At 43.6% G+C, this 288358-nt stretch overlaps 2 protein-coding genes and 2 long non-coding RNA genes across 8 annotated transcripts; 3 read left to right on the forward strand and 1 right to left on the reverse strand.

Moving 5' to 3' along the window:
* Positions 1–11867: 11867 nt before the first annotated feature.
* Positions 11868–79181, forward strand: ADTRP (androgen dependent TFPI regulating protein). 3 transcript variants are annotated; one of them, XM_070778394.1, is made up of 6 exons: positions 11880–12472; positions 24785–24919; positions 26533–26634; positions 53888–54003; positions 66981–67132; positions 67353–68993. In XM_070778394.1, exons 1-6 carry the CDS (start codon positions 12320–12322, stop codon positions 67370–67372), a joined length of 678 nt encoding a protein of 225 aa, XP_070634495.1. In that variant the 5' UTR covers positions 11880–12319; the 3' UTR covers positions 67373–68993. The 3 variants fall into 3 exon arrangements, with proteins under 3 accessions (XP_070634496.1, XP_070634495.1, XP_070634494.1); XM_070778393.1 differs by lacking the exon at positions 67353–68993 and adding an exon at positions 78377–79181 and having other exon boundaries at positions 11886–12472; XM_070778395.1 differs by lacking the exons at positions 24785–24919; positions 67353–68993 and adding an exon at positions 78377–79181 and having other exon boundaries at positions 11868–12472.
* Positions 26632–237754, reverse strand: TMEM170B (transmembrane protein 170B). Of its 3 annotated transcripts, none has more exons than XM_070778398.1 (4): positions 237189–237753; positions 217182–217352; positions 106964–107069; positions 26632–26933 (listed from the first exon to the last, which is right to left on the reverse strand). In XM_070778398.1, the coding sequence occupies exons 1-3, from the start codon at positions 237283–237285 to the stop codon at positions 106987–106989; spliced, it is 351 nt and encodes a 116-aa protein (XP_070634499.1). In that variant the 5' UTR covers positions 237286–237753; the 3' UTR covers positions 26632–26933; positions 106964–106986. The 3 variants fall into 3 exon arrangements, with proteins under 3 accessions (XP_070634499.1, XP_070634498.1, XP_070634497.1); XM_070778397.1 differs by lacking the exon at positions 26632–26933 and adding an exon at positions 79455–82088 and having other exon boundaries at positions 237189–237754; XM_070778396.1 differs by lacking the exons at positions 26632–26933; positions 106964–107069 and adding an exon at positions 195639–203821 and having other exon boundaries at positions 237189–237716.
* Positions 110667–126013, forward strand: LOC139179091 (uncharacterized). Its single transcript, XR_011563500.1, has 3 exons — positions 110667–113118; positions 114224–114469; positions 117204–126013. It is a non-coding gene; the product is annotated as an uncharacterized lncRNA (long non-coding RNA).
* Positions 144090–164207, forward strand: LOC139179095 (uncharacterized). The gene is made up of 3 exons (XR_011563501.1): positions 144090–144609; positions 162642–162798; positions 163733–164207. It is a non-coding gene; the product is annotated as an uncharacterized lncRNA (long non-coding RNA).
* Positions 237755–288358: the final 50604 nt, after the last annotated feature.

The raw sequence follows: 288358 nt of genomic DNA on the forward strand, positions 1-288358 counted from the left end.
AGTAACAGCTCTTCTTCAGTTTAAAAGTTAATGTTGACCTTAAGAGAATTCTAAAATATGCTTGGAAATTGTTCCCATCAAATGTTTTCTGCAAAGAGTTCAGCCTTCTTGCAACGAAGAACCTATTTGACAGATTTAGCACCTCAGCATGCCCTTCACCAAAGATACACTGTGCAAGTTGGCCCTGCCACTTTCCGTTCCTGTACTTTCTAGCAGTGAGGTACCTGTCGGTTAGACGGGCATTCTGACCAGGTGCCAGCTGTGAGGACAGACGGGCTGGGGGTAATTCCCATCATGAAACCTAACACTGACTGAGTACTTACTTAGCACTTCACATGTACTGTCTCATTCAACCTCTGATGAGTTGGGCACTCTTATTATCCCATTTTACAGTTGAAGAAACTGAGATTCAGAGATTCATTCACTTGCTTGCTGTCACACAGGTGAGGAGAAGTGAAACTAGGATTTGAAGAAGGACACACTGACTTCGGAGCCCACACTCTTGGCCATTAAGTGACCAGGCTTTGCCTCACTTCACTCCGGAGTCCACGCTTCTTTGGAAGTCAACATTTAGCTGCAGACCAGCAGGCTCACCAAACAGAAAGCAATCTGAGGCCCACCCAAATCATCCAGCATTTTGCAAACCCTTCCTCAGTCACCCCCTCTCTCTCAGTAGCGCTGTAGTGATGTCCCTGATGGGAGAAGAGCAGCAGTGCTGGGACTGCGCGCTGGGTTTTCCTGTGTGGCACTTGGCTTCTAGGCCCAGTGTATTCTCTCTTAGCTCCTGAGACGGTCCTCACTTTGAAAGCTACAACTAGACTCATAGGACCAGGGATGCTCTCTTTAACACCATCAAAGACCCAAAAACTTTGTAAAAGCTGTTCTGTGTTATTACAACAGTTGCGAGTCAATAGGCCTGCCGTGAAACAATCACTGTTTCCGAGAACAGAAAAAAAGTCACCTCCTCAGCACTTCAAGTAGCTCATTGGCGAAGAGGGCTCGTGGTTTGAGGTCAGCCTTGAAGACAAGTGGCTAGGCTTCATCTACTCCCTATGTAGACCTTTTCCATATCATTTTAACATTACTCCCTCTGAATCTTGGAAGGTGGATAGGGAAGGGGAAAAGGCAGAATATCATGGGAAAAGTTTTGGTATCTTTGAAGACAAGTATACAAAGGGTTGATACTGGAGTAGAGGGTCAGGAAGAGACCTTACCTCTGACCAGCTGAGAAGCAGCTGTGCTTCTGTCAACAGGAGCTCACAAGCCATAAAACATTCTCATCCTGAGCAGGCCAGATTTCAAAGAAATCTACTGTTCTTGAAGGTAAGAGAGAGATGTTGAGTTTATTCTGCATTGGCATGTGATTTATTTTTGGCACCAATAAAAACTGGAATCCCTTTGAGTAGCCCCAAAATGCCATGATTCTGGAGGAGAATGATGGAAAATGTACCTCCACCAACCAGACAATGTGAAACATTCTAGATGAATAATTGATACATAATGATTCAGACAGGGTTGGCAGACAGAAAATGCCAAAGGGGCCTACAGATTTGACCTTAAACTTCAGCCATTTTGTAAACAAGTATTCCGGGAGGTTTCACTTCATTTTCATACAGGTCAAGTGTGGCATTTCTATTCAGGGGTCAGTCGAGTAAATTATTAACCAAAACAACTCCTTTTGACCAAATGAGTCAACTCTGCAATGAACAATTTGGCAGTTTGTGTGTGTTTTTGGATCTTTTTGTTTACTTTTTTGTTAAGGGGATTTAAAAACAAAACAAAACAAAAAACACAGCAACCTTTTCCTTGCTTTTATGAAACACTGCCCTATGTTTCCAGGCAGAAAAGCAAAAAAACTTTCAAAAGGTCGCCTGATGTCATTTCAGCAATGCAGAAATGAGAAGAAAACCAACTAACATGAAAAAAAAAAAAAAAGATGTATTGGATAACAATCTTTGGCAGATGTCTTAAAGCAGAATGTATAAATATGCCTGCCATAGACGTAATACTAAGAGGATTTCACCTTGAAACTCGATAGCTGTAGTTCCTTAATAAAGACCACTTGTTTGTCAAGGGCTAGATTAATCTCTGAGCTGGGTTCTACAGGAAATCAAATTCTGGTCCATTATAGGAGTCATTATCAATATCCTCCCTGAGCATAAATTTGAGATGGAACAAGAGGCAAATAAAGCCTTTCCTCATCCCAAGCCAGTGCATGTAAACACAAACTGAGGTCCTGAGGTGCTTCTCCAAAGCGTCAGGGGAGAGCATGCTCCCATCTCCCCACAGGATCATGGCCTGGTCCATATGGAGGACGTTGAATTCTTTTGGTTTCTATAGAGTAATGGTCTTCACTTTAGGGGTGATTTTCTCCCCATGGACTTTTGGTAACGTCCAGAGATACTTTTGGTTGTAATATTGGGACTCCGGTGGCACCAAATACACAAAGTAAATCAAGGTAGCATCACAAAGGCTCAGGAAATTAGGTTGTCATTGGAACCATGGTCTACGAAAGTCAGGCCAGGACCTGTGTGCTAACCTTAACAGGGTGACTGATTGCTCAAATAAAAGATTTAAATAGGATTCAGAGAGTCTTAAGATAATAATCAAAATTTCTAGGATACAACTGAAAACCCTGGCCATACCAAGAACCAGAAAAAGCACAGCTTGAATTCAAAGAAACAATCAACTTCTACCAACACAGAAATGAATAGGATATTGGATTTATCTGACAAAGAGTGTAAAGCAGCTTTACATTAATTTAATATGAAGCATTAAAAAATGCTTTAATGGGCAATTGAAAATTCTCTTGAAACAGATAAAAAATAGAAAATATCCACAAAGAAGTAGAAGCTATAAAAAAGAACCCAATTAAAATTATAGAATTGAAAGATACAGTAATAGAAGAAAAACAAAAAAGCTCACTGAATGGGCTCAGTACCAGAGTAGAGATAACAGAGGATACAACCAATTAACCTTTTTTTTTTTTTTAAAGGAAGTTCCATTTATTTATTGAAGGATAATTTTTTTTACAGAATTGTGCTAGTTTCTGCCAAATATCATTTCTGGACCAATTTACTCAAGTCAAAAACCAGAGAGAAAATAGACCGGAAAAAAACAAAATCTAATTAGAAGAGCCTTTGGGAACTGTGGGACAACAACTAAAGATCCAAAATTCATACCATTGGAGATCCAGAAGGAAAATAGAAAAAGAGTTAGATTGAAAGAGCATTTTTTTTAATGGCTGAAAATTGCTCAAATTTGGTAAAAGATATAAATCTACAGACTTAAGAAACTACACAATCTCCAAATATGGGAAGTCCAAAGAAATTCAAGCCACAACACATTGTAAATACACTTCAGAAAACTAAAGATAGTTTTCAAAACAACCAGAGACAAATGAAGCATTAACCATAGCGGAACATAGCTTCAAATAAAAGCATATTTCTTACCTAAAACAGTGGAGGCCAGAAGGAAGTTGCACAGTATTTTCAAGTGCTGAAAGAAAAGAACTGTTAGCAGTGAATTCTGTATCTTAGAAAACTATTCTTTAGGAATGAAAGGGAAATAAAAATATTCTCAGATGAAGGAAAACTTAAAAGAATTTTGTTACTAGCAGACTTGCCCTTAAACCATGGCTAAAGGAATTACAGTCAGCCCTCCCTATCTATAAAGACCCTGGTGGCTCAGTTGGCAAAGAACCTGCCTGCATGCCGGAGACCTGGATTCGATCCCTGGGTTGGGAAGATCCCCTAGAGAAGGAAATAGCAACCCATTTCAGTATTCTTGCCTAGAAAATTCCATGGACAGAGAAGCCTGGCGGGCTACAGTCCATGGGGTTGCAAAGAGTCAGACATGACTGAACATGTCCATATCTGTGAGTTCCACATCTACAGATTCAACCAACTGTGGGTCAAAGATATTCCCCACCTCCCAAAATTCCAGAAGGTTCCAAAAAGCAAAAGTTGAATTTGCCAGACAGAAATTATTAACATAAAATTTTTATTGTTTTTGTAACTATTCATAGACACACCTCATTTTATTGCACTCTGCTTCATTGTACTTCACAGATAATTGCCTTTTTTTTTTTTTTAAATTGAAGGTCTGTGGCAACCCTGCATCAAGTAAGTCTATCAGCACCAACTTTCCAACAGATCTGTCACTGCGTGTCTCTATGTCACATTTTGATAACTCTCACAATATTTCAAACCTTTTCATTATTATTATATCTGTTTGGTGTTCTGTGATCAGTGAGTTTTGATGTTTCTACAATGAGTCAGATGATGGTTAGCATTTTTTACTAATAAAGTATTTTTTAAATTAAGTTATGTACATTCTTTCAGAAATAATGCTACTGCACACTAAATAAACTATCAGATCAGATCAGATCAGTCACTCAGTCGTGTCCGACTCTTTGCGACCCCATGAATCGCAGCACGCCAGGCCTCCCTGTCCATCACCAACCCCCGGAGTTCACTGAGACTCATGTCCGTCGAGTCAGTGATGCCATCCAGCCATCTCAGCTTCTGTCGTCCCCTTCTCTTCCTGCCCCCAATCCCCCCCAGCATCAGGGTCTTTTCCAATGAATCAACTCTTCGCATGAGGTGGCCAAAGTACTGGAGTTTCAGCTTTAGCATCATTACTTCCAAAGAAATCCCAGGGCTGATCTCCAACTATAGAAGGCTGTAAATACAATTTTTATATGCCCTGGGAAACCAAAAAATTGTGAGTGACTCACTTTATGATGTTATTTGCTTTATTGTGGTGGCCTGGACCTGAACCTGTAATATCCCCAAGATCTGCCTGTACATAGTATTTATTCTACAGCAGGGACTATAAGTAATTTAGAGATTTAACACGTACAGGAGGATGTACCTAGGTTATAGGCAAATGCTACAGCATTTTATATAAGGGACTTGAGCATGTTTGGATTTTGGATCTGCAGGAGGTCTTAAAATTAATCACCCAAGGATCTTGAGGGATGTCTATAATTCTAACTGGAAGACGATGACAAAAGGATGAAGCTTGAAGCATCAGAAAGGATGAAAGAACAATGTCGAGAGCAGATATGTGGCCTAAACAATAGACTAACTCTTCTCATGAGTTTTAAAAGTTACTTGATGAGGAGAACAAAAACTGTAACACAATCTGATTTCTAAGAGTATGATATTAAAAGTGGGGAAAGTGAAGGGACTAAAATGGAAGTAAGAAATCCAAGAGGCAGACTGTAATGCCAGCAGGCTGTAATAAGTCACATGTGTGTATTGTCATACCCAGAGCAATCATTAAGAAAACGACACAAACAGATACACTCAAAAATACTATAATTAAACCAAGACAGACTCTTAAGAAGTGTTTAATGAACACACAGCAGGCATGAAAGGAGGAACAGTGGTAAAAAACAAACAAAAAACAGAGGAAACAAGGAGGAAACAAGTAACTAAGTGGAAAACTTAAGTCCTAATAAACCAAAACCTACCTTAACTGTAATTGCCTAAATATATCTATTGAAAGGCAGAGACTGGCACAGTGCCTCACAACTCGTCTATGATACTTACATGAAACTTGCTTTAATGTCAACAAAATAGATAGGCTGACAGTAAAAAGATTAAAAATATGTACCATGTAAGCATTAATTCAAAAAGAAAGAATAATATTAATATCAGATAAAGTAGGCTTTATCTGAGCAAAGAAACTTGTTAGAGACAAAGTGATACATTACAAATGTTAAAAGGATTAATCACCAGGAAGGTAAGTGATTCTGAAGTTGTATATACCAAATAATAGAGTCTTATACACATAAAGGAAAAACTGAGAGGCTGGAAAGTAGAGATAGCCTAATTTATAATTATTGTTAGGGCCTTCAATACTGCTCTTCAACAAATGACATAATTATTAGATAAAAAATCAGCAAATCAGAGTGCAGTTTCTATATACAAATATACATGACTCAAACATGGTACTGTACAGGCTGCTAAAACAAGGTAGCCAGAGCTTAACCGCTAACCTTCTTGTGGTGAATTTCCCAGGAAAATAGGCATTCACATGAGTTTTAAAAGGTTGAAACTGGAATTACTGATTGGTCAATATTGAATACATTTCTTAACTTTGCTGATTAGTTCAACATGTAGAAGTCTATCTGAAATATCTGAGTTCTTTCATGAGAAAACGCACACATTTCTGATTAACACAGTTTTGCAAAACATGAAATCTGACATGGCATTAAAAAAGTCGTTTGTAGGTACACAGCTTCTCTTTAATAACTTCATCAGACCTCACATAATCAAGTGATACACTAATTCAAGCAAGAGAAATACACTTGAAAATTTTAGAACTTGGGTACAAAACAAAGTAATTCAAGAAATAGTGAAAACTCACTGGCCTGATTGTTAAGACACTTGTGTTCTGGTCATTGGTCCCCCCATTAATAGCTGTGTGATTTGGGGCAAGTCCCTTAACCTCTCTGAGCTTTAATTTTTCATCTGACCTCAAACCGTTCTTTCCTGCTCTAAACCTTCAAGACAATGTGAGTCAATTTCATGCTTGTAAACAGGAAGAGTTCTTTGGCCTTGCAACTGAAAACGCACCATTAAAATTATCAAGAGAACTCAGCTCCTTTGAGTGGGTCCAAGAAGGTTAATACAGACACTGCATTCTACTGTGAAAGCAGAGCTGGATTAGAGAGTAAGGTAGATCTGGATCAGGTTTCCCAATACAACAGCCAACATGAAGGCTAGGAAAGTTCTCATAGATTGGAAAAGGGAAAAAAAAAAGGTTCTGATGCCTTTCAGAGTTGGCTTGGTTTGGTGACTGGAAAACCACACGTGGTTTCACCAAACGGACTTCAGATGGGAACCTTTAATAAATGTTCTAGCTTTTAAAAAGCAGGGCAGTAACAATGACATCTAAGAGAAACAAGTGCTGTTAGATGGGACATAAATAACCCAAAGGGTGAAACACTTCATTCTAACTCAGTCCTCAGCCGCTTGTACAGCAAATGGATGAGGGGCACTAGGGATGCAAAGTCCACTGGAAGGAAGATGCTAATCTCCCTGAACTTGGCTTCAACTGGGCATGACACACATTTAATTATTTCCAGAAACATCTACTTTTTACTGGGGGAAAGAGCCATTAGATGACTGTGGGGGTGATATTGGTTCAGAGGCAGCAGGGCTTCTAGATAAATACAAACAGCTCTGGGTGATGAGAGCAGTAATGATCAGGAAATCCAAGGGTAAGAGAAACTTCCCCTGCCCCAGGCAGATATTAAGAAAACCACAATACCGGAACTGATCCATGCAAACAAAGTTTATTAGCATCTAGAATTTACCTGCTATCTTAAACAGTGCTGGCTTCCCAGGAGGCTCAGTGGTAAAGAATCCACCTACCAATGCAGGAGATGCAAGTTTGATCCCGAGTTGGGAAGATCCCCCGGAGAAGGAAATGGCAACTCCAGTATTCTTGCCTGGGAAATCCCCTGGACAGAGGAGCCTGGTGGGCTACAGTCCACAAGGTCACAAAAGAGTCAGACACGACTTAGTGACTAAACATCAACAACAAATAAAAAGTGCTGAGGACCCAGAGGTGTATCAGATACCCCGGGAGGCGCTCATAATCTGATTGGCTCCCCAGAATTGCAGCAGAAAGAGGTAGCCCCCACTCAGCTGGGAATTTAATAATGGGACTGTTCACTAAAGGGTGGATGAAGTGAAGAGAGTGTGCAAGGGCTGTGGAGGTATAGATCAACTTTGAAAGGAATGAGCCAAATTGAAATGGCTCTTTATAGGTTAACAGGGTAAGTGGAATACAGATAAGTTCCACCAACTTGTCTTGAAGCTTAAAGGGACTAAGATTTACCAGTTAGTTTGCTTAGCATCGTCAGCTGGAGGGGTCCCTCCCTTGCGCCAGAATGAAACCATAATCCTTCAACCTTTTCGCCATAACCTCAAGAATTTTGAGCTCCACGGCCCTTAATTCCCTCTCACCATTGTGCTACCTGCGGCCATCACTGTGAAGGGTCTTCCACTAACCCTTCCACTGTGGTTGGTGCTATGGCATGCCTGGAAGTGGGTGTGCATCTGCGAGAGCATGGGGCTTCCCTCCAGTCTCTTTAGAGGCAAGCCCCCTTCAACTACTCCTTTAGCCCAGTAGACATCCTGGCTTTAGGAAGCGAGACAATCACCACCTCTTACTTGAGGGAACTAACACCCCAATGGAAGCCAACATCTGACCAGCTCAAGGTCACGCAGTAGATGCAAGCCCACATTTGAGCCCCTGCCCTTTTGCACTTCATCATTCTGTGGCTGGCCTAGGAATGGGTTATCGTTTCTGTCAGACAAAACTGTTCCCTGTGTTGGTGGCCATAACAACTTTGTTCAGGGAGATGACATTAATTCTTACTTTCTCCTGCACAACCTCCAGAGTCTCCCCTGCTTTAGTCAATGCATTCATCCTTAACTCTGTCTTCTGTATATTTAGAATGACAGAATAAATTTGCAGGCTAATTTAGGCTCCATTAGTACGCTCTGCCTGCCTCTATTACAGTACTTATCACATCGTGCTATAATTTTTTGTTTACATATCTGTCTCTGCCATTTGACTGTGAGTTCCTACAGGGATTAGCCTATGTCTTGCTCATTGTAGTATTGTACCTCCTCCCCAGAAGCCAGCAGCTGAACATTTTGAGTATAGTAGGTATTTAATGAATGAAACAGCTTTATAGTAAGGTTCAATAGACAAGGGGCTTCCCTTGTGGCTCAGCTGGTAAAGAATCCACCTGCAATGCGGGAGACCTGGGTTCGATCCCTGGATTGGGACGATCCCCTGGAGAAGGGAAAGGCTACCCACTCCAGTATTCTGGCCTGGAGAATTCATTAGACAAACACACCCACTATGCACATATTCATTTATTCAACAGATATTTATAAAGTTCTTATTGTGTGCTTAACACTATGCTAAGCTCTAGGAATCAAAACACACCACCTGTCTGTGTTTGAGAGATAATGGGACACACAAAAAGATAAATTCCTAATTGTTATAGACTGTGTTTCTCCAAAATTCATGAGTTGAAATCTTACCCCCAAAGTGATGGTATGGGGAGATGTCACCTTATGAAGGTGATTACGTCATGAGGCTGGAGCACTGGTGAGGGGGCTGGAGTCACTACAAACGGTGGCCCAGAGAGCTGCTGGCCGCTTCCCACACGTGCAGCAATGTGACTGTCTGGAAAGCAAGCTCTCACCAGACAGGATCTACCGGCATCTTAGCCTTGGACTTCCCAGCCTCCAAAACTGAGATAAATAAGTTTCTGTTGTTGAAAAGCCACTCCATCTGTGGTATTTTTGTTACAGCACTAAGACACTAATCATCATGCAATTTGCAGAGATGCACAGGGTATTAAGGGAGACTAGAAGTGGCTATTCAACATGGCCTGGTTGAGGAGAGGTTCAGGTAAGGGTTCTAAGAGAAGGAAACTGCTGAGCTGTATTAGTAAATGGTTATGGGATACCAAGTCAAAGACATGTTAGGAGGAGGCCTCCAGGGAGAAGAAACAGTAAGGGTAAGGGTACAGGACGTGACATAGCCGGTGTAATTGGAAACTCTGCCAATTTGGATTGTAGGAGGAGCATTAAGTATGAGACAAGAGTGCGGCAGGAAACAGCATCAAAGCTAGGTGAGAGGGGCCACTTCATCAAGTTATGGGACTTGGATATTATTCTATTAATGATACCGACACAGTAAAGGGACCTGAGTTGAGGAGAGACAGAGATGTTATAAGGTTGGCATTTTAGGTTGAATCACTCCCTGACCGTGTGAAGAACACAGTTGGGGGATGAGGCGAGAATTAGGGAAACCAGGTAGAACAGAGTTACTGTAGTACTAGAAAGAGATGAAGACTTGCACTAGGGCAGCTGCAGAAGAAATGGTGAGAGGAGGACTGGCTCGGGCTGGATTGGGAGATGAACTTGGCACCGTGAGAGAGAGGAAACAAGGAGGACTCCCAGGAAGAGAATGGGTCCATACTCACAGAGAAGGGAGGGAACAGTCAGGTGTGGGGCAAGGTAGTGAGTTCATCTTATACATCTTGAGTTTGGGGCGCATCTAACTAATTGAGGGAATGTCCAACATGTAGCTGAAGATATGCTTGAAGCTTGATGGGGATGGGGAGAGGGTTGGGACCAGAAGTATGAAATTTTGACCACAAGCTAGAAAGCAGTGGTAGAGACCAAGATGATGGCAAAACCACTGCGGTAATACATAGTGTGAGATGGACAAAGGGCTGGACCAGCTCCCTGGGAAACGCCAGGGAGACTGAGGCCTTTGTCTCCTCTCCTTTCCCAATATTTCTTCAAATCCTTACCCATCTGCAGACCTGTGCTTGAGATTTTGTATAAAGAGATAAAAGTCCCTCAATCCATGATGATGCTTACTAGGAATCCATCCTGGGGCATATAGCACAGGGAGTCACATGAGCACCAAGTTTTAAGATGTATCTGATCCTTTCCTGAGAGAATTTTCTGATGGAAGAAGTAGAGGAAGTGGAGAAATATTGCAAAGGGAGTCTGAGGGTGGACAGAGCACATATGGTTCCTTTGTGGTTAGGCATGATGGCTCAGATGGTAAAGAATCCACCTGCCATGTGGGAGACCTGGGTTCGATACCTGGATTGGGAAGATTCTCCAAAGAAGGGAACGGCTACTCATTCCAGTATTCTGGCCTGGAGAATCCCCACGGACAGAGGAGCCTGGTGGGCTACCGTTCATGGGGTCGCAGACTTGGACACAACTGAGCGATTTTCACTTCACTCTGGTTAGGGTTCAGACTGCAACTCAACCTGCCTCTTAGTTTCTGTTGAATGCATTCAGCTCGGGCTTCAATTTTCTCATCTGAAAATGAGGATTACACTAGAACGTGCTTCATAGCGGTGTTTAGAGTGCTGCACAAAGCACTTGGAACAATACCTCCCACACGATAAGTACTATATTAGGCAATATTGTTATATTCGGTGTTAACTTGGGCTGTGGACCTGTGTATGGGATTTTATATTTCTCATTTCCCAGACTGCCCTTTCCTTTGAGAATGGTTCCAATGCAGACCTTATACTGTTGGCTCAGGCTTGCTCTTCCCTCGTGTTTAGCACCTGATGTCTAGGATCCAGTGATTCCTAGGAGGTAGTTTGCTTGTGTTTTGCACTCCAGGTACAGCCTGCTGTTCTTTCCCCTAGTTCCTGCGAGCTCTGATTAAATCACCAAGCACCGCCCACTCCAGACTTACTAACTGCACCAGGAGCACTTCCCTCAGGGACCTGCTCAGAACCCTCCAAGCCAGTTGCCCGGGGGAAACAAGCTGGTGATGTCACAAGGTAGACACTTCCAGACCTTTCTGAGGCCCCCTCTGTAGGGCCTGTGGCAGGGCCCAGTTCTGAAAACTTTGCCCAGCCTGAGCATATTCTTGTCCACTCCAAGGCAATGCAGAGACCCTCATTCCCTTCCAGCGGTGTCCAATTCAGGTATGTTGGGGTCATGGCCACACGTCTCTTCCTGGTTCTCTGGCTACAGACCTCTTGCCGTACTTCTTCCCTCCCAGGGAATAGAAATGCCTATGCAAATGGAGTGTGTGGGACAGCTCTCAGTAACTCTTGGTTCTCTAGCATACAGATAAAAATCCGGGGGGGTGGGGGGAGGCAGCTAAAACCCTGGGGCTGATCGATAGAGGATCAAAGGTTATTTCAGATTTCAGAGGGCCTCAGAGACCTTCGGAGCAAGATTACAACACCCTTCCCATTTCTAGTTACTCCCGTCTGTGTGCTAAACGTACCCACAATCTCTTCCACCAATCTCTTCCACCAGGTTTGTCAACCTCATTCTCATTCTCTCAGGATATATTATGGCAACTTCCTCACGCTTCCCTTTCCCCAAAGGACAGGGTAGAAAAGAGAATATCTGGCTGTGAGGATATTTCACTAGACTTGACTTACCGATGAGGTCATTTAATCATGCCCCACCCTAGCCAAATAGTGCAAAGGGCACTTCTTGCATTGCTCCCTGCCCTCTTCAAAGCCTAAATACTGAAATGCACGAGCAAAGCTGCACATTCCCTGCTATTTTCTAAATGAAGGCATCTGAGACTCAGCCATAATCCTGTCCCCCACGTTTATCAGGAACAGGAGCCTATGAGGGAAGCAAAACCCAGCTGCGTTGGAGTTGTCAGTCCCAGAGGGGTGTGTTTTACGGTGCTCGTCTCTGGCCTGCCCTAGGGCTTCTGCTGTTACAAGGACTCTGGAAGGAAGCTGCTCACTGCTCTCTGCTTAGACCTAGCCATGACGAGGACATCTACGTGTGTATATCACTTGTTTGTCTTGAGCTGGTATATCTTCCTCAACTTTTATATCTCACGAGAAGCAGAGGATCCGCGGAAATCCCAAATCTTTCTAAATGGGGGACAATGGAAGTACCTAACATTCCTTAATCTGGTAAGTACGCATCAGGAAGCAAGCTATTTGTCTCTAATATCAGTGCCTTAAACGTTAACACCCTTTGATTTTATCCAGTACAAAATTCCATGATCTTTCTTCTTCATAGTTTGTGAGTTTGGGCATTCTCTTTTACTTGGCAATTTGCTCTGAGAAACCCACTTTGGGAGTTATCCATAGCTACCTCTTGTGCTGACTAATTGTGAAACACTTTTTAAAATTCTCTTTTAAAGAAACTTATCTCTTTTTTAAAAAATTATTAAAAATTGTTATTTTTAAAAATGTTTAACTGGAAGATAATTGCTTTACAATGTTGTGTTGGGTTCTGCCATACAACAGTTGGAATCAGATATTAGTCAGTTCGTCCCGCCCACTCCTTCCCCTGCTGTGTCCACAACTCCTTGCCCCCATTGGATGTTTATTTCTCCTCTGCTCAAGCCCCCTCATGAATATGCATGTTCCCTTAGCTTGAAACCTCCCCAGTTTTGCTATCTGGGGAGACACTACTTGAGGAGAGATCCCCAGTGTTCTCCTTACCTGCTACAGGTAATAAATCCTTCCTTCTCAGGAAAAAAAAAAAAAAGAATCTTACCCTGAAGTGCTTCTCAGATGAGCCTAAACGAGGAACTAAAGTCATAGTCTCATGGTTTCCTTATGACATTGACAACATATGCAGAAGAGATTTTGAACTTTGCTTGGGGAAGTCTGTGAGGGAAGGCAGAGTGGCATATGTTGCGTAGGAAGTGCAATTTCCAGTGGAGGAATAATGCCATTTTACAGCACACCCAGACTAACAGATTTATCTAAGAAAAGCAAATACATTTTGCCACATTCAGATCCCACTTCAATTTTTTTATAGGCTCAGGCTCTATCTTAAAGGACAAATCACCCAACCAAATGGCAAATGCACATTTTCAACCATCCACAAACCAATCATATCGCTTGCTCCTTTCTTCTCTTCCTAGCCCAGCTGACCACAATGGGATGAATGAAATGATGAAGTATAAGTGAACGGGAGAAAAATAGATTTCTAAAAAACATTTGGGGAATATGTAACATTATTTTTGGAGTTAAAAGCTAAGAATGCTGTATCCTTTGGAGATGCTAATTTAAGCTTTGAAATTTTTAACCTAAATGTAGGGTGCAACATAAGTATCTGATTCCAATTCTTTGGCATCATGATCCAGGCATACGTAATGCATGGTAAGAAAAAAAAATGACTCTCTGTAATGCTAAGGAGAGGAAATTCAGAAAGCTCAGTTCACAGAGGCCTGGAATTTCAGCTTCCTCCTCACTGGTAATCTGACTTTGGTACCTGAAGTTTGAGATTTGAGCTCTGTGTACATGCTAAGTCGATTCAGTCATGTCCAACTCTGCAAACCTACGGACTGTAGCCCACCAGGCTCCTCTGTCCATGGGGTTCTCCAGGCAAGAATACTGAATGGGTTGTCATGCCCCCGTCCAGGGGCTCTTCCTGACCCAGGGATCAAACCCTTATCTACTGCGTTGCAGGCGGGTTCTTTACCACTAGTGCCGCCTGGGAAGCCTGAGTACAGCTCTGCCATGCTTGAAAAACATCAAAGTGACTGCCTGTTTCAATCGTAGAATTTTATGAAAACAAGTAAGCAGAAAACAATAACAAAAAATGATTTTGTCGAATTAGAATAATACAGCAAAAGTCTCAGCTTTCTGTATCTATTTGCTTTATATTAAGAATGGTCAATGTAAAGGGAGCAGTGTCAGCCAGGACTCATGATCTAATCACATCTAAATTCTAGTATGGCTGTCCTATCTCACTCTCAGGTCAGTTCCGTCACTCAGTCGTGACCAACTCTTTGCAACCCCACGGACTGCAGCACTCCAGGCCTCCCATTCCATCACCAACTCCCGGAGCTTACTCAAACTCATGTCCATTGGGTCCGTGATGCCATCCAACCATCTCACTCTCTGTCGTCCCCTTCTCCTCCTGCCTTCAATCTTTCCCAGCATCAGGGGCTTTTCAAATGAGTCAGTTCTTTGCATCAGGTGGCCAAAGTATTGGAGTTTCATCTTCAACATCAGTCCTTCCAATGAACATTCAAGACTGATTTCCTTTAGGATGGACTGACTGGATCTCCTTGCAGTCCAAGGGACTGCAACACCAACAGTGTTCTCCAACACCACAGTTCAAAAGCATCAATTCTTCAGCACTCAGCTTTCACACTAAGCGTGGCTAACAGCAGATTCATCACCTGTTCCCTCAAACCAGCTTAGTGACTTCTAGCTCAGTTACATGTCCCAGAGCCATCACATTTCCAAGACCAGAGAAAGACACTCATCTGTCAAAGACACATTTCCTAGTGCTAATTCCCTGAGTAACAAAAGGAAGACTTTTCTGCATTCTTGAGCAGTATAGTCTCTTTGGACATCTTTGGGCCCTTTGAAATGGGCTGAGAGGGGCTTACCTGTGGCTGTTTCCTTTTTTTTAGTTGTCATCTTGAAAATGTGACTTAATGAAGCATTTTCCAATTGATAAAGATGGGTTAAAAATATTTTTAGAGGATTAATTTAAGGTCAGATTTCAAATACGTGACTTCATGTATGAGCCACATATGAGTAATGAACCACCAAGTCCTGTTTCCCCTCTTGCTAGGCTCTCCCCTTCTCCCCTAGTCGTATCGCCCCTCTCATTGTAGGCACTTATTAATTGGTACCTAGATGACCAGATCATCTCTTCACTGTCCTCTCACTATCAGTCCAACCATCCATCACTCAGATTTCAGATTAATCTTCCCGACAAATGGTTTTGGTTTTATTTTGTTTCAAACATCGTGAGCCTGATTGGGAAGTGTGGTCAGCTAGTCAAGAAACTAGAGTGGCTCCCTCCTACCTCACAGGATCAATCGAAAGTCCTGATCTAGGAGCTCACTGCCTACTTCGCTCTCTTTCTGGCGCTCGCCTCCCCAGTAAGGCTGGTCCGTCTCCGGGAACCCTGTGTCTTCTCCAGCATTGGTCCCCAGGCTTCTGCGGTCACTGCTCTATCCACAGTCACACCCTCCTTGAACAAAAGGCCCCCCTGCTTCTCCACCACGTTGCTGCTTTCCCAGACCACATGAAATCTCAGATCTTCCTTAAAAATCTCTGCTGAGCCTCTTTGTTTTTTCCAGATTTGTTTTTCCCTTTCCCTGAGTTTTTCCAGCATCTGTTAGTCTCTGCTTATTTATGTATTGTTTGCACATCTCCACCCACATGTGATTCTTAACATTTCAATTTGTAAATAGCTCTAGAACAGTAGTTTGATCTCCAGTCTTCACCAGCCCTAACATTCTACGAGTCTCCACTGTATTACAGTGATGGGCACAGATTATCCCCATAATAAAAATTTGGTGCCTTTGTATATTGACTGGACTTGACCTCAGACTTTTCTGCATTCCTGAGCAGTACAGTCTCTTCGGACAGCTTCAGGCCCTTTAAATGGGCAGAGAGGGGCTTACCTGTAGCTGTTTCCTTTTTGCTAGGTGTCATCTTGAAAGTGTGACTTAATGAAGCATTTTCCAATTGATAAAGATGGGTTGAATATGTTTTAGAGGATAAATTTAAGGTCAGACTTCAAATATGTGACTTCACGTGAAATACTGGGCCTTAAAATTTGTAGCTCTTGAGGTCTTAAAGGATCGTGTTTCCTAATGATTAGTGTTAGCAAATGACTAATTAACTAATGGTTGCATTTATAAAGTCACAGAGGTCTCATAACTTACTATAACACTCTTGGATTTATTTTACGTAAATTTACTGAAGTCAGTACCCCATCCTGCTTCCAGGAAATTTACACCCCTCGCCTTTAAATGGGGCTTCCTAGGTGGCTTCTTAGTGGTAAAGAACTGCCTGCCAATTCAGGAGACATGAGAGATGCAGGTTCGATCCCTGAGTCAGAAAGATCCCCTGGAGGAAGGCATGGCAACCTACTTCAGTATTCTTGCCTGGAGAATCCTATGGACAGAGGATCCTGGTGGGCTACAGTCCATGGGGTCGCAAAGGGTCAGTCAGACATGACTAAAGTGACTTAGCATGCCCGCACTTCTTTAGACAGCCTTAATTTCTAGTGGGCTGAATATCCATTATGGACCCTGAGAACAAAGTCTGACTTAATACAAGTCAGCATTCTAAGAGTGTCTCATTTCTTTCTGAGGCCACCTCAGGGGATTCAAAGGATTGACGCCTGGGGCGTGAGGTGATTTGTGGGAATTTCACGGAGAACTGGTCACCATGACCGATTCCTGCCTGGTGCCTAAGGAGAGTAGAGGAAGGAGAGGAGAGATGTGAGTCTCTGAGGGAGTAAACTGACCCAGGGAAGAGGCAGCCAGTTCTCTGTGGAGAGGGAAGGCAGCATAGCCTAGCGGTTATCATTGGCTCTAGGAGCATGGGCTCTGTGGGCAGCTCCTCGGTTCTACCACTCCTGACCCCAGGCTGGATATTTCTTTGTCTCTTACTTCCAAATCTGTCAGACAGAAAAAAAATAGTGCTTAACCACAGACTGACTGTGAGGGACAAAGGACCTGACATGAGGGAAGCACCCAGAATGGTGTTAAGCAGTAAACAGTGGAATGAGAAGATGGGAGAATGCTGGTGAGTTTCTAGTCATCTCAGCTAGAGCAGGGGTGGGGCAGAGGGGAGGGGATTTTGTGGGACATCAGTCCCCTCCCTGAGCACCATGGGTGGTGGGTCATGGATTCAGGCAAGGATCACCCACGTGCCTCACTGCTCAAGTATCTGCCTCCATGGGCTTTGTGCTCCAACTTCCCAGCTGGCAGAGGCCCACAGTGGAGTCCCTGCTTTATCTACGTAACAGAGGCCCAGTGGATGCTCAAGGGGGTGGGGGCGGCACCCTAGGGGAGAGTCTGCAGGCTCAAGTAGAGGGCAGTGAATCCCACTGAATGTGAAAGCTCCCAGAAGCTGGGCATGGAGATCAGGCAGTGCTGTCGGACACCCTCCGGGTGCTCATGTTGGCAGGGCTTCCAGAGCCTTGATCTTCCACAAACGTTACGTTCCCTCCACTCTGTCTGCTCCACTTCCATCCAGGGGTGGTCCTGGATTCCCCAGGGAATGCAAGCTGGGGAGAGGAGATAGAGGGAATTTTCAGCTACAATTTAAATTGGCTTGCAGAATTCATAGAGTTTGCTGGATTTTCCTCTTTTGAAAAATAAACTTCCTTCTGAAACGTGGTTGGAGGTGGTGCCTCATAACTGGGATCTCCAGGGGAGATTCTGGGCAAGCCCCTCCCTGTTTCCCACGCCCCACTTCATCGACAGAGGCACTGATATTTCCCTCTGCTCTTCATATAAAATTGCCCAAGTCAGGCAGCTCTGACTCGAGTATCATCAAGCTGTCTGGCTCTTTGGCTTCCCTGGTGGCTCAGATGGTAAAGAATCTGCCTGCCAATTCAGGAGCCCCATGTGTGATCTCTGGGTCAGGAAGAGCCCCTGGAGGAGGAAATGGCAACCCACTCCAGGATTCTTGCCTGGAGAATCCCATGGACAGAGGAGCCTGGTGGGCTACAGTCCATGGGGTCATAAAGAGCCAGACACGACTGAGCTACTTTCTCTTTCACTTTCAGGCTCTCAGGATGACAACAGCAACTCCAGTGCATAGGTCCTCAGGGATGGCAGAGCAGGGCCAGGGGGAGAGAGATGCTTGGGGACATCTCATCGTCCAAAGTCCAAGGTAACCCGTGAACAGTGAGAAGACAGGGATTCATTTACAGTATACAGAGCCCACTTCCATACTTGGGACCAACCTCTGATTTCCATCATCAGTCTAATATATTCACTCTCAAGCTCAACAGAGTCAGAAATAAATATACTTAACTGTCTATTCCACAAAAAAGCTTGAGATCACTGCTTTTACCTCTCAGAGAGCGGAAAGAATGTGGGCTGATAGGAGGGGAGAGTCCCCACCAGCACCCAAATAAAAGAACTGCAATTTATTGAGTAACCACGACAACCTTTTGGGAAGTTCACTCTGCACAGTATAAAGACTAGTGGCTGAAGGAAGGCCTAGCTTCCTGGGTGCCCCTCACTTGCCATGTTCTCCTGAGTGAGTTACCTACCTTCTCTGTGCCTCGTGCATAGTGGCTGTGTGGTGTGGCGCACGGACTCCTGCCCTTCCCAGCCTCAAGGTACTCAATCCCCAGCTCCTGGGAGGAGGGTTGACTGCTGATTCCTTACACGCGAGCGCCTGTCCCGCAGCTGTCCTCGGCAGAAGGGAGCAGCCAGGACCAGGGCTCAAGGCCAGTGACCAGCGGACCTGGGCTCCAGAGGCTGGCCTCCAGGACAACTCTGAAGGCAGAGCGAGCTCCAGAGCTCCTTCCCAGAGTGCGAGAGCAGCTGATGGCCCTCAGCTGCACTGCCCTTCCGGTTTTCCTGGCTCCCTTCCTCTTGAGCCCTCCTCTTTGAACACTCGGCAGGTAGCTCTCAGCATCTCAGATGCTGTTTCTCGAGGAACCTGACCCACAAAATGTGAGTCAATGTACAGAAACGGTTCCTCTGCCACCGCCTCTTTCTTCTTCTTCCTAATAAAGACATATTAACATAGAGCCTGCCCTGGTCTGTATCATGTCTAATTTCTGGCACCTAACAGACATTCTGTGAATGTTGGCTGCACATGATTAAAACATGACTCCCAGTGGTAAGAGTCACTTTCTAGAGAAGCCCACCCCACTGGTAAGACAGTCTACCCCATGGCCATCCTTCCCCTACACAGAAGCCAGCTGTGATCAGCTGCACAACACGGGCCAAGCACTCTGACAAATATATCTTCCTTCCAACCTGTCCCTCAATGTTCTTAATTCACCACTAGATCTCCAGGGAAGCCCCAGTTCAGATCCATTTGGCAAAGGCTTCCTCTACTTGCCCCAAGCGCCACCACCCTGACCACCACAGTTATATATTAATAAAACTCCTCAGAACTAATCCCCATTTGCTGCTTTATTCTGGATTAATCTCCAGTGCAAGTGTTGCATCATTCTGAAGGCGAGACCTGAGAAAGTCCCAGCCTGTCTGAGTCAGGCACGGAGAGCTGAGCTGGGCGTTGTATTACTTGACTCATTCAATCAGAGCTGTAATGCCTTGCTCAGGAAATTTGTGGAATCTCCCTCTGTGGAATTATTTTTAAATGAAGCAATTCTCATTTCCTGGGATAGGTTAATAGGGTTCTGGCTTAAAGCAAGGAAAATAAACTTGATGGCTTAGAAAGGTTAATAAGCTTCTGTGTTCTCAAGATTTTTGTGAATCTTGTGAAGACGTACAAATGTAAAAACTGAATATCCTTTAGCTGTGGTTTCTTAAATTGCACTAGTTATAAAAAATGTAAATTAAGCTCTCCCAGGTGGTAAGTTTGTCAGCTAGCAATAAAAATGGAAGACCGTGAACAAACTTAGATCAGCAGCATTTCAGGAGAAGGCATCAAAGAGCCAATGGAATTACGCAAGAAAAGATAAATTAGAGGACAGCAACTCTGAAGTAAACCCTGACTGAGAAGATACCATCAGCTCTGCTTTTCTGAGCAGCCAAAATAGTTGAGGAATGTAAACAACAGTAGTTTTGTTGTAAGAGCCATAAAAGGTGGCCAGTGGTCCTATCCTCTTTGAATGCTACTGTATTAATTTGCTGCTATAACAGCGCACCACAGGCTAGGGGACTTGAACAGCAGAAATTTCCTCAGAGTTCTGGAGGCCAGAGGTCCATGACCAAGCGGTAGCGGGGTTGCTTCTACAAGCCTCTCTCGTTGGCTTGCAGACGGCTGCGTCTCCCTGTCTTCACGTGGTCTACCCTCCGTGTGGTTCTGTGTCCTTATCTCCTCTTCTTATAAGGACACCGGTCCACCCTACCGTCCTCATTTTAACTTCATCAGCTCTTTAAAGGCCCTACGTCCAAACACAGCCCCTTTCTGAGGTACTGAGGGTTATAACTTCAACATGTGAATTTGGGTGGGGGAGTGGGTACCATTCAGTCCATAACAGCTGCCATGTTCCCCTTGACTATTCTTTCTGTGAGTGTCTTCTCAACATTCCAGTGTATCATCCTTAGAGAATGAGCAGACGAGTGTCCGTTTTGTGAGCTGATTCAAACCTGGCCTCAAGGCCTTCCCTGAAGCCTCCCTCTCCTTGCTCCCAGCTCTGCTGTGAGCATCCTCTAGGCCCTGTGTGCCTGCTCAGTCGCTTCAGTCCCGTCCGACTGTGTGGCCCCATGGACTGTAGCCCACCAGCTCCTCTGTCCATGGGATTCCCCTGGCTAGAATACTGGAATGGGTAGCTATGCACTCCTCCAGGGGATCTTCCCAACTCAGGGATCAAACCTGCATCTCTCATGCCTCCTGCATTAGCAGGCAGGTTCTTTACCTTTGAGGGTTTCCCTGATAGCTCAGTTGGTAAAGAATCCACGTGCAATGTGGGAGACCTGGGTCCGATTCCTGGGTCGGGAAGACCCCCAAGAGAAGGGAAAGGCTGCCCACTCCAGGATCTGGCCTGGAGAATTCCATGGACTGTATAGTCCACGGGGTCTCAAAGAGTCAGACACGACTGAGCACCTTTCATTTTCTTTACCTTTAGGGCTACCTGGGAAACCCTCAAGCCCTCACTCTCCCTTATTTATTTCTCTTGGCAACCCCCTATCCCCTGCCTCCTGGGCTCCTCCACAAGGGCCCCATAGAGACTCCTTGTTGATGCAGACGGTGGCGCGGCACTGCGGGTGGAGATCAGTGGAGACAAGGTTGCCTCACGTCCACAGTGGGCATCTCTCCAAGGCAGCGTCCGCCTTCGAGCTGAGGGGAGAGGGGAGACAGGGTTGATGGGTTTGTGGGCTCAAGTTGTGTCGGAGAAGGAGAAGCCCCGGAGGCTGTGAGTAAGAGCCGGTGAGAGCCCACTTTCCGTGTTCTGCAACTGGGAAAAGGCAAGAGAAAGTCAGGATGCGCTTGACGTGGGATGACACGAGGAAGGTCCCTGCGGAAAGCGGTCACGTGGACTTCACATGCTGGGCGGAGGCCGCTCTCCCCGAGGAGGGAAAACCTGGCAGACGCTCAGTGCTCAGCGCGTGATGAATTGCCGTGTTGACAGAACGGTGCAGGCCTCCTCACCGGGGCCCAGGCCCCCGCCGGCCCTCCCTGACTCCAGCAGCTGCCTACGCTGTCCTCGGGGGGCGAGCTGAAGGCCGCTGGGGAGGAAGGAAGGAGAGGCCTCTGCAGCCAGCTTCCGCGGGCAGAGGCTGCCCCCCGGTTCTGCAGCTCTGAAGGGGCAGAACAGCAGGAGTGAATGACAAGTCCGGGGGTGGTGGCAGCCTCTTCCTGGCCTTTAAAACTGTTGCCCACGGTGGTGCCAGTGGTAAAGAACGCACTTGCCCATGCAGGAGACTTAAAGAGACATGCGTTCGATCCCTGGGTGGGGAAGATCCCCTGGAGGAGGGCATGGAAACCCACTCCAGTATTCTTGCCTGGAGAATCCCATGGACAGAGGAGCCTGGTGGGCTAGGGTCCCATAGCGTTGCAGAGTCCAACACGACTGAAGTGACTTCCCACACTTTGTTGCACACCCATCCTCGCTGGAAGGCCCCCTTCTGGCTTGAAGCTTCCTCCTCAGGGTCAGATAGGCGTTCTTGCATGTTCCTGCTTTTCTATCATCTGGTCATTCTTGGCTACTTTGCGGCCCCTCCTGCCCCTTAGAGGAGGGTGTTTCCTCAGCCTTGGCTGCCTGCTTCTCTCCTCTTCCTTCTGTCATCTCTTCAGAAACCTCATTCCACCATGGAGCTTCACTTTCTGCATCTGGGCAGCCCCGCCTCCCTGGAGACTGCGAGGTCTGCGTTTGCAAAAGCAAGTTCCTCTAGACAAGTGATTCTCAACCTTGGCTGCTCTGATGGAATCACCCGAGAGAATGTTTTAACATCCTGAAGCTAGGTTGCACCCGAAGACTCATTACATTAGAATCTTTGGGGGCTGAGAATCAGACTTCGGGATTTTTTGGAGTCATTTTTAATTCTCCCACCTGGAGACAGTGGTCTCTGGTCTGAGCTCCCACAGTGGTTTCATCTTTGTTCTTAGACAACTGACACGTGGTTTGTTTGTTTGTGGGTTGTAAAGTCTGGCTTGAAAAACAAACTGGGTTTCCTGGCCTTGATATTTATCAACCATGAGACTTCAGGCAAGTTTGTTCAGCCTCAATTTTCTCGTCTGTAAATGGGATGTGGAGAGGAATAATACTACTTACCTCAGGGGGTTGCTACAAGAAACTGAAAGCTTAGATCAGTGCCTGGCATACAACAGGAAATCAATAAAAGTCAACTATTACCCCCAAATCAGCTATCATAGTTTTGAGTAGTCAGTAAGATTTGTAAATGATAAATTTGTGTCTAATCCAGTGGTTCTAGAACCTAAGCCTTTAAAAAGATCACCTGAAGAGTTTATTAGAAAACAAATTCCTGGGCTCTATCCCCAGAGTCTCTGATTCTGCAGGCTGGGGATGGGGTGGGGAGGGGCTGAGCACCCTCATTTCTAACAGACTGGGGGGCATTGCAGGTCTGAGGACCCAGGTGGGAGCGTCCCTGCCCTCTTCCCCCAGCGTCCTTTCCTGCTCACCCCTGCTGCCGCAGGAGTGGCAGGAGGCCAGCTTGGCTAGAGGTCTTCTAGGGTCCCGGACACCGAGATTGTTTTCCAGCCACCGACGTGGTTGATCATTAATTAGTCCAACTGCCCAGGTACCAGAACTTGCCTGACTCAGACTCGGAGCAGAGTCCAGGTTGTTCTTTCTGTACCAATCAGAGCTCTCAAGGAACAGGATGGATTCTGAGGCAATAACTCAAAACCAGCTCCTAGTCTGTACTGTCATGACACTTTTTAGAAGCTGTGGGTTTGTGGCAAACTGTGCGAATGGACAGAGTCTGCTCTGATTGTGATCTATGTCCTCAAAAACGACCCTGCTTCTTTTTTTTTAAATAAAAAATTATTTATTTTTAATTGAAGGATAATTGCTTTACAATATTGGTTTCATTTCTGTCATACATCAGGGGGGGCTTCCCTGGTGGCTCAAACGGTAAAGAATCTGCCTTCAATGCAGGAGACTCAGGTTTGATCCCTGGGTCGGGAAGGTCCCTGAAGAAGGGAATGGCAACCCACTCCCGTATTCTGGCTGGGATGGTTCCACAGGCAGAGGATCCTGGTGGGCTACAGTCCCTAGGGTCGCAAGGAGTCAGGCGCGACTGAGTGACTAACACTTTCACTTTCACTGGCAGATATCAGCTGGAATTAGCCATAGCCAATGTACGTATGTACATAGCCATTGTACATATGTCCCCTCCCTCTTGAACCTCCCTCCCACCTCCCACCTTTCCCCTCTCAGGCGAGGAGAACAGACTTACAGAGACGGGCGGGGGGAGGAAGGAGAGGGTGAGACGGACAGAGAGAGAAGCAGGGAAGCACATACGCCGCCATATGGGACACAGATAGCCAGTGGGGATTTTCAGGATGACGCAGGGCACTCAGACTGGTGCTCCGTAACAGCCTGCTTCTGTTTTACCCTCAAGGTACTCAGATGTACCCGAGCCCACCAGGTGCTCTATCCCTGTGGACTGAAATCACTCCCTCAGACAGATAGTCTCTGCAAAGCCTTCAGATTGACCCTCTTTGTTTTTAGGTGTTTTTTTTTTTTTTAGTTTATTTATTTTAATTGGAGGCTAATTACTTTACAATATTGTAGTGGTTTTGCCATACATTCTCATGAATCAGTCCCCTCTTAATGAGGCGAGGAGGGGGCACTGGCTTCTTCCTCAGACACGCAAGATGCTGCTGTGTGGGTGTCCCCCGGGGGAGCACAGAGGTCCTTCGCGGTGCTCTTGACCCTGATTCTGGCTTCTCTAATGAGATTGCAGCACCAGGCTTTTAAAGCCATTTTCTTCCGAGGAAGGAGCCAGAACACATCCACCACTGAGTCTGGTGCTGTGCCCTGGTGCTGTTTACTTGATTTTCCCCTCCTCTGTGCAGCCAGGGCATCTATCTCATTACATTCTCCTGTTAAGCGGACTCTATTCTGTTTCCATTTTCGCTCAAGTCCATTATGCTAACTACTGTACACATTATTATCCCCTAAACAACTTTACACATTCCGTTTTAGTGAGCAAGGTCAGGGCCCAGTGAGCTGAAAGACCAGCCTTCCAGTTGGCTCCCAACCAGAACAGCCAGCAGCCCCCTGCTTCTCAAATCAACCCTGCTCCCAGAGGGATGGCGCTTCACGTCAGTGAAGAATGTATTAATTAAAGGAAATGAAAATGTGCTCATTTGTTGTAATGAATTTAGGTCTTGCAGGCCATTTTCTTCGGGGTGGCCTGCCTGGAAGATGTGCTGAAAAGAACCAAAGGGAAAAAAGACATTAAGTTTGTAACGGCCTTCAGGGACCTGCTTTTCACCACACTGGCTTTTCCGATATCCACAGTAAGTTACAAAGATATACAGGTGATATAATGCATGTGTCATATGGACCAACGGTTCTCCTAGGCAGCAAGAGCCCATTACTGTAATCCATGGCAACTGCATTTGCATAAATAGCCCGAGGACTGCATTGCACTGCCCAGTGTCTTGGGGAAATAAGACACATCACTGCCAAGATTTATCATTAGCTTTTGTATCTTTGTGAATGTTTGATATGAGATCCTTATTACTGTCTGGCAGGGAAGTCTAAAGGACCTTTCTTAACCAAAATACATCCAAGATAACCTTGGTTCCAACAAGATGACGGGAATGGAGGGTGCTAAAGATGGACAGGGAGGCCTGGCGTGCTGCGATTCATGTGGTCGCAAAGAGTCGGACACGACTGAGCGACTGAACTGAACTGAAAGAGGGAGATGAATAACTTGCCTTTCCTACATTTGGTTTCACTTGAACCATAAGCATTTGTTACTTTTGCAAGTGGAAACCATTTTTTTAAAAAAGGTATGAAACCTTCCAAAGTTGACATTTTGAGAGGAGAGAGACAGTCTGTCTGAAATACCTGGGGTGGGGCCCAGGTGGGTGGTGCCTCATGCATTTTGTTGAATGAGTGGACATCGGGAAAAAGCAAGACATATGCCAGGGGCAGTTGTAGCTGGTACTGTCCACATTTCTACAACATCACTCACGATCTCATTCAGTAGTTAGAATGAAAACAAACTGAAGCCAGGCACGCCAGCGGCCCAGCAGGGCCTGTAATGAAAAATGACTATCTCCTTCCACCTGTCATTGTCCTGCTTCCTACAGTATTGAGACTTTAAACTTAAATCCAGCATGAAACTCTCCAAGCACTAATGAATTCTCAGATGGCAGAGCAAGTACTGGCATTCCAATCTTACTTTGCAGGACACCTTCTCCTCCACCCCCAAAAATCTTCTAAAGCCCAAGTTGCTTAACAATGGAGTTTATTCATTTTTTCTAAGAGTTAGAAATTGAGCCTTTGGAATTTAAGAAGATAGGACAATCAGAAGATTAATGTTTTGTTTTGTTTTTTTATCTCTGCATTGATTTTGTAGCATGGAAGGCAGAGACTGAAAAGATAGCCAAGGGGTACAAGAGGATGGAGATCAATCCAGCGTTCTGAGCAAGAAAGAGATCCAACTGTCAGTTAACTAGCTTGGTGGATTATCCTGGGGGCTTGTCACTTATCCTCCCCCCCAACCCCGACCCCGTCTCCCTGCTCCCCTGGCCACGCCTACCTAGAGAGTGGGCAAGCCGTAAGGCTTAGCCACTCCATTTGGCTGCTTTCAACCTCCTGGGGAAGCTTAGAGAAGAGAAAAGTCATTGGTTAAAATGAAATGACTTAACGATCTGCAAATTCTGTTTCTCTACATCCTCTTTGCCTGCCACAATGACAACTGATTCCTAACTCTCTCAAGTCCCCAGAGACTGAGTTGTAATTCTGTGATTAATAATTTTTTCCTTCATTTAATAATTCTATATAAGAATGTATCTTTAAAACTGGTATCTATTTTTATTTTGCTATGTTTCTCAACTATCTTAGGAAGCGCTGATTGAAAATAAACCTAATGGTGTTATTTTTCTGTTCTATTTTGCAGTTTGTATTTCTGTCATTCTGGATTCTCTTTCTCTATGATAGAGAACTCGTTTACCCTAAGGCCCTAGATAACATCTTTCCAGTGTGGCTGAATCATGGAATGGTGAGTAAAAGGAAAATTTAGTGAATCCTGAAAAGCAGTAGACTCTGTTCTGAGAACTCCAAGTGCCTTATTTATGTTTCCAAGCTTCTCCTCAAGCCCCGGCATCCCACTCACTCCTCCCGCTTCACCCTGTCACTGTTTATTTAAAGAGCACACAGAACATGAACAAAAAGTGCTGCTGTAGTCAGAATCACTGAGAGCAGATGGGATGTCCAGGCAAAACTCTTGCCAAGTTGCTTATGAAGTCATCGAAAAGACATGAAACCAAACGGACAGGCAACTTCTTGGAGGTTCCAGTCCTGAAAGAGAAGCACCTTCAGCAAATATTAATAACGTGTAATGAGATTCCTACCTGGGAATTGAATCAAGCAAGCTTTAAAATTAATCCATCCTGAATGTTAACTAGACTTACCGTGGTAAACATTTTGCCGTACATACGAACGTCAGATCATTATGTTGTACTCCTGAAAGTAATATGTAATTCCTGTCGATTATACTTAAACACCTCCCCCACCAAACCACCCAAGTGTTCAAAGCATATGTCACAGCTCAGAAGTAATTTCTTAGTCAATACCTGATCAGGAACATTTATCACAAAGTGTTCTGCATAATTCTGTTTCCCATTTGATTTTTTTATTCATGCATTTATTTTTGAGGAACTGAAGAGTAAACAGGACCTGTTCTGAGTTATTCAGGTCACAGTATCTGGATGCCCCTGACAGTGGCCTGGACAAGCAGAGCTGGAGCAGGACTGCCCAGGTCTGGGATGAAGGAGGAGGTCTGAGTCATGGGCACAAAGCAATCGTTCAGAGTGTTTGCTCCACTTCTCAATATTTACAAAATGTATTTCCATGTTAGTCAGGTGTTCAGAAGGAGGTCCGAGAGTCTGTGAAGCAAATGACGTTTAAAAACCTCCGGGAAATCACAAGGGAGTTGCGTGTCCAGGCAAAAGGAGAAGGGGTCAGCAGAGGAGGAGATGGTTAGATAGCATTACCGACTCAATGGCCAAGAACTTGAGCAAACTCTGGAAGACAGTGGAGGACAAAGGCACCCGGCATGCTGAGACCACGGGGCCACAAGGACCCAGACTTGACTGAGCAACTGAACAACAGTGTGTCAAGGCTCCTCGGGTTCACGGACTTTCTTGCACCCTCAACTTTTCCACTGTCCAAAACGTACACGATTAGCAGTTTGGAAAAGCGGCTCCGTCCACTAACTCTGCTCTACCACACGGCCTGCCCCTTAGGAAAAAAACATACTTTCACTTGAAATATGTTCTCAGTGAGATACTAATTATTAACTAAGGTATACAATTCCAATCGCATTTAGAGTTCAGGACCAAATGTATTAAATAAATCCCAGTGCTCAGAGACCCCTCCTACAACCTTCTCTGTGTCAGATCACCTCCTCACCGTCCCAGCTTCCCATGAGCATTAATCTGAAACCCTTACATAGGGAATATTCTGAATATTTGATGGCACTTACACTGTTAAACGGGCTTCCCAGGTGACTCAGTGGTAAAGAATCAGCCTGCCAATCTGGGAGACACAGGAGATGTGGGTTCAGCCCCTGGGTCAGGAAGATCTCCTGGAGGAGAAAATGGCAACCCACTCCAGTACCTGGAAAAATCCCATGGACAGAGGAGCCTGGGGGGCTACAATCCATAGGGTCGAAAAGAGCAGGACATGACCGAGACTGCACTCACAGACACACACACGTACTGTGTTAAGCCTTTTCCTCAAATAGGAGCCCATTTAATTCACACAACTTTCTTTAAATAACAACTATAATCCTGACTTTTTTTTCCAAATTTAAAAAACACTCAGAAAATTTAAGTGATTTACCTGGGGCCACTGAACTCATAAGTGGGACAGTATTTAAATCCAAGGCTGATTCACTCTTCGTCACCTTATATTACAGTAAGTGCAGAACTTTTGGTTTGATCTGGTTTCATAATTCACCAGGCAATCAAAAAAGATGTCACTTTGCTGATTAACATAGCAAAGTGAGAATTCTCACTTAAAAAAATCCAAAACCCCCATCTGCCTGCTAATAAGCCAAAGCACTACTTAAGAAAATGAAGCTATTTGAGACAACTGACTGAGCTAGACGTTACTGAAATAAAAAGGCAGAGTATTGAAAGTGTCTTTTATCTGGAGCCAAATACATATATCGAATAAATACCTTTTCGAGGTTTTGTTAGCCCAGCTAGTAGTTTTCTTACATCTATTTCAAGCTTCCTACCTCTTTGGGGTACCATTTTCCCTCATGGAAGTAAAGTTAGGTTTCTTCCAAATAGTTGTGATGGTGATGCCCAGCACTTGTGAGCTTGCTAAACAGCCATATGGATTTTTGGTACTTTTGGAAGCAGACAGCTTGATAATGTACATCCTATCCATCAGTTAATTAGCCAGGCAGATACTATACAACAGAGAACACAAAATAGTTGCATACCTTCACAATTGGGGGTTTCTTTTGACCCTGCTCCTTGACTTTTGGCCAATCAGGTAACCCGAATCCTTTAACGTGAAGGTCAAAAAAGGTGGGATGAGAGTGAAAAAGAGAGCAAAAAAGGCAACCTGCCCTGTGTCAGACACAGACTCTTCTGTGATTTTGTTAATTTAATTGGAGAACCTCTCAAGAGAACCATTTCTGGTGACAATGTTGGTGTCAGCAAAACCAGCATTGGGTACACCCAGTGGGATCATCCCCAAACTTCCAGGCTCCTTTTCATGTCTGACCCACATCCAGTGTGCTCACGACTGCCTCTCATCCCTCTCCCCCAGCCTGCCACCCTTACTCTGGACATTTTCTGTCCTCAGTATTAAAGTCTCCTGGTCTGTGGCCTCAAGGAATGCTCTCTGTTAATTTTCTAAATACTGGTACAAAAAAATACAGAAATGACTGTTACTGGGTTAATTTGTCAACACTTCCTACATTGTAACAGTGTCCTCGTGTGACAACTCAAATGAGTAAATAAAAATACCCAGAAACCACCACTGTGGCGGCCAAAGTGACGATGGGTAATCAAACCGGCATGGATCTAGCTGTCTCCACGTGGGGCTGGGCCTGGCCTTAAAAGGAACCGGTATTGTTCCTTTTTTTCTTTCCACACTATAAGAATTTCTTCTGTACAAATCCAGTGTTATGCTTTCCTGAAAGGGCCTTTCATTTCACAACAGCATTTGCGTTTGCTATTCCTTAGCTTTGGAATATCCTTCCTGTTGTCATTTGCGTTGCTGCCCTGGGATTATTGATATTTGTGCAGTCCTTCGTAGTTTGTAAGGTGCTTATCTACACATGCTCAATAATCGGGTGGTATTTTCAAATGCAGAGGGCCTCTGCGGGGGTGGGTGGGGTTCTCTGATATTTTCACCTTTCATTTGGAGAAACCTGAATGATGTAGGTTGATTTCCAGAGAAATAAGTTCCCCAGACACCCCAGGTTAGGATCTAACTGTTTCCTCAGTTACTGAGTCCTCCTCCTGCTGTTTAAATCTGTCTTTTCTGGTTCTATCTTTAGTAGTCTTTTAGATAATGCCTGAGGAGTTAATGTTTTCCTGGCAAAACCTGGTGGAATACTTTGTCGTTTCTTTCCCTTCTTTCATGAAGACTGGAGAATGCTTAGCAATAAAACAGTCAGGTTGATCTACTTTAAATAAGGCAGCCTGACCATGGTGGATGTAGGCATTTAACCGATGTTACTGTTTGGTTTGAATATACAGCAAGGATAGAAAAATGTCAATTAAAGGTGATGATCAGCTTTGCACGGTCTTACTGCAATGGCAAGTCTATTATGAACTAGAGGGGTTAGACTGGAAGGAGACCAAAGACTTGAAACATAAAGGTTTTAGAACTACACTGTGTCAAAGGGGAGAGTGGTATTTCGTCATTTGACAAATATTATGTCACTATAAGATGATCACTGGATTTGCAGTAGTGATCTCTGGTGACTTGCAGGAGAGAAGTTTGATCAAGGGGGCCAAGGAGAGCCTTGGTAGTGCTGTATGTATTCGATTCCTGCTGCTGCTGTAACAAACTAACACAAACTTAATGACTTAAAACAGTACAAATTATTATTTTGCAGTTCTAGAGGTCAGAAGTTCAAGGGGTTTCCCTCGTAGCTCAGTTGGTAAAGAATCTGCCTGCAATGCAGGATACCTGGGTTTGATTTCTGGGTGGAAAAGATCCCCTGGAGAAGGAAATGGCCACCCATTCCAGTACTTTTGCCTGGAAAATCCCATGGACAGGGGAGCCTGGCAGGCTACAGTCCATGGGATCGCAAGAGTTGGATATGACTTAGCGACTAAACCACATGTTCAAAACGGGTCTTAAATGGGATAAACTCAAGGTGTCAGAGCACCGCCCCTCCTGGCAGCTCTAGGGCAGAGTCTGTTTCCACGCCTTGCCCATCGACAGTCTGCCTGCGTTCCTCGGTCCATGGTCTCCTCCTCCTTCACATCTGTTGCACCATTAAATTCTTAAATCTTCTCTGAACATTTTGTACTCTAGACCAAGTCCACGTTAGAAAAAAAAAGCTGTGACTGTCAACAATGACCAGAGAAGGGTGTTGGGAAATAACTTGTCATGTGACTCTGCAGAGGGAAGAGCGGCTCTAGCTAAGCCAATGACTGGATGTGTCAATGCTGTAACCACAGGAAAGATCCTTTTTCACAGCCCTGCCCTAAAGCTCCTGGGCAAGAATGACACTAGAATCATTCATCACACCTTGATATTTACTTTGGTATTTTTTTCAGGTTTAATCACTACAGTGTTATTTATAAATTGTCCTCTTGCTTTAAAATACCTTATTCTTTCCATTCATCTCCTAATCTAAAGTAGATTAGGCTCTCCAATGGGACTAGAGAAACACTGAGAAGTTAAATGAATGCTTAAAACTCAGCAGTGAAATCAGAAGCTAAGCTGGGATTAGAAGGCAGAGTAAGCTGAGTAAGGACAATAAAGCCATCTTGCCCCTCAGGAAGTCTTAAGGTAAACAGAGGAGATTCTGATAATGAACTTCCAAAGGATTACCAGTCCACTTAGAGTTTTATATAACTAGAACCAATCAATCACAGTGCCTGCTTTCTTCATCACTTGAGAGCAGGAACCAGAATGGTGAAAGTATATCTTTTTTTTTTTAATCCCAATTCAGAGAACTTCCAATGTGTGCTAAAGAGTAGCTTTCTTTAATAATTCTATTATCCAGTGATACTCTATCAAGGGGCTGCCTTTTAAATAGAAGAACACCAGTAGAAAATACATCCCAATTTCAAAATCAAGGTCAAAGATTTTTAATGACCAAAAATTATACATGTCTTCTAAGAAGTTACTGGGAATTTGAATAAGTGAAATCATTTGGTGCCCTTGAGGGTTTGCTAGCAGTTCTCCCCTCCTGTGTGATGTAATTAATCCCCACTTCCATGGGAACCATGTGCAATACCACCAAGAGGATGCTAGAGAATAACCAGGATGGAGAAACTCACAACAGAAGATCCTAAACCTCCCTGAAATTCCAAGACAGATAAATAGAACCTAAGTAGGTTCAGTTCAGTTCAGTTCAGTCACTCAGTCATTTTCGACTCTTTGCGACCCCATGGACTGCAGCATGCCAGGCTTCCCTGCCCATCACCAACTCCCAGAGCTTACTCAAACTCATGTCCATCGAGTTGGTGATGCCATTCAACCATCTCATCCTCTGTCATCCCCTTCTCCTCCTGCCTTCAATCTTTCCCCGCATCAGGGTCTTTTCAAACGAGTCAGTTCTTTGCATCAGGTGGCCAAAGTACTGGAGTTTCAGCTTCAGCATCAGCCCTTCCAATGAATATTCAGGAGTGATTTCCTTTAGGATGGACTGCTTGGATCTCCTTACTGTCCAAGGGACTCTCAAGAGTCTTGTCCAATACCACAGTCCAAAAGCATCAATTCTTCAGTACTCAGCTTTCTTTATAGTCCAACTCTCAGATCCATACATGACTACTAGCGAAACTAAAGCTTTGACTAGACAGACCTAAGTAGGTAGGGGAGCATTAAAGTCCCATGATCTCAGAACAGAAGTGAAAATGCCCACAAGCATTGTGGGCTGGTAGAAAGTGGGAAAGCCTTCTCTGATAGATCTGAATGGACATCCCCTTCCTAATTAGGGAGCCAGCACAGAAAAGCCCCTTCATGCTTCCAGCTGCTTCGTTACCCGGCAGCAGACACTGAGAGCTGCAGAGTCCTGCCCTTGAACAGGGAGCTGCTGACAGACTCAACCAGCGCCCACATCTCTTTCCCTGGTCTCTTTATCTTCTCTGCCTACAGAGCAATCACTCATGCCTAACTGGGAATTGAGCCTCTCCAAGTCCTCTAATCTTACTCTCACCTCCAGGGCTTTGGGTTACCAACCAGGAGATGATTTCTATGAGCTTCCTTGGTGACTCAGTGGTAAAGAACTAACCTGCCAGTGCAGGAGGTGCTGATTCCATCCCTGGGTCGGGAAGGTCCCCTGGAGGAGGAAATGGCAACCCACTGCAGTATTCTTGCCAGGGAAATCCCATGAACAGAGAAGCCTGGTGGGCTGCAGTCCATGGGGTTGCAAAATGTCACACAGGACTTAGCAACTAAACCACCACCACAACAAGATTTCTATAGAGAATTATCTAGTCTATTTGATGGTGATTCCACTTGCCCACATATTATACATCCATCGCATGGTTTCCTAGCTCTCACATGCTTATATTCTAAGTTTTGAATTCCCAGCCCTGCCCTCTGTCCCTCCCAACCCAATGGGCACATTCATTTATATATAGGTACTTGCTTGCCAGGTGCTTCCTAAATCTCAACAGCTCTTCCAACCCACCGTAACTTACCAGCTTCAGCCCTTTTCTATCACCTTCATGTACTCATTAGACTCATGCATTTTCTCTAAAAGTTTATATTTAGAACAAAGCCGAAGAGGAGTGAGAACATGGAGATGAGAATGAACTCTTTCTCTAGGGACCTAGGGAGTTCGTGAGTGTTGAGCCACGTGAGACGGGGTGACTGCCAGAGCCTATGGGAGTATGAGCAAAAGATTTGCTCAAAGAGAAGATCCTGCTCTTAAGCTCAGTGATTCTACACTGAGTGCTGAATGTATATGCACCGTCTTTTAATACTGGTCTGACAGCCAAAATGGCCCAGATGCCGTCAAAGAGCATCTCCATTATTATGAAAATCTGTAGGCAGGTCGTGCCCACTCCCCCTCGTCACTCAATGAATCAGCTATCTAATTATGAATGTTTAATAACAGAATAAAAACCTGACGTTAGAAACAAGGCTGCCGATCAGGAGCAAGAGGGCATGGCCATTGATTACTTGAAAATACCATTTTTGCTACTGTTTTAGGACATGTGACTAACAGACAATAATGTAGTGATATTTCCCTTTTTAGCCAATTCGTGCTTGACATTCTTTACCAGCAGTGATTGGCAGAGATACTAAAATACTTAACCTATCAAACAGTATTTAATAAAAGTCTTTTGTCTCCAATCAACCTAGGGAGTTTAGTTTAAGGCTTATATGTGGGAACATTTTTAATTAATATGCATACTTTTTCTGACATATTTTAAAATACTTTGCGAACCTAATCATGTCAGAGTTAGTGGCATTAAAATATCACGGTGATCACAGAAATTGTAAGCTTAGCAAAAAAGGTGCTTAAGAAATATTTGTTGAATGATATTTGACAACTGGAATATTAAGCTGCCTATCCAATGGGAATGACACTTAATATCTTTTGAGACAGTGACTTTTAGAGCATGGTATATATAGTCTAAGACAACTCCAGGTGCAGATCAGCAGGAAATGTGCCATCTGGTGAACCAAACTCTATCTTCACAAAAGCCCTTTCACATCTGTTAAGGTTCTTCTTGGGCCAAAAAGTTTGAAGGGATAAATATTAGGAAGAAAGGTGCTGACCCTTGATCCCTAAACCTCAGTTGGGGATGAGTGGAAGCAAAATGTCTTGGCTCTGGGTCTCAGTTGCAGAAATGGTTGATCTCAGATCAACAAGTTTTCTACAAGTTAAAGTTTGATTTAATGTAAAGATTTTACTTAGGTACCAGAAAATCTCAGTTCTAGCCCCATTTCTGGGATTGTCTTGCTGTGTGGTGTTTGGGAAAGCTAATAGACTTACATTGGGTATTAATTCCTTAAAATAGGTGTGTTTACTCTTCTTAATTCTCCCTGATGCTATTGTTGTTCAGTTGCTAAGTTGTGTCCAGCTCTTTGTGACCCCATGGACTGCAGCACGCCAGGTTTCCCTGTCCTTTACTATCTCCCAGAGTTCGCTCAAACTCATGTTCATTGAGTTGGTGATGCCATCCAACCATCTCATCCTCTGTCATCCCCTTCTGCTCTTGCCCTCAATCTTTTCCAGCATTAGGGTCTTTTCCAATGTGTCAGCTCTTCAAATCAAGTGGCCAAAGTATTGGAGTTTCAGCTTCAGCATCAGTCCTTCCAAGGAATATTCAGGGTTCATTTCCTTTAGGATGGACTGGTTTGATCTCTTTGCTGTCCAAGGGACTCTCAAGAGTCTTCTCCAGCATCACAGTTTGAAAGCATCAATTCTTCAGCACGTAGTTTTCTTTATGGTCCTACTCTCACATCCGTACATGATTATTGGAAAAACCATAGCTTTGTTGACAAAGGTGATGCTATTAGGAGCAAATAAAATAATATGTGTGCAACATAAATGCTATCAGGGATATGTATCAACCTACGCCAAACTGTTGTGAACTTGGAATCATCGTCACCCCTTATCCATCCTCCTCTGTGTAGCAAGGGGTAAGCTTGGAACCACACGCCAGCTCCTAGAATCTCTTTCTCCATATGGTTCCAGGTAAGAACCATGTGCCAATGAGAGGCACACCCGTGAGATGTAAAAGTGGAGATGTAAAGTAAGGAAGCCATTTCTATCTAATGTTCGTTGAAAACAGTTGTGCAGATGTGAGATTAGCATCAGCTCCTGGACAGGCACCCAGGAATCACAGGCTTTTATCCTCAGCGGCTAAGTTCAAGGGAGGCAGTGCCCAGAGACTGCTGAGATTTGCTGCAGCTTCTTGGCCAGCTCCCTTGATCGTTCTCTCGTAGTGGAAGTCTCTGTGACTTTTATTGCTTTCCCTTTTCCAATAACTGCCAATGCCTCTAAAACGTTCATGCTTGAAAACCCTCAATGGGCTCCCCTGTTCTTGGGGGATCCTGACTGATAATGAGAGTGAATTCCTGCATCTTTCCAAATCATGCCCTCAACCCTTAACAAGAGGAGAGAGTCATTCATCCAAAGGAAACAAGGTCCTGAGTGATGGCAGTTTCTGGCTACAGAGAGCAAGTGTAGCTTGAAGCAAACACACACACACACACACACACACACTTTACAAGACATCTCAAATGTCAAACAAAATATTTTAAAAATATTAGTAAACATTTGACTTACAAGAAAATAATGGAAATTCTCCAAAGCTAAAATAAAATAGAAGAGGAGCTAAGGAAGAGTGATGTGCAGGCAATATTTGAAGAGAGAATCACTCATTATTTCTTGGAATTTATGAGAAACTAATCCTCAGATTCAAAAAGTGCAATTGAATATAAGACATACACAGGACACAGAGCATCCATGTCTTGTGTGACATCACAGACACCTTAGACAAAAAGATCCTAGAAGTAGCCAGACTAATAAAGTGCATCTTCCCAAAAGAGAACATTGTTACACTGATAGCTGATTTCTCAGTATCAACAAAGAAGCCAGAAGAGGTGGAATCACAGCTTCAAATATCGAAGAAAAAAATGGCCAACCTATTTCCTCACTGAAAGTGTCTTCTGAAACAGGGACAAAGTAAAGACGTGTTTAGACACATCAAAACAGACCTTATCACCTGCAGACCTACATTAGTGGAAAATGCTAAAGGTTATTCTGCAGGAAGATGGAAAATGGTCTCCAAAGGGGAAGTATGAGATACCAGAAGTGATGACAAGTAACATGTTCAGTTTATGGTGATTTTAAAAAGAATGAACTAAAATCCTGGATGAAAATAGGGGAAGTTGAGAGAGAGCTGATTAGAATTAAGTTATACCCCTCCTCGATTGCTGGTGGGGAGGGCTAGAAATAATGATTTATATTAGCCATTACCACATTAAATAAGCATGTTTTAATGTCTAGAATGGGCTTACCTGGAGGTTCAGAAGGTAAAACAATCTGCCTGCAACGCAGGAGACCCAGGTTTGATCCCTGAGTCCGGAAGGTCCCTTGAAGAGGGGAATGTCTACCCACTCCAGTATTCTTGCCCGGAGAATCCCAGGGACAGAGGAGCCAGGTGGGCTATAGCCCATGGGGTCGCAAAGAGTCGGACACAGTTGAGTGCCTAACACTTTCACTACACTAATGTCTAGATTCAGTTCAGTTCAGTTCAGTCCCTCAGTCGTGTCCGACTCTTTTCGACCCCATGAATCGCAGCACGCCAGGCCTCCCTGTCCATCACCAACTCCCGGAGTTCACTCAGACTCATGTCCATGGAGTCAGTGATGCCATCCAGCCTCTCATCCTCTGTCGTGCCCTTCTCTTCCTCTCCCCAATCCCTCCCAGCATCAGAGTCTTTTCCAATGAGTCAACTCTTCGCATGAGGTGGCCAAAGTACTGGAGTTTCAGCTTTAGCATCAGTCCTTCCAAAGAACACCCAGGACTGATCTCCTTTAGAATGTACTGGTTGGATCTCCTTGCAGGCCAAGGGACTCTCAAGAGTCTTCTCCAACACCACGGTTCAAAAGCATCAATTCTTTGGCTCTCAGCTTTCTTCACAGTCCAACTCTCACATCTATACATGACCACTGGAAAAACCATAGCCTTGACTAGACAGACCTTTGTTGGCAAAGTAATGTCTCTGCTTTTGAATATGCTGTCTAGGTTGGTCATAACTTTCCTTCCAAGGAGTAAGCGTCTTTTAGCCACATAGAAATGGAGTGTATGAATTCTACATCAGTAGAAAGGGAAAAAATGAATAGGAAAAAAAAACTGATGAAAATTCAAATCCATAGTGAGAGGCTACTCTAAGATGTGGAGACAAGCATGGGAACAGGACCCAGTGTAAAGTAGATTCAAAGAAAGACCTGTTCTGCAGGATTAAATTCCCGTAACTGAGCTATTTCAGTTAATAATGGAGTCAGATATGCTGGGGGGTGGGGATGGGTGCAGTGGCATTATGGGAAGGTCAGAATATATTTGAAAGGGAAACACAAAGTCTCTGCAGTACTCATTTTAAAGGGATCGACAGAAGCCAAGAAGGAAAGAACGATTAAATCACCCTCTTTGTTCATCCATTTATTGGGGACAAGAGCCCCGTCCCTCAGGTTATTCCACAGGCTGCTATTTAATAATACTAAATTGTGATTATAGATGCATTTGGTGGTATGTTCTCCTTTCTACTTCTGGCGACTGTCCCTGGAGAGGAGGTCCTGAGAGTTTCCTGGCAATTAAGAAAAGGCTCTTGATCCTAAAGTGATCTCTGGAGGTGATCAAATTGCTTGCCTTTCATACTAGGCAATGTAACAATTAAGCACAAGTTTGGTGTTTTTTTTTTTTTTTTTTTTTACTATTCTGGTACATGCTGTGTATTTGTTCGTATATAATTAAAGTTTCAGGATTGGGTTTTAAAGTCCCAAGATTGCCTGATTTACCTTCCTGTTAATGTCAACAGGGCAGTTCTGCACACACATCTGCAGAATAATCTGGACCTACTAGTGAGTGGAGGGGTGAGATGCATGTCCTACTTGTTAACTGGGATTTCTCCCACTGAGAGAGCTAACTGGAAACCAAGCTCTCAGCTCTCCCCTGAAGCTGCCCAGTGCCCCCACATGGAGACTTTACCAACAGAGGCATGCGTGCGTGCTAAGTCCCGTCAGTCATGTCCAACTCTGTGCGGCCTTATGGACTATAGCCCACCAGGCTCCTCTGTCTGTGGGATTCTCCAACAAGAATAGTAGAGTGGGCTGCAGTGCCCTCCTCCAGAGGAATCTTCCCAACCCAGGGATGGAACTCACGTCTCTGTGTGTCCTGCGTTGGCAGGTGGGTTCTTTACCACTAATGCCACCTGGGAAGCCCTCGGGGGCTACAAAAGAAAGTGAAAATGAAGTCGCTCAGTCGTGTCCGACTCTTTGCAACACCATGGACTGTAGCCTACCAGGCTCCTCCATCCATGGACTTTTCCAGGCAAGAATACTGGAGTGGGTTGCCATTGCCTTCTTCAGGGGATCTTCCCCACCCAGGAATCGAACCCGGGTCTCCTGCATTGCAGGCAGACTTACTGAGGGCTGTGTGGTTGGCTAATTAGGAGTCTCTTTCAGGGCAGATGCTTCTATTCCAGCCACACATACTAGAAGCAGGCGTGCCTTTCCAAACAGAGCAGTGCCCAAGAGCACTGCCCCAGACCCACACGTGTTCCGTGTACATTTTGCTCATCCCTCTTACTCTGCTCGCCAAGTGTCCCCACGCCGCCAAACCCAGGGCTCCTGCATCCACCCCATCTCACTTGCCTCTCAGCAGCATTAGGCCCACTCCACTTCTCCTTCCCTGAAACTCTGCTTTTTTTGGCTCTACTGATAGCAGACCGACTAGTTTTCCTCCTACCGCAGTCTCTGACGTGCCCTCTGCCTGCCCTAAACGATGGTGTTCTTTAAGGCCAACACGCTGGTGTCCCCCTTCATTCCTCATGTAGACCTCCAAACTGATCTCCCTGCTTCCGTCCTCAACCTTCTCTGTAGAGCAGCAATAAACAGGAAATCCGGTCTCTCTCCTAGTGCCTGCACTGGCTTTCCATTATACTTAGAATAAAGCTCGAACTTCTCCTGGGCCCGGCTGAATGTTCTAGACTCTGGTGGAGCCTGTCTCCCCTGACCCTGTGTTACAGCAGCTTCAGCTCTGCTTTGTCCGTGCACCTGTCAGAGCTCTTTCCCACACGAGGACCTCTGCGTATGCTGTCCCCCGTCCCTGGAATGTTCTCTGTCCACTCTTCCATGCCTTGCACTTACCATATACATCCCAGCTTAAAAACAACCTCTCCAGAATGACCTTCCTGGATTGGGTTATGGAAAAGCAAGCGCCTCCCTCCACTTTCCTTCCGATGCGTAGATTCCTGTTTGTTTCTTAGCACACTTATCATGACTGGAATCTGTGTGGTTGTTTAGCTGTTTATGGAAAATCTTGCTGGTTAAACTGTAAGGTCTACAAGGCAGGGCTCATATTTGTCCACATTTAATCCCAGCACCTCGTACAGCACATGGCCTGGGGTACACATGCCATGAAATCGAACGGCTGCACCAAAGAATGAACCAAGTTTTCCCCTGTTGCCCTGGCAGCTCCTCTGTGCCCTTGACTGACCCCAGAGTTCCTCCTCAGGTACAGAGAGAGGTGCGTGAGGCCAAAGGGCATTGAAGGCGGAGAAAAAGCCTTTAGCAGCCCTGCCTTCAGAGTCTGTGGCTGATATTATATACTTGAAACTTTGAGGTGTTCTTTTGTACAGAAAGTTAGGAGTGATGAAAATTATAGAGAGATTATTGGTACCTTGAAGTATCTCTGGTGTTTTAGTTGTTTTATCTGAGATATAGGACTGATTTATGCTCAAAGAGTTGACAGAGTCATAGTAATGACATATCTTTTATTAAAACAGTTGATATTTGTTCTAATTTGGACTGAACTGTGGCTCAAAAATGGTTCTGGAGAAACCATTTCCAGGCTTACACTTTCCTCTGCTATCACCATTCTCAGCTGTTATTTAGGTAACTGAGTATTCACGTAGCCAAAGAGAATTCAAAAAAACCCATTAAATCAAGAAGGAGGGGTGGCAAAGGCTGAACTTAAGAAGAGGGATGAAGAAATGACCATGGTGAAAAGAAAACCAGATGAAAGAAAAGCAGTCAAAGGGAAGAGGAGAAGAATCAGTTGCAAAAATAGCCTCTTTATTTATTTATTTATTTGTTTTTTTACCTCTATGAAAGTGTGTGAAAGGTCAGTTTCCCCTTCCTCTTTCTGGCTGGGCTAGCCCTGGCTCTGAGACAGATTCTTGATAAGATCCAATCGAGGGTTCTTGTTAATGGGCAGAAGCTAGTAAGTACGGGGTGCATTAGTATATGTGAAAAGTAAGCCCAGTAATGTGGAATTCCACCAATAGAAAAAGAACAGCAACTTAGGTGGCTGCATGGAACCTAATGTTTTAAGAATGCCATCATAATGAAGAACCTTATGTTGAGGGCAGAACAGAAAGTGAAAAAAAAAAAAAGGAAGGCCTCATAAGGGCAAGGGAGATTTTAGCATTTCACTTCCCTTACTGAGAACAGAGTTTACCAGTGAAAATTAACAGAAACAAAACAAAAACCTTTGTGTTATTTTCCCCCTGAGTTTGGAAACCAGAAAATGCAAAAATCATTTCAGAGGGGCATCCTGGAGAGCTCAGCTAGCACAAACTGGTTGGGAATTAAAACTCGTGTGTTTTGAGCATCTCTCTCCAAACACATCTAGGAACTCATACAAGCCGCATTTTACTATTCCGTGGTAAGAGGGAATTTTGTGACCTTTTGAGAAACTTGTTTTGTCTTTCCTAAGAAGACCACAATAAGGAAGTCAGCCACATTTCTTGGCAATGGGACACTATTTCAGTCCCCAGGCTTGCATTCCTGGGAGTGGAGAGGGCTCTGAACAAGCGACTTGTCATCAGCTTGTCCCACACGTAGACTCCCAAAATGTACACTTACAAACATGTCTAGATTTCCACCCACTGCTGGGGGTTTGTAGAACAGAAGGCCATGGTAACCACGGAAGCATCTTTATGTTAACCTTCTCCCAGACCCAGGGGCTCCAAGGTCCAAGTCTAACAATACTATGAAGAGGAGGTTGAAACCCAAAGATGCAGGAACCTGGACCAGAAAGATGGGAGTCGGCCTAGGAGGAAGAAGGAGCCACCGGGACGTGGTGGCAAGCTCCTTTCTGCCCACCACATGTCCTCAGCCCTAAAACCAGGGGCACTACACCTTTCCTTGGCATTGGAGCACATCTTTTTCTCAAAATACTCTCTGCCTTTACCTTACCGTAGACTGTCTGACACTCCTTTTCAACTACTTTTGCAAGATGGACTTCTTTTGTCCATCACTTAAATCAGGGATTTTCAACTGGGATTGCTTTTGCTCTCCAGGGAACACATGGCAATATGTGGAGACAGTTGTGATTGTCACAACCAGGGCTGGAGGGGTGGGGGGCGGCGCTCCTGGCTTCTAGTGAGTTGAAGCAAGGGCCGTGTCACACCTCCTACAAGGCAGAGTCAGCCCTCCATGACCAGGTATTATCTCTTCAACATCAGTGGTTCAGAGATTGAGAAACCCCGGCTTTCACAGTGTTTATTTCTAGATTCCTTACCATTATTCTCACTCTCATGCATTCTTTGGGTTATCTCATCAACTACCACTAAAAAATCATCCTCGCTCTGATGGCTCACACAGCTCTATCTCCAGCTAGCTTTCTCTTTTGAGCACCAAACTTGCGTATCTACTATCCTATCCAGGCTTCTTCCGTTTACTATCCTATAAAGGTCCCTTTTGTTTTCACTGTTGGGCTTTTTGATGCTCAGCAAGAAAAATAATTGTTCATAACAGAAAAAGTAGTCTGTGATTATAGCTATCTGCTTTTAATAAAAGAGAATGAAGATTGACTGTTATTTTGAGAGAACAAAACGCAGCTTAGTGACTGTCTATGAGACGTTAAGATACAGACTGTCTTGACACTCCTTTTCTGGGATGCCTCGAAAGCTGTTTGGGAGAAACCCTTGAGTCTCTTAGGTGTGAAGAATTCTTACCTAGTGTGTCTTTGCGGTGAACGACAACTTGTTCTCTTTGGTTGTGGACTACAAGGACTCAACCCAGTGCCGCCTGCTGCTACTTAATGCTGTCAAAGCCTCCACGACAGAGAACCTGCCCAGGTCTGTGTGCAACCTGTAGTGTTAGAGTCAGTGTAAGTTGAAATTCATCAGTATCTTTGTGAGTTCCAAGACCATATCTTCTGGACCTTTTAATGGCCTGGAATGCTGAAACATCTCTGCTGCTCACGAGGTGGTTGATGGATATCAGATGAGGGCACTTCCCAAGCAAACTTTTCTTTTGCTTCCAGACCCCATTCCGATCCATCTCTTTCCTTTACGGGGGAGACACAGTGAACTCATGTACCCCACTCATACAGACTAACTTACAGGCTAACCCTCAATCAACCACTTACATACATCTGGGAAAATCCTCAGTGAGCAACCGCCATTCTTGCCAAACAGCGGGTGAGTCCCTTTAGAGACAGTGTGGAAATGATCCACCGCAGGATCCATCACCTGGAAAGTTTGGAACTTTGCCCCCAGTGCCCGTGCTGACCCGGGGAGGAGAGAGTCGTCGAGAGAAAGGACAGCGTCCTGAGAGACGGGGGCTCTAAAGCAAGGGCGGATTCTTGCGCTTCCCAAACTCTCTCTTTCTTGAAAAGAACAGTCTCCTTCCTCCAACTTGGAGCAGCTTTCTAGAGAGCTGCCCATCTGTCTATGTCTTAAAAACAAGTCTCCATGTGTGCTCTGTGGAGCCAGGCACAGCGGCATGGAGGAAGCATGGATTACAGATGGACAGAGAGGAGGGGTTACAAGGAGGACAGCGGACAAAGCCTGGAGAGTTTCCATCTGGCCCAGTCTCAGAATGGAGGGCCCCAGCCAGCGGGCCCCAGAAAAAAAGAGTCTGCTGGCTCAGCACCTCCTGACTTCCTGCAGGGCTGCAGGGAGGGTGACCCATCTTTACTGAGTCTGTAGTTTAGTTGCCATCATGTGGGCACCCAGAAGTTGTTCGCAGGAGTCACATTTTCTTACAGGTGCTCCTGTGACCCACAACATACCGGTTTTCAGGATTTGGAGTGCCATCTATAGCTTCCCTGGTGGCTCAGTGGTAAAGAATCTGCCTGGAATGCAGTGAGTACAGGAGACGCATGTTCAATCCCTGGGTGGGGCAGATCCCTTGGATGAAGGCATGGCAACCCACTCCAGTGTTCTTTCTTGCCTGGAGAATCCCATGGACAGAGGAGCCTGGCGGAATACAGTCCATAGGGTCGCAAAAAATCGGATGTGACTACAGCAACTTAGCACACGTGCACGCACTATAGCCATGACAAAGGGTAAAGGTGGCCAGCCTGAAGTGGGGTTGACTCTGTGGCCCTGCTAACCATGGGCATAGCCTAATCTGCTGCTGCCAAGGCCAGCTGAGTCTAGCCTGTGGCTGTTGTCCTCTTGCTCTGCAACACTGACTGTCTTCCCAGGCTATGCAGAAGAACCCTTCTTTCTCTTCTGTCCCACTCTGCTGTTTCACTGATTCAAGCATAAATGCCATAGGTATTCAGTGGCCAGAGAGGTTAAGCCCCATGTTAGACACTGGAGGTCACCTGGAGACAGCCCTGCGCCTCGAGTTGTTTCCATCTCTGGAAGGTCTGGCTAGAATTGGGCGAATGAGATAGTGTGATGCTGTGATGCAGGTGAGCAGAGGGGTGATCCAGCCCTGCCAAGAAAGGCTGCCTGCTAGAGGTTCCGTTCTGCCCTGGAGGCTGTGATACTTACCCTGAGCCCTACAAGGGGAGAAGGTGGAGGGGGCTGAAGAAGGAGAGACACAAGTGTGTGTAATGTACCAGGGGTGAGAACGGGGACCGTGGGTGGAGGGCAGTGTAGTCGGGGGGTAAGGGCCGGGTGAAGGTCATAGGAGAGGGGCTTCGCAGGGCAAGGAAGTCAGATGGGGCAGGCAACTGGATCACGGCGAGCTTTGCAGGCCATGCTGCTGCTAAGTCATGTCAGTCGTGTCTGACTCTGTGCGACCCCATAAACGGCAGCCTACCAGGGTCCGCCGTCCCTGGGATTCTCCAGGCAAGAACACTGGAGTGGGTTGCCATTTCCTTCTCCAATGCATGAAAGTGAAAAGTGAAAGTGAAGTCACTCAGTCATGTCCAACTCAGCGACCCCATGGACTGAAGCCTACTGGGCTCCTCCATCCATGGGATTTTCCAGGCAAGAGTACTGGAGTGGGTTGCCATTGCCTTCTCCATTGCAGGCCATATTAGGGGTTTAATTCTTTGTGACACACAGGTTCCAATGAAGAAAATCAGTCAAAAAGTATGATTTGATCAGAGGGTGAAAGGGAGTCCTGAAAAAAAATAGGAGGTGAGAGTTTTGACCTTAAATTGTTTATAATCTAATTGAGAATAGAAGAAAAATACATGAAATCAACAGTGTAAAAATGAAAACTGAATATAATTAAGCACAGAAGGGCCTGATGTAAACCGAAAGAGCTGCAGGAGGGGCAGCGAGAGTCCGCATCTCAGGCAGAAGCAGGATGCGTCAGGGGTGGAACACGCCTGTGACTTGGGCCCCAGAGATGGCAGAAAGGGCTGGCCGCTCAGCTCTGAGAGGCAGGATGGTTTCTGTGGTGAGGCTGCTTACTTGCAATAAAAGAATGTCAGCACCACCACTGACCCTGAATTCCTGCAAGCCTTTAGATCTCTGCGTCATCAACAGTGTATAAAACCTACACTCTAGGGTCTAAGCAGAGAAGGAAACACTGGCTGTTGTCTGACTCACAGAGTGAAAGCCCACAAAAGCACTCGTGGCAGAGATGTTTTTTCTGGAGTCCCTCTATCGCTCAGAAGCCTAGGTAATCGTACAGTGTTATCCCCTTACTGGCAGAATCCCCTTCAAAGTATGTTTTATTATTTTGCCTCCAGATTGTATCAGATTGTATCATTTTAGGGTGCTGAGGTCTCTGAAATGTTTTGCTATGGGGACACTGGGGAGACCGGTGCACTATTACTTCAGTCAGTCATTTCAGTCACTCAGTCATGTCCAACTCTTTGCGACCCCATGGACTGCAGCACACCAGGCTTCCCTGTCCATCACCAACTCCCAGAGCTTGCCCAAATTCATGTCCTTCAAGTCATTGATGCCATCCAACCATCTCATGCTTGGTCGTCCCCTTCTCCTCCTGCCTTCAATCTTTCCCAGCATCAGGGTCTTTTCAAATGAGTCAGTTCTTCGCATCAGCTTCAACATCAGTCCTTCTAATCTATATTCAGGACTGATTTCCTTTAGGATTGACTGATTTGATTTCCTTGCTGTCCAAGGGACTCTCAAGAATCTTTAACACCACAGTTCAAAGACATCAATTCTTCGGCGCTCAGCTTTCTTTATGGTCCAATTCTCACATCCATACATGACTCCTGGAAAACCATAGCTTTGACTAGACAGACCTTTATTGGCAAAGTAATGTCTCTGCTTTTCAATATGTTGTCTAGGTTTCTCAGAGTTTTTCTTCCAAGGAGTAAGCATCTTATAATTGCATATCTGCAGTCACCATCTGCAGTGATTTTGGAGCCCAAAAAAATTAACTTCTGTCACTGTTTCCATTGTTTCCCCACCTATTTGCCATGAAGTGATGACATGAAGACGCCATGATCTTAGTTTTCTGAATGTTGAGCTTTAAGCCAGCTTTTTCACTCTCCTCTTTCACCTTCATCAGAAGGCTCTTTAGTTCCTCTTCACAATAAAATGCAACAGAAAAAAGTTCTTTGAGGCCTAATTACTAGTGAAAAAGCTTAATTTCCCCTAGAAAAGGAACTGTACATGTTCTCTTTCTTTTCATTCTGGCTCTTGAATGGAACTGCTAAGTTTGAATCTCGACCACAGCAGTCCAGCAAACCTCTGGCAGGCGCATTCCTGTTTCAGTCTTCTGGGTCCTCATGACTTTTCACATCTTCTCATGTTAATGTGTGTGCTTTTGGTTGGGAGGCATCTCAAAGGTGTGTGGGTCTGACTGAGAGGGAAGAATTGAGAAAAGAGTTAGGTAGATGAGAAGAGGGAGGAGTTCTAGAGAAGGAAACAGAATGGAACACAATAATGAGGAGCTGGGGTTGAGTGGAAGCCTGTGGAGATACTGTGGGAAATTCGAGAGACAGACGAGGTCAGAGGAGTGGACAGTGGGCTGAGGCAACAGGGAGCCACAGAAGTAACACGAAACTTGCCTTAAGAGGTTTGGTCTAATTGCAATGTTGAGTATGTACCAAAATAGGAGAAAGTGAGCGAGGTGAAACTGGGGAAGATAAAAGGAATAGGAGGCCATGGGAAACATCTGAGGGGGGAAGTGAATCGAGTTTGGATTGAGAAGGAAAAGAAATGAGTCACTGATTACAGCTGGTGTCTGGGGTGTTATTATTGCTGGAAAGAGTCAGCTTAGAAGAAGGGGTTTGGGTGCTTTGGAGAGGCAGGGACAGAGAGGAGGAGAACAGGAAGAGGCAGGTATATTCCTGACTGCAGCGTCCTAAGAGCCCAGATCTTTCTTTTGTCTCATCCTTAACTGGATAGAATCTAAATGGGCACTCCTTCACCAGGCTGGACACCATCAGAGCCAACTAGCTTCCTATTTATAGAAGAACGCTGCTTTGAAATGTTGGCTAAACTACTTATTAACCCGAAGGACAATAGCATAGTAAGTAAAAAATCACTTAGAAAGTTCAGAAGATTCAGAAAGTTATCTTTTAACCACCTGCTCAAGTCACATACAAGTTCATAAATAATGGCATGCTTTTCTTCCTCAGCCCAATGGAGCATTCATTTCACTTTCCAGGTCCGTAAGACTATTCACATTGCTCCCAACATTTTATTAGGAATATTTTTAAACATAAAGCACAGCTGAAAGAATTTTATAGAGAACACCTGTAACCTGCCTGATAGGTCCTACTATTAATAGTTTACTGTATTTGCTTTGTCATAAACCTATGTATCTATCTATCCACCAACTCATCTTATTTTTGGTGCAGTTCAGTTCAGTTCAGTCAGTCAGTCATGTCCAGCTCTTTGCAACCCCATGAACAGCAACACACCAGGCCTCCCTGTCCATCAGCAACTCCCAGAGTCCACCCAAACCCATGTCCATTGTGTCAGTGATGCCATCCAACCATCTCATTCTCCGTTGTCCCCAGAGTAAACTGCAAACATTACTACTCTTCTGCAATAAATAAAACTATTGTTTTTTAACTTCTGTTCTCTGAATTTTTACCCAACTGGGCTGTGTCAGCCCACCTAGGTAGACTCTGAAGATCAAAGAAAAGCATTTAGCTCTTTCCATGAGTGGCTTATCTTCCCAGTCCCTCATACCCAAGCACTGACTCTTTGATTACAGTTCAGTCGCTCAGTCGTGTCCAACTCTTTGTGACCCCATGAATCACAGCACGCCAGGCCTCCCTGTCCATCACCAACTCCCGGAGTTCACTCAGACTCACGTCCATCGAGTCCATCTCATCCTCTGTCATCCCCTTCTCCTCCTGCCCTCAATCTTTCTCAGCATTGGGGTCTTTTCCAATGAGTCAACTCTTCGTATGAGGTGGCCAAAGTACTGGAGTTTCAGCTTTAGCATCATTCCTTCCAAAGAAACCCCAGGGCTTATCTCCTTTAGAATGTACTGGTTGGATCTCCTTGCAGTCCAAAGGACTCTCAAGAGTCTTCTCCAACACTACAGTTCAAAAGCAGCAATTCTTCGGTGCTCAGCTTTCTTCACAGTCCAACTCTCACATCCATGCATGACCACAGGAAAAACCATAGCCTTGACTAGACTGACCTGTGTTGGCAAAGTAATGTCTCTGCTTTTGAATATGCTATCTAGCTTGGTCATAAATTTCCTTCCAAGGAGTAAGCGTCTTTTAATTTCATGGCTGCAGTCACCATCTGCAGTCATTTTGGAGTACCCAAAAATAAAGTCTGACACTGTTTCCACTGTTCCCCCATCTATTTCCCATGAAGTGATGGGACCAGATGCCATGATCTTCATTTTCTGAATGTTGAGCTTTAAGCCAACTTTTTCACCCTCCACTTTCACTTTCATCAAGAGGCTTTTTAGTCCCTCTTCACTTTAAGCCAACTTTTTCACCCTCCACTTTCACTTTCATCAAGAGGCTTTTTAGTCCCTCTTCACTTTCTGCCATAAGGGTGGTGTCATCTGCATATCTGAGGTTATTGATATTTCTCCCGGCAATCTTGATTCCAGCTTGTGTTTCTTCCAGCCCAGCGTTTCTCATGATGTACTCTGCATATAAGTTAAATAAGCAGGGTGACAATATACAGCCTTGACGTACTCCTTTTCCTATTTGGAACCAGACTGTTGTTCAATGTCCAGTTCTAACTGTTGCTTCCTGACCTGCATACAGATTTCTCAAGAGGCAGGTCAGGTGGTCTGGTATTCCCATCTCTTTAGAATTTTCAAGTTTGTGCTGATTCACACAGTCAAAGGCTTTGGCATAGTCGATAAAGCAGAAGTAGATGTTTTTCTGGAACTGTCTTGCTTTTTCCATGATCCTGTGGATGTTGGAAATTTGATCTCTGCTTCCTCTGCCTTTTCTAAAACCAGCTTGAACATCTGGAAGTTCACGGTTCACATATTGCTGAAGCCTGGCTTGGAGAATTTTGAGCATTACTTTACTAGCATGTGAGATGAGTGCAATTGTGCGGTAGTTTGAGCTTTCTTTGGCATTGCCTTTCTTTGGGATTGGAATCAAAACTGCCCTTTTCCAGTCCTGTGGCCAGTGCTGAGTTTTCCAAATTTGCTGGCATATTGAGTGCAGCACTTTCACAGCATCACCTTTCAGGATTTGAAATAGCTCAACTGGAATTCCATCACCTCCACTAGCTTTGTTCGTAGTGATGCTTTCTAAGGCCCACTTGACTTCACATTCTGGGATGTCTGGCTCTAGGTGAGTGATCACACCATCATGATTATCTGGGTCATGAAGCTCTTTTTTGTACAGTTCTTCTGTGTATTCTTGCCTCCTCTTCTTAATATCTTCTGCTTCTGTTAGGTCCATACCATTTAGTAGTGCCTAATCTGTGCCCTTGGAGAGGGCAATGGCACCCCACTCCAGTACTCTTGCCTGGAAAATCCCATGGATGGAGGAGCCTGGTAGGCTTCAGTCCATGGGGTCGAGAAGAGTCAGACATGACTGAGCGACTTCACTTTTACTTTTCACTTTCATGTACTGGAGAAGGAAATGGCAACCCACTCCAGTGTTCTTGCCTGGAGAATCCCAGGGACGGCAGAGCCTGGCGGGCTGCCATCTACGGGTCCCGCAGAATCGGACACGACTGAAGTGACTTAGCAGTAGCAGTAGCAGTAATCTGTGCCCTTGAGTTCCTAGTAAGTAGAAAAGGGAATTTTTACAAACCCAGTTATCTTCCATAAACTCTCGTATTTGATATGGCAAAGACTCCTGGTGGAAGAGTGAAAAAAAGTCCCTAAGATAAATAAGTAATATAACCTATGTCTACATACCTAGATTGCCATCTATGCAGCAAAACTGCACCTTTAGTAACATAAGGGCCACAGAGAATACAGATGGTTTCTGCTTTTGGACACAAAATATTCCCAGAAAGACCATCACCCCTGTCCCAAACTGTGGGATTTAGAGGCAGAAACTACAGTGAGAGAAGCTGGTGAGGAGTGAGGTCAAGTTTTTTAGCTGGCAAATGGATATTATCAAAACCAGAGATTGCCTTACTAAGATTTACAAAACAACCATTTACTGTGTGTGTTTCACCGTGGGTAGTTTTCAAGCTTAAGGAACATGATCTGCCACTGTAATAACAAGCCTGGGTACAATGGTGTTCTATTAAGATTTGTTTTGCCTCCATCTTCATGTCTATTGTTTTATTTATGTTTACGTTTTAATTGATGTTTTGAGCATGTGGTTGCCTTGAGGAGATTTTGTGAAGGCTTCCATTTTGAAACACATTTTAAAAATAATATATTTAATATACAGTAAGCAAAAATATTCTTGTGTATGTACCCAGAAGTAAAATCTTACTGGTGCACTAAAACTTCATTTTAAATGTCTATCCATTAGTATGATAAACAAACCAAAGACGTGATCTTAGAGTCTCGAGAGAAAGAACCTCAGTTTGGGGAGAGCCAATAGAAGGAACTAATTCTCAGATCCAAGTGCTGCCGAACAGAGAGGAAGGAGGGAAAAGACTGAAGCAAATGTGAACTGGGCAATGTTACATCAGCTCAGGACTAGGAACAGCACATGGAGGAAAAAGCCTCTCGATGACCAGTCTGAGAAGGTGGAGGCTTCTCAGACTGGTCAGCTCAGTCTGGTTGACTGAGTCGGTCAACTCAACCTAAGTTGGTCAACTCAACCTAAGGGCTGGTGTCGTAAGGAAATGAAATAGAGGAAAGAGGCAGAGAACTGACTTTAAAATGTTATTGTCTGATTTTTAAAATGTCTCGGCTCTCTGAGTATCTTTTGCTGAAAACAATCAAGTGCTCTTGGATCCCCAAAAATCTTGGAGATAAGTGTGTGGCTATCCTAACCTTCCAAAGGAGGGAGATTTGTCACCTCTGTGGGTAATCTGAGTGATCAAGACTTGGGTCTTTCTCAATAGTCAGGCAAATGCATCCTGTTTTAATTTGAGCCTCAGACGCAGGGAAGCTATTTAGAGCAGCTACTTGTCTACTATGAAGTTAGTAAAACTAAGTGCTTGTTACTTTCCGTGTTGCCATTCCTATAACCTTACAGGAATTCTCCATAGGCTGGTAAATTTTAGGACTTATCTGCAAGGCTACTTTGCAACCACAGACTCTGAAGTGCAATTATTATATGATACTTAAATCAGTCTTTCATGCTTATGTTTCTGTCTCCAAGATGTTCAGATGGAGGTAGGTATCACACAAAGGATAGAAGGAAAGGTGTAACTTAGTAGGAAAAGATGAAAAGAAAGAACAACACTTGCCTTTTAACCAATGCTCTTGGAATGAGGTATTTAAATAAAAATCGACCGAAATGATGGCTCAGTTGACGAGGAAAGATAGCTTCCTCCCATCCCCTCTGTTTACGCATACTATTGTTGCAGCCCATGATGTTTTGTTTACTTTGGAAGGAAATATTTTACCCCCTCTGAGATAATTAATTTTTGTCAGCTTCACTGTTTATAAGGGAAACTGAGAAACTGTTAATTGAAATACAGAATGAGTCACTGTTTTCAGTAATTTTTGGCAGCATTCTAATTTGTGTCAATCCCAGCCTAATTATTAGATTTTTTGGAAGCAGAAAGCATATTTGATTTTTCTCTTACTAAATTTTTCTCCTGTTTTTTTCCAAAAATATGTGCTGCCTGACAAAGGTTATGTAATTTATGTCAAAGTGAGGTGAAATGCCAGTACCTGCGGAACACCAGGAGGTTTATGGCGTCACACCTGGCTCTTCGCACTGGCTCAATATTTAGAAAGCTCACAGAATACAATCTTCCTCTTTTCCACACTCCTACCCCTCAGCCCTGATCAAACAATGTGATTCTTTTAAAGACCTTTTAGCTGGTATTAAGCCACAGTATATGGCCCATCACTCATGACATCCCTGAAGTAACCTTCCCAGAAGCCATCAGGGAGAACTCATTTGGAAATCCAATTGAATGTCGCTTGCAAAGGGCAGGATCCTAGAAGAGGCGACCAGTCATGCATTCCTGAGTTATTTGTCGTAAAAGCATTAATCACTGTGAACTCATTTGCTCCCGATGCAAACTCGCCACACTGTAGCACAGGAATTCTGTTCCAAGCGATCATTAACGTAGAGAACAGAAGCTGCTGACTGTGGGCAGGGATAATAAACTCTGTCAGATCAGTGGCCAGTATAATGGGACTGTTAATGGTTCCTAATAGAAGTCGGACCTTCCTGACGGAGTGAAGGTGGAGCAGAGAGGCAGGCAGCTCCCCTGGGCAGACAGCCCCATCTCTGGCCTGCTGGTGGATGAGAGGGGCGTCAGTGTCGGTCATAGAGCATTGCTAGGGCTCTGAGGTGGCCATCGCTGGGAGCATGGGCAGCAGCTATGGGTTGGGGAGGGACCCGTGGAGACGCAACCACACTCCAGCCGGTCGCCGGCCGCAGGCAAGGTTGCCGTCGGACATCTGGCGCTATGGACATCCCAGAACCTTGAACTCACCCCACTCCACGCTGGGTCACCACTGACAGGGAGGATGGCAATCACAGGGATGATAGCACAGCCGGGCACGGGAGCATGTGACGCGGCTCTGTGACATTCCTAAGCCCCGGCCACTGCTGTGATTGAGGTGCTGACACGGCTGTCCCAGGGCTCAGCAGTGGGGCTCGGTGGCTTCCAAGAGCTGAGGGAACTGGGGAGAAGGGATGGAAGAGGGATGCTCGCTTTAAACATAAAAAGTGTAAAGTACTAACACTGCGAGATATTTGCCAATAAGCACAGAGTACCACAGCGGAACTGAATCAACGCGTTTAATAGATGAAAGGACATTGCCAATAGACTCCAGTCACCTCTCCCAGATGAGTTCCCAGAAACCAGAGCGGAGTGGGACACGCCAGTCTGTGCCAGAAAACACCACTCATCCTCGATTACGTTGTTTACTAAAACCTAGTGTTCAAGAGTTTGAAAGATGTGAGAAAACAGATGGTTATAAAGAAGGAGGTGAAGCAGGGAAAGCGCCGGGACAGTTTTCAGAGGAGCCTCTCCCCACCCCCTGCCCAGCACCCATCACCGTCAGCAGGACCGTCCCACGGAACTAGGCACCCCACAGCGGGCAGAGATGGGCTGATGGCTTCTCGGCCTCTCCCCCACAGAGCCGACGAACCCGCGCCGAGAGTGCTAGACTCCACGGCACAGGGTATAAATGCAGCGGCACTGGGGGAGCGAAACCAGCAAGAGGGAAATTCAGAGACAGCGGCGTGGAAGACTGCGCTGGCTGTGAACAGCGTGGACGAGATGAACCCGGGGGTGGGGGTGGGGTTCACACAGACTGTCGAGGCATGAACAGGAGTGTGAAGGGGGAGCAGCATGCTGAGTGCAAAGAGGGAAGGAAGCAGCCTGGTTCGGTGACGGAGTGTTGCATATGCGTGCGTGTGTGTGTGTGTGTGTTAAGATAGTGGAGCAGCAGGCAATACGCAAGACCAGAAGGGTGGTCGCGTGTTACAAAGAGCCTTGGTAGCCAGACAGAGGAGTCCGGATCAATGTGGTGGGCAGTAGAGACCCGCTGTAAGCCCTTGGCCTCTGAGGAGCAGAGCCAAGCCAAGTTCTGGAAAGTTTCATCTGGTGTCTGTGTAGGAGGGGAGACCGGAGGGGAAGAGAGAATTGGGGGCGCTGGGGGCAGCTGGGGCGGCCTGGCTTGACTAGCTCTCACCGTTCCTCCTGCAGCACACGTTCATCCTGCCCTTCTCACTAGCTGAGGTCATCCTCAGACCACACTGCTACCCACTGAGGAAGAAAGGACTCACTCTGTTGGCCGCTGCTTGCCTCGCCTATGTCAGCAGGTAAGACTGGCAGAGAGAAAAGTCAACTTGGACTGGTCATTCCAGACTCTGAGGAATATTCCAGAAGCAGCACACTGTTCTATAAGCGTGCCTTCATCTTGGGACAGCAGGGATTTCACCATCTTCTAATTTGCAAGAAAAAATGAATCTTATTGCTTGCTTTTGCTGCTCGTGGAAACATCACTTGTCCGAGAATACGTAGGTATGCGTGCGTGCACACACAGCAGGTCACGAGCTCTCCCAACCCCTCGTGAAGAATTCATCTTTGTAAAGCTATGCATGTTACTTTCCCTAGGAAAACATTGATCTTTGGTTCCATCTGTAATTAAAATGTTTGAATGCTTGAATGACCTAGGGCACCTAAACATATTCCATCTGAAAAGTCATTTGACAGATTGAGGGGCCGAGGTTTGGTCCATCCGTCTTGCCTGGATCACCGTGGGCTTATTTGCATCAACATCTGGCACTTGAGCACCGAGAGGGCATTTGGGCAACTGCCCAGGGGCTTGCAGAACAGCCTAGCTGGAGGCCTGGGAGATAATTTAAGGAGCTGGCCTAGATTTCATCATTCAGCCACCTGGCGACACTAATTCTCAGAAATTTTGCCCAATGTCTGTAATCAAGGGAAAGTGCTTGGCCACTCACCGGTAACTGGAAACCCCCCTTTCCATTCCACAGCCTTCTCCTCCACGGCCAAGCTCTGGCTCTACTGGGAGGGGCTTACCAAGGAAAATACCTGCAGATTGCGTGTAAATCATGGTGTTCCTACGTTAGCCTCGACTCACCTGAGCTTTTCACATCTGCCAATTTGGCTAACTCCCCAACCCCCACTGGGGGAAATTTCACCCAGGGCAGTGTTCTGGTAGAGACAAAAGCCTGGGAGAGAACACAGTCCACAGGACTTGGTCTCCAGCAGCTCCTGCTTCCCCAGCCTTTGTCTTAGAGCCGTAACCTTTATGCCCAGAACTCAGGTGCTGGTTCCTCGCTAGCCTTCCCTTCCCTTTTGCAAGATATGCTCCTCCTGCACTTCTGCAGCCTTCTTTCCCTGAGGGCAAAGTCCCTTCAGGTTTCTCCTTTCCCTAAGAAATCACTTGCTCAGTAAATCCACCCCAGCTCTCCATTGACCTACACTGTTCACTAGCCTGGGCCTCTGCCTTTTAACAAAGGACAGTTTGAGAGAATAAAGCATAAACTGGGGACCTGCTGGTAGCTGAGGTCTGGAGCACGGTGTCGAGGAGGATTCTGGGACCCTAAAAGAGTTGTGCTATCATCTAGCAATATCTGCCAATAGCATGTGATTGGAGAGTGGTGTTGGAGAAGACTCTTGAGAGTCCCTTGGACTGCAAGGAGATCCAACCAGTCCATTCTAAGGGAGATCAGTCCTGGGTGTTCATTGGAAGGACTGATGCTAAAGCTGAAATGCCAATACTTTGGCCACATCATGCAAAGAGTTGACTCATTGGAAAAGACTCTGATGCTGGGAGGGATTGGGGGCAGGAGGAGAAGAGGATGACAGAGGATGAGATGGCTGGATGGCGTCACCGAGTTGATGGACATGAGTTTGGGTGAACTCCGGGACTTGGTGATGGACAGGGAGGCCTGGTGTGCTGCGATTCATGGGGGTCGCAAAGAGTCAGACACGACTGAGCGACTGAACTGAACTGAACTGGAGAGTGGTGGGACATGTGCTGTGTATTTTCCAAGCCTGGCTTAACCAAAGAAATAAATCCCTAACTACAGAATATCTAGGACCTGGGGTGGGGTAAGCATATGCATAAAAGATACATTTTTTCCTCTTGTGTGTGTTGAGAAGAAGCAGGATGGTAGCTGGTTGATTACGCACATGCATTTCCATACTGGCTTTTTTTTTTTTTTTGGTGGACTTTCAGCTGATTTTATTCTTTCTTGCCAAGGGTAACTTTTAGACTTTGTATATAAGATAGCATTTTTGGTTTATTAATTTTTTTCTGCCTAAGGACTTGGGGGTTGATAATCAATCCTCATATCTACCCTCACTCTTTCTCCTCAGAAACCAAGGAGGTCAAAGAGCACCTGAGGCCACTAGTATTTGGAGAAAACTGTGATGCCTGTAAAGATGAAATGCAATGGTCAAGAGGGTTTGGCTCATAGCTGCCCGGGCATGTACTCTGACATGCAGGGAACGTGGGTGTTGGAGAAAGGAGGTATAACAAGAAGGCACTTATTCCTCAATGCCAGGCATTGAGCAAAAGGTATGAGGACACGGAGATGTACAAGATACCAGGTTGCCTTCAAGAACTGCCCGAGACAGAGAAAGGAAAAGAGACGATGGTCAAACAGGGTGATGAGACTCTCAGAGGGATAAGCACAGGGTGCTGGAGAATGTCGAGGACTGGCTTCTCAAAGGAGGCGGTGTCTGATGTTAAGTCAACAGTGAAGTGGAAAAGACAGTCAGGCAGAGGGAAGGGAATACCCGAAAGGCTAGAGGAGCTGAGGGCATGGCTGAACTGGAAGACAGGGAGGAATTAGATCAAGAATTCACATCAGTGGGTTCAGACTTCTGAACGGAGGGGGTTTTCTCTGTGAAAGTTTTCACAGACAGGTGAAATAACGTGGCTTGTGGAAGAAAGATGACTAGAAAGATGATTCTGGCTGAAAAGTGTGTAAATTAAAGAGGAACAAGACAGGGAAGCCAGTTTGTGGCATTTGCAGTAACTCTGGAGAGTTGATGTTGGCTTACAGATGATGATATCAATCAGTCTGCAAACAGAATCAGAGAGGGTGGGTGATGGAAGGCTCAGCGGGTTAAATGACATGGCCAAGGTCACATGGCGAGGGAAAATCAAAGCTGAGACTTAAATCAAGGACTTTCAAATCCAGTTCTCTTTTCAGTGTATTCAGATGGCCAAGTATTTTGTTCACTCCCTGTTTGGGGCTTCCCTGGCACTTCAGATGGTAAAGAATTTGCCTGCAATGTGGGATACCCAGGTTCGACCCCTGAGTCTGGAAGATCCCCTGGAGAATGGCAACCCACTCCAGTATTCTTGCCTGGAGAATCCCACGGACAGAGAAGCCTGGACTAACACGGTGTAAAATATACGCTACTAAATGCTGGAGGGGTGAGAATGCAAACAATCTTACCATCATCTCTAGAGTCTAAAAGCTTGCATGAAGTCCTTCTCAGGTCTGTGCTCAAACTGTAGGTTACAGCGAAATAATAGAGCAAATGAAGGGAAGGGACGGAGCCTTATCACCAGCAGGAATGTAGGCAGGTGGACCCTGACAGGGAGTTGAAGTGTTTTGGGATTTGGGTTTTCTTATTATTAATGAGGGGCTTCCCAGGTGGCTCACTGGTAAGCAAGCTGCCTGCCAATGCAAGAGATGGGAGTTCGACCCCTGGGTCGGGAAGATCCTCTGGAGAAGGAAATAGCAACCTGCTCCAGTATTCTTGCCGGGGAAATCCCACGGACAGAGGAGCCTGGTGGGTTACAGTCCATGAGGTCATGAAAGAGAGGACACAATTTAGTGATGAAACAACAACTCGTTAAGGAAGTACAAAATCAGCACTCTGGCCCGTAGGCCTCATTTTTGCTGGAGTGCACCAAAGGCACCTGTATACCGGCTTTATACGCTGCCCTCCTTCTTGACAGCTCCCCACTCTGGCTGTTCCCTCACCAGAGGAGCTCAGACTCATTGCTGCCAGCTGCCTCCACCCTTACGTAACACCCTGGGGGCTACATGGGCCTTCTCGGCCACAGATGACCATCAACAAGTCCCACAGACTGTGGATATCCATGGAGATATTTTAGGGTCATTTGTCAGGCGTGTCCATTTGGATGCTCAAATAGGGAAACCACATAGCAGGAATGAGGTAAAGAATATGGTCCCGGGCCAGAGAGAGCGTGGGAAACCAACATGAGTCAAAAAAATGGAAACAGCCCTGACCCGGGGAAGCATTTCTCTGCTGAAACCATGTTACAATGACTTAAAAATAGTCCCCAAGACCATGGGGACGGCCTCCTATGTGGCACTTGCTTTTTTGTTATTTTTCAGATTGCAAAATTGGAGGGTTGACCCCGAAGAGGGAAAATAAAGCTTTGCAATGTAGTAATAACTGTAAATCTTTCATTTCCTTTGGAAAGCATTAGTCATCTATAAATATGGTAGCTCACTCACTCCACCCTTCTCTCTCACCCCGGAACACATCACCTAGGTCTCTGTGAGGCTGTGCTGAAGAGCAGGAAAACAGAAATGTTCCTACTGCTGGCTTTTATTCACTCTTTTATTGAACAAATATTTCCCCTAACACAGGACTGGCCCTGCTGGGGAAAGCAAAGCTATATAAGGCCAAGCCCCAGCCGGGAGGGGGTTTGTTCTTAATAAGTGGAGATGAGCCATGCATGCAAATTATAAGAACACAAGATGGGAAGTGATAAACTGTCATAACAAGTATGAGGAGCCAACAGGAACACAAGGAGGAAGCGGTTACGTCTGGCTGGGCCGTGTGGGAAGGACTTCATCAAAGGTGTCGTTGGATCTGGGCCCTCAAGGACTGGCTGGGTTGGAGCAGCAAAAAAAAAAAAAAAATAGAAACTGAACAACACAGCACAATCGCAAAGCCAAGAGGACACAGATCCCATTAAAGCAATGGTTTCACTTTAGCCGGACCTACAAGTGAAAGAAACTAACAGGAAATGACCCTGAAACTGCCCTCTCACAGTCTTGCAGATGGCAGGCTGGAGGGTATAGACTACATGAGATGTGCCCGTTGCTGCTGTTTGTTTGCCGTGGCATTAGGAGTGAGAATTATAACTTGGCCAGAGAGTCAGGCTTTAAAAAAACTATCCTGACAACTGTACCTATAATGGATTGAAGCGGCAAGACGTGGAAAGCAAGAATCAAGCAATATCCAAATAAAAAGCCATCCAGAATGCTCTGAAGTCATCCAGTTCAGTCACAATAGTTTATTCTACATCCATGGATATTTCACAATTGCAGCGTCTGGACGCTTGGAACATCCTTCTGCAAGGGGTCTAGTCCTCCAAGACTGCCATCTCTGAGGGATCTTAACAACTCAGTGAGTGTTCACACATGGCCCTGTGTACACTGTCCTGGGCGTTCCTCTCCCTCACAGACTGTAAAGTCACAGTACCCAACCTCTGGGATTCAACACCCCACTGGGACCTGCCTTAAGGTCAGCTTACCGCCCCCACCACTGTCCCAGCCCACACTGCCCCCACCCATCAGTCTCCACTGCTGGCAGAAGTAGGATGCTGCTGCTGCTACTGCAGCAGCCCCAGGCCAGTCTCCACTGCTGGCAGAAGGAGGATGCTGCTGCTGCTACTGCAGCAGCCCCAGGCCAGTCTCCACTGCTGGCAGAAGGAGGATGCTGCTGCTGCTACTGCAGCAGCCCCAGGCCAGTCTCCACTGCTGGCAGAAGGAGGATGCTGCTGCTGCTACTGCAGCAGCCCCAGGCCAGTCTCCACTGCTGGCAGAAGGAGGATGCTGCTGCTGCTACTGCAGCAGCCCCAGGCCAGTCTCCACTGCTGGCAGAAGGAGGATGCTGCTGCTGCTACTGCAGCAGCCCCAGCTGGCCTGCAGTGCGCCGACACCTTGCTCTTGATGGACCAGAAGTCTGCTGATGCAGTAGGTGTCTCTGCCAGGGTGTCAGGTATTCCACGCCAGGCGCAAGTGTCACACAGCTGTGCAGCTATACCCCAGCCTGGGGAGAGAGATCTGTAAAGTCACTGCTCAACTGCAGTTCTTACGGGGAAAGAAATGATTCCTATCTTCTGTTCTGTGCTCACTTGGGTGAGGGCCCAGAGCAGAGCTGTCTGGTCACTCCTAGTGTAATAACCCTCTAAGTTTCTGCACCCGTTTACACAGTTACACACATAGACATCTTCCCAGAGAAGACATTAGAAACTGCCAGAAGGGCGAACTGAGCTGAGTTCCAGGACCAGCCTCCACGTTATACACGCGCCAACAACCCTCTCCTACCCCTTCTACTGCACTGTGTAAATTCCCTCCCAGAGCCACTGTGACCCTTTCCTGAGATGTGACCTTAGTCCAGGACCATCTAGATGGCACCATTGTTTTACAGCCTACAAAGTTGGGGTCGGAATCCTAGCCTCATTTTCCACAGAAGAACTCCTTAGCCCTCATGTAAATTAATATAGGAAAATAAATATAAAGATGCCACACAGCTTCCCCTGTTATCAACATCTGGGATCCAGGTCAGCCTGCATGCAAATTGAAGAGGAATGGAAATGGAGGGCTAGGCATGGAAATGAGTGTCTACACTTTTCATGCTTCCTGTGCAAATCTCAGTTCCTGTTCACCCAAAATGCCTGTTACAAAAGTGAGAGATAAGAAGAGGTTGAAAATGGATATAGCTGTACAATTAGGAACGAGGGACATACCTGAGACATATTGTTGGTGGAACAGAATGGGGTTTTATGGATTGATTGGTGTGTAATAGGCTAATGAAAAGAAAAAATCAAGGAGAATACTCAGGATTTTCAGCTGGTGAACTGGGAAGATGGTGATTCCATTAAAAGATATGGAGACATTAGAAAACAAATAGTTTTGGGGTACCACTCCAGTACTCTTGCCTGGAAAATCCCTTGGATGGAGGAGCCTGGAAGGCTGCAGTCCATGGGGTCACTGAGGGTCGGACACAACTGAGCAACTTCCCTTTCACTTTTCACTTTCATGCATTGGAGAAGGAAATGGCAACCCACTCCAGTGTTCTTGCCTGGAGAATCCCAGGGATGGGGGAGCCTGGTGGGCTGCCATCTATGGGGTTGCACAGAGTCAGACACGACTGAAGTGACTTAGCAGCATGATGTTAAAAAGCCAATTTGAAAGCCTATATCTTGGTCCCATTCCAGAAGATTCTGGTTTAATTGGTTCAGGATATGTCCTGGGCATCAGAATTTTTAGAATGCCCAAGGCAACTCTGGACTCAGCCTGATGGCTCAGATGGTAAAGAATCTGCCTGCAATGCAGAAGACCTAGGTTCAATCACTGTGTCGGGAAAAGCCCCTGGAGAAAGGAATGGCTACCCACTCTAGTATTCTTGCCTGGAGAATTTCATGGACAGAGGAGACTGGTGGACTACATTTAGTCCATGGAGTCACAAAGAGTCGGACATGGCCGAGTGACTAATGCCCTAAAGACAACTCTAAATCTTCAATCAAAGATGAGCCACTTGTCTAGAGGAACTTGCAATTGGAAATGCAGATCTGGCAGTCTCCAAGGAGGTGGGACTGTGGAGATGCAGGAAGTGGAGCCCCGTGGTGGGATGAGGTTTCTCAAGAGACGACAGAGGGAAGAGGAGGAAGTGGGCAGCAAAGGCTAAGGAAACACCCTCCTCCAAGAGGCAGAAGGGGCCGCAAAGTACCAAGAATGACCAGATGGTAGAAAACCAGGAACATGAGAGAACCCCATGGCCCTGAGGGAAGAGGAATCTTTGAGGCAGAAGGGAGCCTTCCAGCGAAGGTGGGCAACAGTTTTAAATGCTATGAAGAGGCTGCCACCCCCAACAACTCACATTAATGCTGGTATTTTAAACACCCACCCAGGTAAACTGTTTATCTAACACTCTAGCTTCACAGTTTCTTTTCACTCCTTTTTAAAAAATTTATTTATTTATTTCTGTTTTTTGCTTATTTGAAAGTAAATCATGCAGGAAATTTATTTTTAGGACACTAGTAGAACTTCACAACTTTATATTAAAAAAAAATTTAACTCTTGTAGTTATTAAAGCTAGGAAAGTGAAAGTGTAGCTCAGTCATGTCTGACTCTTTGTGACTCCATGGACTGTAGCCCGCCAGGCTCCTCTGTCCATGGAATTCTCTAGGCAAGAATACTGGAGTGGGTTGCCATTTTCTTCTCCATTTTCTTCCTGACGCAGGGATCAAACCCGGGTCTCCTGCACAGCAGACGGATTCTTACTGACTGAACCACCCGGGAAGCAATCATCCTTCGTATTTCGTCAGGAACAGAAACCCTGGACAGATAGGTGAACTGAGGCAGGAGTTTCGAAGTCAGTACCAGCTCCACCCCCATGCTAAGGAGTCACCAGGGAACAAGTTCTCAGGGGCATCTTCAGTGCAGAAAGTCCTCTGCTAACTTGTCGAATTTATTCACAAAATGTAAATGCAGACTGTGCTTGCTTTCTGGCATCAGATGTAACTGTGACCCTCTCACAGGGTTACTTATGAAGTCTATGAAAACATGGAACCAGAGGATCCTACCATTCTGTTTATTCTGCTGGTCTCGAAAGATATGTCATGAGAATTAAAACGTTGAGAATTATGTGCCTGCAGCCGACCAAACCACTAGTTATCTACTAACCTCTAACCCAACAGACTTCCACTATTGATAAGACACAGAAAATACAAATTTCATGATCATCATTTGATGCTACAAGATTTAGGATGAGGAGATTATAAAAGATTAATGTTTGGCTACCACTTTATGCCCTCCTAGCCTGACTCACATAGATTCACGTGGCAGACAGCTCCACATACAGTATTCTTTGCCGAACTGAGGGTCAGAAGCATTGGCCTCTTCAAAGTATTAATAAAGTGAGTGGCCAATTAACTACTATTTGGAAGGCTACTGTTTACACTTCTGTGGTGTTCTTGCTGCGTCAGCAGCCAAGGCCTGCCTGTAGAAGCCACAGCGAACAGCTTAAAAGGAAACACTGGTGCTCGTGGTGCCCCCTCAACAGCCATTTATTTAAAAATAAGGAACTTGGGAAACAGATAACACATATCAGATAAAATCCCCATCCTCATAGAGCTCCCAGAAGCCCTGAAGGAAGACAGACAAATATGAGGGCAGGGTAAATTCATGGTCGGGGAAGCACACGGCATGGCAACCTAATCGGATGTGGGTTGTGGGAAGAATGGGCAGGAAACTTTTTCTGGAGAAACGAACTTTTAAGTTAAAATTCAAACGTGAGGAAGATTCAGCTAGGGACAGAGTAAGAAGTGTGTCCTTGGAAGGGTGAAGATCTGAGTTGTTCCAGAGACCATAGCAGGATGCAGAAGCTGCAGAGCTTGGTCCATTCAAGAAACAGAAATGGGTCCGCAATGGTCGGGCTGCGGATCTGAGGATGGGTGGGTGGACGGGTGGACAGGGCAGGGCCAGGTAGGCTGGGGGAGGAGTGTGGGCTTTTTCCTAAATCAATGTGGATCCCCTGGGAGGAGGGGGAGCACCGGGAATAGGTATTTTTCTTTTAGAGACATTATTGAGTTGCTGCGGTGTGGAAAGTAGATGGAACGGAGGATCCTGGATTGAAATCATGAAATGAGTGCCCTGCAGAAATACCTAAATAGGATTCCGTGGGATCAGATTGGCAGCTAGGAAGGACCTGGGACTTCCCTCATAGCTCAGCAAAGAATCTGCCTGCAATGCAGGAGACCTGAGTTCGATTCCTGGGTCGGCCCTGGAGAAGGAAATGGCAATCCACTGGAGTATTCTTTTGCCTTGAAAATCCCACGGACAGAGGAGCCTGACAGGCTGCAGCCCATGGCGTCACAAGAGTTGGACACGACTGAGCAACTAAACCATCACCACCACCCCCACCAGGGAGGACCTAACACTGATGGGGGGAGGACCAGGAGGGTTCAGCTGCATGCAGGCTGAGTGCCTTTCCCCTCCCCCACGCCTCCCAACTTCCACCCTCTCCTTCCGCCTCTCCCTCCCTCTCTCTCTTCCCTTTTTACATATATTCTGGCAAGCCATAAAGAGGTAATAGCACCTGACCATGACTATCTCTGCACTCAAGCCTCTCTGCAGACCGCCCTGCATTAAATTGACTGCCATCTCCCCTGACACTCTATTTGTATTTGCATTACTTTCCCCGCTGTCAGTTATCACACTTACAACTTTCTCTGCACCTTCTCTGGGAAAGCACAGACTTCGTTAACTTACCTCAGGAAATTTCCTTTACAAACCTTACTCTGGAGGAAACAAAAAGTAAATAAACAGAAACTTTCCAGGCCTCTAGGAAAACGTCCTTATTTGTAGACTATCTTATGTAAATGTGCATGGAAACTAGGAAGCCCTAACTTCAACTCTAGGAAATAAACAAAGCAAGCAAATTAATGCAACCCGTTTGGAGTCTGTTTGGAGCTCCTCACCGACCCCAAACGCCTGGCCCTAGGTACTTGAGGGTATTTGCTTTCTGTCCCTAAAATGTTCCTTTCTGTCCCTTCCTCTGTCCTGTCATGCAGCCAGGAAGGAAAGAAGTGTCATGGGTGTCCTTCTAGAATGCACCCACGGGACACACGTGTCACAGAATTCCAGCATTAGTCATAGCGCTAATAACTGTTATTGTTATTGTCCTGTTCTGAGGACATGAGAGCAGCATCTAGACAAGTCCAGGGCAGCAGAGCAGCACCAGCAGGGCCAGAACGACACACACACAGCATGCAATTTACCATTTCGAGGACACCGTTTAGTGGCACTAAAGACATTCTCACTGCTGTGCACCCATCACCACTATCCTTTTCCAGAATGCTTTTCTTCCCAAACTGAAGTTTTGTACTCCTTACACAGAAACTCCCCATTCCCTCCTCCCTCAGCCCCATTCTGCTTGGTCTATCCGTTTGATGACCCTAAGTACTTCATGTAAGTGGAATCATACAGTATTTTTCCCTTTGTGACTGGCTTATCTTACCTAGTATCCTCAAGTTCCATTCATGTTGTAGCACATGTCAGGATTTCCTCCCTTTTGAGGGTTGCATAGGGCTTCCCCGGTGGCTCAAGCAGTAAAGAATCTGCCTGCAATGCAGGAGACTTAAGAGATGTGGGTTTGATCCCTAGGTCGGGAAGATCCCCTGGAGGAGGGCATGGCGACCCACTCCAGTATTCTTGCCTGGACAATCCCATAGACAGAGGAGCCTGGCGGGCTACAGTCCATAGGGTTGCAAAGAGTCGGACACAACTGAAATGACTTAGCACACATACATGCAAGGGTTGCATAATATTTCATTGTGTGTGTATACCTGTACCACACTTCATCTGTTCATCCTTAAATGGACACTTGGGTTGCTGTCATACTTTAATTATTGTGAGTAATGCTGGTATGAACATAGGAGTACAAATATCTCTGAGTCCTTGCTTTCAATTCTTTTGAGTCTGTGCCCAGAAGTTGGAATTGCTGGATCATATGATAATTCTAGGTTTAATTTTTTTCAGGAACTGCCATACGGATAGCAGTTACACCATTTTACATTCCTGTCAACAACAGTGCCCAGGGGTTCCAATTTCTGCACATTCTCTACAACACTTGATGTTTTTTCTTTCTTTTTTTATAGAAGGCAGTCTAATGAGTATGAAGGTAGTATCTGACTGCAGTTTTAATTCATATTTCCCTAATGATTAGTGACACTGAGCACCTTTTCCTGTATTTGCTGGCCATGTGTATATCTTCTTTATAGAAAGATCTATTCAAGTCCTTTTTCCATTTTTCATTGGATTTTTTATCTCCTGTTGAGTTCTAAGAGTTCTTTATATATTTGCATATTCTGGATAACAATCTTGTATCAGATGCATGATGTGTAAATATTTTCCCCATTCTGTAAGTTGCCTTTTATATCCTGTTGGTTGTGTCCTTTGATACGTAGAGATGAACTTCTGTTCACCTCCCTCACCTCACCCTAGGCCTGGCCCTGATATTAGCGCTTCTCTCTTCCAACAAAGCATTTGACGAAGTATTTGAAACAACCAAGAACGCTTGGGTTCTAAAAATTGAATTAAGTGCATAATTTTCATTCCTCCATCTGAACTCCTATGACACCCTGGGATATCCAAATCTGAACATCGTTTCTGAAGCATAAGCTAGGCTGTGCTAAGTTTTACAAGGGATGAATAGCCATAAAGAAATTGCTGAGGCATGCCCACTGTGCCATCCCTCGGAGAAGAGAAGCTTTTAAACTCTTATAGAATGATTATGATATGCCGGACGCTGTTGTGTGTAATTTGCATGTGTTAAATTAACGCCCTTAATCTTTACAATAGCCTTATAAGGTGTATGCCCTGTGCATCCCCACTTTACACAGAGCTTAGGGGGAGAGGAAAGCTTAATAAATTAGTGAAGGCAGCGTGGCTAGTAGGAAGCAGAGCTAGGATCTGAATCACAGAAGCCTGGGGCCACGTTCTGTACTCTTAACCAAGTATAAACTGTAGCTGCTACATCATCTTCCTCATATTTAAGGAGTTATTTCAGACTCTGGCATCTTCTGGTGCAATTTGTTTCCAGCAAACTGCATTTTTAGGCTTCACTTAGACATCACGGCTCCTCTCCCAGCATTTCTTTTCCTTCTCTTGGCTGACAGAAATGACTTATATTCTATCCTCACAAGAGCAAAATCTGAGCCTCCTGGAGATCCATCCATTCCTACTTAATACTCTACCCACGGCTATTTCCCCAAGCTGAAATAGAGGCCAACAATTAAACCCCAGGCCTATTGTATTAGAGTAATAGTGCTCAGTCTCTGCCCCTCCTACCCCAACGGGCTTGGGGGAGCTAATGGAAAGCCACATTTAACTCTTAGGTACAGAAAAGCAAACCCCACTTGTCTGGCTGAGAGTGAGCATATTGGGCACCATCTCAGCAAGTTCAATGTCTCAGCAGGTCATATCTCTCAGGGGAAGAAATAATCCATGTTCTTATACATTTTGTTTAGCTAATGATGTGTACAATGTTTTCCCATATTCTTTTATAATCGTTGAATTTTAATGGATTGGGTAAAATAGCCCAGCCCAGCGCATAAAACAGAAGGTCTCAATGAAACAGTCTAGTTATCCAGGAAATACTCACTTCTGTAGCTTCAGCAAACAGCACAGCTGTTAAAAAAAAAAATGTTCCCTGGGGCTTCTTTCCCTCTGCCTGGACTCCAGGATCTCATTGGTCTTGAAGGGACTACAGCTTTCTCCCCACTGCTGTCCTAACCATTGTGATTTGTCATTTTTTGCAGGGTCCTATGGATCTACTCTGAGACAGGTACATGGGTATATCCTGTGTTTGCCAAACTCAGCCCAGGGGGTCTAGCAGCCTTCTTCTCTCTCAGCTACATCTTTACCATCGGCATCTACCTATTTGGAGAGAAGCTCAACCACTGGAAGTGGGGTCAGTTCATTTCTCTTTTACCTACAGAAACATGTCTTTGTTATGTGTCTTTACTCCTCCTGAAAACAGAAGGATGCCCTAGTAAAGCAGAAGGCAGTAATGTTTGATGCCTTTGTCCAAAGTAAGAAAAAGCCTGGGGGAGGTTCCCACTTTGTCAAAAGACCCCATCAAATTATCTCCCCCACTGCTCCTCCAAACAACACCTCATTTAACTTTACAGCTAAACGCCATCTTGCTTAGAGAGCTTCGGATCCAAAGAGGACAGTGTCACCATCCCCTCCATGCAAAAATGGACGCAGAACCTCCCTCCCTTAGTGGGGACTTGAGATTCACAAGCTCTTCAATGTCAAGATTTCTTCTTCGACTGAAATGGGTCCAGATGACCTTCTGAGCTCCTCCCACCCTCAGCTGTGCCTTCCCTAAAGAGTTACCACCCCTCTCCCACTAGGTTGCTTCTCAGACTTCAGTAAAGTGTTCATCAGGTAAAATCACACCCTGTACTTGAGATCAGAATTCTCGATGGAGGTTTTAGGCAATGTGAGTATGTCAGAGAGCTGAGCTTTCTAATTATAGGTAAGCAGAACCACGTTGCTTCTTCATAGCAAAAAAATAATCCTAACTTAGTTGGTTTTAAAGTGGAAGATTTCATTCTCCTCCCTGCTTCCCCCACTGCTCCCACCCCCAGAATATTTTCTTTTGGAAAAGTAACCATGGAAAAGTCAGGTTGCAAAATATCCATGATTTGTTACCTACCCCAGGAGACGTGCGGGAACTCCACTCTGATTTTGTACATAAGGAAGGCAAGAGTCACACACAAGCCCCCACCACACACCCACGAGCCATTCTGTTCCATTAAAATAGAAGTGGCATCTTCCGCCCAGTCTATGAACTGGTGTGAAAACATAAGCCTGTGTATGCAAAAAAATTAAAAAGAAAAACCAACAATTTCAGAAGGTTCAGTACAAGAGTGTATATTTCTGAGAGGGGACTGAGACCCTGGAGAAATAAGCATACAACTTGGCTTTCTCACGTATTTTCGACTCTTGGAGAATTTAACTGGTTAAGAAAGCCTAAAAGGCAATATTCTCCTTGAAAGCAAACACTTTAAAAGAAAAAAATGACATACTAAAAATTACCCCAAAAATCAGGATTTCAAATCACAGGAAATTATCCAGAAAAAAAAAAAAAAGTGTTGACATTTCAGATGTGCTGACTTCTGATTCTAACTAGTTTTGGCTTCCTGAAGTTCTGGGTAGATTTTTGATGCCTTCCCAAAATCTATATTAAAAAAAAAAGAAAGAAAGAAAGGAAGGAAGGAAGAAAACTAATCCATTTAAAACTTGGCAGAAAATGTGCAGAGAAAAAAGTGATTACTCAGAGCTTAGAGAACAATAACTTTATAAATCAATTGTATTGAGTTCAATAGGATTAATTTTAAAATTGACAGTCTACAGTGACTTTTAAACATTTTATTGAATTAAAAAAATTTTTTTCACTGTATTCATATTATTGAAATTGCTGTTTTCAACACAAAGCCCTTTTAATAAGCCTCATTGTTTAAGTACTATATCCAGTTTTCCACGAAAGCCCCAGTGAGCAAACGAGTTAGTGTCAACATGTGGTCGCTCATTTGCATCATGCATGTGTGAATGTTCATGTTAGCAACAGACACTCCCATCAGGGGCTGTGTTTCTCTCTTCTCTCTAGATTTTTAACTCCTTAAGAGCAGAATGGGTATTCTATATGAATTCTATGTAGCATTGGATAGGATGTGTTATATTCTGAACTGATCTTAATTATAAATGGTTAAATAAGAAATTAAAAGAGAAATTAGATCACATAAAATTCCAATGGCAGTGAACACTGGCTTGCATGTTCATTCACTCTGTCATGTCTGATTGTTTGGGACGGTATGGACTGTGGCCCACCAGGCTCCTCTGTCCATGGGATTTTCCAGGCAAGAATACTGGAGTGGGTTGCCATTTCCTACTCTAAGGAATCTTCCCGACCCAGGGGTCAAAACTGAGTCTCCTGCATTAGTAGGCCGATTCTTTACCACCGAGCCACCTGGGAAGCTAGCCATGTCCCCAGTGAACACTTAAATCATCTACAAGTAAACAGAGCTAAATATGTGAAAATATTTCTCACTTCCTATTCTGCTGAAAGCCCTGTAAAGAAAGTAAAAGTGAAAGTCACTGGTCATGCCTGACTCTTTGCAACCCCATGGACTACACAGTCCATGGAATTCTCCAGGCCAGGATACTGGAATGGGTAGGCTTTCCCTTCTCCAGGGGATCTTCCCAACCCAGGGACCAAACCCAGGTCTCCCACATCATAGGTAGATTCTTTACCAGCTGAGCCACCAGGGAAGCCCAAGAATACCGGAGTGGGTAGCCTATTCCTTCTGTAGCGGATCTTCCTGACCCTGGAATGGAACTGGGGTCGCCTGCATCACAGGCAGGTTCTTTACAAATAGAGCTATCAGGGAAGCCTGAAAGCTCTGTAAGTCCTCCTCAATTGACAGATGAAAATCCGAGTCTTCAGAAGGTTCACAAGGGTCTCTGTGAGCCAGGCCCTGCCCTGACTCTTGCTCACCTATCTGCATTAATGCATTCAGGTCCTCAGTGATAAGATGACCTGTATGAAGGGCAATTGCTCATCTCCGTTTGCCCAGGACCGTCCTGGTTAATGCCTGCTGTGCACATGTGAACAGAGTTTTACCCTGGCCAGGCTTGAACAACACATCCTTCTATCTCTGAGTCCCTCTCCAAACCCTCTGTTCTGGATGTATGGAAACATGTAAGTAGCCACCTATTCCATCCGAATTGAGGGCTCACTCTTGCTTTCCGACCTTTCCCACAGCCTGAGCTTCCTTGGATGAGAACAGAAATTCAGAGGAGTGCTTTGATGATGCGGCGGGAGGCAGTGGTTAGGAGAAAACTTCTGTGCCTGATTGCCTGGGCTCCTCCCTCGGGCTCACCACTTACAGACCTATGACCCTGGGCAAGGCACTCCATGTCCTTGCATTCTGGTTTTCTCTTACGCATCATGGAGACAATTTTAGTACCCTTCTCACGGGATTCTGGAGGATCAGAAATGACTTGGGAAGTGTCAACTGCCAAGAACAGGGTCTGGCACACAGGGTTAGCCACTACTGCCCTAATAATTACAGTATTACTATTGCTGTAATAATTTCATTCTCACCAAGGAAAAATCAGTAACCTTCTTTTCTGTGTGGATATTCCAATCATCTCCTGCAATGGCATGCACATGTTATCAGTTTCCCCAGCTGAAGGTGATTAAAAGTAGCAACCACCTACTGCTGCTGCTGCTAAGTCGCTTCAGTCGTGTCTGACTCTGTGCGACCCCATAGACGGCAGCCCACCAGGCTCCTCTGTCCCTGGGATTCTCCAGGCAAGAACGCTGGATGGAGTGGGAGCAACCACCTAAGAATGCAAATTGACAGAGGTAGTGTCGTTCCTAGAGAACTTCCAGAGTGAAATGGGAGGTCAGGCTAATGGAGGCTAAAATTAATTGGAATCTCTGCTACTGAAATCCTGAGCTACCCTGGCTGGAGGTCACCAGCCAGCCACCAGGTAATCAAGAAGTATCAGTTAGGACCCAGGTCATATGCAGGTGTCTCTCTAGTAATCGTGCTCAAATGTGACTATAGATTTATAAAATCACTAGGGGAATTTTAAGAATACTAAGTCCCAAGCCCACTCCAGACCAATTAAATCTATCCATGGAGATGGGGACGTAGCACGGGTATTTTTCAAAACTTCTCAGTTATTTTAATTTATATTCAGGGTCAAGAACCACTGTCACAGAACAGTGACCCTCAAACTTGTATGCACCTGAAAATCTTGTTAAAATTAGGATCTTGTTAAGATGTAGACTGTCATTCAGGAGATCTAAAGAAAAGCTTGGAATTCTGTCCTTCCAGCGTGTGCCCCAGAGAGACAGACACTGCTGGTCTGAGAACAAGGCCCGATGTGCCACAGGACGCTGGACTCCTCCCAGCTGAGACAATTGTATCTACCAGCTTCCTCGTGCAATATGGTGTTTTCCCAGGTCAGATGCTTGGACGAGAAGGCTGTTGGTAATGATGGTCATGTCTACGGACTTTCTGCCTCCTCATGTGTCATGTCAGTAGGTGAAAATGAGAAGCTTTAGAAGGGCAATAACCATGAGTGACACCAGGAATCAAATGTAAACTTGGAAGTGTGTGGCATTCTCTAGGGGTATAGAAATGCAGAGAGCAAGCCCTGGGCACCAGGGAGACAGCCCCATCAGGCCCGCAGGAAGGTGCCACTGGCCTTCAAAAAGATGCTGTGGCTCGGAACGCTCTCACGAGGTTCCAGAGGACCAACCTGCTTGAGTTGTTACCATCTCATTCCCAGACCTGTACTAGCTTTTCTGCGTCATGGAACAGAGGGGTGGACAAGCACTGAGCCAGTTATTGAGGCCAGAAAACCACTGGGTAAGAGCCATTTTCTACATTGCAGGCAGAGTGAGGTGGAACACGGATTTCCATCCCTGACGAAAGCCAACGGGGGAAGCAGTCTTTGGTAGATCACTGAAAGCTTGGCTCACCATGTCTGAGCACCTAGAGATGCTCTAGACAGATTGCTGCCACTCTGAATGCTCAGAGAGAGGGGCTGTCATGGGGTCCCAACACAGGACCCCTTCTCTGCCACTTAATATTTAACTTTGCTTTTTGTTTTTCCCCCTTCTTGATAAGACATAAAGATTTTGACGCCAGGACACAAGTCCATCAGGAAGAAAAACCCAACAACCCACAAGATATATCAGGTGTGAAAGGGGCCATGTGCCTCCAGGTCAAAATGGAGAGCCTCTTATATGTAGGTGTGGCTGGAGAGGTGGTCAGCTTACCTGTGGCCCATGTTCCCTGTCCTTACATTCACATGAGGGCTATGAGCCAGGCGTATCCTTCGTCAAGGCCCAAGACCACAGATTCTTTCCCCTCCAGGATAGTTTATAAGCTGAAAATTCCAATCTGGCCAAGTAACCTTGTGATGGTGCCTTGGACAGAATGATATTAAAGTCTTCCTATAATATAATTTCCTATAGATCAGATTTATTTAAAGGAGATTTTATTGTTGAAAGCTACTTAGAGGCCATCTAGTATATCCCCTCAGTTTTATCCACAAAGACATTTGTTATAAGGTCTGTCTATCTTGCATATTGTCCCTGATCATTTCATAAAAAAGAATCCTACCATGAGCTGACTCCATATGTATGTATAAAGCATAACCCCACTGGGCACCATTTAGTCAAAAAGAAGAATACAGCTCCTTTTTGCATTTCTTGTCCTAACTTCATCTCTCTAAGCTCTAAGAGAGTCCATTCAGGATTATTACTCCTCCCTCTTCCTCAGCCTCTTTTCCCTCGAGGATTTCTCCAGCCAGCTCTCAATTCCATCTCCCCCCTCTACTTTCTACACTGTGACTTGTACTCATCTATGTTCGAATCTCATTCTTCTAACACCTCATATCCCCCCAACAATCTGCCTTCTCACCCTTTTCCAAGCCAAGCCTCTGAAACTCAACAAATGTTCTTCAGATTTTCAGCTCTAAGTCTGTCAGTAGCTTTTATGATTGTGGATACATAGGTGTCAATTTTTTGAAATAGTCTGATTTTACTTATCCCGTGTTCCAACTGTACAAAGAATAGGGTGTGTAATTACATATGTGTCCATAGTGATGTTGGCTAAAGGAGTGGTTTCCCTTACCATGCCCGCAGAAAAGGTTTGAATCTTGCATGAGACGAACGTTAAATGTTTGGCCTAAAATATCTCTACTTCTTGGTACTAACAGAGGATAAAGAGAGGACTGAAATAATTCAGGATGGGAGGAGATCAAAACGGGCTAGTAGGAGGATGCCGGGCTCACCTTCCCTCATGAACACATCAGAACCACAACTACATATAGGGTGACTCTTGATTTCAGCGAGAGTACAGCAGAGCAGCTACTCTCCAACCCAGGCTGTAAAGAAAGATCCATGCAGAGCTGAGGAGGAGGGAGGAGAGGCAATCTGCTCAGGACTTGCCCTCACCGGTGGGGGACACAGGGGCAGGGGAGATATCACGGGCAAAGGGATCCTCCCTGCGGAACGAGGACTTTGAACCGTGTATCAGGCACCTCAGCCCTTGGATCTGACATGGGGAAGATGAGCCCGCTTGGCTGGCTTGAAAACCAGTGGGGTTTACTGAGGGCTGTAAGAGACTGAGACTCCACTCTTAAGGAGGTCATGCACAGGTCTGCTTCCTCCCAACGACAGCACAGAGGCAACTGGTTGCAAAATGCTTGGGGACCGCCTCGGGGTGCCCCTCAGCCCGCACCAGGCTCCGGCTCCAGCCCCTCTTGCTCTGGTGGTGCTGGTCTCCTCTAAGGCAGAGGCCACTATTGCCAGCGAGAGTATGCACACTCGAGGGCATGGAGCCAGCCTGGCCCCTGGCCCTGCTCTGACCTGGGTGGAGGCAACCATTACCAGCTCTTGAATCCCTGCCCACACTCTGCAGGGTGAGTGTCATTGCTGCAGGACAGATCCCCTCTGGGGGGCGGAGGGGTGGAGGTGGGGTCAGCTCAGTGGCATGGCATCAGCCTCTAACCGAGGGCACACACGGGGGAGAAAGTAAAACCAGCACTGAAGTGGGGCCCCAAGGCCTTAGGCCCCGCCTTTGTCCCAAACCAAGATGGGACTGCCATCACACCCGAGAGAAACCAGCTCCCTCAGGGGTCCCTGCTCCAGCCCCTATACCCCCAGCCACTGCCCCGCTCCAGCAGAGCAGTGACAGTCACTGAGCATAGAAGCAGCTCTGCTTGCACCTGGTTCCGGCTCTCGCCCCTCCAACCCCAGTCCTTCCACCCACCAAGGCCATGAGCACCAGCACATCCTGGATGAAGACATGCTCACTTCAAAGCCGGCTCTCTCACCAGAGCTGATGGGCTCACACAGACTCCAAGGGAATCTAACACCAGGACTTGACTTCAAGACAGAGATGAGCATCTGTTTCACCTGTCTTCACACAGACAAAGAAAGTTAAACAAAATGAGAAGACAAGAGGACTATGTTTTAAATGAAACAACAAACAAACAATAAAAAGTGCTAATGAAACAGATAAATAATTTACCTGACAAAGAATTCAAAGAAATAGTAATAAGAATGCTAAACTGGAGAAAAGAATAGATGAACACAAAAAGAATTTCAACAAAGAACTAGAAAATACAGGAAAGAATCAGTCAGAATTGAAAAATGCAATGACTGAAATGAAAAATACTCTAGAGCGCATGAGCAGGAGATTATGTGATATTGAGCAATGCATAAGCAGTCCGGAAGATAGAATAATGGAAATCGCCCAAGCAGAAGAGCAAAAAGGAAAACTTAAAAAATGGGAATAGTGTAAGAGACCTCTGGGACATTATCAATTGTACTAACATTTGCGTCTTAGGGTTTCCCAGAAGAAGAGAGAGAAAAAAAAAGTATAAATTGTATTTGATAAAATCATGGTTGAAAACTTTCCAAACCTGAAGAAGGAAACAGATGCCCAGGTACAGAAGCACAGAGAATTCCAAGCAAGTTGAACTCAAAGGGACTTCCACCAAGACATATCGTGATTAAAATGGACAAGGTTAAAGACAAAAAGAGAAGTCTAAGGACAGCAAGAGAAAAACAGCTCCACATAGGAGGGAACCCGCCTAAGGCTGTCAACCGATTTGTAGCAGAACGTTTGCAGTTCAGAAGGGAGTGGCACGATAGAGGTAAAGTGCTTAAAGGGGAAAATCACAACCTAGGATACTCCTCCCAGGAAGGTTCAAAATTAAGGGGAAGATAAAAAGCTTCTCAGACAAGAAAAAATCAAGAGCTCGTCAGTACTAAACCAATCTTACTTCTCAGGTGGTTCCCTGGTTAAGAATCCACCTGCCACTGTAGGACATGCAGGAGACGTGGATTTGATCCCTTGGTAGGGAAAATCCCCTGGATCCCCTGGAGGAGATCATGGCAACCCACTCGTGTTCTTGCCTGGAAAATCCCATGGACAGAGGAGCCTGGCAGGCGGCAGTCCATGGCGTCACAGAGTCGGACACAATGGAGTGCATGGAGAGAGAGAGAGAGAAATCAATCTTATAAGAAGTGTTACAGGGTGGTCTTTAAATAAAAATGAAAAGGCTATAAAAAAAAAAGATAAAATTATAGGAAGGGGAAAATCCTACTAGTACAGGCAAATATATAGTAAAGGCTGTGGATCAACCACTGACATAAGATAGCGTGAAGCTTAAAAGATAAAAAGGTAAAATAAGCTACAACTACAATAAACAGGGAAGGGAGAGACATGAAGATATAAAATGTGACATCAAAAACACAAAACATGGGGATGAGGGGGAAAATGTAGACCCTTTAGAATGTGAATATTCATTGAAAAGACTGATGCTGAAGCTGAAGGCCAATACTTTGGCCACCTGATGCGAAGAACTGACTCATTAGAAAAGACCCTGATGCTGGGAAAGATTGAAGGTAGGAGGAGAAGGGGATGACAAAGGATAAGATGGTTGAATGACATCACCGACTCGATGGACATGAGTTTGAGTAGGCTCCAGGAGTTGGTGATGGACAGGGAGGCCTGGTGCACTGCAGTCCATGAGGTCGCAAAGAGTCAGACACAACTGAGCGACTGAACTGAGCTGAACTTTAGGACGTGTTTGAACTAAAATGACTACCAGTTTAAAATAAATGGATATAGTTACTGATCAGCATATATGAAGTCCACAGTAACCACAAGTCAAAAAACTACAATGTATATACAAAAACCAGCTATGCATTGTGAAAACATCAGTTCAGTTCAGTCGCTCAGTTGTGTCCCACTCTTTTCAACCCCATGAATCGCAGCACGCCAGGCCTCCCTATCCATCACCAACTCCCGGAGTTCACTCAAACTCATGTCCATCGAGTCGGTGATGCCATCCAGCCATCTCATCCTCTGTCGTCCCCTTTTCCTCCTGCCCCCAATCCCTCCCAGTATCAGAGCCTTTTCCAATGAGTCAACTCTTCGCATGAGGTGGCCAAAGTACTGGAGTTTCAGCTTTAGCATCATTCAGAGATAAATTCAGAGAAGGAAATGGCAACCCACTCCAGTGTTCTTGCCTGGAGAATCCCAGGGACGGGGGAGCCTGGTGGGCTGCTGTCTATGGGGTCGCACAGAGTCGGACACGACTGAAGCGACTTAGCAGCAGCAGCAGAGATAAATTCTGAAGACTCAAAGAAATCTAGAGACTGTTGAGCGCCATGAGAATTCAGAACTAAGAACCCATCCCTACCTTCTAGAACCCAACATAAAAATATGATTCCAGTGATATTCACAAGATGTGAGTCCCCTCAGAGCTTCGTGGTTGGACATGGAGACTCTGATCCAGTGGAAGGAGCCACCTGCCTTCCTTCCCCTGAGGAACTGCCCACCATCACCTCCACTCCTGCTTCTGCTGTTTCTCTCCAAGACGTCGTGTTCTGTTATGTCTCTTGACTCAAGAAGGAATCTCCAATCCTTGGCACCCAGGGTTGAAGCAATGAGCTTTTGATTACAGTTAGACTTTGAGGATTGGTAACAACATGGATAAACAAAGTTTTAGGTTGCTTCAGAGAGATCCTGGAAGGAACAACTTTGAGAAGTTTACAATGAGCAAGCTGTTGAATACAAGAGAACTAACTTGTTGTTTCAGAGAAGGCAATGGCACCCCACTCCAATACTCTTGCCTGGAAAATCCCATGGACGGAGGAGCCTGGTAGGCTTCAGTCCATGGGGTCGATAAGAGTCGGACACAACTGAGCGACTTCACTTTCACTTTTCAGTTTCATGCATTGATGAAATGCATTCATGAAATGGCCACCCACTCCAGTGTTCTCACCTGGAGAATCCCGGGGAGCCTGGTGGGCTGCCGTCTATGGGATCGCACAGAGTCGGACTGAAGCAACTTAGCAGCAACGTGTTGTTTACCTGAAAACAGATTCATTAAAGGTCCTAAATGTATACTTCAGAAAAAAGAAGATATTGTGCTTATGTCTACAGACCTAATGTAGAGAAGACCTAACTGGGGCAAAGAGAATTCACATCAAAAATGTAAAACAAGTGGAAGCATCAATGAAAAGAACGTGAAACATGTAAAGCTAGATAAATCAGCAAGGCTTCACTTAAGTTATTGGGTGTAGTATGGATTGATGAGGAACTGAAGAAAGGAGACTGTGCTTAAAGATGTTGAGAGACATGAATTCAAAGGTGGCTGTTGGGGCTGGGTGATTAGGAGCTAGCCACCCTAGAAATCAGTGTGATGAGGGGGCTACAGGAGGACCTCATGTCATCAATCTCTAACACCTCTGAGAAGGGGCGTTCCAGCAAAATGCAATGATAAGCTATTTAAAGTTTACTGTTAAGGATATAACTGATGGAGGGGGCAGGGTTTAAAGAATAAAGCCTGGAATTGCAAACTGAGACTGTTGTGATAATATGAGCCAGGAGTAATGGGGCTCTAGAAGGGCTGAGAAGAGACTGAGCTGAAAAAAGACTGCGTTTGGCAACAGACAGGAAGGACAATGAGCTAATGAAGTTTCTGAAATTTCAAAGTTTATGTGAAGATTTGTGATCATTAAAGATGGAGATACCAATTGTTGGCTAAATGGAAGTCATTCTAGAAATCTAATGCTACAATTTCAATAGAATAAACCCCTCTAATAAGCTTACTAAACACTAATCAATATTCCAGTACTTTTCTATGCATGCCAATAAACTGATTTGGTTAAAGGTCACAGAACGGCACCTAGTTAGGTGAATAGCCACGCTTCTATTTCCTCTCTCATTTGATTGATGTGGTCTCTTCATCTTCATCTGCAGTCTCAAAATTTGTTGACAGACTGTGTGCAGCCTTCAAATACATGCCGAAAGCAACAGCCATCAGTGGTTCACAGGAAATGTTCAGAGCCACAGGATGCCAACTGCCCCTTTGGTCAGCTGGCCAGCTGTGAGTCACGCCCCAAGCAGGACAGCAGAAATGTCCCCTCCTGTCCTTGCAGCAGTGCTGGTGGGTTTCAGAGCTCTTCAAGTGCATCATCTCGCCCGTGCAAAAGTTTCCTCAACTCTCCACTGTGCCAAGTCAGGGTGGACGTCTACCCACAGGAGAACACCCATCAGGGAAGCCCAAAGACTAAGGTCTCTTTCTGTTCTCGTTTGTGCAGGTGATACAATGCAACCCAGGAAGAAGAGGAAGTGATCAGACACTTTTGCAAGAACTAAGACGGAAGAAAACATGAGAATTTTTTCCCATCTTTTTTTTTTTTTTCCTGGTAGGGGAAGGTGGTAGAGCAACATAGAAAAGTAGAAAGGACAGGGAATAATATATAAATTTTAAAAGAGGGTTATGAAGGTAGGGGATTAATTTGAGGACTTTTGGCTTTTGGAAACATTTGCCCCCAAAACAATTCCTGCTCTCTCAGAATGTGTTACCTCTGTCTGACCTCTGGGAAGGATGGTCTGTGGTCAACGTCTCGCAGAAGGCCAAAGACACTTGTGTAAATGCGGTGTCAGAGAATGTTTAAAGAGAAAGGAACTTCGGGTCATCCACACTCTTCACAGAGAAGGAGCCTGAGGACCTAGACGGGAAGTTACCTCATGCGGCCAAAGCTTTAGTGTTAGAACCAAGACAACAACTTTTATCTCCCAGATCTGCCAACTCCCAGTCCTGGCCCATGTCTGAATAATCCCAATTTTCCTCAAAAGAAGCGCTTTAATAAGCTAGTTATTTTCATGGATTTCTCATCTATTTTTTTTTTTTCCTATAAATGGAAATGTAGGAAGATGGCTGTTGCTAGCAAATTAACTGGGGCAATGAGAAAATAAGTTATAAAAATATTGGGAAATCTGTCCCTTTGTGAGCAAGCATTTGGGGCAAGTAAACACAGAACACAGGGACATTGTTAGAATCTCTTACATGGGAATACTGATTGATTCGTTAAATAAATGATCATTTTACTTGGGGAACAATCTGGATGGGAAGTGACATGATTATGACTGCTGAGACTGCTTTGGTACGAAGCACTTTGCTGAGTTGCTGTTGTTGTTCAGCTGCTCAGTCGTGTCCGACTCTTTGTGACCCCATGGACTGCAGCACGCCAGGCTTCCCTGTTCTTCACCATCTCCAGAAATTTGCTCAGACTCATGTCCATTGACTCAGTAATGCTATCCAACTCATCTCGTGGCTTAGGTTATGGTTTAAAAAAGCTGATTGTCAGCTGATTAACGAACGTGTTCGCAAACCTGCTTTAATTTTCCTAGAGAATTTTTCTGGGTCTTTATTTTCAGACACATTTTATAAAGAACACAAATGATTAGTGGTAGGTAAACATGTTTGAGTCCATCGATACGCCAACAGACCCATATGGGCTGGGTGAATTGTACCTGGGCTTTCCAATCTAACATGATACAGGAGAAATATGGTTAAAATGGACACCAAGGGCGGTTTGATAGACTTAGGGAAGAGAGCAGCGTATTCCAATAGGGCAGGGAGTCCAGGGGAAGACCAGGACAGGCACCAAGAGACCCGCGGGATCTCCACTCCTCTTCAGTTATGCAAATATGAGCCTTGAGTCTTTTGTTCTGAATCTGGAAACACCACCTCCTTTCCCACACCAGCTGCTTCTTGACTGCTCCACACACCTGGTCTCAGCGGGAGCTGAGAAGCAGTTGTCACAGTGGAAATTCTCCAAAGGTGAAGCCCACAGGGGATCACCCAAATTTTCCACACCCCCCGAATGACTCGGGGCTGCATATTTCTCAGAGTCATAGTAAGCTCCTGCCTGGGATGAGCCTACAAATTTCTATTTGTGACTTCACTGTCCCCGGGACCAAATTAAACTCTGCTAGCTGCATGACTGGCCACCGTGCAGTAGCTAATCCAGCTCTAGAAATACCTCAGAACCATTCCCCAGTGAGCACAGATGTAATCACACAGTGCTTCCTTGACGCTGCTGTAGCTTAGGAAAGGAGAGTAATAGAACACCAGTCATGAACACTGATGAAACGCTCCTTAGAAGGGAGATAGTGTCAGCCGCCCACATAAAGCTGTGTGAGACCCTTAGTGGTTAGAGAACAATACGAACCAAATGATAACGATGAGAAAACTGGCAACAATATTTGTACAGTGTCATGAATTTAGAGCCACTCTCACTTCCAAGACCTCATTTTATCTTGGTGGTTGTTCAGTTGTTCGGTCATGGCCGACCCTTTGTCACCATGGACTGCAGCATGCCAGGCTTCCCTGTCCTTCACTATCTCCCAGAGCTGGCTCAGACTCATGGACTGGTCCCTACCTGTGCTTATACTCTGAAGTTGCTCTCTCCCACGTGACACTGATTTTGAGTTTGGGGAGAAGACTTGCCTTGTTTGCCTAAACAATACATTAGCTCCATCCTCCCTGTGAATGGGTCATCCGTTTCTCAAGCTATTTTTGGCTCCTCTGCACCTACTTGCTTGCAATACTTGTCATTACAGGAAGTCAGTTTCATACACTGTAATCCCCAAACGCCTGGTGCTGGCATGTGGAGAGTGCGGGGTGTGGGGGAGGGGGGTTGAGGAAAGAGTGAGGAGGCCAGTCTCCCAGAAGGCTGCCTGGCTGAGCGCTGAGCCCACCCCACGTCCGGGTACCCCCACCCCAAGGGTGCAAGTGTCAGAAACCTGAATCCATATCCAGACTTTATTTTCCATTCTCATGTAGCTGATGGTTCTTTTCTTTTCTTTTTTTTTAAATAAGAGCATTTGAGTAGGCAGCAAAGCCAGTCAGAACTGTTTATTTATAGCAGTGGATTTTCAATGCTGTATAAATTAGAAATCATTGCTGAATGAGGCCCGCGCCCACTCACACAGGCAGGGCCGCTATCTGAGAGTCCTTTCACACAGTTTGACTGTACACAGTCTAAAACGGGAGAAAATGACATGCTCCGAGTCAAATGACGGAGTCACAGCGAAACTGCAAAGCAGAAAACCAGCAATTATTTTTCTCCAGCACAATATGGGGAGTACGACAGGTGCAATTATCCAATATTATTTAACAGCACCGGTTTGTGGTGTAGGGAGAAAATAAAGGTTTCTGTGTCGTGGAGAGAAAAAAAGGAAAAAGGAAAGAACTTGCCTCCAGCTCCTGTTTCTGTGGATTAAGCTGTGTTATGTAAATTGAAACTGGCCTGGATTCCAAAAAAGGAAGGAAGAAGCACCTGGCTTCCTCAGCTTGGCTCCCCGGAAGCTCCCCACTTGCGTCACCGGGAAAAAGACCCTTTCCTGGGGATCCTGAGCCTCCTTCTCAGAGGCAGTGGCTCCAGGTAAGACTGTGTGGAAGGCTGAGCTTCCTGAACTCCTGTCCCTTAGAGGGAAAGCGTCTCCAGCAATGATTCCTCCACCCTCAACTGAATTAAGATGCAGTAAAAGCGAAGGCAGACCACAGGAATAATTTTCACTCCCTTAATCAGATCTCCAAGATTTTGTCCTTCAGCACACTTTTATTTCCACTCCCAAGCCTTTCCTTTCTTGGCCATCCAACTTGGATGAGTTAGATGGCATCGTCAACTCAATGGACATGCGTTTGAGCAAACTCTGGGAGATGGTGAAGGACAAGGAAGCCTGGTGTGCTGCAGTCCATGGCGTGGCAAAGAATCGCGCAGGACTGAGTGACTGAATAACAACAAACCTGGAAAGACCTCTCTTCTTCCAGCTATTATCAAATAAGTTGTCCTTTGTGGCTTCCAACTCTGAGTGTCACTTAGTTCTAAAAAGTTCTCTCTTGCCGGTCCAGGGCAGCGGGCTCTTCCTCTCAACTCCCACCGCAGGCCCCATCCCGCCTTCTAGGCTCTCCTTTTCACCTCTCCCTCTGGGATTCTGTTTCCATAACAATACGGAATGCTGAAAAGAACAAAAGCATCAGAACCCCGTCAGACCTGAATTTAAATCCTGACTCCACCACTCAGTATTTATATAGAACCTGGGGAAAGTTTACTTTTCTGAGTCTTGGTTCCTTAAAATCATGTGATAATCCTGATCAAGTGAGATGATTTAAAGTGATGCATGCAAGTGTTTGGCATCCAAGGTTCCCTCCCCATTCCACCTCACTTAGCTGCAAACTCCTGGAGCCCAGGTATTTGTCTATATCCCCCATAATGCCTAACTCCATGCCATGAGAAAGTACTGAAAATACATGCAGACTCACTTGAGGATTATTTACAACTTCCAAATTCTACAGGCCTAATCACCAAAGAGGAACTAAAAAGCCTCTTGATGAAAGTGAAAGAGGAGAGTGAAAAAGTTGGCTTAAAGCTCAACATTCAGAAAACAAAGATCATGGCATCTGGTCCCATCACTTCATGGGAAATAGACGGGGAAACAGTGGAAACAGTGTCAGACTTTATTTTTGGGGGCTCCAAAATCACTGCAGATGGTGATTGCAGCCATGAAATTAAAAGACGCTTACACCTTGGAAGGAAAGTGATGACCAACCTAGATAGCATATTCAAAAGCAGAGACATTACTTTGCCAACAAAGGTCCGTCTAGTCAAGGCTATGGTTTTTCCAGTGGTCATGTATGGATGTGAGAGTTGGACTATGAAGAAGGCTGAGCACCAAAGAATTGCTGCTTTTGAAATGTGGTGCTGGAGAAGACTCTTTCGAGTCCCTTGGACTGCAAGGAGATCCAACCAGTCCGTCCTAAAAGAGACCAGACCTGGGTGTTCTTTGGAAGGACTGACACTGAGGCTGAAACTCCAGTACTTTGGCCACCTCATGTGAAGAGCTGACTCATTGGAAAAGACCCTGATGCTGGGAGGGACTGGGGGCAGGAGGAGAAGGGGACAACAGAGGATGCGATGGTTGGATGGCATCACCAACTCGATGCACATGAGTTTGGGTGAACTCCAGGAGTTGGTGATGGACATGGAGGCCTGGTGTCCTCCCAGGGAGGACAGGGAGAGTCGGACACGACTGAGCGACTGAACTGAACTGAACTGAATCACCAAATCACTTCCTTCTTTTCCAGAAGCTGAGAATCCTAGCATGAGATTCACTGTTTCATTTAAGATACTTTCTCCATCTTAAGTCCCAGAATCTTACTGACAATGGTGATCAAATTTTCACATGATACTGCAGTGGAAAGCATATGGATAGAATGGGACTTAGGACGAGTAAATTTTTATAAAGAAATAAAAAGAAAGATGAGGGAAGGCCTGAAGAATAAACATTGCATACAGGTGACTCTCCAGATTGGACTGTCTGAATGACAATGATTAACCCAAGGAGAGCCCACAGGATGCTAGGATTCAAGTCAGGGAGATTGACCTTTAAAAGGTGGGGGGGAGGGCATCAAAAATAAATAGTGTTTAGCTCTGAATTTATTTTTCTTTAGGTGCCTGCCCACCTCTTCCTCACAGATGATACCTGCTGTCATTGAGGCTTGGTCTAGTTTAACTCTTACTTCATCATAACTAAGACTTCTTCAGTCACTCCGTGGTATGAGTCTTCAGGGATGTTGGAAAGGGGACTCTGCCACCCAAATATCTTGCCAATGTACAAAAAACCTCCTTCACTAGAAATTAAAACCTTTCATTTTACAGGGAGAGACATATTGAACATAAACACTTCTGAGGCCTTCCCTGATGGCTCAGATGGTAAGGAATCTGCCTGCAATGCAGAAGACCCATGTTTGATCCCTGGGTCAAGAAGATCACCTGGAGAAGGAAGTGGCAACCCACTCCAGTATTCTTGCCTGGAAAATTCTGTGGAAAGAAGAGCCTGGCAGGCTACAGGCCGTGGGGTCACAAAGAGTCAGATACAACTGAGCAACTAACACTTTCACTTCTTATGAGAGAAGTAACTTATTGACTTACACTCATCCATGTCCAATTACCAATGAAGGATATTTGATGATTTAAAAGTACGGTTTAATATGACAAGAGGCATGCTTGGAAAAATAAAAATTGGGATATTGTAAGAAAAGGAGCAGTACAGAAAGAGTCAGCTACAGACTCAGAGGACAAACCTTACTAATCCACAACGTTTTACCACATGGCTGCCAAGAAAGGACTGGCTGTGTGTCCTGTGATGCTCACCCCTCCTTCCGAGAGCTAATCTATGGCTGGAGCACCCCCAAATAGAGTAGACAGTGATCTCAGCCACTGATGGGTCAGAAAAACTCTGCATCCCTTTGAGGAAGCATGGCTGTGACCCACCACACTTGATGATTCCAGTCTTGACCAACTGGCTGCACTACAAGAATTTAAACTTGCTTTATGACTGGGGAGAGAACTCACTGCAGGGTTGTCACCATTCTTAAGAAGAGAGGAGACAGCAGAGACAAAAAGGGATCCCACTGGCTCCTGAAGCAATTATGATGCCTTCAGAAATGCATTTTACATCATGATCCAGTAGAAACACACACACACAAAACACACTTTTAATATGTATGATAGATCAATTTATTTTCTATCCTATTATTTTCTATTTGAAAGATTTTGTGATAATTGAATTGATTTCTTAATACAATAGCAATAGGGTTGCAAGCAATGAGTTGAACAACACTGTACTCCACCATATTGTGGGATTGATTCATTCACTCATTGAACGGTAATTATAAAGTGCCTACTATGTGTATGAAAGTGAAAGTGTTAGTCACTCAGTTGTGTCGGACTCTTTGCGACTCCATGGACTGTAGCCTTCCGGGCTCCTCCGTCCATGGGATTCTCCAGGCATGATTACTGGAGTGGGGAGCCATTCCCTTCTCCAGGAGATCTTCCCGACCCAGGGATTGAACCCAGGTCGTCCACATTGCAGGGAGATTCTTTACTATCTGAGCCACCAGGGATACTTTGTGTATGGCCCTGGCCATGTGCACGCCGTAGCCTGACGACAGGAACGTGGTGGCCGTCATTGCATTAGGGCCTGGGGTGTGCGGCCTTTTATCTTGCTGCACCCCTGGGAATACAGAACCAAGCCTAGTTTTTCCAGCTCAGTCTGTTAGCAGCTGCTCTGCCAGGCTCAGCTCCTCTGAGATGCTGACAGGAAGAAGAGAAAAAACACTTCCACTGCGAGAGCTTACAAAACCTTCCGCTGAGGCTTAAGTCTGGCCTGAGCCAATATATTTGGTTACACTTTGGGGATTTGTTTTCACTCAACACTTAATTTTATTAAGATTCAAATGATGAAGTTAGATGACGCAGAGTTAGGAAAACATACTATACGACTTCTACCTTGCCAGGAATCTGGTACAGGATTCTGAGAACTCTCAATCTAGGCATGTTTTATTCCATTTGAAAAGTTTTCTAACTAAATCCTAAAATGCACTCATGTTGGACATTTTTGTACATGCATTAATGCAACTTGGCCAATTTTTAAGATCATGGAGTTAAATAAAATTCTTTTTACTGTGAAATAAGTTGCATTGGCACTGCCTGAATTTTCCCCTGTAGACTTCCTGTCATCGTGAACTTCCAGTGCCCTTATACCACCAAACCAAAAGGAAGAGGCCAAGAGATCTATCTGCACCCAATTCAGTCACAGCCGCCTTGCTCAGCAGTGTGGGTAAGCCTCACATTAAGGGAAAGAAAAGATGGGTTGAAAAATATTCTTCCCAGTTACAGACGAACCTCTCCCGGGCCCATCTGGGGGCCATATTAGACCGTAGGCATGGAATGAATATAGGGGTTACTTGTGTGACTGTATCAACAATGATGAAGGGAGACTTTGCTGTCATTCTGGTGGGTTTAATGAAAAGGCTGTGTGCTCTTTCTGTGGCTGCTCATTAGGACAGAGATTGAGACTACAACTCTAGAAGCAGATGTCCAAGGATGAAAGCCAGCAAAGTCTAAGCTGTTTGTGTGTGCATGTGTTTATGTGTGTGTTACAGGAGTTGTGCTTGTACACCTGAGATTCAAGGGCAGCAAGCCCCTTTCCCCTGGTTGGTGGGTGGAGGTGCCAGGGCAGGCAGCAATGCGACTTGTCCTTATTGCCTTCCTGCCTCTCCCCTTTCCCCCTCTACACGCATCACGCATTAGTTCACGCATCTCTCACACAGTCACCCTTGAACACCCTCCCCGTGATAGTGGTCTCAGCCCCTAACATAGAATGTCATCAGATAAGTTGTTTATCCAGTATCTAAATAATCTTAATTAACATTTAGCTAAAACAAGAAGGGGATGACAGAGGATGAGATGGTTGGATGGCATCACCAACACGATGGACATGAGTTTGAGTAAGCTCCGGGAGTTGGTGATGGACAGGGAGGCCTGGCGTGCTGCAGTCCATGGGGTCGCAAAGAGTCGGACACAACTGAGCGACTGAACTGAACTATCATTTCTAATTTTAATTATATTTACAATATAGATTCATTTATAGTTGCGATAACCCGGAAGTACTACACTACCTACTGAATTAGTTTCCTCGGGCTACCACAACAAAGGACCACAAAGCAGGCTGACTAAAAATGGCAGAAGTTTATCCGCTCACAGTCCCAGAGGCTGACAGTCTGAAATCAAGGTGTTAGGAGAGCCACGCGCCCTCAGAAGGCTCCAGGGAAGAATCCTCCCTTCTGAGGGCTTTTGATGATCCTCGGCTTGTGGCCACAACACTCCAATCTCTTCTTCCAGCTTCAAATGGCATTCTACTTTGTGTGTCTTTGTGCCTCTTACCTTAGAGAAAATCTGGAATCTGTGTTCCAATTCCCCTCTCCTTTCTTGTGTAAAGACAGCAGTCGTTGGTTTTAGGGCCCACCCTAAGTCCAGGATGATTTCATTTTGAGACACTTCACTGATCACAGCTACAAGGGTCCCATTTCCTGATAAGGTGACATTGTGAACTTCCCAGTGTGCAGTAATATTGCAGAGATGCTGTTCAACCCAACACATTATCCCAGTTTTACAAATGAGAGAACTGAGGGGCACAAGTCATTAGACATCAGATTTTAGCTTTTAATTTCTCTCTCTTGTCTGTCTTAAGCCAAGCAGTCACCAATAGTTTATACCTCTTTGAGTGCTTACTATAAAAATGGCCATTTACTATGTATTGACCATGTGTTATGCCATTTACTATGCATTATCATCTAGTCTACTGATGCCTTTGAACTGTGGTGTTGGAGAAGACTCTTGAAGAGTCCCTTGGACTGCAAGGAGATTCAACCAGTCCATCCTAAAGGAAATCAAACCTGAATATTCATTGGAAGGACTGATGCTGAAGCTGAAACTCCAATACTTTGGCCACCCGATATGAAGAATCGACTCATTGGAAAAGATCCTGATTCCAGGAAAGATTGAAGGTGGGAAGAGAAGGGGATGACAGAGGATGAGATGGTTGGATGGCATCACCGATTCTATGGACATGAGTTTGAGTAAGCTCTGGGAGTTGGTGATGGATAGGGAGGCTTGGCACGCTGCAGTCCATGGGGTCGCAAAGAGTCAAACATGACTGAGTGACTGAACTAAACTGATCTCTCTAGTCCTTCCCTGTCTGAAGGGCAGACGTTATTACCCCAGTGTTAAGGATAAAGAAACAGGTTCAATGAGGTTGGCGAATATGACCAAAAAAGAAAGTTACCCCTGAAAAATGGAGCTCAAGCCCAGTCTGGTCAGTTCAGGTGGCTCCTTTTCTTTACACCATGTAGCTTCTACCAAAGCTTGCTTCTGTTTCCTCTGTGATGTCTTTCCCTCATGATCAGTCCTTCCTGCTAACTCCTTGAGATCACTTTATACCCTCTGATATGACATGGGAAGGTACAGGCCCCAGGAAAATCACATTATGGTGGAAAAATCTCTTTTCAGAGCCGGAGCAGCTCAAATGGCCATGAAAATGGGTTACATGGACATTGTGGGGAGCCTCATACAATGTTCAGCTCAAATGGCCATGGAAATGGCTCACATGGACATTGTAGGGAGACTCATACAATGTGGGGAGGTGGGGAAGGAAATACAGCTGACCCTTGAACAATGCAGGGGTTAAGAGTGACGACCTCACCCACAGTGGAGAATCTGTGTATCTTGTATAGTCAGCCTTCTGTATCCGAGGTTCCTCTGTACTCATGATTCCACACCCATAGATTTAACCAACAGCAGATCATGCAGTACTGTAGCATTCACTACAGAAAAAAAATCCATGTAAAAGTGGACCTGTGCAGTTCAGATTTATGTTTCTCAAGGTCAACCGTAGTGCAAAGGGCTGTTGGAGCTGTATACAGAAGAGCTATTCAGTCTTGCCTGCATATTTGGAGTCATCTGGGAAGCTTATAAAAATACTTTTGCCCAGATCCCTCCTCCAGAAATTCCAAATTGTTCTAGGTTTTGGATTAGGCATTAGGAGTTTTAAAAGCACTTCTAGGTCATCAATGGGCAGCCAAAGTTGGAAGCACTGATATATGGGAATTCTGTTTGAATATTATTTGGAAGTGGCAGCAGCTGAGGCCTAGTTGAATATAGTAAGTTTTGATTGCTTTAAACATGACCTGGGAGAGCCCCCGCCTTCTATCCTCACTGCCTTCTGAGGCCCTGCCATCCTAGCACCCGGGAGATCTGGAGGCTTCATTGACGGTCTGCTCTATTCGGATGCAGTATCGGAAGTGACTTGGGCAGAGTGCGGGACCAGCCTCTGAGGGTGGTTCACAGTCCTCTCCAGAGCTTTCTGGTGGGGTCTCCTCACAGCTGCCTGTAGATCTCATTGCGGTTCCCTAGCACAGACAAAGCCCGCCGGCTAGAACCCAGAGGAGGCTCCTGTCGGGAACTCTGCGGGCAATCAGCCTTTGGATCTTAACTGCGGCACTGGCCTGCCTGGATCTCCAGCCTGCAGGCCCACCCTGCAGATTTCAGACCTGCCAGCCTCCACGACAGCTGAGCCAACCTCCGTGAAACGTCTCTCTCTCTTTCTCTCTCCACCTACCCACCCACCCAGACACACACCCACACACCCACCCAGACACACACCCACCCAGACACACACCCACACACCAAGACACACCCACACCCACACCCACACACCCCCCCACCCATTGGCTCTGCATCTCTGGAGAACCCTGGCTAACACACCCCTCTCCGTTCCCCTTCCCAGCCTCACTTCTTCACTCCTTGTCTGCGCCACCCCCTTCCCGCTCCATGCCTGCCCCTCATTCACTCACCCCTCTCTGATGACGCCTGCAGCCCCTGTGACTCACAGGCCTATAATAAGCCCTCAGCTTCCGTTTGACAAATTCTCCCTCCTCTCTTCATTCAAGAGTCTCCCCAGATCCCACATCATCCAATCAAGGAAACAACAGTCTGTCCTTCCTCGGATGAGTTCATTCAGTGGAACAGATTTCAGAAAAAAATCTAATGCATGAATGTTGCTTTGAAAATTGAATTCTGAGACTGTTCCACACACGACTGTAAGAGGCCTTGGTGTTTCAAATTTCTCTGCTTTAGGGGCCGGGCTGCAAGGGGCTGGGTGTGGACCACAGAGATTCATCCTTGGCACATTCTCACACATGCTAATGATGCTCACGAGGCCATGGCCTTGAGTGTGACTTCCTGACTGAGGTACTAAAGGCCACTGCCCTCCATGGCTACAGATTTTACAACCAACCTCACACCACCTCTGTCCATGTGACACTGCTTACCAGGTGCACTGTGTCAGAAGGAGTAAAGGGGTCAGGACAAATCCGTAAGCATATGTTCTCCCACCTTCTTTCTGGGGGCAAAGCCCATTCTTACAGCTCAGTTTAGTTCATGTCTGACTCCTTGCGACCCCATGGACTGCAGCACGCCAGGCCTCCCTGTCCGTCGCCAACTCCCGGAGTTCATTCAAACTCATGTCCATTGAGTAAAGGAGTCAGGAGTAAAGGAGTAAAGGGGTCAGGACAAATCCAAAAGCATATGTTCTCCTGCCTTCCTTCTGGGGCCAAAGCTCATTTTTACAAAAGTTCAACACAAATGATCAATATGTTACAATTACTCTGGAGCCTTGTCAACCCCACTTGTGCTTTACCTGCAGACCATTCCACAGTCAGAGGCCACTAGTATCTGAGATGAGAAGAATGAAGGGAAAGTGAAAGTTGCTCAGTCCTGTCTGACTCTTTGCGACCCCATGGACTATACAGTCTATGGAATTCTCCAGGCCAGCACACTGGAGTGGGTAGCCTTTCCCTTCTCCAGGGGATCTTCCCAACCCAGGGATCGAACCCAGGTCTTCCGCATTGCAGGCAGATTCTTTACCAGCTGAGCCACAAGGGAAGCCTGAGATGAGAAGAATAGCCATGGCCAAACCATGGCAGTTATTGCAGAAGCTCTGCAAGGGTCACCACGGCCCCCTGCACAGTGGAGGATGGAGGGCTGGGGGGCAGTATCCCTCCCTTTCCTACTGCACGTGCAGAGGGGCCTTGTGGTGCTGCTGCAGCTGCCATCACACCACACTCTCAGCAGGCATTTCAGGGCCTCATTGCAGGGGCTACTGAACACACTGCTCCACCAACGAGCTGCACTTTCAAAGGCTCCTAAATGGTCTGGGGAGAGGAATCCTTGGGTAGCCAGGGGATAAAGAAAACATCAGTTAAGGGCATGGCAACCCACTCCAGTATTTTTTGCCTGGAGAACCTTCTAGACGGGGGAGACTGGTGAGCTATATAGTCCATAGGACTGCAGAGTTGGACACAAACTGAAGCGACTTAGTGGACACACACATGCACACAAGCTCATATTATTGAGGCTGGTCTGAAAGACCATGAACTTCACAGGTAAGCAAAATTCAGTGAGTCCACAACATTTACCATCTTGGGTGACTCGTTCAGCCTTTCGGATCTGGGTTTCCTCCTATATAAATTGAGACAGCAATACTTACTTTATGTTAGAGTTACTTTAGGGACAGACTTTAATAATGAAACTACAACACAACCCAGCGTGTGGCCCCCAGTAAACTTCTGTTTCCTTCTCTGTTCTCTTAACTCAAAGGCTCTATTAATCCAATGAGGGGTTAATAATGGGGGCACCAAGGGTCAGAAAATTTTAATGAGAGGGACACTAACCTATCGCTTGCACAGCTTCACAAAATCAACAAAAGGGTCCCAATCATTCCCTGACTGAAAAATACTAATAAGAGACCATTACAAATGACCCAACAATATTGTCAGAGAAGGCAATGAAAACTTGTAAATGCCAATCCAGCAATCCTAGTTTTAGACTCTTCTAAGTCTTGACAGAGCACTGAAATTTTAGTGAACGTCACCACTTCAAGCCCCATTGTAACTCTCCTCTTCCTTCCACGCAACACATGGGAATACCTCCCAAGTGTCCTTGCATTATCATAGGGCATTAGAGATAAATTCATTTTTCAATTAACAAAAGACAAAGAGGCCCTCTTGGACATTCAGAGACAGACTGTTTAAAGCACACTGGCTAGTTTCAATTCTCTCATCTTGTAGTAAGACGACTCGGCAGGATGTCCTTGCAATGGTCGTGTCCAGCTAATGGTGTGGGAAACCATCATACACACATCATCGTACATCCTCCTCTGGTCTGCAGACGCAGTTTTGTCCATCTCATGAACAGTTCTGAGCTTACAATTACATGGAATGATGAGAGCCCTCTGGTGGCTAAATTCACTCTTCCGTTTTTCTTAGATTAAATTCCCTTATGTTGTGAAAGTCCTATGAGTTATTCTCATTAGCAACTTGCTGCATGAACATCATTGTTTCTCCACCTGTGTCCCTTCCCCCTCTGATAAACAGATGATGAGGTATTTTAATTTCAATCTATTTGATGCTCTCACTCAGCAAATATCTGGGCAGATATTTAATCCTTCTGAAGAGATAAAACACGTTTTAAAAAATTAATTTTCAGACATTTGTCTAACATATCTATTGAGCATCTATGCTATAAGAGATACAAGGAAATTTAAAATATAATCTCTAACTGCAAGGAGCTTACTGAACAGTACAGAAAATAATAACATTCAAGACTCTGGCTTAGTTGGTCCATGGCATGTGGGATCTTATTTCCTGGACCAGGAAATCAAACCCATGTCCTCTGCATTACAAGGTGGATTCTTAAACCACTGGACCACCAGGGAAGCTCCTGAACATTTTTATCTTCTTAGGCCTAACGGAGAAGAGGGCAACAGAGGATAAGATGGTTGGATAGCATCACCCACTCAATGGACATGTGTGTGAGCACCGGAGATGGTGAAGGACTGGGAAGTCTGGCTTGCTGCAGTCCATGGGGTCACAAAGTATCAGATTTGATTGAGCCACTGGACAACAGCAAAGTTAAGTTTGGCCTCAGGTCAAACAACAGGGAGGGAACACAGCCCTGCCCATCAACAGAAAATCCAATTAAAGATTTACTGAGCATGGCCCCACCCATCAGAATAAGACCCAGTTTACCCTTGTCAGTCTCTCTCAACAGGAAGTTTCCATAAGCTCTTATCCTTATCCATCAGAGGGCAGAGAGAATGAAAACCACAATCATAGAAAACTAATTGAACTGATCACGTGGACTACAACCTTGTCTAACTCAATGAAGCTATGAGCCATTCCATGTAAGGCCACCCAAGACCGACAGTCACGGTAAAGAGTTCTGACAAAACGTGGTCCACTGGAGAAGGGAATGGCAAACCACTTCAGTATTCTTGCCTTAAGAAGCCCATGAACAGTGTGAAAAGGCAAAAAGATGGGACACTGAAAGATGAACTCCCCAGGTCGGTAGGTACCCAATATGCTACTGGATATCAGTGGAGAAATAATTCCAGAAAGAATGAAGAGACGGAGCCAAAGCAAAAACAACACCCAGTTGTGGATGTGACTGGTGATGGAAGTAAAGTCAGATGCTGTAAAGAACAATATTGCATCAGTTCAGTTCAGTCGCTCAGTCGTGTCCGACTCTTTGCGACCCCATGGATCGCAGCACGCCAGGCCTCCCTGTCCATCACCAACTCCTGGAGTTCACTCAGACTCACATCCATCGAGTCAGTGATGCCATCCAGCCGTCTCATCCTCTGTCGTCCCCTTCTCCTCATGCCCCCAATCCCTCCCAGCATTAGAGTCATTTCCAATAAGTCAACTCGTCACACGAGGTGGCCGAAGTACTGGAGTTTCAGCTTTAGCATCACTCCTTCCAAAGAAATCCCAGGGCTGATCTCCTTCAGAATGGACAATATTGCATAGGAACATGGAATGTTAGGTCCATGAATCAAGGTAAATTGGAAGTGGTCAAACAGGAGATGGCAAGAGTGAAGATCAACATCTTAGCAATCAGTGAACTAATATGGACCGGAATGGATGAATTTAACTCAGATTACCATTATATCTACTACTGTGGGCAAGAAACCCTTAGAAGAAATGGAGTAGCCATCATGGTCAACAAAAGAGTCCAAAATGCAGTACTTGGGTGCAATCTCAAAGATGACAGAATGATCTCTGTTTGTTTCCAAGTCAAACCATTCAACATTATAGTAATCCAAGTCTATGCCCCAACCAGTAATGCTGAAGAAGCTGAAGTTGAACAGTTCTATGAAGACCTACAAGACCTTCTAGAACTAACACCCAAAAAAGATGTCCTTTTCATTATAGGGGACTGGAATGCAAAAGTGAGAAGTCAAGAGATACCTGGAATAACAGGCAAATTTCGCCTTGGAGTGAAGAATGAAGCAGGGCAAAGGCTAACAGAGTTTTGCCAAGAGAACACACTAGTCATAGCAAACACACTCTTCCAACACAAGAGAAGACTCTACACATGGACATCACCAGATGGTCAACACCGAAATCAGATTGATTATATTCGTTGCAGCCAAAGATGGAGAAGCTCTATACAGTCAGCAAAAACAAGACCAGGAGCCGACTGTGGCTCAGATCATGAACTCATTATTGCCAAATTCAGACTTAAATTGAAGAAAGTGGGGAAAACCACTTGACCATTCAAGTATGACCTAAATCAAATCCCTTATAATTATACAGTGGAAGTGACAAGCAGATTCAAGGGATTAGATCTGATAGACACAGTGCCTGAAAAACTATGGATGGAGGTTTGTGACATTGTACAGGAGGCAGTGATCAAGACCATCCCCAAGAAAAAGCAAGGCAAAATGGCTGTCTGAGGAGACCTTACAAATAGCTGAGAAAAGAGAAGTGAAAGGCAAAGGAGAAAAGGAAAGATATACCCATTTGAATGCAGAGTTCCAAAGAATAGCAAGGAGAGATAAGAAAGCTTTCCTCAGTGATCAATGCAAAGAAATAGAGGAAAACAATAGACTGGGAAAGACTAGAGATCTCTTCAAGAAAATTAGAGATACCAAGGGAACATTTCATGCAAAGATGGGCTCGATAAAGGACAGAGACTGTATGGACCGAACAGAAGCAGAAGATATTAAGAAGAGGTGGCAAGAATACACAGAAAAGCTATACAAAAAAGATCTTCATGACCCAGATAACCGTGATGATGTGATCACTCACCTAGAGCCAGACATTCTGGAATGTGAAGTCAAGTGGGCCTTAGGAAGCATCACTACAAAAAAAAGCTAGTGGAGGTGATGGAATTCCAGTTGAGCTATTTCAAATCCTAAAAGTTGATGCTGTGAAAGTGATGCACTCAATATGCCAGCAAATTTGGAAAACTCAGCAGTGGCCACAGGACTGGAAAAGGTCAGTTTTCATTCCAATCCCAAAGAAAGTCAATGCCAAAGAATGTTCAAACTACTGCACAATTGCACCCATCTCACACACTAGCTAAGTAATGCTCAAAATTCTCCAAGTCAGGCTTCAACAGTATGTGAACTGTGAACTTCCAGATGTTAAAGCTGGATTTAGAAAAGGCAGAGAAACTAGAGGTCAAATTGCCAACATCCATTGAACCATTGAAAAAGCAAGAGAGTTCCAGAAAAACATCTATTTCAGCTTTATTGAGTATGCCAAAGCCTTTGACTGTGTGGATCACAACAAACTGTGGAAAATTCTTTAAGAGATGGAATTATGAGACCACGTGACCTGCCTCCTGAGAAATCTGTATGCAGATTTAGTTAGAACTGGACATGGAACAACAGACTGGTTCCAAATAGGGAAAGGAGTATGTCAAGGCTGTATATTGTCACCCTGCTTATTTAACTTATATGCAGAGTATATCATGTGAAATGCCAGCTGGATGAAGCACAAACTGGAATCAAGCTTGCTGGGAGAAATATCAATAACCTCAGATATGTAAATGACACCACCCTTATGGCAGAAAGTGAAGAGGAACTAAAAAGCCTCTTGATGAAAATGAAAGAGGAGAGTGAAAAAGTTGGCTTAAAACTCAACATTCAGAAAACAAAGATCATGGCATCTGGTCCCATCACTTCATGGGAAATAGATGGGGAAACGATGGAAACAGTGACAGACTTTATTTTGGGGGCTCCAAAATCACTGCAGGTGGTGACTGCAGCCATGAAATTAAAAGACGCTTACTCCTTGGAAGAAAAGTTATGACCTACCTAGACAGCATATTGAAAAGCAGAGACATTACATTGTCAACAAAGGTCTGTCTAGTCAAGGCTATGGTTTTTCCAGTGGTCGTGTATGGATGTGAGAGTTGGACTATAAGGAATGCTAGTGCCAAAGAATTGATGCTTCTGAGTTGTGGTGTTGGAGGAGACTCTTGAGAGTCCCTTGGACTGCAAGGAGAAACAACCAGTCCATCCTAAAGGAGATCAGTCCTGGGTGTTCATTGGAAGGACTGATGCTGAAACTGAAGCTCCAGTCCTTTGGCAAAGAACTGCCTCATAAGAAAAGACCCTGATGCTGGGAAAGATTGAAAGCAGGAAGAGAAGGGGACAACAGAGGATGAGATGGTTGGATGGCATCACCGTCTCAATGGTCATGAGTTTGAATAAGCTGCAGGAGTTGGTGATGGACAGGGAGGCCTGGCATGTTGCAGCCCATGGGGTCGCAAAGAGTCAAACACAACTGAGTAACTAAACTGAACTAACAGAAAATAATACCCTTTAGTTTTTTAAATTGTGATTTTTCCATTAAACGTAATTGTCTTATCAAATACACATATTTTCCTCTACGAGATATACTCTTCGGTGCTCTTTTTCTGCTCACTTGGGTACAGCAGCAGGAATCTGAGCGCCATCCTGGACCCTTCCTTCTTCCACTCGCCTTTCCAATTACTTACCATGTCCTGCCAATTCTACTTCTCTTTGTTTCTGTTGACACCAGCCTAGCTCAAGACACCATGATTTCAGGTTATTCTAATATATATTTTTTAATATTTTAATTATTTTCGAGTGATTAAATCATGCACATATTATAAAGTTCAAAAGGTACAATGAGAATACATAAAAAGTAGGTCTCTTTCATACCCTTAGTTCCCTAACTACCCAGTTTCCCTCTATGAAAGCAAGCTACAATCCCAATCTCTTCCATGTGCTTCTAGAGATACTATGTTCATGTATGAGCATATATATATTTTTTTGCATATACATATTTTTTCACAAGTAGTGACATTGTGTTCTGCACTTTGCTTTCACATCTTCCACACATTTTGGAGAAAATCTTAACTATGTGTAAAGAGGGCTGCCTCATTCTTTTTTAAGAGATTAATAGAATTCTCCTATATGTGTACTACCATAATTTATGTAATCAGTTCCCTATTGATGGAAATTCAGATGGTTTCCAATCTTTTGCTATTATAAGTTGATGCAGCAGTAAAGATCTTCATACAGACATCATTTTGCATGTGTGCCAGAATATATTTAGGCAAAATTCCTAGAAGTGGAAGTGTTGAATTGAATGAAATGTTTTTTTTTTTTAAACTACTGAGTTATTGCCAAATTACTCTTCAAAGACATTTTACCACTGTCTACACTCACTGACAAGACATAAAACCCTGTTTCCCCAAATTCTCAACAATATAGTGGGTTATACAATCTTATGGGTAGAAACAGCATCTCAATATAGTTTTAATTTACATTATCCTTATTTTGAGTGAGGTTGAGAGTCTTTTTATGTTTAAGATGTATTTTAGTTTGTGTAATATATATGTATTTCTATGAACAGACTTTTGTATCTTTTCTCCATTTTTCTGTTTTGAGAGTTTTTTGCCTTACTGAAGTGTAGGCACTTACAGCAGGCAGCTTCAAGCGTGACCCCAGATGACCCCCAACTCCTGATATTCACATCCTTGTGTAATCTTCTCTCGTGTCTTACCAGGGTTGGTCTCAGGGAACCAATACAATATGGCAGGAGTGATGGTGTGTCATTTCAAGATCAGCTTGTAAAAGATGTTGTAATTCTCTCTTGGTGGTCCACTCTTTCAAGTTCCTTACTCTGGCAGAAACCAGCTGCCCTCTCAGCCAACTGCTGATGGAGAAGGCCAGTGTTGAGGAGCCCAGGCCTCCAGCAGGCAGCCAATGCGGAACCGGGGTTTCCTGACAGGAGTCACATGAATGACCTTAGAGGTGGGTCCTCTAGGCCCAGCTGAGCGTTTCCATGACGCTGTGGCCCCACCGACAGCTTGCCTGCAGTCTCATCATGAGAAACACTGATCCAGACACCCAGCCTAGCTGCTCTCAGATTCCAGATCCTTAGGAACTGAGAGATAATAAATGTTTGTTCTAAGCTGTTAAGTTTTGAAGTAATTTATTACATATCAATCAATAACAATATAGAATTCCAATTTTAAGAAATCAGTCTTTTCCTTTGAGTCTAACTCTTTGTATGAGTTTCAAGTACTTCTCTCCATGTGTTGAGTGTCTACTGGCCTTCTTTGTGTTTTTTCTTTCTTTTCTTTCTTTCCATGCAGAATTTTAAAAACTCACTGTGTAAACATAGTGAAATTTACCAATTTAGGGGAATGCTTCTATACTCAGGGAACAGTGACAATGAGAGTATTAAAAACATTCCAAATTTAATTTCCCTCCTTTTCTAAGAATAAAGGGATGGGCCATTTGCATCAACCCCCTGATAAAAATTTATAAAATAATTTTCCTAAAAGTTTGTAAAAATTCCCAGTCTCTTTAAAAGCATCTAAGGAATGATAAGATAATGAGGAATTACCAGATCAAGTTCTAAGAGAATCTAAAAACCCAGAAAGGCAAGAAAAACAACCAAAGCCTTTTGCCCTGAGGACATATATGGGGGACTTGTGTTACTGTTTTGAAGACTTGACAAAGTAAAAGAGACAAGTCAAAGCTCAGGGTCCACCCAGGTTGAGAGACCAATGTTAGATACCACCTCTGTTAACCTAGAATCCCAAAGGGAGAACCCACCACAGGATAAAGGTAAACCAGAAGTAAAACTACCTACTTCTCACTCCCAACTTCCAAAAAAACAAACAAACAAAAAAAACCCACCAATAACTAAGAGTCCAAAGACAGAGATGTCTTAATAGAGCAAAGAAAGAAAACAGACACACACACACACATAATCTCTCCTCCAATAGTTCTACCCAGAGACCACCCCCCTGAGAATTTACAGTGTGAATTCAAATCCTAGAAGTAGTTCAGAGAACTTCAAGGCATTACTTTAGTTTGAACTGGTTACAGATAAGTGTTGTTGTTGTTCAGTCGCTAAGTCATGTCCTACTTTGTGACCCCATGAACTGCAGCATGCCAAGCTCCTCTGTCCTCACTATTTCCCAGAATTTAGTAGTAGTGCCATAAATGTCTGGGGAGGTAAAGACAAGACTGTCTGGAGAAGGGCTCCCTTACTCAACTCACAGGAGTCACCAAAAACTATGTCTAATGGACACGGATCACTGAGAAGTCAATGACAATCAAGTCACAAGAAAAGTTACAATGAGAAAGAAACAGCAGCAAAATAAAAGTACTACACTGTATAAACAGACCCTGAAAGACTTCAGATCCTGGAATAATCAGAGGCAAGTTATGAAATACCTATGTTTAAAAAAATAAAGATAAAATCTACAGTATATAGAAACTTGAAAAAATGACCTAGCAGATTTGAAAAAGAACCAGGTGGGACATCTAGAAATGGAAACTACAAAAACATAAATGAAAAACTCAATTGATGAGGACTTCCCTGGTGGTCCAATGGTTGGGAATCCACCTTCCAGTGCAGGGGACACGGGTTTGATCCCTGGTCCGGGGAACGAAGACCCCGCATGCCCTTGGGGCAAGTAGACTCATTTGCTGCCACTGAGCCTGGACACCTCACCTAGAGAGCCCGTGTGCTGCAAACTACACAGAGCCCAGGCCCCGCGGAGCTTGCATGCCACAATCAGAGAGAGCCACATGCCGCAAGTAGGACCCAAGGCAGTCAAAATGCTTGTTAAAAAATTAAAAAACAGAAAAGCACTACCCCGCCCCCTGGTCGCCCTTTGCCTCCCCCCATGCTGGGCTGCACCACTAAAGGAAAATCAACATAAGGGGCCTCGGGGTGACAGGTTCCTCGGGGACAAACATGGCCAGGCCTGGGGCAGTCGCCACACTGATCTCTAAGCCTGTCACCCACCTCTGTCCGAGTCTGCTGACATGGAGGTCAGAGGGCAGGCTTCCTGTTTTTGCTCTGCTTTTCCTGCACCTGCTGCTTTTACCACCAGTGCACTCCGTCCCCACCCCTACCCACCCCCTACCACTGATTATCACTTGGCTGCTGGCTTTCTGGTACAATCAGCATTTCTGTTCCAAGGATTACAGGTAAACTGCTACCCAAGGTTGCTATGTTTACTCACTTTTACTGCTTTCTCTATGAGGTCGTGTTGATGGCTTTTTCCCTATTCAGGAACTTAAATGAAGTCCTCTGGTTGTTTTACGGGGGAAGCTATTCAGCAAAGCACCATGCAACAGCCCAACTCCCCTTCTTCCTACCATATTCTCTATGCTCTACAGAGAACTCATTTTCTCTAACGGCCTCCAGCCCCTAGTAGGACTAATAGTTCACCAGAGATCTCTGGCCATGAGTCAGAGGCAAAATCCTCATGTCCCCGTGCTGGTAACTAGATGCTCATGTCATGAGGGGAGAAAGTCAGGGTTATAGTCTTTTCCCTTTAAATGCAGGGGACTTTCTGCATAAAAGGTTCCCGGAGCCCCAGTGGCCATATGTAAACTAACCCAATGGTCCTGGGTTTAGACAGTCAAAAGATATAGATCAGCCATCAAGTTCTCTCAAACTTTTATAGCCTCAGAATCCTAACATGTTAATCTAAGAGCAGAGCTGTAAGGACTCTGTGATTAGCTGCCCAAACTCCTACCCCCTGAGGTGGCGTTGATAAATGCAGGTTTTTTTTTTTTTTTTTTAAACCATGCTTTTCAATCATTTCTTTTCAAAGATGATATTTTCCATTGCATTTATTCCTTAGTCCATACCTTTCAGTGACAGGGATACAGGAAATCTGTGAAGATATGTACAGATTTGTGGTTCATTGCAAGGGAAGATGTGATTTGAATCAACCAGAACACACGCTCACTAGACTCAAATCCATTCAGAAAAATGGTCAAGGAAGCATCTTCCCTGGAGACCCTCACAGTAGCGGACACTTGTTTTCTAAACGGTTCCAGGCAGGCAGAGATTGCTGTTTGATCTTTGAGTGTGACTGAAAGCGTGTCCTTAAACCTAAGTTTAAGCCCTACAAATTCCCAGGAAACAGTCCCTCTTTATGACTTCCTAAATGTTCTGACTCAATTTTTTTTTTTTTTTTGCTAATAATCTCATCTTCACACAGACTTACACATTACTTCTATTTTTTAAGAATAGAGGTAACTTTGTTCATTGGAATGGCAGCATGAAGATAGATACCGAGAATTCTAATAGCTTTTGGAGAGAGACCAAGGTCAAACATAGGAGCCTGAAGGAAAGTGAAACCAGAGAAATAATTACAATAATAGTTATGCTTATACAATTTGCCAAAGTTTACAAAGCACTTTTACATATATGATCTATAATAATCTACAATCAACTTGGAGGCAAATAACAGACAGGATTCCTGACTAATCGCAGTGGAAATTAGTCAGACTCTTCACTAGACTATGCCAACACTGGGATTCTGCCACCATCGCAGCCATTCTCTGGAGCTGACCTCTAAAAGCACCCAAGTCTTTGTATCCCTCCCTCCAGACTCAGAGTTCCAGGTGGGCCCATCTGATCAGCTGACCCGGTGCCTCAGCTGCTAGAGAGATAAGAAAGCCAGTCTTGACTTCCTTTGCTCTCACCTCTTGGTGTTCAGTACTGAGTGTATCAGTTCCTACTGCTGCATAATAAATTATCATAGACTTAGCAGTGTGAAATGACACAAACTGATTATCTCACAGTTTCTGTGGGCTGGGGATTCTGGCATCGCCTTAGCTGGACTTTCCATTCAGGGTCTCATAAGGCTATAATCAAGGTGGCAGCCAGCTGCATTCTTATCTGGAGAGTCATCTGGGGAAGAATCTGTTTCCAAGCCCCCACAGGTAGCACAATTCAGTGTGTGTGTGAGGCACACACTAGCACAATTGCAGCTGTGTGTCTGGGGCCCCTGATTTCTTGCTAGCTGTCTGCTGGGAGCCATTCTCAGCTCTTAGAGGCAGCACTCAAGTTCTTGCCGTGTCCACAGGTCCATCCCTCATGGGAAGTTCACAGTCAGACTGCTTGCTTCTTCAGGACCATCAGGGTATCTCACATATTTTCCTTCAGGGAGGCCTCAGCTCTCTTTTAAGAGTTCACTGGCTTAGGTTAAGTCCACCCAGGAAAATCTCCCTTTGCATTAACAACTCTGCTTAAAGCACTGTGGTGACCTGAATGGGAAGCAAGTTCGAAAGGGAGGTAATATATACATATGTATGGCTGATTCATTTCGCTCTATGGTTGAAACTAACACAACATCGTAAAGCATCTGTGTGTGCTAAGTCACTGCAGTCATGTCTGACTCTGCAAGCTCATGCTCTGTAGCCCTCCAGGCTCTTCTGTCCATGGGATTCTCTGGGCAAGAATACTAGAGTGGGTTGCCATGCCCTCCTCCAGGGGATCTTCCCCACCCAGGGATTGAAGCCCAGTCTCCTCTAGTTCCTGTGTTGCAGGCGAATTCTTTACAGTTGAGCTACTGGGAAAGCCAAAGCAACTACACTACAACAAAAATTAATTTAAAAAATAAAAATACTTTTTAAAGGAAGATAAAAAGAAAAAAAAGAAACAACTTGGGGACAGGGAGAGAGATCCTTCATACTGGTTAGTATGAGAGCTAAAGTCTACATTCTTACTGTAGCTTTTAAAAAGTGTTTACTCATCACAAAGAGTGATTATTTTCTAATTGAAAAGAATAAAGCTGAAATAGAACTTAAAAAAAAAAACTTCACAGGAGTAAAACCTCATCATATTCACAGATGTCACCCACACTCAAGGAGAGAGGGTTACACAGGGTACGTATATCAGGGGTGGGAAATTCTGGGTGCAACTCTGCATTCTGCTTATCATACTTAGCAAAAAATGACAAGAACCCTCCCACTTCACCTTATTGGAGAAGCAGGTCAGGCGTAACATTTCTAATTTTACAGAGGGGAAAAATAAGACTCTGAGAAGTCAGGGGACTTGGCTATAGCCACAGAGTTAATACACAGAGGGTGCAGGTTCGACCCCTGGGTTGGGAAGGTCCCCTGGAGGAGGAAATGGCAACCCACTCTGGTATTCTTTGCCCAAAAAATCCCATGGACCGAGTAGCCTGGTGGGCTAGGGTCCAAAGTGTGGCAAAGAGTCGGACACGACTGAACGACTTAAACATAAGCACCGAGTTCAGAAGCAGCTAAACAGGAACATGCCATCCAAACTTTTGACAGTGCTTTTTTCAAAGACAAATGGAAAAATCAGTAGCAAACGTAAACATTCATGAAAATAAATGATTTGACCATTGATGCCACAAGTTCTGATGGAAATAAGAAATGAAAACTAAAGATGGAGACTTATGACTAATGAGCCCACGCCTGCTAAAGGGAGGCTGTTCTTCAGCCTCGGGAAACAATGCCAACAAAGAACATGAGCTGTCCGTTTGATGTTAGAGAGAATGACATGCATCTGTGACATAACTACTATTTTTATAAGCAGCAATTGAGAGCAGGTTTCAAAGGTGAGTATTCAAGGAGACAAAGGGCTCCAGAAAAGACCACGCAGGCACTAGAGAGCTCACTGCTAAAGCCCTGTAGTTTCACCAGCTCTCGTCCTCTGTGTGTTTTTTGCTTCCTGTTCACCTCTTGACAGTTCAGAGACCACCCTGCCCTCCTTGGGCAGGATTCTCAAAGAGAAATTGGGCTTATGTCAAGCTAACCAGGTTGTTCCCTTCATCACCATAGTGAAAGGTTACCAAAGAAGCTTTTGAAAGGCAGGATTTAGAAAGATAAAAGAGTTAAGGTCCTCAAAACTTTAGTGTGATACTCTACAAATAACAAAATTTTGTTGTCTAAGGATATATAAGTAGAAGTTTAATAGGTCTTTGAATTAATGTCTGTGAATGAAAAAAACACCTAAATGTATAAAAGAGAGCAGTTTTTAAAAATATATTCAAATGTGTCTGAACACATAATAACATATTTAAGGAGATCAAACAAGCCAACCCTAAAGGAAATGAACCCTGAATATTCATTGGAAGGACTGCTGCTGAAGCTGAAGCTCTAGTACTTTGGCCACCTGATGCGAAGAACTGACTAATTGGAAAAGACCCTGATGCTGGGAAAGACTGAAGGCAGGAGGAGAAGGGGAAGACAGAGGATGAGATGGTTGGATGGCATCACCGACTCAATGGACATGAGTTTGAGCAAGCTCTGGGAGATGGTGAAGGACAGGGAAGCCTGGTGTGCTGTAGTCTATGGGGTCACAAAAGAGTCCAACACGACTTAGCAGCTAAACAACAACAAAATAACAATTCACATGTATACCACATGCAATGAGTAACAGTAAAGTTACCAGAAAACCTCTGTGCTAATTTAGAGCCTGCCGCCATCCTGTTGGTGATTTAATTTATTGGATACATCCAATTTTGGATATCACCAATCCAGTATTGAATATCACCATCCTATTGGAGATATGATTTAACTTATAGAGGCCTCAATTTTCTACTGTGTAAAAATAAGTGAGAAAATGTGATTTCTGAAAGCCCTTCCACCTTAAAGTCTCAGTAATTCTTCAATTGACTAGATAGTAAGCAATAGTCAATATTTGGGGAAGACCATCTTTAGATGGAAGGATGTTACTTCACTTTGATCATGGGTGACCATGAATTTAGTTACATTTTGAATTACATTCAACTAAGAACATTATCCAGCCCCTGTTTATCATTTGGGGATATTTGCCTTCTGTAGAACAACTTAGCATAGCTATATATCTAGCCATCTAGAATCCCCTACTGTAGAACAACTTAGCATAGCTATATATCTAGCCATCTAGAATCCCCTACGAAAACCCACATCATAAATATAAAGACAACATAGTGACCAGGTTTCACAGAGCAGAAGAAAGGAGTAGCTGAGTTAGCAGAGATTTGCAGGAGAAAAAAAATAGAAACAGCACACAGCTTTCACAAATTGACATTATCCATATGGATCACCATTAATTATAATAATCGTCTCCTTTTACAACAAGTATACTGTTTGACCCTACGCCCGTGTTTTCTTTCTTTCTGTTTTTAGCATTTCTTTTCTCCTTTATTTTTACCTTTAGGCTGTTAATTAACTGCAGCGAAAGATTAAAGGTCTCCATCACATGATCTTTTTGGCCTGTCGCTGCTCTCTGCTATCTTTAAAGACTCCCAGCACTTTTACAGGAGAAGGGAATGGCAACCCACTCCAGTGTTCTTGCCTGGAGAATCCCAGGGGCGGGGGAGCCTGGTGGGCTGCCGTCTATGGGGTCGCACAGAGTCGGACACGACTGAAGCGACTTAGCAGCAGCACTTTTACAAACAGCAGTCTGTTTCAGCAAAACCAACAAGATAGCCAAATCTCTTCTCTTAACCCCTCGTGTTCAATTTTAATTACAGAACAAAGCACAGGAATGCGAGACCAGAGTCCAGACTCTGAAACATAGTGGAATATCTGGGACTTGTGCCCATTGTGTTTTTCCAATCTATGCAAGAGGAATGCATATTCTTGCTAGGACCTTCTTAAAAGTCAACTGTATTCTCTTTAAAAGAGATACGGAAACATTTTTTAGGAAAAAAAATTCCATTTTGTTGCCACTTCTGCTTGACATATTCCATCAACCAACTCAGACTGAACAGTCTTTTTCACTGAGGTAACTTCCTCACTTAACAAATGGTATTTCAACTTTACCTATAATTCAAATTTCAATAATTCCCTACTTGTCTACTGTCTTACCCTACTCTCTTTACAGCCAAAAGGAAAGGAAAAGGAAAGTGAAGTCATTCAGTCATGTCTGGCTCTTTGTGACCCCATGGACTGTAGCCTACCAGGCTTCTCTATCCATGGGATTCTCCAGGCAAGAACACTGGAGTGGGTTGCCATTTCCTTCTTCAGGGGATCTTCCCGACCCAGGGGTCAAACTCAGGTCTCCTGCATTGCAGGCAGATGCTTTACCCTCTGAGCCACCAGGGAAGCCTTTACAGCCAAAAATTACCTATGAATTGCTTTGCTCAATGGGCATGGTGCTTTTACTACCCAACCTGTGGTCAAGTCACGGCTAAGCCCTCTCCCGTCTTGGTGAAATTCCCTCTTCCTTGGGTCCTGAGCCTTCTCCTTCTCGTCTGTCCCTTCTACCACTCCAACTACTCCTCTTCTGTCTTTTGGAGGCTTTCTTCCTCTGCCTGACCCCAAAATGTAGGCACTCTTCACAGCTCCATTCCATGGCCCTTTGCTCCTCTCATTCTTTATACTTTTCAGGATTACATTCAAACTCACTCCCCACTCAGTGACTGCCTCTATATCTATATCTCCAACAAAGACCTGAAATATCTACTAGAAAGCATGAGTAAGATGTTCCTCAGATACCTCATACTCACCTGGGCTGTCTTAGTGTGCTCAGGCTGCCATAACAAAACACCACGGAATGGGTGGCATAAGCAACAGGAATTTGTTTCTCACAGTTCTGCAGGCTGGAAAGTCTAAGATCCAAGTGCCACCTGCCTGAGTTCCTAGTAAGGGCCCTCTTCCTGGCTGGTTCAGTTCAGTTCAGTTCAGTTCAGTTGCTCAGTCACATCCGACTCTTTGCGACCCCATGGACTGCAGCACGCCAGGCCTCCCTGTCCATCACCAACTGCTGGAGCTTACTCAAACTCATGTCCATCGAGTCGGGGATGCCATCCAACCATCTCATCCTCTGTCATCCCCTTCTCCTCCCACCTTCAATCTTTCCCAGCATCAGGGTCTTGTCCAATGAGTCAGTTCTTTGCATCAGGGGGCCAAATTATTGGAGCTTCAGCATCAGTCCTTCCAATGAGTATTCAGGGTTCATTTCCTTTAGGATTGACTGGTTTGATCTCCTTGCAGTCCAAGGGACTCTCAAAAGTCTTCTCCAACACCACAGTTCAAAAGCATCAATTCTTTGGTGCTCAGCTTTCTTTATGGTCCAACTCTCACATCCATATATGGTGCCATACTTCTTGCTTTGAGCTCTCATGGCCTTAACTTGGTGTGTGTGTGTGTGTGTGTGTGTGTGTTTAGAGAAAGAGAGAGAGAGATTTCTGTGTCTCCCTTTTCTTTTAAGAGCACTGATCTCATCACAGCCTCTTGACCTCATGTAACCCTAATCGCATCCCATAGGTCCCATCTCTAAATACCATCACATTGGGGATGATAGCGTCAACATGTGAATTTGGAGGGGACACAGACCTTCTGTTTGTAACAGCAGCCAAAACCAAATGCCTCACCCTCGCACTTACATAGCTGCGCCTCGGAGGTCATCTCATTGAGGACAGCACCACCCCGTCAGCTGCCTTATCGGGTAACCGGAAAGCCACCTTCTAGGTTTCCCACGTGTTTTCTCATCTGCAAAATAAGGATACGAACAGTATATGAGATTAAGTAAGTTAATACATGTAAAATGCTAATATAACGTAGGACACAGAGTAAGCTATTGGTAATATCACCTCTCACATTTTCCCTGCAATTTCTTCCTTTTATTAAACCCACAAAAAGCTTTAGATCTTACCTTCTGTAATGTCCTTGGACTTGCAAACCTTCCCCAGCTCTGTCTCTAGCACCTTGACTTTGGGCAGTTAACTGCACACATAGTAAGCTGGAATTGCCTCCTAACTTGATTTTCTGCGTTCTCTCAGCTATCTGTCTAATCTTTTCAGTACACAGTTATGAGAGTAATCTTTTCAAATTGTAGTTATCATCATCACAGTTCTCTGGTCAAGTCTTCAGTGGCTCCTCATGCTTTCGAAGTTCAAATTCCTTAGTGTTGCCTAAGGTTCCCTTACTGGTGTAGCCCCTGCTTAACTCTCTAGCCGCTGTTGGGAGACTGTCCACCAGGGGCAATAAGTGTCTCTCCCCTCTTGCTGAGTGTGCCAGACTGCAAGAGCCTCCCATCTCCTGACCCGGAGCAGTCCCTGGAGCTGGTCACATAAGGTACCCACAGTGTGACTACTGTGTCACTGCTCACTCCCTTGATGGTTGACTGCTTCCATAAACAGTGCTGTGTCCTTGGCTTTGACTTTCTCAGCCGCCATGCAAACCCACTAAATGGGTAGCATCCATCTAGGTTATCATATCAGCCGAGTGGGACACGGAGGGGAAGGAAAACCAGTGTAAATAGGCTGATGGGAGAAGGCAATGGCACCCCACTCCAGTACTTTTGCCTGGAAAATCCCATGGATGGAGGAGCCTGGTAGGCTGCAGTCCGTGGGGTCACTAAGAGTCAGACACGACTGAGCGACTTCACTTTCAAGTCGACTTCACTTTCACTTTCCACTTTCATGCATTGGAGAAGAAAATGGCAACCCACTCCAGTGTTCTTGCCTGGAGAATCCCAGGGACGGAGAAGCCTGGTGGGCTGCAGTCCATGGGGTCGCACAGAGTCGGACACGACTGAAGCGACTTAGCAGCCGCAGCAGCCCGTGATGTTTGCTAAACCATTGAGAGTGAAGTCCTTTGCCTCTCACCTGGGAGTTGTGTGTCACCTGCCAGCATCCATGAAATGGTACCCGGCTAACTTAGTAGCCTGCAAATAGGGGGAAATTCCATACCCTTCACTTTCTGACAGTCCCACCTTCTTCTCTTTCTTGTTCTGTCTCTTCTCCTATGCTCCAGTGTACTGAATTAGTTTCTGCCCCTATGATTTAAAAGATGCTTGTCTCTCTACCCCAAATCTTCTTTCCTTTGTTTTCAACCAGCTAATGGCACCACTTCCTCCAGGAAGCCTTCCAGACTTCTATGAGGTTTTGAACCCTTTCTCTCTTCTCCCACAGAGCCCTGTGCATGTCTCTACAGAGCTCTTGATGTATTGCACTGTGGCTTATTTCACTCGCACAGCTTCTCTACTGGACAGAAGGCTTCTTGAGGGTAAGGGTCATGTTTTGTCTTCATATGCCTTGTTGTCTTGAGACTTTGTATCCTGCTATACCTGGCCTGTAAATGTTCAATAAATGGTAAATGCCTGAATGCATGACTGGACCTTAGTAGGTTGGACTCATTCTGAAAAGTGAGCTTAGAAACAAATTACTCTCTATGTCCCTCTTTGTCCTCCACATATTTTTTCCTCTTTTTAACCTTCCCATCTCCTTTTTTCTATTCTAAGCTACACCCTATTCTGTGTGCTTAGCGAGACGCAAATAGACTTAAGCGGGGCAGAAAAGTATGACTGGAAAGCCATGAGGTGGATTCCATGCACCAGATGGGAAAACTAACCTCACCTTATATAATCAGGGCCTAAAGAGAGACAGACTTCCTTCCCTCTCTCCAATTTCCCGAGAGATTGCAAAAATGGATTAAGTAGCAGGGATGAAGTAGTGTTTCTATTTTTTAATATTTTTAAATCAATCTCCCCCCAGCCCCCTCCACACACACAACACACCCCTTCTGATAACAGGGAATGGGCCACGGTGAAAACTAAGCAACACTGCCAGGCTTCAGACAAATTTGCTGCTACCACGTGGAAAACTCAACTTTAAATGAGCCCCCTTTTCTGCAGACAGTCCCCAGGCAGCACACCATAAACCTAGATGGTACATCCTGACGTGTACTACATAAATGCATGAGCCGATGAATAATGTTCATGGCATAAATGACCAACCCCATGGACACGAGACTGTAGAAATAAACATTTTCATAGAGAAACGAATAATATTTTCCTTCCAAGGAAAAGTCTATGTCCTCCCCTACTTGCCTTAATTACCATCCTGATTCTGACCATGCTTATAAGTGTATTCATAATAAATGGCTAGGACTTCATCCTAGCGCGCTCCATCACTGAGTCAGTTATTAAGCTACTCTCTCTCCGTGAAATACACCCTTCCCTCCTTGGCCCTGTGATTCTGGCCCTGCTCTGCAAACTCCGTCTCTGCTTTACCGTTCCTTGCATGTTTGCCTCTTCTGTGAGGGCTTAATAGAGAAAAGAGGGACTTGCTCCTTGTTTGTTTACCATTGTGGTCAATGTCCCCCAGCCTCACTTCTTGTGATTCAAAAGAACCTAGCTCTCCCATAAACGGCAAAGAGCCCATCCCCACCCCTGGGGCAGCATCTTCACCGCCTGCTTTCCTGTTGGCTTCCGCGGGCTGCCAGCACTCACGGCTCCGTGCTCCTCCCGGTCATGTCATCATGCTCGCCTCTTCCCTTTCTCCTCTCCCTTTTCCAGCCCTCTGTGAGATCACAGCACTGTCCGTTTATAGGGCAATTGCTAAAATAGCAACTGAGGTGAGACCAAAAATGAGCAGCCAAGAAATAAATATTTGTGCTTGTGTGCTTAAAAATAACCGATCTGGAATGACACAATAGGAAGAATCCAGATAAAACAACGCTTGCCCTGCTATGAAATCTCAAGTGGCTTTACTGCTCGATGCATTTTTTTTTCTGATGGTAGCACAAATATTTAAAAACGAAAATAATCTCATGCATTCCTTAATCTTTCTTCTCTCCAAAACACATTAAGGAATTTAAAAGATTTCATTTAGTGTCCAGCATTACTTTTTCCATTTAAAAGAGGGATAAACTGAGGGGCTGGCAGTTTTAGTGTAAATCTTGTCATTTTCAGCTCAGCCAAAAACTTAAAGCTCCATTATATTTCTTAAAGGGATGACACAGAATTGGTGGGGTATGTAAAAAAAAAAAGGAAAGAGAAAAGCAGAAGCAGTGACCACCACTGATGCCACCCCCACGACTGCTGCCCCAGTTGCTTGTCAGGTGGGTCACCACCTTGCTCTGTCCCCCCACCCCACCCCTACAACCCTCTGTGTTCTAGAAGGACATGGAACACTGGTGACCTGTCTTCTCAGTGCTGAGCAGTGGCCTGGTTGCTGTCCCCAGAGTTGTCTGAAAAACCTATCCTAGCGTTCTTGTCAATGTTTCATGGGTAAATGACTTGAATAAGGATGTCAATAACATACTGCTGCTGCTGCTGCTGCGTCGCTTCAGTCATGTCCGACTCTGTGCGACCCCAGAGACGGCAGCCCACCAGGCTTCCCCGTCCCTGGGATTCTCCAGGCAAGAACACTGGAGTGGGTTGCCATTTCCTTCTCCAACGCATGAAAGTGAAAAGTGAAAGTGAAGTCGCTCAGTCGTGTCCGACTCTTAGCGACCGCATGGACTGTAGCCTACCAGGCTCCTCCGTCCATGGGGTTTTCCAGGCAAGAGTACTGGAGTGGGGTGCCATCACCTTGTCCGAAATAACATACTAAGCAACTGTAAATGGCAATTGATGGAGACACGAGCTAAAACTTTCCATGGGCGAAGGAGAGTCCAAAAAGATCTCAACAAGCAGATAAACAAGCTTAATTAGAACATTTAGGTCCCAACTAATATGTAAGATAAGGGAAGTTTGGCACACATGATAGAGATGAGGCAGTTTTATTGACTGAAGATTCCATATGAATCATTCATGTGTGTGTACTAAGTCGCTTCAGTGGTGTCCGACTCTTGGCAATACTATGGACTATAGCCCACCAGCCTCCTCTGTCCATGGGATTCTCCAGGCAAGAATACTTGGAGTGACTTGCCATTTCCTTCTCCAGAGAATCTTCCTGATCCAGGGATCGAACCTATGTGTCAATGCATTTCCTGCATTGGCAAGTGGATTCTTTACTGTTGAGCTACCAGGGAAGCCCCAAATCATTCATACAAGTGGTTATTGCATGTTAGGGACCCCTGCTATGAGTTCTCTCTGTGCTTTTGGCTGAATCCTATTACAATGCTTATCACGCAGTACTGCAATGATGTTGTCTATCTTCCACACCACTATAAACTCTCAGAGAGTGGGACACTGTCTTTTTTCTTTCTTTACTTAATTCACAAGTCTAGCATAGTATGTAACCCATTGTGGGAACTTCGTGTCAATTTTCAAAATGAAGTGGACAGCAGTTTTTAACTACAACACTCAATACCACTTATACTATAACAAAATGAAGCTACTTGAAGATTGTAATACTATTTATATTGTATTTGAGGTGAAGTCATATGAGACAGTACAGTGATTAAGCATGAGTGCTCGGAGAGAGACGGCCTTGGTGCTGATTCTGTCTCTGCCACTTACTGGCTGAACAACCTTGGTCAATTTCCTTAGGCCTTTCTATAGCTCAGTTTTTGTCTATAAAGTGGGATATATAACAACCATCAATTTCAGAGGGCTGTTGTGAGAATTAAATTAGGAATACCCCTACAGTACCTAAGTATACCTGGCACAAGGGATGTGTGTGTGTGTGTGTGTGTGTGTGTGTGTGTGTGTTAGCCGCTCAGTTGTGTCCAGCTCTTTGCGACCCCATGGACTGTAGCCTGCCAGCTTCCTCTGTCCATGGGATTCTCCAGGCAAGAATACTGGAGTAGGTTGCCATGCCTTCCTCCAAGGTAAGCACTCAATATACTTTAACTAGATGGTTATTATTAACTGTATTAAAAAGATGATAATGATGATGACAAGGACTATAACTGAAGTTATAAGACAGTGACATACTAGAATACAGTACTTGAAACATATGAAAAAGGAATAGCATATAGAATAGATATACATATATGGAACTGCAAAATTACATTTAAAAATATAATATCAAAGAATGAGGAAAAATGGGATTTCCCTGGAAGTCCAGTGGTTAAGTGTTTCCAATGCAGGGGGCGAGGTTCGATCCCTGGTGGGGGAACTAAGATCCCATATGCCCCTCAGTGTGACCAAAAGGAAAAAAATGAAGAAAGGTAATAAAAGACAATTGGTTGGAGTAGAAACACAAATAGCCAACAAATATTGAAACCCAAGCTTATCAATAATTTGGAAAATATGAAGCAAAATCCATGAAATAACATTTCTCACCTATTAAGTGGGCAAAAATTTCGAAGTCTGATGACATCAAATGTTGACAAGCAGATAGGGTGATGGGAATGCCTATACACAGTGGGTGGAAGTAGAAACTAGCCAAAAATACCTTGCAGGGAAATTTGGCAGTATATATTAAATTTGAACATATCCAAGAATTCGGTGGTCTTCACACCAGGGTTATTCAAGGAGTTCACAAACACAGAGTTTTACTGAACTGGCGTAAGGACCTGCCTGTGTTCACAAAAGCCCTTTCCACATTCATCCCAAATCTTACTTCAGTGTGCTGTTCCTGAGTTTAAAAACCTTTAGGTAAATAAATAAAACAGAAGGTTCCTTTTGTGATTACTTAGAGTACCATAAAGCCCTTGGCCTTCTAGACTTTCCTATATTACACACATTTCTGTTAAGAGTGAGGTTGGGGTTAAAATGGAATATTTATACGGTAGAGAGGGGTAGAAGAGATAAGCTCTGCATTTTTACCCCTGTTATTTTGCCTCTACTTTCCTAGACTAATGTCAAAAATTGCAACTCTACTGGCAGTGGTGGGTAGGGGAAGTTTATGAGAACAAATCACAGGTAAGATATTTTTAATACTCTATGACTTTTTCACATGTAGGCAATTTCAGGTGTAGGCCTTTCTTTTAGGCTGCCCTCAATATTTATGTACAAAAGATATCATCAGCCAGAAAGAAAAGTAGCTTTGAATAACCAGAGGAATACATATTAGTGACTCGGATTTGTTTTAAATGCACTTGAAATGTTTTCCTGGAACTACCAAACTGTGGAGAGTAAACTGGATAAAATCCACAAATGAAATATAATTCCTTTCTGACTTGGTGTGTGCGCTTCAATAAAGCAGTTAAAATGCATGTGATAAAAGCTTATCATTAAACATGTATTACAGCTGAAGAAAATTCTCATATAATTTTATTTATAAAGCACTTAATCCTTTCTACTCCTCTAACAAAAAAATAATAAAATTATATGTTTGCTTCTAGATCAATGAGTTTCAGCGTAAGTTCTTTTTCCTTCCTTTAAATACTAGGAACGTATCTTAAGGTCTAAAAATTAATAGTGCTATTTATGTGTGATATTTATACTTGCTTCTAATTTAATTATTCCTCATGGCAGAATACCAACAATCAATATGTACACACAAACACGTTTGCCAAAGAAACAGCATGCTTTTTTTTACATACCTACTTCAAAATAATTTATGATTTTTGCTAAATATAGTATGTTACATTATTATAAATTAAATAATGAGAAACAACATCTCAATTCATTATCTTGTTCCTATAACTTCTTATAAAGTAAATAAATTATATTACATCTGCATTTCTTAAAATCTCTTTTTACTATGCATTCTGAAATGTATTTCTTAGTTGTAGTAGTATTTAATATTTACTCAATATTAAATTCAAGGAATACATAATGAGATTTTTTTAATCCAGTATTAACATTTGAATTAAAAATGAAGTCAAAACATTTCTGTCAGAAAATAAGTCTTATCTTCCTGATAGGTTTAACAAAGGGTACTGGTTTTATTTATACTGAGAGGACTTTTTTTTAATAAATTAAATGAGATAAATCTGCCACTTAAGTTTGATGAAAATATATTTTAAAACACAATAAGATAAATATTTTGATTAGTAACAAAATTAATGTTTTTATTTTTCAGCTATTACAGAAATTAATCACACAGAGTATCCTAGTGGCCTGGTGTCTTTAATTGGTAAATAATCCACCTGCAATGCAGGAGAGCCTGGTTTCATCCCTGGATTGGGAAGATAACCCACAGAAAGCAGTGGCAACCCACTCCAGTATTCTTGCCTGGAGAATCCCATGGAGAGAGGAGCCTGACAGGCTAGAGTCCATGGGGTCTCAAGAGTCAGACATGACTTATCAGCTAAGCCGCCACCACCAGGTAAGGCCCCGCTCTGAGCTCACTTCACCTTCTAGTGCAAGCGCCCAAGTCTTTCTGCTTCTCATTCTTACTGCTATAAAAATGAGGTTGGGGCAAAAATAAAATCAATGCAGAAATCTGTATGGTTCTAGCATTATGTCACTCATCAATGGATTTAAGAATTAACTAGAGAGACAAGCATCATTTCAGAGAAACATTTTCCATGATACTTCATTTTTTCTGTTTAACAAATTACAATAGAAAAATTATTTTATAAAAAAAATTGTCTTCGTCAATTGTATTAACAATAATAATTGCAACAACTCAATCTACAAGAAAGTTTGAATACAGCCTTATGATCCCAGGAAATAAAACATATTTTAAAACTTCAATTTCCATTCACTATTTTGTTAAGGAGAAGTATGATAGGGTGGTTCAAAAAGAGACTTCTGGCATGAAAATACATTACATGAAGATAAAATTCTGTGGGAGAATCGGAATGGAAAGAGAAAATGGAAAGAAATAAACTTTCCACAGGAAATTATGCGTGCATTTTTCATAATGGATTATGGTTATTGAGTCAAATTGTTATGGTATTTAGACTCCTTTGGATACACTTAAAAGGGTAATCGTTTTATTTTCAAGTGTTAATATTTACAAAATGTCAGAAATTTTATTCTCTGGAACAATTTAAACCTATGACCTAAATCCTTAAATGCCAATGTTAAACTGTGTGAGGGACACAGAGTTTTTCCAAATTCTTTAAGGGTTATGCAAAAAATAAACTTGAAGACTTACAGGTTGAATTGTGTCCTTCCACCAAATTCACGCATTTGAGTCCCAACCCCAGTACTTCAGAATATGACCTTATTTAAAGATAAGGTCTTCACATCTGCATGCTCAGTCATTTCAGTTATGTCTGACTCTTTGGGATGCTATGGACTGAAGCCTGTCAGATTTCTCTGTCCATAGGACTCTCCAGGCAAAAATACTAGAATGAGTTGCCATTCCCTCCTCCCAGGGATCTTTCCAACCCAGGGATCGAACCTGCGTCTCCTGCATTACTGGCAGATTCTTTACCGCTGAGCCACCAGGGAAGCCCAAGGCCTTCATAGAGGCAATCAAGTTAAAATGAAGTCATCAAGCGTGGGCCCTAATTCAGTATGATTGGTGTCCTTATAAAAAGGGAAATTTGAACACAAATAGACAGAAAAGATAATGTGAATAGACAAGGGATAAGATAGCCATCTACAAGCCAAGGAGAAAGTCCTAGAACAGGTTTTTCCTGACCACCCTCAGAAGAAACCACCCCTGTTAACACTCTGATTTTGACTTCTGCCCTCCAAAGCTGTGAGAAATACATTTCTGTTGTGTAAGCCTTCTAGCCTGTACTCCTTTCTGACAGCAGCCCCAGCAAATTGTACAAAGACCACACTTCTGGAGAAACTCAAGTGCAGTCAAGGGGAGATAGACATTACTCACTCCTTGCATTAGCGGGGGTGGATAACTAAAATGGTATCCCAGCATGCCCTGCATAGTGCTGGGGATGGGTTCCCGGAAATGGGAATGCAAAGTCTGGTCTCTCTGGCATTATCCCTTTGGATCCCATGGACAGGGATCCCAGGGATCCCATGGACAGGGAAGCCTGGTGTGCTGCAGTCCATGGGGTTGGCAAAGAGTCAAACATGACTAAGCGACTGAACTGATCTGATCCCTTCGGAGTCATGCTCCTGGGTATCTAAAACTGGCAAATGCTCTTCCATTCTTTTCAAATGTCCTAAAGGCATGCAGGCTTTGAACCAGTTTCATGTAGCTTCTTTCCATGCAAATGTCTGGCAATCTTTGGGGTTTCAGTGAGCATCCTGACTCACTTCATCATGCCAAAGGACTTCTGCAGTTCTTAACTTGCAGGCTAATTTTTATCCTTCACATTCTTCTAAATGTGCCCCTTCCCTCACATCTATAAAATTTCTATCTTAAAATCCAGCACGGTTCTCTCCCTTGGTCTCTTTGCAACAAGGCTGGCTCTATTTTCTATTACATCAAAGGGCAAAACTGGCAGTATTGAAAATAAATGACCAGACTTCCCTGGTGGTCCAGTGGTTAAGAATCCGCCTGCCAACACTGGGGACATGGGTTCGCCGCCTGGTCTGGGAAGATTCCCCCATGCTGAGGGGCAACTAAGTCCGATGACACCCCTATGGAAGCCTGTGCACTCTACACTGCATGCTCTGCAACCAGAAAAACCACCACGATGGAAAGCCCAAGCACCGCAAGGAAGAGCAGCTCTCACTTCCCACAATAATAGAAAGCCTGGCACGGCAACAAAGACGCAGCGCAGCTAGAAATAAATACAAATGTTAAAATAAATGACGGAATTTTTTAAAAAGGTGGGTTGATGTGGAAAATGATAGAATGGATAGACAGGCAAGTATATGATAAAGTGTGTGTAGTAAATATGATAAAATGAGTGTGGTAAAAGACCAACGGTATCATGGAATGTGTTTTTTAAAAAAAAACTATTATAAAAACTTAAACCTTCGACTTTTCTGTGTGTTTTCAAATTCTCAAAATATTGGAAAACAAAAAAATAAATGGCAGGCTGGCTACAGCACAGAGTAAACAGCACAAATTACAGTACACCTTTATTAATAACTCAGGTGACCGAGGTTTTTATCAACTGTTATATTAATGAAGTGTCCCTGATGTGATGGCATGAAAATGATTCTTTACCTCTGTGATTTTCTTACCACAGAGAATCCCAGTGTAAACATGAGAAAAACATCAGACAAATCTCAATTCAGAGACCATCTGCAAAATACCTGAGCCGTAAAACCTAAAACCTTAAGTTCATCAAAACCAAGGAAAATCTGAGACACTGTGGCAGCTCAGAGGAGCCTAAGGAGGTCTGAGGACAAAGCGTAGCGTGGCATCATGGCTGGGACCTTGGAACAGAAGCAGACATGGGGTGAAACCTATGGAAACCTGAATGAAGCATGAATCTTAGTTAATAATGTATCGATACTGGCTAGTCCTTTGATCAATGCACCACAGTAATGGGAGATGTCAACCCCAGGAGAGGCTCAGTATGGAGCAAACAGAAACTTCTGTTCTGTCTTCACGATCTTTCTGTAATTCCAAAACTGTTCTAAAAGTTCACTTGAGAAAAACACAGAAGAAGGACTTTCCTGGTGGCTCAGTGGTAAAGAGTCCGCCTGCCAGTGCAGGAGACATGGGTTCAATCCCTGATCCAGGAAGATCCCACACGTCCCCAAGCGACAAAGCCCGTGTGCCACAGCTGCTGAGCCTGTGCTCGAGAGCCTGGGAACTTCACGTAATGAGTTCACGTGTGGCAACTAATGAAGTCCAAACACCCCAAAGCCCACCTGTGCTCCACAATGAGAGCAGCCATCGCAAGGGGAAGCCTGCACTCTGCAACTTGAGAGCAGCCTGCTGCAACCAGAGAAAAACCCGAGGAGCAGCAAAGACCCAGCACAGGGAAAAAATAAGCAAATAAATAAAAAATTATATTCAAAAAACAAAACAAATAATTACCTAAAGTACTTAATGTTGCTTTGCAATTATATTACAGGTGCTATTCGATATATAACTCTAAATGCAATTGTAAGATCTTTATTTGTGAGTCCCTATAGAATAAATGCTTTTATTTCCAATGCTGACCATTGTAGTACAAGGCAAAAGCAAGATCAACACAGGAGTGACATGTGGAGTTAAAGCATCTAGTCAGCTCAACTGTTATCATCAACTTTGTGTGTGTGTGTGTGTGTGTGTGTGTGTGTGTGTTTGTTTTTAGGATGATGGGATAGGGAGATGATATTAAACAAACAATTAAATTAAAATGGAAGTGATGGCATTTTCCCAGATTTGAACTGATAATATGTGTTATACCAATTCAAACACATTAATAGAAAAAGTATTTTATGAGAATGCCAAGAGTATTCTTTAACTTATTTATAGTAGCACGTATGAGATTTCAAAGTGCATAAATGCTTCTGTAATGCTTCTAAGACACCCATCTTTATTGCATTTTAAATCTACAGAAAAAAACAGCTTCAGAAGTAGTGTCCTTCAGGGAGTCAGCTTTCCCGTCGCCGCCCTCCTTTGGGCCCTCTGCTGGCTGCTTCAGAGCCTGCCATCTAGACACTGTTCTGCCTCCTGGAGTCTCCAGCTCTCTGGTCACTGGGCTTTCTCCCTCAGCCACTTAACTCTTGCTTACTCTTTTTTTAAGTCTTGAATCAAAAGGCTCAGTTCTAAATTTTTATGGGTTTTTAAAAAACTAACATTTCACATTATACTGAAAACTGCAAGGCATTTCCACATACACAGTTTTATAAATGTTATTTATAAATTGCAAAATGTTATTTAAAAAAAAATCCATAAAACTTTGGAACTGAACCTTTTGAGTTGGGAAGATTCCCTGGAGAAAGGAATGGCTACACGCTCCAGTATTCTTGCCTGGAGAATTCCATGAACAGAGGAGCCTGGCAGTCTACAGTCCACGGGGTCGAAAAGACTCAGACATGACTTAGGAACTAACACTTTCGCTTTTACTTTTCACATAAATGACCTTGTTTGATTGTCACAGAAATCTTAAGAAATACTCCTGCATTGGCTGAGGAAACTGGAACACCGAGGGAAAGCTGAAGGGCATCCCTGACTCTCACCATCGACTGTTCTTCCTCTCATCTACGCAGCATCCGATTATCCTTACAGCCAGTGGTGAATCCTCCGTCTTATAAGGTAAGCATGCATGTTCTGAGCCTCTGTTTCAAAGTGTATGCTTTTGTCTGGCTTTTTTCACCCAGCATAATTATTTTGAGATTCAGTTAATCAATAATTACCTCCTTTTTATTGCTAAGTAGTATTTCACTGTACTGGCTTTCTAAGTGGTACCAGTGGTAAAGAACCTGCCTGCCAAGGCAAGAGACATAAGAGGTTCAGATTTGATCCCTAGGTCAGGAAAATACCTTGGAGGAGGGCATGGCAACTCACTCCAGTATTCTTGCCTGGAGAATCCCAAGGACAGAGGAGACTATGGGCCACAGTCCGTAGAGTCACAAAGAGTCGAACATGACCGAAGCAAATTAGCATGCAGGCAGACATTCCACTGTATAGAGAGACCATAAATCGTATATTCATCTACTGATAGGCACTGAGGTGTTTTTGTTTTGTTTTGTTTGGCTTGTTAGCTTGTTTTTCTATTCATCTGTCTGCGTCCAGTCTTGGTTGCAGCACGAGCGTCTTTGTTGTGGGGCATGAGCTCTGTAGTTGTGCCCCGCAGGCTCATCAGTGGCCCTGCTCTGGCGTAGTTTCTCTGCAGCATAGTTTCCTAACTAGGGATTGAACCTGTGCCCCCTGCACTGCGAGGCAGATGTTTAACCACTGGGCCACCAAGAAAGTCCCTGGTCTATTCTTTATCTGTTTTGACTCAACATACAACACCCAGCACCTGGTACAGCACTGAGCACACACAATTCCCTCTTTTCCAAAAATGGATGAATGAATGAAGTAGGTTAGGTTCCTCGACTAAGGTGACACAGTGATAAGTTGGGAAGCAGGAACTGGGTTTCTGATTCCTGGCTCAGTTATCAGCTTCATGTGGCACCTAAATTAACAATTTGAAAGAACTTCTGAACTGCTGTCAGACTCCCATATCTGTTCTGGAGATGCTGATAATGATACCCAGCCTGTAAATCTCTTAATGGGTCAGTCCCTCCATGCCCCGTGATCAGTTGTTGGTGCATTTGGCCTAAAGAACTGTGATGCTCTGAGGTTATTTATGGGTGACTCCAGTCTTCAGGAATTTCGGTTGATCCAGTAACTGGCCTAAGAATTCGTTTTTGATGATTTAGCCCTGTGCCTAGTGAATTAATGATGACTAATGATAGGGATTTCTAACTGACACTCCCAGGTAGTTAGCTGTTTTAAACAGTACATTAAATAATGTAACACTTAAAGTTCATGTGCCTTAAAAATATTTTATGAAAACCCAGGAGGTGAACTATAAGTGTTGGATTAGTTGCACTAAGAACTGATTTTATAGCTCAAAGGTAGAGCCAGAAGCAGTTCTTTTTCCTCTAAATGAACGTGCCCTTCACTAAGAATACAGGCTCATGATGACTGAATAGCCGAATACCCATTCCAGCTCCCAAGCTTCCAAGATCCAGGGCCTAAAAGGGAGAAGCATGCAAAACTGAATTCAACCACAAGTAAAATTCAGATCAACTCAAATCAAGAGACAGCTCTCAAAAGTATCTAGGTCATGAAAGACAAAAAGACACCGATGAACTGTCCTACACTGAAGCCAGACGACCAACTAAATGCAATTGATGCTGTTTTAGATTCTAGATCCTAGAAAGAACTTTAGTGTGACAACTGGTAAAGTCTGAAGAAGGTCTGTCAACTAATTAAAGGCATTGTGTGTACTGTTTTAACTGGTTTTGGTCACTGTACTATGGTTACATTTGTGGAAGCTAGAAGAAGAGCATATGAAAAGTTTTGGGACCGTTTTTACACCTTGGTTACAAGACTAAAATTATTTTATGGTTCGGTGTTTAAAACATCCCTAAAATGAATGAATAAGCCAATAAGATGAATACATCCAAAGAGAGAGACACAATTTCTATGCAAAGAATGTTATAAATATTTAAAATTTCAGGCAGGTTTCAAAGCACAAAAAACAAGATGAAGGGAAAATCAGAACCTATCCTCTTGAGCCTACAGCTCCTCAGGAAAACCAGTTTTATTCATGTAATAGAGGAAAAACAGAGCCACCGCCACTGGTCTCAGCAGATGCAATAGAAGTAGCTCCGAGCAGACACCTGACCTGTTGCCCCGGCCAGCCCTGCAGACAGCGGCCTGCTGCTGCTGCTGCTAAGTCGCTTCAGTCGTGTCTGACTCTGCGACCCCATAGACGGCAGCCCACCAGGCTCCCCCATCCCTGGGATTCTCTAGGCAAGAACACTGGAGTGGGTTGCCATTTCCTTCTCCAATGCATGAAGCCCTAATTCTCACAGGGCCTGTTGTGTACAAGCTTCCTTTTTTCTCTTTAGAGTTGTCTTATATGTTCCAGCTCCTTTGCCTTTCCATGAACATTTTAGAATAACATTGTCTCTAACCACAAAATAATCTTGCTGTCATTTTGATAAGAACTATATTAAGTCTGTTTATCAACTTTGGGAGAACTGACTTCTTAACTGCATTGAATCTTTCAGTTCATTAACTTGTAATATCTCTCCATTTGTTTAGATTTCCTTTGATTTCTTTCATCGCTGTCTGGTGGTTTTGAGCATATGAATCCTGCATATGTCTTGCTAGATTTATATCAAAATATTTTAATTTTTTTAACAATTGTAAACAGTATTGTATTTTTAATTTCAAGTTCCACATGTTAATTGCTAGTGTATAGAAATACACCAGATTTTTTTATGTTGACCTTGTATCCATACTGACATCACTAAACAGTTGTAGGAGTTATTTTGCAATATTGGGTAGACCAAAAAGTTCATTCAGATTTTTCTTTAAATTCAGATGATCTTAAATGGAAAAATCTGAATGAATTTTTGGACCAATCTAATACATTCCTTGTGATTTTTTTGTGAAACAACATGTAATCTGAAAACAGGAACACTTTTATTTCTTCCTTTCCAATGTAGATGCCATTTAGTTCCCTTTCTTCCTTACCGCACTGGCTAGAACTTCCTGTGTTGAATAGTTGAGAGTGGGTATCCTGGCTTGTTCCCCACCCTAAAAGGAAAGTATCCACTTTTCATCATTATGACTGGTGCAGCTATAGGACTTTTTTATGAACATTCTTTTACTAGATTGTAGTTTTCCCTCTACCCCTATTTTGCTGATTGTTTTATGATGAATGGCTTTTGGGTTTTGTCAAGTATTCATCCTCAATTGATGGATATGATCATGTGACTTCTCTCCTTTAACCTATTAACATGGTAGATTATGCGGACAAAATTTCACCTTGAACCAGGTTTTCATCACAGAACAAACCCGTGTTGGTCACGGTACATAATTCTTTTGTTCTCAGTTCAGTCACTCAGTCATGTCCGACTCTTTGCGACCCCATGAACCACAGCACACCAGGCCTCCCTGTCCAACACCAACTCCCGGAGTCCACCCAAACCCATGTCCATTGAGTCGGTGATGCCATCCAACCATTTCATCCTCTGTCGTCCCCTTCTCCTCCTGCCCTCCATCTTTCTCAGCATTGGGGTCTTTTCAAATGAGTCAGCTCTTTGCATCAGGTGGCCAAAGTATTGGAGTTTCAACTTCAACATCAGTCCTTCCAATGAACACCCAGGACTGATCTCCTCTAGAATGGACTTATTGGATCTTCTTGAAGTCCAAGGGACTCTCAAGAGTCTTCTTCAACACCACAGTTCAAAAGCATCAATTCTTCAGCACTTAGCTTTCCTCACAGTCCAACTCTCACATCCGTACATGACCACTGGAAAAACCACAGCCTTGACCAGATGGACCCTTGTTGACAACGTAATGTCTCTGCTTTTTAATATGCTATCTAGGTTGGTCATAACTTTCCTTCCAAGGAGTAAGCATCTTTTAATTTCACGGCTGCAATCACCATCTGCAGTGATTTTGGAGCCCCCAAAAAATAAAGTCTGACACTGTTCCCACTGTTTCCCCATCTATTTCCCATGAAGTGACAGGACCACATGCCATGATCTTCATTTTCTGAATGTTGAGCTTTAAGCCAACTTTTTCGCTCTCCTCTTTCACTTTCATCAAGAGGCTCTTTAGTTCTTCTTCACTTTCTGCCATAAGGGTCGTGTCATCTGCATACTGAGGTTATAGATATTTTCCCCAGAAATCTTGATTCCAGCTTGTGCTTCATCTAGCCCAGAGTTTCTCATGATGTACTCTGCATAGAAGTTAAATAAGCAGGGTAACAATATACAGATTTGACATACTCTTTGCCTATTTGGAACCAGTCTGTTGTTCCATGTCCAGTTCTAACTGTTGCTTCCTGACCTGCATACGGGTTTCTCAAGAGACAGGTCAGGTGGTCTGGTATTCCCATCTCTTTCAGAATTTTCCACAGTTTCTTGTGATCCACACAGTCAAAGGCTTTGGCATAGTCAATAAAGCAGAAATAGATGTTTTTCTGGAACTCTCTTGCTTTTTCTATGATCCAGTGGATGTTGGCAATTTGATCTCTGGTCCCTATGCCTTTTCTAAAACCAGCTTGAACATCTGGAAGTTCACGGTTCACGTATTGCTGAAGCCTGGCTTGGAGAATTTGGAGCATTACTTTGCTAGCGTGTGAGATGAGTGCAATTGTGCGGTAGTTTGAGCATTCTTTGGCATTGCCTTTCTTTTGTTCTAGTTCTGTGAAAAATGCCATTGGTAGTTTGATAGAGATTGCATTGAATCTGTAGCTTGCCTTGGGTAGTATAGTCATTTTGAAAATATTGATTCTTCCAGTCCACAAACATGGTATATCTTTCCATCTGCTTATGTCTTCTTTGATTTCTTTCATTGGCATCTTGCAGTTTTCAGAGTACAAGTCTTTTGTTTCAGAGTACAAGTTTATTCCTAGATATTTTATTCTTTCTGATGCAATAGTAAATGGAATTGCTTCTAGAATGTCTCTTTCTGATTTTTCGTTGTTAGTGTATAGAAATGCAACAGATTTCTGTGTACTAATTTTGTTACCTAAAACGTCACCAAATTGACTGATGAGCTTTAGTAGTTTTCCGGTACTCTCTTCAGGATTGTCTATGTAGAGTACCATGTCATCCCGGTACTCTCTTTAGGATTGTCTATGTATCGTACCGTGTCATCTGCAAACAGCAACAGTTTAACTTCTTTTCCAATTTCAATTCCTTTTACTTGCTGTAAAAGGATTGCTCTAGCTAGGACTTCCAAAACAATGTCGAATTAAAGTGAGAAGAGTGGACATCTTCGCCTTGTTCCTGATCTTAAAGGGAATGCTTTCAGCTTTTCACCACCGCGTACGACGCTAGCCATAGGTGTGCTGTATATGGTCTTTATTTTGTTGAGGTACGTACCCTTTAGGCACACTTTCTAGAGAGTTTTTATCATAAACGGGTGCTGAATTTTGTCAAAAGCTTTTTCTACATCTATTGAGATGATCATATGGCTTTTATCCCTCAATTTGTTGATGTGGTGTATCACATTGGTTTGCAGACGCTGGAAAATTCTTGCATCCCTGGAATGAATCCCGCCTAATCATGGTGTATGATCTTTTTAATGTATTGTTGGATACACGTTGCTATTATTTTGTTGAGGATTTTTGCATCTATGCTCATCAGTGATGTGGCCTGTAATTTTCTTTCTTTTTTTTTTCCGAGGTATCTTTGTCTGGTTTTGATATCAGGGTGATGGTGATGGCCTCTTTTAGATTTCACTTACTGTTGTCATTATACAAAAATAATCTTTTTCATGCATATTGCCCCAGAATGATCTTTTAAAGCATAAAAATGACTGTTTGATTACTCTGCTTCTATCTTTCAGTTACTTCCAGTCACCTGTTGGGAAAAGATCCAAGCCTCATTCTGACCCAGGTCATGGCATACCCTGGCCCCTGCCTTCCTCCCCACCTCATCCTAGGCTGTTTTCTGTTCATCTTCTTCACCTTGATCTACCTCCAACACTTTCCCCACCTTTTACCCAATTAATTACCCTTCAGATCTTGGTATAAGTTTCCACTCTACACCAAATTGAGTCCAGCTCTTTTTATTTAGCCATTATAGTTGTATATTAATTTCCTCTGCACACAACTTATATGTGATATTTAATGTCTTCCTCTCCCACAAGATGTCAAGCTTCGCATGACCAGGGACCATGGCCGCCATTGTTGCCGCAGTCATCCCCTTACCTGGTAAACAGAAGGAGTCTAAATACTTGTGGGAAAAAATGTAGCAAAGGAAGTCTAAGTGGAGGGGTAAGCAAAGGTACACAGGCGGGTTCAGGGGTCATTGTACTGGGCGACAAAGGGCAGAGTTTTGATTTTCAGACGGAATAAGGAATGCTCTGGCTTGTAGACAAAGGGAGCCACCGGGTTCTTTATGGAGAAGGCTCCTGAACTCGCTTTTATCAATTGTTATAAACTTACGTATGCATTAATATTTAACGTCTTTTCTCCCGTGTTTTTCTCTGTAAGATGATCTTTAAGTAGTAAATATGCTTATTACTCACTTTTATGTATGTATACAAATTGATTTGATCTTCAGGGTCAGCTTTCAGAAACAAAAAAGGCAGCTAATGGGGCTTCCTTGGTGGTTCAGTGGTAAAGAATCCACCTGCCAGTGCAGGAGACACGCGTTCAACCCCTGGTCCAGGGAGATCCCACATGCCATGGAGCAACTAAGCCCCTGCACCACAACTGTTGAGCCTGTGCTCTAGAGCCCAGGAACCGCAACCACACACTGCAACTACTGAAGCCAGAGGACTCGAGAGCCGTGCTCCACCACAAGAGCAGCCATGGCAAGGAGGAGCCCGTGCACACAACAAGGGAGATGCCCTTGCTCCCCGCAGCTGGGGAAAAGCCACGCAGGATTGAAGACCCAGCTCAGCCAAATAATAAATAAATAAAATTATTATTTTTTTAAAGGCAGCTAACAAAACATCTTGGTGATCTCAGAAAGTTAAGATCAGAAATTATATTCCAAAATTTTGCTGATGACTTTGCAAAGCCGAATCTCAGATCTTTTTAAATCTATTGTGTTATCTCGTGTAGCTGTGTTTGATTCTGATGAAATCTCTCTTCCTCATCTTCTATGAGTCGACACTTTCCTGAAACTGCTCTCGTCTTTTGTTCCACTCTATCCTTTTGTCTTTCCCACACCCTACTCACAGGCCTTCTCCAGGGTCCCGCCCCCCGACCTTTGCCCCTCCACACTCTTCCTGTCCCAGGCTGACCATCTCTTCATCCAGCATCCCCAGGGGGGTAACTCCCTCTCTGGTGACTCTCAATGATCCTGATCTCTGGGATCCCTGGCCAGGGGCCAAGTTCCGCAGCTGCCTTCAAGCCCCCCAGGATCTCCCAAGTCCTTTTATTCAGAACTCTCTGCAGTCCGCTCCGTTGTAATATAGGATGGATAGAGAAATCCCTGGGTATGTCATATGTAGATGGTCAGATTTCATTGCTATTAATTCCCCATAAAATCTTTTCCTGAAGAAAAGATGAGTCCCAGTACACTGAGCACCATTCAGCTCTTCCTCTGGGAAGGAGCTATTTTCTTCTACTCCAAGAGCAAGAGTCCTGAGAAAATGATTTACATTTCCCTAAGAAAATAAATCTCAGTTCAAGCTCAGAAGCATTTAACCACAGGTTCATCATAAGCATTTAAAAGATACTGATTACCCAGGGAACATCAACATCCATTTCTCCCCAGTTACTGAGTACTCCACTGATTCAAGGGAAGGTGCACATTGGAATAATAACTAGCCTATGACCACAAAGTAACATAACATTTCTCATTTCTCCTTATTGCAAGATTAGCTAAAATAGGTGTGTGTGTAGTGTAAGATTCAGAAGTTTTTTTAAAAAGTTCCAGCTGCTCTCGTTTGCTCTCTTAAATCTCTCCGTTGTTTGTCTTTCTAGATGTGTGGGTCCCCTCTGCACATGTCAGCAACTCCAAAATTTACATTTCTAGCCTTGACTTCTCTCCAGAATTCTACCCCCCAAGTTCTGTCTGCTTGACAGAGCTTCCTGCTTGAAAATTAACTGAATTCCTTGAAAGCAAGAGCAATATCAGATTCCATTTTATATCCTCCATACTTAGTACAAGGCCTGCTACAGAGCAGACACTCACAGATGTTAAGAAAATGAATAGATGTTTTGTAAAATTGCAAGATTGTGAAATAACACCGGTGGAAAGCACTAATAGTCAAACAAGTTGGCACAGGTAACTATTACTTTTTTAACTAACAAAAGCAACAGCCGACACTTGCATCACACTTAAAGATATGTTAAAATTGAAATAATGGATCGATATCTTAAACTTAATTTATCACTGTCTTACTCAATGTGGCTGCAAACTTAGCTGCTACTCCTACAAACTAATAAATTTACTCTAGTCCCTGTCTCTGGGACACACGATCTTTGTTTCTTTGCTTCTTTGTAATCCTTTTCTTCTAAAATTGTATTCCTATTTACTCTTATTTAAATTTTCTTCAAAGTGATCCATCTACACTCCCATTTTCTATATAAAGCATTCCCTTAGCCTTCAGGCCAACATATCCCTCTTTATCTTCTCAATTCATAAAACCAATGGTCTAACCTCCTAATGGAGAATCAAGATATAGTTGTATGTCTAAGTTCAAGCTCTAGCACATTCTATGCAAACCTTTCAGTTACTTAAGTTTCCTGAACTTTGTTTCCTAATCTGTGGAGAAGAGATTCTAATATCTACCTCAAAAGATTCTCAAAGGTTACATGAAATAATGTTCATAAAGAACTTAGCTAGCACGTCTTAAGTACTTAATGAAGAGTAGCTATACTGTTACTATTGGCACATAATATTTGTCACTTCATTTTGATGTGGACTTTCAATATATATGTCATAACTCCCTAGATTGGAGGTATTTCTTTGTCATTCTTTTATCATCAAGAGTTGTGCCTTACTGATAGATGTCCTTGCTGATTTATTTAATCATGAGAGTTATTGTTGCTGTTATTATTATTTTAACAGGCTTGCATAATATTTTACAGTGTATAAAGCACACTTTGATGAACATTATCCCAATTTATCTTTATAGTCATCTAGTGAAATAGGCCAGGCAAATATTGTTAGAACCTATAATTTACTGGATAAAAAATATTTCAGAGGACTCTCACTTGCATTCAGATTGAATTATCTAGTACTACACTTGTTCTAGTGAACTCCGGGAGTTGGTGATGGACAGGGAGGCCTGGCGTGCTGCGATTCATGGGGTCGCAAGGAGTCGGACACAACTGAGCGACTGATCTGATCTGATCTGACACTTGTTCTTCCACTATACACACATATAAACCTAGACAAAATGTATGACACAAGTGTTTTTAGTTACTGGAAAATAGGCATACAAAACTGTAATCACTGAAAAAACAAGAGCGAGTAACATGAGCATGATCGCTTGACCAGCTTTCTTCCTGTAGGCAATTTCTGGAGCTTGACACAGAACAAGGGAACCTAGGCAGAGCATGGCAGTCTCAATGAATTGAGAATACAGACATCTGAACCCAGGGAGGCTAAAGCGATATAAAAAATATATCGGACAAAGTACAGGAGAAGACAGAGCTGCACAGAGAAAATGTTTCAGAGATTTGAACAGGGCTACCCTTGAATTTTTGCTGAATATTAAGTATCCATAATAATATGGACATTGCTAGCATAATACGTAGGGAAGGAACTGGCAACCCACTCCAGTGTTCTTGCCTGGAGAATCCTGTGGACAGAGGGGCCTAATGGGCTGCTATCCATGGGGTCACACAGAGTTGGACACGACTGAAGCGACTTAGCATGCATGCATTGGAGAAGGAACTGGCAATCCACTCCAGTATTCCTGCCTGGAGAATCCCAGGGACAAAGGAGCCTGGTGGGCTGCCACCTATGGGGTCGAATAGAGTCGGGCATGACTGAAGCGACTTAGCAGCAGCAGCATAATAGGAAAATATTATGAATGATTTTATGCCAATAAATTTAATGGCAGAGGTGACATAGACAAATTTCTTGAAAAACAAAAATTATCAAAACTCCAGAATTAAATCATCTTTATAGCTTTATATCTAATAAAGAAGTTGAGGCTGATGGAGAAGTCATATATCTTGATTATGACAAACATATCCATTTATCAAGCCTCATGGGCTTCCCAGGCGGCGCAGTGGTAAAGACTCTGCCTGCCAATGCAGGAGACGTGGGTTCGATCCCTGGGTTGGGAAGGTCCCCTGGAGGAGGAAATGGCAACCCACTCCAGTATTCGTGCCTGGGAAACCCCATGGATCGGGGAGGCTGGTGGGCTACAGTCCACTGGGTCACAAAAGAGTCAGACACGACTGAGCGAGCATAGCACAGCACACCAGGTGAGTCAGACACGACTTAGCAACTTAACAGCCAACAATGTGGACTGTACACTGAAAATAGGGACCTTTATTGTATTGTAAATTATACTTCAGTCAAGTTGATTTAAAAGGGGGGAAGGAAGGGGACGGAAGCGTAGAGGATTTACTTAATTAACTGAAGACCAGGCCCAAAGCAAGGTGCTCTGATTCCCAGTAGACCTCTTTCCCCACCAGATCCCTGTGCCTTGGTGTTACCATGGGGGAAATGTAGTCCTTACGCTCTTTGAGATGAGAAAAAGCAGTCACATCTGTTCAGAAATTGCCACTGGTCATCTGTTTCTAACCTAATTTCCCAAACTTTAATTCAATCTGCATTCTGATCTCTGATCAGGGCAGCACACACATAAACCCGGGGAAAGCGCCTAGGCTGAGGTAGACCTGATGGCTGCCCGTGGGAGTGCAGGTACTCAGAACCTCTCCTTTGTCTCTCATCGCTCTGCACCCCACTCCGCTACGTCCCCCCGGAGTCGGAGCTAGGACTCTGCTCTCCCAATTCATGGTCCCGGGCTCTTGCTGATACACTAAAACCAAGATCAGCTGTGAATTAGTGGTGTTCAGCCCTAAACTCACAGTTCATATGGATGTATGCTTTAGAGATACTGGACTGAAATGGACATCTAATTCAAGGCAGAAAGCCCTGCCTCTGCTTTATCCTTCTGCCATTAACATATTAACCAGATTAGCAAGCTATCAGCGGCACTCAGTCCTGGGAGCCTGGTATAGTTCATTCGGGGCATTTCACAGTCTCCTGACTGCATTTCAGTGAGAGAGAGGGAAGCTGAAAAGAGAGAAGGCAAGAGGGTTAACGTAGCGCACGGGTGAGGACTCGTGTGCCAGGACGGGGTAGCACAGAGTCTGAGGAGCGTGGGGACCCAAGGCATTTAAGAGAGAGCACCCAAAACTGGGGGAAGGAAAAACGCCTCAAGCAAGCAGCTGCTGACTCTCGTGTTTCCCTCAGAGCAGGGGACAGGGCGGTTTGGCGGAAAGTATAGGACTTTCAAAACCAGACGACTCTTGTTCCAGTGCTGCTTAGTTTCTGAGTAAACTTGAGCAGGTGACTTAACCTCTCTGAACTTCCATTTCCTCACTTTGCCATGAAAACAAAGTCTTCCTCATATTGTTAGAAGACCTAAAGGGCCGTGAAAAAGCCACAAGCCTGTTTTGTTCTTCCCTTTCTTCTTTTTTCCTCCATCCCCTCTTCCTAACTCCCTCAATATATGAAAAGTAGAGATCAAAAAGACCCTAAAATCCTTTATGACAACACCCTCCTTTTACAGGTGAGAGAAGCAAAAGACTGCCTGTGATCCCACCGCTGGCCATTGGCAGTGCTGTGATCCCCTGAATATAGCGTGCTCTTTCCACACCAGGGCTGCGGGGTGGGGTGGGGGAGCATGTAATTGACTTAGAAATTCTAAGTCCCAGTTTCCAAAATGCATATGTGCACGAGGAGGAGAAGGGGGCAACAGAAGATGAGATGGTTGGACAGTTTCACGGACTCCACGGACATGAAATGGAGAAAACTCTGGGAGATGGTGAAGGACAAGGAAGCCCGACATACCGCGGTCCCTGGGGCTGCAGAGTTGGATACGACTGAGCGACTGAACAACAAAGGACCCTGACTGGGAGACAACTGGAATGGGGATGTGTGGGAGGACTCAGAGGCCTCCCGTTTTCCCAGCCCCCAGTTCGCTCTTGGCCCTTCTTGCCTCCTTTGCCAGCCTCTTCTTCCTTGTCTGATGACGTGCCTCGTGTCCGGTCTGAGAACACTGCTGTCTTCTCCCAGAGGCCATTAGTAATCTTGGGAGAGGGGACCAGACTCTCAACATGCTCTGTCCCCACCCCATACACAGATTCTTCATATCCTGAGACTTGTCCCCACCCCATACTGTTTCTTGATATCCTGAGCCCTATACCTGAAGTCAGAGTGCAGCACATTCCAGGAGAGGAGGGATATTTATAAGGTCAAATCCAGTAAGAGATTTCCCCACCAGAAGATTAGCAGGACTGTACTCAGTTATATTGCAAAGGCCTGAATATGTGTGAGGAAAGGATCGTTAAGGGCTTACTGGTCATGGAGGAAGGAGCATCATTTTGATCAAGGTAAATTTGGATGCACCAAGCGGTGACTCTGGATGCAGTGATGCTAGCTCGAGCAACTGAGAGTGGTTCCATTAGCTGGCTTTGCTGGCTGAAGAAGACTTGAGATCAATTAGGACTGTAGCCTAGGGAAAGCTGAGATGCCGGAAATGGTGAGGTTCAATTACAGAAAAGAATTCAAAGATGTCAAGAGAGAGGAATGTGGCTGTAGATGTAGGCCTATGGATGATCTCATCATCAAGGCCTGAGACAGACGCTGGCAAAGGAAATGCCAGCATCTTCGAGAAGCAGTGCAGTGGCTATTTTGTGAGGGTTTGGGATAGTGGTAGAAACAGGACCCCCTGACTACAGCGAAAGGTCCCAAGGTGTCAAAGGGCAAGTAGTTACCCTAGAACAGTCAGAGACAAATGAATGTGGTTACTTCAACAGGCATTAGGGCTCATGAGAATAGACGGACCTGGTGAGATTTTAGGGTATGCTAGATTGGTCGTGGAGACTCCGGGCCAGCTTGATGTATACAACTGAAAACAATTTCAAGTCTTTTGAATCAAGGCTACCACCATATCTAAAAGTTTGACTCATTTCTTTTTTAAAATTTTTATTGGCGTATAGTTGATTTTCAATGTTGTGTTAGTTTCAGGTGTACATCCAAGTGAATCTTTTATGTGCATACGTATATCCACTCTTTTTTCAACTTTTTCCCATAAAGGTCATTACAGATTATTGAGCAGAGTTCCCTGGGCTTTACAGGAGGTCCTGGGTTCTAGGTCCATAACGGCATTATTTCATTCTCTTTTAATGGCTGAGTAGTATTCCATCGTCTATATGTATCACATATTCTTTATCCATTCCCCCATCAATGGCATTTGGGTTGCTTCCATGTCCTGGTATTGTAAATAGTGCTGCAATGAACATTGGGGTGCATGTATCTTTATGAATTATGGTTCTCTCTTGATATATGCCCAGGAGTGGGGTTGCTGGGTCGTATGGGAGCTCTAAATCCCAATCAATTCACTGAATTGTATCCTCTATTGACAGGAAAAGGAAAGTGCCTAAGGAGTCAAGTTCTGCTAATGCTGCAAATGTGTTCTGTAAATTTTCCTCCTTGCCTTCCCCAAAGGCACTTGTGTCTGTTTATATGTCACTGTACTGGGGAGGGGTTTCCCTGGTGGCTCAGATGGTAAAGAATCTGCCTGCAACGTGGGAGACCTGGGTTGGGAAGATCCCCTGGAGGAGGGCATGGCAACCCACTCTAGTATTCTTGCCTGGAGAATCCCCATGGATAGAGGAGCCTGGCGGGCTACAGTCCATGGGGATGCAAAGAGTCGGATACAACTGAGTGACTAAGCACAGCACAACACACCAGGGAAAGGAAAATGCCCAAACTTTTCAGAAATATCTGGACACTGACTTCAATAATACTATGAAAGCAGGGGGACTAGTGGGGATCAGGTAGTAACTGAATTTTGGAGTGTGTTTTGACCTTTTTGGTTTTTTTGATGGAGGGGAAATATAATAGAAATGGAAAGAGTGCAAAGATCATAAAGAGTTTTCACTCCTGTAACAGCGTCCATTCTCCCTTCCCATCGCTGAGTCCCTCCCTCACCTGCAGCTCTGCATCTCAGTTTCCCTTCTCCCTCCCATCCCAGAGTCTTTGAAGTGACTACTCTCTGGTCTGAATATTCCTCTCAGCTCCTCCCACCCCTTCATCTAACTAATCCCACCTCATCCTTCAGAACTCAGCTCCAGGCAGGGTCCCTTCCCTAAGAAACTGTGACTGCCCCTGAATCTGGGTCAGCCTCCTTGCTTCAACGGTATCATGCAATCATGTTCCTTTCCTTCAGAGCACTTTCCCCAGCAGGCCTCTATACATTCACACAGGTGACTTGGTGAATACCCGGTTCTTCCACCAGAGAATCACCACCACAAGAGCAAACTTTTAGCCAGACTATAAAAGCTGACTTAGGAGTCTGGAAAAAAAAAAGATTGTGATGAAAAGGGAAAATTGAAGCATCTCACTGCTCTTTGTTTTGGGATCCTGTGTACTCACAGGCCTAGAAGGGGCTGATGGAAGGGTTTGCAGGCTGAGAGACTGGACTTTAAGTGGTCGGCAGAACTCTAATAAACCTTTGTTTCAAGTCTTTTATTTTGCCATACTTCCCTTTTAACAAACTTTAAGGAAATAACTCCCCCTGAACTACAACAGTGTACTGCCAAAGAGCTATCAAATAAGAAAGGCACGTGTTTCCTGAGTTTGGGTGAATGAACCGCAGCACTCACTTAAAAGCCTTTTTTTTTTTTTTTTTTTTTTTTACTAGCAGGGAGGATGCAAAGGAGGTTTTCCTTCACAACGTTATTTTTCTTGTGAAAACGTTTGGCGCCACCTGCTGGCAAAAGCCACACTGACTTCTGAGCATTCACAGAATGTATTAATAAATGTCTCTCAAACAAACTAGGTATGAAAAACCTTGATGCGGCTTATTTGGTACATTTCTAAGAATACAAGGAATTTACATTTCTTCCTGAAAAAATTCCCGTCTGACATACCCCCACCACTTGGGGCAATTTGTGTTCCTGCAGAAGTGGCTTCCTCTAAGGGAAAACTTTCTTTAACATAATAAATTTTATGCATCTCATGTTTGACCTAAAAGAAGGACAAACGAGAGAAAGAAAAGGAATTGCCCAGAAATTCTTAAGGTCCCTTCCAAACTCTAGCATCCTAGGGTTCTGAGGAGGTTTACGAATGTTTCTGATAAGAACGCCTGGCCCAAGCATTCTCAGCCTATCGGTCAGTCCTCACTTGGAGCAAAGGTGTATGTTCCTCACCCTCGAATAAAACATAAATAGATCCAGTGAATCCCTGTGATGTTTCATGAACTGGAAATGTACTTCTTAACCTTTCACGCCTGAATATAAGAAAAACAAGAAGAGTGTTATTTAATGTCTTGACTAACTTATGCCAGGTTACCAGTTCTAACTAGCTGACATAATTAATGCAAATTATGTTTCAGGGAATGATTAACGCAAATTATGTTTCAGGGAAATTCATCCCTTTATAAATTGACTGTGTTTTAAAATCTCCACATGCGTAAGCCATGTGTGTGAATTATAGGGGGGAAACATAATTTTCCTGGAAATGTGTAGGTTGATAAGCAGAAACATGCCCTGTCTGCCTGATACTCCAGAGGAACGTTCATGGCAAAAGAGTTAGTGTGCCAGCCATAGGAAACGCGATCCTAAGTGTCAGCCAGGAGAGAAAAATGTCTACAGGAACTGAAGTCCATCCTTGAGAGAGAACAGCCCCCAGAAACAGCCCAGCAGGAGCCTGAATTCACTGATCTTTTAGTTCAAGTCTCTGGCTTCCCTCGTGGCTCAGGTGGTAAAGAATCTGCCTGCAATTCAGGAGACCGGGGTTCGATCCCCGGGTCAGTCAGGAAGATCGCCTGGTAAAGGAAACAGCAACCACTCCAGTATCCATGCCTAGAGAATTCCATGGATGGAGGAGCCCTGCGGGCTACGGTCCATGAGGTCCCAAAGAGTTGGACACGACTGAGCGACTGACACTTTCTCTTTTTACAGACAAACAGAGGTCTCAAGAGCTTAGGTGACCTTTTCACAGGCCTTTATCAAGTCAGAGAAGAGCCAAAGGTGGGTGCCTGACCTTCTGTGCTTGCTGTTTCTCCCTCTCCATCACCCTGGCTCTAACCAGTGTCCTCTTTTTTGGTGATGCAAAATGCAGAGGTGGTGGGAGAGGTGGCAAAAGCCCCTCTGGAGTATATATAATATACATCACTTAGACTGAATATCTTTCTCTTTCAAATAAATAAACAAAGCTCTTAATGTAAAATAAAGGAGGAAGGAAGAAAACCCCATCCCAGTTAGGCAGAGGGTACGCGACAAAGTGAATACTGACGTCCATGTCATCAGGCATCAACTGCGGCCCACGCACCTTTCACACTTTGTCGTCAAGTCTCATAAACACTCTTCAGTATAGCGTGACTACATTGCAAAAAGTCCTGCTTAGAGAACCTAAGGAGGTACTGTTTCTAGTAAGTCAAATTAATACAGAGTGTTGCCCCAGGCAGCGTAATCCCAGTAGCTGTTGAGCTCAACATTTGCCTTTAAAAAGAGAATTATTGACTCGGGTATAGACTCCAGTTGAAGCATGAGTCAGGCAGCCTAGCAGACCTGGTTTGTTTTTAGCCAAGTGTCGGGGAAGGGGTGTGCTCACCAGCAAAGCATGTCACAGAGGATGTAGACACACACACGCACACACACACACACTCATCTGCCTAGTACAGCTGGCCCAGGCGTCTCTCGCCTGACAGAGTAGGGGCTGTTTTCGACCCCTACACATCCTTAAGGAATGCGATCCTTGTAGAGTTCATAGACAGGAAATGACCTTGAGGAAAGCCACTCCATGCCATTCTTTGAATGTTCTGCTGTCAGCTCCCAAAACTGTCAGGAATGAGGTAGTGAGTGTCTACTTCAGCTGTACAAACTGGGGCCATCAAAGAATTTCAGGAAAGAAAAAAGCTGGGAATCATCGTAATTCACACTTGAACCAAATATGGCAGCTGCAGCAGGCGGCTGATGGGCATTCTGAACGAGGCCACCTCAAGTTCAAACTCGAGAGCTGCCATTTTTCAGCATAGGACATTGAAGATCATACATAACATCTCAGGTTTCCCATCTGCTTGGGAGGGGGGAGCGGGGCGGGGGCAGTCCTCAGAGCGTGATAAAACTAGTCAGTCTTTGATAAATGCTGCTCCTCACTCTATCTTTCCAACCCCCTTGATGACCTGGTGAGAATTCACTGGTTTCTATCCGAACCAAAGACTAAGGCCCATACAAAGGGGCTGCCAGCCCAGCTTCCCTGCCACTGAGGTCACATTGATGCTAAAAGGAGCAAATGAGCAAGTTTGACACTTAATACAAAAGTGCTTACATCAGATTCTCAAAAGGCTTCATTTCCCCCAAACGTTTAAGAATCACTGCTATAATTTCTTCCTTGCAGCTCCCAGCACTTTTCCCTCTTCTCCTTGGTAGCTGTCATCACTTCTCCCCAAATACCTGAGAACCTCTCCGTCTCCCTGCCTTCAGCTGCCCCCCACCCACTCTCCCCTCTGCTGCCAGAGTGGGCTCCCTGACACGTCAGTCCTTGCGAAGAAAGCCTGGGTTTTATTCGGGGGTCTGCAACTCCCCTTACTGCCTTGTGTGGAGGAAAGATGTCCTTCCCTCCATCTCCTGAAGTGTGACTGTTGGTCTAAGAGTCAGACCATTTGCCTTAACAGCGACTGGTTTAGTACTGCTCTGCGTCGCAGTTCTGAGCATTGATCTGTGAGAGAAGGTTTTTGGCTTTTTCTCAAATTACTCTTATCTATAGGCCACGAAATATTCATAACTATCATCTTACAATCCCCCTGCCTTACTCATGGACGTTGGATTCCCGTGAGACTGGAAGCTCATGGAGCAGAACTTCCCTTATGCTACTTTTCAATTCGTCCCTATTATATTGTATAATAATAGATAAGGAGACAAAGATTCTAGTTCACAATAAAAATAAAATCCACTTGATGATTATGTTTGGCTCCAAACTGTCATCTGTTGTTTTCCAGCATATGGTGTCAGGCTAGATTTCAGCCTTCTTTGCTAATTAGGAGATGGTTCCTAAATGATACAAACAAGGAGACCTCTCTACAGGATGTTATGGTCACACCCAATCAAGGTTTTAGGACACCAAAGACAGAGAGACTTTCAACACCCTGTCTTCTCAGCAGAGACAAGGTCACATACTGGCCTGAGTCATCAAAGTCAACAAGACAGGTAGTCAGAAGGGATCCTGGCAACACTGGCAAGAAGATGAAGTGGACATAAGATACAAGGTCTTCTCCCCTAATCACCCAAATCATTAAATTAAAAATCCCGCCTGTCCCTACACAGTCCAGAGAACAAATTAGCCGCCTTGTGTACAGACCATCTGCAATTAGGAGCAGTAGCATAGTTTCTGTTCCTGTAATTACAACTTCTCCTGTGTGGACAGACAGATCCCTCATTGTGTCTGGAACAATCACAGCATTCCAAACACTAAGCAAGCCAAAGTTGCATACCCCAGGGCCGGCTCTTTCAACAATCTATCGCTCAGCAGCTCCTCCCGCAGCCAGCTCAAGGACCCGGTTTCCTGCCATTGTTAGTGAGTTGAGCCTGGAATTCCATCCAAATGGATTTGACCCCTTCACTAAACAGCAGAGCATGTTTCCCTGATTAGTATATTCCTGTGTTTAGACGGGAAGTGGAAGGATTGGGGGAAGTGGAGGGAGAAAGACAAGAAAAATAACAAGGGGGAAGAAAAATACTTCATTCTATTCATGCTATAATGATAACAACTTGGAACTCTGGCTTCATCCACTAGTGTAATAAGAGTTCTCACCCATGCATAAATACACATGGGTCTATCAAAAAGCCCATTTTATACAGTAAAGTAACTGGGCTGAGTATGAGCAAGCGTACCTGGCTTCATTAATAAACAGTTATTGCTCACCAGGCTCTGAGCATTCTAAGCAGGAGAATGCAGAAAATTATAAACTACAGTCTCTTGTGAGTGTACTTTTCTACGTGAGTTCTGTTCCCTAAGGATATTATTTCTTCTCACGATGATGGTAATTAGGGGACCTTTGATACCAGGTAAGTGGAATGATTCCTAGTTGTACAAGATTGCAAGGGCCCTTCTCCACGACATGCGTTCAGGCACTGCACTCTACTTTTTTGTTTTTTTCTATAATATGAAAGCATTTATCAGTTTTATTGTCTTTTAGGGGATTCCCTGGTGGTCCAGTGGTTTGGACTCCTTGCTTCCACTGCCAAGGCTCTGGTTGATCCCTGGTCAGAGAACTAAGATTTTACAAGCTGCTCAATGCAGCCAAATTAAAAAAAAAAAAAAAAAATTATTGTCCTTTATATCTAGTTGAACCTGCCTTATATAGATCAATACACTATATGTTCTTTGGCAAATATTTAAGTATCACATGTATAATAAGGTCTTGGGCTTTGCAGGTGGCTCAGTGGGAAAGAAACCACTTGCCAATGCAAAAGCCAAGGGTTCAATCCCTGGGTCTAGAGGATCCTCCTGGAGGTGGAAATGGCAACACACTCCAGTATTCTTGCCGGGGAAATCCCAGGGACAGAGGAGCCTGGCCACAGTCTATGGGGCTGCAAAGAGTTGGATACAACCGACAGACTTGAACAAACACACACACACACACATTTAATACGGTCTATATGTCGAAATGACCCAAAGATATAGAAAATGTAACTCGCATTTAAAAGCCTATGAAGTTATAACATTTTAAAACTTAATGTTCCTTAAAGACACCATCAAGAGAGTGAAAAGACAACCCACAGAATGGGAGAAAAATGTTGTACATCATATATCTGATAAGGAATTTGGATCTAGAATATTTGAAGAACTGTTATGACTCGAGACAAATCACATAGTTAAAAGTGGGAAAGAATTTGAATAGACATTTCTCCAAAGAAGATACACACATGGCCACCGCACACATAAAAGATGCTTAATATTGCTAGTTATCAGAGAAACACAAATCAAAACCACTGCAGATCTGCTCAAAAGTGTGTGTTTGTTGCTCAGTCACGTCTGACTTTTCATGTTCCCATGGACTGTAGTCCGCCAGGCTCCCCTGTCCATGGAATATTCTATGCAAGAGTACTGGAATTCCCTTCTCTAGGGGATCTTCCCAACTCCGAGATCGAACCTGGGTCTCTTGCATTGCAGACAGATTTTTCACCATCTGAGCTACTAGGGAAGCCCAATAAAACTGAAGCGAGTTGCCATTTCCTCCTGCAGAGGATTTTCCCAACCCAGGGATCAAACTTGCTCTCCCTCAAGTCTCCTGCATCGTAGGCAGATTTTCTTTACTGCTGAGCCACCAGGAAGCGCATTTGCTAAGACACTTCTAATAAAGGTGACAGATAATCGTCATTGGTGAGAATGTGGAGAACTCAGAAGCTTCAGACATTGCTAATGGGGATGTAAAACGGTGAGACTTTGGAAGAAAATCTTACAGTTCCATATTCAGTTAAACATGCAGTTACCATATGATTCAGCAGTTCCACTCACTCGCAGGTATCCTTCCAAGAGGAATGAAAAAATAGCCACACAAAAACTTGTATATTCATGTGTGCTGTGCTGTTCTGTGCTGTGCTCAGTCATGTCTGACTCTTTGTGACCCCATGGCCTGTAGCCCGCCAGGCTCCTCTGTCCATGGGATTCTCCATCAAGAATACTGGAGAGGGTTGCCATTTCCTCCTCCAAGGATCTTCCCATAGCATCGTTATTCATAATAGCCCAAAAGTGGAAAACAACCCAATGTCCAACAACCGTTGGATGGATAAATAAAATGAGATATAGCTATACAACAGAAAAGTATCCAGCAGTAAAACAAACGAAGCACCGGTGTATGCTACAACATAGGTGAATCTTGAAAACATACTAAACAAAAGAAGCCAGGTGCAAACAGCACATACATTATGATTTCACTTTATGAGATGCCCAGAGCTGACAGAGACAACAGAATTGACAAAACAGAGACAGACAGTAGACTAGTAGTTGCCCAGGGCTAAGCAGGGGCCACCCAGGTGGTGCTAGGAGTGAGAACCAGAGATCCCAGCGTCAGGAAGACCCCCTGGAGGAGGGCACGGCAACCCGCTCCAGTATTCTTACCTGGACAATCCCACAGGCAGGGAAGCCTGGTGGGCTACGGTCCGTAGGGTCACAAAGAGTCAGACACTGAGCGACTGAGCACACACGAAAACATTTAATTGGTTTTGCTAAACATAGAACCTAGGGAATCCCTACAGAGATGTGGCCCAAGCTGATGTCGTGAGACAAGTAAAGTGCTCCAGTTTACAGAGTTCCAAAAACAGAAGTAGAAAGCTTTCAAAGATATTATGGTCCTGCTCTACTCATTATCCAGTTAGAACCTTTCTCCAGGCACCTTTAAGAATTTCTAGAAACACCAAAGTCTTCATTGTCTTCTAGCTATTGTGCCGGGGGCAGGGAGAGAGGTGGAGCTTCTGCTCTTGTTTCCATTCATTCCATCCCTTCCCCAGTGTGCTCTAGAGCAGATCTTGGCCTAGATTCTGAAGACCTCTGCTATGCTATCTTCCTGTGCTTACCTTTTCCCCTTTTTCCCTCATCTCACTGAATCCTCTTCAACAGTAGCCTTTTTGCCTCACACTATTTTGGAGTAATAAAAATGTTCTAAATCCATGTAAGTAAATTCTACATTTTATCTACAATTTGCAACCTTCCAATAAATAGAATCTATTCCTGGAATAAATCCAGTCCATGGAATTCTCCAGGCCACAATACTGGAGTGGGTAGCCTTTCCCTTCTCCAGGGGATCTTCCCAACCCAGGGATCAAACCCAGATCTTTCACACTGAAGGCGGATTCCTTACCAGCTGAGCCACAAGTGAAGCCTGACGAAATCATTGAAAGTAACTTAATTCACCTTGGTCATGGACAACTTTTGCAGTTTGGTTTGGTTTTGGTTTGGTTTGGTAAATCTTAGTAGCTTTCAAAAACATTCGAATGGAAAATAGTTAACTTTCCTCTGCAACCTCATTAGCAAGCCATAATGAGAGCAAGTCTCAGGCCAAATTTTCACACACGGACACCTATCTGATAAACATTCATTAACAAAACAGGCTTAGAACAATTCATCAACTGGATTTCTAAACTTGACCAAGCCCCAGCTGCCTGTTCTTTAGGTGTGCCAAACATGTCCTGTAACATGTTTGCTCACCGCAGATATGACAAAATTCCTAAGTAAGAGTCAAAACATTGTAATTGACAACATTTCATCCCTTAAACCAATGACGGGATGTAGGACCAAATAGGGATCAAGCTAAGATGTGAAATGGGTCCATCGTTGAGCTGAATCTTAGGTCCTGCTCATTCAGAGAAGGAGCACCTCTGAGCTCTAGTTTATGCATCTTGAATCCCTTTAAATTCACAGTGAGAAGTAATTAACAAGACTCTAGTTTCATCAATAAAAATCCATTGCTGATAATTATATGAATTAGCAAAGCAATGTAACTGAACGAGGAGACCTTATAAAAGATGTGAATGACCTTTCTGATATAACCCTGGCTGGCCACCTCCTAACTGCTGCTGCTGCTAAGTCGCTTTAGTTGTGTCCGACTCTGTGCAACTCCATAGACAGCAGCCCACCAGGCTCTGACCTCCCTGGGATTCTCCAGGCAAGAACACTGGAGTGGGTTGCCATTTCCTTCTCCAATGCATGAAAGTGAAAAGTGAAAGTGAAGTCACTCAGTGGTGTCTGATTCTTCGCAACCCCATGACTGCAGCCTACCAGGCTCCTCCGTCCAAACTAGGCCTTCTTAACCTGAGATTGACCTAAAGTAACACACGCAGAGCGTCACTCTCATTATACTCAAGTATTTCGAAAGAGGGGCTTCCCTGGTGACTCAGCAGTGAAGAATCCGCCCGCCAAATACGGGAGATTGGAATTCAATCTATGGGTCTGGCAGATCCCTTGGAGGAGGAAATGGCAACCCACTCCAGTATTCGTGCCTGGAAAATCCCATGGACAGAGGAGCCTGGCGGGCTACAGTCCACGAGGTCACAGAGAGTTGGTCATGACTTTGTGACTAGACCACCAGCATCATTTCAAAGAAACTTATAGGCATCATAACAAGCCCATAAATTAACATTTTGTAGATTGAACCTCTGTTACATATGAACAAACGCTCTAGGATCCGTACCTGTGTGCTTTTGGAGGGTCTTCTGAGTAAGCAATGAAGATGGATGTCTTCCTAGCCACACTGCCTGCTGCCCAGGGAAGGGTCATTTAAGCAATGTTGGAAGCAGAGGGACAACCACTCCCAGCCTGGACTCCCCACCTCACTTATGGACCCCTAATCTCTTTCGGAAAGGGTTGTGTTCGGTGAGGTTTTTTTTTTCCATACCACTCCAGTGACACATTGAAAAACTTAAAGGTCTTACTTTTGTGGTGCAAGGACTACTTTGAGAATGTAGTAATAATCTCTTCAATAAAGGTGCACATATGCACGTGCAAAAAATATTTTTTAAGAAAACTTTAAAAAATTATTTATCTATCTTTGGCTGCGCTAGGTCTCTGTCGCTGCCCTGGACTTTTTCATTTGTGACGAACAGGGGCTTCTCTTGTCATGGCGCATGGGCTTGAAGCTCTTGGGCTCAGTAGTTGTGGCATATGGGCTTAGTTGCCCCCACGGCATTTGAGATCTTTCTGGACCAGGGAAGTGGCAATCCACTCCAGAATTCTTGCCTGGAGAATCCCATGGACAGAGGAACCTGGTGGGCTGCAGGCCATGGGGTCGCAAAGAGTCAGACACGACTGAGCGACTAACACCACTCTGACTACGGACCAGGGATCCAGCTCACGTCCCGTGCACTGGCAAGCAGATTCTTAACCACTAGACCCCGGGGAAGTTCTGCAAAAATTAAACTTTCAATTCCTTTTCAGAGTGTTTACAAACCCTGGCCCTACCCCCACTCACCACCGTCATCACCAGCTTCTTCCTCTAATTTTCCAGGAATCCACTGAGGCTTTTCAATAGATCACCTCTGACATTATGACATCAAGAAAACCAGTTACCCGCCTGAGCCCCCAAGTTTCATCTTGCCTGTAGTCTGCTCTCACAGCGCTTCCTCCTCCTCCATCACAGTACTATGAAGAGGAGTGAAATATCAGTTACGGACGCAGATCAGTTATGGAAGTGCAGATCACTGTGTAAACGCATCGGATTCTGTTAAGGAAAGTACAGCCCACAGTGAGGAGAGGCTTTAGTCTCCTCTGCCTTCCCCTGGACACGTAGGATATTATTAATACCTGGCACCAAGTCTGCTCACACTTTCTGTGTTTTTTCAGAAGCAGACAAGCAACAGTGTTTTCCAGGACGGCCCTCTGCAATGTTGTTGTTTAGCCGCTCAGTTGTGCCCGACTCTTTGTGACCCCGTGGGCTGTAGCCCACCAGGTTCCTCTGTCCATGGGATTTCCCAGGCAAGAATACTGGAGTGGGTCGCCATTCCCTTCTGCAGGAAATCTTGCCACCAGGGGATGGAGCCTATACCTCCTGCATTGGCAGGATTCCTTACCACTGAGCCACCCGGGAAGCTTTCTGCCATAAGCAGTGCTCGCCTTGGGTTTCTTCTCCCCTCTTGACACATGGCCCTTGCTTTTACCTCTCAGCTTTCCTTCCCCACCCGTCCTCACTCAGAGCTGACACAGGACCCTGAACTGCTGAGTTAATTCACACTGAAGCCACGTGTTCCAGGAAACGAACTCACTCAGAAGGACAATGCAGATCGTGGAGTGCAGGTTATTACAGCGGCGGGCCCAAGGCAGAGTCTCCTCTTAACCAAGGACCCCGATCAGTTTTTGTGAAAACTTTATACACCCTAAGTATACATGCCCAAACCCACCTCCCCAAATTCCCTGAAACTAGTTTGAACAAAGGAAAAGAAAGATACAATCAAAGTTAACCCGTGATTCATATGCCTTAAGCCTAGGTAGTTAACAGTGGGCAATTATCAATAGGCCTGTGGTCATACCCCAATAAGCATAACAGAATGTATGATTCTATTTGGTTACACAGATAATTAGGATATTCTTTTAGGCTAAGGAGAGTCTGGGGACGAGCCCTGGGGCTCTTCCCTCCAGGGGCCTGGTTTTCCAGTTGGTATGTTGTTTCCATAGATACTGGGCATAGAGCTCAAAGTCCACATTCCAGCCCACGATGGAGACCTGCCTTCAAGATGGAGCCTGTTCTGTCTGTTTCCTCCTTCATTTACCCCAGCAGTATTTCACATTTTAAAGGCAAGCTGCACTGTCAGCGTTACAGTGGACGCTAAAGTAAGGATCTCTAATGTTGAAATTCCAGTAACTGTCGCCCTGGCCTGAGGAAGCTAGTTTTTCAGGAGGATCCTCAAGTCAGTCCTGTAGGCAATCACGTATTCCTGGTCAGCAGTGGTGGGGGGGTGAGGGGTGCGTTAAGACTGTCATTTGCTTTAGGGAGAGAATATCCTCCTATATCTAGGCAGGAGTATTTCAAAAGAGATAGTGAAGAATTGCACCCATTTTTCTATAAGAGCACAGCTTTTCCCTAACAAGAAGGGGAGAATCAGGTCTGTGTCAATATTTATGGCTGTTTTTGGTGTTTAGTCGCTAAGTTGTGTCCCACTGCAGCACGCCAGGCTTCCCTCCAATTCGGATAACGTTAGTTATCCCAACGGCTTCCATTCCCACTTGTCCTGGTGTCACCTAGCACTCCCGGCCCACCTTGAACTCATGCGTAAGTGTAGGAGGAGCATCAAGGAACCCACCTCCTTGCTCCACCCTTTACCTCAAAAGCACTTGAAAACACATACTGTTTGATTTCACTTATACGAGATATCTGGGCTTCCCGAGTGGCGCTAGTGGTAAAGAAACCGCCTGCCAACGCAGGGGACATAAGAGATGCAGGTTTGATCGCTGGGTTGGGAAGATTCCCCCAGAGGAGGGCATGGCAACCCACTGCAGTAATCTTGCCTAGAGAATCCCAAGGATAGAAGAGCCTGGCGGCCTACGGTCCGTGGGGTCGCAAAGAGTGGCACGTGAGTGAAGCAACTTAGCACACACCCAAACGAGAAATCTAGAACAGTCGAATTCTTAGAGTCAGAAAGTGCACTGGTAGACGCCAGGGGCCAGAGGCGGGGGTGGAGATGGAGCGCTTACTGGGAACAGAGTCTCAGGATGTTGTTGTTTAGTCTCTAAGGCGAGTCTGACTCTCTGCAAACTGATGGACTGTAGCCCATGAGGCTCCTCTGTCCCAGGGATTTCCCAGCACAAATACTGGGTCGGGTTGCCATTTCCTTCCCTTGGGGATCTTCCCAACCGAAGGATGGAACCTGCGTCTCCTGCATTGGCAGGCAGATTCTTTACCACTGAGCCACCTGGGAAGCCTGAGTTTCAGTATTCAGTTCAGTTCAGTCGGTCAGTCGTGTCTGAGATTCTTTGTGACCCCGTGGACCACAGCATGTCGGGCCTCCCTGTCCATCACCAACTCCCAGAGCTTGCTCAAACTCATGCCCATCGAGTCGGTGATACCATCCAACCATCTCATCCTCTGTTGTCCCCTTCTCCTCCCGCCTTCAATCTTTCCCAGCATCATGGTTTTTTCCAATGAGTCAGTTCTTCGCATCAGGTGGCCAAAGTATTGAAGTTTCAGCTTCAGCATCAGCCCTTCCAATGAATATTCAGGACTGATTTCCTTTAGGATGGACTTGTTCTATCTCCTTGCAGTCCAAGGGACTCTCAAGAGTCTTCTTCAACACCACAGTTCAAAAGCATCGATTCTTCCACCCTCAGCTTTCTTTATAATCCAACTCTCACATCCATACATGACTACTGGAAAAACCATAGCTTTGACTATACAGACCTTTGTTGGCAAACTAGTGTCTCTGCTTTTAAATATGCTGTCTAGGTTGGTCATAGCTCTTCTTCCAAAGAGGAAGTGTCTTTGAGTTTCAGTTTAGGAAGATGAAAAATTCAGGAGATGGATGATGGTGAGAGTTCACTAACAATATGAATGTACTTAGGGCCACCAACCGTATAGTGAAGTGTGGTTAAAATAACATGTTTGACATTATGTGACTTTTATCACAATACAAACAGGTAGGTAAATATACATTTTTTTTTTTTAAAAAGAACTTGAAGGTTCAAAGTCAAGACCGCCCATTTACCTGTTCCCACGTGGCCTTCCCCTACCGGAAGCAAATCTCGGCCTGGATGCCTCCCTCCATGACAGCTCCCACCTCACCCGGTAACTCTGTCTCACTTCAGTCCAGTAGTCTGGCCCTTGCTCTTGGCCCTCCCCCTACTGCATTTCCCCATCCACGCCCTCTCCCTGCCCTGGTGCATTTCCCCACCCACGCCCTCTCCCTGCCCTGGTGCATTTCCCCATCCACGCCCTCTCCCTGCCCTGGTGCATTTCCCCATCCATGCCCTCTCCCTGCCCTGGTGCCGCTTGCCTAATCAAATCCTGGCTTGACTCTGTTGGAGAGGCTCTACGTCCAACTCACAGCCCTGACAATTCTAAGCCACCCCAGTCCTGCAGGGCAGAAACAAGGCTCTCCCTGGCTCAGGTTGCCCAGTCCTCTAAGCATACAGCCAGCCCTGCCAAGTTTTAACCAGAGACTTACATTCCAAAGGAGAAACTTATAAATTCAAATGCTTTCCTAGAAACCAATGATGACTCTTTTAATGCAGTCATATCGTGTAAAGAAAACTCAAGCCTGCATTAATTTCGTTCTTCATATAATTCATACAAGGAGCCTGGACTCTGTATTTCCTATCCACCTTCTATTTGCATTCTCTGTTGCTCCCCTGTCCAGGTTTTAATGGCTCAGCTGGAATTGAGACCATATTTGCTCCTCATGTTTGTTTGAACACTTAGGTTCTGTAAAAATATTTGCCTCCCAAATTCCCCATCACAGACAGATGTCCTAGCTCATTGCTGTTGTTAAGTATCTTGGCAGGGAGAGAACTGGCTTCATATTTCAAAGAATCCCCTTTTCTACTAAAAAGTTTTGGTATCACTGCACAAAGGCAGTTACAACATGCACTCAGAGTGGAGCCACCAGGACCCTCTTAAAAAGAAAAGGCAAAGCTTCATTTTCTCTCAAGGACGACTAATTAGCTCGGTGACCTCAGGCTTAACCTCTCCAGGCCTTGGTTTCCTCATTTGTAAATGGGAGATTGGTTTGATTTAAAAGGTTTCATCCAGCCACAACCTTCTACTATTCTCTCAAGACAGATCATAGCAAAGGAAACCATAATTTGACTCTGGGCACAGGGATTTTTAGGAGAATATTACAAATCTACAAATAGAGTTTAAGATGGCATCAATCTCCCTGTGCTAACTGCATGCATGTCCATTTTCTCCTGCTGTACTCTTTCACTGAGTAATTGGAAAGAGCCTTGAGGGGTAAAGACTTGATGAGCCTCCAGGACAGCGGGGTTCATTCACATTTAGATTCCGAAAGTAAAAATCCACTGAAGCCAAGTCCTCTCACCAGGCAGGACCAGCAGCCGCCACCTCAGTTGAATCCATCTCAGTGTCGCATGAAATGAATACAAACACACGTTTTCATAAATGGACAAATATGAGAAGGACCCCAGCTCCACTCTTTCGTTCCTTGTTTTTTTCACTGGTAAGATGAACTTTCCCCTTCTGTTGCAGCTACCTTTGACATGCGCACTCAGTTACTCAGTCCTGACTCTTTGCAACCCCCTGGACTGTAGGCTTCTCTGTCCATGGGATTTCCCAGGCAAGAATACTGGGTTGCCATTTCCTGGTCCAACCTGCATCTCCCTTGTCTCCTGCATTGGTGGGTGGATTATTTACCACTGAGCCACCAGGAAAGCACTGACACCTTTACTGTTACTACTAAAGCTCTGGTCATAGCAAACACAAGCCTTACAGAGTTCTCTGATTCGTACCAGTGAGCTTTCACTCATGGAATCTTACAAAGTGGGAGCTATTGTTAACCCCTTGAACAGACTGGGAATGGAGAAGAAAATGGCAACTCACCCCAAGATTCTTGCCCGGGGAAATCCCACAAACAGAGGAGCTTGGTGGGCTACAGTCCATGGGGTCCCAAAGAGTCAGACACGGCTGACTGAGCACACACGCAGAGACTGAGATACAGACTCCCACAGCATTTTTGTGCCTTCAGATCAGATCAGATCAGTCGCTCAGTCGTGTCTGACTCTTTGCGACCCCGTGAATCGCAGTACGCCAGGCCTCCCTGTCCATCACCAACTCCCAGACTCACGTCCATCGAGTCAGTGATGTCATCCAACCATCTCATCCTCTGTCGTCCCCTTCTCCTCCTGCCCCCAATCCCTCCCAGCATCAGAGTCTTTTCCAAAGAGTCAACTCTTCGCATGAGGTGGCCAAAGTATTGGAGTGTCAGCTTTAGCATCATTCCTTCCAAAGAAATCCCAGGGCTGATCTCCTTCAGAATGGACTGGCTGGATCTCCTTGCAGTCCAAGGGACTCTCAAGAGTCTTCTCCAACACCACAGTTCAAAAGCATCAATTCTTTGGCGCTCAGCCTTCTTCACAGTCCAACTCTCACAGCCATACAAGACCACAGGAAAAACCATAGCCCTGACTAGACGAACCTTTGCTGGCAAAGTAATGTCTCTGCTTTTGAATATGCTATCTAGGTTGGTCATAACTTTCCTTCCAAGGAGTAAGCGTCTTTTAATTTCATGGCTGCAGTCACCATCTGTAGTGATTTTGGAGCCCAGAAAAATAAAGTCTGACACTGTTTCCACTGTTTCCCCATCTATTTCCCATGAAGTGGTGGGACCAGATGCCATGATGTTCGTTTTCTGAATGTTGAGCTTTAAGCCAACTTTTTCACTCTCCACTTTCACTTTCATCAAGAGGCTTTTTAGTTCCTCTTCACTTTCTGCCATAAGGGTGGTATCATCTGCATATCTGAGGTTATTGATATTTCTCCCGGCAATCTTCATTCCAGCTTGTGTTTCTTCCAGCCCAGCGTTTCTCATGATGTACTCTGCATATAAGTTAAATAAACAGGGTGACAATATACAGCCTTGACGAACTCCTTTATCCTATTTGGAACCAGTCTGTTGTTCCTTGTCCAGTTCTAACTGTTGTTTCCTGACCTGCATACAAATTTCTCAAGAGGCAGATCAGATGGTCTGGTATTCCTATCTCTTGAAGAATTTTCCACAGTTTCTTGTGATCCACACAGTCAAAGGCTTTGGCATAGTCAATAAAGCAGAAATAGATGTTCTTCTGGAACTCTCTTGCTTTCTCTATGATCCAGCGGATGTTGGCAATTTGATCTCTGGTTCCTCTGCCTTTTCTAAAACCAGCTTGAACATCTGGAAGTTCACGGTTCACATATTGCTGAAGCCTGGCTTGGAGAATTTTGAGCATTATTTTACTAGCGTGTGAGATGAGTGCAATTGTGCAGTAGTTTGAGCTTTCTTTGGAATTGCCTTTCTTTGGGATTGGAATGAAAACTGACCTTTTCCAGTCCTGTGTCCACTGCTGAGTTTTCCAAATTTGCTGGCATATTGAGTGCAGCACTTTCACAGCATCATCTTTCAGGATTTGGAATAGCTCAACTGGAATTCCATCACCTCCACTAGCTTTGTTCGTAGTGATGCTTTCTAAGGCCCACTTGACTTCACATTTCAGGATGTCTGTTTCTAGGTGAGTGATCACACCATCGTGATTATCTGGGTCGTGAAGCTCTTTTTTGTACAGTTCTTCTGTGTATTCTTGCCATATCTTCTTAATATCTTCTGCTTGTGTTAGGTCCATACCATTTCTGTCCTTTATCGAGCTCATCTTTGCATGAAATGTTCCTTTGGTATCTCTGATTTTCTTGAAGAGATCCCTAGTCTTTCCCATTCTGTTGTTTTCCTCTATTTCTTTGCATTGATCGCTGAAGAAGGCTTTCTTATCTCTTCTTGCTATTCTTTGGAACTCTGCATTCAGATGTTTATATCTTTCCTTTTCTCCTTTGCTTTTCGCTTCTCTTCTTTTCACAGCTATTTGTAAGGCCTCCCCAGACAGCCATTTTGCCTTACAACAATCATAAAACGCTACTATGCAATTGGGGAAGAGATAATCCAACTCCCCTGTTATACTCATGCCACTCTATAATTATTCAACAGTCTTAAGGATTTAACAGATATTTATTTTAAAATTTTTATAAATGCCTTAAACTCTGTAAAATCATAGTATAAGTATGAGTAGAATATTTACACGTATAGGTAAGTTTGATGAAGAACTATCTGCTTCAGCCCTTTAACATGTACTGTTACCTTCGCATTAACATGCTTTCTACCTTTGACGGGCAGCCACCCAATCACTTGTTCCTTGAGTCAGGGCTGCACCCGGCGCCTTAGTTCTGGAGGAGAGGGTGTGGCCAAGTGGGGGAGACAGAGTTGCCAGTCGTCTGATGACTCCTCCCGAGCCAGGCTGGGAGCTGATTATCAGAGCTACAACTTGCGTTACTCTGTTCTTCTAGCCCCTGACTTCCCCTCACAGCTCTGAAACGTCTCTGCCTTTAGGAAGGGGCAACTCCATGAAAAGGTCCCGGATCACTGTAACTACATCATGAGTCTAATAAGGCCGAGGGGTGAGCTATAAAGCAGTTTGCTGCAGGAGCTTGGCCTGTTTCCTGGAGGTCTTTTGGCCTCTTCTCTCCCCTAATTCCCTGGATGCTATATCTGTCACTGCATTGCTCCTATGGGCTCTTATTCAAACCCACAGGCTGTTTTTCTATGAACAAGCACTAAATTGAGATCCAGGATGTCAGTTTCAGGCACCGATCAGAGGAAACTGCCCATCTTAGCCCTGTCCTCTTACAGAGTTCCAGTCACATAGGAAGATTTTGGGCTCACAATTCAGTCTTCAACCTCCACTCCTCCACATTCCTCTCTTCTAATGAAAAACAGTCTGGGGAGGGAAAAAAACATATACATTACCAGCTGTATCTTCATTTTGTCTACTGTCCTCTGTGAGCAAAAATACAGGTTTTCATTTCTTTCCATTAAATACATAGTTGTGTGCAAGGAGAATGGGTTGAAAGAAGCCTTATTATGTCCAAGAGTTCCTATTTCTTTAAAAATATTTGCTGTTAGGACTTAGAATCCTTTCTACCAACCATGGGTCAGAGAGATCAGGAAAAACATTCACTGCCAGTGATCCCATTTATAAAGGGGTAGGGAAACTTTCCATATGGGGAAAAATGAGGCCAAGCAAAGAGGGAAAAAGGAAGCTTCCCCAACCAAAATAGAGAAAGGGCCCTACAAGAGACCAGGCAGCAATATCTCAAAGAAAAGGCATTCCCAGGCAGTGAAGGCACACTGCACACGTGCACACACGCATGTGCACACATGCACACGTACATGTTGTGCTCTTCAGTCACTAAGCCATGTCCGACTCTTCGCAACTCCATGGACTGTAGCCCACTAGGCTTCTCTGTCCATGGAATTCTCCAGGCAAAAATATTGAAGTGGGTAACCATTTTCTTCTCCAGGGGATCTTCCCAACCCAGGGATCAAACTTGGGTCTCCTGAACTGCAGGCAGATTCTTTACCATCTGAGCCACCAAGGAAGCCAAGATGGTCACAGAAATAGATAATTAGAATAAATATGTTTGGGGCTTCCCTGGTGGTTCAGTGCTGAAGTATCCGCCTGCCAATGCAGGAGACATGGGTTCGATCCCTGGTCCAGAAAGATCCTACGTGCCCCAGAGCAGCTAAGCCGTGTACCACAACTACTGAGACTGTGCTCTACAGCCCAGGAGCCAAAAGTACTGAAGCCCGAGCAGGCTACAGCCCATGGTCCACAACATAAGAAGCTATTGCAATGAGAAGCCTGTGCACCACAAGTAGAGAAAAAACCCATGCACAGCAATGAAGACAGCACAGCCAAAAATAAATCAAAATTAAAAAAAAATAGAAATGTTTGGTATGAAGGAGGGTGTACATCACATGTGGAAACATACATAAAGGAATGACTAACTCTGCTTAAAGAAACATTTGTGCGGTGTTCACTTCTGTGTGTGGGTGTCGCTGACCACCATGCTCAGAGATCTTAGCTTCATAGTACAAGCAGTCTGGCAGCATCAAGGGATCCTCTTTCCCTCTCTTTCTGTCTGTCCCCCTCTCTCTCTCACCATCTCTCTCTTCCACCGCTGACAACTATCACTGCTAATTTAGGGCTTTGTTGAGAATTTCGGCACTGCTGAGTAACTTTGGCCATAGTGAGAGGGAAGGACAGGAGGAGGCTACTGCAGTCCTCCTTGTAAGAGCTGATGAAGGGAGCCTGGACCCGGGAAGTGAGAAGAGAGATGCAGGCCAGGAATGAGCTGGACCACCCTGTGCTCCTGGTCTCCTAGATTCCTCTCTCCTGGGGGCACCTGGCCTCTTGGCCCCCGGACCACAGTGGGCTCCTGGCTGTGCTGGGAACAGCCGCCAAGCCCCACTGCAGAGTGGCAGAAGCACCTAGCTCTTTCTTTCACTCTGGCCCCATGCAGAACCAGAACTCTCGCTAGGTCGGGATGTGGGGCACACCAGCATCCTTCGTGCAAACAACCTTCCATATGGCACATTATGAGGATGGAGCTAGTGGTCTGACTCACCTTTGAAATTGGTTTTAAGAATAAACAGTCCGTCTCCTGGGCTCTCAGAAGCAACTTAGTGTTGAGGACGCAGGAGTGCTGAGCACAAGAGCACTTTTTGTTGCAGCTCTGTAGGCACACACCAGTCGCTCCCTCGCCTTGAACGCTAAGTGACTGGTCAGAGTTTCCAACAAGGCGGTGCAGTTATGCACAGATGAGAAGACACCCAGGCAGGCTGTCCCACCATTAGGAATGGGTCGGCAGTGGTGACGAGGGAGTGGGGCTTCTGCGAGAATGAGCATGAAGGAGGGCTCAGATTTCTCGTACTCCGGAAGACAGATTCACCAAGGAAGGTGGGTGGTGAAAACCACGTTCCCCACTCCACCCAGGCGGGCCCCCACCATCCCCAGCAACCTCCAAATAGGGAAGCACAGTTAAGTCAAGAAGGATGGCTGACCTCCCATATTCACTTCTTCTTTTAAGCCTCAAACCTAGCACATTGTTCAGTCGCTACATCGTGTAGTGACTCTTCGTGACCCCATGAACTACAGCACGCCAGGCCTCCCTGTCCTCCACTATCTCCCGGAGCTCGCTCAAACTCGTGTCCATTGAATCAGTGATGCCATCCAACCATCTCATCCTCTGTCAGCCCCTTCTGCTCTTGCCCTCAATCTTTCCCTCTTTTCCAGTGAGTCAGCTCTTTGCACCAGGTGGCCAAAGTTTTAGAGCTTTAGCTTCAGCATCAGTCCTTCCAGTGAATATTCAGGACTGATAGATTTCCTTTAGGATGGACTAGTTGGATGTCCTTGTAGTCCAAAGGACTTTCAAGAGTCTTCTCCAGCACCACAGTTCAAAAGCATCAAAAGCTTCTTGGTGCTCAATAAATGCCTTTGAGTGAATAAGAATAAGTGAATAAGAAGGTTCAACTACACAAGTGGTTTTCAAACTGGGCTTTCTTGAGGCACCAGGTTTTCCCAGAGAAGTTACAGGACCTGCTGTAAGGAAATGTGTGCTGGGGCCCGGCGGGGCCACTCCATCTGTATTCCTGTGACTGTCTGTATCTCCTCTGAATTCAAGCAAAGTCCTCTGTGGCCACCAGAGCTCAGCGAACTGACAGCCAGTGCACGCCAGCAGGTCGTGGGCACGGTGTTTTTCATTCAGTGATGATACATAAAAACCAGCTCTTTCCTTACATTTGGGGAGAACGGATTTCTAGAAATAGACCAGTTTAGGAGGGATGAGGCTGCCATCATGGGATTTGCCCAGCTAGCTTCATAAATATTATTCTACCCCGGTCTCCAGTTCTTCAGACACTTGGGGATACAACTGTGGTTTAAGATGACCAGCTCTTGCCCACCCTCTGGCCGTAACTCTCCCTCCTCCCACAACCTCTCTAGGGGAGCTAGGCTTCCAACCCAGAATGATTTCATCACCACCAGGCAATTGGACCCGGATTTTTCTCCTCTTAGGATATCTCGCTAACTCGTCATTTCCATAATTAGCTTTAACGACCCTCTTCTTCTGTTTCTTTCCAAACAACACACATTCTCACTCTTTGTGGGGGTGGCAGACCTCCAAGCTTTTGGCAACTCTCCTGTTGACCGAGATCCCAGAGAAGAATTTCAGACGGTCAGCTGAGGGCATCTAAGACAGCTGTGTGAAGAATGAGGCTGGGATGAGAAGGAGGGGTTGGAGGAGGAGAAGGGGGGGAAGAGAACTGTAGAGTGGAAGAAGGACTCAGAGAACATTTACTCCAAGCCCCATTTCACAGATGGGAAAGCTGAGACCTAGACAGGTGAAGCAGCTCACAAGGTTGCCATGGGGAAGTCTTAGGGACATCAGATGATCAGAGCTGGTGCTGGGTTGAAACTCAGACTATCCTTTGTTGGCTTAAGTGGTGAGCTGAGCCCTTTGTACTTTTCCAAGTGAAATGTGGCAGCAGCAAGGTCCAGATTTTTCTGGAAACTCCAGCTCATGTTTCAGCATCTAAGGCACTTAGCTGATCAGGCCTCTTCTGTAGATCTCCTAACCACATCTTGCTGCTGGCTGCTTCTCAGCTCTCTCTGCCATGGTGCTCAAGGTCTCCATGACCCCGGGCTCATGGCAGAAGGAGCTTGGAACCCCGCAGTGTAGAGAAGGGGATTCTCCAGCACCCCAGACAGCTCCCCATGTTTCTCCAAGGGTCTCCTCTCTCCCACGTGCCTGAGCCTATCATGCTTCGCACGTGTGATTTTGAACCTAACCTCTCATATGAACCTTAAATTACTGGGACATACAAGGACCATCCCCTGTGTACTGCCCAGGGGTTCTGAATCCCGACAGCCTCCAGCCTGGGATGAGTGCCCAGCCTAGGCTCGCTGAGGGACTCCAGGGGTACACTCCCTCAGGATACAAGGACTGAAACTACAGTAGCCGGAGGCCCCCAAGAGGAAAAGATGGAGACAGGCAGGGCAGTGGGTGCAGAGGGTCCTGGGGAGGAGAAAGGAGAGCTTGCCACATGCTTGACACAGTTGCTAAGTTCATAACTGAGCATTAAAGAGACACAAGCAATGAGAGCCTTAAGATTTTCCTGGAGAATAGAAAGGTGACTTGAGGTCTGTAAACTTAGAAAGAAGAATTTAGAAACCATGACTCCAATAAACTAAAGAGGTGGGGAGAGAAGGAATGAAGTAATTGGTCTGCTGGGAGCAAACAGCCTTGACAAGGGACAGTGGGGCGCCCGCTGTCCAGGGAGCCGAGGAGATCAGCACCAAGACGATGCCTCCGGTGCGGGGGACTGCCCAGGGCAGCCCAGACTCGGAAAGGGGTGCTCTTAATACCCTTTCCAGCAAAGGTGGCCATCCTTTCCCCAGATCACACACCTGACTGCATATGACAGAGGAAAGAATGACAAGGAGAGTTCACAGTACATCGGGCTTTGCATTCACCACAAAGTAATAATATGATAGTAACAAGGTGTTATAAAGTGATGAATGCAGGGCAAGCCCATTTTGCTAAATGCAAACTCACAGACACATACACAGTGCCCACATTTCCCTAAACCACCTGGACCTCTAGGAAGAAATAGATCATTTCAGTTCTCAATCTATCACTTATCAAGGAAAGAAAGATACATTGAAGACACCGGTGAGATAAATTGCATAAACCCAATTCTGACATTAAAATATGATTACAGAAGATTTCTTAGCATCAGTTAATGATCAGAGTGGAACATTAGCACCCCAAAGAACTTTCCAGCCCAACCAAAGAATCCCCCAGGGCCCAAAGATAGTGGGGTTTAACTGTGTGACTGTTTAGGTAAGGAGGTTCAGCTCTTGTTTGCTGAGCGACACACCAGAACTGCCATCTCCAAATAAATGGCATCCTTCAAAGTAATCCCCATGGAAAATTACACTCATTCTAACCGTGCTGTCCCTGCTCAGATTATTTTGGGGGCTGTTCTTTTGCATCCCTCTTTATAACCAGTTTATCAGCCACATGCGAAAAGCGGTTCCTTTTTCTGTGGTCTTCTTTAGAATTCATATTAAAAGGAAGGGGGATCAGGACACACAAGATGCCAGATGTGATGGAGAAAACACCCCAGACAGTGAGGTCTCTGAGGGCAACTGCAGGGCTTCCTCTGCTGCCTCGCAGAGTGCCCAGCAGACAGCTGGAAATTCATAGATATAGCTGGAAAAAAAAATACAATGAAGGTGGAAAAAAGTGAGGCAGCATTATGACAACATTATTGGCTCAAACGGTAAAGAATCTGCCTGAGATGCAGAAGCCTTGGGTTTGCCCTGGATCAGGAAGGAAATAGCAACCCACTCCAGTATTCTTGCCTAGAGAATCCCATGGACAGAGGAGCCTGGCAGGCTACAGTCCACGGGGTCGCAAAGAGTCAGACATGACTGAGCAGCTAACACACACATACGTGGTCAAATGAGTAATGGCAATACACCGTGCTCGCCAGCTGTCTGGACCATCCAGGGTGCCTCCCTGTAGAGATCAGGCACTTCTATCGAAAGTCAAAGGACAATTCTCTTTTCCTCCTCATTTCTAATGAAACCACAGAGTCAGGCCTTAACTAAAAATATTCTCAGTCTCAACGTCCATAACCATGTTGGGCACAAAGCCTGAGGGATGTGAGAACGGCCTTAATAGCCAAAGGCAGGCTGGTTCAAAACCACACAACCACACATTGCACACACAGGTCAAAGCCCACAGGTCCGGACAGGCTCTCCCAGAGGCTGGAGCACGTGGTGGCCTGTCTGTCACTCCTGTGCCCTGCTCACGTCCAGGGCTTTGGGACAGCATCAGGCAGGGACAGCCAGGTCAGCATGCACTGGCCCAATCTCCTGGCAAAGCAGACACGGGTCTGCAGAGGCGCCCCACTCTGCTCCTCCCTGACAGTCATGCATTCAGCTCTCCAGACTCGGGGCTACCAGCAGGGGCCAACAGCGCTCTCTGACTTTTTCTCTCAAAGAAAAGATGTTTCAGAAGCGAGCCCCTCCCTGGGGTGGACTCACGAGTGTTGGGGATGGAGAAGAAGCTGATCTTTGCCCAGACAATCAAGCCCCGCTGTTATCCTTCAGTGCCCCAGAACATGAAAGGAAAAAAAAAAAAAACACTTTCTTCCTCCTCCATTCAAACACCTTAAAATAAAACAATGACCTGCAGTGTGCCCGCCAGAAAGGCCAACATGGTGCCCATGTGCCCGTGAGCTGACCTCTGCAGGCTTTTCCCACCCCCAGGCCTCAGGCATGCAGGACTGAAAGAATTTTTTTGGCCAGGGCTGGAAGCTTTTGGGATATGAGCCTGCCACCCTGCCCCCCAAAGCTGAGAAGCCACTCAGGACTCGTCCTGGCCATTCACAGAGCAAGCATTTGTCTGCTGCTGCCTGCCTTCCATTCGGTTCCTAATCTTCTTGGTGTCCAGTGTCCCTTTCCTCTAAATATCCCACTAAAGCACTCACTGATAACTAAGGTAGAAGATTCCCGTTTGAAAAGTAGACTCATACTGGGCTTCCCAGGTGGCGCTAGTGGTAAAGAATCACCTGCCAATGCAGGAGATGTGGGTTCAATCCCTGGGTCGGGAAGATCCCTTGGAGGAGGGCATGGCAGCCTGCTCTAGTGTTCTTGCCTGGAGAGTCCCATGGACAGAGGAGCCTGGTGGGCTACAGTCCATGGGGTCGCACAGAGTCGGACATGACTAAGCGCACGGGCACACACACACACACACACACATGTATTGGAAAACTCTCATACTTAAAGGAAGACAGCTCTGATGAGGAGGCGATCAGTGTGGACAGGGTAGGTGAAGGCAGGACTCCTTCTGCCTGATTTCCCTAAGAATCACACGGTGGTAGTTGTCACTTAGAAGAGCCACTCAAAAGGCTGGTGTTGCCTACACTCTACAAGGGTCTGTGTACAAAGATTATACATAATAACAGCCTCACCTGAGAGATCTTGGGGTACATCAGCATCCTTTTTTATAAAGCACCTGAGGAGAAGAGAGAGGGAGGAGGAGTAAGAGAGAGAGAGGGAGAATGAGAAAGAGAGAAGTGTTTAACAAATAGTTTCAAGACCTTCTGTTTCCCAGCCACTCTGCTGAGCCCTGATCCTAGGCGCAAAGAAGATAAAGGATGGATGCTGGCAAGAACTCATGAAACAGAAGCAGATACTGTCAGCCACATGTACCAGCTCTTACAAAACCGATCGGATCAGGGACACATGGACAGAAAATCCGCCCCTAGCCCGGGATTTCAAAGAAGTTTCCCCACGGGGACTTTTCTCACATTAAAAGTACACACTTGGCTTGGCTTCCGATAATTTAGTGCTGGAGATTTCTCCCACCTGGCCAGCCTCCATCAGCGCTCTTCACAGAGCAGTGGTCTGTGCATCATGCCCCTCTAGGTGGAAAGCACCCCCGTTCACCCATGGAGAACTGGCTATCTTGCCTGGCCCACAAGCTTCCATCCCATGAAGGAGCCTGATCTCTGTGTCAGGGGCCAAAGCCACTTGGGGTAGAAAAAGCAAAATTTTGCTGAATCTCACAAAACACTTCTCAACAACGTCATCCTAGAGGCAAGGGCAGAAACCCAGGTTTTGTGGACCTTGAAGCTCAGACAATCTGGGGAACCTCTTTAAGAAAATGCATATGAAAAGATTCCTTCCATAAATTGTCAAAGGCTTATTATTTATGAACATATTGTCTGGGTCCTTTGAAGAAAGGAGTGCCTTTGCACATGGCGGAGAGGGTGGGGCAGGATGCCCAGAGCTCAAGCTTCATGGACTTCGTGGTAAACCCACCTTTGCTCAGGGGCCAAGAAATGGTCTTTCTCTGGAGGAAAGAATTAGGATCCATCCCACCTCCCTCAACTTAGCCATCTTTGAACTGCAAAGGCAGAGCGGCAGGTTGCCTCAGATAGAGAGAAGCCTCCTCTGCCTGTTCCCTTAGGCCTCCAGAAAGATTCCAAGCTATTTTTGGAGCACGAGCTTTCTTCAGCCTTTCAGTTCAGCCTCTTGAAATTTTCACAGCCAAGCAAATTACAGTACTGGGTGGAAACAAAGTAGCTATCCTATTGGTTTTTGTTGTTGCTATTCTAATGAGCCAAGGTCAGAAGATATTAATTTTTAAGCAACATATCAAAAATATTTGCCCTTATTGCTTTTCTTTCTTTCTTTCTGGAGATTAAAAAGGTCAGAGGTTCAAACATCTTGCATTAATGGGCAGCACTGCACTAACTTGTTTTCCTCTAACAAACGGTATTATTTAAGATTCAGAAAAAGGAGTCTCTCAAGCAGTTGGACATTGATAACTGTTGTCTTCATCCTTATTACAGTTCTTGTGCCTATTACTATTACATATTAACAATAGTAATAACCACTCCTTCCCTAAGATTTCACAAGTGAACAATGAATTGTTGCTTTTGTTGTTCAGTCATTCAGTCGTGTCTGACTCTAGCGACCCCATGGACTGTAGCCCGCCAGGGTCCTCTCTGTCCATGGGACTTCCCACACAATACTGGAGTGGGTTGCCATTTCCTTTGCCAGTATAATGAATGAATCCATCAAATAACAGTCTAGGCAGTATTTAGGAAACCAATCGTACTGGTGATGCTAGCCTAGCTGAGATTTCACTCCAGTCCCCACCCACATGGCCTCCCTGGTTTTCCAGGCCATGAGGCACTTTCTCTTTTAAAACTCAGCCTGGGCCTTCCCAGGTGCTGCAGTGATTAAAAAAAAATCCACTTGTCAATGCAGGAGACCTGGGTTCCATCCTTAGGTGGGGAAGATCCCCTGGAGGCAGAAATGGCAACCCACTCTAGTACTCCTGCCTAGAGAATCCCATGGACAGAGGAGCCTGGCCCGCTACAGTCCGTGAAGTTGCAAAAGAGTCGGATACAACTGAAGCAACCAAACAACAAGAAGAAGGAAAAATCTCAGGCTGCACTTAGCAGTCTAAGTGCTCCATTAAGACTTTCTCATTTTTACAAGAAAATGACTTCTTTCCCCTTTTAAACAATCAAGTCACAAAATACTTTTGTAAAAATAGCATTAACATCAAACCAGGTCTTATGAAGCAACCCGTACTGGCTTAGCAAAGGCCTAAAGTAACTTCTTAGCCTACTATGGCTCTTTTAACTTTTCAACACTTGGCTTAAACGTTAACGACCTATTGTCTGATTTTTATGGACTTTTAAATACTGTTGCCAACTCTTCTGGAAGAGATCGCGTTTTGTCAGCAATTCAGGCATGAAAATTAGAATTTGAAAACAAATAAAAAAGACCCAGTAAGCTCATGAGACTTCTACTCAAAATAGTTCCCACTCTCCTACAAAGCCGGGCGTGCTCTCCTTCTACGACCATATGTACATTCATGACCAGATACGTTTTCTTTAGGACTGGAGTAATCATGTATAATTTAGATAAGATGACTTCGTGCCAATAATATCTGAGTCACAGGGCCATGAATTTGAACTCCATGCCACCCAGGTGGGATGGGAATTCTGAGTAGTCATAGGAAAGAATTGTAGAGATAATTAAGAATTTTACAAAGAGCCATAGCTTGGAAAAAAATGAGAAAACTTTTCAGGCTTCCCTTGTGGCTCAGCTGGTAAAGAATCTGCCTGCAATGCAGGAGAACGGGGTTTGATCCCTCGGTTGGGAAGCTGCCTTGGAGAAGGGAAAGGCTACCCACTCCAGTATTCTGGCCTGGAGAATGCCACAGACTGTATATGTATAGTCCATATACAGAGAGTCAGACACGACTGAGGGGCTTTCACTTTCTATAGTGAGTTCAGTACAAAGGACTTGTTTAGTCACTCAGTCGTGTCCTACTCTTTGTGACCCCATGGCCTGTAGCCCACCCGGCTCCTCTGTCCATGGGATTCTCCAAGCAAGAATCCTGGAGTGGGTGGCCATTTCCTCCCCCAGGGGTGTGAGGTAAAATGAGGTCATAGGATGAGCCAGGCTTCAATATGACTGTTATCCTCACAAGAAAAGGAGATGAATACACAGACAGCTGCAAGATGGTGTGCGGACGTAGGGAGGACAGCCATCTGCAGAACACGGGGAGAGGCCCAAGGAGAAGCCGGTGATGCCCACACCCTGATCTTGGACTTTCAGCCTCCAGCACGGAGAAGAAATACACTTCTATTGTTTAAGCCATCCCGTCTGTGGAACTTTGCTCTGGAGCCCTAGGAAATTTATACACCTTCTGTCAAGACCAACGTCTTAAGACACACCTGAGGATGCTCACGGTGGTGGGACAATGCCTCTCTGGTTTACTCTGCATGGAAGTTCTGGCGGCCTCGGGTAAACTCTCACTGGCCCCTTGAAAATCCAGGTGACAGGGTGTAAATCTGCCCCTGGGGCCGTACCCACGCCATATCTGCAGCAGGTCTCCAAGGTGAGCAGCCTCCGGCATGGTGGGACAATAAGGGTAAAGGAGGGGCTTCCCAGGTGGCGCTGGTGGTAAAGGACCTGCCTGCCAATGCTGGGGACTCAGGGGGTGGGAAGATGCCCTGGAGAAGCAAATGGCAACCCACTCCAGTATTCTTGCCTGGAGAATCCCCCGGACAGAGGAGCCTGGTGGGCCCCACTCCATGGGGTTGCAAAGAGTCGGACACGACTAAGCACAAACATGCACAGTCAGGGCCAAACCCAGTGCCTGCCCTACAGGATACTCAGTCAGGGTTTCTGAAATAAGTAAATGACTCAGGATAAACTCTTCTGGAATTGAAACGTTCCAGGTGGTCTCACTTGGCCAGCGACTCTTGTCTGAGTGGCTGCCAGCAATCTTGCTCTGTCTCCAGAGGCTATAAATGCATAGTGGCAGGAGTAATCCGTCCAGGGGAACAGCCCTCTGGGGAGAGGAGGGGGCTGACCCGTCTCAGTTTGCTCTCTTCTACCCTCAGCACAGCTGCCTTAGGCCAGTAAGTGCTTAATTAGTGTTAATATCTTTTTTGATAGTATTATCCTATGAGCCGGTACCACAGAATCCATGTTTAGTAATAACACCAATGCAGTCCAAGGCTTTTTCCCTTAGGTATTCACCGCTCTAGGACTGATTCCATTTCATTCTTCCCCATGTCTGTCAATGGTCTCCGCCTTCTCCCAAAGCTCAGACTCAAGCCCTTGGAGTTAGAGATGATTCTTCCTAATCCTGGAATCCCTAAATCCCATCAGGAACAAAATCTTTTCCATCTGACCCTTCCCTGCATCTCCTATCTCTCCCTCTCCAGGCTCAGCACCATCATAACCCAGCCCACACCTCGTGGCAGAGGAATCCTCACTGAGCCACCAGCCTCTAACCTCTCCATGCCATCGTATGACATCATATGACACCTGTGTCAAGCCTCAGAAACTCTTTCAAGGAGCCCTGGCTAGGCAGTTAAGAAGGTTAGTCCTAGTTATTTTATGCCTGGTTGCAATAACTAAGAAGTTTGCAAGAGCAGAGGCATTCTAGGCTAGTAGAATTTCTGGAAAGAGCTGCTGTGTTAACTTATAGTCATTGCTGTGGGGTCTTCTGGAATCATAAACTCCATTTCCAGATGCTACTATACAAAACAGGCTTCCTCGGTGACTCAGGGGTAAAGGATCTGCCTGCCAGTGCAGGAGACCCAGCTTTGATCCCTAGGTCAGGAAGATTAGCTGGAGAAGGGAATGGCAACTCGATCCAGGATTATTGCCTGGGAAATCCCATGGACAGAGGAGCCTGGCGGGCTACAGTCCACCGGGTCGCAAGAGAGTTGGACACGACTTAGCAACTAAACAATAGCACTATATAAAATACGCATGACCGGGTTCACCTTAGGTGGTGGAATACAAGAACTCAGCTTTTACAACACAGCAGAGTTCGTATGTAAACTGCTAATTATACGATCTTTCCTGTTTGTTTAGTTTTACAAGGATGGTTATATGATGAGGTGGGGTTAGTGGGTGGGAGGCGACATGTGGAGGCCAGAGGATCATGGGGAGAGAAGACGGCTCCCAGGAACCCAGAGCAAGCGCCAAGAACTACAGTGCTAACCTTCGCCCTACATGGTTCAGTGGCTTATGGGCTGGAAGCAGGAGGGTGACATCTGTGATTGAGTCCATGTGAGATGCTTGACCTCCCCAGTTTCATGCTCCAACGGGCGCGATGTGGGGCTGAGTCCAGCCAACAGAACAGGGAGTGCAGAGCAGGGAATGTTGACAGAAGAAACATCCGTATGTTCTTCTCCGGATGCTAATTACAGAAAGCCTGTGTTCCTACGGGCTGTTTCATGGTAAACTTTCTCCTTATGGAAATTTTTTTATAACAAATCAATCTGTTTGGTTTGGTTAACTTTAGAAGGACGACTTCCTGAACATTGACACAGGAAAGACACCTGGCCTGAATTCTCCCTGAGCCCATGTATCTGCCTGTGTCATGGAAGTTTCTGCAACTGAGAGTCCTGTAACAGCCTGTGGCTGACCCCGGATCAGGCCCTAGGATCTCCAGGCTGGACATGTAGTAGGGGGTTGGAATTAATAAAGGACTTGAGAAAAACAGGAATTGTTTATCTTGTTAATTGTTGCAAGTTTAGGCAGCGGCAAACCATCCCTGACAGGTCCACTCAGATCTCTGAATCCTGAGTTTATTCCCTCTCTCTGCCTCTCCCCCACCCTAGCAAAGCTTTGACTAACATGTCCCTGTGGACACCCGTAACCTAAGAATCCTAATAGCTGAAACTTTGGGGAAACACACAGAAAGGCATTTCCAAGTGCATCTGGCTTACATCATCCAGAAAGAAGGATCAGAGCTCTTCTTACTGAGTCAAATCTGCCTCCTCCCCTGGCAAATGGAAAAATATTCGGACTGACAGAGAACGTCTTTCTGCACATAGATCTATGATTTTAAAATATTGCTCTTTTAAACATTGTTCAACTACTACTGCTAACACGTATTAACATGCCTTCATATAATTAATTGACTGATTACCTGTTTTAATTGACTCTGGTAAATACATAAAATGCATGTGCTGGTGACACTGGTATGCTGGCAAACTAGGTCTTCAGGGGAAAAAAAAAAGAGAGAGCTCTGATTTGTAGTTTTTGGAGATTTTCATGGTATAAATAGCTCTGCCATAGGCAGTTTCAAGCTGCATGCCTAACATTACTGAACAACCAAGCCATGGACTGGGGAAGACACAGGCTCAGGCCAGCCCCAGCACACACCTGTAGTGTAACCTAAGAAACGCCAAGATTGGCTTAAACCAGTTTAAATTCCTCTATTATGGCTTTGTTTTCCATTTTTCTCCTTTTTTTTTTTGCACTTAGTCATGTCCAACTCTTTGTGACCCCATGGACTGTAGACCAGCAGGATCCTCTGTCCATGGGGATTCTCCAGGCAAGAATACTGGAGTGGGTTGCCATGCCCTCCTCCAGGGGATCTTCCCAACCCAGGAATTGAACCCAGATCTCCCGCATTACAGGTGGATTATTTACCGTCTGAGCCACCAGGGAAGCCCATTTTTCCCCCTTAGGATACATAAAAACTCGTGGCAGTTGCTATTAGACAGACAATAGGCAGACACATATTTTGAAACAGAGCTTCCATGAGAGTGGAGAATAAGGGGTGAAAATACTGAAGCCAGGTTGGGGTCCAGGCACCTGGCTGTTGCCCAGCGGGTCAGAGAGTAATGGAAGTAGTGAGACCATGGCATCCTCCTCATCACTTCAAGCCACTTAATCTCTTACCTACTGGAGTAGAACATGCTGGCGGCAGCTCCATTTCCATCAAATTCTTACTGAGCTTTGTGCCAGGAACTCAGCTCAACTCACGGCCCACGACAGACATTCAATAAAAGTAAGCCAAATATGAACGTATTCTATATAACAAGGTCTTGAATTACAGCCATCAGAACACTCAAATAGTTTCTGTTTTGAACAAAGTTAAGCAGACACAACAGGCTGTTGGCCAATTAAGTGGGGGATGGAAGTAATCAGAGATATACCAGAAAGCAAGACGAACACTGACCTCCCTAATGGTGCCTGGATTCATGCTGCTGATGTGTTGAAGCTCTAGGTTAGACCAAGTTTACCAACAGCAGAGAGTTTCTGGGAAATCTATAAATATACTTTCTTCAGGGAATGTAACTCTAGTTATTAAAAACCACTTGCGGGAACAGCATCTCTACTAAGAAGTAGAGGTTCCTGAACTCCAACATAAAATGGAAGCTGTGCTAATAGACCATAACACTTGTACAGTTAAGCTTCCCTGGAGGCTCAGTGATAAAGAAAGCCCCTGCAAGGCAGGAGATGCGGGTTCAATCCCGGGGTGATCCCCTGGAGGAGGAAATGGCAACCCACTCTAGTATTCTTGCCTGGAGAAGTCCATGGACAGAGGAGTCTGGTGGGCTACAGTCCCTCATGGGGTCACAAAGAGTTGGACACGACTTAGCGCCTGAACAACCACAACAAAGGTCTGTCAGAAGTGTGGTTCTGCCTCTCCATCTCTGAGACACCTGGAGGAATTGTTAAGGGAGTTGATTCCAAGCAGCTCAAACCATAGGCAATACGTAAAATCCCACCTCGGCTGGTCGAGCACACTGAAAGGTCACGATCTCAGTAGTTGTGTCTTTCAGGCTGTGGCAGACAGAATAAAGTCCCCTAAAGATGTCCGCGTCTTAATCCCCAGAGCTATGTGCGACCTTACCCAAGGCAACGGGGTTCTGCAGATGTGATTAAGTTAAGGCTGTAATCACCAGGGCTCTTACGAGGGAGAGACAGGAGGGTCAGAATTAGAGGAGATGTGATGATGGAAGCGAAGGTCAGAGAGATTCAGCTGTGAGCCACAGAGTGCTGGCAACTTCGAGAAGCTGAAAGGGGCAAGGGAAGGACCCTCCCCGGGATGTCCAGGAGGAACTGGCCCTGCTAACACTTGGGCTTCAGTCTAAATGAGACGGGTTTGGACTTCTGATCTCCAGAACCATTAGATGACAAACTGCTGCTCTACATCACTACATTTCTGTTAATTTGTAATACAGGCAACAAGAAACCAATATACTCAAAGAGACACGGATCATGAGTCCTAGGAGGGGAGCAACCCTTTCTCTCCTAACCTCCACACATAAGAAGAAAAGATGCAGTCTCCTTGGCATATGACTGTGTCCCTTCCTCAGATGAAATTTCTTCAGAGCAGGAAGTGAAAGTGCAAGTGTTAGTCACTCAGCTGTGTCTGACTCTCTGCGATCCCATGAACTGTAAGCCTGCCACGCCAGGCTCCTCTGTCCATGGGATGTTCCGGGCAAGAATACTGGAGTGGGTAATTATTGCCTTCTGCAAGGGATCTTCCTGACCCAGGGATCAAACCCGGTCTCCTGAATTGCAGGCAGATTCTTCACTCTCTGAGCCACAAGAAAAGCCCTGTGCAGGAAAGCTCTGGTCACCAATGGGCCCTGAACCTTTCAAGAACACAAATAAAACTTAAATCAGGGAATATAAAGGGATGAAGGCAAGCAGGTGGAGGGTCAGTGTGTAAAAATGCTATAAACCATCAGGATTGTTCAACTCAGGTGGTGTATGCATATATGTACTTCTTTTAATTTTAGAAAGGTTCAGGGCAATGGCATTTTAAGTGGATCAAGGAAGCTAAGTGAAGGATTTTCCAAACAAATGTTAGAGAAGAATTGGAAATTGATGACCTCAACTGGATTTTAGCCTAGTCCTCCAAGAAAGAATGAAAGCTCCAGCTTAGAACACGTTACGGATGTTGTAAAGCAGTTGGAAACTATTTGTTAGGAAACAATCCCCTTCTCGAAGGAGTCCTGGAGCTCTTTCACGACCTCATGGGGAGTATTCCCTGGGTCTCCTGGCCCCGCCCATGGACTGCGAGCCACATTTGTAAACTCCAGAAGAACACAGGTCATTGGAGAGTGTCTTACGTATTCTATGGGGTTGGCAGGGAGACCTGAAGAAATCCGAAAGGAAATCAGAGTGTGGCCGACACCCTGGACTCCCATTTGGTTTGGGTTGTCCTATTTCGAGGAAGGCCCCCTGCTGTCTTCTCTTTGAGCCACATGCTTTTCACACAGAGCTGCTACTTTAAATGGAAGGCCTTTCCGTGGGCTCCCTCTAACATGTTTTCATTGTGCTAACTCAGAAAGCATATGGAAAAGTAATCATTAACAATGATTTTCATTTGATATCTATGTAAACCTATACGCCCCCTTGGGGCTCAGACGGTAAAGAGTCTGCCTGCAGTGCAGGAGACCGGGGTTCGATCCCTGGGTGGGGAAGATCCCCTGGAGAAGGAAATGGCAACCCACTCCAGTAATCTTACCAGGAAAATCCCATGGATGGAGAAGCCTGGGAGGTACAGTCTATGGGGTCACAAAGAGCCGGACACGACTGAGCAATTTCACTTTCACTTTTTTTTTTCAAACCTATATGCACAAGGATCAAATGCTATTCATTTTATTTCTTTACAAGCATATTTGACCCAGGGATTGAATTCCCACCCTCTGCGCATCTTCTGCATTGCAAGCGGATTCTTCCCACCAGGGAAGCCCATTGAGTCTCCACAGCTGCTGCTGCTGCTAAGTCGATTCAGTCGTGTCCGACTCTGTGCGACCCCAAAGATGGCAGCCCACCAGGCTCCCCCATCCCTGGGATTCTCCAGGTAAGAACACTGGAGTGGGTTGCCATTGCCTTCTCCAATGCATGAAAGTGAAAAGTGAAAGTGAAGTCGCTCAGTCGTGTCCGACTCAACGACCCCGTGGACTGCAGCCTACCAGGCTCCTCCACCCAGGGGATTTTCCAGGCAAGAGGACTGGAGTGGGGTGCTGTCTCCACAATTCCAGCCAAAGAAAGGCACTTGCCCATCATGGGGGTTTCCCTCCTTGCTGAGCTGACGGGGCAAACCGCAAACATAGACGCACAGGAATATCTTGGGTAGGATATAAGTAGAATTGGTTACCAGTGTGTACTTTCATGGGTGGGATTAGAAAAGCCATAGGGAAACTCCCAATTATTTGTTCGTGGTAAGTGGGGTGATGTGAAAGGTGCGTTCCCTTTTTTTTTGTTTCATTTGGGCTTTTTTCCCCAAATACATTTCTTTCAACAGAAAATAACATTTCCCTTTTGATTGAAAAGGTGGTAGCATCACAGAGCAGAAAATGGGTCAAGTTCTGATAGTGCTCCCTGAGTTTCCTGAATTGGATCCACTCTTCTTAGAACAGAACTGTCCTGGACTCCTGCAGTGAATGGAAGGTCTATCTACTGGACGACAGGACAGGGTGGCTCTATTTCAGGAATTCTAGCACAGAGCTTCTCAACCTGGAATGTGCTAATGAATCACCCCGGGGACTTATTAAAGGGCAGGTCTCATTCGGTCATTCCAGGGTGGGGTTGAGATTCAGCGTTTCAAACCAGCCCCCAAAGGATGCTGCTGCTGCTTGCTAGTCCACGGACCAGCTGTGGGTAGCCAGGGCCCAGACTGCTGCCAGACAAGGTAGCAAGCCAGGCGATCTGATTTAGGGATGAGACCACACAGCAAACTAGCAAGTCAGAAGCTTCCCAAAGTTAGGACCAAGGAACGCCCAAGATCCTTGGGCCAAAAGTGGATTCCAGTACAGGATCAATCAGGAGTGGTCAAGGGCCCAGGGCCTCTGAGGCTGGAGGCAGTTGATTGATGCCCACCCACTGATCTCATCGCTGGAACACCTAGGAAGTGCTAACACCAGTAGAACTAGGTTTAAACATCAGCCCCCCATTTCTTTACTGGCTTTTACCATAAATGGAAAGGCTTTCCCTGGGAAGTCCCCAGGGATCTTACACTGCAGTGTGGTCACTGCTGTTATCACTGATATTACAGTAAGGCCAGTGATGCCAGTAAGCTGGAATGTTTGTTCCAAACACCAGAATGTCCAGTTCTTTGTGATGATTCTTTAAGGAGAGCCTCTGGTATTTTGAAATTGACACACTTATGAAAAAAAGTAAATACTAGGTGGCCAGCCAGAATCTGAGGGAATTTCCCACCCTGACCTGCACACGCCAAAGCTGGCCAGAACGCTCGGTGGCGTTTTCCTCCTTATTGCTGGCACCGAAACAATACAGGCATCGTAGTGTACGCAGGAGATAGGGTACACCCGCTAACCAAACAAAAGACCAGAACGGGCTTTGTTCTAGGACTCTCCGTTCTGCGGCTGAGGAGCTCCTGAAGGCTTTCTACCTGCAAGTCCTTGGAGTGCAAATTGGATTCCTTCAAGCCCCCAGTGGGCTTCTTCCTATAACCAGGACTTTAGTGAGGACATGACTCCTGGCGTTGCCTGCGTCGTTGTTGTCTTAGTTGTCTAGTTGCTAAGTCCTGCCCAACTCTTCTGCAACCCCATGGACTGTAGCCCACTAAGCTCCTCTGTCCACAGGATTCTCCAGGCAAGAAGACTGCAGAGGGTTGCCATTCCCTTCTCCAGGGGATTTTCCCGACCCAGGGATTGAGTCTGTGTCTCCTGTACTGCAGGTGGATTCTCTAGTGCTGAGTCACCAGGGAAGCCCATTGTGTGAGTGTGTGAGTGTGTGTGCATGCTAAGGCTTCAATTGTGTCTGACTCTGCGGCCCTACAGACTATAGCCCACCAGACTCCTCTGTCCATAGGATTCTCCAGGCAAGAATATGGAGTGGGTTGCCATGGCCTCCTCCAGGGGATCTTCCTAACCTAGGGATTAAACCCAAGACTCTTAAGGTCTCCTGCCTTGACAGTCAAGCTCTTTACTAAGAACACCACCTGGGACCTTACGAGGGTCTTATTTCTGAAATGGTATCATCCTACCAGACTGAGGAAGCTCCTTAAATTTCTTTATCAAGTGCAAGCAGGTCTCACTGAAGGCCTAGAAAGAATTTAAAGGACATCCCCCTTTCTTTGGGGTTCCCCTGCTCTGACTGGTGCCACTTAAAAAGTGAAAAAAGCCCCACAGCTTTAGAAAATATTTGGCAAGAACAAAATTCCTTCTAGACATTAAGATAAATTCCATGCTTATTTTTCTCTTAAATGCTGAAGGTTTCGTAGGCTTTCTATAGACTGAGTCTGAAGCCTGAGGGCAGATACGAATGGGGCTTTCCCAGGGGGCTGCCAAAGCAGGAGACATAAGAAACTCAAGTTGAATCCCTAGGTGGGAAAGTTCCCCTGGAGGAGGAAATGGCAACCCACTCCAGTATTCTTGCTGGGAAATCCCATGGACAGAGGAGCCTGGAGGGCCACGGTCCATAGGACTGCACAGTCGGACACAACTGAAGTGACTTAGCACACGGCACACGTGCAGACGCGGACGCACACGCCTTCGGCTGCGTCTCAGCGCCCACGTCCGCACGGTGTGGTCACTGAGGCCGCTGCGCCCCTGTTGCATTCGCGGGCTTCCAGCTGTGTTCCCTGGGCCTGCCCTCACCGCTGCTCTGCACGTTCCTGGCACGTCTGCTGGTTTTTCCGTCTCAGGCCCGTGGAAGAACATAAACATTTCGCCTTTTCTGAACGGGACTTGCAGGGAGTGTGTGAGTATCTAACTTCCTAGAAACCGGGGCTGTTTTCTCTTGCCAGGCGCCACCGCCGGGCCTTCCTGTGCAGGAGGTCATTTCAATGAGGACTCGGAGCTTCGTCAACGGAGAAAAGAAGGTCACTCTCAGACAGGATGTAGGGAAGACGTCCTGAGTGAGCCTTGCTGGGCAAGAGACGCCGAGGGGACCAAGAATGTGGGCCAGTCCCCCAGGAAGTTATTCATGAGCCTGCACTGCAGGATAAACAGCCAACCAAAGTCTTTTCTAAACAGCGAAAATCACAATGCTCCGAATTCCAGAAAATCCTCAAACAATGGCTGCACATTCCTTTTCCTCTATTTGCTTATTTGTGCACCGAGTGCTTTCAGATAGACCAGCAACTGGGGTCCTGCCTTGGGCTTCGGGGAGAGAAACAGGCAGGGCGGTGGCCGAGCTCGCTAGCGCTGCCCGTCTTCTCGGAGCGTGTGGGTCTCGCTCCCCACGCCAGCCCCGGAGCTCAGAACCACTCTGCTCCCACGAGCCGGCCCGAAGCCTCTTTAAGCCTCATCAGCAGTATGGGGAGCAAAGGCAGGGACATGCTTCTGTGGTTCATGTCACCACAAGATGTAAATGGGTCAGTTTAGAAAGTTCTTCCTGAGGAAACCAAAAGACTATTTGGGGAACTAGAAATTTCCTGTATATCCACCTGACTTCAGTTCAGTTCCAAAACTCCTCTGATATATATATTTTCAATTAAATTATAACGTACACTTGATTACATATGTACACATACATAGATGTATATAATTATAAAATAATATCCTGAATATTATTTTATTGCAGTTGTTCAGTCACTAAGTCATGTCTGACTCTTTGTGACCCCATGGACTGCAGCACGCCAGGCTTCTCTGGCCTATCTCCCTGAGTTTGCTCAAACTCGTGTCCATTGAGTCAATGATGCCATCCAACCATCTCATTCTCTATCTTCCCCTTCTCCTCTTGCCCTCAATTTTTCCCAGCATCAGGGTCTTTTCTAATGAGTCAACTCTTTGCAGCAGGTAACCAAGGTATTGGAGCTTCAGCTTCAGCAACAGTCCTTCCATTGACTATTCAGGGTTGATTTTCTTTAGGATGGACTGGTTTGATCTCTTTGCTGTCCAAGGGACTCTCAAGAGTCTTCTCCAGCAACACAGTTCGAAAGCGTCAATTCTTCGGCTCTCAGCCTTCTTTTTGGTCCAGCTTTCACATCCATACATGACTACTGGAAAAACTGTAGCTTTGACTAGATGGATCTTTGATGGCAAAGTGATGTCTCTGCTTTTTAATTCGCTATCTAGGTTGGTCATAGCTAGTCTTCCAAGGAGCAAGTGTCTTTTACTTTCATGGCTGCAGTCACCGTTCATATTGATTTTGAAGCCCAAGAAAATGAAATCCAACACTGTTTCCGCATTTCCCCATGTATTATTTTATAGATAAATAAAAATATTTGTAGAAAATAAACTGTGGTGCTTCAGATACGTCATTATCCCAATATTTGTTTATTGGCAAGTATTTATTCTTCACAGGAAGGAATAGAAACACTCGTTTGTCTTTTTCCTTATTCAGTAAAGTTCACTTGGAAATTTTGTTAGCGTTGTCCCTTCCCTGCTCCACCTGCACACCAGATGTCCCTTCACCTGCTCTATTTTTTCTACAGTATTTATAACTTCTAATGCACTGTGTGATTTATTGTTTATTGCTTACCATCTGTCTTCTGCACTCCCCTCCCACCCTTATAATGTAAGTTTTCAAGACAACAATTTTTGGTGTTGTTCCTTTATGTATCCCAATCACAGAATAGCGATTGGCATAACTAAGACCATCAAAATTAATTTTCGAATGAATGAATAACTACTTCTGCCTCATCTCCCCTGATTCAAAAGCATCAACCAACACTTCTGGTCACTGTGAATCTAAATGGAAGGCTGGGGAGGTGTTGGGGTGGGAGGTACTTTCTGAAGGATGGATGACCAACTCAGTTCAATTCAGTTCAGTCGCTCAGTCATGTCCGACTCTTTGCGACCCCATGAACTGCAGCACGCCAGGCCTCCCTGTCCATCACCAACTCCCAGAGTTCACTCAGACTCACGTCCATCAAGTCAATGTTGCCATCCAGCCGTCTCATCCTCTGTCGTGCCCTTCTCTTCCTCTCCCCAATCCCTCCCAGCATCAGAGTCTTTTCCAATGAGTCAACTCTTCGCATGAGGTGGCCAAAGTACTGGAGTTTCAGCTTTAGCATCAGTCCTTCCAAAGAACACCCAGGACTGATCTCCTTTAGAATGTACTGGTTGGATCTCCTTGCAGGCCAAGGGACTCTCAAGAGTCTTCTCCAACACCACAGTTCAAAAGCATCAATTCTTCGGCACTCAGCCTTCTTCACAGTACAACTCTCACATCCATACATGACTACTGGAAAAACCATAGCCTTGACTAGACGGACCTTTGTTGGCAGGGTAATGTCTCTGCTTTTGAATATGCTATCTAGGTTGGTCGTCACTTTCCTTCCAAGGAGTAAGTGTCTTTTAATTTCATGGCTTCAATCCCCATCTGCAGTGACAACTCACAGGCACACAATTAAGAGTCAACAAAAGAGGCATTGGGGTGGGTGTGGAACAAATCGGTTAGATTTTAATAGGCCCAACGGAAGAAACTGGGACTCCCCTGGAACGAAACACAGAAATAAGCCCCCAGAAAGCCTGTGGGGCCCCCACTGTCAGGTAGCTTTGAAGCCCATCATCTGGAGAGGCCAGTTCCCAGAGTGCCTACTTTTGCTTGTAGGACTCAGGCTTCGAAGAAAGACCCTTATAAGCCTCCCCTGCTCTCTTTTTCTGAGATTCTGTGAATTTCTCAGTCCATCCCAGTGGCAGGAATTCACACCACATCAAACTTCCTGATGATGCTGGTAACACGACTGGTGTGAAAAGGACTCCAGACGTGGATCCAAGAGAGATGGAAGAGGGTGAGGCTGAGCACTCTGGGGAAAGAGCCAGGGGCGGCTGGCTTTGCTCCGCTCACTTGCTCTGGTTTCTACCAGACGCACATCAATCCTGCAGAGCTTTCAGCGAGCCTTTTCCTGGCAACATTCAGACTATTCCTGAAATCAACACGATGCATTTTTCAGCTCCTTCCGGAGACTGTGATATGGGAGTGGAGGTCTTAAAGGAGACAAGGGGCTCAGTGCTGGAACTCAGTCACAAAACTGGGTCCATGAGGGGTAAAACAGAGTGTCTTTGGGGCTGAGACCTTAATTCCATCCATGCCACCCACCTGCCCAGCCCGTAACTGATGCAATTGCATTATCTAGTCTCTGCATTCCCTAGGTTCGCCGTCTGGTGGTATTAGTGGTATAGAACCCCGCCTGCCAATGTAGGAGACACAAGAAATGCAGATTTGATCCCTGAGTCAGGAAGACCCCCTGGAGAAGGAATTGGCAACCCACTCCAGTCTTCTTGCCTGGGAAATCCCATGGACAGAGGAGCCTGGAGGGCTACAGTCCATAGGGTCACAGAGTCGGACACGACTGAAGCAACTGAGCACACACAATGAGATCCTTAAAGCACCCTTGGGTTCTCTAGATAAGACGCACCTCTGTGATGTTGAAGATGGGGATTCATTCAGCGTCACAAAGAGGCATGTAAGGTCCTCTTTCGGCATTTCTGGGCAGAGTGGAGCGTGCTATATATTTCATGTCTTTAAGACAGCAATCTCGTAAAGAATGAGGATCATTCTTAATTAAATCATAGATCACCATCCCAACAACAAAAGTCAATACAAATTTATTTATAGGCAGAGAGAGCTTGGAATCCCTGATAGTTGGTAAAGAATCCTCCTGCAACGCAGGAATCCTGGGTTCGATTCCTGGGTTGGGAAGATACCCAGGAGAAGGGAATGGCTACCCAGTGCAGTATTGTGGCCTGGAGAATCCCATGGACTCTGTGGTCCATGGGGTCGCAAGGAGTCGGACACGACTGAGCGACTTTCCCTTTGAATTTGGAAGGGTCACTCATGGCTTTCAAGGCAAACTCAGAATGAAGCAGTCCCACTTCCTGTTGGGGGCACTTTCCTCCTTGAAAGCCATCATTAAGTGGACTCAGGTAGACCACCGATGTTTACAACTTAAACCGTTTTGATCTTGTCATTCAACCCCGGCCACTGAGGCTCTGAGCTTGGGACTCCAATTTAGTGGGGGTTAAATGTTTTTAAATGTTAGCTGCTGCACAAAGACCCTCCTAAAGTAAGACTGTAATTCTTACTTTAACCAGAAGACCGGGGTTTCTTAAAAGGCCACTTCCTTTCCCGCATTTTTTTTTTTTTTTTTTGACCCAGCTGGCTGCACTTAGAGCGGATGGTTCTCAGTGCAGTTCAGGGGCTGCCTCTGTCTTGACAGGGCAAGTGGCCAACTGGATCTTAAACCAGCCAGTAAACAAGAAGTACTGGAATTGAAGGAGGGTTGGTGGAAGTGCCTGCCAGGGGGAGGAAGCTGACCACGGGTGCAGAGTCGTTAACTCCAGGGTTAACTGCCCATTGAAATGCTGTCTAAACTGAGCCCTGCCCTTTCTTCAGCAGGTTCTCATAGCTACTGCTTGATCTGCACAGGAATGGAGATGCTGCACAAGATAAGAGCTGGGGACAGCCTGCTTTGGTTCATGGGGTCATAGCAAGCTTGCCAAACAGCTGAAGGGGGTGGGGGAGAGCATCTGCTTTTTAAAAAGAGTCATAAATGTAAAATTAACACACCATATCCTGTTTTGGATGGCCTTCCCTCACGGCTCCGTGGTAAAGAATCTGCCTGCTAACGCAGGAGATGCAGGTTCCATTCCTAGGGTGGGGAAGATCCCCGGAGAAGAAAATGGCAACCCACTCCAGTATCCTTGCCTGGGAGATCCCATGGACAGAGGAGCCTGGTGGGCTACAGCTGGACACGACTTAGCAACTAAACCACAACAACAATCTTGTTTTAGAAACAACCGTGCTGCAGCAGCTCTGCCATCTTTCTGTCTGAACTGTGAGCGGGGCTTGGGTCAAAGGTCTACCCCACCCTCCCACTGGCCCAGATACACCGTGCTCAATCAGGGCAACGTCCCAATAAGCCCTTTGCCCGAGGCCAGGATGCCTTGCTCAGAGCAAAGCCTCCAAAGCGGTGGCTTCTCGCCTCTCTAGCTGTTGGCATCACGCACACGGATTCTTAAGTTTCACTTTCGCACTGATTCTGCCCAGTCTGTTTTCCAGGGAAGCTCAGGATCTCTTTGCAAATGATGCCCCAGGAGGCCTCTGCTGTTTCCCCCAGTCCCAGTAGCTTTACGTTCTCTTTTCAGCCCCTGCACACAGTAGCCCTTTTGTTTTCTCTGGAGCCATCATGCTGACACGGCTTCCCTTTGCCTGTTATAATCCGTCTGTCTTTCTGTGTATTTATCTCTGCAGGGATGTAGTTCCGAAGAAAGAAGAGTCAGCTATGCATTGATTCCTCGCAGCCTGCTGGGCTGTTTATGTCCTTACAAAGCACTTGCCCCAGAAAGGAACACGGGCGGCGCTAGACATCCCAGAAAACAAACCATTCCAACATCAGGTAACCAAGCAGGCACACAGGGAGCTCACAACACACCTATTTTTTCCTTTGTATGAGAACAAACGGTGCCTGGGAGTGCCCACACTCGAGTGTTAGGGGAAACATGCTCGTGATGCCTCAATCAGGATTTCTTCCTTTCCCAGGCCTCCTGTACCCGCCCGTGGGCAGCCAAGCCAAGAATGGGAGTGGATTCTTGAGTGGAAGGCTCCAAATGAGACTCTGGAAGGTCCTGGCCCGCTGGGATCTTGGAGGTGGTGGCTGATGGGGCTCTGAAAGTCCTGCCTGGCTTCCGATGATTCCCTTGTATTGATGGTTACACTACCCATTCCAAGTTCCTGAAATATAAGTGTTTACCAGAGGATTTTTAAAAGGAAACTTCTGGAAGCTGATAAAAATTGCTTTCGGCTTTGAGGAAGAATGGCGTTTTGTGCTGCTATATTCCTCCACAGAGGGCTTCCCTGGTGGCTCAGTGGTAAAGAATCCACCTGCCAATGCAGGAGATGCAGAAGATGTGGGTTCAATCCCTGGGAAGGGAAGATCCCCCAGAGAAGGAAATGGCAACCCACTCCAGTATTCTTGCCTGGAAAATCCCATGGACAGAGGAGCCTGGCAGGCTGCAGTCCATAGGGCCGTGAAGAGTCAGCCACAACTTAGCGACTAAAGCAACGTTCTTTCACCAAGGCTTTGACAAAGATACATGATGATATTTCAAAAGGCAAGGCACAGCCCAGGCAGCATAGTTGTGAAAGACGCCAGGGCTCTCCTGCCTTGAACCCTTCTAATCACAACAGAAACTGAGTGAAGCGCCAAAGCCCGGGAGCTCGGCCCACCGTCCTCTCCCCTCCCACCTTCAGCCCTTCTCTTCCCCACGTTCCCAGGGAACTGAAGTCACCCTGGCGTCATTGCCGTCTCCAGGGGTTACAGTTTCTCCCGCTCAAGGCTGCTGTTTGGGGTCGGTCTCAGCCTGTCCGCCAGGAACATCTGAGGGCGCTCCCCTGGGGCCCTGCTCCTGCAGGGAGCCCCCACGACAGTCCCCCTCACTGAAGCTACTTGGAGACTGGACCAGTCCTCGTGGTTCTCATCATGATCACAGATTGTCCCCACCTCTGCAACAACCATCCAGGAACTCAGAGAAACCAAGATACACAACTCACAAGTCCTGGGGGCCAAAGTGAGGGAGGGAGAGAAAACACAGACCCAGGCTTCTGCCTTTACTGGGGTCCAGGGTGGGGTTCCTAGGACAAAGCATTTGTCTTGGAGAGGAAGAGGAAGGCAGGAAGGAGGGAAGGGCAGGTGAGGGCAGCTGGCAGGGGAGCAAAGTGGAAGTCCCCCTCGGATGAGCCGTGGTGGCTCCCTGAGCCAGGGGGTCACGTGGGAGGCTCAGAGGGGGTGGTGGCAGGAGTGAAAACGGTCTGGAATTCCATCTGGTTAACTGTGGTGCTGGAGAAGACTCTTGAAAGCCCCTTGGACTGCAAGGAGATCCAACCAGTCCATCCTAAAGATCAATCCTGGATGTTCATTGGAAGAACTGATGTTGAAGCTGAAACTCCAATACTTTGGCGACCTGATGCGAAGAACCAACTCATTTGAAAAGAGCTGATGCTGGGAAAGACTGAAGGCAAGAAGAGAAGGGGACGACAGAGGATGAGATGGTTGGATGGCATCACCGACTCAATGGACATGAGTTTGAATAAACTCTGGGAGTTGGTGATGGACAGGGAGGCCTGGCGTGCTGCAATTCATGGGGTCACAAAGAGTCGGACACGACTGAGTGACTGAACTGAACTGAACTGAAAATAGGAGAAACTGTTGATCAGCAGGAGGACGAGGCTCCACAGAGCCCTTAGGATAGCCGCTCCCAAGCCCGGGAGGCATGCTTCTCTCCAGTAGCCCGCAAGTGTCCAAGCGAGAGTGAGTTCAACGAGATTTTCCAAGGAAAGTAGAAGACTTTGCATCCATTCCAAGAATGGTGCCAAGCAGTGAGGTCGGGCCAGGAGGATACCCAGGAAGGTGAGGTCGCTGCCTGCAAGGGTGGTTGGCTGCTCTGCCCCTCCGCAGGGATCTGTCTAGCGTCCACCCTTGCAGCCTGTTCCCTCAATCCAGCCGTGAGCATCCTGGGAGATGAGACCCTGGTCATACTGGGAGCCAGCCTTACGGAAGAAAGAGCAGGGAACTCCCTGCAGGAAGGCACAACTGGGGGTGCCTTGGAAAGTCCTTACTGCTTGGGAACTGCTGCCTCTCTCACTGCTGGAAATGAGCCTTTGAAATCACAGTGAGCGGAGAAGCACAGTAAGAGGAAGACCATTCATGATGGCATCTGGGACTGCCTTAGGCTGACTCCTGAAAATTAGCCAATATCAGCTGTTTGTGGCTCAGCTGGTAAAGAATCTGCCTGCAATGCGGGAGACCTGAGCTCAATCCCTGGGTTGGGAAGATCCCCTGGAGAAGGGGAAGGCTACCCACTCCAGTATTCTGGCCTGGAGAATTCCACATACTGTGTAGTCCATGGGGTCGCAAAGAGTCGGACACGACTGAGTGACTTGCACTTTCACGTCACTTTCAGCTGTCCCAGGAGATACGCGTGATGCAAGGTCACAGAGACAGGCTGTTTTGGAAAACAAGGAAGAGGGTGGAAGTGGACAGGCAGTGCGGTGAAGACTTTAGACAGCAAGACCCCTTGGGATTCTAGGGTGACGGGGAGGAGATGGAGATGAGAAGCCTACAGACAGGAGGCAGAGCGCAGCAAGACCAAAACAGTACCACAAGAGAGCCCTGCGTGCGCTGTGATTTTACTCAGAGGTGACATTTGGGGAACAGTGGAGTATTTTGAGGGAAAAGAAACCCTAGAATCAGCGAATTTTGCAGAATATAGCGTGGGATTAGCTCAGTTTCTTCTATCAAAACAATCCACCCAGGTTCAACGGAATAAAGTCAGGATGCACTAGAGTGAAAACAGAAAGTAGGAAAATCAGAAGTCTGGACGGGGCATCCTCACCTTCTGACTTATCCTGCACTCGTAGCCCCCAGGCAGACAATCTTACTACAAGCGCCTCCCTTTCTCCTGAGAACTCACTTCTACTGAGCACAGTACATGTGCTTTGAGGCTTGAGTCTAGCAAGAGGGGGAGGCCCAATACCCCTCGCCGTCTCAGTTCAGCAGGAAGTAGCCAGAAAGACTGCCCCTATTCCCAAAGAATTGGGCCTCCCATCTCTTGAAGGGGGAATGTTAGGTAGTTAAAATAGAAAACAGGAGTCCAAAATGGTGGTGACTAAAAGACAAGGAAGGGAAAAATCCGCGAAAATAGAACAAAGGAAGGTCCGAGGACCGGAGTGAGGACTTCAAGTAGAACAGCACTCCTGACTAAGCCCAATTTGCATAGGGCAGGCCCAGGGGGAAGAAAAACACATGTAAAAAGAAGAGCCAAACTCCCTCCGCAGTGCTGGGGCGCTCTTCTCTTCGCGTCTTTGAGTCAACGTGCCCTCACATCTCAAAGATGGATTTTCCTGCTATTATCTAAATAAAATAGAGCTGTAACACAGAGCTGGAACACTGATTTGTCTAAGAGCTATAACATGGTCCGTTCGAGACCTGAGAGCCATAACATGGTCTGTCCAAGACCCGAGAGCTGTGACACGCTGAGGGGGCTTTAATGTCCATCACTCCAAATCTTTGTTGTGACGAGACAGAACCGAGGAGCATACACTCGCCTGACAATCCCAACCACCCTGAGAAACGGGTACTATTATTCTTCCCATTACACAGATGGGGAAACTGAGGCCCAGAGAAATTAAGCAACTTGTCCAAGGTCACTCATAGAGTAAGTGGCAGAGTCCAAACCCAGATTCAGGCCAGGAGGACTGAAGTCTGTGCTCTTAACCGGAAGCTTCATCACCTCCCAGATGCTGTATTTTCCTGGCTGCAGGAAGGAAAATGAGAAGGAAGAAAGGAGCACGGAAGGAAGAAGAGGGAGAGGGGAAAGAGGGGAAGGCGGGGGTTGTATGGGAACATTCTGAGAAATGGTTCTGCAGATACATTCCAACAGGCGAGGGGTGCAGTTATACCAGATGCAGGAACAAAGCTCCAGTACCAACCAGTCCGGAAAGGTGAGCCAGTGGGCACCCAAGCTCCCAAAGCATATACCACAAACTTGGATATTTTTACCTCTGGCTTATCCCCCCAGCCTCCCACCTCCCTTCCAAGTATTAGTAACACAACATTCTTCTGATAATTTTTCCTTTTAAAGGAGATACTACTCTTACTAAAAGGTCAACCAGCTAAAAATATTTTGCTCCGATTTTCCATGAGCTTTTCAGCATGATTTCGTTGCCTCAAGCTTTGCCTGGGAGAAACAACTGGAATATTTTCCACCCACGGAGAGCCCTTTTCCAGGCCCTGGCGCCAAAGTTTCTCTTCTCCTTGTTCCTTCCCAGTTTAACCCCCTTTGGTCTTATCAGTAACGTTCAGAAGAACCAAAAGAAAGGTTTTGTTTTTAAAGAGTGAAACATTGCTTTGACATTTAAAGACAAAGGGCCCACATTCCTTTTTAGCAAATCCCTGTACAAAAGCAAGGACTTCCCTGGTAGCTCAGCTGGTAAACAATCCTGCTGTAGAAGGGATAGGCTACCCACTTCAGTATCCTTTGGGCTTCCCTGGTGGCTCCGACGGTAAAAAAATCTGCCCTCAATGAGGGAGACCTGGGTTCGATCCCTGGGTCAGGAAGATCCCCTGGAGAAGGAAATGGCAACCTGCTCCAGTAGTCTGGCCTGGAGAACTCCATGGACAAAGGAGCCTGGCGGGCTACAATCTGTAGGCTTGCAACCAGTAGAACAAGACTAAGCGAGTCTCACTTCACTTAAAAAAGCAAAGGCAGGGTGCAGTTGCTGCATGTGAGTAATTGAAATGAGAGTTTTCCTTGAGGTGGGGCCTCCGGGTGCCATGGAGCACCTAGCTGTGGACAGCTCAGCAGCTGTGCCCCAGGTAGAGAGCTCGGAGAGGTGCAGGTTTCCCCCACAATTTGCAGGCAGAGCATTCTCATGAAAACTTTCATAAGCTGAAACGGAGCAAAGGAGCAAGACCTAGAGACACAGCTTGTAAGTGGATACACAAAATAAATCAATTTTTGCCTTTTGCCTTTATTCTTAAAAGCAAAAATCCTCTTCAAATTTCTTTCAGTTTGTGAAAACATGTACGGGCGTATCTCAGGGACACTGTGGGTTTAGTATCAAACCATCATGACAAAGCAAGTCCCATGGTATTTTTCGTTTCCCAGTGCATATAAAAGTAACAATTAAAAAAAGTAATAAAAACGTTTACTGTAGTCTATGAAGTGTACAATAGCATTATGTCTAAAAGCAACATACAAACCTTAATTTAAAATACTTTCTTGACAAAAACTATTAACCATCATCTTATCCTTCAGTGAATCGCAGTAAGAACAACAAAGATCACTGATCACAGATCACTATGACGAATGTAATGATGATGAAAAAGTTTGGAATAGTGTGAGAATTAGCAAAATATGACACAGGGACACAAAGTGAGCAGATGCTGTTGGAAAAGTGCTGACGATGGACTTGAGTCCCCACTGTGGTCCTCCCTGCTGGGGTCCCAAAGGGTCAGACATGACTGAACAACTAAGCACGCACACGTGCACACACACACACACACAACCTCTATAGCAATGCTTCCCTATGAACAGAGTCAGCCGAAGGGTCTTTGCCAAGCATTATGAATAATTTGTCATTCACACATTCTTTCACAAACCGAGGGCATTGACAAGGGGTTGCAGGTAGGGAGACCTGGCTGGGATGCTCTCACCAGGCAACCTGCGGCCATGGCCAGCTGGGAAGCCCAACCCTTGCACTCGAGATGTCAGCCTCTCCTCATATCTGGTTACACTTTCAATCTGCTACTACTTCCTAAGCAAGGAGGGTTTTTGCTTTTGGTGGGTTTTTTGTGTTTTTTTTTTTTTCTTCATTAAAACATTTTCAGTTTAAACATGAAAAGTAGTCTGCCTTTTTTTGTTTCAACTTTCTTGATGCTTTGAGAGTATCTTTCAGTCCCGAAGCAGGCCTCATGGGAAATTCTTAGAAGACTCAGAAACTTAGGAGATGAGGAGCAAAGAGTAGAAAGCAGAGATGCCCAGGGGAGGGTGAAAGTAAAAGATGAGTTCTGTTGATTTTTTGACTATTTCTCTCCATATCATGTCCTCCCATTAGGAGCTTTCTCTAACCATGATACTCTCCTCAGGGCTTTTAGAATTGGGTGAAGTTCATCCCAGACATACCAATGCTTTACAAGCAAAAAGAAAAAAGGCCACAGAGGCTGAGATAGAGGGGAAGGTGTTTGCTGGAAGTTCCAGCCCTTTCCAGGAACAGAATCAGCACAGGAACCTCCACGCCTTAACTCTCAGCGCCCAGCAGAGCTAGCAGAACAGAGCACTCCGACTTAGAACTAGCTGTTAACTTGTCCAAGCACCTTTTTTTGGAGTTCTTTATTCTATTTGTTTTGGTTTAACTTAAAAAAAATGTTATTGCAGTATAATTGATTTACCAATGCTGCGTTAGTTTCTGCTGTACAGCCAAGTGAATCAGTTATACATACACGTACATCCCCTGCCTTTTCAGATTCATTTCCTATTAGGCCATTATAGAGCACTGAAGAGTTCCCTGTGGTATATAGCAGGTCCGTGTTAGTTATGGCCTTTGTATATGGTAGTATGTATGCATCAATCCCAGTCTCTCAATTTATCATTCTCCTCCCCTTTCCTCCTCCTTGGTAACTATAAGTTTGTTTTCTCCATCTGTGACTCTATTTCTGCTTTGTATTAAGGTTATAGTTTTTTGGGTTTTTTTATTTTAGGTTCTACATATCAAAACTATCATATGGTATTTGTCTTTCTCTGACTTACTTCTCTTAGTATGATAGTCTCTATCCATGGTGTATCCATGTTGCTTAAAATGGCATTATTTCATTCTTTTTTACAGCTAATATTCCACTGTATATATATGTACCACACCTTCTTTACCCATTCCTCTGCTGATGGACGTTTGGGCTGTTTCCATGTCTTGGCTGTTGTAAATCGTGCTGCAATGAGCACGGGGGTGCATGTATCTTTTCAGATTATGGCTTTTTCCAGATATCGGCCCAGGAGTAGGACCACGGGGTCATATGGCAGTTCTATGTTTGGCTTTTTAAGGAACCTCCATGCCATCCTTCACAGTGGCCGTACCAATTTACATTCCCACCCAAAGTGTAGAACGGCTCTCTTTTCTCCACACCTTCTCCAGCATTTACTGTTTGTAGACATTTTGATGACGGCCATTCTGAGCGGTATGAAGTGACGCTTCTCTGCACTTTTGATTCGCATTTCTCTAGTGAACTCCGGGAGTTGGTGATGGACAGGGAGGCCTGGCGTGCTGAGATTCACAGGGTCGCAAAGAGTCGGACACAACTGAGCAACTGAACCGAACTGAATTGAATGATTAATTATGTTGAGCATCTTTTCACATGCTTTTGGTCATCTGGATGCCAAGAACTTTTTAAAAAATTGCAGCGTAGTTGATTTATAATATTGTGTTAGTTTCAGATGTATAACATAGTGATTCAGCTGTTTTTTTCAGATAATATTCCTGTAATTGTGTGATAATAATGTATAATAATGTAATCTTATACATTATTACAAGATGTTCAACACAGTGCCCTATGCTAAACAGTAAATCTATTTTATGTACAGTACTTTTATCTGTCAATCCCAGGATTTTTTCATAGGTTCATGTCATTTGAATCCTGAGGTCCTGGAGACTTGTTTACACAGGGATTTTTGTGTAGAAATAACATCGTGGTTGTATTTGGCAATTTGCAAATAAGCCACTTAGCTGGCGTTTTACGGCTGCTGGGAAAGAGCTCCTGCTACTTCTCTTTCTGTGATAATGAGGGAACACAGTGAGCCAGGGAAAGCAAATGTCAGCGCACAACAGGAAACTCAGGGAACTCTCAGGGTTCCTGCACTTACGGGCACGCCTGGTGGGGAGGCAGCCTCCCAGCGCAGCGTGAAGATGGCAAATACACCCTATACCCGAATCAGCTGACTCAGCTTGTTTCATGATAATATCAGCTGGAGCCTTCTCAGTCTAAAGGTTAAATTCAAAACATGAACAGATTATACATCCAGATACATACAGTTGGCCCTCTATGTCCTCAGGCTCTGCATCCTGGGATCCAACCAACAGTGGATCAAACAAATTCCAGAAAGTTCCAGAAAGCAAAACTTGAATTTGCTGCACATGGACAACTATATACAACTACTTACATAGCATTTTCATTGTATGAGGTGTTGTAAGAAATCTGGAGATGATTTAAAATATACAGAAGGATGTGCATAGGTTACATGCAAACACTGTGCTGTTTTACGGGCTTCCTTGGAAGCTCTGTGGTAAAGAACACCCCTGACAATGCAGGAGACCCGAGTTCAATCCCTGGTTCGGGAAGATCCCCTGGAGAAGGAAATGGCAGCCCACCCCAGTATTCTTGCCTGGAAAATCCCATGGACAGAGGAGCCTGGAGGGCTACAGTTCATGGGGTCGCAGAGTCTGACACAGCCGAACGACTGAGCACAAACATGCCGTTTTACGTGAGGGCCTTCTTTCTCAGATTTTGGTATCTGTGGGAGTTCTGGAGCCAGACCCCAAGGGTCCAAGGGACAACTGTATCTAATACATGACCATATATATATGTTTTCAACTTTTTATTTGAAATAATTTCAAAGTTACAGAATAGTTTTTAAAATAATACAAAGAACCCTCATACTGTGTTTATCCAGATAAACCAGATTTTAACATTGATCCACATGTGCTTTATCATTCACTCTCCCTTTACATATAATTATTAATATAATGTATAAATATTAATGTAATTCATAATGTTGGTATTGCTGTGCTTAGTTGCTCAGTCATGACCAACTCTTTGCGACCCCATGGGCTATAGCCCACCAGGCTCCTTTGTCCTTGGGACTCTTCAGGCAAGAATTACTGAAGAAATTCTTCAGGAGCCTGTTGCCATGCCCTCCTTCAGGGCATCTTCTCAACCCAGGGATCGAACCCAGGTCTTCCTCGTTGCAGGTGGATTCTTTACTGTCTGAGCCACCAGGGAAGCCCGACATTAATATTAATATGAGCACTTACAAACATTGTTCCTCTTTACCCCTGAACATACCAGTGTTTGCCTGAGAACAAAGATATCTTCTCACATGAACACAGTTTGGTTCTCACATTCAAGAAATGCAACACTGATGTGACACCGTGATCTAATCTGCAGTTCATAAATTATGGCTAGAAGGCATTCCAAAAGTCTTAGTGCAGCTATTCGATGTTTTAATAAAACAAAGGAAAATATTTTACTCACTGCAGGTATCATTCGTGACAAACATTTTACTTTAAAAACAAAGTATTAGCTCCATAAAATATTTACTGATATCTATCTATTTTCAGCTTGTTTATCACCTAGCACTGAAAGCATCTGAATACCTCTTTATAAATCCAGGAAGACCTTCTGACAATCCTGCTGGCATCAGGTTGATTTGAAAGATGTGATATATTATTACAAATGCAATTAATGGTAGGAAATTTTAAATGGTAAAATATAAGCTTTAACGTTTTAGCAAGATTTGGGCTTCTGAGGCATACAAAAACGCAAACGTGGACGAGGAGTATTCTTTATGAACATTACCCCTGTCCCTATAAGATGAGGAAACGCACAGTTAAGCGCCACAGAAGAAGCCGACAGCAAGAGCCACTAACCCAAAGACTGCCCTGTTCCAGTGCTCCTCCTTCTGAAGGGGAGAGGGGTGTTTTCCACTGGAAATGTGTGTGTGTGTCTAATCATTTCATAATAACGTAACATGGAATTCCATCAATACCACCTACTTACCCTCAGACCCACAATCTTACCTCCCTTTCTTCTATGTCGTTGCAGGGATGTCTTACCAGGTCAAGGCTCCCCCAGGAATCCATCAAGCTCTCTCTTTCCCGCCCTTCCTCCCCCAGCTTGCCCTCCTTCTCCTCTGGCTATTTCCCCGAGGCCTGGAGCCTACTCAACTCTTGTCCAGAGAGCCAAGTCCAAATACCCCTCGCCTGGAGCAGGTTGAGCTGGTGGGTGTTGTGCCTGGGGGGAGGCCGAACTGGGAGGTGCGGGGTCAGAGACAAGGAACCAAATGGACACGCGAGTAAAGAGCTACCATGTGAGTAGAAAGTAAGGCCTTCAGTCCAGAAGGAGAGAGCCTGGGTTGATGGGAAGAAGTTTAAATTAACTTGATAAAATCCCAATGTGCAGAGATAGGGTAAGGAGCGAAATAATACATCAAAGGACTAAATACATCTCTGGCATGTAATAACTATTCACTAAGTACCTTATGGTATAAAATAAACCCTCACGCATACGAGTTGGCTTGAACTAATTTGCAGTGCCTTGAATCCAGGTCGTGTCCTGATAAGAGATGTTACAGAGAACTCCCGTCAGGCGTTCCTTCCCTCCATTAACCAGCTTTAAAAGAAGAAAGGGAGAGGCCACGAAGGGAATTTGAGTTTTCCAGCTCTAGGCAAACCTGCCGGGTTGGGGTCAACGGGTTTCACCTCCCTCTGACCGTCTTCTTTGCTTGGCAGGCAGCTGGGCAGATTGGGTTTCAAGAAGTCTCGCTCCCAGAGCCAGTCCAGGTGGCTACTTCTGTCTGTTGACAGCAGACGCGAGTGCTAATGGGGAGAACGAGAGATAAGGGCTTCAACAGCAACCAAAATAACACAACAACTCAGGTTAGGAAAGAAAAATACCGGTAGCAGCAAGGTTCTCTCTGTCACGGGCAGTTAGGGCAGTGCGGACTCGCATCCTCTGAGACACAAGCAGCTGACCGGGGAGCACGCCTGTCGTGTTGCTGGAAAATGCAGGTCAGAATGATCTCCATGTGCACGACTTTATGAAGCATGTCTGCAAGCCGGGATTTATTCCAACAGCACTATCCCAGGTGGGGCTAGTGGTAAAGAACTCACCTGCCAATGCAGGAGATGTAAGAGACATGGGTTCAATCCCTGGGTCAGGAAGATCCCCTGGAGGTGGGCACGGCAGCCCACTCCAGTATTCCTGCCTGGAGAATGCCATGGACAGAGGAGCCTGGCGGGCTACAGTCCATGGGGTCACAAAGCGTCGGACACGACTGAAGTGACTCAGTCCGCAGTATGTAGTACACACTGCTGAAGTCTCACAACACCCTGAGGCCGCTTCTTAAATCATTTCATACACGAGGAAACTGAGGCTCTGAGAGATTAAGAAACTTTCTCAAGCTTATATATGGCCATAATAGGTGGGAACCGGTCAAGGATTCCGACTCAGAAGCCCCTGTTCTTTCCCACGAACACCGAGGAAGCGGACACACGGACGATTTAAAAGCGCCGACGGGGCTCCCCACTCGCCTTCCGAGGCTCGTTTCGCGAGGAGAGCACGTTTCCTTCTGACACAGCTTCAGTGGTTTTCCTCTGCCTGTGGGAGAAAATTCAAGTTCACGTGCCTGCTCGGAGCGCTGATGCCTGGCATGTGGTTCCCTTTTCGTGTTGCCTTCCGCGGTCTCCCCCTCGAGCCTCACCTGTCCGTGACTCACCTCACACGTCCCAGTCCCCGCCTGGCTTTCCCTCGTTGTCCCGCCTGAACTGGCCCTGTCCGCCATTTTCCTCTTCACTGCGGGCACCTCTTCTGTCTTTAGAAACAGCCTTCAGGGTCCAACCTATCGCCATGTATTCTGTGAAGCTGCCCTGACTTTCCCAGCCCCCAGGGTCTCTTCCTTGGGGGAAATGCTGAGACAGTTAGCCTGCACCCCTCACTGGACACTTTTCAGATGCAACCTTGGATTTCCTATGAGAGTCCCACTTAGTATGACCAACATTAAGCCAGGGCCGTATGTAGCAAGGAGAAGGCAATGGCACCCCACTCCAGTACTCTTGCCTGGACAATCCCATGGATGGAGGAGCCTGGTGCGCTGCAGTCCATGGGGTCGCTAAGAGTCGGAGACGACTGAGCAACTTCACTTTGACTTTTCACGTTCATGCGTTGGAGAAGGAAATGGCAACCCACTCCAGTGTTCTTGCCTGGAGAATCCCAGGGACGGGGGAGCCTGGTGGGCTGCCGTCTACAGGGTGACACAGAGTCGGACACAACTGAAGTGACTTAGCAGCAGCAATAGCAGTATACGCAGCAAACATTATCCAGGAAACTTGGGCCCAGGAAACGCCTAAAGGACGTGTAAGTGAGGAGGAGCCTGGCAGAGACCTGCCACATATGAAAACACAGGGCTGAGAAGGTTCCAGAGTCCCAGGGCCGAGCGAAGGATGGGGACCTAACATCAACAGACACTGGAGGTGAGAGGAATAACACTGGAGATTAAAACTCAGTTATGAAAACCCTGCTTCAGACTGAGTGTGACTGAGCCAGAGATCTGCCTGGGGACACCAGGTAGAACTTTAAAAATGCTTGGGAATGCTTTCTAGAAGTCCACAGAATCAGCAAGCGAGGTTTCTCTTACTGCAATAGACGTTTTTCAGAGAATTCATGGCAATGAAACAAAGACAAATAGGGTTTCCTGACTCAAAATGTTTCAGTCTTTAAATATGTCTGTGTGAATTGTGAATCTCTAAGACAGAGGCATAGGAGGTAAGTCTGATCAGACTTGCTTGTCCAACTGATTCTTTTCCTCAAAAGCCCCTCTGGGTGAGGGCTCTTCAGCACATACTTAACACAGGCTGTTTACATCTAGTCTGACCCATGTATCATTGTGGCTTAAAAAAGAGAGAAGCTGGGGAAGTTGTAAAGAGAGTGGGCCTTATTTTACCAAATTTATCAGCGTATAAAAAGCCAGCATATTTATTTATCAGCTTTGGACAAAAGGATGAGCCCAGACTGGATTAATAACAGCCAAGATAACCATCAAATTTTTCAAGGTGTACATCATAAAACTGGAACCTCACCAAATGATTTGATATATTTCTCAGGTTGATATTTGATATGTTCCAATATTAAAGACACTGTAGGCATATTTAAGAGAAACAAATTTATCTTTAGCTAGATTGTCCTCATTTCAGTTTATGGAAAAAGCCCAGCTCTAGTGACTGAATCTTGAAGGGCTTATTTTGTTAACTTTGGGGACCTTTCGGAAAAAATCTTATCCACTTGATCCATCTTAATTCTCCATCTACTCTGAGTGGAAAGAAACCCTCTGACTCTTGACCATGTCTGCCCCCTTCTGGAGATGGTGAGTGAAGCAAGGTTTATCTTGGAGAAAGAAACGCTTTAAAATATAGAGATATTTGCAAAGTGGGGCTTCCCTGGCGGCTCAGTGGCAAGTAATCTGCCTGTAAGGCAGGATACGCGGGTTCGATCCCTGGGTCGGGAAGATCCCCTGGAGAAGGAAATGGCAACCCACTCCAGTATTCTTGCCTGGGAGATCCCATGGACAGAGGAGTCTGTTGGGCTACAGTCCATGGGGTCCCAAAGAGTCAGACACAACTGAGCAACTAACAACAGCAAAACCCTAAGGCTCATCAACAACAAATTCTTTCAGGGTTGCTTGTCGGTTTCTTCTCTCTGCCTCTTGTCCTTCCATAATGTTGAGCTGGTCTTTATTTATGGGCACTGTTGTCATCTAAGTTTCCGTTCAAGCTTTTCACGGTTTCCCAGTGCGTTTTCAAATACCACAAACAGATCTCCGCGGTCTCGGGTGGATGCATTTTTTCACTTGATCCTGATTCTGAGGTTAATCGGCACACTGTTCATTTTTTCCATCTCAGCCAACGAACCTGCTGCTGACACCCTGCCGGCCCCTACCTGCAGACATCAGACCCTGCCTCCCGTTCCCGTGATACCGAAACTACACTTTCTTCTTTTGGTCCGTTTTGGTTTCAGAATATTCAGGAAGACGTACAGGTTTTGCCTCGACGTGGCAACTTTCCCTGTCCAGATCACTGGCGGTGGGCATAAATCAGTTGAGGTGACACAGGGTCTCTGAAGATCAAGAAGTTCGAACAAGGAAAGGGATAATCTGCTTAGTTAAATGAAAACTTGGGAAACAATGAAACGTGGGGGCACCTCTGCTGATAACGAGCGTCTGTCTACATTGTGGTGTATACGCTGACAACTGAAGATGTCTGATATAAGTAGGATACTTCTGATAGAAGAAAACAGGGTAATGCCCCAGGAAGAACTTGTGTGAACACACTGAGGTCTTTCTGCATCCTTTCTCAAAAAAGTCTGAAGCCAAAGCTTTGTGGCAGGAGAGTGAGCCAGTCCTGGGTTACCCAGAAAGTGGTCAGTTTCCACCGGGATCCCTTCAGGCTCCCGAGTTGCTATCGCTACTTTAAGTCTGCTCTTGTATTGGCATTTGTCCAAATAGCTGCCCAGGTCTCAAGAGAGACCTGTGCTTAATCAGGTAAATGGCTTTGATGTTTTTTTAAAGCACTTTTCCCTTTCCCCCAAATAAAACAAATTGTGAGAGTAAAATGAGAGATGTGAAAATTATTTGGAAGCTGAATGCCAACATAGGAGTACCTTATCAATAAAATGGGCCTGTACAGCTCCTCCAAATACTTGTTTAAAAGTACAACAGCAGTTGTACTTTCGATTTGAAATGCTCATCTCTTCTCACTCACCTGGCAAAAAGTCTCTAGTTTAGGCAAGCTCCAAATACACCTACAGATGCACTAAAGCTTAAAGCTGTAGCAGGTATGGCAAATGTCAAGTTCAAGGTGTCAAACTGGTCCAGGTTTCAAAATGTCCAAGAATAACAGACCTAAACTGATGGTGTCCCATTGAAAGTTTCAACCTGCATTTAAGGAAAGACAAGAGAAGCTAACTGATTTTCATGTTTACTGCAGAAGATGTGGTCATAGACTAAGTCTAACATGAGGCTTCCTGGGCACAAGAAGTCAGAACGAGGGAGAAGTCCCAGGTCTGATACCCTCCCACTCTTGTCAACACACACAGGGCCTTCAACAGTCTGAAGTCTCCCAAAATTGGTGTTTTCTCAGCCCTACAATGTCTCTGACCCATCTCTCTATCTTCCCTTATTTTCCACGTCAAAGACAACACATGTGGGACTTCCCTGGCAGTCCAGCGGTTAAGACTTTGCCTTCCAATGCAGGGCGATACGGGTTTGATCCCTGGTGGAGGAGCTAAGATCCCACGTGCCTCGAGGCCAAAAAACCAAAGCAAAGACATAAAACAGAAGCAATATTGTAACAAAGTCAATAAAGACTTTAAAAATGGCTCATTTTTTTTTTTAATCTTAAAACAACAACAACAAAGACAATACAAGTGTCTTCTTGTAAGACATCCTAGAGTCCTACCCATTGATACTAATTCCCACCAAAAAAAAGCAAACGGGACAGGAGCTCTGCCATTTTATGAAAATCTGTTTGGTCCTTTCTCTGGTCTGTTAAGTGCCGTCCTGATTTCCTTAATGACCTGGAGTGCACGTGTATCTCCGAGGCCACTAAGACCACGCTGCGTACTGAGACTTGTGCTTTTCAGGTCGGACTCTCTGGAGCTGAAGAGACCAACACCATCTCTGCAAAACAACAAGCAAAGCCAAGAAGCCCGCTTACAGCAGGATCATGGTGGTTGATGACTGCAGGCAGCCGACAGGCAAGTCAAGAGCATCTTTCGGGGTTTTATGCTGACAGCTTTGGCTTCCTTATCTTGTACATATTTGGTTTTGAGAACGCAAGGAATTTGCTAGCTGAGCAAGTTTATCCACTGCTTTCTAAGCAGGCTGTTTCCCACTGAGGTCTGTTTCTGAAAAATTCTCTCGGCAAACTTTGCTGCCAAAGCAGCACACGGTTCAGTGGGACGGTTTAAACCTGAGACAAGTCCTCTCTAAAATCCCAACGTGCATGGTATGGAAACGACTCTGAAATAGAGGTACCTGGACTTACTATTAAAACTCACGGCAAAGTCTAGGAGGACATCAACCTTCCTCCTGCACAGGATGCATGAGAGGAGGGAGCCCATGGGACAGGGTGTTTGCTGAGCGCCCCCTGCAACAGGAGATATTACCTCATTCACTGGTGAGGTAACTGAAGATCACAGAAGTGAATCAACCTGGCCAAGTTAAAATCCTAAATGGCAGAACAGGAATTCAAAATCAAGTTTCACAGTATAAGACTGGTTGTGATACACAGGTATATTCCTCTTATCCCAACAGGTTGACCAACTCTGCAATTAAAAATCACCAAAGTATAGACTTTTAAAGACCATTATGCAATGAGCTGGAGCATGAATTTATGAAAAATAGAAAAATCAAGGTCCAGATTAATGACCTGCCAAAATCATAAAGTTAATGTGGTTTTCCAATTTGTAAGTGACCCTTGAACACTGTATCTTAACCTTCTTTGGAAAATTAGTGACAACCTGGAAACTCTTGGTTTTTCTTGTATTTCACTTCCTCACATGTATCTTTATCAGAAAAATATACATTAATATATGTTATGGAGATGAGTCCAGAAGTATAGGCTGATTTAATTAGGGTTGGTTCACAGATAAGAATGGCCAAAAGCCAGGATAAAATGAAATAGAACTCTTACACCATCTAGTGATAAAACTCTCTCTTTGCAGGAAAACCAACTAATGTATTTCCATTTTACAATTCAATCCCTAGAACTCTGAGCCTGAAGAATATTCATAAAATTGGCCAAAAGAAAAATGATAACAATGAATTGTTGTTTAGTTACTAAGTCGTGTCCGACTCTTTTGCAGCCTCATGGTCTGTATCCCGCCAGGCTCCTCTGTCCATAGGATTCTTCAGGCAAGAATACTGGAGTGGGTTGCCATTTCCCTCTCCAGGGCATCTTCTGGACCCAGGGATCAAGCCAGCACCTCCTGCATTGACAGGTGGATTCTTTACCACTTGAGCCATCAGGGAAGCCCCAAGAACAAAGAATACAGAAAATTAAAAGTAGACAAACAAGAATAGTAAAATGGGACAGATTATTCTGTTAAGATTCTGATAGAAGCTGGATATAAACCCCAGTTCTACTCCTCAAATCTGCCACAGGTCCTGTTTACCTTTTTCTTTATACCCTAAAACTTTAGGTACTATTTTATGAATTAACAAATGTTCAACTTCAAAGGTGGCTCTAGTGGTAAGGAATCTGTCTGCCAATGCAGGAGACGCAAGAAGTGCAGGTTCAGTCCCTGGTCGGGACAATCCCCTGGAGGAAGAAATGGCAACCCACTCCAGTTATTTTTGCCTTGAAAAACCCATGGACAGAGGAGACTGGCGGGCTACAGTCCATGGGGTTGCAGAGAGTAGGGCACAACTGAGTGACTGAGCATATACACAACTTTAAAACGTCTAAGTGTCCACTTGATAAGTCTGAGATATTCCTCCTCCCCAATAACTCATTCTCCATCGGAAAACAAGCTCAGGACTTCCCTGGTGGTCCAGTGGCTAAGATCCTGCCTGCCAATGAGGGGAACACGTGTTGGCCCCTGGTCTGGGAAGGTGCCACAAGCCACAGGGCAACTGAGCCCGTGTGCCACGACCACTGAGCAGGCCTGACGCCACTGCTGCTTGCGCTGCGTCTGCACAAGAGAAGCCGCCGCAGTGAGAGGCCCGCGGGCCGCAATGAAGAGTGGCCCCGACTCATCACAACTAGAGAAAACAAAGCCTGCGTGCAGCACCAAAGACCCGGCACAGCCAAAAATATAAACTTTTTATAAAAGGAAGAAAGAAAACAAGTTCTGTCTAAGAACTGAGGATCTTTCTTCTAGATTACTTTCCCCTCTGGTCTTATTCTAAATGGGTGGCAACAGATATGAAATCCAATGCTTTCTTTTGATGCTCAGTGAATTATCAAGGTACCCAAAGACAGATTTCCTTTTACAAAAATACTATAAAAATATTACTTCAAGAGCCCAAAAGAATAAAATCAAAAAGGAAAATTTTAATCTCAAGATTTTTATCTTAAGGACCTTTTAAGACTCATGGTCAGGAAGGAAAATATATTTAATAATTTTATAAATCTTATGGTTGAATGAAGAAGTTACCTAGAAAAAAGAAAATACATTTTAATGAAGTGATACATGAAATAAGTCAGTATATGTGGGGGAAAAAAAAAGTCTACTTATACTTTCTTTGCACAATTTTTAAAGTTAATCAAGTTTTCATACCAGCAGGGTTTGTTAACAATTACAGTCACTGGCTTTGTTGGCCCCAATCTCTTTTTAGGCTGGAGATTAGTGGACCCTAACTGGGTAACTAGTACCATGCCTTAGGAATCCCCAACAAAAATTCAAAATATGCTTAGATTTGGCAATACAAATCTTGAGGATGATTTTTCAAATCCCCGTATTGCCATCTGGTCTTTGTCTTACCTCATTACAGAGCTTCCCTGGTAGCTCAGTTGGTAAAGAATCCGATTGCAATGCAGGAGACCTCGGTTCGATCCCTGCGTTGGGAAGATCCCCTGGAGCAGGGAATGACTACTCACTCGTGTTCTGGCCTGAAGAATTCCATGGGCTGTATAGTCCAAGGGGCTGCAAAGAGTCGGACACGACTGAGTGACTGACCGATCTCATTACCGGCTCCCTGATACTTCGCAGAAACCAGCACAGCACAGTGGGGGAAAAATATAGGTAATAAAATAAGAAAAGCCCACTTCAGCATTATTAGCTGTGTGACTTTGAGAAGCTGCTCACCCTCTCTGAACCTCAAATGCGTCACTCATAAAGTGAAGGATTACCTTCAGAATTCTTAGTAATCCCCTTAGCCTGAAAGGCTACGTGTTAAAGAATGCCTATGAGGTGTCTAACAGACTAAGTACTCAGTAAAGGGTAGTCATTTATTAATAAAAGTGACAATGGGCTCTTTAATACAGTGATTCTTAGAAGCAGATCCTTATGTGGCCTGGCACTGTCCTCCGTAAAACTGTGAAGTAGGCCAGGTTTGTCTCTTACATGTGATCAACTTCTCAGTGCTATCTTCCAAATCCACTGTAAAACTGGCCCAGAAAAGCCGACCAAAGGGTAAGAGGAGACATTTGGCCTTGTGTCAGGTTTGAGTCTGCAAGGAATGAGTTGAAAATGTATGTCATAAAGAGACACACACCCTATAAAGCTTTTAAAGACAGGTTTATTTATATATAAGTGCATGAAGTTGAATACAGAAACTTTATTAAAATACTGTATATTACAAATTTTAACCCAATAAATTCTGTGTAATGACATTTAAGTGCTGGAACAGTTGTTCTGTGTGTATCAGTAAAGAGTTCACCCTGTACATTACAAAGCGGAGAGACACATACGGACCTCAGAAATGGTCCTGAGATTAGACGGTGTGTGATGTTAATTGTGCATCTTTTCTGTAAAGCAATGAATTGGAACCTAGACCTTGTCTTTGCAGACCAACGTTCTGTAAATCAAAAATAACTTGCATATATTTATTGCTGCCCTTTGAAGAAAATGAGTGGTGGAAAATAATTTAAAAATAAAGATCAACATTTCTATGCTTACCACAATCAAACCCGATGCTTACTACAGTTAAAATTCACTGCAAAGTTTGTGTTCTCCGGGAAAGTACACTATATACACCATGGGATTTGTACATGAGTTGGAAATAAAAAATTGCTTATATAAAATTAAAAATCAATAGTATACAATATTTACAGCTTGTTAGGCATTATAAATAAACATACTTTTTAAATAACCCTTCAAAATTAAACTGTATTATGTAAACATGCAGTACACATACTCATACAGTGTAGATTACAGTCTTAACAGAAGGGGGAACTTTGTGTTCACATAATGCAGGTTACTTCGTCACATACACCTCTGTTTTGTGCACACCCCTCCAAGGTTTCTTCTTCCTGTCTTTAAGTTTCACAGTACATTAAGTGTTTCTAGAGTAAAAAACAAAAAGTCCCTGATGGTAAACATATTCCTAAAAGTGACAATTAAGTGTCTGCCCTTGAACTACAATACGAAGCTGACACTGTTCACGCTAGCGTCTCTAGTTTACAACAAAACCAAGTTTTAACATTCCACATTTAACTGTCTTGACTACATTTTCTCCCATTTCAAACTTACTTGGAAAGAGGAAAAAAAAAAAAAAAACAAACACCACACATCATGATAATGTAATGAAAGCAGTTGTCATCTGTCAAGGATGAAATAACTGACTGTTTACTAAACCACAAGGAGTTAATTCAATTACATCCTTCCTCAGCTCTGAATTCCCAGCAACAGGCATACCAATCCTGAATTCTGCTAAATTCACTTTGCGAAAGTATCTTAACTTCCAAGGCACTAAGGCATCATTTAGCTTTTAAAAACTGCACTGTGGTTTACTAAATGATTCATCAGTGGTCTGAGCATTAACACAGTTTGCAAGTGAGTTTGTAATACCTATCAGGCAAACTATATTTTTGCTATGTAAATAAGAACATTTTAGCTGATTGAGATACAGTTGATCCCCTTGTTCTAGAATGACTAGAGTCAGGAGTTAATACTTCATGGTAGAATCCTATGAATTTTAACCTAGTTAATTAAATTAACTAAAATGAAAAATACTGTGGAATTGTATACTGTTCATCTAAATATGCAGAGCTCGTGTGTGTGTGTGTGTGTGTGTGTTTGGGAGACAGCCAGAACTTTAAAAATTCCTCCAGTGTAAATGCATGTGATATCACAAATACTAAGAAAGCATCAATAATCAGACTATCAACTCATCCAGTATTGAAAGTAAATCATTTTTAATTCAAACAGGTGCCTCTCTTTTGCCTTCTATGGAGAAAACTTAAAAATGTCCCTACCCAAAGATACTTAGTGAGGACGTATAAATACGTTAAAGACAAAGGAAACTTCTCACCACCAACAGTACTATCAAGTTACCATTCATTTATACAGGGCTATAAAAAAGGGATGATCTTTAGAAATTACCAATATGCAATATGTTCAGAAGAAAGAGTGTTACAGTTATGGTGATTATACATGATAGCTCCTCTTCCTATGTATTTATGTTACACTGCTTCCCAGTTTCAGTTACATACTTAAACGCAGTCCCCAAAAGAGGACAGGCACATCACCTCTGAGCGGAGATATATATTGGTACAGGACACCATCCTAAAAAAAAAACCACATAGGAGGTCCATGCTCTCTTGATTTGTTTACAGTATTTAATTTTCAGCAAGATTACAGCTGCATAACTGTAAGGTGTTGAGAACATTCTCTTCTAAACCAGCACTTCTATCAACAAACTGTACATATGTTTAAACTACCCCGTATGATATGTGTATGGAAGAGGGAGGAATATTAAAAAAAAAAAAAAACTGCTAAATTAGTTCTCAAAAATCAAGACAGGGTTATTATGAAACCTCAACATACATGCAATGAACATAAAGAATGTGAAAACAAGGCCCCTGTGCTCAGGGCAGGAGATGGTTACAGCTCAGCACACTGAGAAATTTGGGTGTTTCCACTAATCTAATAATGTATTAACCGGTTTATCTCCACATTTACAGAAAATACTGTATATATTAAGCGTTACTTTCTCTAAACAAATTCATAGATAAATTTTTAGACAACAGCTTCAGCCACCTCCTCAAAAACACTGTGTTGCCTACCCTGAACAGAGGTCTCTGAGGGAGTGGGGCAAACCAACCACCACACGCACGAAACCGGAGAACGATCTCATGCTCTGTGGTGCATTTAGTCTCACATATAAAGAAATGCGTTTTGCAAACATGCAGTAAACATACTCACACGGTGGCATCTGTAGTCTTACCAGAAGGGGAACCTGCGCTCACATACTGCAGGGCGTTTCGTCAAATGCGTCTGTCTTTGTGCATTACCCTTCCAACCTTTCTTCCCATCTTTAAACTTTCCCCCTGCTATAAATACTACTACATGTTTGAACATTTTTATCATTTTTTAATCAAATAATGTCCTTTTTATGCTGCAGTCTTCCTCCGCAATGTTATAAAAAGGACAGGAAAAGGGAAATTGCTGGTCAATTTCAACCACAGACATTCTCAGCCTTGAAACCGTTTACCCAGTTACCCAAGTGTTGCCAAACTTCTCTGCAATCTAGGTCACTACAATTTTTTCAGTAACTTTCCATTCTTCACATCTTAAAAACAAATAGCGACTCTTTGAAGAATTCTAAGACTTTCGGAGAGACAGGTTTGTTACAAGAGTCAAGTGGCTTGAGAATATTTCAGAAAGTCCCCAACATCTTATTATCTCTTGAATTATAAAATGGACATAAATTTAAAACAAAAGTATTACCTTTTAAGTTAAAAACAAACAAACAACAAGTAGGGCTGAAGCACGTTTGCTCCAGGGGAGAAGGGACATGGCAGACAGCACTGCCGAGTTATGTTCTCCTGCAGGCTGGGGTGGCAGGAGAGAGGTGGATGCATGGGCGAGGGGTAACCTCCCCATGCCTAGAACAAGCAGAGTAAGCTGCATGCAGTGGAGATTCAATGGATATTACGCAAGCCAGAGAAAATAAGGGGTAAGTCCTGACCACTTCTCACCTTTCCTGTTTTTTAACTAGTAATACGCACAGCCTGATACTGATTCCTGCCTGCCCTGGCCATTTCTATCACCACCAGCCCCCAGAAGCACTCTTGGAAAAATATCTGCTGATTTAAAAAAAAAAGAGGTTGAAAGTAAGTAAAGAAAGCAACATAAGAGAATTTTTTTTTAAAGTTTCCTTCTTAAAATACATGTAGGGGAAATGTGGAAATGAAAAACAATAGATGAATCTTACAAAACAATGTATTAACTTGGTATTGCAAAGTTTAATTTAAAAAATTAAAATGACTATCTATTGATCATTTCCTATTAAATACTGAGTATTTTCTTAGTATCTACAGGGGACTGATTCCAGGACCCCCGTGGGTACCAAACTTTGAGGATGCTCAAGGTCCTTATGGAAAACGGTGCAGCCCTTGCATTTAACCCACACACACCCTCCTATATAACTTTAAGTCACCCCTTGATTACTTATACTACCTCACACGATGTAAATGCTGTGTAAACACTATGAAAATGTTCTGTGTGGGGCATTTTGCTTTTTGGAGCTTTCTGGATCTTCTTTCCAAATATTTCCATCCAAGGTTGGCTGAATCCCTGAATGTGGAACCACAGATACGGAGGGCAAACTACGCATTTCCACCGTAAACAAACGGTCAGCAAGTGAGAGGTCCTGGATTCAAGCCTGTGTCACCGGCGTGGTTCCAGTGTTCTCGTTGCTGTGCCACAGCAGTGGGGTCTCAGTTTCTAAAATTCCACTTGGTGAATGAGAAAAGTCAGAACTGGGGGAGGGGGCGGGCTGGGGGAGAAGGACTTAAACTCTCAACTAGAAGCAGGATGTTCTCCCAACTGTTTTAGGATTTAAATCGTCTCAGTAGCTCTTGGTGGACTCAAGCGCAGGGATCCCATTTGGAGGTATCCTGTGCTTACTACAGAAAATACTAGGCTCAGCACTTTGTATATATTAGATCCACCAAAAATGCTTACAAAATTGAATTAGTTGGTATGTAAGTGCCAGCCTGGGCACATTGACTTGGCAGCTCCATTCTCCAGATCTTTATTACAGGTTCTCTAAACATGTTTTCCAAGAACATTTTTTTAAACTTGTTCTTGTTCCTTTACCACAAATAGGATATATGGGGTAGCTCATTTCTTTATTTCTCACTTAAAGTACAAACAAAATCTTCACATTTTGGGAGGATGGTGGAAACACATTCTGCAAATACCAAGAAAGCACACTGGGTTACAAACTGTGAACCTGCTCGGTAAACACACAGACCTAAAGGAAGAGTTAGTAACTCGTGTGAACACGGAGTACGGCCCGAGTTTAGGACTCACGTTATTGTAGACAACCAGTGGGACTGTCCAGGGGGGACTGCTGGCACCTTCTTCATTTAAAGCATTTTAAATTTTAAGCATCACTTGTAGCTCAGATGAGACCCCCTAACTCTGATCTATGGACATTTCTAACCAGTGTGTTAAGTAATTAATGATTAGTTTGGGCAGACAGGAGTCTCTTTCTCGAGGAACTGATTTCACTGTCAGCCATATTTTATTAGCATTTCTTAAGATAAAGATCTATAAACTGCCGAGGCTCTCAGCCCCCTTCCCTCTTGCATTTATCACACACACAAAAAAGTTTACTGCTAAATCACATACAAATTTTAAGAATAACCCAAATATATCAATATGGGCTTTTGTTATATCACAAACAAGGATATCTAGCACTAAGAAACCAAGAAAAATTTCCCCCAATTCAAAAATCTCAAACTTCCTCAAATCTGTTTAAAAGATCATTCAACTGAGCAAATACATTAAATTCTCCATTACATCAAAGTGTTCACTGAACAAAAGCTTTTCAATTAGACTCTATTCATATACAGCAGCTTTACATATATATGTGTGTGTGTGTGTGTGTGTGTGTATAATGACATATATGTGTATAGACATATATCATTAAATGTTTTCTTTGCCTCTATAAGAAAACCATTGACCTTTTAAAAAAAATCTCATAGAAACAGCTATTAAAACATTTCATCCATTCACACTATCAGCTGCATTTCACAACATCAGAAGAGTAACCGCTGCACAAAATCCCAATGAAAGTAACTAAGAACAATGGAAGAAACCAAAATTCCCCCCAAAGTTAAAAGCACAGGCGCAGGCACACACGCACAGCTCATACTATGAAGCGACCTGATAACGAGACAGTTGCAGGACACGCTACAAACCGATCCACCTTCTTATACTTCTATCCGAGAGCAGAAACAGGAGTTTAAATCTCTTTGGTCCATGCAGCCATACATTTAACGTGTCCAAGTTATTTTCTGGCTAATTTCAGATTCTGAACCACGTGCCCCAGCTACCTTACCAAGATAACTTTCTGAAAACATAAACTAATCACGTGTTAAAATAAATATTCATTTCTGTAGAATCTCAATTTCAATACATTATTGATAATTTCTCCCCAGGAATATGAACACTTTAAATTACTGACAGAATAAGCAAAGTAAAGGAAGAAAGTGATTCAAATCTAACAGAAAAGGAAAAGTCAAGTGGACTTGGGAGATTTAGACCTAAATTTAAGAAAACATCAGGAATATAAAGAACATGTGAAACTAATTTCAGGCTAAACATAATAAAAATAATCCACTTTAAGATTTAAAGATCTCTAAGAATGCATAGTTGCTTCTTGGCTTCTATTAAAACAGATTTCCAAACCACAGTGTTATTAAATTACCCCACCCCAAACTGGCTTCCATACTGGAAAAATACCCCCAACACATCATCGAGTTGTTGATGTATTCTGCTTTTTGGTAGAGAAAAGGTGTCGTGGGTAACAAAGGTCTTAAATTTGAATGGGAGCTAGTAGAAGCTTACTTGTTACCAAGTTAGACTATAAAAGAGTGAGGCTAGAGTATGGAGATTATCTTTTGGATTGTCCATAACTTCATATTTTCTGCAATTGGCTCTTCTGTTGAATTAACATATATGCAATCATGGGCTTCTCTGGTGGCTCAGTGGTAAAGAATCCGCCTGCCAATGTAGGAGATGCGTGTTCAATCCCTGGGTCAGGAAGATCCCCTGGAGAAGGAAGTGGCTACCCACTCCAGTATTCTTGCCTGGAGAATCCCATGGACAGAGGAGTGTGAGAGGGGCTACGGTATGTGGGGTCACAAAGAGTCAGACATGAATAGCAACTAAACAACAATGTATAATTGCATCTAGTATTCGAAAAAGTCTCAGTAGGAGATGAATTCAACCAGTTTCTACGCTTCCCTTACTTCTTACACTCTTAAATACAATTACATATGGTCAAAACCTCTTAAAATGTTTTATACCAATAACTTTTCATTCTAATAAATATCACTGTAGGTGCTAGTAAATTTAAGTAACAGAATGAAACAAGAGTTGAAAAACTGAAATGAATCACTTAAATATATGTTCAACACTGTACTGATATGCTGAGAGTAACTGCCAAATTTTAAATTTACTATATTCCCCAATTTTTACTTAGAGAAATTATGATGCTACCACACAGCCAAAATAAGATCATTCATTATTCTTCCTATATGACTTGTTTCTTAACTACAAGTGAGGCTTCTTGTTTTCACAGCCTAATTTAGGCCACTCTTTATATATATTTGATACTCCAGGATGAAAGATTGCTTACATTTTGTCAAAAATCGAGATATATGCAACAAGTAATATAATCCCACTGAGATACCAGTTGTAAAGATGTTTTCTCCATGAGATACATGGCAGAAACTTTCTTCAGAAGGATCAAGAATAGGATGTGTATTTCAGACTTTTCTTACAAAATTTATAAGAAAATTTTCAAATTAAATTTTCATGACACACAAACTACAATCAATATGTGTGACCCAAAAAGTTTTTAAATTCATAGCAACAGAATGTTTATGCATGAGGGAAACTATTAAAGAGTGTTATTTGAGTGAGTGAAAAGGATGCACCCTATAGATCTACTTTGAATCCTTGAAAGAGTCTAGCAGTTCTCCATTCAGTATTATTTTCCACGTAAAGTAAATAACAATAAATACCTAGTTTATATGAAAGCCCTAAATCCCAGAAACGTTCAACATTAAAAATCAGGTAATTTGTCTCATAATAAATGACTTGATATTCAGCACTCATACAGGATTTAGCATTACAAAACAAAATTTCTCACTACATCACCTGAATTCATGTCAAATATGTTCACAGCACTCATCTACAGCTACACTTGCAAATTTCACATGATCAATGTTAAAAAAAAAAGAGTTTGGCACATGTATCAATTCTTCAAAACGTCCCTGTAACTTAACACAACACTGTTAAGAATGATGATTCAACACCAGTGTTAACCTGATTGGCAGCTAAACAAGGTGCTTTTTCTTGTAGCTTCACGCAGCAGTGCGCCTTGCCCGGGACGGAGGCACGTAAGGTGCGGTGCGGTAGTGCAATCATTGAACACCAGAGGGCGACCTTCCCACACGGCCCGAGGCCTTGTGTTTCGACCCGCTCCTTCCACGTCCTTGTACCATCTCACGCCCACTCGCTAACGATGCCGTTTTCAGAGAATCTGGACGTCTGTTTCCTTATGTGAAGTAAAGACATTCCCACAGAAACCTCAGAGTGTGGCGAGGATCCTTGAGAAGGAGATGATGAGAGTCAGTACTGTCTGCCCAACGCCCCACACCAGGGCTTCCAAGGGGGCCATGTTCTTCCCGGCCACTCGGTAAATGCCGGCCACGGCTGCACCTGGCGAGAGAGGAGACGACACGTTCACTCCCGAGGCTCGCTGCAGGGCTGCCGCCTGGGCTCGCCTTCCCGGGAGCCAGACAGCAAGCCACCAGGCATTCTCATTCTACAGTTCTCTGCGAAAGACTTTCCATGCGACTGGTACAAGTTACACTCTACCATACCACATTCACCCACAAAACCGAGTAACAGGCTTTTCAATTCGACTGAAAAATATGTATTTATGGTATACGCTGCTTACTTGACACAAGATATGTTCATAAAAAAATGAATCACTCATTAATCTCTCAGCTGGGTGTTGACTCAGCCAGATCCCATCAGCACTTTTAAAAACATATGACACAATATATTGATGATTATAAATAATAATATAGAAAAACCACACAATATAATTTCTAAATTATTCAAGAAAAAGTTAATATTAAAGAAATTTTTATTTCTTTCAGTAAAATGAATTCTTAAACGTCATAAATAATATCAGAATTTTGAATAATGTACTTTACAATCTACCATATAAAATGGTTTAAGTATTTGAATAAAACTGTAAAATTATCTGGAGACTAGTATTTTGACATCTAATAAAAGTGGGAGATGAACCTGACATCTGTTTTAGGAAAATGCTTTAGATATCAGGCACTTCTGAGAATGAGAGACTCTCAGGCACCTTAGTGCCCTGAGGCTCTGGCTCAATACTTTCATCTTACTGCTATAGTATATATAACGGGATCTAAGAGTCTGACTTTAAAAGTACACTCAGAAATCATAAAAGGAGGAAACGTTTAAACTACGGTTATGGCATTGAACAGGTTGAGAAGGCCTTAAAACTTTTGTCTAGAAAAAACTGTCTATATATTCCTAGAATGGTCAAACGAAAGGAAAGAAGAACAGAAATGTTATTTGAAGACACTTGAATTAAATCATTTGAGATAGAAATCTACTCACAAAAATTAGCTAAGAATTAATTCCATAGTTCACCTAAATTTTCCAAATAAAAATTATTATAGTCCTCTATAGAAGATACAAATAGGAAAAGCAAATTATTAATTTAAGCCAAGGGCTTTCATATACATATTTTAAAGAAAGAAATTAAAATGCATAGTATATTTATAGTATATATGTAACTTGTCAGAAAATTTACAAATATCATCTTAAATATCATACCACTCCTGAGTATTATCACTTAATTTAAAGATGAAAAAAAGAGAGGTTGAGAGAGTTTCAGTTACTAGTCCAAGAAAATACATTTAAGTATAGAGCTGGAATTTCAATCCAGATTAGTCTGGCTATAAATTCTCCAAATCATTCTATTTTACATTTACACCAAGTGAAAAAATAGAATAAGAAATTCAGTAACTGATAATTACATCAATATTAAATAAAATTCCTAGGAGCACCAACATTTATTCAATCAAGTACAAAACTTCACTAGTGTAATTGGTCATATCCTTGAATTTTAATTTTTTTTTTTTGGCTACACAATGCAGCATGCAGGAATTCAGTTCCCCAACCAGGGATCAAACTCAAACCCCCTGCAATGGAAGTGGGGAGTCTTAACCACCAGACCACCAGGGAAGCCCTATCCTCAAATTTTAGAATTGGATAACAACCTGAAAAAAATTTAAATATCTTAGGCTTCTTTGTTATCAGAAAATATGTTTAAATAAACCTGAGAAATACTGTTTTCACTTTGGATTTTCCCTAGATTTCCATGACTATCTTCAATTTTAAAAACCGCAATTTGGCCTCCATTCTCCAGCACTAAATTCCCCTGGTGGCTCAGATGGTAAAGAATCCGCCTGCAATGCAGGAGACGTGGGTTCGATCCTTGGGTTAGGAAGATCCCCTGGAGGAGGGAACGGTAACCCATTCCAGTATTCTTGCCTGGAGAAGCCCCACAGACAGAGGAGCCTGGCGGGCGACAGTCCATGGGGTCACAAAGAGACTGAGCAACTAAAAAGAAAAAAAATTTCAAAAATGATCCAAGAGGTGAAAAACATAAGCTCAGGCTGCCTGCTGCTGCTGCTGCTAAGTTGCTTCAGTCGTGTCCTACTCTGTACGACCCCAGACGGCAGCCCACCAGGCTCCTCTGTCCCTGGGATTCTCCAGGCAAGAATACTGGAGTGGGTTGCCATTGCTTTCTCCAATGCATGAAAGTGAAAAGTGAAAGTGAAGTCGCTCAGTCGTGCCCGACTCTTCTCGACCCCATGGACTGCAGCCTATCAGGCTCCTCCATCCATGGATTTTCCAGGCAAGAGTACTGGAGTGGGGTACCATTGCCTTCTCAGGCTGCCTGGGAAGTACCAAATATTTATTTCCAACAACTCATGCTTATATAAGGTTAGGAACATGGATTTTGGAGTTAGACTTGTGGGTTAAAATCCGAGCTCACTTGTTAGTAGCTGTGTGACAATGAGCAATCACCTAACCTCTCTGTGCCTCATTCCCTCAAATGTAAAATGGGTGGGTATGAAGAGTAAGAGATAATATTTGGAAAGTATTTAGAACAGTGTCTGGCCCTACTATGTACTCCAACTTTTGATTAGTAGTTGTCTAAGTAGTACATGATAAATGAATTTCCAATCAGTGATTCATCATTCAATCAGTTCAGTTCAGTCGCTCAGTCATGCTCGACTCTTTGTGACCCCATGAACCGCAGCACGCCAGGCCTCCATGTCCATCAACAACTCCCAGAGCTTACCCAAACTCATATCCATCGAATCAGTGATGCCATCCAACCATCTTATCCTCTGTTGTCCCCTTCTCCTCCCACCTTCAATCTTTCCCAGCATCAGGGTCTTTTCCAATGAGTCAGTTCTTCACATCAGGTAGTCAAAGGATTGGAGTTTCAGCTTCAGCATCAGTCCTTCCAATGAATATTCAGGACTGATCTCCTTTAGGATGGACTGGTTGGATCTCCTTGCAGTCCAAGGGACTCTCAAGAGTCTTCTCCAACATCACAGCTCAAAAGCATCAATTCTTCAGTGCTCAGCTTTATAGTCCAACTCTCACATCCATATATGACCACTGGAAAAACCACAGCTTTGACTAGATGGACCTCTGTTGGTAAAGTAATGTCTCTCCTTTTTAATATGCTGTCTAGATTTGGTCATAGCTTTTCTTCCAAGGAGCAAGCATCATTTAACTTCATGGCTGCGGTCACCATCTGCAATGATTTTGGAGCCCAAAATACAGTCTCACTGTTTCACTGTTTCCCCATCTATTTGCCATGAAGTAATGGGACAAGATGCCATGATCTTAGTTTTCTGAATGCTGAGTTTTAAGCCAATGTTTTCACTCTCCTTTTTCCTTTTCATCAAGAGGCTCTTTAGTTCTTCTTTGCTTTCTGCCATAAGGGTGGTGTCATCTGCATATCTGAGGTTACTGATATTTCTTCCAGCAATCTTGATCCCAGCTGGTGCTTCATCCAGCCCAGCGTTTCTCATGATGTACTCTGCATATCAGTTAAATAAACAGGGTGACAATATACAGCCTTGACATACTCCTTTCCCTATTTGGAACCACCTCTGTTGTTCCACGTCCAGTTCTAACTATTGCTTTCTGACCTGCATCCAGATTTCTCAAGAGGCAGGTCAGGTGGTCTGACATTGCCATCTCTTTAAGAATTTTCCACAGTTTGTTGTGATCCACACAGTCAAAGGCTTTGGCATAGTCAATAAAGCAAAAGTAGATGCTTTCTGGAACTCTCTTGCTTTTTTGATGATCCAGCAGATATTTGCAATTTGATCTCTGGTTCCTCTGCCGTTTCTAAATCCAGCTTGAACATCTGGAAGTTCATGGTTCACGTACTGTTGAAGTCTGGCTTGGAGAATTTTGAGCATTTCTTTGCTAGCAAGTAAGATGAATGTTGTATGGAACAACTGATAGCCATTTGGAAGAAATAAATCTAGGTCCCTATTTCACACCACTCCCCAAAGTAAATTTCAGATGGATTAAAAAACTAGTTGTTAAAAACAAATAAATAAAATGAATTTCCCTTGGAAGGTTGTACTGTTCAAGGAAAAGCTTAACACAACCGTAAATAATCCACTTTTCTTTATACTTTCAAGAAACAGAGGGTAAGATCTTCAAGCCTATGATGTTAAGGGTAGAAAACCCAGTGTAAAACTCCAGTTTCCAAAATCAAGGGAGACACTGTAGTGTTATACAGAAAATAAAATGAAGAACCATCTTCCTCCCTGTGGATGATCAGGAACCAGTGTGTGAGTCACAGCTTCCCCCTGAAGGCAGCACCGCACAGCAGTTTCACCGCACTGCATCACTGCACGACCCGAAGCGCTAGCCAGAGAGGACCGCTCCCGTGGGACTCTTCAGCAAAAAGATCGCAAAGAAGACAATTTTGTGTGCCTATTAAATGGTTTTGGAAGCTGCTATTAAATACTGAGCAGACAGGAAGCAGTATTTACAAAATATATGTAGATTATAAAATTAAAGCCAACAGCTGCCCAAGTACCATCATCCAACTGTACACAGGAACGTTACTGTTTTATGTGAGGCTCCCACGGACTCCCCTGTCACACCCCAATTCCTCCCAAGTTTGGTTTTCATCATTCCTTTGCTTTTCTTCAGCATTACCACCTGCCTATATCCTCAGATATTACTTAATTTTTTAAATAAGCAAATTTTATATAAATTGATACTCTTAAGTATTTTGGAAATTTTGGCTGTTTGTGGCTCAGATGGTAAAGAATCCACCTGCAATGTGGGAGACCTAGGTTCAGTCCCTGGGTTGGGAAGATCCCCTGGAGGAGGACATGGCAACTCACTCCAGTATTCTTGCCTGGAGAATCCCATGGACAGAGCCTGTAGCCTGGTGGGCTACAGTCCATAGGGTTGCAAAGAGTTGGACACGACTGAGCAACTAAGCACAGCACATATGTCAGGAAATTATCCAGGCTGTTGTATAATATGGAGCTGTAATTCATACATTTCCACTGTTGTGCACAATTCTAAGTATGGATATACCACAACCTATTTTTCCATTTTAATGTGGATGACACTGTTTCTAATCCTTAACAATGACAAACCCTGCTTCTGTGAACATCCTTGTAACATGACCCCAGCACACATACTAAATCGAGTTTCCCTACAACATGTGGGTATGCCTGTTATGGCATTTTCAACTTTACTAGGTAATGCCAACTTGTTCCAAAGTATTTGAACCAATTTATATTCCATTTACTCCATATCCTCAGGAGCAGCTGATATCTTTAAAAACACTTTTTTTTTTTGTCAATCTGGGTAAGAGATGTTATCTCTGCAATTAATTTGTGTTCCCCTGATATTTAATGTCACAGAGCTTTTCCTCATATATCATTCAAATTTGACCATTAGGGTTTCTACTTTTATGAAATGCTTGGCATATCTTTTATGCATTTTTCTACTGGACTGTCACTTTCTTATTTGATTCATAGGGTTTTTAAAAACATAGTTTGGATATTAATCTATTGACATTTATATAAGCTAACAAATGTCTTACCCCAACTTGTGCTTTAGTTTTCACTCTTGTTAAGGTATATTTTGCTGAACAATAGCCAGCTGAAAAAGTACAAATATTGTGATCCTTATTTTCTTGGTGAAATACATGCAAGAATGAAGAGGGTAGAAGTATAATAGGGTGCATGAAATAAATGAAACATGTTTGGAATGGCCACTGTGAACAATGGCAGAAGGTATCAGCTGCTGCTGCTGCTGCTGCTGCTGCTAAGTCGCTTCAGTTGTGTCTGACTCTGTGCGACCCCATAGACGGCAGCCTACCAGGCTCCCCCATCCCTGGGATTCTCCAGGCAAGAACACTGGAGTGGGTTGCCATTTCCTTCTCCAATGCGTGAAAGTGAAAAGTGAAAGTGAAGTCGCTCAGTCGTGTCCGACTCTTAGCGACCCCACGGACTGCAGCCTACCAGGCTCCTACGCCCATGGGATTTTCCAGGCAAGAGTACTGGAGTAGGGTGCCATTGCGTTCTCTGGAAGGTATCAGCTAGAAATAAGTAAAGATTCCCCAAAGCATTAAGGAGCTAGAGAAGACTGGTATAGCAAAGATGAAGTGGAGAAAACAATTCTGCTGAATTTTTTAAATGGTTTAAAAAAAATCAAAAGAAGAGTATTATTTCATGATACATGAAAATTATATGAAATTCAAATTTCAATGTCCATAAACAAAGTTTCATTGGCATACACCCACAGTCATTTCTGATACTGAACTATCTTTGCATTTCCAGGATAACATTTTTTTTCAAACTTTAGACTTCTTGTTTCGAATTGGAGCAGAGGGAGGTCCTGAGCAGTACATATACAAGCATCCATTCTTCCCCAAACTCCCCTCCCACCCAGGCTGGCACCTAACACTGAGTAGAGACCCACGTGCTGTACAGTAGGTCCTGGTTGGTAGGATAATATTCTTGAAGCAAATGAACCTATACTTTTCCATTTTTCTGTAGTCTTCATCTTGTTTAGCAAAAAGATTACAATGATTCAGCAAACATGCTGTGCACAGCTTTTAACCTTTCCATTTTCTGCAATAATCTGGATAAATAGGAACTGTTCCCAGAAAATCTGGTAGAACTCATCTGTAAACCTCATTTGAGACTGGACTTCTTTCAGGGAGGAGGGATCTTCAATATTTCAACTGTTTAACAATATTTATTGTATTACTCATATTTTCTATTTCTTCTTATGCCAATTTTAACAATTTATATTTAGGAATATATAGCTGTGTATAAAACTGCTATTTTTATAATTCTTTATTCTACCTTTATTGTCAAGCCTGTAGTTATTTCTTCTATTTTATCCCACATTTTATTTCTCCGTCTTAACTATTTTAGAGCTAAGGCAGCAATACATTCAGCTTATTATCTCTCTAGAAAATTAGTTTTTTGCTTTGTTATTAATCTTTCATAAACTTTACTTAAAAAACAGCAATTCTTTATACTAATAAAACTAAACAACATAATTTAAAAAGATACCATGTACAACAACATTAATGTAATAAGGGTTTAGGAATTAACTTAATCAAAATGTATAACTCTCCTATTGGGAGAAGAAAAAACTTTGAAACTCTAACAAAAGAACCAGAAAATGATCTGAACAAATGGGGATATATTACATGTTCTTGGGTGGAATAATTTAATATGTCAATTCTTCCCAAATTAACCTCTACCTTGTATTAAATCCCCACAAAAATCACAGTTATACTTTTTGAGGAATTCAGTAGACATATTCTAAAATTTATATGAAAGAATAAAGGTCCATAAATAGTTATGTGAACTTTGATAAAGAAAAAAATGAGGGACCAGCTCTACCAGATATTAAGAAACAGTACAAAACAGGAGAGATAAAAAATGAGACCTTGCTGAAACAACAGCTAAAAGGACTAAAAAAATCAGAACAGAGTTCAGAGACAGATCCATGTACCCTGAGAACATAGTATACAACAAAAGATGGATCAATGGATGGATTTTTTTTTAGGATGTAGTAAAAATTGACTTACTCTGTGGAAGGAAAAAAAAAACAACCTGAAATCCTACCTAATTCCAAAAATGAAGACAGACTCTAAACCAGAAGGCAGATTATGACCTGAATGTTCAACATCTGCCTTTGCAAATAAAGTTTTATTGGAAGAAACCACGCCCATTCATTTACTGGTAACTATGACAATTGCACCCATCTCACACGATAGCAAAGTAATACTCAAAATTCTCCAAGCCAGGCTTCAGCAATACGTGAACCGTGAACTTCCAGATGTTCAAGCTGGTTTTAGAAAAGGCAGAGGAACCAGAGATCAAATTGCCAACATCCACTGGATCATCGAAAAAGCAAGACAGTTCCAGAAAAACATCTATTTCTGCTTTATTGACTATGCCAAAGCCTTTGACTGTGTGGATCACAATAAACTGTGGAAAATTCTGAAAGAAATGGGAATATCAGACCACCTGACCTGTCTCTTGAGAAACCTATAGGCAGATCAGGAAGCAACAGTTATAACTGGACATGGAACAACAGACTGGTTCCAAATAGGAAAAGGAGTACGTCAAGGCTGTATACTGTCACCCTGCTTATTTAACGTATGCAGTGTACATCATGAGAAACACTGGGCTGGAAGAAGCACAAGCTGGAATCAAGATTGCCGGGAGAAATATCAATAACCTCAGATATGCAGATGACACCAACCTTATGGCAGAAAGTGAAGAGGAACTAAAAAGCCTCTTGATGAAAGTAAAAGAGGAGAGTGAAAAAGGTGGCTTAAAGCTCAACATTCAGAAAACTAAGATCATGGCATATGGTCCCAGCACTTTATGGGAAATAGATGGGGAAACAGTGGAAACAGTGTCAGACTTTATTTTTTGGGCTCCAAAATCACTGCAGATGGTGACTGCAGCCATGAAATTAAAAGACGCTTACTCCTTGGAAGGGAAGTTATGACCAACCTAGACAGCATATTCAAAAGCAGAGACATTAGTCTGCCAACAAAGGTCCATCTAGTCAAGGGTATGGTTTTTCCAGTGGTCATGTATGGATGTGAGAGTTGGACTGTGAAGAAAGCTGAGTGCCAAAGAATTGCTGCTTTTGAACTGTGGTGTTGGAGAAGACTCTTGAGAGTCCCTTGGACTGCAAGGAGTTCCAATCAGTCCATTCTAAAGGAGACCAGCCCTGGGTGTTCTTTGGATGCTGAAGCTGAAACTCCAGTACTTTGGCCACCTCATGCAAAGAGTTGACTCACTGGAAAATACTCTTATGCTGGGAGGGATTAGGGGCAGGAGGAAAAGGGGACAACAGACGATGAGATGGTTGGATGGCATCACCGACTTGATGGACGTGAGTTTGAGTGAAGTCCCTAAGAGTCGGACACGACTGAGCGACTGAACTGAACTGAACTGATGGCTGTTTTTAAGTCCTAATGGCAGAGCTGGAGAGTTGTGACAGAGACCATCTAGCCTCAAACATTTAAAACAGTTATTATCTGGCCTTTCAAGAAAAGTTTTGCTCAGTCCTGCTCTCGATAAAGACTTTACTACCAAGGTAAAACTATAAAATTAACAAAACACAATATATCAGAGTATCTTTTGACCTTAGTGTGGGGGAGAACATAAATAAAATTATGAATTATAAACCACAGGCAAAAAACTCTTTAAGCTGGTTACACAGAATAAGAATTTCTACTCAATGAACAGTATCATGGATGAAGGCACTGCTAAAAGACAAAGAAGTTATTTGAGAAGTACAAAACCAACAAGACACCAATGTATCTAAGAAACATCTATCATTTAATAAGAACAAGGACCCCAAAAGAAAAGCACAGAATTAAAAGTAGCAATTTGCAGGGAAAAAAAACTAAATATATAATAAGAATAGAAAGAGATGTTCAAATACATTAGTAATCAGAGAAATGCAAATCAAACCAACAAAGAGATGTCACTACTTTAGCCCTCAGACTTGCTAAAATTAGACAGCAACACAATGCCAAGCAATGGCATTATATAGAAACCCATTTCCTCCCAATTCTGGTATTAACTATCAGTACTAACTAAAATGAAAATTCACCCTATCCTGGAAATAAACATCTAAGAGGTAGTAAAATATAATAGTTACGTATCTACATTCAGTCAGTCATCATTTTGCTGAATGGAATATATAGCTGTGACTGTGCTAGCGCTCACAAAATGCATTTAAGAAAATAAATGCAGGTAAATATTCACATTGGATAGTCTTCTTAATTCAAGTGTTTGCAGGTCAGAAAATTAGCCAGAAGAAATTTGTATGTTTCATTGTCAACCTGGATACAAGTTTTTACTCGAAATTGTGTCACACATATTTGTGATAGTCACTCAGTCATGTCCAACTCTTTGTGACCCCATGGAGTGTAGCCCATGGGCTCTTCTATCCATGGAATTCTCCAGGCAAATACTGGAGTGGGCTGCCATTCCCTTCTCCAGGGGCTCTTCCCAACCCAGGGATCAAACCCCAGTCTCCTGCATTGCAGGCAAATTCTTTACAGTTTGAACCACCAAGGGAGCCCAGACATATTTGTAAGGAATTTTAAATATAACAGTTTCTAAAATCATTAGTTTGTTTTATTCTTGACTGAGTTGAAAGTAATACATACACCCATCATTAGAGATAAACAGAAGTAGAATAATGTTCTCTTTAAACTTTATGTATACCAATAAACACACGTGTAATACACACACTATTTTCAGCTTCTGAACAAGCTGTTCCTTCGTCCTTCCGCCTCTGCTCACGGTTCCACAGTTACAGCAGTGGCCACATCAAAAACATGAGCTGTCCCTTTCCAGGCTTCTTTGTACGTCTCCACAGTGAGCAACGACTAATCTGGACTCTCCACTTTGTCACAGTCCTTATAGCAACTCTTCCATCTCACTGCCACAGCCTACTTCAGATCCAGCCTCAAATTCAGACCAAAAGTTAAAGCCTCGGCTCTTTTTCTCCCTCTCTGCCCGCCCCCTCTTCCCTCCTCCACTTTCTTCTTCCTGTCCTCTGTGCCTCCTCCTTCACTATGTCCATCTATCCAACCAGTATTTCCTGAGTATCTGTTACATTCCGGGTGCTGTTTTATTGCTGGAGATTCAGCAGTGATGAAGACAGGCAAGGCCCCTGCTCTCTCAGAGTTTCCTTTTGGTTCTTCCTTCACATATATTTATTCTACATTCAGCCACAAAACAAATTTCCTAGTGAACTGCTCTGCCCCTTTCCAATTCCTTTCTAAAATATCTACTTGCTTTCCATGGCCTGCAGAATAAAGTCCAAATTCTGGCTGACCTTCCAGGATCTTTGAGGATCTGGCTTGTCCCAGCTGAATTTCCCATTACTCCACTCTGTACACTTGGTGCTTCAGCTAAACCTGATTACTTGTTTTAAACCCTATGGCAAAGGGAATGAAGTAGTATATGAGAAAGTTACAGGTGAATACAGCAACAACAACAACAAAAAAACCTAACACAAGATGACACATAAGAATAGTAAATGAAGAAAGGAAGAGAAAATAGACTGCTCACAGCTTACCACAGCTGTGCCCAGGGCAGACCCAGAGCCCCGGGGACAGGGCTATATTCTCAGGCAAGGCACGCTGATCACTCCGGGGAAACGTGACTGTGCCACAAGAGGAGGGAGGCCATAGAGCTATGGTAGGAACAGATTTCCTCTCATCTCTGAGCTAAGGAGGGTCTTGCACACATCCAGTGGTGGCAGGCAGCTGCCCTGGCCTCACGGAAGCAGGCCAGGTGACCAGCAACAGAAGTGCTACTGTTTGCAGGCGGTGATGAGACCACGGCAGCAGACAGCAGCACCAGTGTCAAGCAGAACCACTCGAAGGAAGCAGCTGAGGCCCTCCAGGCTCAACAGGACACATCAAAGTCCCGGTTTAACTAGCACAGCAGAACCTAAGGCTGGAGCTGGGGCCTCAATGCTGTGGTAAGAGGTGAAGGTCAGAGGGCATGAACCTAGGGCCTGCAGGACACACACATGAGGCAGGGAAGTAGAAAACCTCCAGACAACTGGAGGACAGTGTAAAGTGGCTAATAGTTTCTAGTAGGCCAGGGGAGATTTATGTCGTAACAACTTGTGTTTAAGAAGGAAGTGCACGATTATAGTCAGTTAATCTATGACAAAGGAGGCAAGAATATAAAATGGAGAAGAGACAGTCTCTTCAATAAGTGGTTCTGGGAAAATTGAGAAGCTACATATAAAAGAATGAAATTAGAACCTTCTCTAAAATCACAAACAAAAATAAACTAAAAATGGACTGAAGACCTAAATGTAACACTGGATACTATAAAATGCCTAGAGGAAAACATAGGCAGGACATTCTTTGAAATAAATTGCAGCAATCTTTTTTTCGATCCATCTCCCAGAGAAATGGAAGCAAAAGCAAAAATAAACAAATGGCACCTAATTAAACTTAAAAGCTTTTTGCATAGCAAAGGAAATACAAACAAAATGAAAAATACAACCTATGGACCAGGAAAAAATATTTGCTAATGATGGGACCAATATTTGCTAACAATTTCCAAAATATACAAGCTGCTCATAAAGCTCAATATTAAAAAAAAAACAAAAACAAAAAAACCCAACAACCCTATCAATAAATGGGCAAAAGACCTAAATGGATATTTTTCCAAAGACGACATACAGATGGCCAACAGGCACATGAAAACATGCTCAACATCACTAATTATTAGAGAAATGCAAATCAAAACTACAATAAGATATCACTTCACACCAGTCAGAATGGTCATTATTACAAAGTCTATAAATAATAAATGCTCGAGAGAGTGGAGAAAAGGGAACCCTCCTACACTGTTGGGAATATAAACTGGGACAGCCACTATGGAGAACAGCATAGGTTCTTTAAAAAACTAAAAATACAGCTAGTGTGTGTGTGTGTGTGTGTGTGTGTGTGTGTGTGTGTGTGTGTGTTAATTGCTCAGCTGTGTCTGACTCTACAACCCCATGGACTGTGGCCTGCCAGGTTCCTCTGTCCATGGAATTCTCCAGAATTCTGGATTCTGGGGAATAATGGAATACTGGAGGGGATTCCCTTCCCCAGGGGATCTTCCTGACCCAGTAATCGAACCCAGGTCTCCCACACTGCAGACAGATTCTTAACCATCTGAGCCACAGGGAGGCCCCACATGATTCAGCAATTCTATTCCTGGTTATATAACTGGAGAAAACTCTAATTAAAAAAAGATGCATGTACCCCAATGTTCATCACAGCACTGTTTAAAATAGCCAAGACATGGAAGCAATGTAAATGTTCACTGATAGACGAATGGATCAAGATATGGTAGACACACCCAGTGGGGTATTATTCAGCAATTAAAACAGGATGAAATAATGCCTCTGCAGCAGCACGGATGGACCCAGGGGTCAGCGCACCGAGTGAAGTCAGAAGACAGATGCCACATACCGTCACTTGGGTGTGGGATCTAAAGTATGGTGCAAATCAACGTTATTTACAAAACAGAGACATACTCACAGACACAGAAAGCAAAGTGGTATTTACCAAATCGGAGAGCAGAGGGAAGGATAAACCTGGAATTAACAGATACAGACTACTATAGAAAAAACAGGTAACAAGGACCTACTGTGCAGCACTAGAACTATATTTAATATCTTGTTAACAACCTATAAAAAAAAATCCCACGGACAAAGGAGCCTGGCAGGCTATAGCCCATAGGGTCACCAAGAGTTGGACATGACTGAGTGACTAAGCACGCACACGCCCACACACATGCGCGCACACATGCACACACAGAATAACCTATAATGAAAAAGCCCCAAACTTACGTGCATATAAAATGACATTCTTAAAACAGCATCTACTTACTAGTGATCATCGCTCCAGTCACGGAAGCCAGAAATCCGATGCTGACGGCGATGACGGAGATGACTCTCCCTTGCCGATGCCTCTGCAGCATCACGAACATCAGCACTCCGGCAGCACCATGGACGAACAGAGAGGAGAAGAGGGCCCAGAGGAAGATCCAGTACCACATCTCTGAAAGGGAAAGCAAGGCGTTGAAAACTGTGCTGGAAAACCTCTTGGAAAAATCCAGTGTAACAAAGCGTGAGCACTCATGGTCTGGATGATCATGGTCTGGTTAGAGATCGTAGATACAAACATGCCCAGTACAATACTTGATACATAGTAGTATGAAATTTTAACAATTATCATCATTACTACTGCTTGATGGGGAAATCAACCTCCATGACTTCACCAGGTCAAAGCCACACTCCAATTTCCTCTAAATGTCCCCATGACACAGCTATGCTCTATTATTTTCTCTGATACACCCTCTTGTTTGCAAATCTCCTGGAATAAATTATATAAGTTAATTAATTGCTGTCTGATATATAACTGTCTACACTAAGTGTCCAAACCTTAAAAAAAAAAAACTACCCCTTAATTCAAATAATTCCAGAAGTGAGTCAATGATTTTTGTCTTTTACAATTTTAAGAAGTTCAGGTCCTTTCCCTCTTGGCTCTCGACTTTGTATACTGAAGAACTGTCAGAATCTTTTAAGTTCTTTGTCTCAGGTCATATACTAGCCCTTACCCAGAACTCATCAATGTGGTCTCAACTGCTTTCACTGAAGTCGGCTACAGACAGCCAACGGGCATGCCCTCCGCTCTCTCTCTAGCACCCACTCCCTTTCTTTCTGGCCACCTGCCCCTCCATCAGTGCACACGGTTCCTGCAGAGGCTGCCTGTCCTCCACCAACTCCGTCCCCCTGACTGTGCCTGCGTGGAGGAACATCTGGACAGGCCACTGATCCAAACTGGGTCCATCAGTCCCTTCCCCTGGGAACTCTGAACTGGGACCAAAACCGAGCACCTCAGTCTTTATCCTTCAGGCTGAACCTGAAGGGCTCAGGCTTTGTGAACAGTCATCTCATCATCACTTGATCAAACCCATGATAACAGGATAAAAGAAAAACAGAAGCATCAAAGGCAAGGGACAACCAAATCCCTTATTCCAGTGCTACATTCAGCCCTGCCATGTTAAAACCCTTAGATTCAACATGATAAAATCTCCTTGTAATGCAATCCTTTTAAATTGGCCCATGTAAGGTTTCTGTTATTTATAGCTGAAAGAACTGACTCCAAAATATTTAGATGTCACCTTCAGGATCAGCCTTGGTATGCAAACATTCTGTAGTGCAAAATGTCTCATCTGCTATTTGAGCTATCTGTTCACTCTCTATCAAGTGAAAAAGAAGGGCAATAAAACAGTCATGAATAAAGAGAACAAAAATGGATTAACTGAAACTTATTTACTCAAACATCAGTGGAGTACAGATATACACTGCTGGTGGGAATGTAAAACAGGGCATCAGCTATGGAAAACAGTGTGGTAGCTCCTCCAAAACTAAAATCAAAATGACCACTTGATCCAGCAATTCCATTTCTGGGTATATATCCAGAAGAATCAAAGCAAGATCATGAAGAGACAGCTGCACAACTATGATTACAGTAACAGTATTCGCCATTGCCACGAGGGGAAGCGACTCAAGTGCTCATCCATGGGTGAGTTAATAAACAATAAGGTTTATATGTCAATGGAATATTGTTCATTGGGAGAACATTCTGCCACATGCTACAGCATGCATGAATCTTCTGGACATTACGCTAAGTAAAATAAACCAGGCCCAAGAGGACAAATACTGGTAAATTCCACTTCTATGAGGTATCTAAAGTAGTCAAGTGAACAGAAACAAAAAACAGGGTGGTGGCTGCCAGGGACTTGGGGCAGAGGAAACGTGGGACTTCTTGTCTTAAAATGGGTACAAACACCGAGGATCTTTGCAGCGGTGGAGTTGTTCTGTATTTTGATTGTGGTGGTACACACATATACAAATGGTAAAACTGAAAAGAAATGAATATAAACACACCCATGAGTACAGGTGTACAAGTAACACCTGTGAAATCTGAAAAAGGCTGGTGGACTGTGTCAAGGTCAACATCCTTGTTTTGGTATTACACACTGGTTTTTCCAAGATGTTCCCACTGGGGAACTGGGGTACAGCTCAGTTGGTAAGGAATCTTCTGCAGTGCAGGAGATCCCAGTTCAATTTCTGGGTCAGAAAGATCTGCTGGAGAAAGGATAGGCTACCCACCCCAGTATTCTTGGGCTTCCCCTGTGGCTCAGCTGGTAAAGAATCCGCCTGCAATTCAGGAGACCCCAGTTCAATTTCTGGGTTGGGAAAATCCACTGGAGAAGGGACAAACTACCCACTCCAGTATTCTTGGGCTTCCCCTGGGGCTCAACTGGTAAAGAATCTGCCTGCAATACGGGAGACCTGGGCTTGATCCCTGGGTTGGGAAGGTCCCCTGGAGAAGGAAATGACTACCCACTCCAGTATTCTGGCTTGGAGAATTCCATGGACTGTATAGCAGCTTTCACTTTCACTTTCACTTTTCAGCTGGGGTAAAAGCCACTTGGGTTCTCTCTGTACTATTTCTCACAGCTGCATGGGAATCTACAATTACCTCCAAATTAAAGGCGGAATTTTTAAAAGGGAGGATATATAGCAAACAGATTTTATTTTAAAAAAAAAATCAGTTTCACCCTGCCAAATTCGTAAGAACTGACACTTAAAATGGACTGATAATTTCAAGGAAGAGAAATCTGATAAATCTCTGTGTTAAAGAATGCTTCTCTATGGCAGAAGAGCGAGACGCTCGTGATTAAGGAAAACAGACAAAGCTTGCCTTTCAGAGGCTTCTCTCTCTTAGCTTTCAGGGAAACAATGCTTTCATGCTGTCTTTCCCAAACAAATAGCTTCAAATGCATTAAAGACAAAAGCGCTTATCTTGCCCAGATGATATTTGTATTTTAAAAGATCTAACTTTTCAGAGTGAATCTAACAAAGAATATAAGAGAACAAAAATTCTCTAAGGGAGCTTTGAGACGAGGAAAGGCTCTGTGGCAGGTGCCCGCTCTTAATAAGAGGAGTCAGGCATCAGTCATTTGCCTTGAGCCCCAAGCCTGCTTCTTACCAGAGTGAGCCCCCAGAGCACTTTTCCTTCTTGTCCTTGTCATGCAGGTGGGGTGAAAATTTCGTGACCATGTGTAACACTATGAACAGGAATTATTGGACATTATTAAGTAATGTTGTCTGCCTACTGACTATACAGCTATTGACCTCAACAATAAATTTGCCTAGTAATTAGGAAAAGTAAGTTTTTAAGTCTAATGTCTTATAAAATCCCTAGATATCAAAGAATGATATAACCAAAAGGCAGAATCTCAAACAGTCCTGTAAGGATCAGTCCAGGATTATCCCTCAAGCAGACTGAGCACAAACTACCCAAACGCAAATTTATTTTTATGTTTCTTTTTTTTTTAATCACACTATTTATCACAGAAAAAAAAAAACCTGAATGCTGCTCAGAATATCTAGAATTAATTTAGGTTGCATGTTGTTACTACTATTTTTTTTTATAATTTTACTTTTAAACTTTACATAATTGTATTAGTTTTGCCAAATATCAAAATGAATCCACCACAGGTATACATGTGTTCCCCATCCTGAACCCTCCTCCCTCCTCCCTCCCCATACCATCCCTCTGGGTCGTCCCAGTGCACTAGCCCCAAGCATCCAGTATCGTGCATCGAACCTGGACTGGCATCTCGTTTCATACATGATATTTTACATGTTTCAATGCCATTCTCCCAAATCTTCCCACCCTCTCCCTCTCCCTCAGAGTCCATAAGACTGTTCTATACATCAGTGTCTCTTTTGCTGTCTTGTATACAGGGTTATTGTTACCATCTTTCTAAATTCCATATATATGCATTAGTATACTGTATTAGTGTTTTTCCTTCTGGCTTACTTCACTCTGTATAATAGGCTCCAGTTTCATCCACCTCATTAGAACTGATTCAAATGTATTCTTTTTAATGGCTGAGTAATACTCCATTGTGTATATGTACCACAGCTTTCTTATCCATTCATCTGCTGATGGACATCTAGGTTGCTTCCATGTCCTGGCTATTATAAACAGTGCTGCGATGAACACTGGGGTACACGTGTCTCTTTCCCTTCTGGTTTCCTCAGTGTGTATGCCCAGCAGTGGGATTGCTGGATCATAAGGCAGTTCTATTTCCAGTTTTTTAAGGAATCTCCACACTGTTCTCCATAGTGGCTGTACTAGTTTGCATTCCCACCAACAGGGTAAGAGGGTTCCCTTTTCTCCACACCCTCTCCAGCATTTATTATTTGTAGACTTTTGGATCGCAGCCATTCTGACTGGTGTGAAATGGTACCTCATAGTGGTTTTGATTTGCACTTCTCTGATAATGAGTGATGTTGTTACTACGATTTTAAATTACCTGATAGATCAATACCAACCACCCCATCAGTGAACAGGGAGGGCCTCTGAAGACCTGGATAAACAAGTCTAAGGCGACTCACTTCTGCAAACGCAGGACACCTGGAGAACTACCTGCAGGCCCCTAAGAGCAGAGCACAGACAGACGCCCCAGAGCCCCAGAGCAGGAAGAGGTGCTGAGACCAGGAGAGGACGGGGACCACCTGTTCTCAACTGCTGTGCACGGCACGGCTCACACGAATAACCCAGAGGCCCAGGCTGCTCTCCCCACTCATACCCCGCCTAACCTGCGCTTCCAGCAACTGACAACAAGGAAAGGAGGGAGCCAGAGGGAGGCTTCTCTGGTGCTAAACAAAATACAAAACAAAAAGTCAAAAAACACACTCTACAAAACAGAAGTATGCCACCCCTTCAATCCCTGCCTCGATAAAGGGAATGAGAGCAGAGTCGTGTAGTTCTGTCATCTAGAGAGAGTTTAGCTGCTCTGGGGGTAATTCTTGTGAGCAGCCTGGGTTGAGAAGCACTGGCCCCACAGAGCATCTTCTCCTTTGATGAATTCTAGAATGAAAAACTGTTTTTAAAAGACAGTGTATCTGCAGTAAAACAGTGTGCGTGTGTGTTTACCTTCAGTGGGATCAGAGGCAGGGGAGCTGTGATCTGCTCCAGCGTGTATGTGTGTGTTCGTTCTTGTCATGTGTGTGTGTTCACTCTTGTTGCGTGTGTGTTCATTCTTGCCGTGTGTGTGTGTGTGTGTGTGTGTGTGTTTACCTTCAGTGGGATCAGAAGCAGGGGAGCTGTGATCTGTTTCAGCCTTCAAGCAATACTAGAAATAGCCTCACTCCCAGTCTGTATCTCCCATCAGCCCTGGTTGCCAAGTCACTAGAAATTATCTTCTGTGCTTTTGTTTTTAATCCTTGGACAAAATTATTTCTGGGAAATGAATTTCTCTAGAGTATATTTAACCAAGTAAAAACAATTCAAAGAATGGTACATATTGTATGACCCTGTATTTGTTAAAAATAATAGGTACAGAGAAATACAGAAAATAATGGCTATCTTCTAAGAATAAGAGAGGATATGCATGATGTTATTTTACTCTTCACTGGTTATGTTTTAGCAACCAGCCTGAAGTTCTGTTTGTTTTACTGCAGATATACTGTCTTTTAAAAATAGTTTTTCATTCTAGAATTCATCAGAGATGCTCTGTGAGGCCAGTGCTTCTCAATCCAGGCTGCTCACAAGAATTACCCACAGATAGCTAAAACTATCTATAGACGGGGACCTGAACAACTCTGTTTTCATTGCCTTTATCAATCATGACATGCAATAAAGACAGAAATCACTGCTCTAGGCTAAGGTTACACATGAGGTACCTATAAAAAAAATCCCAAAGCCATAAAAACAACAAAACGTATCTTACTAGACAAACACTAAATATAATCTTTAATCCTCTACAGTGGATCTAACCCTTCTAACAAAAATCATACTGAACACTTACATGTACTCAACATACTCTAAGCCTCGAGGTGACTATAATACACCAGTAAGACTAAACTTGGGGGCTGCTCATAGTTTCTCTCTTCTTAACAGAAATGGTCCTCACTGTATGTTTAACTGATCTGTGTCCAAACTGAGTTATCTCAAGCTTCCATCAAATCTAAGGGGTGGCAACTGTCCCCCTTAGTTTCTGACATGAGACCTCTCTGTCGTGGGGGTGTGTCCCACATTGGCGGCTCATTAAATTTCAGGGAGATGATGCCTTTATAATCTGAGAAAGTCACCTAGAGCAGGGATTGGCAGAGTATGATTCACGAGTCCTAGCAACCACCTGACTATGGGGCACATATTACCACAGGGACAAACAACCAGAGGAAGAAATATCAATCAAGAAAGATCCCAAGAGAATCTGTTACCACCTGAATTGTTAATAAACAGGACTGAACCACTGAACTGAATGATAAAACATACTGGAGACAGACGAGGGTAGGGGGTGGAGAACAGCTCATGGTTCTCAGGCCTGGCTGGTTCTCAGGCCCGGCAACCTCTGGGTTGGCTACTGCCAAGAAATACTGAGAGAAGATGCTCCGGATTACAACGTGGGCTGGGGCCAGGGTGGCTTTTGTGGGGGAGGGGAGGCTGCTTATAGACCCTGAAGATATAGACTTCATTCCAAAGGCTGAAGGTAATAAGGAGCCAATGAAAGACTTTAAACAAGGAAGTGATACAATCACATTTATCTTTTAAAACAAATTAATTATCCTGGCAGATATGGGAAAGGGGGACTAGATGGAGATGAGAGAATATCAGAACGTTTCAAGAATCCAAAGAGAAACTGAGGCCTGGACTTAGGCAATGGCCAGAGGGTTGAAAAGAATGTGAAGTGTCTGGACTGGCTGACAGCCTGGATGATGGAGGAGATGCGATGTCTGGCTTCCCTGACTCCTGCTACGGACATAGCTGAATAGAGCACAGGCCATCAGGTATGGAAACACGGGAAATATATTTGGTACCTCTGCCGTATACTCAAATGTTGGTGAGCAGCGAACAGTAAAGAAGCTAAAGCCAAGAAAATGTCAAGTAGAAAAATGTGAAGAACTAACCCTATACATTTATATTATGGGACATGTTTTTAAAAAAGAGTAAATCTCAAATTTTTAGTATCTCTAATCTTCCTGTGTGACTTGTCAAATTTTAAATCTATGATTACTAAAACAATTCTGTTATTAGATACAAGTTTGAATCAAATTTACTATAAGGAATGTCATTGTTACCCTAACAATGAGAAGAAGATAAACTACAAACTCACAGTTTTTAAGCCTACCAGTCAGGTGACCCTGCAAGATAACGCAGTAACATGAATTCCAAAGAGGGACCCTCCAAGGAAAGGGTCTCCTGTGGCAAAGCACAGGAGCAACAAATGGGTACCATGTGCGTGGGAAAGAAGAGCAGCTGAAACTGCAACTGCAAGTTGAAGGCCAGGTGTGCAGTTAACCTGTCAGCCTGGAGTAAGTGACACAGGAAAGCTCAGGGTCACCTGCAAGCTCTTTCCACGGGTTGCTACTGAGCATTCCCTAGAAATACAGGGTCTCAGGCAGGAGACTGAAGAGAGCTTGACACCAAGTAACGAGCAACAAGGCTGTGACTGGGGGCAGGCAAGTGTGTGGGAAAGTGTCTTCCAGGCAGGCCTGCAGAGATGGCTAAAAGCTGACAACACAGCACGAACACTGTAATGACCCTGCAGCACTGGCCCGCACCCCAAGTACCATGTACAACATCACCTTCTAGAGAATTTGAAGCCTAACCAGTAGCAAGAAAGCTCAAACACCGATCACTCCTGAGTAAATTAAATGAACCTGAACCCTACCCGTCTAGCAGAGGCGGCCCATTTCCAGGCACAAATATTATTTACCTCAGTCACTACTGTTATACATGTGAAGGCCTGAATTCAATAAAAAGTATAAGACACTCTCAAAAATAAGAAAAACAATTCATCATCAAAAAATAAACTGATCAGACTCAGATGAGCCAGATTTTAAAACAAGCAGACAGGGACTTTACCTATAACCAACATGTCCAAGTCAGTCATGGAAAAGGTCAGCAACTCACATGAACAGATGGGGATGGTTCAGCAGAGAGACAGAAAGTCCAAGAAAAAGTCAAATGAATATCCTCAAGAAAAAAAAAATCCTCAACAAAACAAAAAACAAAAAAAAACACATGATATCAAAGATGAAGACTTCCTTCAGTGGGCTCACCAGTAAACTCGACACTGAAGAACAGGTGAGCTTATCACAGCAGCGCTATTTACAAGGGTCAAGACATGGAAGCAACCTAAGTTTCAATTCATGGATGAATGGATAAAAAAGATGAAGTATATATACACAATGGAATATTACTCACCCATAAAAAGAATGAAATAATGTTAGGGCTCATCATATTAAGGGAACTAAGTCAGACAGAGAAAGACAAATATCATATGATATTGCTTATATACGGAATCTAAAAAAAAAAAAATGATACCAATGAGCTTATTTACAAAACAGAAACAGACTCATAGATACAGAAAGCAAATTTACGGTTACCAAAAGGAAAGAGGGGGAGGGATAAATTAGGAGTCTGGGATTAAATATATATACACTACTATATACAAAACTGATAACCAACAAGGACCTACTATATAACACAGGGATGTACTCGTTATCTTATAATACCTTATAACGGAAAAGAATCTAAAAAACAATGTATTTATATATGTATAACTGAATCCTTTTGCTGTAAACCTGAAGCTGACACAACACTGTAAATCAACTGTATTTCAATAAAAAATGTAAAAAATAAACTATCAGTGAACGTAAAGGTTGGCCAACAGAAATTACTCAAATTGAAATACAATGAGAAAAAGGTAGGAGGAGGAGGGAAAAGAGGAACCATACAAGAGCTATGCAACAATTCAAATGGTTTAACGTACATGTAACTGGAGACCCAGATAGAGAAGGAAGAGATCATGCAGAAGAAAAATATTTAAATAAATACTGGCTGAAAAGCCTGAAAATGATAAAAGATATCAAACCACAAATCTAACACTCCCAGAGAATCCCAAGCAAGATAAAGATCACCCAAAAGAAGTAAAAAACAATAAAGCAAAAATAAACCACACAAGCATCATACCAAGATATACCACCGTAACACGACCTAAAACCAAAGATAAAGGGAAATACTGAAGAAGAAATAAGGGAAAAAAGAAAGAGAGGAAAGAGACGTATTACTGAGGGACAAAGATTAAAAAGTACCACAAGCTTCTCATCAGAAACCATCAAATCAGAAGACAAACTAGAGTAACACTTTAAAAGACTAAAAGGGGAAAAAAAAAGAAAAAAAAAACAAACTGCAAAGCCAGGACCTATATTCAAGAGAAATAATTTTCAAAACTGAAGGTGAAATGAAGTTTTTTTCCAGAAAAAAACAAAACAAAACTGGGAGAATTAACTGCCAGCAGATTTGTGCTACGTGGCATATTAAAGGAAGCTCTTCAGACAGCAGGGCAACATGAAATGAGAACCCAAGTCTCCACAAAGCAATGAGCAACAAAGAAAGTTAAAATATATTGTTTCTAATTTTTAATCACTCTAATATTTTAACTGGATTTAAAAATAAGCTGCTGCATTTGTTCACTTGAAGCCTCATTTAATGCAGGAAAAGTTAAAGCTATGATAGATATTTAATAGCTGTCTGCTTCTACTTCTTAAAAAGGGGCAAACACATTAGTTTGAAATTTTAGTTGTGACACCTTCACGAGCTACTTTACTATACTGCCTCTCTCAGAGCTTATCACAATACTGTTTATTACCTACTTAAACTAAATTACCCTTTTATCGACTAATTATATAATTTTAAACTGTAAATTACAGTACTCATCATTGAACAGAAAAAAGAAAATTCTTAGAAAAACAAGTTATAAATTTAAAACAGAATATCATTTTTTACTTTAAAAAATCAGTTTAAGGCTATTTAAAATAGTTCCAAAATAGCACGATCTTCCTAAAAAATGCCATTCAATTTGCCCTTTTCATAACTGATTAGTTACATAGTTATAAATGTATAGGCTTAAATGTCAAAATCTGAGTCTATTATGAAATTAGAACAATATACAATAGTTTGCATTGTTATTATTTATACACCTTTAAGCATCTTAAATTATACATCCTACCAAAAAAAATTTTCAGTAACACGAATTTGTTTGAATCAGTCACTGAACTAAAAAAAAACATCTTTTCAGGGATTGATAAAATGTTTTACAACTTCATGATACAGTATTTCCAAGGGATATTTGCACTGAAGACTGAAATAGGAACTCTGCCGGGAGCCGGCGAGAGACATTCCGCTCGTGACAAAGGTCATGAAGGAGGAGGCTCGGCATACGCAAAGGCGGGATCGAGCCTCAGGAGTCTCCCCGGATATTCTCGAGTATCTTCCCCCAAAAAACCAGAGTCTGCCTACTTTATTGCTTTGTGCTCTCACCTCTGACTTTACTGGGGGCTGTCCCCTACCACCATCTCTCTCTCTCTGTCAAAGAGTTAACTTACAGCTCCAATTAATAAAGTTCCTGGGCAATTAGGAGTGTTTAAATCCAAACCCCTCAGATGGCTCTCTAACTCGCCTGACAAGTTTACCCGGACTCCTGCAGCTATGCATACGATTGTTTACAGTCTCCCAGCCTTCAGAGGCATGGGAAGCTTAAGATATTCAAATAGCTTAGAGCCTCTCAGAGAGTTAGAAACTGTCAGAATAAGACTAGTAAGGGATTTATTTCATTGATGAGTCAATGCTTGCTGCCAAGTTTTCACATCCCCTGAATTGTATCCTTGAATATGTATTAATTAATAGTTGGTATGTAGAAAAAATAAGTAGTGGCCTTGGTGTTAGTAACTTTAGACCCTTAAGGTAATAAATTCTTTCCTTTGTTGTAAACCCATTACACATCCACCCTATAGGAATGCAATTTTATCTTTGGAAGATGGCGCCAAACCTTAAAATAATTACTCTTAGAGAAAGTAAGTCTTTGTTGATAAGTCCTTGTCAAGAGTCATAAAATGTTAGTAGGCCTTCTGGCCAGAAGATGATGTAAATCACCTAAACCATTTGTATACGATAAATTTGCAGGAAAGAAACCCTGGTTTTTGATAAGAATCAAAGACTGCTGACTTTGCATCCCCTATTATCCTCTATGTGTAACTTAGGGTATAAAAGCCCCTGTTAAAAATAAAGCTATGGGCCTTGCTCACCAACGCTTGGTCTCCCCATGTCATTCTTTCTTTTCACATTCTGGCTGAAGTCTCCATCTGGAGCGTGGATATCCTCTGCGACCACTTATTTGCCTGGGCTTCTAAGACCCACTCGAGAAGGTGTCTAAGGTGGGGCACCTTCCGCTATTCGAGAGGGCGCCTGCGGCCTCCGTGGTCAGAGCTAACCTGGTGTCACGGGTTATATTGATTTTCCGCGTAAACCAAGCTACTCAGCCTCTTTTCTCCACTGAATTTTCCTACTGAGCTATCCTCATTCTATTACTCTTTATATCTCTAATTACCATTTGAATAGGTCGCCGACGCCGTCTCCCCTTCGAATACCCTGGATCAGCCGGGGCTGGTCCCCGGCAGAACTCTTCACATCAATGAGCATATCTTATAATGAAACTCTCAATGTAACAAATTTCTAAAGTTAAATCTAAATAGGAGTCCAAATGAAGGACAGATCAGAAGATATTAATGAAAGCACAATGGGGAAAACAAATGCACAGGCTGGTAAGAACAGTCATACCTTTGATAGGATGACAGTAATCCTGAGGAAGCAGTTATTGCCCCACTGAGGTTAAAAAACAAACAAAAACAGATAATCTCAGAACTGGAAGGGATCTTCAGATACTGAATCCAGAGTTTGCTAAATCAAGTTTTAAGAAAGCCCAATTCTAAAAACTAATTATTAAATGGTGTTAAGAGCACAAAGGTTTTTCTAGGTCTTAAACTCTTGCCTAGAAAATCCCATGGGAGTAGGAGCCTGGTGGGCTGCAGTCCATGGGGTCGCTAAGAGTCGGACACAACTGAGCGACTTCACTTTCACTTTTCACGTTCATGCATTGGAGAAGGAAATGGCAACCCACTCCAGTGTTCTTGCCTGGAGAATCCCAGGGGCGGTGAGGCCTGGTGGGCTGCCGTCTATGGGGTCGCACAGAGTCAGACACGACTGAAGTGACTTAGCAGTAAACCTCACAGGTAAAGAATGTGCCTGCAATGAAGGAGATGTGGGTCTGATCCCTGGGTCGGGAAGATCCCCTGGAGAAGGAAATAAGCGCCCACTCCAGTATTCTTGCTGAGCAATCCAAGGCATTGAGGACTGAGCAACTAAAACAAAAACAAAACAAACCTCACTCTACAAATTAGCAATATTAAAGGTCTGAAGCCCCACTTCAAAAAGAAAGCTTAAAGATAAAAAGACAAATTTATATGCAAATGGGTAAATGTTTTCCTTAACTCAAAATAAAAGTCTCTCAACTTTTTTCTTAACTCATTAATATTTTTAGATCATTTTTCCTTTAACATCAACATGAAGAGTGTTGTCATTGGATTGTCTTATAAATGAGGAAACAGAGGCCTGGTTAAATATGTGGTTTTTCAAGTATAAGAGCAAATTAACAGCATTCAAGGATAAAACTCAGTTTATTGACTCATAAACTCAAGGATCCTATCACTTCTTTAGACTCTTCATTTGGATACAAAAGTCTAGCAGGATCCAATTTATCCCAGTAGGGGGCAAGTTCTGATACCTGCACATCATGTTAAGTATTTACATAAACATTGTTAATGTTTAGTTCTCCCATATATAAACTTCAGATTAAATATAACTTCAGATTAAATATAACTAAAGTGCTTAGGATTTCTTTTAAAATACCATTTAATAAGAATTTTTCTCTGTTGCTAGTAACTCATAAATAAAACATTTTTTTAAGATAAATTCTAATATTATCCTCTGGGTTTTCCTGGTGGCTCAGATGGTAAAGAATCCACCTGCAATGCGGGAGACCTGAGTTCAACCCCTGGGTTGGGAAGATCCCCTGGAGGAGGGCATGGCAACCCACTCCAGTATTCTTGCCTGGAGAATCCCCTTGGAAAGAGGAGCCCGGCAGGCTACAGTCCATGGTGTCGCAAAATGTCGGACACAACTGAGTGACTAAACACACAATATTATCCTCTAATGTTAAAAGGCAGTCACTTTTTAAAAAACTGGGTTATAGCATCCTCCTGGAAATGAGTCACTTATGTTGAAATTTTAATAAATCTTTAGCTATACTACAACACTCCATATTTAGACTGAATTATATATCAGAAGACAGTTACAAATATCACAAAAAAGCTTAATTTTTAAAAAGTTGGTGTTCCCAATCTTTGAGCTCTCAATACTAAAATCACCTTAGAAAGTGGAGTCACTCAATCATGTCTGACTCTTTGCGACCCCACGGATTGTAGCCTACCAGGCTCCCCCGTCCATGGGATTCTCCAGGCAAGACCACTTGAATGGGCTGCCATTTCCTTCTCCAGGGGATCTTCCCAACCCAGGGATCGAACCCGGGTCTCCCGCATTGCAGACAGGTGCTTTACCATCTGAACCACCAGGGAAGCCCCCAAAAAATCACCTTAAGAGCTAGTTAAAAATGTATCTTCCTAGACCATGTTCTCAAGGGTCCTAATTCCATAGCTGTGGACTGGGGCTGTGGACTGTACCCTTAACCAGCCCAAAGTTATTATGACATGTAGCAAGATTTAGAAACCATGCTGGATTACAGCCATCCATGGAAGGGGACGGGACAGGGAGAGAATTTTAAAATGAAAATTGACTAGCTACACATAATACCCAAGAGTAATATTATACTTTTAAATTTAATCAAAACCAAGTAGTATCCTGAACCATCCTAAAAGCAGGCAACATCCTCTCCTCCATCTCCATCATCCCTTAAACACGTTCTTTCTCTGCTCTCTACCTCTTCTGTTGTCTTCCAAGTCCCATTATTTGGTTCTCCCTGAACTCTACAAACCACTAGAGTACTATTAACCTGAAGGTTAGTTAGCATTTCTACACTATGAACCCCTTATGGATGACTGACATTTTCATTTTTGTTTATCAGTGTTTACCACAGAGACTGGCAAATCACTCAAGATCAAGAAATACCCAACAAGATTGACCCTTGAAAATGCTAGATGCTGCTTTTTAGTATAAATCCTCTACATACATTTAATGAAACAATACATTATATGGCCACTTTGATTATAGGAAGTGAAATGCATGCAGAATGTTTTGCACAGGACCTGACATGTAGTCGGTGTTCAGTAAACAGAGCCCCATTAGGATTGTTCGTCTGATTCTAAGGTAAGTTCAGTGTTCTGTGTTCTCTGGGCTCTCCTCTTACCTCTGACCATTCTGAATACCAGTTTCCTTCCCTGATTCCAATTCCTCTTCCCCATCTCTGCCTCATCCTTCCTCTTCTGCTTAGGATTCCTTTCTACAGGAAAAATATCTCCAGCTACTCCAAGTCCTCTTTGTGAATTATCTTACCGTTCTGGTCATTCCTTCCAATCACTAAGCAAGAAAAGAGAAATGCATTTATATTCTGATAGTTAACTATTCAAGAATCAAACTTACAGCCTACACAGTCTCAAGACTCATCTGGAAATTGCTTTAGTTTTAAGAAATTATCATCTGGACCTTGGACGTGGTATTGCCAGAAGATACAGATGCACGATTCAAAGATAATGAGGTGGGAATTAAGAAAGTAAGAACCTGAAGATGACAATTCTAAGTTTTGAAAAATGATAGTGACTTCATTCTTGATCAAGATACACAGCTAGGTCTTCCAAATGACAAAACCCTATAAAGTAAAAGTCACTTATTAATTGGCTCAGCACCACAAAAGAGTAAGGGATTGTTCATGTTTTCAGAAAAAGTGAATTTGGGGATTTGGCATAAATATTGAAAAGTAGCACACTGTCTTTAAGACTACATGTACTTTGAAACATGTGTATTACCATCCGTGAGACAGATCAGCAGTGCAAGTTCAGTGCATGAAACAGGGCACTCAGGGCTGGTGCACTGGGACTACCCTGAGGGAGGGGACAGGGAGGGAGGAGGGGGGGTTCAGGATCAGGGACACATGTACACCGGTGGCTGACTCATGCCATTCATGTATGGCAAAACCCACTACAGTACTGTAAAGTAAAGTAATTAGCCTCCAATTAAAATAATTAGTTAAAAAAAAGACTACAGTTTCAAAACATATCTGTAAGTGGACATCTGAAATAATTTTACCTACATAAACTCACCGCCTGTAATAGATCATTTGGGAATGGGACATTAGAATACAGGGTAACACTGGGAGAAGCAAACCTGTTTGGGAGCACCACCAAAGAAAGGTTCTGGCTACACGAGCCTGAGGGGTGTTGCTGTTCAGTCATCGAGTCCTGTCCAATTCTTTGTGGCTCCCTTGAACTGTAGTGCCCACCAGGCTCCTCTGTTCATTGGATCTCCTAGGCAACAATACTGGAGTGGGTTGCCATTTCCTGCTCCAGGGGATCTTCTCGACTCAGGGATCGAAGCCCCGGTCTCCTGCTTGGCAGGCAGATTGCCACTGAGCCACCTGGGAAGCCCAGTATGAGATGTGAACAATTACAAATATGCACAGCACATACCCAGTTGTTTTCCCTCTTTTTTTCTGATAATCCGATTAACGCTAAGGTGGCTTAGCAACTACAAAGTCTAAAGGGGGACTATAATAGTGTGTATGTATACAGTGAACATAAGCACACATATATTTTATAAACACACATACAGACCTCTGACCTTCATTCCAGTTTGAATTCCCAGTCTCCCGGTGTTTGTATCAATAGAGGAGAGAGCACCAGCTCCCACATTTGCTGCTGACACTGAGAGAGGGGGGCAGCCTACCTTCGCTTTTTTTCCTAGGGACCAATTATTCCTTTCCCAACACCAGCTGGGCTATGTTTATCCAGGGGTCTAAGGATCCTGCCTCCTTTTAAGGAACAAAATTCTTCTCTAAACTCTTAGCAACCAAGCTTGGGTGGGAACACAAGGTTGCGAGCCAGTGTAAGCTGAAGAAAATAAACGTAAAGCAAAAGAATACATTTCACTGTAGACCATTTTTTAAAAGTCAGGTTAACCACAAAACTGAAAGAATATATACATACTGACTCTAATTTTAAGTTGTGGCAAGGAGGAGGGCTTTAGGACATATTCAGAGAAAGAAAAAATAATTGAGAAGGAAGGAAACCACGTCTCTCTCTACTTGAGTGAGCTGAATAAGCATATAACCTACATACAGTTAACAAACAATTTGGGAATCCTGAGAATCACACATACTGGGAAGTGACAAACACAGAAGAGAACCCTGGCAACAGTTGCTAACTGACAAAGATGGGGTCTCAAGGGGTTAATCTCCATACGGAATCCCCATACTACTGTCTTCCTGAAAGGAGAAAAACACAGACAGAAACTGGTATAATTTCTAAAAGTAGATATATAATACATATGGGTCACTAACTTTTACAGAGACTATGGCAACTTTACATTTTAGAAAGATTATTACTATTATTATCACTAGTCAATATCTTACAATGTCCAGTATCTTTTATTTCTGGAAAAAATTAGTTCCATTCACCCATTCTTGGGCTCATTTGGGGTGAACACTTACACAGCAACTTTCACTTGCCTTAAGATTTATCATCTGTCAGACCTGCCTGAGTTAAGAACTGATGTGGAATAAAAGCAAAAGGCACAGAACTGAGAGTCAGTGAACATCAGTTCTAGTCCTGGCCCTGTCATTAGATGACCGTTTGATCCCAGCAGTGTGTATTTCAGTAATTCTAAAATGAAGTAACCAAACTTTATAACTTCTATCTCTAAAATGTTAAGCTAGTTCTAATTTCTAGTTCCTATCACTTTTTAAACATGTATTTCTATCAAAGCAATACATTCACAAGACTAGTTTCTAAAAGTTGGTCTTTAGATCTAAAATCTACATCAGCCTGGTTCTACACTATGCTCCTTTCTAGTTTCATTTCCAAGTTTATGATGATGACAAAAATGCCTTCTGACTTAATATGAGTCATCACAATCTGAAAAAGTACCAGTTTTCACTTATGAGCTACCTGATCCAAGCAAGGCACTCTACGCTTCAATGTCTGAATCTATAAAAGAAGGACAAACACTAACCTCTCTCAAAATGGTTGAAAAGATGAAATAAAACATATGAAAGAATAGCAACTAGCACCAAAAATAGCATTTGTATGTATTAAAGGTATGACAATAATCTCTATAAATTGCTTAAACAACTTATGTCCTCCTTAAAAGCACATTCACTCCAACAGATGTAGCTGAAAAATAAGGCAACCAGAATGTTTTAATCATGCATCTGTGATGTATTGTTTTAAAAGCTCAAAATACATGCATTGGGCATATACTATGTGCCAGATATAACATGCTAGGATTCCAGAATTCTATAATTACAACAAGGACCCAACCTTCAGAAAGCTCACAGTCTCAAAGACACGAATAAAACAGCAAATGTAACTGAAAACCATAACAACAAAAGCATGTACAAAGAGCAGAAGTAGCAGGATGAAGCGAGTAATTCATCTTGTTTGAGGAGGACAGAGAAGTAGCTAAAGCAGCTTGGAAAGGGAGAAGGAGTGGTTCTGCAGGCAGAGGCCGGGGCTTCAGACCCACTTAACCATTTCGAGCTATATGACGTGGGTCAACTTAATTTCCCTCCCTGAACTTCTTTGTAAATATACTGTATTCTGATGATTAGAAGTAATTATTTGTAAAGTGCCTGATACATAGCAGGCATTCAAGAAACAGGAGTTATCTTGTTTCACAAGTCGGGTTTGACTACTTCTTTTTAATAGACTGAGTTCTAAATGGCACTGCAGGTAACATCTCTTAACTCAAGCTGCGTATGGAATCAGGAAGGTCACCAGCATGGAGAAGGCCATAAGGAACCACATCAGAGTGTCACCACCTGCAGAGTCCGTTTTTTAGCAGTGATGCCGTTCCTAACATGCGCTACATTCACCTGGTGGTGAAGCCTATTTCTAATCTGTTTTCTCCATTTTCATAGAATTTTGCATACTCGAGATTGTATTTATTTCCTAGAACAGGTTCCCATGCTCCTCAGTCCCACCTGAGTCCTGGTTTTGGATATTCAGCATATCCCATATCCTTTATAAAATGGCAAAGTCCAATGAGAGACTGATGATTATTAAGATTACCTAAGGAGATAATTAGAGCTAACCCTGGATTGAGACTACTATTGTTAACCTAATGGTTGACCTATGGGAACTAAGCCACTGTAATGATTCAGAATCTTAAAAGTAAGTATTTCAAAATATTGTTAACTCTGGCCAGGAGGTTAAGTTACATTTACTCTATGGTTCCCGAAGTTACTTTTCTCTAAATATCCACTGATGAGCGAAGACAGTCATTAACAGATATAAATACGTATACTCAAATCCTTGTTTTTCATTTTACAATATTTGAAATATTAACAGTGAATAAATCCAAGGAAAGCCCTAAGTAAGATAAAGCAGTCTATCTCAAAATTCAACTGAATTATAAAATGGTTTTTATATCAATTTAGGTTTTTCAGAAATAAAAACATGTTCCTGACCTGCGACCATCATGTAAGATGGGTGTGCTTCGAGTTAAATAACCACAGATTAAAAGCAAGTGAATCAATCCAGAACTGATGTTCATTTTATAGTTTTCACATGCAAGATACCCAGCGCCTTTAAAGTCAGCCCTCAATTTTTCTCTATGAATATCTGAATTCCATATATGCCAGATTTTATAACATCCTGTATCCTATCAAGACAGGTTACATTTATAAAATAGTCGTCATCCTCTTAACCAGTTTAACATAATGCATTTTGAAACACTAATGCTCTATCAAAATTAGCTGTCTTATACAAGAATTAAATCCTGGGTATGTCTGTAAGATTTTTCACTGAGAAGCAGGCACTGAGGGGTCATCAAACCGCAACTGAAAGCACTTTCTTGTAAACACTTGTCTTTAGAGGGTATGTTTTAAATTCAGGGTATAAGACAAGCATTTCTATAGTAACCAAGCCAGAAGTTTCTTCACAAAGCAGACCTACAAATTCGATTTTTAAAGTCTGAGTATTATGGCTCACTTTTACAACCAGAAATTGATGTTAATTATTATAACATTTTAAGTCCCATTCCCTCCTGATAGCCTTGACTTGTGAAGGGAAATACACAAAATTATCAAATGTCACAGGGGCAGCAGCTTATGGGCAGAGGGAAAAAGACAAAAGGAGATAGAAGAGGGAGAAGATATACGATAAAAGCAAAAAGTGCTTAGAACGCGCTAGACCTTGGTCCAGCCCGTGACCTAATATAATCTACTCAAGGAGTCATTTATATCGCCAAAAAAAAATTAACTGAAGCAAACTGATCAATCCGAGCAGGCAATTTAAGTCCTGCATTCGACTTGAGATTTGCTAGAAAGCGCTAAATCAGAAAAAGATCCCAAGAGCAAGAAGCGCGTGTGTGTGCGTGTGTGTATGCAGGTGGGGAAGTGTGTGTGTGCGCGCGTGTGTATGTATGCAGGTGAGGGGGGGCATAAATAAAGGCTAAGTGTACCAAGACTCGGCGCTAAAGCAGTGCTGCGCGTACTACGGAGGCAGGGCGGGAGGGAGCGAGGCGGGGGTCGTGGACTGTCCGCAGCCACTCTGGAGCCCGGGGGCGCGGGGCGCTAGGGGGGCCGGAGTCGGCACCCCAGAACGGGCACAGACCGGCTCCCATGCCCATCCTCCACGCCGGGACCGGGGGCCGCGAGCTCCGGAGCCAGGGCGGCGCGGAGATCCCAGAGGCGAGGGGCGGCGCCGCGTCCCGCTCCCCACCGGGCGCATCAATTACCCGTGAGGTTCCTCAGCACCGTCCCGTGGGCCCAGAGGCTCAGGACCTGCTGCACCGATAGGTTGATCATGGAGGCGTCGCCCCCCTCCGCCTTCATCTTCCCCGGGGGGCGCCCGCCGCCCTCTCCTCGGGCTCCGGGGGCGGCGGCGGGTGCGCGGCTCCTCCAGGCCGCCGCCAACGCCGCCGCCGCCGGGGGAGGCTTCGGGGCGCTGGGCTGGTCGCTGCTGCCGCCGCCGGGCCTCCGCCGGGGGGCCGATCAGCGCGTCTCCCAGGCAGCCCCCTCCCCGCCGGGGAGACATTGAGGACGGCCGGCCGGCGAGGGGCGGGGGCCGGGCGCTCTCCCCGCGCGGCCCGCGAGCGAGGAGGACTCGGGGCGCTGTGGAGGCCGCGGCCTGTCAGGGGCCGCGCGGCGAGCGTGAGGAGGCCGAGGTCACGCCGCGAGGGCCGGGGTGACGGGCAGCCGGCAGGTGCAGCCCCCGACGGGGCCCAGGCATCACCGCGCGAGGACGACGAAAGCCGAGACGCGGACGAGCCGGCGGCGGCGGCGGCCGCGGCCCCTCCTGCCGCCCGCCTGCCCACCCTCCTGCCGCCGACACTCGAGGACCCGCCCCCTCCACCCGCGGCCGCCGGCGGGCCGCTCGTGCGCGCGCACACGAGCCCCCTCGCCGCCCGCCCGCCCCGCCCTCGCCGCAGCCACCGCGCATGCTCACTCCCGCGACCCGCCGCCCTCCGACAGCCGGCCGGCCCCGAAGCCCTCCTCCTCCTCCTCCTCCCCCCGCCCCCTTCAACTTCTCGCGCGCGCGAGCTCGGGTGGCTCGCGGGGCCGAGCGTAGGCCCCGCAGTGGGGCGGGGGGAAGCGCGGTCTACGTCACTAGCGCCACCGCCGGCACTCGCTACTGATTGGACGCTCCGAGGGAACCGCCTCCACACCCTCCCTCCCTCCCTCCGCCTCCCGCCCCGCCCTCCAGCCGCGGGCGCGCGCCCTGGGAGAATCCCCCGCCCCGCGGTACCCGGACCGCTAGGCCTGGGGCTGCGGCTCGGACCCAATGCGGCGGGGAGCTCAGTGTCCAGGTCCCACAGGTGGATTCAGTGACTGTTCACATCTTTGGTTTCGAATGAAATGCTTTGAATAAAAAGGTTTGAGTACAACTTTTTTTTTTTAAGTGTAAATACCTCAAAAGATTTGAAATATATGTCAGTTTGCGAGTTTGTTTGTTTGTTTGTTTGTTTTTTTGAGAGCATCAGATGACCTGCAAGGAGTGCAGAATATATTTGAAGGCCATTGAAACAGACCCACTTAACGATTCATCCAGTGGATTCTTCCTGCAGGAAGACCCTGGGCCTCGCGTGGTTCTCCCCATCTGAAATCACCGACGGTGCCCGGGGCTGGGCAGGTGTCCCAAGAAGGGGGCTAGCTGTTTTTTCCGTGACAATACTCTTTGTATGTAAATTGTAGACGTCTCTATTATTTCCACCCCCTTCCCCATCCAGGACTTAAACTAGATCTCGCTTTCTATGATTAGCTGCCTATCTTCATGTCCATGGCAGGCCAAGGAACTGTCTAAAGTTCAGCTACAACAAACTAAACTCCTCCTTCAAGTTTGAAACCTCTTATCTTGAAAACTATTAAGTTTGGGTAATAAAAACATATGCACTAGGCAGCTGCCCCTCCACATCCTTTTGCGAAAGAAAATCTGCCAAGGACACCAAAGCTCTTGCTGTAGCTAAATCATGAAGTATGTTGAGCAAAACGCAGAAAGGGTGAATCACCTGTAAAAGGGTGTTCTTTGGTGACTGCTTTAAAATATATATATATATGTATAGTTATGTACGGATGTATTTGTGTGTATGTGAAAAAAAAAAAATGTACAGCCCAAGAATGGTGAGTTAAGTTTCATCTGGGGCAAAATGAAGACTATAGCCCGGGAGACAGCCTCTCAGATAACTGCGAGGAACTGCTCTGAAGAGGTGGGGGGAGGTCACTGTATGTGACTTCCATGAAGAGGATGCTTGCACTTAAGCACACATTTTGGCAGACAGTTGCTGCTAGTCGCAAGGAGCAGATACCTCCACTAACGATTTTAGTGCTTTTCTAGATAGGAGAAGATGCAAGAAACTGGGCTCATAAATTCTTCTGAAAGGCTCTAACTATCTGAAGACCTGTTCTGCTAGTTTCTCCTGGAGATTAGAATGCTTCATTCCTGATCTCCTCCCTTATCTCCTTTCAGGGCGTCCTGAATGTTAGTAACTGTACTGGCTAAGGACTTCATGTGTATAGAACCTGAAGTCAAGAGACATTTTTTAGTTGGCCTGTGTTTTGTCTGTTTGATGTCACAACACAGGAGTAAAGGGAAAATTTTGTATCACAGGTGGACATCACCAGATGGTCAACACTGAAATCAGATTGATTATATTCTTTGCAGCCAAAGATGGAGAAGCCCTATACAGTCAGCAAAAACAAGACCAGGAGCTGACTGTGGCTCAGATCATGAACTCCTTATTGCCAAATTCAGACTTAAATTGAAGAAAGTAGGGAAAACCATTAGACCATTCAGGTATGACCTAAATCAAATCCCTTATGATTATACAGTGGAAGTGAGAAATAGATTTAAGGGACTAGATCTGATAGAGTGCCTGATGAACTATGGACGGAGGTTTGTGACATTGTACAAGAGACAGGGATCAAGACCATCCCCATGGAAAAGAAATGCAAAAAAGCAAAATGGCTGTCTGGGAAGGCCTTACAGATAGCTGTGAAAAGATGAGAAGTGAAAAGCAAAGGAGAAAAGGAAATATATAAGCATCTGAATGCAGAGTTCCAAAGAATAGCAAGGAGAGATAAAAAAGCCTTCCTCAGCGATCCATGCAAAGAAATAGAGGAAAACAACAGAATGGGAAAGACTAGAGATCTCTTTAAGAAAATTAGAGATACCAAGGGAACATTTCATGCAAAGATGGGCTCAATAAAGGACAGAAATGGTATGGACCTAACAGAAGCAGAAGATATTAAGAAGAGGTGGCAAGAATACACAGAAGAACTGTACAAAAAAGAGCTTCATGACCCAGATAATCACAATGGTGTGATCACTCACCTAGAGCCACCCATCCCGGAATGTGAAGTCAAGTGGGCCTTAGAAAGCATCACTATGAACAAAGCTAGTGGAGGTGATGGAATTCCAGTTGAGCTATTCCAAATCCTGAAAGATGATGCTGTGAAAGTTCTGCACTCAATATGCCAGCAAATTTGGAAAACTCAGCACTGGCCACAGGACTGGAAAAGGTCAGTTTCCATTCCAATCCCAAAGAAAGGCAATGCCAAAGAATGCTCAAACTACCACACAATTGCACTCATCTCACACGCTAGTAAAGAAATGCTCAAAATTCTCCAAGCCAGGCTTCAGCAATACATGAACCATGAACTTCCAGATGTTCAAGCTGGTTTTAGAAAAGGCAGAGGAACCAGAGATCAAGTTGCCAACATCCGCTGAATCATGGAAAAAGCAAGAGAGTTCCAGAAAAACATCTATTTCTCCTTTATTGACTATGCCAAAGCCTTTAACATTGTGGACCACAATAAACTGTGGAAAATTCTTCAAGAGATGGGAATACCAGACCACCTGATCTGCCTCTTGAGAAACCTATATGCAGGTCAGGAAGCAACAGTTAGAACTGGACATGGGGGACTTCCTTGGCGGTCCAGTGGTTAAGACTTCGCCTTCCAATGCAGGGGGTGAGGGTTCGATCCCTGGCAGGGAGTTAAGATCCCACATGCCTCATGGCCAAAAAACTAAAACACAAAACAGAAGCAATCTTGTAAAGATTCAATAAAAACTTTAAAAATGGTCTACATCAAAAAAAAAAAAAAAAAAAAAGAAGAAGAACTGGACATGGAACAACAGACTGGTTCCAAATAGGAAAAGAACGTCAAGGCTGTATATTGTCACCCTGCTTATTTAACTTATATGCAGAGTACATCATGAGAAACACTGGACTGGAAGAAGTACAAGCTGGAATCAAGATTGCCTGGAGAAACATCAATAACCTCAGATATGCAGATGACACCAGCCTTATGGCAGAAAGTGAAGAGGAACTAAAAAGCCTCTTGATGAAAGTGAAAGAGGAGAGTGAAAAAGTTGGCTTAAAGCTCAACATTCAGAAAACGAAGATCATGGCACCTGGTCCCATCACTTCATGGGAAATAGTGGGGAAACAAGTGGAAACAGTGTCAGACTTTATTTTTTGGGGCTCCAGAATCACTGCGGATGGTGATTGCAGCCATGAAATTAAAAGACGCTTGCTCCTTGGAAGGAAAGTTATGACCAACCTAGATAGCATATTCAAAAGCAGAGACATTACCCTGCCAACAAAGGTCCGTCTAGTCAAGGCTATGGTTTTTCCAGTAGTCATGTATGGATGTGAGAGTTGGACTATAAAGAAAACTGAGCGCCGAAGAATTGCTGCTTTTGAACTGTGGTGTTGGAGAAGACTCTTGAGAGTCCCTTGGACTGCAAGGAGATCCAACCAGTCCATTCTAAAGGAGATCAGTCCTGGGTGTTCTTTGGAAGGAATGATGCTAAAGCTGAAACTCCAATACTTTGGCCACCTCATGCGAAGAGTTGACTCATTGGAAAAGACTCTGATGTTGGGAGGGATTGGGGGCAGGAGGAGAAGGGGACGACAGAGGATGAGATGGCTGGATGACATCACTGACTGGATGGACGCGAGTCTGAGTGAACTCCAGGAGTTGGTGATGGACAGGGACGCCTGGCGTACTGCGATTCATGGGGTCGCAAAGAGTCAAACATGCCTGAGCGACTGAATTTAACTGAACTGAATAGGAACTGATCCAAAACTCATAATGTGGAGTGATTTTCTTCTGAGGACTTAGAATTAATTAGATCTTAGTTTAAGATTTTAAAATATCAGACAAAAGAGGCTTTACCATTTTTGTTAATTCACTTTATTTTGCAGATAGGAAAAACTTATTCCGCAGAGTTGTGTTGACAGAGGTGACACCACTTTGCAATCCAGTTTCTGAATTTCTTAAGTCACTGTCAACTGCATTCTGTTAAGGTTCTGGGTGGGAAGATGCAAGTTACCTAATGGTTACCAATAAGAGAGTTGACATTATATAATTAGTGATATTGGAGAATGTGACTACCTTCAATGTCTGGTTAATGGTAAACTTTCTAAACTCATCAAATTCACATCAGGAATGTTTAGTTTTCATGGAATCATTGAGGTTCTTATCATTACACACTTGTGAACCGTGAACTTCCTAATGTTCAAGCTGGTTTTAGAAAAGGCAGAGGAACCAGAGATCAAATTGCCAACATCTGCTGGATCATGGAAAAAGCAAGAGAGTTCCAGAAAAACATCTATTTCTGCTTTATTGACTATGCCAAAGCCTTTGAATGTGTGGATCACAATAAACTGGAAAATTCTTCAAGAGATGGGAATACCAGACCACCTGATCTGCCTCTTGAGAAATTTGTATGCAGGTCAGGAAGCAACAGTTAGAACTGGACATGGAACAACAGACTGGTCCCAAATAGAAAAAGGAGTTCGTCAAGGCTGTATATTGTCACCCTGTTTATTTAACTTCTATGCAGAGTACATCATGAGAAACGCTGGACTGGAAGAAACACAAACTGGAATGAAGATTGCCGGGAGAAATATCAATAACCTCAGATATGCAGATGACACCACCCTTATGGCAGAAAGTGAAGAGGAACTAAAAAGCCTCTTGATGAAAGTGAAAGAGGAGAGTGAAAAAGGTGGCTTAAAGCTCAACATTCAGAAAACGAAGATCATGGCACCTGGTCCCACCACTTCATGGGAAATAGATGGGGAAACAGTGGAAACAGTGTCAGACTTTATTTTTCTGGGCTCCAAAATCACTACAGATGGTGATTGCAGCCATGAAATTAAAAGACACTTACTCCTTGGAAGGAAAGTTATGACCAACCTAGATAGCATATTCAAAAGCAGAGACATTACCTTGCCAACAAAGGTCCATCTAGTCAAGGCTATGGTTTTTCCTGTGGTCATGTATGGATGTGAGAGTTGGACTGTGAAGAAAGCTGAGCGCCAAAGAATTGCTGCTTTTGAACTGTGGTGTTGGAGAAGACTCTTGAGAGTCCCTTGGACTGCAAGGAGATCCAACCAGTCCATTCTGAAGGAGATCAGCCCTGGGATTTCTTTGGAAGGAATGATGCTAAAGCTGAAACTCCGATACTTTGGCCACCTCATGCGAAGAGTTGACTCATTGGAAAAGACTCTGATGCTGGGAGGGATTGGGGGCAGGAGGAGAAGGGGACGACAGAGGATGAGATGGCTGGATGGCATCACTGACTGGATGGACGTGAGTCTCAGTGAACTCCGGGAGTTGGTGATGGACAGGGAGGCCTGGCGTGCTGCAATTCATGGGGTCGCAAAGAGTCGGACACGGCTGAGTGACTGATCTGATCTGATTGTTTAAAACATGGTAGCATTCATTTAAAATATTCAGAACCTGGGACAGTGTCTAGCAAAAGGTATTCATCAAATATTTGTTGAATGAATAGCTGGATAAGCTTCATAGAAAAGTTAGCATTTTTCTTGTTTCTTGTAATTTTTTAAAGTGGAACCTAAGTGTTGATTTCTGGAAATGAGAAAGTAAGACACAGTAAGGAAGCCCCAAGCCATTAATGTACTTTGATAACCAGACAACTTTTCCCCTGCTTTTCAGTTCAATTCAATAAGCATTTATTTGGCATCTCTTATCTGAAATAACATTCTGTGCTAAGAGTTATCTGTAAGATTTGAAGATCATAAGGTCACAGTTCTGTAGGTTAATACCTTGCATTTAACTTGTGTTTGCCTTGATAAAGCTAATGATACTCACTATGTTGAAAGCCTATATTCTTAAGTGAATTGACTGTTTTCCAATGGCTAGGGTTATGAAACCCAAACTGAATTAATGCAGGTGGAAGTTGTATGATTTCTTGCAGATTTTTGATATTGAATGAATGTACCAGTCAAGGAATGGTTCAGTTTCATTCCTGCCAGAAATCAGGGAACACCTCCAAGTAAATCCTGGAGGTCTCCTTTAGCCCTGTGGCCTTGAATGTGAAATAGACAGCAATTCACAAAGAGTTCCTGGTTTGTTTCTTATCCACCAGTAAGGGAACACCCAAAAGTCTTAGCATGTTATTAATTCTCTGGAGAGGGCCCAGAAGAAAGCTTTTAAAATCAATTAGAATATAAAATGATATTGATCCTTTGAGAAAAACATTAACTACTGAGGACATCTTTTTCTCCCCTTTATTATCTTTCTTCCCCATTGTAAGGTACTACCTCATAGAGTCACATTACAGAGGCAACCTAATTTCATCTTGCTACACGTTTCACACCTTGAGTAGGATATGTGATATGTATTGTATGAATCCGTTTCCATTTGTCAGTAACCTTTTAGCTTTAAGTCTTTGGTCTTGTAGAAATTTCTGATATACTATGTTGTCAGCTTTTTCTTTTATGGTCTCTGAGTTTTCTGCTTTAAAATGTCTTTTCCCTGTCTCAGATTTTATTTTAATTTTTTAAGTCTCATATCTTTTCTAAAAACTTTATGGGTGTCTTTGTTTACACCTTTGGCTCACTTGGAATTGTGTTAGTACAGATCTAATTTTGTTTTTCCAGATGGCAACTGAGTTGTCCCAAAACATTTATTGAAAAATCCATCCTTTTCCCACTGACCTAAAATACTAGCTTTATCATGTGCAAAATTTCTATATATACTTGGATTTATTTCTAGACTTTCATTTTTGTTCCATCTGTTCACGTGTCGGCACCGCACTATTTTTATTTTCTTTAACGCTACAGTTTGCTTCAGGTTCTGCTGAGATAGGTCTTTGTTTTTTACTCATTTTCAGTTTTTTTCCTGATTAATCCTGAGTGTGTGTTATTCCAGAAGAACTTTAAAATCAGCTTCCTAATTCTAAAAGTATTACTGGTTCTATTTTCATTGAAATAATGTTACATTTATAAATAAATTTAGAGGATCTCGAGAGATCTTAATGTTTTCTTTTACTAAGAAATGTGATTTTGAAAAGATGCGTAATATGTCTTTTTTTAGCGTCTGTGGATATGCATGTGAGTCCTTTGATTCTAAATACATGAGGATTACATTCAAATAGCTCCTAACACATCTTCTTTGACTTTCTGGAGTTAATGGCACTTAGTTATGATCTCTCATTTTTTTAATATCCTACTTAATTCCATGTCTTAATCTTTTATTAGAATTATGTCATCAATATTGTGAGTGAAATTGATCTGTGCTTTTCCCTTTAGAGCTGTGTTTAACTTAGTTTCATGGGTTTTATTTATTTTTTGCTAATTAACATTGTGTTGGCTTTATACAAAATATGTAGAAGCCGTCTTATTTGGATTTTTCTTTTCCTTCAGCTTTTGGTGAAATTCAACTGTAAAACTGCTGTCAGTGCTTTGGGGAAGCAGCTCTTTGTCCATTTTCTTCTATGCACCGTGTTTTTTTCTATGGCAATTGGTCCATTTAGACATTTTTTTCTCTTCCTGATTTCTTTCTGTAATTCTTTTATTTGGCTTGTTTTTATCTGATACAATTTAAAAAAATAATTTGCAGTGTTAATCAATACCTCTTTTGTAAATCTTTTAACTTCTCCAACACATTGCTTATTTTGTGAATTCACTTGTCTTAATTATATTTGCTAATCATTCTTTATTTTTCCCAACTAACAAGCTATTCGATGTATTTATCAGTCCTCTGTGTTTCTTTATATTAATTTGCTTTTTTCTTTTATCGTTATTAGTTATTCTGCTTTTCTTTGAGTTGTTTTGTTATTTTCTGTAAATTTTACGCTCGCTCCTTGATTCATTCATTTGTATTTCTTCCTGCTGCTTCTGCATCGGCAGGCGGCTTCTTTGCCACTGAGACACCTGGGAAACCTTCTTTTTGTTTCTTCATGTAAGTATGATGTAACTTTGAATTTGCCGTGAGCACTGCTTTGGTTGTACCCTGTAGCTTTTGATGCATAATGTTCCATTAACATTTTCTATTGTTATCTTCTAGAAATTCTGCCAGTTTACTTTTGATTTCTACTTTGAAGTCATGTAAAAGAGAGATTTTTTTATAACTTTCAACTTTCAAAGGGAGGCAGTTCTATATTTGTTAGCATTTCATAGTTTAATTACAGTGTAGTCAAAGACTGTTATCTATAGCATTTCCACTTTGAAGGATATACTGATGTTTTCTTTGTAGCCTAGTATATGGTTAATTTTGGGAAGTTAGTACGCAGTAAAAGAAGGTGTATTCTCTGTTTGGGGGCTTCCCTGGTGGCTCAGGCAGTAAAGAATCTGCAATGCAGAAGAACTGGATTTGATCCCTGGATGGGGAAGATCCCCTGAAGAAGGGATTGGCTATCCACTCCAGTATTCTTACCTTGAGAATTCCGTGGACAGAGGAGCCTGGCAGGTTGCAATCCATGCAATCACAAAGAGTCAGACACAACTGAAGGACTAACACTTACTTTTTTCACTTTTCTCTGTTTTTAGGGAATAGTGTGGTCTGCATGAAAGATCTAACATATTTATTACATTACTAAAGGTCATCTGCAATCTGACATTTTTGTCCACTAGATCAGTTCAGTTCAGTCCAGTCACTCAGTCACGTCTGACTATTTGTGACCCCATGGACTGCAGCATGCCAGGCTTCCCTGTCCATCACCAACTCTTGAAGCGTACTCAAACTCACGTCCATTAAGTCAGTGATGCCATCCAACCATATCATCCTCTGTCATCCCCTTCTTCTCCTGCCTTCAATCTTTCCCAGCATCAGGGTCTTTTCAAACAAGTCAGTTCTTCACATCAGGTAGCCAAAGTATTGGAGTTTCAGCTTCAGCATGAGTCCTTCCAATGAATATTCAGGACTGATTTCCTTTAGGATGGACTGGTTGGATCTCCTTGCAGTCCAAGGGAGTCTCAAGAGTCTTCTCCAACACCACAGTTCAAAAGCATCAGTTCTTCAGCCCTCAGCTTTCTTTATAGTCCAACTCTCACATCCATACATGACTACTGGAAAAACCGTAGCTTTGACTAGACAGAACTTTGTTGGCAAAATAATGTCTCTGCTTTCTAGTATGCTGTCTAGGTTGGTCATAGTTTTTCTTCCAAGTAGCAAGAGTCTTTTAATTTCATGGCTGCAGTCACCATCTGCAGTGATTTTTGGAGCCCAAGAAAATAAAGTCTCTCACTGTTTCATTCTTTCCCCATTCATTTGCCATAAAGTGATGGGACCAGATGCCATGATCTTAGATTTCTGAATGTTGAGTTTTAAGCCAAGTTTTTAACTCTCCTCTTTCATTTTCATTAAGAGGCTCTTTAGTTCACTTTCTGCCATAAGGGTGGTGTCATCTGCATATCTGAGATTACTGATGTTTCTCCCGGCAATCTTGATCCCAGCCTGTACTTTATTCAGCCTGGTATTTCGCATGATGTACTCTGCATATAAGTTAAATAAGCAGGGTGACAATACAAAGCCTTTACGTACTCCTTTTCCAATTTGGAACCAGTCTGTTGTTCCATGTCCAGTTTTAACTATTGCTTCCTGACCTGCATACAGATTTCTCAGGAGACAGGTCAGGTGGTCTAGTAGTCCCATCTCTTGAAGAATTTTTCACAGTTTGTTGTGATCCACACAGTCAAAAGCTTTGGCATAGTCAATAAAGCAAAAGTAGATGTTTTTCTGAAACATTGGAGAAGGAAATGGCAACCCACTCCAGTGTTCTTGCCTGGAGAATCCCAGGGACAGGGGAGCCTGGTGGGCTGCCGTCTCTGAGGTCCCACAGAGTTGGACACGACTGAAGCGACTTAGCAGCAGCAGCAGCAGCAGCTTGCTTTTTCGGTGATCCAGCAGATGTTGGCAATTTGATCTTTGATTCCTCTGCCTTTTCTAAATCCAGCTTGGACATCTGGAAGTTCATGGTTCACATACCGCTGAAGCCTGCCTTGGAGAATTTGTAAACATGTGAGATGAATGCAATTCTGCAGTAGTTTGTGCATTCTTTGGCATTGCCTTTCTTTGGGATTGGAATGAAAGCTGACTTTTTCCAGTCCTGTGGAACTCGATCAGCCATAGGCTATACATTAGGTTTCACTAGACCATGCTGCATGACAAAGAAACTTCAAATCTCATTAGTTTAAAAAACAAACCTTATTTCTTGCTGGTATTGCATGAGTGCTGCATCCCCACTGTGGTTCCCCTGGGATCCGCCTGGTTCAGCCCAGCCCAGCCCAGCTGCACAGTCTTCTCACTCCAGATACAGGGCTGAATGAGTACCTACTCTCTGGGTTCATACTATCATCATGGTTTGGGGCAGGAAGCAGGGCCACCAGCAGGAAACTTGCCTTGTGTACAAAATTTAAGAGGACTTAAAAAAAAAAACAACTCAGTGATCAGGATAAATGAATTTTCTAATGCAATATTTTTAAAAATTAATACAAAAATCCATGATGAACAAATATCAAAATTTTTAAATAAAAACAGAATATGACTCTGCACTTGCATGATCCTGCTTCACCCACTCCACCCTCCCCCTGGTCCTGGTAGAACAAGAGTTGCAGGGTCAAACCGTGCGAGCGCATTTAAAGTTTATGCTCGGATGGTCCATGTCACGGGGGTGTGTGGGTGTGTTAGTCGCTCAGTTGTGTCTGACTCTTTGCAACCCCATGGACTGTAGCTTGCCAGGCTCCTCTGTCCATGGCATTCTCCAGGCAAGAATACTGGAATGGGTTGCCACTCTCCAGGGGATCTTCCCAACCCAAGGATCAAACCTGGGTCTACTGCATTGCAGGCGGATTCTTTACCATCTAAGCAACAAGGGAAGCCCATGTCACATATACTCACATTCTTTTGGACAGAGGAGGTTGTGTGGTCAAAACGAAAGTGAACAGGATAAGAGGTATTCTGCCTAAAGAAAAGAATGACAAAGGAGAGGTGGGTGGAGGCAACAGATGATTTGAACACATAACACAGGTTAGCACAAGGGAAGTGAGATCTCCCTCCTAATAGTGATATATTTGTGCTTATTTCTCTCTCTTCTTTTTTTTTTTTTTTCAGTTTAGGCTTTATGAACTTTGATTCTATATTTTTGATGAATAGATATTGAAGTGTGTTGGATTTTAATTATGATTCTACTTTTTAATTTAAAATGTCTTAATATGTATTATTAAGTGATGGACAGGGAAGCCTGGCATCCTGCAGTCCATGGGGTTGCAAAGAGTCAGTGCATGGGGTTGCACTGAGTGACTGAACTGAACTGAGCTGAATGTAAAGGTCATGACTTTAGTAGAAATGTTAACTTTTTTGTTGTTTGTATTTGCCAAGTATATCTTGCGTGCATGCTGAGTCATGTCCTACTTTGTGACCCCATGGGCTATATAGCCCACCAGGCTCCTCTGTCCATGGGATTTTCCAGGCAAGACTACTAGAGTGGGTTGCCATTTCCTCCTCCAGGGAATCTTCCCTACCCCGGGATCAAACCCACGTCTCCTGTGTCTCCCGTCTTGGCAGGTGGATTCTTTACGATTGTGTCACCTGGGAAGCCCCTTTAAGTATATCTTGGTTCTTTCTTTTCAAACTTTATGAATCATTTTGTTTTAGGGATTCTCTTGCTGAATTTAACTATTTGATCCAATTTGAGATTCTTATTTTAATAGGAGAATTTAGACAATTTCTGTTTGTTGATTTAATAGGTATGTGGTAGCAGTTGTATCAAAGTTGTATTATTATTTATATTTTTGTTGCTTCTTTTAAAATAGTAATTGGCATGGTTTGTTTCCTGTGCTTTTTTTATGTGTCCCATATAATTTGAAACAGTTGGTTCTGTTTTTATTTTTCATGGTAATCTCTATGACCAACATTGCTAAACACTTCATCTGTTTACAATGTATCTATTGACCCACTCTAAGCAACCCTAATATTATATACCTTTACTTTCTCCCATCTCCTCTTTTCCATCAAATTCTTCCTCCTTTTCTCCATCAGGTTATAGTATATGATATGTTTTCTACTCTTTACCCTCTAAACCCCAATGGGATGATATCTAGAGATTGGGCCTTTGGGAGGTAATTAGGTTGTGAGGGTGGAGACCTCATTAATGGAATTAGTGCCCTTATAAGAGGAGGCACAAGGCAAATGATCTCCTCCAGCCGTGTGAGGATACGACTGGAAGGTGGCCATCTACAAACCATGAAGAAGCCCTTCAGCAAACGTGGAATCTTGCTGCCACCTTGAACTTGGACTTCACAGTCTCCAAAACACTAAGAAACATTCTTGTTTGTGATACCCAATCTATGACACTTAACATAGCAGCTCTCGGTAACTAAAGTTGACTGCCATCCAGATGCAGAGTGACACCTGGGTGGTCTGTGTGTTGGGAAGCTCCAAGAACCACTATGAAGGATTTGAACTACAACCCCCAGAAGAATGATCTGAACCTTGTGCCCTGAACTAGACCACAGGGATTGCTCACTTTAAAATTAAAAAAAGTCATTATTATCCATAAAATTTTAAACAAAATGCAGTTTTACAATATTTTAAATGCCCAGGAAATAATTCAATATTACTGGACATATGAAAAGCCAGGAAAATTTCAGTTTTCATGGGAAAAAAAGATAATCAACAGCTGTCAACTCCAAGATGACACATATGTTGTAATTATCTGACAAAGGTTTTAAAGCAACTCTTATAAAAATGCTTAAGTAAGGAATTAAAGACAATCTCAACAAAGAAATAGAAACTATAAAAAAGAGTTAAGCGGACATTTCTAAACTGAAAAACACAATAAGATTCATTGGTTGCAACAAAGATTCCACTCTGGTATGAGATGTTGATAGTGAGGAATTCTATGGTGTTGGAGGGAAGAAACATATAGGCTCAGTGCTTAATTTTGCCATGAACTTAAAACTGCTCTAAAAAGATAAAATCTATTGAGAATGCATATCCTCAGAAAAACATGATCTGAAAGGATACACACACCCCAGTGTTCATGGCAGCACTGCTTACAGTAGCCAAAGCATAGAAGCAACCTAAATGTCCATCGACAGAGGAATGGATAAAGATGTGGTACATATATACATACACAATGCAATATTACTCAGCCATTAAAAAGAAGGAAATAATTCCATTTGGAGCAACGTGGATGGACCTATTGTCATCCTGAGTGAAGTCATAGAAGATGTATCATATGACATCCCTTATATGTGGAATCTAAAAAGAAATGACACAAATGACCTTACTTACAAAACAGAAAGATACTCACAGACTTAGAGAACTGAACTTATAGTTGCCAGGGGAAGGATGGGGAAAAAAAGATAGGGAGTTTGGGATGGACATGTACACACTGCTATATTTAAAATGGATAACCAACAGAGACCTATTGTATAGCACATAGAATTCTGTTCAGTGTTATGTAGCAGACTGGAAGGGAGAGGTATTTGGAGGAGAATGAATACATGTAAATGTGTAGTTGAGTCCCTTTGCTGTTCACTGGAAACTATCACAGCATTATTTATTAATAGGCTGTACTCCAATACAAAATAAAAAGTTAAAAAAATACATATGCAAAAAATATAATAACCAAAATTAAGAGCTTATCGGATGGGTTCAATAGCAGGAAGTTTACAGCATATCTATCCATAAGCACACAAGATTGCCAGGAGAAATATCAACAACCTCATACAAATGTCCTTCAATAGGTGAATGGATGAATGAGTTGTACCGTAAAATATGTGCAAACTATACAATCAAATACTATTCAGTAGTACAAAGTAATAACAAAACTACTGGTACACTCAAACAACTTGAATGAAGCTTAAAGGCATTATGTGAATGAGGGGAAAAAAGCCAGTCTCAAAAGGTTGCATATTGTATGGTAACAGAGCTGCATGTTTTGGTCAGAAGCCCAAAAAGGGGAGCCCCAGGAAACTGAAGACAAAGCTATAGTGACTGAAAACTGATTTGTTCTCAGCAATTGGGGTGAAGGGTAGCTTTGACTAAAAGGGGATAACAGGGAATTCGGGGAGGTGATAGAATTATTCTGTATTTTCATTGTGGTGGTGCTCACATGAATTAATATGCATAAAATGCATTAAATGCATAAAAATGTGCATCAAAAAGTTCAATTTGAGTGCATCTTAAAATACAATTTTTTGACAAAATCAGTGAGCCACATTTTCTTCACTGAAGAATTTCAGTTTTTTCTCTATTGTCCTGGAATGGACTATGGCTAAGAGAAGCTAACTTTCTTGTTTTCATAGGTACTTGATATTTTTCCTTGGGTGCCCACAGAATTATTTTCTTATCTGTGAAGTCCAGTAATTTTACCAGGAAGCATCCCAGACGTCTAAGACAAGAAGCAACAGTTAGAACCAGGCTTGGAACAACAGACTGGTTCAAAATTGGGAAAGGAGTCTGTCAGTTGTCAAAGGAGTACATATATTGTCACCCTGCTTATTTAATTTATATGCAGAGTGCATCATGCAAAACACTGGGCTGGATAACTCACAGGCTGGAATCAAGATTGCAAGGAGAAATTTCAACAACCTCAGAGACACAGATGATACCACTTTAATGGCAGAAAATGAAGAGCAACTAAAGAGTCTCTTGATGAGGGTGAAAGAGGAGAGTGAAAAGGCTGGCTTAAAACTCAACATTCAAAAAAACTAAGATCATGGCATCTGGCCCCATTACTTCATGGCAAATAGATGGGGAAAAAGTGGAAACAGTAACACATTTTATTTTCTTGGGCTCCAAAATCACTTTGAATAGTTACTTCAGCCATGACTTTAAGACACTTGCTCCTTGGAAGAAAAGCTATGACAAACAGCGTATTCAAAAGCAGAGACATCACTTTGCCGACAAAGGTCCATACAGTCAAAGCTATGGTTTTCCAGTAGTCATGTACAGATGTGAGAGTTGGATCATAAAGAAGGCTGAGCACTAAAGAACTGATGCTTTTGAATTGCAGTGCTGGGGAAGACTCTTGAGAGTCCCTTGGACAGTGAGGCGATCAAACCAGTCAATCCTAAAGGAAATCAACCCTAAATATTCATTGGAAGGGCTGATGCTGAAACTGAAGTTCCAATACATTGGCCACTTGCTGCGAAGCTGACTCATTGGAAAAGACCCTGATGCTGGGAAAGATTGAAGGCAGGAGGAGAAGGGGGTGACAGAGGATGAGATGGTTGAATGGCATCACTGACTCACGGACATGAGTTTGAGCAAACTCCGGGAGATAGTGAGGGAAGCCTGGAGTGCTACAGTTTGTGGAGTCACAGAGTCAGACACCACTTAGTGACTGAACAACAGCAATCTCAGAGTTAATCATTTTGAGTCAGTGTTTTCCTAGGACATCATAGGCTTAAGTCTCTGCTCATTCCTCTGAAGCGCAGGTTCACATGATCTTTTTTGAGTATTTCTCCTCTTCCATTTGTTTCGGTTCCTTCTTAGAAGACAGTAGGTAACATATTGGATCTTATTTGTCTGTCTTCCTTAGCTGTCATTTCTTTTTTGGTCCTTTTGGACTGTTCATTTCACTCTCATTGGGCTCACTAATTAATTACAGGACATTATTCTGCCCTTCACTGTGTCTGCAGAAGGGTTCATTATGTTTCAGGCCACTTCCGTTGTGCCTTCACTCTGGATTTCTCTTCTTTCCAAGGTCTGCCAGTTCTTATGTCCTCTCATTCTGTTGTCTTGACAGATATTCTCCAAGCTCTTATTTCTCAACTTCAAGCTCTATGTTTCATCAGCTTTTTAGAGTCCAGTTCAGTATTATTAAGGCCTGGAAGACCATATGTCAGCTGGTCACCCTTTCTCTCTCTCTCTGAACTCTTTGCCTTCCGCTCTTTGTCTGCTGCATTTTAGCAATCCTGACCTTCTTGCTCTTCCTTCCACTCTCCAACACACTCCGTCTCAAGGTCCTTGTAGTCACTGACCTCTCTGCCTGGAACACCCCACCCCAGAGGTCTGCACAGCTTGCTCCTCACTAAACTGCCCTTAAAGAAATCTACCCAATGTCAACCCACAGTATAGATCTTCCATCATATCTCAATACTGTTCCATTGAAGACTTCAGCACTGGTTTAAGAGAATAAAACGTACATTAGAAAGAGTAAGAAGGCAGTTAACAACCTGTGACTGAGTATACACTAGCGTTATATAGTTATGTATACGTATATATGAGAAATCTGTATGCAGGTCAAGAAGCAACAGTTAGAACTGGACACAGAACAACGGACTGGTTTAAAATCAGGAAAGGAGTACGTCAAGGCTGTATATTGTCATCCTGCTTATTTAAGTTATATGCAGAGTACATCTTGTGAAATGCCAGGCTGGATGAAACACAAACTGGGATCAAGATTGCCAGGAGAAATATCAATAACCTCAGATATGCATTTGACACCACCCTGATGGCAGAAAGCAAAGAACTAAAGAGCCTCTTGATGAAAGTGAAAGAGGAGAGTGAAAAGTTGGCATAAAGGCAACATTCAGAAAACCAAGATCATGGCATCCGGTCCCATCATTTCTTGGCAAATCGATGGGAAAATAATGGAAACAGTAAGAGACTTTATTTTGGGGGGCTCCAAAATCTCTGTAGACGGTGACTACAGCCATGAAATTAAAAGATGCTTGCTTCTTGGACGATAAGCTATGACCAACCTAGACAGCATATTAAAAAGCAGAGACATTACTTTGCCAACAAAGGTCTATCTAGTCAAAGCTATGGTTTTTCCAGTAGTCATGTATGGATGTGAGAGTTGGACTATAAAGAAAGCTGAGCACCGAAGAATTGATGCTTTTGAACTGTGGTGTTGGAGAAGACTCTTGAGACTCCCTTGGACTGCAAGGAGATCCAACCAGTCTATCCTAAAGATCAGTCCTGGGTGTTCATTGGAAGGACTGACGCTGAAGCTGAAACTCCAGTACTGTGGCCACCTGATGTGAAGAACTGACTCATTGGAAAAGACTCTGATGCTGGGAAAGATTGAAGGCAGGAGGAGAAGGGGACGACAGAGGATGAGATGGTTTGGTGGCATCACCGATGTGATGGACATGAGTTTGAGTAAGCTCTGGGAGTTGGTGATGGACAGGGAGGCCTGGCGTGCTGCAGTCCACAGGGTCGCAAATAGTCAGACACGACTGAATGAATGAACTGAATGGATATATGTGAATGTATTATGTACACATATATAATATGATACATACTATCTGTTATACATGTATATAATGTACAATAGTATTTTAGTATGTATTCTATGTAACATGTATATAATATATATGCATTATGTATTATAAAAATAGTATATTATATATATTTTATATGTTGCATAATATTTGAATATACTTAGGAAATATATTACATATAGGTATGCCATTTTATATATACATACAATGCAAGTGTGTACTTAGTTACAGACATATATATATATATATATACACCATACATATATATATTCTATAAATGCTGATGGCTTTATAAGAATAGGACAGGATGAATCAGAGCCTTTTTCAGAACCAAAGCCATGTGATCCAGCTGCAAGTTTGAGAGAAGGTCGTATGTCATAGGGCACTCCACTTCCTCTCTCAGTTCCCCCATCTCTCCTGATGATCAAAGGAATGGAAGACTGTGTCTTAAAATCTAGCTAACAAATCCTGATTGAGAAAGGAGTTAGTTGGGCAATGGTTGACCAGATGTCATCTCTCAGAATCAGGCCAAGAGTTCTGTGTAATCAATGAGTTGCACAACCGAATGCAACTTCCTCTCTGCAGCCAGGCAGGGCACATTTTTGCTTCTCAAAGTCTGGGCTCTGGGGGAGCCTCCTCTTTTATTGCAACCTCCCTATATTTGTCCTGGATTTCCAAGCTCAAATAAAGTGCAGGTTAGTGTTTCACTGTGAAATATGGTGCATAGAATGCAATAGAAGGATGAATAAAGAATTTAATTTACTCCACGGTGAAGGTAAACAGCAAAAAAATTTTTGGTTCTTATACTAAAAGGCCCATTTTAAAAGATCGCATTTTAAGCAAAGTGACTTTTTGTTAATGATCTTTTTTTTTGTTTGGATGGAAACTCCGGGAAAGTTAAAATGGGAACAAATTAAAGATGGCCCTTTCCGCCTTTGCTTGTCCTTCCTCTCTGAAAATCTGAACACGATGTGAATAGTTTATTAAGCATTTTAAAATCATTGTTTATTCCTTTCTGTTCTTTGTAAGCCTTTGGAAAACAAGGCCATTTCTTTCTTGTGTATCCTGAGGTATGAGATATAAGGAGGAAAAAAATAAAGCCATGTACTTAAATGGCTTACTTAGAAATAGCTGAGTGGATTTCAGTTGGAAATTCACCAGTAAAAATTCCATCATTGCTTCAATGAGTAGCCAGTTAGGCCTTGAGTGTTAACATATCTGGGAAAAAATTGATATATATTTGTTTTAAAAAACTTTTGTCAAAACACGTGTCTAGTTTGAAGTCATCAGGGTTTTATGCCAACAAGTTTGATATTCTATTTGAAATCAGAATGTTTTCTTTCACATTTTGGTATTTAATACTACTTTGATAAATATTTGGTACACCTTTTAAAAATGCCCTCAATGATGCTAATGTTTATAATTTCAGGGTGGACTTGGCATTTGGAAATAGAAGTTGCTTGGTGTCATGTCAGTTGAGTAAACAGCCTGGGAAGATATGTATTTTGATAAAGAATGAGATGTGTCATAATTAATGAAAACTTTGTCTGTGTAGTTTGGAACTATGTGGTTTGGAAGAAAATTAAAAAGTATTTGTGGTGATGGCAATGCCATTAGAATAGCAGTCTACCCTCCAGAACATCTTCTCTGAAGGATAATATCGTCTTGGGACTATAAGTGGTAGTAAGTCATTAAAGTATGTTGTCTATTACTTTATAGTCCCATCTCTTGAAATCTCTCATTTGCACTGGATTTGGTCTTTGACAAAGATTATATTATCGCCAGATTCTTTAGTCTCCCCCTCTCTCTGGAGACTTTATTTATTTTCTGTGTTTTAATATGCATGGACAAGTGCTGTTTAAAAAGAAACAATAACAACATTTACTTTACCACATCTATGACTTATCTAGGACCACTTTTTCCTTTCTTCCACACCAAATTGTTCAAAGAAAAATATATGACGACATGTAACTGAGCTCTTGCAAGGGGGAAGACACTGAGCTAAGCATTTTTAATATTATATTTCCAACCTTCCCAATAGGAGAGTGCTAGGTATCTTCACTTAAGGATAAGGTTACCAAGAATATTGGTTTACTGGAGCTGCCATAGCTAAGTGCCACAAAATGGGTGGCTTAAAGCAATAGAAATGTATTTTCTCACAGTTCAGGAGGCTAGAAGTCCGAAATCAAGGAGTCAGCAGGGCTGTGTCCTCTCAGGTTCCTGGGAGAGAATCTGCCCTGGGCCTTGCTCCTAACTTCCAGGGTTGCCAGCCGTGCTCGGCTTTCCTTGGCTTGCAGCTGCAGGTTAACTCCAGTCTCTGCCTTCATCCTCACGTGGTCGTCTTCCCTGTGTCTGTCTCTCTCTGTCCCTTCCTCTTCTCATGAGGCCAGCAGTCATATTGGATTAAGGGCCCACCTGCTGTAGAATAACTTCATCTTTACTAGTTTATATCTGCAAGAACCCTGTCTGTAAATAAGGTCACATTCTGAGGTTCTGGGAGGGATGTGAATTTGGCGGGATGCCGTTCAGTCCCGTGCATGGAGACTTAGGGCAGCGTCTGTGTGTAAAGTTGCCTGGTCTGGGCGGAGCCAGGATTCAGGTGGAGTTGCTCGCAGAGCCTGTCCTCCCAGCTGCTTTATAATTCCGCCTGTGTCCTCTGGCTCACTGTCTCAGCTCCTTCCCTCCCTTGTCTGTGTGATCTGGTCTCCAGTTCCAGATGGTTATTGGTTATTAACTTTTCTCCTAAGGTCCTCATCTTCTGGCTACTTCACCCTCTTCCAGCTCTGGTAACAGAGTCCTCTTCCTTAAGCACCCTGCTGCTTCAGTTCTCTGATAACACCGTCTTTTAGTCTCACCGCCATCTCAGATCCCGTGCTTCCTCTTCATTGGCTCATTTACTTGTCCTGTGCCCTCCGTGTGGGTGCCTGCCAACTTCGTTTCTCTGCTCTCTCCTTCACATTCCTTCTTTGATGAAGCCTCCCTCATTCTCGGCTTCAGCTGTCTCCTCTGTATCACTGACTACTAAATCTGTGTCAGTCTACTTCTCCATGCTGTCTGCTTCCCTAAGCTCCAGCCTCATTTTTCCCAACTCCTTTTGACAAGAATTTCTACTATCATCTCTGACTCAGGTTGCTCAAAATCAGATAGTTTTCTTTCTTGGAAAGCACTTATTGGTCCTCCTTAACACTGCCATCGTCGCCTCGTGGAAGGATCACTATGGCAATGTCCTAGTTACCATGACAGACTCCAGTCCTCACCCTTCCCAAGCACCTTTCATGACCTTGCTCAGCTGCTGCTGCTGCTGCTAAGTCGCTTCAGTCGTGTCCGACTCTGTGCGACCCCATAGACAGCAGCCCACCAGGCTCCCCTGTCCCTGGGATTCTCCAGGCAAGAACACTGGAGTGGGTTGCCATTTCCTTCTCCAATGCATGAAGTGAAAAGTGAAAGTGAAGATGCTCAGTCGTGTCCAACTCTTAGCAACCCCATGGACCGCAACCTACCAGGCTCCTCCGTCCATGGGATTGTCCAGGCAAGAGTACTGGAGTAGGGTGCCATTACCTTCTCTGTGCTCAGCTAATCCCCCCTAACCAATTTTTATCCTGTTACCCCTCTTCTCAGCATTTTCCTATGTTCTTCATGTTTCAAATTCTTCTCTATTTTTCCACCTTGCTCTCCCAGTTCTCTTTCCTATGACTTCCAATGCTAGTAAGGTTAACTGCTCCTCTTCAAAACTAAATATATTCTCATCTCCATACTTTGGCTTATGTTGTCTACTTGACCATTTATTCTTTCAAATCCCGTCTCTTCCTTCAAGTCCCAAATCTAATCCAACTCTCTGGGAAGTTCTCTCTGACTATTTCAACTTCAGTTCATTTCAATGGAGCCCCAAGAAGGGAATGACAAAAAAGTTGTCAGAAATGCAAGATGCATGCTCTTTCTTTGTATCCTCTGTTCTTAGCTTCTTTGTTTACTTTTTTTTTTTTTTTCCATTTCTTACCCCTGCCTCTCAGGACTTCTAAAAATCAGCATGAACATCCCTGCACAGTGTCTTGGTTTATTACTGTTGTTCTGTGTCTCTTCGTAACTTCTTTACCAGGTAAAGGAGGGCATCTTTTGTTTCTATAACATCTATATCACCTAGCCAATGTTGACTATTTATTGAATATGTTTTGTTTGATTCACTTAATTTAATAAAGTTTCACAATAGTTTGAGAATGTGAAGAAGCCAAGTTTCTAAAACCTAACATGTTCTACAAATTGGTTTTATAAACTAAAAATATTTCACCCGAGGTAAAACAGAGTCTGCAATATGAATAGTAAAGATAGTTTCTAAGTCATGTGATGAAAAATTAGTATTAGGACATTTTAGGGGTTGTGTTACTTCTCTGTCTTTGGTTTTCTAGACATATCCTTCGAACTACACTAACCAATACAAATTACATTGGTAATACTGGAATTGTTTTAATTTAGCAATGTGAGTGAATTTTGCCTTTAGTCACTAAAAATATGTTGTGTAAATTTATGACTCACCCTAGACAAATTTTTGAAAACAGAACTCATCGACATTCAGAGGCCAAAAAAACTGAAGTGCTTTATTCTCACAGTATTAAAATTAGTGACTACCTTGGGAATAATAGTAAGACAAATAAAACTTGATTTCCTTTCTAAGAACAACACAAAGGGATTAGAGTTAAAAACTCATCTGAAGGAGTCACTGAATATCAAATCCTAAGCATTTTCTGACAGTGTGCTCTCTCAGATCAAGAAAGTTTACATAAAAGTTTGACACTGATATTTCAAAAGAGCAGAAATGATCTAGGTAACAATACAGAGAACACCCTAGTGAGTGAGCAGGGACACTGCAAGTTTACAGCTGACATGGACCTCAGATGGAGGGAATAGATGAGAGAAGGACTTCCGTCCGTGGGCAAAGCCAAAGGATACTCGGAACAGTAGGGTTTACGAACAGGGTTGGTTGTTTTGGGGATAAAACTTCCCATAGTCCATATTCGTCTCTGTGTTATTTGGGCTTCTTTTAACAAAAACTTGACTTGACAAGAAAAAAGTGAGAAGTTGGGTATGACCATGATTGAGGGGTTTCACAGGACCCAGAGGCAGGAATGCACCTGGAGTTGTGAAAGGAAGTAAAATCAGCAATTAGCAGCTGGCAGAATCCAGGAAGAGCTCTTGGTTCATATCTGCTTCTCCTTTTTCTGCATTTCCTTCCATCTTCTCTCTCTTGGAAGACTCCATTTCTCCGTCTTCAGTCCACAATGTGGGCTCTGGTTGTAGGCAAACTTTCCTACGAACTTAATTTTGGAATTCCTGAGTGAGAGCGTTATCGGCCCATTTTGTTCAGGTTGTCAGAACTTGAACAATCACTCGTGGCCTTGGAACGGATTTTCTACTGTAAATTTGGCTTCTGTGGTTTTCCTTGTAACAGGATATTTAAAAATAATTTTGAAATGCTCAGTTGTGTGACCTGCCCTGAATTTCATCAGGGGCAAGAGAACAACTAAACACACAAAATAAATTTAAAGTAAGAGTTTAAAATAAAATGTTCTGTGATTGCTTCTCTGAGTCATGCTTGTTCAGTAGTACAGTTACATTTTAGATAGGGGAGGTTGGCAGATACTCCAGAAATAGATGTCTGTTGGAGGCGCAATCTGAATGTAGCTTACAATTAAAATTTATGTCTTTAGGAAATGCAATTACAACTGTCATAAAAATATGTTGAAAGCTAATATTGTCATATTATAGGCAAACAATAATAATAATAAAATCTCAGAGTCTTGAAAAAATAAAATTACATGCAAAATAATATTAGGTTAAAAATACATCATACAATTTTTATGACACTAGATACAGAAGATTAGAAAAACCAACCCCAAAGGTCAGTTTGGATAATTTCTGGGTTGTGTTATCATGAGTAATTTTTGTTGACTTTATGCTTTAACCTATGAGTTGTTATAAATGAAAAACTAGCTTTTGTAACTTAAAAAAGTCATTTTTTAAAAGGAAAAATTTGCAGTGGGAATATTATTTTAATAATGGAAATGGTGCTTTGATTCTTTAGCAGCTGAGCCACAAGGGAAGCCCGATACTACATTACTGATGTGTAAATAGAAAAGGAAAACATCAGATTAGTGTATTGAACAAGGGCAAAGCTGAAGAACATCCAGGTTCCTTTTGAATAAGCACTTCCCAGTTGAGTATCTGTTTATTCCAGTACCTTTCACTCTAATATTTCTGCTGGGATAATCCCATGGACAGAGGAGCCTGGTGGGCTATGGTTCATGGGTTCGCAAAGAGCTGCACAAGACTGAGCGTTCATTGAAAAGATTTTGCTTGCCCAAATGTACTACTTTGGTACCTTTGTTGAAAACGAATTGATTTTATCAATGTGAGTCCATTTCTGGGCTCACTGCCCTGTTCCATTGATATTTCTCAGTGCTCATGCCAATATCACACTGTCCTGATTTTATGTAGTCTTGTGTGTGTTAGTTAGTCACTCAGTCAAGTTCAGCTTTTAGCTGCCTCATGTACTATATAGCCCGCCAGGCTTCTCTGTTCATAGGTTTCTCCAGGCAAGAATACTGGAGTAGGTTGCCATTCCCTTCTCCAGGGGATCTTGTTGAAATAGTGTAAATCCTCCAACTCATTCTTCTTTTTCAGGTTCACTTAAGTCTTCTAATCCATGAACATGATATTGATATACATAGCCATTTATTTGGGTTTTCCTTAATTTCCCTCAGTAATGTTTTGCATATTTCAGCAGAGAGATCTTGCATGTTTTAATTTATTTCTAAATATTTTACGATGTAGTTGCTTTTCTAAATGAAAATTTTTATTTTTATTACCATCAAACCAGTAAAATATAAAAGAACAATTGATTTTAGAATATTGACAGTGTACCTTGAAACATTTAAAAATTTGCTAATTCTAGTAATCGCTTATAGTTCAGTTCAGTCGCTCAGTTGTGTCCGACTCTTTGCAATCCCATGGACTGCAGCATGCCAGGCTTCCCTGTCCATCACCAACTCCCAGAGCTTACTCAATGTCCATTGAGTCGGTGATGACATCCAATCGTCTCATCTTCTGTCGTCCCCTTCTCCTCACTCCTTCAATCTTTCCCAGCATCAGGGTCTTTTCAAATGAGTCAGTTCTTTGCATCAGGTGGCCAAAGTATTGGAGTTTCAGCTTCAGCATCAGTCCTTCCAATAAATATTCAGGACCGATTTTCTTTAGGATGGACTGGTTGGATCTCCTTACCATACAAGGGACTCTCAAGAGTCTTCTCCAACACTACCATTCAAAAGCATCGCTTCTTCGGTGCTCAGCTTTCTTTATAGTCCAACTCTCACATCCATACGTGACTACTGGAAAAACCATAGCTTTGACTAGATGGACCTTTGTTGGCAAAGTAATGTCTCTGCTTTTTAATATGCTGTCTAGGTTAGTCATAATTTTTCTTCCAAGGTGCAGGTATCTTTTAATTTCATGGCTGCAGTCACTATCTGCAATGATTTTGGAGCCCCAAAAAACTGTCTCTCACTGTTTCCATTGTTTTCCCATCTATTTGCCATGAAGTGATGGGACCAGATGCCATGATATTAGTTTTCTAAATGTTGAGTTTTAAGCCAAGTTAAGTTGCTTTTAAGTTCCTTAGAATTCTCATGCAAACACATTATGCTCTTTATTTCATTTTCTTGCCCTAGTCCACTGGCTGGGGCCTCCATTACAACATTAAAAGGAGACATCTTTACCCTATGTCCAGTCTGAGAGGAGAAACACTTATTCTCTCACCAGTGAGCATTATATTAACTGCAAGATTTTCATAAATATTCTTTATCAGGTGGAGGAAGTTCCCTTCTATTTCTGGTTTACTTAGAATTTGTTTTAATCCTATAAGAGTTTTTTTTAGTCTGTCAAGTGCTTTTTACACATCTATTGAGGAGATCCTACAGTTTTGTTCTTTAGTCTGTCACTATGATGAGTAATACTGATTGACTTTTGAATATGAAACCAACCTTGCATTCCTGAGATAAACTCAACTTTGTCATGGTATATCATTCTTTTAATATATTGCTGGATTCTACTTGTGAATATCTCATTAAGGAGTTTGCATCTATGGTTATAGAGGGTTTTTTGTAATTTGCTTTAAAAAATAACATTTACATTTTATTTAGAAAGATTAAAACACATTGTACAAAATTTTTCTCATCAAAATAGCAGCAACAATTTCTGTATTATTCCTCTAAAAGAAAAAAAGACCTCTATTTTTCCCAGGTAACTTTTATAAATCAAGACAATGCAGTAGATATAGACACGGAAAGAAAACTAGTAGATGGTAAGTAACTTTGGCTACTGATTCTATCTTGACCATGAAACAAAAGTGTTCAATGTACACTTGCTAGAAAGACTACGACTCAGTTAACGAATAAATTAAATGAATGATTGTGTTAATAAATAACATCCAGAAGTAGAACCACAGTAGATTGTTTTCTATTTGAACTTCAGTTTTTTTTTTTTCTTTACACTCACTTAGTGGAGACAAAATCTACACTTCAGTCTGTCCTTGTTTTGTGAGCTCAAAGTTTCTTCTTATTGGTAATTTTCTTAACTGCGCATTACATATTTTTAATCACATACTGAAACACCTACCAGTCAGTGATCAGTCCTGAGCTTTATTGCAGTATTTTATGAAATATATTCCTTCTCCCCATGCCTCTCCAACATTTACTTCCTCAAAGAATTGGAAACTGATACCTCATCATTTGGTTTGTGGCAGTCGTAATGTTCTATTTTAAATGACTCAACTAAAACGTCCCCAGAGTGTCACCAAGAGAAGTCACAGAGAAATGAAATGGTCTTTCAGTGCTGTCTTCTGAAATGAGAGGTCTTTGGAGAATAAAAGTTCAAAAAGTGGCCACTTATCAGGTAGTTTATCAACATTTAATGCATTCAGTGGAAGGTCCAGAAGCAAATATTCAGTGATTAAATGCCCTATATGCACCTTAGAGCTTTTCTTCCAAATATCAACTGCAAGGATAAAACCAATTTTTAAAACTTCTAGATATTTTCAGTGGTTTTTGAAAAATACTTGGAGGAAACTCTGGCTTAACTCTATCATTTGATATGTGTTTCTACCATTAAATTAAGATCATATTTTATATCAAGGATTATGTTAAAGTTATTTGGCCTCTGGTCTGTTGAAATGTTTCTTAATTATGCTTAAGATGCTGTCATCTAATTTCACTGCTCTCATTCTCAGTCTTCATCAAGGAAGAATATATGGAATCTTCAGCCATGCATGTGTGTGTGTGTGAGTTGCTCAGTTGAGTCCGACTCTTTGTGACCCCATGAACTGTAGCCTGCCAGGCTTCTCTGTCCATGGAATTCTCCAGGCAAGAATATTGGAGTGGGTTGCCATTCCTTTCTCCAGAGGATCTTCCTGACCCAGGAACTGAACTCTGGTCTCCTGCATTGCAGGCAGATTCTTTACGATTTGAGCTACAGGGAAGTCCTTCAGCCATATATAAATAATAAGGAAAAAATTGAAGTGAGACAGGTAGGGGGCTTTGTACATGGTTAATGGATGCTCTATGTCTTTCCTCTGTGTTTTGTTTGATCCTGCTTCCCAGGTGGCGCTAGTGGTAAAGACCCCGACTGCCATTGCAGGAGACCTAAGAGGCCTGGGTTCAATCCAGGGAAGAGCCCCTGGAGGAGGGCATGGCAGCCCACTCCAGTATTTTTGCCTAGAGAATCCCATGGACAGAGGAGCCTGGTGGGCCACAATCCATAGTGTTGCAAAGAGTCAGACACGACTGAAGTGACTTAGCACACAGCACCAACATCGAAGGTTGGCAGACAGTGTGTTGAGAGTGGATTAGTCACTTTGGTACATGCTGGCATGGTGTTGAGTGTGAGCTGTTCTGTGACTGAGGCTGTAAGAGATAAGCATTTAAGAACGGTGAGGTGCTATTCTAAGAAAGTATCTTTAAGGTCCTGAGTAATGTGCCTCACTGTTGGGACAGCAAGTATTTGTTTACAGTAATTCTCAACGGTGAGTTGAGATTATCTTGCTGAGCCCCAAGGAAGTTCTAGGAAATTCCACTTAAAATCAAGTCTGGTGCTGCATCATAGCTTTCTCAAATCAAAATTTACAATAAACATAGATATTTTCCATCCCTTCATATAATGCAATTCAGCAGTCAAGGTGCTGGCAGCAAAGAAATATTGGAAGTGTGGCCCTGGAAATTTTCCCAAAGGCTATTTTAAAAAATAGGACATTTTGATGAACAACAGTGATAATTAAATGAAAAATCTGTCAGTGCACTACAGAGAACAAAATCTCAACCAACTGTAACGTCATTCTAGCTAACATTTGTATCATTATTTATACCGTCTAAACACAAAGCAAGTATTTGCAGGAGTTCTACAAAAATTCCAAAAGCATTATACCTGCTATTCGTGGAGAATGGCAAATTTGCTTTGGTTCATTTGCCTTTTATCCCTCACTGTTCTAAAAGAGAACAGATATTACATTGTTGAGCTCTAAAGCAGTTGGGATCAACAGAAAAAAGAACAAACATCTTTAATTGTTCACAAGGCAACAGATAACTCCCACAACAGACACTGCTTCTGACAACCACATATTTAAGGTAGAGGAAAAATAGATTGTGTACATACCATAGGTTTATTCCCTAAAAGTCTAGTCACCATGGCTTGCATTTGGGAGAAAGTCCACTAGACATAATCTAAGCCAGACCGCATCAGTGCTCCAAATTTGTCCCCCACTCTTCCATTGTCACAGTGTGAAATTTCACAGCTAGAATGTCTGCATCAGCTTCTGAAGGAAGAGAGCCCATATTCCTCACTGTGACCTTGATTCCCTGATGAACCTCACCAATACTGTGACTGCTCTTCCCCTGCTCTGTCCATCTTATTATCAGTGAGAATGGAAGAGGTGAGTCTCTCACTTTCCTGTTTCTCTCCAGTGGCACTCTCGCCATCTCCAGCACCTATTTTTGTCATGTTTTCAAAAAGATGGATATGTCAACTTCCATTGTCTCAAAGCACTTTCTCAGAACTGCCTCACCAGAAAATCCTCTGCACGCCAGCAGGAGAAAAGAGACCTTTTGAGATTTTTGTCAGCTTCATCTTAATCCAGACATGTGCTTTATAAAAATTGAACTTCCAATAAAGATTTTAGGTACTCTTTGACTTTATTCTCTGCATAATTTAAGGATAAAGAAATCTTATTCTTTACCTTCTTCTTCATCAGCGTTCCAAGGATTGCTGTGGGTTTCCTGCCTTTGTGTTTGTTCCAGTTCAGAATTTTACCATTTCTTTTTTCTGTTTGTATTTCTGATTTCATGATCACTCCATTATTTTATTCATCTTCAGTGTCTCCATGTGGGTTGTTCATATGACTGGTGACATCAGTGACTGCTGGCATAGCATAATCTCAAAGAACTCATATTAATAAGTAGTCGTTCTACAAGCCATCAGTTACTTAAGGCATTTGGCAATAATGTTTGCTTAGCAGATCAAGTGGTTTATCTTCTAAGTCGTGTATCTTACATTTCTTCGCCGAATTCTGGCTTCTGTCTAGATCTTGCTGGAACCTGAAGAAAGTCACATGGGGCTGCATCAACTTCCTTGTTCAGCTGGGGACTGTGCAGTCTGATGATGTCACCCACCAGCCAACCTGTTCTTCCCTTCCCTAGCCCCAGTGCAGGGGAGTGTGTCTCCCTGTTGAGGGAGGGGAAAGGAAACCAGATGGGGTGGCCAGTTGGAAACGACTGGTGTTTTAATTTTCTTTTTTTTTTTTTAATGACTTTGTCAGATTTAGTACCAGGATCTAGCTAACCTCATAGAACACATTGCAAAGTGTTTCCTCATCTTCTGTTTTGGAAAACATTTATGTAAGTTTGATACCTTTTCTTACCTTAGTGTTTAAAAGAGTTCACCAGTGACACCATCTGACCCTGATGTATTTGAGGAAAGATTTCAATCACAAATTCAGTTTACTTAATAAATATATTTTCAGCAATATTTCCTATTTCTTGTTGCGTCTGTTTTGGTAAGTTGCATTGTTTAGGAATTTCATCTAGCTGTTGAATTTATTAACATCAAATTGTTAATAATATATGTAGTATCTGTAGTATACTCACGTATTTATTCCTGGTATTGATGATTTTTCTTATTTTTTTCTTGATTAGCCTATGTAGGGCTTAAGTGTTAGTTGTTCAGTCATGTCTAACTCCTTGTGACCCCATGAAATGTAGCCTCCAGGCTCCTCTTTCCATGGGATTTCCCAGGCAGGAATACTGTTGCCATTCCCTTCTCCAGGGGATCTTCCTGACCCAGGAATCAAACCTGGGTCTCCTGCACTGCAGGCAGATTCTTTACCATCTGAGCCATCAGGGAAACCCACGTAAGGTTATCAAATTTGTTATTGTTTCAAAAAGAAAAAAAAATTTGTTTGTGTTAATTTTCTGTCATTTATGTTTTCTATTTCATCGGTTTCTTTTCTTTACTATTTCCTTCATTCTATACACTTTGGATTTACATACTTTTCTCCACTTACAATGAGGTTATGTCCCGATAAACCCATCGTGAGTTGAATATATCATAGAACTGTTCTGTGGTAATTTCTCACAGGAACTAAAAACAGTTACTTATTTAGTTATATTCAAAAGAGTATATATTTTCTTTTGATTTTTGTAATTAAGAAAAAGAAGAGCAACTTCCGACATGACTCAGAAGCAACCGCGTAATCAGATTTCAATTCATGTAACCTATCCCTTGGTCAAAATAGTGATACCAAAGAAATATCTGTGTGTCAACACATTTGATTAACCACAGCTTTTAGACAGTTGAAAATAGAAAATCTCAGGTGTCAGAATATCAAACAGGAACTACAAAAATGTTCTCCATTAGGTTTTGGACAGGTAACATTCATTTGCTTTTAAACATGTTATAAAAGCTGAAGGTTTTACTATATAAATATTGTGGTAGCAATTTGTACCACCCACACGTTTTAGAGGCTCCATGAATGATTAAAAAGAGTTTCTTGTCTTTGTAAGGAGTTTTAGGAACCTAATGATTTATTTGTGTTCCAAGTGCTGTCTTTCCTCCCTTTCATGTCTTGACAATTCTTATCATACATTCCTTACTGGTGATTTAGTAGACACAGTGAGCAGATCTTAACTTTAAAATTATACAGCTCCCTTATTTAAAGCTGCAGGCTATCTGTTCCGATGTCATTTTGCTTCTTTAGCAAACTTTTATTGATACCTTGTTATATACCAGATACTGTTTGGAACTGGGGGCCCCAAAATGAAGAAGCATTGTCCCTTTTTTTTTTTCATGAGTGTATAGTCTACTGGACATCAGAGAAATAATTGCAGTAAGTTTTATAATAGAGAAATGTTCAAGCTGCAAGTGGAGGTAACTGAGGCAGTCTTCAAAGGAAGAGATGACATTTCAGTGTAATATTGCTGCTGCTGCTAAGTCGCTTCAGTCGTGTCTGACTCTGTGCGACCCCATAGACCGCAGCCCACCAGGCTCCACCATCCCTGGGATCCTCCAGGCAAGAACACTGGAATGGGTTGCCATTGCCTCCTCCAATGCATGAAAGTGAAAAGTGAAAGTGAAGTTGCTCAGTCGTGTCCGACTCTTAGCGACCCCATGGACTGCAGCCCACCAGGCTCCTCTGTCCATGGGATTTTCTAGGCAAGAGTACTGGAGTGGGGTGCCATTGCCTTCTCCAGTGTAATATTAGGAGCATGCAAAATGTTATAGCTCAGTAAATTGAACCCTTGTGATTTTTGTATTTAAATGTATGTAAATTTTATCTGAAAAAACTAGCAAGTTATTCAGCTGTAGTTAATAGGAGTGTTTTTTACAGGGATATGGGTTGGCAATTCTGAAAAGTCCATCTGTGTATTATAGGCTTTATTTATATATATGAAATAAATATAGAAATATGTGTTTACTGATAGCATATTGATTGTGATAAATATACTGTTGTTTATAAGAAAATTTTCTCACAAAGATAATCCATTAAAGTATTTAGGATAAAAGGTATGATAACTTCAACCAGTTCTCAAATAATTCATAAAATATGAATATACAGATATAGATAGAGAAATATATATAAAGAGAAAGGCAGAGAGAGAAAATGATAAAGCAAGTGAGGCACATATAAATAATTGATGAATCTGAATAAAGGTTATTTAGGAATTCCTTTTACTATTCTTACAACATTTGTTTAAATGTTAAGTTATAGAAAAATTAAAAATTATGGTTTCTCTTAAGGATATAAAAAACTATATTTTAAAAAGAAAACATCAAAAAAAATAAAAAGAAAAAGAAAACATCACTTCCACCATGAAAACAAGAAAATGCAAGATAAACTGTAAAAGTATAGCTCTCTTTGAACCCATCAGAGAACTAAGTTTTCAAGATAGCCAAGAAGTCTGAAATTTAAAGAAGACAGGCCCTTCTGAGGACGTAGGCGCTGTCACACGTGGGTCAAAGCACAAGAGTAAGAGAAGTTAGATGCCATATAAGCAAAATAAAAGAGAAAGAATGGGACGATAATATTTGAAGAGCTGACAAAACTAACATAAGCAAAGGCTTCAAAATGCACCCAGGAAGAACAGGAAATGTGAGCAAAAAGACATCCACCTAGACAGATAAGAGTGAAACTGCTGGAAACCAAAGACAAAGAGAAAATCTTGAAGACAGTCCAAATAATACGACAGCGGATTTCTCATCCCAGAAGATAACGGAGTGACATCTTTAAAATACTGAGAGAAAAAAGAAAAACCTACCAGCTCAGGATTCCACACCTTTCAGAAATTAAGTCAAATATTGATTTGTACAAACAAAAGCTGAGAGAATTCACTACCCAACAGCTAAAAAGAAAATTTAAAGTACTTTAGTGGAAGGACTACACTGCTAGAAAGTTACCTGTACACAGGAAATGAAGGTCATAGAAATGCTAAAGAGTAAGGTGTAATGGTTAATTGTTTGTGTGAACTAGACTGAGTCAAATGGTGTTAGATTGTTTCTGGTATGCCTGTGAGGGTGCTTCTGGGTGACATTAGGATTTGAATGGGTGGATTCAGTGATACCTGACATTGCCCTTCTCGGTGTGTCTGATCATCATTAAATCACTGAGGGCCTGAAAGAAAAACCTGAGGAAGAGAGCGTTTGCCCCTTTTGCTTTCCGCCTGCATGCTTGAGCTGGCGCGTCAGTCTTCTGCCCTTGAGCTGGGATTCATACCACTGACTCCCCCAGTTCTCTGGCCTTCAGACTCAAACTGGAATTACACCAATGCCTTCCACAATCAGCTTGCAGACAGCAGATTGTGGAAGTTTTCAGCCTCTATAATCAAGTGACAGTTCCTCAGAATCTCTCTCTCTAGGTATAGAGACATCTGTCAGTTCAATCACTCAGTCATGTCTGACTCTTTGTGAACCCATGGACTGCAGCACGCCAGGCTTCCCTGTCCATCACCAACTCCCAGAGCTTACTCAAACTCATGTCCATCACGTCGGTGATGCCATCCAACCATCTCATCCTCTGTCGTCCCCTTCTCATGCCTTCAATCTTCCCCAGCATCAGGGTCTTTTCTAATGAGTCAGTTCTTCACATCAGGTGGCTAAATTACTGGAGTTTCACCTTCAGCCATCAGTCCTTCAAAAGAATATTCAGGACTGATTTCTGGAGTTTCACCTTCAGCATAAGTCCTTCAAAAGAATACTCAAGACTGATTTCCTTTAGGATGGACTGGTTGGATCTCCTTGCAGTCCAAGGGACTCTCAAGAGGCTTCTCCAACACCACAGTTCAAAAGCATCAATTCTTTGGCACTCAGCTTTCTTTATAGAGACAGATGGATACAGATCTGGAGATGTATAGATATAGATATCTAATGGTTCTGTTTCCTATGGAGATATATAAATGTAGATGTTCTAACAGTTCTGTTTCCCTAGAGGAAATACAGAAAGTAAATATAAAAGACATTATGTAATCGGTAATTGCTATAAAAATAAAATACTAATCTTTTAGTGGATGTTTATAGACTATATAAATTAAAATTTATGAAAACTATAGTACACAAGATGGGAAGGAGAACTTGGGAGTCTGTCGATGTAGGTTGTGAGACCCTTAAACTACATGTGGAGTGCTCTATTATTTGAGGTAGACTGTGAATAATTAAAGATACATACATATGCGTGCATGAGTGCTTGCTGAGTCGCTTCGGTCACATCCCACTCTGCAACTCTATGAACTGTAGCCTGCCAGGCTCCTCGGTCCATGGGATTCTCCAGGCAAGAATACAGGAGTGAGCTGCTGTCCCTTCCTCCAGGAGATCTTTACGACCCATGGACTGAAGCCATGACTCCTGAGCCTCGTGCATTGCAGATGGATTCTTTACCACTGAGCTACCAGGGAAGCCTAAAGATATCTATCTATCTATATATTATATATGATAATAATATATATTAATTATATAGTTATAATTATATTATATATTTATGTATTTTACTATAATTATATACAATTATAGTAATAATATAATATAGTGTGTACTATATATTATATATAATACAATCTATAATATACAATATAGATTATATAATATAATATTTATAATATATACTATAATATATTAATAAATATATATCAATATAATATATCACATATAATAACTTATAATATATAAATATATTATATTTATATATTACTATATTATGTAATATAACATAATTATATAATATAGCAATATATAAATTATATTAAATATATAATATAATTCAATATATTTTAAAATGTAATATTAACTATATCTTTAATTTTAAATATATATTATAATTTAATACTATATATAATATATTTAATATAATATATATAATTTAATAAATTATATAGTGTTATATAATGTGGTAATGTATAAATATAATATATTTATATATCATAAATTATTATATTATTATATATAATATATATTATATAAACCACAGAAAATTATAGAAGAGATATAAAAAATAAGAAACAGAGGATTTAAACTGAAATCATAAAATCACAAAAATACTCTATTAACACAAAAACTTATATGCAAAATACATCATGAGAAATGCTGGGCTGGAAGAAGCACAAGCTGAAATCAAGATTGCCAGGAGAGATATCAATAACCTCAGATATGCATATGACACCACCCTTATGGCAGAAAGTGAAGAGGAACTAAAAAGCCTCTTGATGAAAGTGAAAGAGGAGAGTGAAAAAGTTGGCTTAAAGCTCAACATTCAGAAAACTAAGATCATGGCACCTGGTCCCATCACTTTATGGCAAATAGATGGGGAAACAGTGGAAACAGTGTCCGACTTTATTTTGGGGGGCTCCAAAATCACTGCAGATGGTGATTGCAGCCATGAAATTAAAAGACGCTTACTCCTTGGAAGGAAAGTTATGACCAACCTAGATAGCATATTCAAAAGCAGAGACATTACTTTGCCAACAAAGGTCCATCTAGTCAAGGCTATGGTTTTTCCAGGAGTCATGTATGGATGTGAAAGTTGGACTGTGAAGAAGGCTGAGCACCGAAGAATTGATGCTTTTGAACTGTGGTGTTGGAGAAGATGCTTGAGAGTCCCTTGGACTGCAAGGAGATCCAACCAGTCCATTTTAAAGGAGATCAGTCCTGAGTGTTCTTTGGAAGGACTGATGCTGAAGCTGAAACTCCAATACTTTGGCCACCTCATTTGAAGAGTTGACTCATTGGAAAAGACTCTGATGCTTGCAGGAGGAGAAGGGGACGACAGAGGATGAGATGGCTGGATGGCATCACCGACTCGATGGACGTGAGTTTGAGTGAACTCCAGGAGCTGGTGATGGACAGGGAGGCCTGGCGTGCTGCAATTCATGGGGTCGCAAAGAGTCGGACATGACTGAGTGACTGAACTGAACTGAACTGAACACAAAAACAGAAAGAAAAAGAGGGGAAAGAGAAGCAAGACAGACCAAACAGAATAGATATAAAACAGTAGCAAGATTGTAGCTTTAAATCCAACAATATGAATAACAACATTCAGTATTACCTCCGCTGGGTTTATTCACTGGCTCCAGACTGCCTAGAAAAAGCATGACCTCAGCTCAGTGAGGTGATGGATCCCAGCAGAGGCACGTCAGTCAAGGCTGTCAGCCAGCTGTTCCTCTCGCTGCTCATCTGCTAGTCCTTTCTTGAAGGGAGACCCAAGTAGCACCTCTCTATGTTGGCCATACCTGCCCTTTGGAAAGAACTCTGTGCCTTCTACCAAGATGCTGATGTGTGTGTCTGTGTGTGTGCACATGCAACTGGCAAAGATTTATTTAACACATTAAAGTAGGAACTGGCGTGATGACAATGAGAGTATAAAGAAGGAGAGGAAGATCTATTGTATCTAGTCAGCAGGTGAAAAGAATGCTGAAATGAGACTACACATTAGATTGAAACTGATCAGTGCCCTGTAAAGTCAATCTGTAGGATTTCTTTTTTTCTACTGGACAGGAATAAATTGCAATATATAGACCTTCTATGAGTGGATGTTAACTTTACAGAGCCCGGTCTCTCTGTAGACCTTCTGTTGACTCCCTGGAATAGCCAGACTTCTTTCAGGTTGGGTCCCAACAAAGAGCCACGAGGAAGCTGTATTACTGTTTATGACCTCATTGAGAGACAGGGAGCAATGCTGCATGTTCTAGCTCCAGCTCTTCCAGTCTTACAGCTCAGCCTCCTGATAGGTGAGCAAACAAATCTGAGAGATGCCCCAGTCACCATCTGACTGCAGTCTCATGAGGGACCTTCAGCCAGAACCAGCCAGCAGAGCTGCTCGGGAATTCCTGGCTCACAGAAACTGTGCGAGATAATAAACGATCGATGTTTTAAATTACCGCATTAGGAGATGATTTTTCCCCCTGCAATGCTCAACCAAGGTGGCGCAGCAGTCAAGAATCCTTCTGACAATGCAGGAGATTCAAGACATTCGGGTTTGATCCCTGAGTTGGGAGGATCCCCTGGAGTAGGAAGTGGTAACCCACTCCAGTATTCCTGCCTGGAGAATCCCATGGACAAAGGAGCCTGGTGGGCTACAGTCCAGGGGGGTCTCAAAGTCAGGCAGGGCTGAGCGACTAAGCACACACAATGCACAGCCAAATCACCAATATTCACCTGGTCCTTAGCACAGTGCTTGCCTCATAGAGCATAATTGGTCACTTTTCCTGTGTAATGTTAGTATTTTGTAGTTTTAATATTTTTCATGAGTATTTAATTAGTAATTAGAATAAAGAAGACTGAGCACCAAACAATTTATGCTTTCAAACTACAGTGCTAGAGAAGACTCTTGAGAATTCCTTGGACTGCAAGAAGATCAAACCGGTCAAATCCTAAAGGAAATCAACCCTGAATATTCATTGGAAAGACTGACGCTGGAACAGAAGCTGCAATACTTTGGCCACTTGATGCCAAGAGCCAACTTATTGAAAAAGACCCTGGTGCTGGGAAAGATTGAGGGCAAGAGGAGCGAGGACAGCAGAGGATGAGATGGTTAGATGGCATCACTGAGTCCAATGGACATGTTTGTTGTTCAGTCACTCAGTCGTGTCCAACTCTGCGACTCTGCAGCATGCCAGGCTTCCCTGTCTTTCACCATCTCCTGGAGTTTGTTCAAACTCATGTCCGTTGAGTGGAGAAGGAAATGGCAACCCACTCCAGTACTCTTGCCTGGAGAATCCCATGGACCGCGGAGCCTGGTAGGCTACAGTCCCTGGGGTCGCTAAGATTCGGACACGACTAAGCGACTTCACTTTAACTTTTCACTTTCATGCATTGGAGAAGGAAATGGCAACCCACTCCAGTGTTCTTGCCTGGAGAATCCCAGGGACGGGGGAGCCTGGTGGGCTGCCATCTATGGGGTCGCACAGAGTCGGTGCGACTGAAGCGACTTAGCAGCAGCAGCAGCATGTCCATTGAGTCAGTGATGCCAGCCAACCATCTCATCCTCTGTCGTCACCTTCTCCTCCTGCCATCAATCTTTCCCAGCATCAGGGTCTTTTCCAGCGAGTGGGCTGGACATGAGTTTGAGCAAACTCCAGGGGATAGTGAAGGCCAGGGAACCCTGGTGTGCGCAGGCCGTGGGGTGGCAAGAGTCAATCAGGACTTAGCAAGTGAACAACAATTAGCATTTAATTTGCAGCTTAACTCTGTTTCTGGGCACTAGAGGGCACACTTATCTGTTGATGCGGTCTCAGACCTGCCGGTGCAGTTCTCCAGCCGAGGCACCAGGGGGAGCCCGCCTCTCATTTTTCACTATCCCTTTCAAAAGGTGGACTTAACAGACCGAAGAAGAATTCAAAACCAGTGAACTAGCATACACAAGGAAGAATGTGTAGTAAGCACATTCTCAAAAAAATAAGAAAACATGAATAACGCTACCTCCGTACTGGATGTGCAGACAAAGAACAAGAAAATACCCCACCCACACTTTTTTTTTTCCCCATTTTAAATGTGGTCGAGCAGGTTGTATTTTCTTTAATCCCTGAAAAGGAGAAGGGCTCTGCAAACCTGTTATTTCTAAACAACATTGTTCTTAGTCTTCACCATAAACGACAGTGAACCTCGTCTTTACCGTATCTAGGAACAGCGACAGTAGTCTCTCTGTCACAGCTTCTGATGGCGAGAGGGTAATTCTGAGCACTGGTTCCCAGGGGCCCGAGGAGTATTTGTACCACCACTTTCACAGATTTTAAAGGTCTTATTTTTCCCTAGTTCTTATTTACACAGGATTGATAGTCTAGTGGCTGTGAAAATGGGCCATGATTATGATTGCAGGAAATTTGGGAAACGAGAGCCTTGAAATGAATTGCCTGAACCAAACACATTGTAATTCACCCCTCTTTCCAACTAATTCAAAGCAGACTTTACCCATAATCATTCATAGTAACCTGAGGAGGTTGGCAGCCTGAGCGATGATGACAGTCTGTCCGTCTCGAAGTAAGTCTTGAAAGCTGGCCCTACCCCAGGGTGGCTCAAGTACTCCTGGGGCTTGAATGGGGCAGGGTCTTAAGAATAAAAAAGGGTGGGTTGTGCTGGGTTTATCTGATGAGAGCCTTGTGCTATGAGGCCAGGACTCTGCAAACCCAGAAGACTGTAAGTCAAAGGGGGCTGGGGTGGGAGAGAACTGTACTCTGAAGAGCTGATTCTTTGAGGGCATCCAGAAATGGCAGCCCAAACTCTAGCTGACCCACCAGGTTGATGATTAAGCACAAGATTTGATCAGCTCAGATCCTGTTGTCTTGTTTTAATCCCCATCATACGGGGATTAAAAAGCAGAGACATTACTTTGCCAACAAAGGTCCGTCTAGTCAAGGCTGTGGTTTTTCCAGTAGTCATGTATGGATGTGAGAGTTGGACTATAAAGAAAGCTGAGCACCAAAGAATTGATGCTTTTGAACTGTGGTGCTGGAGAAGACTCTAGAGAGTCCCTTGGACTGCAAGGAGATCCAACCAGCCCATCCTAAAGGAAATCAGTCCTGAATATTCATTGGAAGGACTGATGGCTGAAGCCGAAACTCCAATTCTTTGGCCACCTGGTGTGAAGAACTGACTCATTGGAAAAGACCCTGAGGCTGGGAAAGATTGAAGGCAGGAGGAGAAGGGGGCAACAGAGGATGAGATGCTTGGATGGCATCACTGACTCGATGGACATGAGTTTGAGCAAGCTCTGGGAGTTGGTGATAGACAGGGAAGCCTGGCGTGCTGCAGTCCACGGGGTCCCAAAGAGTCAGACACGACTGAGAGACTGAACTTAACGGGTTAAAACAAGGCCAGTACAAACACAAATATATAGTGAAGGTAGTAGAATGATGTTTCTACCTAACACATGTCTGTAAATAGTGATATTACTTTTCAGGTACTACTTAAGGTGAAGTCTTATCATTTGATGTGCAGTGCTTGCTTTAATACATGTAACATACTTTCCTATAACACTCTGGTAATAGCAAACGCTGCCCTCTTTAACTTAACCACAAATTGTGGACTATGGGAACCTCAGAGTATCTCCAGTCCCTCCCAGCTAGTAATGGAAATTTCCAGAGAGTTTCATACACATGCTGCTAAGAAGCCCTAAGTGAAAGAAAGTGAAAGTGAAGTCGCTCAATCGTGTCCGACTCTTTGCAACCTCATGGACTGTAGCCCACCAGGTTCCTCCGTCCATGGGATTTTCCAGGCAAGAGTACTGGAGTAGGTTGCCATTTCCTTCTCCAGGAGATCTTCCCGACCCAGGGATTGAACTGGGGTCTCCCTCATTGTAGGCAGACGCTTTACCGTCTAAGCCACCAGGGAAGTCCAAGAAACCCTAAGGCTCCCTCAAACTACTTTGTAGACTTGAAGTAGCAGGTATGCCACGCCCACTGCACTCGTTAGAGGCTACCTGGCTGGGTCCCCAGGTCACTGATTCTGTGAAAAAATGGTGGTAGATGACATTAGGGTGCTTCATGTGAAACCCTATGACAATTCACAAGACAAGGAAATGACCTTGAGTTGTGAACTCTAAAGGGCTTCGTGGAGGACAGCCCCCCAGTGGGGAGTAGGGTTGGGCATCCAGGCATGGAGTAATGGATGTTCTGGGCAGGGCTGGGTACACTGAGGCATGGAGGCAGAAAGTGAATACGTCTATTTGGGAACACTTCAGTCCGATTGGATCCTTACATGAAGGAAAACAGCAACAGAGGGTCTAGAGAGGGTTGATTCAAGTCCTAAGTCAAAGTCAGAAAGTTTTATCTAGTGAGCTAGGCCAGTTCTAGCCAACCGAAATGTGTGCAATAATAAAAATGTTCCAAATATAAGTTGTGCAATATGGTGGCCAGTAGATACATGTCACTGTCAAGCACTTGAAATACACTAAGGCAACTAATGAACTGGATTTTAAATTTGGTTTCATTTATTGCTTAATGTTTTTTACATTAGGGTTTGTTCTCTAAAACACTTTTTTATTGAAGTGTAGCTGATTTACCACGCCATGTTAGTTTCTGCTGTTCAGCAAAATGAATCAGTTGGGCATATACCCACTCACTTTTGGATTCATATGTGCTTCTCAGGCGGCGCTAGTGGTAAAAAACCTGCCTGTCAGAGCAGGAGACATGAGTTACAGGTTCTATTCCTGGGGTGGGAAGATCCCCTGGAGGAGAGCATGGCAATCCACTCCAGTATTCTTGCCTGGAAAATCCCACGGACAGAGGAGCCTGGTGGGCTATAGTCCATAGGGTCACACAGAGGTGGACACGACTGAAGCAACTTAGCACGCATGCATGCATATAGCTAATGGCCACCATATCTAGCAGTGCATTTCCAGACAGTGGAAAAACGACATGATCAAAAGTGTGCTTCCTTTTGAATAATCTGAAAGCCGACTATAAAGTAGATTTTAGGATCGGTACTCTGAAGATAGGGTCTCATGGTGTGACGTGTGACAGAATCAACATGTGGGTTCCTCTTTTTTTAAGTAAAATACAAAATGTTTTCTCCAAAAACAAAATACACAACTGATTCTGTTTCAATGAGGACACAGAAATGGACTCTGTGAGGGGCACACCACTTTCTTGCCTTATCACCTACAGAATGTCCTTGAGGAATCTCCCTGTGATATCCAGAAACTTCTCAGAACTCAGTTTGTTAACTGCTAAGCCAGGTCAAAGGTAGTGGGGAATGTTACCAGTGAAAGTGAAAGTCGCTCAGTCATGTCTCTTTGCAACCCCATGGACCATAGAGTCCCCAGGAATAGAACCTGTGACTCATGTCTCCTGCTCTGACAGGCAGGTTTTTTTTTATTTGAGGGAGAAAAGAAATCAGAGAACTCTGGAATTGAAAGGTACCCTGGGGACGGTTAGGAGCTCAATTGCCTTCCCCCAAAATTCAGATGTTCTAACTCCTGGTACCTCAGAATGGGACCGTATTTGGAGACAGGACTTTTAAAGAGGAGATCATGAAGTCATATGCGTGGGCCCTAGTCCAGTGTGTCTGGTGTCCTTATGAGAAGAGATTAGGACACAGACGTGCTCACAGAGGGGGGACCATGTGAAAACCCAGGGAGAAGACAAGCTAAGCAGAGAGACTCCAGAAGAAACCAAACCAGCCCACGCCTAGATCTTGAGCTTCCAGCCTCTAAAACGAGGAGAGGACACATGCTGTTGTCTAAGCCACCCCTGGTAACCCCTGGATCCAACTCTCTTTCCTCCTGAAGAATCTGAAGCCCGGTGTCACACAGCTTGGATCGGTGGTAGGTCCAGGCCCCAGGGGTCTTCCTTCTTGTCCCAGAGGACTTACCACACCCCTGAATCTGACTTGGATGCATTTCCAGAAAGGAGACAGGAAGATGATGAAAAGAGCAATGAGCAGAGTTGGCATCTACTCGGTTGTGTGAAAGGAATGGGCGGAGAGATGATTTGGTGGTTTGACAGCTTCTTATAAAATCCCGTGACTCTTGAGCTATCTTGCTGATAACTTGTTCCGAATTCTTACTCCCATTCTTTGTTGCTAATTGGGGAAAATGTAGGCATTCCAAAGTGACTTCAGCATGATTTTTAAATACCTGGAATCATGTTGGACTAATGGGTCCAAACGTAACCAAGGAGATCTTACTCTTTCATTTAATGTTTGCATCTCTGATTTGTTGACCGTCTTCCAGAACATCCTTTGATGAAAAAAAAAAAAAACAAACCTCGAACAGCTGGGGGATTCGTGGTGGGAGAGTTTGATTTGTAATTCAATTTTATTTTAGTTTTAGTATCTGTTTTTGGTTTTTTTTTTAAAGCACGGATACATTTTTAGTTTTATTTTTTTAACATGAGGGCCTCAGAATGCTGACTGATTGTCTCTCTCCACCCCGTGTTGGTTTCAGATGACAAGCTTTTCAAAGCACAGCTCTGTGACTTTTAGGGAAGCTCAAGACTCATTGTCTTGTCGCCTTCCTGTCCCCAGCAACTCTTGTTGTTGCCACATCCCGGAGTGCTCTAAATCTCTGATTTCCCTCTTTGAGTGGCTGTCTCCCGTGTATCTTATTTACAGATAAGGCAAAGAAAGCCTTTGAATCTGAATTGAAGCATGGCTAACTGAGCTTAAGTTGTTGGAATCCCCGGATAATCCCGATGTTAAATGAGGGGGGAAATGCCTACAGGCTGTTCCTCAGAAAGCCCATCATTTTCCCCACACTTCTGTAGGTGAAATTCAAGCTTCCGCACCTGTTCCCACTGATTGGTGCGACTGACACGGTGCCAAGCACTGTGCCGTGAGCCTGGTGGCTGGTGGCCTGGCCTGCCTGTCTCTGACACCGACATGGTAAGCTGAGACTGCCGATCAAGTCTGCCCCCACCTCCGCAATTCTTCTTCTGCTCGTGAATATGCCCAGATCATGCGCTGGGGCGGGGCTGTGGGGGGCATGGAAACTGTGCTTTACATTCATTTTCATCACTCGGAGAAGAAATAAAAACAGGCCTGATGCGTAAGGACCAGTATAGGACACAAAATGTAGTGCTTCCTTAAAAACAGGATCCAAACAAACACTCTGACCAAAGATTTGACGTTGGCATAAGACAGTTCAACTGCCGAAAAACGTGTATTGGGAAACAGAGTTCTGTTTTTAATCGGTGTTTCGTTTGTTCATTTGTTTTTAACAGACCTTAAGAGTAACTTTTAGGGTCTTGCCCCTGAAAATTGTTCTTAGTTGCATGCTATGTTCTGTGCTGTACTAAGTCACTTCAGTCATGTCCAACTCTTTGAGACCCCATGGACTGTAGCCCACCAGGCTCCTCTGTCCATGGGATTCTGCAGGCAAGAATTTTGGAGTGGGTTGCCATTTCCTTCTCTAGGGGGTCTTCCCAATCCAGGGATCAAACCCCTGTCTCTTAGGTCTCCTACACTGGCAGGCAGATTCTTTGCTGCTAGTGCTACCTGTGCGGTTACCAGCAAATGATATGTGAATTAATTAATATTAAGCCTTTCAAATTAGCTTTTTAAAGTGATAAACAAAATGCATTTTGTTCTCAATGAAAATAAAAAACTCTGCATACTGAAATTTCTTTTAGAGTAACTAGATCAGATGCAAAACCAATGTCTTCCACTTAATTCCTCCTTTACCTACTGCTTTCCCCAAAAGAAAGTGAAGTTATAAAGAAAGAAACTGTCTTCCTGGGATTTTGTTCACCATGGGCCTTTCAGGGAAGACGAGAAAAGTCCTGGTTGCTTCTATTTGCAATCACTTAAACCTCCTTGGGGCTGTTTCATCATTGTGCGGCTCAACTATTTGGAACTCTGGAGAACTTTCAGGGGAAGAGAGCATAAGTGATAAATAGTTTGGAAATGAAGATCAAAAAGAAAGCATTGGGGGAACTGGGGATGTTTAGTCTAGAGAAGAGAAGGAGGAGGAGAAGTCGTGCTTTTTCTGACTGGTGAAAAAGACGAGGACCGGTCTTTCACCCCAGAGTTAAGAAGAGCAAGTGGATATAGGCAGAGGCGAAGGATTTAACTTAACGTAATTTCTTTTATTTTTATTTTTAAAATAATAATGGAATGCTCAGGGACTCCTGAAATTATCATATAATGGTTTCAGAATGCTATTCCACAGAGCAATCTGGAGATTAAGAATGTCACAATATCCACCAAGGGGAGTAGAGAATTAATCGTATTCACATAACAGGGTCAGAAATACTTTCCACTGATAATTGCAAGAGTAGTGATGTTTACTTCCAACAGGAATTTAACATTCATCACACATTTGAATGGATTTTCCCTGGTGGCTCAGACAGTAAAGAATCTCCCTACAATATGGGAGACCTGGGTTCGATTCCTGGGTGGGGAAGATCCCCTGGAGAAGGGAATGGCAACCCAGTCCAGTATTCTTGCCTGGAGAAATCGATGGACAGAGGAGCCTGACGGGCTATACTTCATAGGGTCACAAAGAGTCGGACACCACTGAAGCAGCTTAGCACACACACGCACACATTTGAAGCTGTCTTTAAAATTTGTATCTGTCTAGCCCACCACCCTAAAGACCTAAGCACTGGTCTTTAGGAACTGGTAGGAACAGATATCTTAGATTACGCTTAAAGTGCCAAGTTCTCTATCCACGCTGTCCATGCTGCACCAGTAATGTACACCCCATGCTTGTTGTTGTTATTTAGTTGCTAAGTCACATCCTACTCTTTGAGACCCCATGGACTGCAACACGCCAGGCAGCTCTGTCTTCCACTGTCTCCCAGAGTTTGCTCAAGCTCACGTTTATTGAGTCAGTGCTATCTAACCATCTCATCCTCTGCTGCCCCCTTCTTCTTTTGCCTTCAGTCTTTCCCAGCATCAGGGTCTTTTCCAGTGAGTCGGCTCTTCGCATCAGGTGACCAAAATATTGGAGCTTCAGTGTCAGCGTCAGTCCTTCCAATGAATATTCAGACTTGATTTCTTTTAGGATTGACAGGATTCAACTCCTTGCAGTCCGAGAGACTCTCAGGGGTCTTTTCCAACACCACAATTCGAAAGCATCAGTCAGGCTTCTTTATGGTCCAGCTGTCACCTCCGTATATGACTACGTGAAAAACCATAACTTTGACTATACAGATTTTGTCAACAAAGTGATGTCTCTGCTTTTTAATATGCTAAGTTTGCCCTCCCATCAGTCCCCACACAACACAATTCTTTTGTATATCGGCCTGATTGTATATTGTATATTGGGCTGATGATTCAATAGGATTCTTCCAGATGCACATCCTGCTCTTACTTGTTGGTGGAAATCATGACTTGAGAGTGTACTTTCTCCCTCACTTCCTCTCTGCCAGCCTTGTTGGCCGTCTTCTTGTGCCTCCCGTATGCCAGGGTGCTTTCCCTTCATCCCTTTGCTCAGCGGGCACCTTCATATTTGTCAGGTCTCCCACTCCTGTACTCTTGCCTGGAAAGAGGATGGAGGAGCCTGGTGGGCTGCAGTCCATGGGTCGCTGAGGGTCGGACACGACTGAACGACTTCACTTTCATTTTTCACTTTCATGTGTTGGAGAAGGAAATGGCAGCCCACTCCAGTGTTCTTGCCTGGAGAATCCCAGGGACGGGGGAGCCTGGTGGGCTGCTATCTATGGGGTCGCACAGAGTCAGACACAACTGAAACGACTTAGCAGCAGCAGCATAGCTCCTGAGATCAAACCTTCCTGACGATTCTGTTCAAAGGACGTGCTCTCTCTCATCAGCACACCCAGTTCATTCCCAGCAAAGCCCTGACTACAGGCTGTAATTACAGGCTTGTCTGTCTCTCATTTGCTGTCACTCGTCTCCCACAAGAACGTGAGCTCTCTAAGAGTAAGGACTTGCTCTGTCTTACTCATTCCTGTGCCGCTGCTGTCTAGAAAAATGCCTAGCCACAGTAGATGTTCAATAAGTATTTGTTGAGTGAATGAATCCGTTTTTAAGATTATTCAAGCCATTTGTTTTTCCTTGATTGTCTGCCAGTCTGCTCCTTGGTAAGGTATCTGACCACTGGAGGAAGAAACGTGGGTCATTTGCAGCTTCTGTTCAAAGAAGATGTGGAACTTTAATAATTAGAGGGAGGTCCTGGCTTTTAAGTCTTAGCTTTGCAGCTGTGTATCCCTTAATCAAAGATTCAGTTAGGAGAGCCAGCAGGGTTTTATGAGCAAATTTTAATTTTTCTATTTTCTGTCTGCTTTGTGAGTTTTATTTTATCTGAATTTGGAATGGGAAGTGCTATGGAAGATTTAGGGCTGCCCATATGTGATTTTCAACTATCAAGATGCTAAAAATGCTACAAAATTAACATTTTTGTTTATTTCAAGTACAGTGGTCTCAGGATTACATAACACTAAGTCTTCTTAAGAATTACAAAATAAAGATGCTGATGTGAAACTCATTGCAACCTATGAACTTGTGTCTACAAAACACTGATGTAATGCTATGAGCTCATAATATAAATGGATGCTGAACCATCTGTGTTTTGTAACACACTGTATCATAAAAAAATTTGTGTATAATTCTAAAGTAAAAAATGAAACAAATTTTCAACTAACAGGTGCGTTGCTTCAAACATACAACTCAGCAATTCTAAATCCTGACTTGAAACAATGCCTGCAAAAGTGAAGAGTCAGGGGAAGACACTGCATTTGATACTCTTGAAAAATACCAAAGAAGTACCTCTAAAATGTAGTAGAGAAATGATAAATATAAGATGTTGCAAAGCGGGATAAAAGAGTCAATATAAAATACTTCTTTACTGGAAGGAAAGAAAAAGAAAGAAGGAAAGACAAGGAGAGGAAGGCAGAGTTTGCGGAGGAGGGTCCATTCCTGAGCTGGTTGAAGCTCTTGAGCTCAGGCTCTTGGGCTGCGTAGTCAAGAAAACGATGGTCAGAATTCACCTATAGCGCATCTTTATCCATTTATCTGTCGATGGACATTTAGGCTGTTTCCATGACCAGCTATTATAGATAGTGCTGCTATGAACACAGGGGTGCATGTACCTTTTTCAAATTAGAGTTCTGTCTATATGCCCAGGAGTGGGATTGCCAGATGGTATGGCTATTTTAAAAGAGATACAGGAGTAATCCCAAGAGGCAGTTTGAAGGGAACAGAAATAGACATTTATCAAGGTGTTCCATACTTAATGCTTCCCTGGTGGCTCAGATGGTAAAGCGTCTGCCTGCAATACGGGACACCCGGCTTTGAGCCCTGGATTGGGAAGATGCCCTGCAGAAGGCAATGGCACCCCACTCCAGTACCCTTGCCTGGAAAATCCCATGGACAGAGGAGCCTGGTAGGCTACAGTCCACGGGCTCACAAAGAGTTGGACCTGACTGAGCGACTTCACTTTCACTTTTCACTTTCCATACTTTATATATGTTACTTAATTCTCATAACACTTCCAAAGAGGTGTTACTAATCCAATTTAGAGAAAATTGATCAAGAGGGAGGGGTCATATGTATACCTATGGCTGATTCATGTTGATACTTGGCAGAAACCAACAAAATTCTGTAAAGCAATTATCCTTCAATTTAAAAATAGAGATAATTGAGTCTCAGTGACTTATTAAATATCTTACTCAAGGTCAGACAATGGAACTAGATCTGAGAACCAGCAGATTGGCTAGGTGGTGGACTAGGATGAGTCAAAGCATTTTCACTTGGCTTGTTTTATAAAGCTGTATTTGTATTTTTATTAACTTTTTTTCTCATAAATCTGGGAACCTAACATTCATTTGTGCTTGATTGCATATCAAAGACACGGGCTGAATAGGTTAATGCCCAAAGCAGAGAGTGATGGCCAGATTTGTCTTAGTTTTGTTTCTTCATCCTTAAGGCTAGCATTTGGTTTTAGGTGAGGGAAAGATGAGTTCCTGACAATAAACAGCAGTTTAATCAAGACTTATAATGAGGGCTCACCAGCCGGTTAAGGCAAGCAGCCTTCACTAGATTTGCCTGCTCTCAGTGAGTCCCTCTGGGTAGCTGTGACTCTGGGCTGGAGGGGAGTCACAGAGCTGAGGTCCCTGCAAAGGGAAGCCAGCCTGCACGCATTTCCAAGAGTGTCCTGCTGCTGACTGGCGCCACGGTCACCCACTTGGGGCATTTTGAAGCAGCCTCAAATAAGCTTGCAACATCAGGGTTAGAGAAGAAGGTGGGCTAAGAGTCAAGGACACAGCACAAGTTTTAGATTTAGGTTTTAAAACCTGGGAAACTCTTATTTTTCTTTTTTATAAAGAAAAACAGAAGTTTGCAGTCTCCTTTCATTACCCACCGGTGCTTCTGAGCCATGAACTTTCCCCCACTTCGGAAACTTCTCTGGAAAATGCATTTCATGCTTCTCTACTTCAGTAAAAACCCTTGACTGAATTGTTACAAAACAGGAGACTTGGCCCAGGGAGTGTGAGAAATCTCCCGACGCGGCAAAGCCAGTTGGCATCCTTGAAGCCCTGTGTGCTCCGACCCCTGGTTTACCTGTCTTCTTGGACTGTGACCTTCTTCCAGCAGAAGGGGGTTCTGACTGTTCCCATGCCAGGGGGCCAGGAGGAGGCGGTCACAGCACATACATCACTTTCTCAGACACACTGAAGGGTGTCTCTTCGGATGAGGGGGGCTGACCTGACTTCAGGGCTCCGAGCTCACCAATACGTGAGACACAATCTTCAGAGAATTCGCAGAGCAAATCTCTCTGAAAGCCTCAACTTGGATTTTTGCTCTTATAAGGCTATGCCTGCATTATTGGCAACCCACTCCAGTGTTCCTGCCTAGAGAATCCCACGGACACAGGAGCCCGGTGGGCTACTGTCCAGAGAGTCGGGAGTCGCAGAGTCAGACACGACTGAAGCGACTTAGCTCACAAAGCACACACAAGGCGGTGCCTGCATCATTATTAGCTTCTCGCTGCTCTTACACAAATGGGATAAGCCTCCTCTTTCTCCGCTGGTACAGACTTTTACCCAACAGTCCTTATATAGATCCTTAGCCAGCCAGTTTCCTGTTCTCCAGCACTGGGGTTTCTGAACTTAATCTCTTTTCTCAAGCTCTCACCCTGTTCTTTACTCCTTCACTCTCAGAAGATGATCCAAATTCTTCTTTCCTTAAGAAAAGGGAGTATTTTCAATAAGAATTCATTGGGCACCTGCTATAAAGCAGGAAGTATGCTGTTTGGGGAACATAAAGACAAATAAGTCATGAACTCTACCCTGGAGGGGCTTATAGCTGGATGAGGGAAAGTCACTCAGTCAAGTCACTCAGATCACTTGACTGAGCGACTGAACTGAATTGATGTGACATGTGGGATCTTAGTTTCCTGACCAGGGATCAAACCCAAGCCTCTTGCACTGGAAGCTTGGAATCTTAGCCACTTTACTGCCAGGGGAGTGCCTCACTGTCATTTTTTAAAATCAGACCCTGACTATTTCTTTTTCTGGTCTGTTGGATAGCCCCAATAATGAAGACTCTGCTTTCTGTCTCTTTTTATTTCACTTTATCTTTCATGGCATTTCACAAATTACATTTCTAGAATACAGATTCTTTTTTGAAAAAAAAATAATTCCTTAAAATAAAAATTGATGATTTTCCACTGCCTGCACTAAAATTCAAATTTTTGACGTAGCACTCAGGACAGTGTGTCCTTGGCCGCCAGTTTTCTTTTTGAAACTCCCTTTCCTTCTCATTCCACGTACATCATCTGATGTAGCCCTGTGTGATCACAGCGTGCTGCCCTGCCTCCCCAAACTTGCCTTGAATTCTTACACCTCCCAGGACCTACTATGGTTTCTTCTCTACCTAGAAATGGCTTGTGCACTTGTCAAAATCGTATTCATGCTTCTGAGCCCAGCTTAAGTGTTACCATCTCTGTGAAGTCTTCCCAGACCTCCTTTTCTCCTGGAAGATCAGTGGGTCTCCCCTCTGTGTTCTCATACCAGAAAAGTGAAAGTGAAGTCACTCAGTTGTGTCCAACTCTTTGCGACCCCATGGACTGCAGCCCACCAGGCTCCTCTCTCCATGGGATTTTCCAGGCAAGGGTACTGGAGTGGGTTGCCATTTCCTTCTCCAGAGGGATCTTCCAAACCCAGGGATCGAACCCGGGTCCCCCACATTGCAGGCAGATGCTTTACATCTGAGCCACTGGGGAAGCCTCTCTCTCTCTTTCTCTCTCTTAATACCAGGGTGGTTCCCAGACCTGGCTGTGCACTAGAATCAATTGAGAAGCTTTAAAAAGATCCCGAAGCCTCAGCCTTACCTCATACCTTATACCAGAATATATGAGGGAAAGCTCTGTGCATTTGTAGGTTTTGAAATCTGATCTCAGGTGCTCAGAATTTGATAAGTTCAGATATTTATTCAAGATTCAA

The sequence above is a fragment of the Bos indicus genome, chromosome 23 (genome assembly GCF_029378745.1).
Source record: "Bos indicus isolate NIAB-ARS_2022 breed Sahiwal x Tharparkar chromosome 23, NIAB-ARS_B.indTharparkar_mat_pri_1.0, whole genome shotgun sequence".
In the NCBI taxonomy this organism is placed as follows: Eukaryota; Metazoa; Chordata; class Mammalia; order Artiodactyla; family Bovidae; genus Bos; species Bos indicus.

Bases quoted from the DNA above. Each gene is read 5' to 3' on its own strand.
- ADTRP (XM_070778393.1), top strand. From the start codon at position 12,320: ATGACGAGGACATCTACGTGTGTATATCACTTGTTTGTCTTGAGCTGG. The intron at 54,004-66,980 runs GTAAGACTGGCA...CATTTTTTGCAG, and splicing joins TGCCTCGCCTATGTCAGCAG to GGTCCTATGGATCTACTCTG. The intron at 67,133-78,376 runs GTCAGTTCATTT...TCGTTTGTGCAG, and splicing joins GCTCAACCACTGGAAGTGGG to GTGATACAATGCAACCCAGG.
- TMEM170B (XM_070778396.1), bottom strand. From the start codon at position 237,285: ATGAAGGCGGAGGGGGGCGACGCCTCCATGATCAACCTATCGGTGCAG. The intron at 217,353-237,188 runs GTAATTGATGCG...TTTCCCTTTCAG, and splicing joins GGTGCTGAGGAACCTCACGG to AGATGTGGTACTGGATCTTC. The intron at 203,822-217,181 runs GTAAGTAGATGC...CTCTCTCGCCAG, and splicing joins GACTGGAGCGATGATCACTA to GTGCAGCCGTGGCCGGCATT.